General features: G+C 38.6%; 1 protein-coding gene across 3 annotated transcripts; it reads left to right on the forward strand.

The window, feature by feature from the left end:
• The first annotated feature begins 50,675 nt into the window (after nucleotides 1-50,675).
• PAN3 (poly(A) specific ribonuclease subunit PAN3) lies at nucleotides 50,676-222,125 on the forward strand. Of its 3 annotated transcripts, XR_007515085.1 has the most exons (20): nucleotides 50,677-51,585; nucleotides 97,558-97,679; nucleotides 100,027-100,093; nucleotides 101,662-101,732; nucleotides 114,133-114,294; nucleotides 138,247-138,394; nucleotides 176,902-177,143; nucleotides 179,538-179,642; nucleotides 180,479-180,536; nucleotides 191,845-192,006; nucleotides 192,237-192,353; nucleotides 192,439-192,540; nucleotides 195,959-196,124; nucleotides 197,447-197,537; nucleotides 202,154-202,293; nucleotides 207,426-207,555; nucleotides 208,021-208,085; nucleotides 214,179-214,317; nucleotides 219,177-219,462; nucleotides 220,250-222,125. XR_007515085.1 is itself a non-coding variant. In XM_049867477.1 (19 exons), the coding sequence occupies exons 1-19, from the start codon at nucleotides 51,156-51,158 to the stop codon at nucleotides 219,315-219,317; spliced, it is 2,658 nt and encodes an 885-aa protein (XP_049723434.1). In that variant the 5' UTR covers nucleotides 50,677-51,155; the 3' UTR covers nucleotides 219,318-222,125. The 3 variants fall into 3 exon arrangements, 2 of the variants coding, with proteins under 2 accessions (XP_049723435.1, XP_049723434.1); XM_049867477.1 differs by having other exon boundaries at nucleotides 219,177-222,125; XM_049867478.1 differs by lacking the exon at nucleotides 114,133-114,294 and having other exon boundaries at nucleotides 50,676-51,585; nucleotides 219,177-222,125.
• The last annotated feature ends 8,835 nt before the right edge of the window (nucleotides 222,126-230,960 follow it).

Raw genomic sequence — 230,960 nt, forward strand, 5'->3', positions numbered from 1 at the left:
CCTGGCAATCTACTCCTGTAAAGATTACGGCCTAGAAAACCCTATGCCGCAGTTCTACTCTGTCCTATGGGGTTGCTAGGAGTCAGAACCCACTCGTTGGCAATGGGTTTTAAGATACTGGTAATACCCCACTATTTTTTAACCTGTGTGGTGTGTGCAGGATGTTCATTTATTTTTTTTCTTTAAGCTAGGTAATTATTTCTACACACTTTTGAGAGTATGGTATATTTCACAATAAAAGCAAAATCAAAAGTAAGCTTGAAACACCTCCATCAGTGAAGTAGTCTCTTCAAAACAAACAACACCTGAATGTGATTTAAGATCCCAGGTCCAATTAACCAATTTATAGGAAATACATGGAACAGTGAAATATGTTCAACAACAACGCAGAGACACAATGAGAAAATTCCAGACTCTGGGAATTTTTCAGGCAGGCAAGTAGTGTGATGGTTAAGGTCGTGTGTCATATTGGCTGGGCCACGATTCTCAGTGGCCAGCAGTTATGATGTAGCTTGGCAGCTATGTAATGATGTAATCACTTCCATGACGACATGTGCTCTGAGCAGCCAAACACTTGAAAGGGAGTTTCCTTGTGGGTGTGGCCTGCATCCAATTTATGTGGACTTTCTGACAAAGCTTGCTGGCTTTTGCTCGCTCAGGAGCCTGCATCTGACCTCCAGTTCTTGGAACTTCAGCTGGCAGCTTACTTGTGGATCTTGGGATTTGTCAGCTTCCGCAGCCTGTGAGCCAGAACCCTGCTGTCTGAGCTGCTGATGTTAGGTTCGTCAGCCCCTGCAGCTACATGTCAGGAGAAGCCTCAAGCCTGACCTACGGACTTGGGACTTTCCAACTTCTACAATTGTGTGAGCCATTTCCTTGAAATAAATCTCTTTCATGCTCTCTCTCTCTTCTCTCTCTATGTGTATACACTTCACTGGTTTTGCTTCTCTAGAGAACAGCCTAGGACAAATAGCCTGACTGCTTCAAAAAAAATTTGTAAAAGAAAGAGCACCTATAGATTAAAATAAACCTAGGAGATACATAGTAAGCAATTGCAAGGTCCAATGTAAGGATTTTATTGGAATCCTGATTCAAGCAAACTGAAAATTAGATATCTATCTGTCTATATATGATATCAGGATTTTATATTTGATATTAGGTAATTATTGTTTAAATTTTTATGTGCAATTATGATATTGTGGTTATGTATTTTTTAAATATTTTGTAACTTTTAGCAGTGTGTAAGAAGTATTTACAGATAAAAAGGTATGAGATGGGGGGGTTGAGGGCAGAATGGACAGTGGCTACTAGTGGCTACAGGGTTTCTTTGGAAGGGCAATGAAAATATTCTAAAATTAAATTATGGTGATGGTTGCACAACTTTGTAAATATACTAAAAATTATTGAATTATACACTAAGTGGGTGAACTATATGGTATGTAAATTATATCTCAATAAAGCTGTTAAAATGATATAAAGTATGAGATTTTCTTTCAAATAATCTGATATGAGGGACGTGAGTGGAGGAAACAAAATTGAACATGTGAAAGTAATGGTTGAACTTGAACAATAGCCATTATACTTTTCTTTGAAATTTTTTATAATAAAATTTTTTTGGAAAAAAAAAGAGTTTGGAATAATGGATTAGTTAAGTTACCTTGAATGTGTGAAAGGTAAGCTGCTCTTTACTGTCATTTTACTAACCCACCTAAATGACATGAACCACAGCATAACCAGGAGTTCTGGCGGTGGACCAGTTATGCATTCTACTGCCAACCGAAAGGTTCGCTGTTCAAACCTATCAGTGGCTCTGTGGGAGAAAAATCTGGCAATCTGTTTCTGTAAAGATTACAGCCAAAAAAAAAAAAAAAAACCCCAAATCCTATGAGGCAGTTCTGTTCTGTCACGTGGGGTCATAGCAACCATTTGAGTGCCTACAATGTGCCAAACATTGTACTGACTTCACAACCATTATCTCATTTAGTTCTAATAACAATCCTATAGGCTGGGTCTTATTCCGATTCCAAAACATTTTAATAAGAGCATAAACTTTGAAGCCACGAGATGGATGATTCAGGGAGCACTGGATGGAGTTCATGAAAAGAAGACAGGTTATGAAGATGGTGGCAACTGTTGCAAAGACTACTTGGCCCATCTTAAATTGTCAAAAATAAAAAAGGACATAAAGGATTTGAACAATTAATATGACAAAGATTAACATATCTAAAGTGAATTTATATCTTATAAATAGGAAAAACATCTCCTTTTTGAATTTCTAAGGCCCCTGGGTGGTGTAAGCAATTTGCATTCATCTACTAATCGAAAGTTTGGTTGTTCAAATTCACCCAGTCGTGCCTCGGAAGAAAGGTCTGGAAATATGCTTCTGTAAAGATTAACAGCCAAGAAAACCCTAGGAGCAGTTCTACTCTGTAACACATGGGGTCACCATGAGTTGGAATTGACTCAACAGTAACAGGTGTTTTTTTTTTTTTTTAACAGCACTTAACAAATATTTGTCATATACTAGGCCACATAAATAAATCTCAAAAATATATGCTATACTCTCTGATTACAACATAGTAAAGCCAGAAATTAATAATGTAAGTAAATTTGAACCCAAATCTTGAAAATGTGTAAAAGCTCTGATAAAATAATATTTGGTTCAAGGAGGAAATAATGAGTTCAATCACTAAAAGTATATAAAATAATAAAAATAAAAGCAAAATGGAAGTGAAAGGGTGGAGTTCCAGCAAATCAAAAAAGACTTAACCTCCAGCTAATTAAACATATTTTTAGACACATGAAACAGAAAAGACTGGGCCTTGGAGAACAGGATTGAAGGAGAGTGAACTTAGACTCATCTGTATTCCAAAGCTGCAACAATGGGCACAAGCATACGAACGACTGAGCGATGTTTTGTTCTGTTGTACATACAGTCGCCACAAGTCAGAGCCAACTCACCAGCAGCTAACAACAGGAACAACATGTCAAGGAAGACCACAAGTGACACAACTATCCTAGTGTCCACCAAAGGGGAAAAGAAGGAGCTATGATCCTGAAGGGGCCAGTGAAACAATGGGACCTATGTGGGGAGACAGCAGCTCAGTCCCTGGGATCAGTCGAGAAGGACTTCAAGAAGAATGAAGTTCCTACTACAAGGTCAGCGCAGGTTGGCCCAAGACCTAGGAGTGGAATTCTTAGAAATTAGAAAGGAACTTTTTTTTCTTATCTTTTATAGGGATCAAAAGTATCAGGCTGCTGGAAAGTAGAAGAGTAGTTTAGCTGGGGAGTGTAGCCCATCCAGGAAGACGGTACTGGTGGTTCAGTGGTAGAATTCTCACCTTCCATACAGAAGACCCAGCCAATGCATCTCGTGCACAGCTACCACCCATCAGTCAGTAATGCTTGTGGAGCTTCCAGACTAAGATAGTCTAGGAGGAAAGGCCTGGCGATCTGCTTCTGAAAATCAGCTAATGAAAACCCTATGGATCACAACAGTCCATAATGGATCATGAGGATGGCCCAGGACCATTGCGTATGGGGTCCCATGAGTTGGGGGCTAACTTGACAGCAGCCAAAAACAATAACATATCCCACCCGGAGAGAGGAGCAGAAAGTACTGATTAAAACAAACTGAGCATCAGACAGAAAATAATAAGTGTTGGTGATGATGTGGGAAAATCAGAACCCTCATATACTGCTGGTAAAAAAAAAAAAAAACCAAACCGTTGCCGTCGAGTGGATTCTGACTCATAGCGATCGTATAGGACAAAGTACAACTGCCTCATAGGGTTTCCAGGGAGCGCCTGGTGGATTAGAATTGCCAACCTTTTGGTTAGCAGCTGAGCTCTTAACCACTACACCACCAGGGTTTCCGTACTGCTGGTAGGAATGTAAAACTGTGCAGCCACTTTGGACAACAGTTACCATATGTCCCGACAATTCCACTCCTAGGTATATATTTGCGAGAAATGAAAATATATATCCACACAAAAACTTCTACATGAATGTCCTCAGCAGTATTACTCAAAATAACCATAAAGTGGAAACAACCCAAATGCCCATCAACTGATGAATAAGAAACAAAATTTGGTATAGCCATATAATGGAATATTATTATGCAATAAAAAGGAATGATACATGCTACAACAGGGGTGAGACTTGAAAATACTATGCTAAGCGAAAAAAGTCCATGTCACAAAATATCACATATTATATGATTTCATTTATATGGAATATCCAGAATAGGCAATCTGGAAATACGGAAAGTAACTTATTAGTTTCCTAGGGATGGAGGTAGTAGGGAAAGATGAAGAGTGCTAATGCTATGACGTTTCTTTTTGATGTGATGAAAATTCTCTAGACTTGGGTCATGGTGATGTTTGCATAACTCTGTGAATATATTATAACAAGTGAATTATACATTTTAAATAGGTGAATTTGTTGGTATGTGAATTACATCTCAATAATTTTTTTAACTTCAAAAAAAAGAAAGAAATAGAATTGTGTGCAAGGCTCAGCAGCAGAAGTTACCTTGGGTTTAAAAAAGGAATTGTTCGGTTCAAGGCTAACTAAGAATTTACCCCAGGCAGCTCATAGGGCCTTCAGAGAAGGGGGCTGAAAGAGCTTACCTAGAAACACCTGCACGGCAAGGACCACAGGAAACAACAAACTGCTGTACTAGTATTTTTGCAGAGTTCCGGTGGCTCCATAGGATCCCTGGTGGCACTGTGGTTAAGAGCTTGGCTGCTAACCGAAAGGTCAGAGATTTGAACCCACCAGCAGCAAGGTGGGAGAAAGATGTGACAGTCAGCTTCAGTAAAGATTTACAGCCTTGGAAACCCTATGGGGCAGTTCTGTTCTGTCCTATAGGGTCACTATGAGTTGGAATCGACTCAATGGCAGTGAGTTTGGTTTTGGCTTTTGATGACTCTGTTTCTTTTCACTTTTGTTGTTCTCTTTGTTTCTCTTATAGTTTCTTGAAGTAAAATATTTAAAAAATACAAAAGTGTGTTTCCCCAAGCGTCTGTCAGTTTGTTGTACTGCGGGGGCTTGCATATTGCTATGATACTGGAAGCTATGCCACCAATATTCAAATACCAGCAGAGTCACCCATGGTGGGCAGGTTTCAGCTGAGCTTCCAGACTAAGACAAACTAGGAAGAAGGACCTGGTGGTCTACTTTTAAAAATAATCAGCCAGTGAAAACCTTATAGTGCCAGAAGATGAGCCCCGAAGGTTGGAAGGCACTCAAAATACAACTGGGGAAGAGTGGCCTCCTCAAAGTAGAGTCGACCTTAATAACGTAGATGGAGTCAAGCTTTCTGGACCTTCATTTGCTAATGTGGCACAACTCAAAATGAGAAGTAACAGCTGCAAACATCCATTACTAATCAGAACATGGAATGTGCGAAGTATGAATCTAGGAAAATTGGAAATTGTCAAAATGGAATGGAATGCATAGATTGATATCCTACGCATTAGTGAGCTGAAATGGACTGCTATTGGCCATTTTGAATCAGACAATCATATGGTCTACTATACCAGGAATGACAACCTGAAAAGGAATGGTGTTGCATTCACTGTCAAAAAATTTCAGGATCTAGCCTGCAGTTCAACACTATAGGATAATACCCATATGCCTACAAGGAAGATCAGTTAATACGGCTATTATTCAAATTTATGCACCAGCCACTAAAGCCAAAGATGAAGAAATTGAAGATTTTTACCAATTTCTGCAGTCTGAAATTGATCAAACGTGCAGTCAGGATGCGTTGATAATCACTGGAAATTGGAATTCGAAAGTCGGAAACAAAAAAGAAGGATCGGTAGTTGGAAAATATGGTCTTGATGATAGAAAGGTTGCCAGAGATCGTGTGACAGAATTTCCCAAGACCAACGACTTCTTCATTGCAAATACCTTTTTTCAACAACATAAATGGCAACTATACGTGTGGACCTCACCAGATGGAATACGCAGGAATCAAATAGACTGCATCTATGGAGAGAGATGATAGAAAACCTCTATATCATCAGTCAAAACAAGGCCAGGGGCCAACTGCAGAACAGACCATCAATGGCTCACGTGCAAGTTCAAGTTGAAGTTGAAGAAAATTAGAACAAGTCCATGAGAGCTAAAATACAATTTTGAGTATGTCCCACCTGAATTTAGAGACCATTTCAAGAATAGATTTGATGCACTGAACACTAATGACCAAAGACCAGACGAGCTGTGGAATGATATCAAGGACATGATACGTGAAGAAAGCAAGAGGTCATTAAAAAGAAAGAAAAGACCAAAATGGACATCAGAAGAGACTCTGAAAGTTGGTCTTGAACATAGAGTACCTACAACGAAAGGAAGAAATGATGAAGGAAAAGAACTGAACAGAAGATTTCAAAGGGTGGCTCAAGGAGACAAAGTAAAATATTATAATGACTTGTGCAAAGACATGAAGATAGAAAACCAAATGGGAAGTAGACACTCAGCATTTCTCAAGCTGAAAGACCTGAAGAAAAAAATTCAAGTCTTGAGTTGCAATACTGAAGAATTGTACAGGCAAAATATTAAATGAAGCAAGAACGCTCAAAAGAAGATGGAAGGAATATAAAAAGTCACTGTACCAAAAAGAATTAGTTGATGTTCAACCGTTTTGGGAGGTAGCATATGATCAAGAACCAATGGTACTGAAGGAAGAGGTCCAAGCCACACTGAAGGCATTGGTGAAAAACAAGGCTTCAGGAATTGACAGCTACCTAGCCAACTGCCTAGAAGACATTAATATTTATGCCTATTCCCAAGAAAGGTGACCCAACTGAATGCGGAAATTATCGAACAATCATTAATATCACATGCAAGTAAGATATTGCTGAAGACCAAAGTGGCTGGAACAGTATATGCACAGGGAACTGCCAGAAATTCAACCTGGATTCAGAAGAGGATGTTGAACCGGGGATATCTTTGCTGATGTCAGATGAATCTTGGCTGAAAGCAGAGAATACCAGAAAGATGTTTTCCTGTTTTATTGGTTATGCAAAGGCATTCATAACAAATTATGGATAGCATTGCTAAGAATGAGTATTTCAGAACACTTAATTGTACTTAGACTAAGAGGCAGTCCTTCCAGGAGAACAAGGGAATACTGTGTGGTTTAAAGCCAGGAAAGGTGTGGATCAGGGCTGTATCCTTTCACCTTACTTACTCAATCTGTATGCTGAGCAAATAATCTTAGAAACTGGACTATAGGAAGGAGAACAGGGCATCAGGATTGGAGGAAGGCTCATAAGCAACCTTCGATATGCAGATGACACAACCTTGCTTGCTGAAAGTGAAGAGGACTCAAAGCACTTACTGATGAAGATCAAAGACTATAGCCTTCAGTATGGGTTACACCCCAACATAAAAAACCCAGTGCCGTCGAGTCGATTCTGACTCAAAGCGACCCTATAAAGACCCTCAACATAAAGAAAACAAAAATCCTCACAACTGGACCAATAAGCAACATCATGATAAATGGAGAAAAGGCTGATGTTGTCAAGGATTTCGTTTTACTTGGATCCACAATCAACACCCACAGAAGCTGTAGTCAAGAAATCAAATGACACATTGCATTGGGCAAATCTGCTTCAAAAGACATCTTTAAAGGGTTGAAAAGCACTTGAAGACTAAGGTGCACCTGACTTAAGCCATGTTTTCAATCACCTCATATGCAACTGAAAGCTGGACAATAAATAAGGACGACCAAATAAGAATTGATGCCCTTGAACTGTGGTCTTGATGAAGAATATTGACTATACAGTGGGCTGCCAAGAGAATGAACAAGTCTCTCCTGGAAGAGGTACAACCAGAATGCTCCTGAGAAGCAAGGATGGCAAAACTCCTTCTCACATACTTTGGGCACATTATCAGGAGACATCAGTCCCTGGTGAAGGACATCATGCTTTGTAAAGTAGAGGGTGAGCAAAAAAGAGGAAGACCCTCAATGAGATGTACTGACACAGTGGCTTCAACAATGGGCTCAAGCATAACGATTGTGAGAATGGCACAGGACAGGGCAGTGATTCATTCTGTTGTACATAGGGTCTCTATGAGTTTGAACTGGCTCAACGGCACCTAATAACAACAACGAAAATGTGTTTGTGTTTGGTAACAAGGTAAAAAGAGTAAAGCTGGTATCAGGTTCTGTTCCCAGTGGGCCTGGGTGATGAGTGAGGAGACACTCAACAAGAAGAGCAGGTAGTGATGGTAGAAAGAAAATAATCTTCAGGGCCTGTGGAGGAATAAAAATAGAATGGAACAAGCACGGGGCCAAGAAGCTAATGGAGGGAAAGGGAATGGTACTTATCTATAGGTTCCAAGTTCTTCCTACACAAACCTGGTCACTGTGGACCTTTGTTCTGCTTCTGGACTAAAACCAAACCCACTATCACTGAGTTGATTTCGACTCATAGAGACCTTATAGGAGAGTGGAACTGCTCCATACTGTTTCCAAGACTGTGAATCTTTACAGGAGCAGACTGCCACGTCTCCTGCCGAGTGGATGGTAGGTTCGAACCACCAAACTTTTGGTTAGCAGTAGAGCACTTAACCACTGCATCACCAGTGCTCCTCACTTCTTGACCACCCAGAGCTTTTTCTGATTCCACTTTCTCTACTCTCCACCACCCCCATGCAAATCTTTTAGCTCTTCTATTCACATTCCTTCCAACTTCTCTCGAGTGGTAGCTAGCTAATCTGCTAGTGTGTTCCGACCGGCAACCATCCTCTCCTAATTGCTCTCCTACTTCTTTAACCATTCCTTCTCAGACTTCTCTGCTGGCCATACCTCCTCTTCTTCTCCTGGAAATGCTGGTGTTCCACTGAGTTAAATCCTCATCTCTCTCTCCACTCCTTTCAGCTTGCCTAGGGATCTCAACCACTCCCAGTACCAGCTATATACCAAAGATTCTAAATACCATTTATGCCTCTCTTATTAACTCCCACTGTCAAAATAGCCAAAATATGTTCCTCCTGAAGTACACTACCCTGGTCACTGTCACCCTGTTGTTAATTTCTTCTCTTATATCTCCATGTTAAATGTGTCACTAGGTCTAGATTAGAATCTACGTCCTAAAACCAAAAAAAAAAAAACAAAAAAAAAAACAACCCAGTTGCTGTCAAGTCAATTCTGACTCATAGCAACCCTATAGGACAGAGCAGGACTGCCCCAGAGGGTTTCCAAAGAGTAGAGGGTAGATTCAAACTGCAGCTCTTACACACTACACCACCAGGCTACATCCTAAATATCTGTTAAATAGTTCCCTCCCTTCCTTCCATTCTTCCCCCAACTGCCAATTGTCTTATTTGTCACCCCACCACCATGACCACCATCACTGCCCCCTTCACACTGCTACTAGAATGACCTCCCTTAAACACAAGTCTAATCACATCACTTCCTCTCAAAAAAACCTATAATGATGCCCCATTTCAAGCCATAAAGTCATCATTTGGCAATCATCATAGAGGTTTTTGATTCAGATAGAAGTCTCCAATGAATGCTAAAGCAAGTAGGTGGTTGTTTAAGGAGGATGAGGATATTGGTGTAATCTTGGAATGCCTTCCTACAAAATTTAGTCAACTACAAAGTAGAAAATGGTGACTCTGTAGTGGAGAATCAGCCTCAGAAAAAATACAACAAAAATGCTCCTTAAAAACAAGAATGGAGAAACTTCAATTCACTTACTTTGCACACATCATCAGAAGAAGACAAATCTCTAGAAAAGGATATCCTGTTTGGTAAAGTAGAGAGTCTTGGTAAAGCAGAAGGTCAGCAAAAAGGAGGAAAATCCTCAATGAGATGGATTGACACAATATCCACGCCATTGGACTGAAACATACCAATGATTATGAAGCTGGTGCAAAATTGGGCAACATTTCATTCTGTTAAACATAAGGTGTCCATGAGTTGAAGCTGACTCGACAACAACGAACAACAACAGAATGGAGAAACCTGGACCAGGTGATCAAGGGCAACATCACCCATGGGATGGGTCAACATGGAATGTGCCACGATGGGATGCACTAAAAGAACACAACACCGTTTCTGTAGTATTCCTTCCAAGAATGAGTACCAGAGTCTGGGCACAAGGAAACATTAGATGGTCACGGTTAAGGTCATTCTGCATAATGTGACCTGTACTCTAAACTATCAAGAACATAAAAGACTGAGGAACTGTTCCAGAACTAGAGTTTGAAGAAATATAACAACTACATGCAACGCATATTCCTGAACAGGATCCTGAACCAGAAAGGAAAGAGATATTTTTGTAGACAAAATTTGAATGGCACCTGTGAACTAGATAGTACTGTCGTACTAAAGTTGCTTCCCTGATATGCAGAGTTTGTCTACTGGTTGTGTAGGAGAGTGTCCTTGTTTTTGGAAAACACACACTGGAGTGTTTAGGGACGATGGAACATCATGTCTTGGTAGACAGATAGATAGACAGACAGATACATAGATACATACATAGACAGACAGAAAGTGTACAATGGAACAAATAACATAAAATGTTGACAATTAGGGAATATGGGTGAAGGGGATATGGAAATTCTTCATACTGTTGAGAAAATTTTTCTGTAAGTTTGAAATTATTTCAAAATACATCATTTTTAAAGGCAATTTCTGCTTTTATGCTTTTTTTCTTTCTCTTGAGCTGGAGCATGGCCATAGCAGGAATCCAGTTTTGACAATGCAGACAAGGACACACCTTAGGGTGTGTTGGAGCAACAGTTTGGAAGGAATTTAAGATCTGAATGAGCAGCCCTGAAAGCCTGGTCTGTATGGGTAGACAGCCATATAAACCCAAAGGTCATAGTGAACTCGAGTTCCATATTCATTACGTTCTTCCTTGTTTCCATGTTTTGACACATGTTGTTGTTTCTATCTGAGCGACCCATTCTCCCTTCTCACCGCTTTCCTTGCCCCTTCTAGACTGCCTCACTGTCATTCACCTTTTTAGATTCTTCTCAAGCATTATCCTTTCCTGACTACTCTGTCACTCCCCTGCCTCCAGCCCCAACCCAACTGTGAGTTAGGTTTGTCCTCTTGTTTCTCACCTCTGTTTACAGCACTGTACTACAATTCTTAGCCTGCATGTTTGACCCACTTACACCCAATTTTTATTCACACTTGTATTCCTAGACCTTAACACAGTGACTGGCATGTAGAATGCTCTTGTAAATTAAAATATATGTATGTGTGTGTGTGTGTGTGTGTGTGTGTTGTATGACTAGTTGAATTTTTTGACTCTACGGCAGCTAACAACAACAACATATGCTAGGCACTGCAGTTTCATAGGCGAGGAAGACAATTTGTTCAGAGAGGTTTATAATCTAACATGGCTTGACAGACACAGAAGCCAATACTCGCACCACAGTGTTCTAGGGACTTTATTAGAACCAAGTGCCAGGTGTTGCAGGACTGCAGAAGAAGGTGTGGTCCGTTCTCCACAGAACACCCCATGCACTTCTGGGCTTTATAAACAGGGCTTTACCCCTCTGTAGCTCTCTTGAATGCTACCTCTTTCTCTAAATTCCACAGGTGATGGAGCCTGGAATGTTGACATTCTCCTAGCTCTCCATTAAGTAATGTCCCCATTCTTTCTTCTCTCTTTTAAAAAGGCTATTCTCTTTATACTCATAGTGACCCTATAGGACAGAGTAGAACTGCGGAGTTTCCAAGGAGCGCCTATTGGATTTGAACTGCCGACCTTTTGGTTAGCAGCTGTAGCACTTAACCACTACACCACCAGGGTCACTATGAGTCAGAACGGACTCGATGGCAGTGGGTTTTTTTTTTTTTTTTAGTTTATTCTATTTATATCGGAAGTACACATGCTAAATGCAACAAAACCACCAAAATTGGAAAGTGCACACACACACACGCTCACGCTACCTGTAAGTACCAACAAGTAACTATTTACAATTTGATGTTTGTCCATCTTGTCTCTTCTCTGTGCATTTGTGTACAGATCTAGCCATATTTTTTAAAATGTGTTCATCTCATGTGTACTGTTTTTGAGCTTCCTTTTTGAAAATCAGATGTTGTCCACGTTGATTATTCTACGACATTGTTTTTAGTACCTACACATTTCATCAAATGGTTGAGTCCTGATTTATGTAACCAATCCATGTTGATGGGCATTTTACAGATATCCATATCTTAATTAATATTCATTTATTATGGTTGCAAATTTTAGAACTTAGTTTCTGAGCTCCACTTACAAATTCTGTTATTTTATTTATGCATCTAGTATAGTCTGGAAAATCGAAGCACTCTTTTTTTACCTGTTCTCGACAGAATCACTTTATAAATTTAAAGTATTAAATTTTATTAAATTCCCCTAAATATTTCATACTTTTACCAAATTCTTTTAGACATACCAAACTACAGCCACACATTTAGGTTTATTCCTCTTTCACATTTTAAAATCCCAGCCAATAAAAGTCTAATCAAATTTCTTCACCATCAAAATAGTATTTGCATGCAAAATAAGATAAGACTTTATAGATTTAATAATCAGATTTCCTTAAATGCCTAAACATTGACTACAAACTTAGTTAAATCTTTCTAAGTATTTCACTTAAAAACATAAATCTGTGAGATTGTCTTAAACATATTGTGAAGGTTAATTTTATGTGTCAACTTGGCTAGGCTATGGTTCCCAGTGGTTTTGCCAAACACTACACTACTTGCTGTTCCATAATGTAATCTAATGCAATGTAACCTAACCCCTTTCCATGATGAAATCTAATATAATCAATCAGTTGAAAAGGAAGCTCTTTAGAGTAAGGTCTGCCTTCAGACTATAAATAGGCATTTTGGCAGGACCCTCTCTCTCTCTCTTTTGATTAGGTACTGTTCCTATCACTTAACTATGGATCTTGGATGCAAGCCTGGAGAAGTCTCCAGCCTGCTACATGACCTATAGGTTTTGAACTTGTCAGCCCCCACAAGTCAATTCTTTGAGGTAAATCTCTCTATACACAGATATAGATAGGGAGATAGAGATATGAAGAAGCACAGCCAGAATGCTCCTTAGAAGTAAAGATGGTAAGACTTTGTCTGATGTCCTTTAGACATGTTATCAGGAGGGACCAGTCTCTGGAGAGGGAAATCATGCTTGGTAAAGTAGAGGGTCAGCAAAAAAGAGGAAGACCCTTAACAAGATGAATTAACACAGTGGCTGCAACAATGAGCTCAATTATAGCAACAATTGTAAGGATGGCACAGGACCAGGCAGTGTTTCATTCTGTTGTAATAGGGTCACTATGAGTTGGAACTGACTCGACAGCACATAACAACAACAATAGGTATAGGTATAGATACAAATATGGATATAGGTATGGAACCCTAATGCCATAACGGTTAAGCCCTTGGCTGCTAATTGAAAGGTTCACAGTTCAAACCCACCAGCAGCCCTGAAAGAGAAAGATGTGGTGGTCTACTTCAATAAAGATCACAGCCTAGAAAACCCTCTGGGGCAGTTCTACCCTGTCATATAGGATCGCTATGAGTTGGAATCGACTGGATGGCACACACAACAACGTAGATAGAGATATACATCTATAGATATATGTCTCAATAGTTCTGTTTCTCTAGAGAATCCTGAGATACACATAAAATACCTCAAATAAGGAACAAAAGACAGAAATGATTACAAAACTCATTATAACACCTATACAAAAATACTAACACTGTAATTTGGCATCAATTTTTTTGTTACCTAAAAACTTATTTTTCATAACCTCCCAGAGTTGCAATTTTACTTATCTGACTAAGAGGAGCTCAGGATGGCTGCAATATGTATTTAGGGATACAGGTTATCAATTTGGCAGCAGAAGGTGATAATCTGGTGCAGCTTCCGATAATTCACAGAGGTAAGTCATTACTTGGCTGGTCAATTTTTTGAACCATGTTTTTTAATTAAAATATTGTACTTTATGGGACAAGTACTGTATGATCTCACTTATACGAAATAGGCAAATGTGTAGAGACTGTCTTGGTTCTCTAACGCTGCTATAAAAGAAATACCACAACTGGGTGGCTTTAAGGAACATAAATTTATTTTCTCAAAGTTTAGGAGGCCAGAAGTCTGAATTCAGGGTGCTGACTCTAGGTGAAGGCTCTTTCTCTGTCAGTTCTGGGGGAAGGTCTTTTTGTCTTTTCAGCTTCTGTTCTCGGTTCCTTGGCGATCTTCATGTGGCATGGCATCTCTCTTCCCCGACTGTGCTTCCTTCCTTCTGTACCTAATCTGCTTTTTTTATATCTCAGAAGCGGTTGGTTGAAGACACACCTACTCTGTGTCTTAACATTAACATGTAAAAAAAAAAAAAAACCCTATTCCCAAATTGGATTACATTCACAGGTATGGGGACTAGGATTTCAACACATATTTGGGGGGGATACAATTGAATCCATGACAGAGACCAAAGCTTCTTAGTAGTTACCAAGGGTGTTTGGGGGTGGAAAGGAAGAGTCCTTGCTTAGGGGTTACTGGTTTTCTGTTCATGGTGGTGGAATAATTTGCAAAAGACAGTGATGGTTGCACAAATGATGGATATAAGCAATGTCAGTGAATGATACATGCAAAAATTGTTGAATGGGCAAATGATATATACACATATATCCCCCAGGTATCTGTCAGTTTGTCATACTGTGGGGGTTTGCACGTTGCTGTGATGCTGGAAGCTGTGCCACCAGTATTAAGATACCAGCAGGGTCACCAATGGAGGACAGGTTTCAGCTGAGCTTCCAGACTAAGACAGACCAGGAAGAAGGACCTGGCAGTCTACTGCTGAAAAGCATTAGCCAGTGAAAACCTAATGAATAGCAGTGGAACATTGTCTGATACAGTGCTGGAAGATGAGCCCCCCAGGTTGGAAGGCACTCAAAAGATGACTGGGGAAGAGCTGCCTCCTCAAAATAGAGTTGACCTTAATAACATGGAAGGAGTAAAGCTTTCGGGACCTTCATTTGCTGATGTGGTATGACTCAAAATGAGAAGAAACAGCTGCAAATGCCCATTAATAATCAGAACCTGGAATGTATGAAGTATGAATCTAGGAAAATTGGAAATCATCAAAAATGAAATAGAACGCATAAACATCAATATCCTAGGCATTAGCGAGCTGAAATGGACTGGTATTGGCCATTTTGAATCAGACAATCATACACTATGCTGGGAATGGCAACTTGAAGAGGAATGGTGTTGCATTCATTGTCAAAAAGAACATTTCAAGATCTATCCTGAAGTACAACATTGTCAGTGATAGGATAATATCCATTCGCCTACAAGGAAGACCAGTTAATACGACTATTATTCAAATTTACGTACCAACCACCAGGGCCAAAGATGAAGAAACAGAATACCTTTATCAGCTGCTGCAGTCTGAAATTGATCAAACATGCAATGAAGATGCATTGATAATTACTGGCAATGGGAATGCAAAAGTTGGAAACAAAGAAGAAGGATCACTAGTTGGAAAATATGGCCTTGGTGATACAAACAATACTGGAGATCGAATGATAGAGTTTTGCAAGACCAATGACTTCTTCATTGCAAATACCTTCTTTCACCAACATAAACGGTGACTATACACATGGACCTTGCCAGATGGAACACACAGAAATCAAATTGACTACATCTGTGGAAAGAGACGATGGAAAAGCTCAATATCATTAGTCAGAACAAGGCCAGGGGCCAACTGTGGAACGAGCCATATATTGCTTATATGCAAGTTCAATCTGAAACTGAAGAAAATCAAGGCAAGTCCACGAGAGCCAAAATATGACCTTGAGTACATCCCACCTGCATTTAGAGACCATCTGAAGCACAGTTTCGAAGCACTGAACACTAGTGACCGAAGACCAGATGAGTTGTGGAATGACATCAAGGACATCATATACGAAGAAAGCAAGAGGTCATTGAAAAGATAGGAAAAAAAAGAAAAGAACCAGATGCATTTCAGAGGAGACTCTGAAACGTGCTCTTGAACGTCAAGCAGCTAAAGCAAAAGGGAGAATTGATGAAGTAAAAGAACTGAACAGAAGATTTCAAAGGGCGGCTCAAGAAGACAAAGTATTATAATGCCATGTGCAAAGAGCTGGAAACGGAAAACCAAAAGGGAAGAACACCCTCAGCATTTCTCAAGCTGAAAGAACTGAAGAAAAAATTCAAGTCTCGAGTTGCAATGGTGAAGGATTCTATGGGGAAGATATTAAACGATGCAGGAAGCATCAAAAGAAGATGGAAGGAATACACAGAGTCATTATACCAAAAAGAATTAGTTGATGTTCAATCATTTCAAGAGGTGGCATTCGATCAGGAACCGATGGTACTGAAGAAAGAAGTCCAAGCTGCTCTGAAGGCATTGGTGAAAAACAAGTCTCCAGGAATTGATGGAATATCAATTGAGATGTTTCAACAAACAGATGCAGCACTGGAGGTGCTCACTCGTCTATGCCAAGAAACATGGAAGACAGCTTCCTGGCCAACTGACTAGAAGAGATCCATATTTATTCCCTATTTATTATTTTTTCCATATTTATTCCTATTCCCAAGAAAGGTGATCCAACCGAATGAGGAAATTATAGAACAATATCATTAATATCACACGCAAGTAAAATTTTGCTGAAGATCATTCAAAATTGCTGCAGCAGTATATCGACAGGGAACTGCCAGAAATTCAGGCCGGTTTCAGAAGAGGATGTGGAACCAGGGATATCACTGCTGATATCAGATGGATCCTGGCTGAAAGCAGAGAATGCCAGAAGGATGTTTACCTGTGTTTTATTGACTATGCAAAGGCATTCGACTGTGTGGATCATAACAAATTATGGACAACATTGCAAAGAATGGGAATTTCAGAACACTTAATTGTGCTCATGAGGAACCTTTACATAGATCACAAGGCAGTTGTTCAGACAGAACAAGGGGATACTGATTGGTTTAAAGTCTGGAACGGTGTGCATCAGGGTTGTATCCTTTCACCATACCTATTCGATCTGTACGCTGAGCAAATAATCCAAGAAGCAAGACTATATGAAGAAGAATGGGGCATCAGGATTGGAGGAAGACTCATTAACAACCTTGCTTGCTGAAAGAGAAGAGGACTTGAAGCACTTACTGATGAAGATCAAAGAGTACAGCCTTCAGTATGGATTGCACCTCAACATAAAGAAAACAAAAACCCTCACAACTGGACCAGTGAGCAACATCATGATAAACGGAGAAAAGATTGAAGTTGTCAAGGATTTCATTTTACTTGGATCCACAATCAACAGCCATGGAAGCAGCAGTCAAGAAATCAAAAGACTCACTGCATTGGGTAAATCTGCTGCAAAGGACCTCTTTAAAGTGTTGAAGAGCAAAGATGTCACCTTGAAGATGGAGGTGCGCCTGACCCAAGCCATGGCGTTTTCAATCGCATCATATGCATGGGAAAGCTGGACAATGAATAAGGAAGACTGAAGAATTGACACCTTTGAATTGTGGTGTTGGCGAAGAATATTGAATATACCATAGACTGCCAAAAGAATGAATGAATATGTCTTAGAAGAAGGAAAACCAGAATGCTCCTTAGAAACAAGGATGATGAGACCGCGTTTTACACACTTTGGACATGTTGTCAGGAGGGATCAGTCCCTGGAGAAGGACATCATGCTTGGCAGAGTACGGGGTCAGCAGAAAAGAGGAAGACCCTCAATGAGGTGGATTGACACAGTGGCTGCAACAATGAGCTCAAGCATAACAATGATTCTAAGGATGGCTCAGGACCGGGCAGTGTTTCGTTCTGTTGTGCATAGGGTCACTATGAATCGGAACCGACTCGATGGCAGCAAACAACAATAAATACATATATATATATATACACAATTTACAAAAATCTAGTACATCATGTGTACTAGCTACTGCCCTCTTTTCTTTTTTTTTTTTTTTTACTGGAACCTCTTACACAACTTTTTATTTCCTGAATCATGTCAGGGATGTTGCACCCCCACCTAGTTACTCTCATCATTTGATTGCGCCTCTCCCCAACCCTTATCATGATGGGTGACTATGCACACCCATCCCATTGTCTACCACCGAAGAACTGAGAAATGGAGTTTTAATTCTCCTGAATTCCAGATTTCTGGGGTCCACGAGTTGGAGTTATCCACCCTGGCCTTTGCCCTGAGATCTTCTTTTGAACCTTGAGCCTTGAGGAAACTGGTCTTCTAAAGTCACCTCTCCACCACATGTCTCTCAGTTTGTCATACTGTGGTGGCTTGCATGTTGTTGTGAACTGGAAACTTTGCCACTGGTACCAGCAGGATCACCCTTGGTGGACAGGTTTCAGCAGAGCTCCCAGATTAAGACAGGCTAGGAAGAAGGGCCTAGCAGTCTACTTTTGAAAAAACTGGCCAGTGAAAACCTTATGAATAGCAGCAGAACATTGTCTGACATAGTGTTGGAAAATGCACCCCTCAGGTTGGAAGGCACTAAAAAGACGACTGGGGAAGAGCCGCCTCCTCAAAGTAGAGCCGACCTTAATGATGTGAATGGAGTCAAAACTTAGGGACCTTCATTTGCTAATATGGCAATGAGAAGAAACAGCTACAAACATCCATTAAGAATCAGAACATGGAATGTACGAAGTATAAATCTAGGAAAATTGGAAATCATCAAAAATGAAATGGAACACATAAAGATTGATATCCTAGGCATTAGTGAGCTGAAATGGACTGCTATTGGCCATTTTGAATCGGACAATCATATGGTCTACTATGCCAGAAATGACAATTCAGAGAGGAATGGCGTTGCATTCATCATCAAAAAGAACATTTCAAGTTCTACCCTGAAGTACAGCACTGTCAATGATAGGGTAATATCCACATGCCTACAAGGATTTTTTTTTTTTTTTTTACAAGGAAGACCAGTTAATGCAACTATTATTCAAATTTATGCACCAACCACTAAGGCCAAAGATGAAGAAATTGAAGATTTTTACCAACTTCTGCAGTCTGAAATTGATCAAGCATGCAGTCAAGATGCATTGATAATTACTGGTGATTAGAATGTGAAAGTTGGGAACAAGAAGACTTGCTAGTTGGAAAATATGGCTGTGGTGATAGAAGCAACGCTGGAGATTGCATGATAGAATTTCCCAAGATCAATGGCTTCTTCATTGCAAAGATCTTTTTTCAACAATGTGAACAGCGACCAGATGGAATACACAGGAATCAAAGTGACTACATCTGTGGAGAGAGACGATGGAAAACCTCAATATCATCAATCAGAACAAGGCTAGGGGCCGACTGCAGAACAGACCATCAGTTGCTCATATGCAAGCTCAAGATGAAGTTGAAGAAAATTAAAACAAGTCCATGAGAGCCAAAGTATGGCCTTGAGTATATCCCGCCTAAATTTAGAGACCATCTCAAGAATAAATTTGGCACAGGGAACCCTAATGACAGAAGACCAGACGAGTTGTGGAATGACATCAAGGATATTATACATGAAGAAAGCAAGAGGTCATTAAAAAGACAGGAAAGAAAGAAAAGACCAAAACGATGTCAGAAGAGACTCTAAAACTTGCTCTTGAATGTAGAGTAGCTACAGCAAAAGGAAGAAATGATGAAGTAAAAGAACCGAACAGAAGATTTCAAAGGGTGGCTCAAGATGAGCAAGTAAAGTATTATAATGCAAAGACCTGGAACACATAAAGATTGTTCCAGGGAAAAGAGGGAAAATCAAAAGGGAAGAATACACTCAGCATTTCTCAAGTTGAAAGAACTGAAGAAAAAATTCAAGTTTCAAGTTGCAATATTGAAGAATTCTGTGGGGAAAATATTAAACAACACAGGAAGCATCAAAAGAAGATGGAAGGAATATACAAAGTCATTGTACCAAAAAGAATTGGTTGATATTCAACCATTTCAGGAGGTAGCATATGACCAAGAACCGATGGTAATGAAGGAAGAGGTCCAAGGTACACTGAAGGCATTGGCAAAAAAAAAGGCTCCAGGAATTGATGGAATACCAATTGAGATGTTTCAACAAACCGATGCAGTGCTGGAAGCACTCACTCATCTATGTCAAGAAATTGGGAAGACACCTACCTGGCCAACCAACTGGAAGAGAGCCATATTTGTACCCATCCCAAAAACGGTTATCCAACAGATGCAGAAATTATTGCATAATGTCATTAATATCATATGCAAGTAAAATTTTGCTGAATATCATTCAAAAGTGGTTGCAGCAGTGCTTCAATAAGGAACTGACAGAAATTCAACCCGGATTCAGAAGAGGATGTGGAACAAGGGATATCATTGCTTATGTCAGATGGATCTTGGCTAGAAGTAGAGAATACCAGAAAAATGTTTACCTGTGTATTATTGACTATGCAAAGGCATTCAACTGTGTGGATCATAACAAACTATGAATAATAGTGCAAAGAATGGGAATTCCAGAACACTTAATTTTGCTCATGAGGAACCTGTACTTAGATCAAAAGGCAGTCCTTCGAACAGAACAAGGGGATACTACATGGTTTAAAGCCAGAAAAGGTGTGAATCGGGACTGTATCCTCTCACCATACTTATTCAATCTGTATGCTGAGCAGATAATCCTAGAATCTGGACTATATGAAGAAGAACGGGGCATCAGGATTGGAAGAAGACTCATGGCAACCTTCAATATGCAGATGACACAACCTTGCTTGCTGAAAGTGAAGAGGGCTTGAAGTGCTTACTGATGAAGATCAAAGACTGTAGCCTTCAGTATGGATTACACCTCAACATAAAGAAAACAAAATCCTCACAAATGGACCAATAAGCAACATCATGATAGATGGAGAAATATTGAACTCGGATCCACAATCAACACCCATGGAAGCTGTAGTCAAGAAATCAAACAACAAAATGCATTGGGCAAATCTGCTATTAAAAAAAAAAAAAAAAAACTATAAAAGACCTCTTTAAAGTGTTAAAAAGCAAAGATGTCACTGTAAGGACTAAGGTATGCCTGATCCAAGTCATGGTAATTTCAATTGCATCATATGCATGTGAAAGCTGGACAATGAATAAGGAAGGCTGAAGTAGAATTGATGCCTTTGAATAATGGTGTTGGCAAAAAATATTGAATATGCTGTGGACTGCCAGAAAAACGTACAAATCGGTCAGGGAAGAAGTACTGCCAGAATGCTCGTTAGAAGCAAGGATGGCAAGACTTTGTCTCACACACTTCGGACATGTTATCAGGAGGGACTAGTCCCTGGAGAAGGACATCGTGCTTGGTTAAGCAGAGTGTCAGGGAAAAGGAGGAAGACCCTCAATGAGATGAGTTGACACAGAGGCTGTAACAATGGGTTCAAACATAACAAGGATTGTGAGGACGGCACAGCACTAGGCACTGTTTCGTTCTGTTGTACGTAGGGTTGCTATGAGTGTGAACCAACTGAACAGCACATAACAACAAATACAACAACAAAGCACTTTAAAGTCAAGCAATATCCACGTAAGCAGTTCAGTAAGACCGCTTTGCCTTAGGCACTGGGCTCTTTGAAGAATTCTCTATGTGCAGACAGTTTGGAGAAGCAGAGACTCAAAGGTCAGACCGGAAGCTGTGTGATAAGAGTAAATTGTTATTATGCAAACCGTGACCTGGCCCTGTTTCTATGGCAATGTTGATACCATGGGGTATAAGAATCTTTGGACATTCTTTCTTCTTTGGAACGTTTTTGATTCCTTAGTTGAAATGTTATCCTGATTTGCAAATCATATACTAAATAAACTTCAGTCCGTTTCTATTATTGGCTTAATATGAATCTTGTTTTAACAGAACGTAGACACCTTTGCTGCCAACAACTTTGATCGCAATTCACCAGTCCATTTCCCGGTTACACCCTGAAAATCCTCTCCCTCAGAAATCTTACATCTCGATATACCAACCTGATAGCAACTCCCAATCCCACCACGGTCAGTACCTTAATTCAAGTCTAATTAGATTGATGAGAGAAACAATGTGCTGGGGTTAGTCTAGAAGGTGAGTTTCATCTGACTTTCAAAGGAAAGAGAGAGTGCGTGTGGTTTGCTGGAGAGAGAGCTACAGGATCTATTACCAGCAAGGATGATTGCTCTCTCGTGGCTCTGTAGGGAGTGATCAGTAGATGAGTCAGTTTGCAACGGAAACCTCCTGTCAGGGTATAGTAAGAGATGAAGTTAGTTAAATGAAAGGAGGGGGATCAATTTTACACAAGGGCTTTAATTGGAAATGGGACTTGAGTGTCATTGTCAAAGCAGCCCAAGTTTTCTTGCCGTGGAAAAGCAGCAGAGATGCTTAAAGCTTTTCAATAACGTGGCGAAGCCCCTCCTAAGTCCCTCAGGGTGACGGCTTACTTGCCTGTGAACAAAACCATTCCTGAGCTCCTCTGGCTGTGGAATTTTGAAATGCCGGTTTCAAAGAATTTTACTGACATGATTATGATTTTAGGAGATGGACGAGATTTCACATATTTTGTTTTGTTTTCCTTATAAATCATGAACATAATCCTGAAAATCCCAGTATTCTGACAAATAGGAGCCAATTTGTCAGTTATGGTTACAATAAAATATAAACAAACAAATGAAAAAAACCAAACCTATTGCCATCAAGTAGACTCCGACTTATAGCGATCCTATAGGACAGAGTAGACTGTCCCACAGGGTTTCCAAGGAGCAGCTGGTGGATTGAAATTGCTGACATTTTAGTTAGCAGCTGCGCCCTTAACCACTGCGCCACCAGGACTCCTGATAACATATAGACACATCAGAAACATTTGATTGCAGCCCCAGATTTATGGTTAACAATTTCAAAAGAGTCACCTTAACGAAATACTTCTCTGCTTGAACTCAGGCTATTAACCTATTTTGATTACAGTTAAAATGGTTCACAACTACCTCATTACGTGTAGTGTTGCTGTTGGGTGCCACTGAGTCAATTCCAACTCATAGTGACCACTGTGACAGAGCAGAATTGCCACTCTAGTGTTTTCCTGGTTATAATCTTTACAGAAGCAAGTCTCCAGGTCTTTCTCCCCCCAAGCCACTGGGTAGATTTGAACTGCCAACCTTTTGGTTAGCAGCTGTGTGCTTAACCATTTGTGACATCAGGGCTCCTTATCCCATGTAGTTAAACCCATTACCACTGAGTTGATTCTGACTCAAATCGACCCTATAGGAGAGACTAGAACTGCCCCATAGTGTTTTCAAGGAGCAGCTGGTGGATTCGAACTGCTGACCTTTTGGTTAGCAGCCCAGCTCTTAACCACTGCACCACCAGGGTGCCTACCTTGTGGTAGGTAGCCTTTAAGATGGCTCCCAATGATCCCCACCTCTGGAATTCACAACCTTGTGTAATCTCCTTCCCCGGAGCACAAGCTAAACCTAGTGACTCACTTGTAATGAATTGTTGTCATTGGTTGCCATGGAGCTGACCCAACTCATGGCCACCCAGGCACAGGGAATCTTCCCCAATGAGACAGTCTGCTCTCTCCCTCCACTCTGTCTTTTCATGTCCATTTCACCACCTTCTAACTCCCTATACCCTCTCATCTCCCCTCCAGGCAGGAGATGCCAACATAGTCTCTAGTGTGCACCTGATCCAAGAAGCTCACTCCTCACCCGCTTCCCTCTCCAGCCCATTGTCAAATTCAATCCCTGTCTGGAGTTGCCTTTGGGAATGGTTCCTGTCCTGGGCCAACAGAAGGTCTGGGGGCCATGACCACCAGGGGATCTCATAGGGTTTTAATTGACTGATTTTAGGAAGTAGATCACGTGGCCTTTCTTCATAGTCTGTCTTCGTCTGGAAGCTCCACTGAAACCTGCTCAGCATCATAGCAACATGCAAGCCTCCACTGACAGATGGGTGGTGTCTGAAGGGCACTAGTCTGGCATCGAACCCAGGTCTCCTGCATGGAAGGTGAGAATTCTACTACTGAACCACTACTGACTCCTTCTAACAAAGAAAACACGGCAGAAATGATGAGATGTCACTTCTGAGATTTGTCTACAAGTCTGTGACTTCCATCTTGCTTGTGCTCTTGCTGTTTGACTCACTGGCTTTGAGGAAAGTCAGCTACCATGCTATGAGTTGCCCCATGTGACAAGGAGCAGATGTCTCTTGCCAACAGCCACATACTTGAGCTTAGAAGCTGACCCAGCCTCAAGGTGACTGCAGCCCTGGCTTTGATGGCAAACTTGTGGGAGCCAGAGGACCCAGCTAAGCCACACTCAGATTCCTGACCCACAGAAGCTGTGAGATAATAAATGCCCCTTGTTTTAAGTTGCTAAATTTGGGGGTAATTTGTTAAGCAGTAATCATAACAAATATACCTCCCTTTCTTTAGCCTATATTCAAACCTTAATAAATGAATTGAGAAACACATGGAACTATGGTCAACTCAAGGAGCCCTGGTGGGCTGTTAACTGAAAGGTTAGTAGTTCAAAACCACCAGCAGCTCTGCAAGAAAAAGACCTGGTAATCTGCTCCCATAAAGATTAAAAAAAAAAAAAAAGATTACAGCCTAGAAAACCCTACTGGGCACTTCTACTCTGAGACACGGGGTTGCCATGAGTGGAAACTTGACTCAACAGCACCAAACAACAACATTATTATTAATGGGATATTTTATAGTTTTTTTTTTTTTTGTACCAAGTCTTCAATATTCAGCGTGTGTTTTATAATTCCAGCACATCTCAATTTGAATGCTAAAAAATTTTTAGTAAATAACTTTAATTATATTTGCATTTCATAAAATTTAGAGTTGAAAGAGTAGATTTGTATACCCAAATTTTTCCAAACCTACTTCAAATTTTTTAATAACTGAATTGAGTGTCAGTTTTTAAATTTAAGTTAATTAAAATGAAATAAGTTAAATTTTCTACTTCCTCGGGTGTGCTGGCTATTTCAGGTGCTCAATAGTCACATGTAGCAGGTGGCTGCCATTTTGAACGGTGTAGCTCTACTGCATAGAATCAATGTTACCAGTTGTCATGAAGTTGACTCTGACTCATGGCGACCTCAAGCGTGTCAGAGTGGAACGATGATTCACAGGGTTTTTCAATGACTGATTTTTGGAAGCAGATCACCACATCTTTCTTCCAAGACACCTCTGGGTGGATTGGAATTTCCAGCCTTTCGGTTAGCAGCTGAGTACATTAGCCATTTGTACCACCCAGGGACTTCCTAGTACACAATAAGCATTCAATAAATGGTTACTGAATTAATTTTGCAACATAATTTCACCAATTTAATTAGTTACAAATTAAACCAAAATGCTGCCTGAAATTTTTTCCAGGGGAGAAAAATTGTTAGTAATAAGTACTAGTTAGTAACAACCAGAATATTTTCATTATTACGTTAATATGTGGTTTTACTTATATTAATACCTGGAGGGCTGTCAGTATGCTCCATCTAGTGGAGTCAGAATCGACTCGACGGCAGTGGGTTTGAATGGTTTTAGGTCATCACAGAGTTCCTGACATTCCTGGAGTTCTAAAATGTTTAAATTTTTCGATGACACTCACTTATCTGTGTTTTCAACTCATGTGATAGATAATCTGGGGATTTAAAATTCTTCACTAATAAAGACTTGTTGCCGTCGAGTAGATTCCAACTCATAATGATCCTATAGGACAGAGCAGAACTGCCCTATAGGGTTTCCTCGGCTGTAATCTTAATGGAAAGGAGCCCTAGTGGCACAGTGGCTAAGCGCTTGGCTGCTCACTGAAAGGTCAGCCATTCGAACCCACCAGCTGCTCCGCTGGAGAAGATGCAGCAGTGTGCTCTGTAAAGATTTACAGCCCTGGAAAGTCTATGGGGGCAGTTCTACTCTGTCCTGTAGGGCCACTGTGAGTAGGAAACGACTTGATGGCAATGGGTTTTTGGTTTTAGTCTTTGTAGAAACAGATCAAGAAGTCTTTCCCCTACAGAGGGTTTGAACTACCACCTTTCGGTTAGCAGCTGAGCACTTAACGACTGACTCCGCTAATAAATAAGGGAATGAAAATCAAAGTGACTAATGAAATCATGGAAGAAAAAAATTTTTTTTAATGGCAAATAGCTTTTCACTATTACCTTCACATCAAAAAAATTACTGTACTAATTTTGCATAATTCTACAACCACCACACAGGTATTTTCCCACATACGTTCAACCTTCCATGGTTCTAGTGAAATAGACCAGATGTATACATTTTAGACTGGGGTCTAGCGTTCACCTTCAAAGATTGTGAAAGACCAACAGTAAACACAGGCCATCTCTGGATATTTGACAGGCAGTGACAATAGGGAAGTAGAGAGTGTTCATCTTAGTTACTTTCTGAAGCTAAAGCCATTTCTTTCTTTGGCAATGGGGGAAGCGGACTGTGAGACAATTGGTAGAATCATGACAAGCCTAGACTGAGTCTCCAAAACAAAGGCTTAAAAAACGTGGCTGGTCTTTTTCTTTCTTCCTTTCCCCAACCCTGCCCTCACCCCCCTTCCTCGGTTGAAAACCAACCATCTGGAGCTGAGCTGGCCATGAAAGTTGAGGGTGTATATGTCATAGTATCGTTGCTGTCGTGAGTTGCTGTGCAGGCGGCTCCTACTCATGGCGACCTATGTATAACAACAAATCATTGTTGCCAGGTCCTAAGCCATCTTCACGATCTTTCATATGTTTGAGCCCATTGTTGGGTCTATTGTGTCACTCCATCTCATTGAGGGGTTTTCTATTTTTGCTGACCCTCTACTTTACCAAACATGATGTCCTTTTTCTAGTGATTCTTCCTGATGATGTGTACAAAGTAAGCAAGATGAAGTTTTGCCATCCTCATTTCTAGGCAACATTCTGGCTGTATTTCTTCCGGGGCTTTGAACCACTTCATGTTCATTCCAGTTTGAACGCTTGCTGAGAATTTGCATCTCTAACAAGCTCCCAGGAAGTTATATAAGAATCACTTGGGGATCTTGTTAAACTGTAGATTCTAATTCAGTATATCTGGGGTGAAAATGCAAATTTCTCAGCAGGGAACTTGTTAGAAATGCAAATTCTCAGCAGAGCTTTGAACTGTAACAAACCGGTTAGAAGACCTATTTTCTTCTAATTTATTTGTTCTTCTGACAGTACACAGTATATTCAACATTCTTCTCCAACACCCCAGTTCAAATGCATCAATTCTTCTTCTGTATTCCTTTTTCATTATCCAGCTTTCACATGCATATGAGGTGATTGAAAATACCATGTCTTGAGTCAGGCGGGCCTTAGTCCTCAGGGTAACATCTTTGCTTTTTAATATTTTAAAGAGATCGTTTGCAGTAGATTTGCCCAATGTAACATGTTGTTTGATTTCTTGACTGCTACTAACTCCATACTTCTTTTCCTTCAATGATAGAGGCTCCCCATTCACCCCTAGTCATTTACCTGATAATTGTGCAATTATCATCTTTGGCTTTTTAACTTTATCTAGACAGACACATTTTCTCAGTTTTCAACAGATCATTGCTTTATTACCTGAGGACAATGTTTGCTGTGGTTGGGGTGTGAATTAAATAAGTAGATAAAAAAAAAATTATTTTTATTTTAAAAATCTGAATTGATTTGTGTTTGTCTGGAAACTTGGTAACTTCAAAAGGGTTAAGCATCAAAATTTGTAGAATGCTGCTCGTCTTATCAAGAGGTAAAGTCTATTTCTTCTTCCCTTGATTTTTTTTTTTTGATTCCGAGCTGAGCTTGTGACTTGCTTTGACCAATTAAGTGAGGCAGAAGTAACACCATGCCAGTTCCAAGACTAGCCTTTAAGAGGCTTGATGGCTTTCACATTTATACTGGAAGTAAGGTGACGGGCTGAAAGAGAATTTGCAGCTAGACAGCTGAGTGATTAAAGGAAACAGAGAGAGAGAGAAGCAGAGAGAGGCCACATGGATGAACACTGAGGAGTCAGTCATGTAAGCGAAGTCTTCTCGATGGTGCCCAGTTACCATTACTGAACACTTTTTCCCCCTAAATTTTATTTTGTGGTTGGGAAAATACACAGCAAACTATACACTAATTCAACAGTTTCTACGTGTATCACTTAGTGACACTGATTATATTCTTTGAGTTGTGTGACCATTCTCACCCTCTTTTTCTGAGTTGTTCCTCACTCATTAACATAAACTCACTGCCCCCTAAGTCTCCTATCTAATTCTTGAATTGCTGTTATCAATCTGATCCCATATAGATAGTTCTTATTAGAGCATAATGCTCAGGGTAGACATTTTTTTCTCCTTAAACTAAACTATCGTGTGGTTTTAAGAAGATTTCAGGGCATATTTTTGGTTTAAGGTTTAATGATTATCTCAGGGCAATAATTTCAGGGGTCCATTCAGACTCCGTGGCTCCAGAAAGTCTGGAGTACATGAGAATTTTAAATTCCATTCTTCATTTTCCCCCTTTTGATCAGGATTCTTCTAGAGAATCTTTGATCAAAATGTTCGGTAATGGTAGGTGGGCACCATCCAGTTCTTCTGGTCTAATGGCAAAGGAGCAGTTGTTCATGGAGCCAATTAGCTACATCCTCCACCTATTCTTGACTCTCCTTCTTCTTTTGCTCTAAGTGAATAGAGACCAATTGTTGTGCCTTGGATGGCCGCTTCATTACTGAAAACTTTGATCAAAGATTCCATCTGTTTGGGGAGATGAAGAATTTTTGGAAATGGATAGTGGTGATGCAAGCACAACATGGTGAGTGGAATTAATGCCCCCAAATTATACACTTAAAATGGGTGAAAAGGGCAAAATTTTTGGTATATTTTACCAAAATAACATTTTTTAAAGTGAATGATTGTCCACATAAAAACCTGCACACAGATGTTTATAGCAGCTTTATTCATAATTCCCCCAAACTGGAAGCAACCAAGATGTTTTTCAATAGGTGAATGCATAAACTATGGTACATCCATACAATGGAGAAGTCCACAAAACAAAATTCAGCCATAAAGCAAAATAAGCTCTCAAGCAACCAGAAGACATGGAGGAAACTGAAATGGGTAAGGCCAAGCAAAAGGAGCCAATCTGAAAAAGCTCCTGTCATAGATTGAATTAAAAGTCCCCCCAAAAAGTGTTTATCAGTTGGGCTGGGCCATGCTTCCTTGTATTGTGTGATTTCCTGTGTGCTGTAAATCCTGCCTCTATGATGTTAATGAAGGAGGATGGGCAGCAGTTGTGTTAGTGAGGCAGGACTCAACCTACAGGATTGGATGGTGTCCTGAGGCAATCTCTTGAGATACAGAAGATAGAAGCAAGCAGAAAGACCAGAGAACCTTATACCATCAAGAAAGCAGCCTTTGGACCTGGGGTTCCTGTGCCTGAGATGCTCCCAGATCAATGGAAGACTGATGACAAGCACCTTCCTCCAGAGCCAACAGAGAGAGAATACCTTCCCCTGGAGCTGGCGCCCTGAATTTGGACTTACAGCCTACTTGATTGTGAGAGAATAAACTTCTCTTTGTTAAAGCCATCCACTTGTGATATTTCTGTTACAGCAGCACCAGGTGACTAAGACAGCTCCATACTGTCTGATTCCAAGTATATGACATTCTGGAAAAGGCAAAACTATAGAGACAGTGAAAAGATCAGTGGTTTCCAGGGATTCAGGATGGGGGTGGTAAACAGATGGAGCTCTAGAAACAGATGTAGGTTTCAGTTTGTCCTCATGAACTCCAGTTGTCTTTGTGGGTTCTAAGAAAAAAAAAAAAAATTTTTTTTTTTTCTAGTTTACCTTTATTCTTGTTCACATCCAGCAGTCCTTCCAGACTACAGTTGGGCTGGTCCATGGCAACTTCAGCTCTGCACCAGATGTTGACACCACCACTCCATAGATTCTCCCACCAACTGCCACAATTGTGTATACTCTAACCCTGTAATAAATTCCTTAGTCTTTATCACTCATAGTGGCTGTGCCTCTCTGATTGAATCCTGACTAATACACATCAACTTTTCTTCTTTTTTAATCCAACCTGACAGTTTTTTCCTTGGAGCTTGAAGGTAATTTAATTTGGATTTAAATTTATCTTATTATCTATTTGTTCTGTCTGCTGTTGTCTTCTCTCTTTTCTTGATTTTTTTTTTAATTAAGTACATTTTTATTATTCCATTCCCCCTTCTATTAGGTTAATTAAATGTTCTTTTGTTTTACTTTTCTTTTAGTAGTTACCCTATAGATTATACCAACTATCTTGATTTGGGATCCCTGGGCGGTGCTGCTCGCTGAGTCGGAATAAACTGATGGCAGCTAACAACAACAATAACAACTGAGGCACAAGTCCATTCAGGGGCAGCCTGGCAGAAAGTCCAGGTGACCTACTTATGAAAAACCAGTCCTTGAAACCCTGTGGAGAACACCTCTACTCTAACACATATGCGGTAGCCAAGGATCAGAATCAATTCCAAGGCAACTAGAAAAAAAACAAAGTTAAGTTGTACTTGTATTATGCCCTTGACCATGGAAGGAACTTAGGATTCTCCATTTACATCCCTGATAATTTATGTGCTATTGTAATTCTACGTAATTCAAGTACTTTAATTCTACATTTACTTAAAATCCCACAAGGCGTTGTTATTGTTTCATAGGTCAATATTCATTTACTCACATTTTTACCTTCTCTATTGTTCTACAATTCTTCCATCTGAAATCTTTTAGTGTGGGTCTGCTAATGAAAATTTTTTTGATTTTTGTCTGAAAAAGTCCGCATTTCATCTTTAATTTCAAGGATACTTTTACTAACATTGAATTCTAGGCTGGTAGTTATTTTCTATGAGTGCTTTGAAGATACTAATGATGTATATTTTTCTTTCTTTTTTGCTTTAATCAGACTTACCATGAGCTTATCTATTTTTATTGGTATTTTCAAATAACCAACATTTGGTTTTATTTAAGCCTTCTAACATCTTTTATGGTGGCAAAGCTTCCAGCATCACAGCAATACACAAGCCTCCACAGTACGACAAACTGACAGACATGAGTGTCACCTCACCAGATGGAACACACAGAAATCAAATTGACTACATCTGTGGAAAGAGATGATGGAAAAGCTCAATCTCATCAGTCAGAACAAGGCCAGGGGCCGACTGTGGAACAGACCATCAATTGCTCATATGCAAGTTCAAGCTGAAACTGAAGAAAATCAGAGCAAGTCCACGAGAGCCAAAATATGACCTTGAGTATATTCCACCTGAATTTAGAGACCACCTCAAGAATAGATTTGACGCATTGAACACCAGTGACCGAAGACGAGTTGTGGAAAGACATCAAGGACATCATCCATGAAGAAAGCAAGGGATCACTGAAGAGACAGGGAAGAAAGAAAAGACCAAGATGGATGTCAGAGGAGACTCTGAAACTTCCTCTTGAGTGTCGAGCAGCTAAAGCAAAAGGAGAAATTGATGAAGTAAAAGAACTGAACAGAAGATTTCAAAGGGCCTATTGAGAAGACAAAGGATTATAATGACATGTGCAAAGAGCTGGAGATGGAAAACCAAAAGGGAAGAACATGCTCGGCGTTTCTCAAGCTGAAAGAACTGAAGAAAAAATTCAAGCCTCAAGTTGCAATAGCGAAGGACTCCATGGGGAAATATTAAACGACGCTGGAAGCATCAAAAGAAGATGGGAGGAATACACAGAGTCATTATACCAAAAAGAATTAGTCGATATTCAACCATTTCAAGAGGTGGCATATGATCAGGAACCGACGGTACTGAAAGAAGAAGTCCAAGCTGCTCTGAAGGCATTGGCGAAAAACAAGGCTCCAGGAATTGATGGAATATCAATTGAGATGTTTCAACAAACAGATGCAGTGTTGGAGGTGCTCACTCGTCTATGCCAAGAAATATGGAAGACAGCGTCCTGGCCAACTGACTAGAAGAGATCCATATTTATGCCTATTCCCAAGAAAGGTGATCCAACCGAATGTGGAAATTATAGAACAATATCATTAATATCACACGCAAGTAAAATTTTGCTGACGATCATTCAAAACCGGCTGCAGCAGTGTATCAACAGGGAACTGCCAGAAATTCAGGCCGGTTTCAGAAGAGGATGTGGAACCAGGGATATCACTGCTGATGTCAGATGGATCCTGGCTGAATGCAGAGAATACCAGAAGGATGTTTACCTGTGTTTTATTGACTATGCAAAGGCATTCGACTGTGTGGATCATAACAAACTATGGATAACACTGCGAAGAATGGGAATTCCAGAACACTTAATTGTGCTCATGAGGAACCTTTACACAAATCAAGAGGCAGTTGTTCAGACAGAAAAAGGGGATCCTGATTGTTTAAAATCAGGAAAGGTGTGCATCACCATACCTATTTAATCTGTATGCTGAAGAAATAATCTGAGAAGCTGGACTATATGAAGAAGAACGGGGCATCAGGATTGGAGAAAGACTCATTAACAACCTGCGTTATGCAGATGACACAACCTTCCTTGCTGAAAGTGAAGAGGACTTGAAGCACTTACTGATGAAGATCAAAGACCACAGCCTTCAGTATGGATTACTCCTCAACATAAAGAAAACAAAAATCCTCACAACTGGACCAATGAGCAACATCATGATAAACGGAGAAAAGATTGAAGTTGTCAAGGATTTCATTTTACTCCAATCCACAATCAACAGCCATGGAAGTAGCAGTCAAGAAATCAAAAGACGCATTGCATTGGGCAAATCTGCTGCAAAGGACCTCTTCAAAGTGTTGAAGGGCAAAGATGTCACCTTGAAGACTAAGGTGCGCCTGACCCAAGCCATGGTATTTTCAATCGCATCATAGGCATGTGAAAGCTGGACAATAAATAAGGAAGACCGAAGAAGAGTTGACGCCTTTGACTTATGGTGTTGGCTAAGAATGTTGAATATACCACGGACTTCCAGAAGAACGAACGTATCTGTCTTGGAAAAATACAACCAGGATGCCCCACAGAAGCAAGGACGGCGAGACTTTGTGTTACGTACTTTGGACATGTTATCAGGAGGGATGAGTCCCTGGAGAAGGACGTCATGCTTGGCAGAGTACAGGGTCAGCGGAAAAGAGGAAGACCCTCAACGAGGTGGATTGACACAGTGGCTGCAACAATGAGCTCAAGCATAACGGTGAATGTAAGGATGGTGCAGGACCAGGCAGTGTTTCGTTCTGTTGTACATAGGGTTGCTATGAATCGGAGCAGACTTGATGGCACCTAACAGCAACAACGTCTTTTATTGCATTTTAAATTTTAACCTTTCCTTTGTAACACATTCCCTTCTCCTAATCTTTTATTCATTTTGTCATTGCATGAGGTTTTTATTATTCATTCTTTTTCAGTAATAAAAGTATTTAACGAAACCAGTTGCCCTCAACTCTGACCATGGTGACCCCACGTGTGTCGGAGAAGAAATGAGATCCATTGGGGTTTCAGTGGTTGATTTTTCAGAAGATCACTAGGCCTTTCTTCCAAGGCGTCTCTGGGTGGACTAGAACCTTAAGCCTTTTTGTTAGCAGTTCCGTTTGCACCACTCAAGGACTACAATATAAGTATTTAAGACTATATATTTCCTCTGAATCAGGGACGGATTACCCAGTAAGCAAGCTAAACTTAGAGCATCAACAAAACAGGGGCATCAGTTGTCCAAATCAAAGATCCATAGATGCCAAAGCAGACAGGACACAAGGACAAACAAGCGCCACCGTGGAAGGGAACTGGCTGGGCACTAAATGAAACTGGTACCAGTTCCAGTGCATAAGAATGTGCCTGCCGGAAATACAGTTCATGCGGGGTCACAAGGTTGCCCACACACACGTGTTTAAGCTATGAGGCCCTACCACTTCAACACCATTGCTGACACCTGCCTCCTGCGGTTCCCTCCTGTGTAACTGAAACTCCTTATCTAGACTGGTCTCTTGGGAGTATACTATTTCTTTCTAATAAACAAGAGGTAGGGGTGGGCTGTCAAGTCTGACTCTTGCTCTATTAATAGATGTCAGGTTTCTGATCCATTTTGAGAGAACCATTTTGTACATTCAGGTCTGCTGATTCAGCAACTCCAGCCAAGAGGGCCAGGAATGCTCTTTGCCATGATACAAACACAAGGGTATGCCCTTGCACACATCCTGGTAAACAACCAATAGAAACCCCGTCCCAGATGAACGTGCAAAAGCAAGGGAACTCGAATGAGTCAACCACTGCGATGAATTCAATCAAGTTACTTTTTAACTGTATAGTATTTACATATAGAGTTATGTCCTAAGTTTCGTAGACAATAATATTTACAACTTAAAAAATGTTTGGCACACAGGTTGATGCAATCTAGCATACTTTTAATATAATACTAACATGAGTAATAATTTAATATTAATGTAACAAATGTCCCCAAAACACTGGAAATATTAATATTTATCTAAAATGAAAAGTTTTATGTATCAAGTGAGTTTTTTTTTATTGTCTGTTGTGTGGGACACAGTGCTTGATACTACTTTATATATGCTAATAAATGAAGTATTAGGCACTTTAACAGGATGCAAAATTCGATATTCACTTATTGTGCAAAATGCTTGTTTTGCAACAGTGTTTCTAAATTCGTCTTCCAAGAATGCAACAAAGGGTGTTCATCAGAACATTACTTTTATATTTTATCAGAATATTTACATATTGCTGCGTAAGAAAACTGAATGATTCCTCAAGGAAATAAATGAACATTTAGATAAGAAAAATTATGTAAATGTATTTTATTTTCCATTTCCCTTCAGACTGACTTTAAGAAATTGACATTGTTGTGGCTCTCAAAACAAACTTGCTTGTCAAGAAGCTGTGCTATTGTTACATCAATTATGTACATATCTCTGGATACGGGAGTTGAACAATTCCACAAATAAATAAAATGTATATTTTATCAATTTTGTGTACGATAACAACTACAGTTTTCTCTTTACTTCAGACCAATCGGGTGTAAACTCACATTCATTTCTCTCTTATCAACCACACAAGGAGGCAGCAGTGGCACTATAATCACGTGACTCGTGAAGTATCTGCTCCTGTCCTGCAGAGTGAAAACGACCAATGGAAACTCCTATCCCAGATGACGTACGAAAGCCAGGGAACTCGAATGAGTCAACCACTGCAATGAATTCAATCAAGGTACTTTCTAACTGTATAGTATTTACATACTATATCTTCTGGTATAGTTATATCTTCAGATTGAGCAGACCCTTGTATCTGTATCGTGCTCTTTGTTACTGCTCTCACCGCTGTTGGGTATCAGCAGTAGTTTAACGAACTGTGAAGATGCAGCATCAAAGTAGGGAAAGTGAGTGTTCACGTCTTTTATGTATTATTTCAAGACGAAAAACACCTGTGGAGATCTGCAAAGGGCCTGCCAATAAACACTGTACGACGAATGAATGAAATTATTCCGAATGCCTTGTAAGTACTTTTTGACTATCTCAGACCTGAAGAACAGAACTGCATGTCCCAAATCAATTTTTTTACTTACTGATTTTCAAATATATATTTCTGTGTTAATATCCAGATTTGAATATAAATTTTATTTTATAAATTTTACTTGTTTTATACATTTTAATTTTAAATTACTTAAATTTACTTGCTACGGTAGAACCAATTTTAAAAAGTGACATAATTTTATATCCATGTAAAATGAAACAGCAACAACTACGTGGAGTGCAAAAATGAAAGCTCGCAGAAGTTAAAAAGAAAAGGATTTGTGAATCCCTAAAGACAATTCCAAAATTTACTTCCTTTTTAAAATGTAATGAATCAGAAGAGTCTTCCATTGAACTCTCTAGTGGGTACAAGTTGGTATACTAGTACCGATAGTGCTGAAATTACTAACAGCAATATGTATATAACAGAATTTGTCCCAAATTCTGCATCCATTCCTTACTGTAGTAAAAAATAAAAACAATGGTGTAGAAAGTGAAACTATGTTAGAATCTGAAATTCTCACATCTTCAGACCTCATAAATGACAGAAATACAGATCTTGCTTTGTGGAATGAATTTTCTTCTAATAATGTCAATTATTGGATCGAAAGAGGGCCAGGTGATTGTCAACACCACAGTGGACAATTTGAAAATTTCTGTTGAAAATATCTGGATGGTAAACAAACAAGGTTCTGTAGCCAGAATATATTTCAAGGGTAAAAAGCTAATGGTGAAAATTATAAGAGGGAGTAGCTAGTGTATTCCCCATCAGTTGGCTCGTATATTGCTTTGTTTGCAAACTACTCAGTGCTAAATCACTTCTCAATTTGCTACGGTTGGATTTAGAAATTGGTGCAAGTGGAATATGATTGATATACATGATAACACAGTTCAATTCACAGAAATTGTATGTTGTCCTATTTAAACCAAAGATATGGTTTTGGCTTAATTCATGAACTGGAAACACAAATCAATGAAGAACATCAGTATTGGAAAGCCGTTTTGCAATATGTTGTTTCAGTCATAACAATCACTGAACGTGGGCTATCTTTTTGAGGAAGAAATTAAGTGTTTGGGTCCCCACAAAATGGATATTTTTTGGCTTGAACTTGTTGCTCAGTTTGATCCATTTTTAGCAGGTCACATCTGAAAATATGGTGACACAGGAAAGGGCACCCCATTGTGTATGTATAAAACATTGTGTGAAGAATTAAAAACGAGTGATAAAATTCGCTCATTTCTTTTCAGTGAAATAAGTATATAGCTCAATATTTCCCTTTGTCTGTGGATTTCAGTCCTGATATTTCTCACGCAGATCAGCTAAGTATTGTTTTAAGACACATGTTTCCAACAGATGGAAAACCTGTCGAGCAATTTATCACATTTACTAGCTTAAAAAGTCATCCCGGTAAAGAAACTGCAAATCAAGTACTTCACTATTTATGTGAAGTTTGCAGAATTGATTTTTTTAAGTGCAGAGGTTAGTCCTGCGACAATTCTGCCAATATGTCAGTGCATTATAAAGGGATGCAACAGAAAAGTTTAGAACCTAATGAATATGCCATTTTCATACCATGTGCTGCACCATCATTTAATCTTGTAGGACTTAGTACAGTAGATTGTTGTCTGGAAGCAGTTGATTTTTTTCCTACTGTTCAGTTACCCTGCATTTTTTGCCCCCTCTACTCACCGATGTGCAGTTCTTAAAACATATTTAGGTAACGATCAAGTATTAAAACTGTCTTTCTAGTGCATGTTGGGAAGTACATGCTGTAGCAACAAGTGCAATCCTGGAATTGTACACTCAGATTTTAGATGCCTTAGAAAATATTGCTGAAGGCTAGATACAGAAAGGAGATACCAAAAGAAAAGCTGAAAACATCGCCAACAAAATGTTGGTTATGTGGAATAATATACTGCAGCATTTTCATCAGGTGAGTCAAGCTCTCCCAGATTCATAAGTAAATTTAAAGACATGGACAGATCTCTCCCAGTCATTCACAGGGTATTTACATAATTAAAGACTTTGAAAACACAACAAAACAAATACTGCCAAATACTGATTACTAAGCAGCTTACCACCATAGAAGCATTGGAAAGAAACGAATAAATGACAGAAGTGCTCCAGAAGTGAGTGCTAGAGATCAATTTCGTGTAACCACATACTACACCGTTATTGACATATTTGAATCTCACATGCAAAGAAGGGCAAAAGTGTATGAAGTGCTTTCAAATAGATTTTCCCTCTTAAACAATAGGGATATACACTACCTGATGAAGAATGCATGAGAACATCCAAGAAATTAATGCAGGCTTATCTGGATGACTCAGAAACAAACCTTTATGGAGAAGTATGACAATTTCATTCTTACATGAGAACTAAGTTTACAGACTCAGGAAATACAAATTTTAGTCACGTAGGCACGTATGATTCCATAACAGGAGATAAAATACAATGCATATTTATCAAACTTGCTATATGCATACACCTAACTTTAATCATCACAAACTGCACAACAGAATGCTCATTTTCGTCCCTAAAGAGACTCAAAACCCTCAGCATACAAGTGATTCAAGAAAGACTTGATTCATTGTTCTCCTTATGTTTGGAGGAAATATTGTTCAGCAGCTCAATTGTGATGAAATCACTGAAGAATTTGTAAGAGCAAAGAATAGAAAATGTTATTTTTTTAATTTTACTTTAGATGAAGGTTTACAGAGCAAATTAGTTTCTCATTAAACAATACACATACTGTTTTGTGACATTGGTTGCCAACCCCCTGACATGTCAACACCCTCCCCTTCTCGACCTTGGGTTCCCCATTATCGGCTTTCCTGTTCCCCTCCTCCCTTCTCATCCTTGCCCCTGGGCTGGCGTGCCCATTTAGTCTCCTTTTGTTTTGTGGGCCTGTCTAATCTATGGGTGAACCTCAGGAGTAACCTCTGTACTGAGTTAAAAGGGTGTCCAAGGGCCATGCTCTTGGGGTTTCTCCAGTCTGTCAGACCAGTAAGTGTTTTTTTTTTTTTTTTTTTGAGAGTTAAAATTTTATTCTACATTTTCCTCCAGCTCTTTCTGGGACCCTCTATTGTGATCCCTGTCACAGCAGTCTGTGGTGGTAGCCAGGCACCATCTAGTTGTTCTGGACTCAGTCTGGTGGAGGCCGTGGTATTTGAGGCCCATTAGTCCTTTGGACTAACCTTTCCCTTGTCTTTGGTTTTCTTCCTTCTCCCTTGCTCCAGACAGGGTGAGACCAGTATTTTAGATGGCCAAATTTTAAAATCTAGCTCATCTCATTCCAGTAAAATGGCATACACCACTTTTGTGTTCAATTGCTTACAGTTGCTTTTAAAAAGTTACGTGGATAGCTAAGATACACACACACATATAGTTTCAGATGTATATATATAACTCACATATCCCACTCCAATGCGTGACAGAGGAGGGCATCACAGGTTATCAGTGTTTAGGGCCCTCACGTGCCTTAGTCTGGCCCCCCTCTGAATGTAGCAATGTATCCTATAGTTTTTAAAACGCAGTATGCATTCCTTTCTATCAACTTTTAGATATTTATAATTTCAGTTGTATTTTCTCTTTGGTCCTGGAATTACTGTAAAATCATTAATTTTCCAAAAGTAGACTTTATGGTCTTCTTTTTTTTTTAGCACTGATTTCTAGGTATACTAGATTATAATCAGAAAAGTAGCCTATAAAATTCCTGTCTCCAACATTTGTGGTAGCTTTAATTACTGAGAGGTGTTTGGTTGCTTTTTGTAAATCTTCCAGGGTCGTGTGAAAACAATGCACACTTCTGTAATGGGGTACAAAGTTCTATATTTGGCTAAAAATCAAGCCAGTTGATTGTATTAACATATTATCTATCCTTGTTTTGTCTACTTATGTTAAAATTCTGAAAGAGGTTTATTAAACTCATTATAATTGTGTGTGAATGCTTCTAACCAAATTCTTGAATTGCTAGGTATTTTTGCACTTGGTTACATTATCCGGTGCATAGAAGTTTATTAAGGTTGTTATTATTTTGTAGAGTGTATCTCTCATCATTACATAATATCCCTTTTCTTCACATGTAATGCTTTGGCCTTAATTTTCCTATACCTTATATTAATGTTGCTACTCTTGGTTTCTTTTTGTTTGCATTTAGGCAAACATTAAGAAAATACTAAATAAACTGTAGTACTTAGATCCTTACCCTATACTAGGTAATGCGAGAGTTGTAGACTGTGCAAAAGACAAAGTTTCTTGCTTCCAGGAGCTTCATTTTAATTTTACTAATGCCATCTTATCAAGATTCTTGTTTTAATACATTTCCAATAAGACTCCTGATTTGAGGCTTTCATCAAAGACACAAACTAGAAAATCTGAACAGAAACAAGTATCTAATCTTTGAAATAGCAAAAATCAATAATTAATATAGAACTGATATGAGATTTATAATTACAATAATGCAGCATATTATACATAATAGAAGTATTAAGGTTATTTTCTGGAGTAAGCATTGTTGTTAGGTGCTGCCAATTCGGTTCTGACTTATAGTGACCCTACGTAGGATAGAATGAAACACTGTCCCATCCTGCGCCATCCTCAAAATCATTGTTATGCTTGAGCCCACTGTTGTAGCCACTGTGTCAGTCCATCTCATTGAGGGTCTTCCTCTTTTTTGCTCACCCTCTACCAAGCATGATGTCCTTCTCCAGGGACTGATCCCTCCTGATAACGTGTCCAAAGTATGTGAGACATAGTCTGGCCATCCTCGCTTCTAATGAGCATTCTGGCTGTACTTCTTCCAAGACAGACTTGTTGGTTCTTTTGGCAGTCCATGGTATGGTCAATATTCTTCACCAACACTATAATTCAAGGGCATCAATTCTTCTTCAGTTTTCCTTATTCATTGCCCAGCTTTCACATGCATGTAAGGCAATTGAAAACTCCATGGCTTGGGTCAGGCGCACCTTAGTCCACAAAGTGACATCTTTGCTTTTCCACACTTTAAAGAGGTCTTTTGCAGCCGATTTACCCAATGCAATGAGTCTTTTGATTTCTTGGCAGCTGCTTCCCTCGGTGTTGACTGTGGATCCAAGTAAAATGAAATCCTCGACAACCTCAATCTTTTCTCCATTTACCATGATGTTGCTTACAGGTTCAGTTGTGAGGATTTTTGTTTTCTTTATGTTGAGGTGTAATCCATACTGAAGGCTGTGGTCTTTGATCTTCATCAGTGAAGTCTTCTTCACTTTCAGCAAGCAAGGTTGTGTCATCTGTGTAAGGCAGGTTGTTAATGAGTCTTCCTCCAATCCTGATGCCACATTCTTCTTGGAGTAAGTAGGGATGCTTAACCAGAAGCAGTGATGGCAGTGTGCCATTACTAGGTTAAAAGTCCTTTTTTAGGGCTGATGGTAGCTGTATGGGTGCTAACAATGGTACACTTGATTGTCAGGATTATTCCCAAAATATAAGTAATATTACTTGTGCCCTAATAAAAAATATTTTTCATATCCTATCAAAAATTTTATATGCCTTTAATGTTATCTCACAGGAATATAGTAAGAAGGGAGTCTTTAAGTCCTTTGAAAACTTGAAAAGGAAGGTAACAAATTGCTTTTTAATATCATAAAGATTCCAAAATCTATACAACATATATGAGTATGATGATAGTGATAAAAAACTCTCTCTTCTACTGGAGGGTAACAGACACACACAAAAAACTTTCAATATCGCAGTAATATATCACAAATGCCAGAAATAGGAGGGTTTTTACTTCTAGTGCACCAAAAATTAATCAAAACAGGATTAACGCTGGGAAGCTGCTACTAACTCTTGTGTAGAATTATAAAGCACAGCTTAGATCTTAAGGTGATGTATAGCTTTATGAATAGATAAGATATATAAATGCAGCACACTTCATTTCTGGGACACAAAAGTATCCAGCTCTAACATCCATAGATAGTTTCCACTCTAAAATACTGTGGAGGCATTCCGACTCATAGCGACCCTATCTGACATAGCAGAACTGCCCCATAGGGTTTCCAAGGCTGTGATCTTTATGGGAACAGATGGCCAAGTCTTTCTTCTGTGGAGTGGCTGGCGGGTTCTAACTGCTGACCTTTTGGTCTGCAGCTGAGCGCTTAACTACTGTACCACCAGGGCTCCTTAGTTTCTACTCTAAATTGTTTTAAAGAAGAATTTTGAAAATTCAATACTGCTATTACAACACAATCACTCACCACTCAGAACTTTCGAAGTTGCCCTCCAATTGTTGACACTTGATACAAATGAACACTAACATTCGCCTTTAGCTGTGTAACATCTGTTGCTGGGAAACGTTGCTGGAGGCCACCCAGACAAAATAATCGTTCCATTACATCCCAACGCAAGTATAATTTGTGGATTATTTGTAGTTCTGGGTACTGTAATGGATTGAATTATGTCCCCCCCAAATATGAGTCCACTTGGTTAGGCCATGTGTAGTTGTCCTCCATTTTGTGATTGTAATTTTATGTTGAGAGGATTAGAGTGGGATTGTAACCCTGCCCCTACTCAGGTCTCCACCCTGATCCAAGGTAAAGGGAGTTTCCCTGGGGTGTGGCCTGTACCACCTTTTATCTCTGAAGAGATAAAGGGAAGCAAGCAGAGAGTTGGGGACCGCATACCACCAAGAAAGCAGCACCAAGAGCAGAGCTCCTTGACCACGGAAACATTGAGGACAAGGACCTTCCTCCAGAGCCAACAGAGAGAGAAAGCCTTTCCCTGGAGCCAAAGCCCTGAATTTGGACTCGTAACCTATTAGGCTGTGAGAAGATAAATTTCTCTTTGTTAAGGCCATCATCCACTTGCGGTATTTCCGTTACAGCAGCACTAGATAACCAAGACAGATGCAATCTTCATTAGCATGAAAATGACTTAGAGTTGACTGTGGATTTAGTCTTAGTAAAATGACCTCAAGAATGCACTCTTCTTAAAAAGACAGCCCTACTCTAGTAGTTGCTTACAAAATGTGCTTTTAGGAGATACGAAATGTGCGATAATAAGATCCTCCAATAATTTTTTAAAAAAGTAAATAGACTACAATCGAATGAATATTTTTCTTGTATAAATTATTATAGTTACCAGGGAAGGTTATACACTTACATTCTAAAATGTTATTGTTTTCATGAATGTATTTTCAGCATCAGTTTTTGAATCATACAAGAATATTGGTTTTAAGTTGACTTTATTATTTTTAATTGTGAATGACAGAGCCCTGCTTAGTAATTCTAATTATTTACATGATTTTGGGTTATTTCCAAAAATCAAATCTTCCCTTAAATGATTTATTACCATGATATTTTAAAAATGTGATAAAATTGCTGAAATCTCAAAATTACATTTTAATTTAGAATAAATCTAGTTTTTAACCAAGGTGATTTAGAAATAAAATTAAAGAGAAAAAAATTACATAATCAGATTAAGGAAAAAAAAAAACACTCATTAGTTTGCCATACTTCATAGTCCTTCATTTGTGAATACTGCTAGCGTAAACACAAATAATCTTGGATGTTTCCCTCCCTCCCTATTAGTATGCTATTAAAAAAAAAAAAATTAGTATGCTATTACGGGTTTCAAAATCCCAGATTTGCTGAGGTATATCTCAACTGACGATCTACGAGAATGACATAGGAGTTTGATAGATTATCACAGAGGATGCGGAGGGAGTATATTTAATCTCACAGCATGTGGAAGGCACCAGTAAGAGAATCCAGAATTAGAGGTCACAAACCCGAGAAAGAACATGGCACATGGAGTTTTAGCCCAAGCTGACTTATTTTGGGGCAAGCCATGAGACACTATGGAATTGATGCATTGCTACAGTAATTACCATCACCATCATCACGTAAGAAAAGGAATGAGGAGAGAGTACGCTTAAGGAGGTAACAACTTAAGTTGCCAGAGGTAAACTCCATTGCAGAACCTCTACTCTACACAGAAAGGCATTTGTAAACATTTTGTTCACTTAGTGGTTGACAGATTATTTTCTCCAAGTTCTCATTATATTATCTAACCCTCAAGACTATCTCATTCACGAGGTAGGTATTGTTATTTCCATTTAAAAACTGAAGAAACAAACTAAAAGATGTTAAGACACCTGCTGAAAACCGCACAACTATAATGCAGTAGAAAACCGGGTTTCAAACCAGTTAATTCCAAATCCAGTGCACTTTTTCCTCATTAACAATACACTTCTTGTTCATAGCACAAGTTAAAGCTTGGAGGATAATCTATGCATCGCATTGAATTATAGTAAATTAATCACTTGAACTTTATTTCACAGACATTTATTAAAGTCCCATGATACAAGCGGAAACCCTGGTGGCGTGGTGGTTAAGTGCTACAGCTGTTAACCAAAAGGTTGGCAGTTCAAATCCACCAGGTGCTCCTTGGAAACTCTATGAGGCAGTTCTACTCTGTCTGATACGGTTGCTAGGAGTTGAAATCCACTCAACCGCAGTGGGTTTGGTTTGGTTTTTTTATGATGCAAGCAGAGGAAAGAATGGTAGAGGCAGAGGAAACACTATCAAGGGACTAAAAAAACAGGAGGAAAACCAGGAGAAAAGGGTGACTGGAAGCCAAACAAGAGTGCTGCGAAAATGGTTAATACTGTTAAATACTTCAGAGGAAATATAAAATGGCTAAAGAATATGTAACCAATTTAACAACTAGGTCAACGGTGGCTTCAGCAAAAATATATTTTAACATATCAAGGACTAACATCAGGCTCCACCCCTGGTGGAGTCCCTGGGTGGTGCAAATGGCTAAGTGCTTGACTACTAGCCAAAAGGTTGGTGGTTCATACCCACCAAGAGGCAACTTGGAAGACAGGCCTGGGAATCTGCTTCTGAAAGGTCACGCTCTTAAAAACCCTAGGGACCAGTTCTACTCTGTACACACAGAGTTGCCATGAGTGGGAATCGACTTGATGGCAACTTACCACCACCACCACCAGGTATGTATGAGAGATGAAGAGATTGACTATGAATGGACGATTTAAAAAAAATCGTCTGTGAAGAGAAGTTAAGGCAAAACAAAGAAACCAACGGTAAGTGAAGGCTTTTAAAAAAAATTGGGCTTTAAGTGAGAGTTTACAAATTCAGTCTCTCACAAAATCTTATACACACCTCGCTACGTAACCCAACCTTTCTCCCCCTAATGTGACAGCGCACGCCTCCTCTCCACCCTGTACTGCCTGTGTCCATTCAACCAGCTCCTGTTCCCCTCTGCCTTCTCATCTTGCCTCCAGACAGGAGTTGCCCACATGGTCTCATGTGTCTACTTGAGCCAAGAAGCTCACCCCTAATCTGTATCATTTTGTCTTATAGTCCAGTCCAATCCCTGTTTGAAGAGTTGGCTTTGGGAATGGTTCCAGTCTTGCGCTAACAGAGGGTCTGGTGGCCATGACCTCTGGGGTCCCTCCAAACTCAGCCAGAGCATTAAGTCTGTTTTTTTTTTTTTTTTTTTAAAGAATTTGAGGTCTGCATCCCTCTGCTCTCCTGCTCCATCAGGGATTCTCTGTTGTGTTCCCTGTCAGGGCAGTGACTGGTGGTAGCCGGGCACCATCTAGTTCTTCCGGTCTCAGGCTGATATAGTCTCTTGGGCTTACATTTACCTCACGTCTTTGGTGTCCATCATTCTCCTTTACTCCAGCTGGGTTGAGACCAATTGATGCTTCTTAGATGACCCCTTGCTAGCATTTAAGACCCCAGACGCGAAGGCTTTTTGAAAAATAAAATTTTAATTACACAAGCAGCCATACGTTCTTCTTGTAAAATCTGAAACATTACAGATAAAACTAAAGTTTCCTTTAATCACTACTCGCAATCCCCATCCTCTTAGCCAGTTATGTTTATCCTCCCAGCCCTTTCTCTATGCATTTTTACGTATACTTTTAGTAAACGTATTTTTTCACAGGAAAGGTGCCATACTCCACATACTTATCTGCATCTTGCTGTTCTCGTTCAACAACAGATCTGAGGACGATGGGGCATACAGGCTTACTTTTCCATTGAACATTTAGGTTGTTTCCAATTTTACTACTATCAGAAATGCCTCAAATAAACACTGTTAATGCAAGCCTCCTTAAGCGTAAAAGTAGGTGTTTTTATAGGGTGGATACCAAGAATGCCATTGCCTGGTCATAGGTGATGCATAACGTCTTAGGCTGGGGTCTATAAAGATTTATTTCAAGGAGATGGCTCGCACAGTTGTGGAGGCTGGCAAGCCCCAAATTCGTGGGTCAGTTGTCAGGATGGAGACTTCTCCTGACTCACGTGGTTGCAAATCGGCAGGTCAGATATCAGACTGCTGGCTCACAGGGCTGTGGAAGCTAATTTCAACATCTGTAAGTCAGGTGGAAGGGTGCTGGCTTACATCCCAAGAGCCAGAGGTCAGAGGATGACGAGCAGGGTACAGGATCAAGAGAGTACAAAATTTGACAGAACATCCATATATATTGGATATAGGCCACACCCCCAAGGAAATTCCCTTTTTGACTGATTGGCTGATCCCATCAGATCACAAAGCAGAGGATTATAGTATCTGCCAAACCACTGAGAACCACAGCCTAGCCAAGTTGACACAAACTTAATCATCACAGATATTTAAAAATTTTACAGATATTGTCAAATTGCCCTACAAAGTGGCTGTATCAGTCTACTATTGGCAGTGTATCAGTTATCTGTGAGTTTTTTAAAAATATTTTTGTTTCTCAATAGAAAGGTATAGATGCTTTACTAATTATTTAAATGTGAGACTTCACGTATTTATACACTAAAAGTCAGAAGATACTGGGTAGAAAATAATGAGATTCCTGAGGAAATGATGCAGGCTGAAGTTCAGAGCATGAATGAAACGATTACTCTTAGATAGAATACAGGGTTCCAGCTCCAATGAGGTTAGGAAAACGTTTTCTTTTTATGTATGAAGTGGAAGGCAAGGTAGAAGGTTGGAATGAAGAATGTGGAGAAATTTTAAAATATGTTACACAGGAAAATGAGAAGGGAGGTGACTAGGACTGTTTCTCAAAGTGTGTTCTGTGGATCACTGACAGAGGAAAAAGTATCCCATGGTTTTAAACAATTCTGGTAAATACTACATATTATATCCTGCTTTTATGACATTAGAATATACGTTGGTGTTGCTAGGTTCTGCTCAGTCAGCTCCAACTCATTTGTGCTTGTACGTACAACAGAATGAAATACTGCCTGGTCCTGTGCCATCCTCACAGAAACCCTGGTGACGTAGTGGTTAAGTGCTACGGCTGCTAACCAAAATGTCAGCGGTTCAAATCTACCATGTGCTCCTTGGAAACTCTATGGGGTGGTTCTACTCTGTCCTATAGGGTCGGTATGAGTCGGGATCGACTTGACGGCAGTGGGTTCAGTTTTTTTTGGTGCCATCCTCATAATGGTTGCTATGTTTGAGTCCATCGCTGCCGCCGCTGTGCCAATCCATCTCAGAGTCTTCTTCATCGCTGACCCTCTATGTACTTACATATTAAAGGCTCTGAAAGAGCTGCAGTAAATATTCAGTGTTTTCCAAACTTCCTTCACAATTGTTAATGTTAAGTGTCCTTGAGTCAATTCCAACGCATAGCAACCCTATGTGACAGAGTGTAACTGCCCCATAGGGTTTCCTAGACTGTAAGTTTTATGGGTTGTTATGTGCCTTGAGTTGGAATTCAACTTGAAAGCACACAACAACAGTCTTTATGGGAGCAAATCGCCAGGTCTTTGCCATGTGGAGTTGCTGGTGGGTTTGAACCAGCAACCTTTCAGCTGAGGGCTTAACCATTGTACCACCAGGGCTCCTTTCCTTAATAATAAAAACCAAACATACTGTTACCATCGAGTTGATTCTGATCCATAGCAACCCTAGAGGACAGAGTAGAGGCGCCTTATAGAGCTTCCAAGGAGCAGCTGGTGGATTTGAACTGCTGACGTTTTGGTAAGCAGGTGTATTATTTAATCACCACACCACCAGGGCTCCTTCCTTAACAACAGAATCCTTGTATATATAATATCAATTCATATACTATTGAGCCAGCCTTCCATGGAATATACAGGACTTTGAAAAAGACTAGTGAAAACCGGAGAAATGCCAAGCCATGAGTGTTCATCTTGTCTTTACAAAATTCATTTATTTGAAAAAGAAAACAAGCCCCCAAAATACAAACAACAATTTAACAAACACCCATGTACCTATTCCTCAGAATTAAAAGGTTAAGACTGGATAACTATTTTTAGTGCTTATTTTTCTATTATGGAAGTAATATATGTTCATGAAACCATCGTGGCATATAGAGAAAAAGTTACTCTTCCATTTTACCACCTTAGGAAAGCCAATATAAATGCTTTGGGCAATTAGTCTTTATTTCCATTAGGTTTTTACTGTTTATATCATTACAGTAATACAGCATATACAATTTTGTATCATGTTTAAACATTTACACTGTATCATAAACACTGTTAGAAGTTTTCATGACTCTTACTTTGAATTGCTGCATAGTATTTCAGGTGGATAGTCCTGTATTCCCTTAAGCCTAGTTTTCAGAATGGTTCTCAGGGTGGGAAAATGGTTAAACACCTAACTACTAGCCTGAAGACTGGGGATTTGAAACCACCCAGGGCACCTCAGAAAACAAGCCTGGTGATCTGCTTCTGAAACGTCAGTCTTGAAAACCCTATGGACTGGTTCTGCTCCACACACAGAGGGTCACCAAGAGTCACAATCGATTCTACAGTAACTAACAAGTTTTTAGAATTTAGGTTGTTTGCAACTTTTTCTTCTTTAGTTCTCACACGTAATATTAGGGAGCTGGTAGTGCAAACAGTTAAATGCCTGGTGAACACCTGAAAGGTTGGCGGTTCAAACCCACCTAGTGGCTCTGCAGAGGGACCTGGTGATCTGCTTCTGTAAAGACCACAGCCTAGCAATCATACAGGGTAGTTCTACTCTGTCACATGGGGTCGCCATGAGTTGGAATGACTCAACGGCACCCGACAACAATATGTAATACTGCAATAAGCACAGAAAAACTTCTTATTTGCAATTATCTTCTTAGGATTGGCTTGCTAAGTAAAATAGTAACAGTTCAAAGGGAATGAACATTTTAAGGATTGAAGATAAAACAGTGCCTACTTGCTTTTTGGTGATGTGGGGGGTTTTTATCATTAGTGATGTACCTATTAAAGTACCTGTTTCCACAATGATGTTTAATACAGGCTAACATTTCTCCATATGAAACTTAATTTTGTTAGCATTGGTCTATTTATCAGAGCCCCGGTGGCACAGTGGTTAAGAGCTCAGCTGTTAACCAAAAGGTCAGTCGTTCAAATCCACCAGCTGCTCCTTGGAAACCCTATGGGGCAGTTGTTCTGTCTTATAGGGTCGCCATCAGCTGGAATCGATTCAATGCCAACAGGTTTCACTGTCAGGTTTTGGTGGCCCATTTATCTAGCTGATGGAAATTTAAAAATCCTAGACTGTCATTTATCACATTACCTATCTGGTAACGCAACATACTGCAAGTCATCTAAGTATGCCATGCATTTCCTCATCTGAGGCATGTAATTTTTACATAAAAAAGAAACTTAAAATCCAAAGGAGGAAAATAAACACCATGTTGACAAGTGTCAATTTGCCAATATTCTTTGGATAATGTTCACGGAGCTTCGGTGCCCCAGCTTTATCAACATTTGGATTATGCCTAATGAAAGAATACCGAAGCCATCTAACTGCAGCATCTTACCCTGCTTTTCTCCACCATGTTCACAAGGGTATAAAAGAAACTCTGTCAAATGTGGTATTGAGAGATGACTGCTTTCTCTTTCACATCTTCTTCATGATCCCCAGTAACTCTTCAGGACAAAGGCTGTGTTTTACCCATTTTTGTATGTCAGAGGCTAGGACAGAACTTGTTTAGCTCATAGTAGGTTCTCAATGAATGTTTGTTTTAAAGATATACTTAATCGGACATGAATTTAATGAACCACTGCTGTCTCGTTGTAAACACCACCTTCATTTCCAAGCCATCAAGATACACGTTTGTTTAGAGATGGCAACATGTGTAATGGAAACAATAGGCATCTAATAAATGTCTGTTGAGTAAATACTTATGTAAAACTGCTTTTAAACAGACAAACAGAATACAAATGTCATTCAAGTGAATTTAGAATAGCTGAGGAACGCCACCAGGCTTACCAGTTTGTGGTCTACTGGAATCCACCTTTCTGCCTTTTTGCAGTGTGCTAATTTGCTTTTATATCCGTTCTTCCGTGACCTCTTCTGTTTGCCACAATTCCTTAAATGCTGTCAACAAACATCCCCCCTTCACAACTGCAATACTGCCTTTGTGAGAAAATCTTTTACAAAGAAAAACTCAAATGTTAAAATCATATTTTCCTTCATAGCAATCCTTTGAAATCTCTGAACACTTTTTTTTTTTTTGGATATAGTAGAGCAAAACCTCAGGATGGCTGAGGAAAAAACTTATTTTTTAAAAAGGAATTTCAAATCAAGACTAGGCTTATAAGAGAAAATCAACTTAGTGCATTTATAAATGAAATCTTCTGGTACTGCCTAGGCAGTGCTGTCTCCAGGTGGCACCTCATTTTTCCAAATGTACCGAGGGCCTTTGGTGGTACAGGAAGAGAGGAAACAGGTGCTGGACTGAGCAGGGGGTTTGTCTACAGCAACCTTTCTTGGCTCCATTCTTTGGCAAGGGGCCCGGAAGTTCGGGTAACCAGTCCGGTAGCTCTCATCACCTTCGCGGGAAAGGGAGAGGAGGAAGGGATGAAAAAAGAAAGACGACGACGAATCGGACAGGCAAACAAGATGAGATTATTCTTCAACTAGAGCCAGGGCACGGGCCCGGTTCCCAGGTGCAGCCCCTGAAAACGACATTCTACTTTCTGTGAATTTTGTCTTTCCAATTAAAAAAACGACATCTGGCTTTACAAAAGAACGAAAAAAAAAAAAAGAAGGTATTTGATCTGGTGAGCGCTTCGCCGCCCCGACCAAAGTCAGGAAACGCCAGCGAGAAGCGCCCCTCCACCCGCCTCCGGCCCGCGGAGGCCCCCGAGGGCCCCCAGCCCGCCCGGCTTCCTCTCTCGCGCCCGCTACCCACAAGCCCCCGCGCCTGAGCGCGCAGGCGCAGCCGCGACGGCCGGCTCAGGAAGAGGAAAATGGAATAAACAACTCCGAGGAACCAGAGCGCGAGCGAGCAAGTGGAGGCAGAATTTAAAAATAAACCGCCCCTCCGCCCTCCCCACCCCTTGGCCGCCGCCGCTCTCTCTTTCCCTCCCCGCGCCCTCGGAGTCCCCGCCTGGGCCCGCGCGCCCACCCCAGCGTCCCGCGCGGCCCCTTTAAGAAAAGAGAACGAGAGAGTGAGTGAGAGAATCCCAACTCTCCCCCTCCCCTCCCTCCTGCCCCCTCCTCCCTCCCCTCTCCCCTCCCCCTCTCCCCGGGCGGCTCCGGCTCCCGCAGCGGGACGGACCCACCCGCCCAGGCTTTTATCCGGCACCGGCGGCGTCTTCCTGCCCTCCCCCGTCTATGGTGGCGGCGGCGGCGGCGGGGGCTCCTCCGGCGGCAGCGGAAGACGGGGCTGCGGCGTTGCCATGAACAGTGGCGGCGGCCTCCCGCCCCCCTCGGCCGCCGCCTCTCCTTCCTCCTCCTCGCTGGCGGCGGCAGTGGCGGTGGTGGCCCCGCCGGGGGTCGGGGGCGTCCCCGGCGGGGCGACGGCGGGAGTGAAGCTGAAGTACTGCCGCTACTACGCTAAGGATAAGACTTGCTTCTACGGGGAGGAGTGTCAGTTCCTGCATGAGGACCCAGCCGCCGGGGCTGCCCCGGGCCTCGGCCTCCATAGCAACAGCGTCCCCCTGGCGCTGGCGGGCGCGCCCGGGGCCGCCTTTCCGCCCGGAGCGGTCCCGGGCGGGGGAGCCGGGCCGCCCCCGCCGCCGGGGCCCAAGAAGCCGGACCTGGGGGCGCCCGGAGCCGCAGGCGGCGGAGGCGGCAGCGGCGGGGGACTCGATGGAGCGCGGCTGGCAAGTGAGTGTGCCGGGCGGGAGGGTCGCCGCGGCCTCGGGGCGCCCCGGAGGGAAGGCCTGGGGCCGGCCCGCGGCTCCCGGTTCTCCTCCCTCGGCCGTCAGGGAGGCCTAGGCCTGGCCGAGCTCTCCTTCTTCCTGCTTCCCCTCCCCACGGCCTGCGGCGAGCCGGGGAGCGAGGGAACGCTGGGTCCCCGGGAGCGTGGGTGGGTGGACTGGGTGATGGGAGTGGGGGCGGGGAGGCAGGGGGATGGGCTGCGGCGTGCCGCGAGTGAGAAAGGGGGTGCCGTTTCCGGGGGGTGTGGAAAGGGGCCGGGTTTGCGGGCACATGGGTTTTGCGTGCCGGTGTGGACCGGTGTGTGCCGGGCGTTGAGCTTCCCGGGTGGGCCTGTGGGTGGGTCGGGGGCGGGAGAGGAGGGGGCCTTAAGGCTTCCTGGAGCAGGTCGAGAGAAGGGAGAAAGTTGGAGGACGGCTTGGCGGAGAAGGGTTTTCCAGGCAGGAAATGCTTTCTAAGGATTAGGAGCAAAGGCACCGACGCTTTTAGAGTGTCCTGGGGTTTAGTCGAGAGTTTAGAATGTTAATTTCACAAGACTTGCACTTCAACATAGTTTTCCTGGAAGCTGGAATGTGTTTGCCGAGTGTCAGTAGGGATCCGGTCTGCTACAACTTTGTAGCAAGCAAACTTAGCACGGTGCCTTGAGAGCGTGTTAGGTGCGCGCACCTTGTGAACTACTGAGCACTTTGTTGCTTCGGACGTCTTAGCGCACTTTATAGTTTGACTTTTTCATTTGCTATAATTTGTTGACTTGCAACTTTTTCGTTTTTACTGCATGGAGTTTACGATTACAAGTGCAAGTGTAATCTCTTTTACAGGAAGTTGCCCTTAAGGAAAGAGTAGAGCAGGTATCCGATCTTCCTTTTTTCTTAGTATTACTGAGTATTTCTAAACCGGCTGGGAAAGTCATGTTTTCTTGGGAAGTTTAAATACCTTCTAGGTCTTAAAATATCTGGGTAGGCAGTTTAACTCGGACATGAGAACATGTGTGTGAGTGTGTGTGTACGTGTGTTTTATTTTAAGTGAACTTGGCAGGAGTTTTTAGCACGTATTTGCTCTGTGAGGAGCCTTGGTGGCACAGTGGTTAAGAACTAAGGCTGTGAACCAAAAGGTCCGCAGTTAGAAACCACCAGTCGGTACTTCGAAACCTTATGGGGCAACGGGTTTGGGTTTTAGTTTTCCCAGAAACTTGCTTTCTGAGCATGTATTTCTTTTAGTGTGATGGACTTGACCTTAACGCAGATATATTTGGTGAGGATTAATTTGTAGCTTCAGATGTATTGTGAAAAGTGTGTTCTGGTGAAATTTTGTCACTTTTGAGCAGCAGCCTTGCATTTTCAAGGTAAACTTTTGTTGGATCTGTGAGTTATGGCTCAAATTAAGAGTAATGCTAGATGAGCAAACCATAAAACCGAATAGTACTTTTATTCTCCACAGAAAGAAGCACTTTTTAAAACGCTGTTTGATTTAATATGTGATCTTTTAAGGATTTTTTAGTGAACACAGTAGGTGGTAGAGGTGGGACGTGAAAAGTTCCATCAGAAATAAACAGGTGAAGATGGGAGGTGAAAGCAGGCATTTTAGGTGGAAGACTAAAATGGCTTAAAGGTGGCACCATTCCATGTCTCAAGAAAGGAAAATAATTGTCTGGGACATGGGTTCTTGAGAGGGTGGACAGTTAATACTAAAAAGGCATTTTAAAATCAATACCCAGTCACCTGGAAACCCTGGTGGCGTAGTGATTAAGGACTATGTCTGCTAACCAAGAGGGTGATGGTTGGAATCCACCAGATGCTCATTGGAAACTCTATGGGGCAGTTCTAGTCTGTTCCTGTAGGGTCGCTATAAGTCGAAATCGAATCCACCACAGTGGGTTTTTGGATCCAGTCATCTAACAGTTATTTGATTAAACAGCTGATATATGAATTTGGGTTCTGTGGGGTTTCCTGTAACTTGACTGGGTGGAGCCCAAGGCTCCTCTTTCTGAGGTAGGCTTCTTGGTATCTCCCAGTAGCACCTAGGCTGTGACTCCTCCTGGTTGAGAGAAAACTGCTGCCGATCACTGAGTGGCAAGTCAGGCTGCTCAGGAGTCAGCAAAGTCGATGGTGGTGATTTCCTGGCTGCTTTGAATTCTTTACATTTAACTCATGGTGTTGCTGTTAGGAGAAATTTAAATTCCGTTAGTTCTGATTTGATCATGTAGCATCACTGAGGCAATTTTATTTTTTGCTCTTGTAGTTTCTCTTTGCTCCTCTTTAAGAACATATAGTATTTCTCTAGCTCTCTAGCTGAGAGCCACAAACTTACCAGCTCTGATAAGCTGGGTCTGCCTGCGGAAATAATTTGTTTGATCTCCATGGCATAAGCTTTTACTGAAGTAGAACATACTTGGAGAATAGTGAACAAACCATAAGTTCTTGGAATTTCCACACGATGAACCACGCAACCAGCACTCAGATCAAGAAGTGGAGAGTAATCAGGGCCGAGTCCCAGTCACTGTTTCTGAAAGGTGACCACATATTCTAACACTACAGACTACTGTACTTTGTGAAATTCACAGAAATGGAGTTATGTGGTATGTATTCTTTTGTGGGCTTCTGTCACCGTTGTGTTTGGGACAACCGTTCGTGTCATATAGGAATAACCCCTTTAGTCTGATTCCTGTATGTTGTTTGGCATCGTGGTTTTATTAATTACTCTCGTGTGTGGCCTTTGTAGCTATGGTCTTGAGACTCCGAACCAGGTGATTGGGTGGGGCTGTGCAAATAAGATAATTGTGGCCCATCCAGGGGATTGGTCAGTTTTGTCATAAAAGAGAGTCAATTCCAGGCAGAGAGGAAAGCCCACCACCACCAAGAAAGGAGAGAGCAGCAGGAGAGACCCAGCAGCAGGAGATGGCTTGGTGGGGTCCCTGGCAGACAAAGAAAGAAAGCTGAGTGCCTTTGGGCAGAGGCTGAGGACCAGGGAGAGGTATGCCTGTGAGCATAGCTGGGGAGAGCCTCTCCTGATGGAAGAACTGTATCCTGAGTGTTGTTGAGCCTGGATTGTAACTGTTACTTCCCTAATAAATTCCATACTCCTTTCAGTGTGGTCTGTGAGTTCTGTGTGACCATTGCAATGAATTACACAACCCAGTAGAGAGTTCTCTAGGAGGGACAGTTAGTGTCAGAATTAGTAAAGATGGCAGAGAGAAGAGCCTTGTCTGGCCTCCACCTCGTGGGAGTCAGCCTTGTTCTGGTGATCTTGGTTCTCCTTCCCCCATGTAGGGTTGGAGGAGGTCAGACGCTGCCCCCAAGCAGTTTTTACAGGCCTGTCAAGTTGATTCCAACTTAAAGCGACCCTCTGTACAACAGAACAAAACACTTCCCAATCTTGCGCCGGCCTCACAGTTGTTACTCTGATTGAGCCCATTGTTGCAGCCACTGTGTCAACAACCCATCTCATTGAGGGTCTTTCTCTTTTTTACTCACTCTCTACTTTACTAAGCATAATGTTCTTCTCCAGGGACTGGTCCTTCCTGATAACATGTCCAAAGTAAGTGAGACAGAGTCTCGCTTCTGAGGAGTACTCTGGTTCCAAGACAGATTTGTTCATTCTTCTGGCAGTCCGTGGTATGTTCAGTATTCTTCGCCAACACGGTAATTCAAAGGCATCAGTTCTACTTTGGTCTTCCTTATTCATTGTCCACCTTTTGCATGTATATCAGGTGATTGAAAATACCATGACTTTGGTCAGGTGTACCTTAGTCCACAAAGCAACATCTTTGCTTTTTAACACTTTAAAGAAGTCTTTTGTAGCAGATTTGCCCAATGCATTATGTTGTTTGACTTATTGACAGCTGCTTCCATGGGCGTTGATTGTGGATCCAAGTAAAATGAAATCCTCGACAACTTCAGTATTTTCTGTTTATCATGATGTTGTTTACTGGTGCAGTTGTGAGGATTTTTGTTTTCTTGATGTTGAGGTTTAATCCATGCTAAAGGCTGTAGTCTTTGATCTTCATCAGTAAGTGCTTCAAGGCCTCTTTCAGCAAGCAAGGTTGTGTCATCTGCATATTGCAGGTTGTTAGTCTTCCACCAACCCTGATGCTGTGTTCTTCTTCCTATAGTCCAGTTTCTCTGAGTATTTGTCAGCATACAGGTTAAATAAGTATGGTGAAAGAATACAACCCTGACACTTACCTTTACTGATTTTAAACCACGCAGCATCCCCTTGTTCTGTTTGAACGACTGCCTCTTGATCTGGGTACAGGCTCCTCATGAACACAAATAAGTGTTCTGGAATTCCCATACTTTGTAATATTTTTTTTAATTTGTTAGAGTTCACACAGTTGAATGTCTTTGCATAGTCAATAAAACACAGGTAATATCTTTCTGGTCTTCTCTGCTTTCAGCCGAGATCCATCTGACATCGGCAGTGATATCCCTTGTTCCACATCGTCTTCTGAATCCAGTTTGAATTTCTGGCCTTGTCCTGTTGATGTGCTCCAGCAACCACTTTCAAATGATCCTTTGCAAAATTTTACTTGTATGTGACAGAGCTTGAGAAAAAGGTAGAACAAAATTCCAACAACAACAACAAAAACCAGACTTACTGCTTTGACGGAGACCGGAGAAACCCCAAGAGTATGGCCCCGGGACAGCCTTTTAGTTCAGTAATGAAGTCACTTCCGAGGTTCACCCTTCAGTTAAAGATTAGACAGGCACGTAAAACGGAACGAGACTAAAGGGGCGCACCAGCTCAGGGGTAAGGACTAGAAGGCAGGAGGGACGGGAAAGCTGATAATAGGGAACCCATAGGCCGAGAAGGGGAGAGTGTTGACATGTCATAGGGTTAGTAACCAGTGTCACAGAACATGTATACTAACTTTAATGAGAAGCTAGTTTGTTCTGTAAACCTTCATCTGAAGTACAATAATAAAAAAGGAAAAAAATTTATTTGTGATATTAATGATATTTTTCAATAATTTCTGCATTCTTTTGTATCACCTTTCTTTGGAGTGGGCACGGATACGGATCTCTTCCAGTCGGTTGGCTAGGTAGGTATTTTCCAAATTTCTTGGCATAGATGAGTGAGCACTTCCAATGCTGCGTCTGTTAGTTGAAACATCTCAGTCGGCATTCCCTTAGTTCCTGGAGTCTTGTTTTTCGCCAATGCCTTCAGTGCAGTTTGGACTTTTTCTTTCCATACTATAGGTTCTTGATCATCTGCTTCTTCTGAGATGGTCAAATGCTGACCAATTCTTTTTGGTACAATGACTCTGTATTCTGTCTTCTTTTGATGCTCTCTGCATCGTTCAACATTTTGCCTATAGAATCCTTCAAAATTGCATCTTGAGGCTTGAATTTTTTCTTCCATTCTTTCAGCTTGAGAAATGCTGAGTGTTTTCTTCCCTTCTGGTTTTCTAACTCCAGATAGTTGCACATTTCATTGTAATATTTAGTCTTCTCAAGCTGCCTGTGGGAATCAGTTCAGCTCTATCACTTCATCACTTCTTCCTTTTGCTTTAGCTACTTGACATTCGAGAGCAGGTCTCAGAGCTTCTTCTGACATCTGTTTTGGTCTTTTCTTATCTTTTTAATGACTGTTTACTTTCTTCATGTATGATGCCCTTGATGTCATCCCACAACTCGTCTGGTTTTCAGTCGTTAGCGTTCAGTGCTCCATTATGTGGATATACGCCATTTTATTTTCTTCTTTTACTGTTTGCGAACATTTGGATCGGTTACAAGTTTCCTTTATTAGGAAGACTTTTGAACTTTCTCATAAGTGTTATTTTGGTGAACAAGTCAAACATTTCATTTCTCTTGAATCACATAGAGTGGAATTGCTGGGTCATACATAATAAGGTCTGTATATGTAGACCTTATGACAGTAAGTAATGCCTAATAGTTTTCTAAATGGATTGTGCCACAGTTACACTGCCTGCAGCAGTGTGGGAGAGTTCTGGCTGCCCCACATTCTCCCCAATACTTGTTATTATCTCTCTTTATAGTTTTAGCCATTCTGGTGTTATTGTATCACTTTGTGTTTTTAATTTGCATGTGTGTATTTTAGTTAAATTATTTGCCGACATTTTTTAAAAAATCAAAAGATTTCATATAGAAATGCAGATTTTTGGCTTTCCTTGAAGGGCAATTCTTACCTGTATTGGAAGAGGGCTGTCTTTTGATGGAGCCAAGACCGTCTATTAGATATCTTTTACATGCTTGTCCCCTCTTCCCTGCCCCCCCCGAGTTTTTGACCCTTGTGTTAGTACTTTACGTTTGCAGAATTGTTAGTGTTGCAGGTAGTGTGTTAAAGCAAAACCTTGGAGGAAATGGAAGAGAAAATTTTATCCTTATTTCCCAAGCATTGGAATACTGAAACACAAAGGCTTTTTCTTCTTAGTAAGTTGCAGTGATGTTTCAAGTCAACCTTGTAGGAAACCATACTTTATTTTTGCTTACTTTTCATGTATACAGTGTACGTATTATGTTTTCTCATTCCGGGTATTGTGTGGAGCTGGCAGTGTGGTAGTCATCATGTTCTAGCCTTCAGGGTTATTGTTTGGGAGATACAGTTTAATTTAAACAAATACAAAGCATTTGTTTCTGACATTTCATATTTCTGTTGGACTTGGGACCTTCTAAGGCTTAAAAGTAACTTGATTTAAGTTCAGTTGAATTTTTGATTCTTGGCATTTTGGTGATGGAATTCTAATATTTTAAAATAGCTGGACTTTTAAAAAATGGTTTTAGTCTCATTTGGTCTCAATTTTTAGCAGCTAAAATATTTATTATGCCCATATTTGTATTTTTATGCACATTGCTTTTTTTGAACCCCAGCAGGTTTGTTTATTTTACCAAAATAACCTTATTTTCTAGTTCTACTAATTTAGGTAGTAGTGAAGTCTTTGGAATAAGATACCTGGGATGCAATCCTGACTCTTACTTATTAGCTTTGTGAACTTGGGAAAATTTTTGTCCTTTAAACCTCGGTTTTTCTCATCTTAAAAATGGGTGTAATAATAGTGTTTACGTCAGCGGTTGTGAGGATTGCATGTGACATGGTCAGCACGTTGCCTGATATATAGTGAGTTTTCAGTCTTAGTTTCTATTCTTGTTAAATAATGTAAATTATAAATTTACAATTTAACTCCTACGGTTCGTTTCCTCCCAAAATTTTTGAGAGCATACTTTGAAGACCAGTAAAATACCTACCGATTATTGAGCTGATGTTCACATACCAGCTTTGAATATGTAGTGTGCGTGGCAAAACTGTTTTTGTTTAGACCAGAAGTACAGTTTTCATCCCACAGACCTGAATCAGCTGACAGGAAAGTGAATACTTGCAATTTCCCATTAGCATAGTTCGGATAGTTTAAAAAAATTTTTTATTATAGACAAAGTGGATAACAAAGACTTTTTAATGCCTTTCATTTCACTCATTTAATATAGTGCTTGCAAGATAACGAGCTCTGCTCTAGCTGATAGGGATACAACCGTGAACTGAACAAAATTCCACCCTAATGGAGTTTACATTCTAGTGGGGAACACAGATATCCCAGGTGTGAAACAGCATTCGGTCTTGATAAGTGTTACGAGGAAAAATCAAAGCGAGCTGTACTAATGTCCAGGTAGGAGTAAGCTAATGAGTAAAGGGCTTTTTTCTGTGCAGCTGGGTTTGAAACAGCCCTCTGCGAAGAGGAACGACTGCCCAAAACAAAACATCTTCCTGTTACTTCCCCTTTTGTAGATTTTTTTCTCTCTATTTAAATAAACTTTTTATTTTGAGATCATTGTGAAGTGATAAGCAGTTGTTTAAGAAATAATACAGCGAGATCTCATGAACGCTTCACATAGTTTCCCCCTGTGGTAACATCTCAGATAATTATAGTACAGTCCAGTATCACAGCCATCATTGATTTATACAGTCTGTCTAGCTTATTCAGATTTCCTCAGTCTTACCTGTTCGTGCGTGTGTGTGTGGGTTTAAAAAACGAAGCAAACTGGTTGCTCTCGAGTTGGTTCTGACTCATAGCGACACTGTAGGTCAGTAGAGCTGCCCCATAGGGCTTCCAAGGAGCAGCAGATACATTCAAACTGCAGACCTTTTGGTTAGCAGCCTAGGTCGTAATCACTGTTCCACCAGGGTTCCATGCAGCCTTTGGGGATTGCCTTTTTTTCACTCAGCATAATTTCTTCAAGGTTCAGTCAAGTCATTGAGCATATCAGTAAGTCCTTTTTATTGCTGAGTTTCTCTCTTTTTTTTAAACTGGAAAATTTATATCCATTTTTACTTTGGAGCAGCTTTTATTTGCTTTTCTATAAGCATGTCTACATTTGTGTAAAAAGCTATAGACGCCTATAGTGACTAGAAGTGATATTTTAAAAAATAAATGCTAAGATTTTAAGGAGTGTTTATTGATAGGTTTCAATATGTTTTTGATTCATCTATTTTAGGTTAGGTTTTCATTCTTTTAATTTAACTTGTTTTAAAATTATAAGCAAAAAACCAGATCCAAACCTGTTGCCATCTAGTCGGTTCTGACTCACAACGACCCTATAGGACAGAGTAGAACTGCTCCGTAGGGTTTGCAAGGAGCGGCTGGTGGATTTGAACTACCGACCTTTGGTTAGCAGCTAAGCTCCTAACCACTATGCTACAGTCCTGTATATATCCATACCAGAAAACCAAACCCACTGCTGTAGAGTCGATTCCGACTCATAGCGACCCTACAGGACAGAGTAGAACTGCCCCATAGAGTTTCCAAGGAGTGCCTGGCAGATTCGAACTGCCGACCTTTTGGTTAGCATCCATAACACTTAACCAGAATGCCACCAGAGTTTCCTATATATGTACATACGTGTATATATATATATATTTTTTTTTTTTGGTAAAAATTTTCATTGGAACAAAAGTACATGAAGTCAAACTAAACCATCCTCCTAATTTTATTGTCCAGAGTTAATCATTATTAGGAGTCCCTGGGTGCTCGACTGTTAGCTGAAAGGTTGATGGTTTGCATCTATCTAGAGCCTCTTTGGAAGATAGGCCTGTTGATCTGCTTCTGAAAGGTCACACACAGCCTTGAAAACCCCATGGAGCAGTTCTACTCTGTACTCATGGCGTCACCACGAGTTGGAATCAACTTGACGGCAACTACAATAGTCATTACTAATAGTTTTTTGTTTTCAGATCTTTTCTATGTTGCACAGTACAAGCGTATACTATAAATATTATATATCAATATGAGTCTTGTAGCAGAATTACTCACATTTGTTTTTCCGTATTAACTTTATGTCTTGTTTGTAGTTTAGTGAGCCAAAACCTTAGCAAAATGCAGTATGATAAAATATTTGTTACATATGCTGTTGTCTTATATTAACAAATCAGTATGTATAGTTTATGTGTTTCCTCTCAATATTTAGGAATTAGCACTGGTCTGGAGGTCCTGATGTTTTGATTTCAGTGCTGCCTTTTGCAAAATAATTTTGTGGCCTTAGGCTAGTCATTTAATCCCCTTGAAAGTAGCTTTCTGCGTGTGTAAAAGAGGTGAATCAGGTATGGAGTACATGACCTCCCAGATCTCTCCAGCTCTAAAATGCTTTTCTGTTCTCAAGATTTTTATGTTCTAGAAAATACAGTATGTCATGCTTAATCTTTAAAATTCTTCCCTTTGCCCACACAACAACTGTTAAAAACATTGACCACTCAGCAGCTTAACTTCAGCATAGGTAAGGGCATGCTGATCGCGCTAATTTCTGCCGAATTCATTGATGTGTCGATAATACAGTGAAACCTGTGAGAGCTGGAACTCCACAGGACTGCCTTGTTCTTCCGGACCTCGAAAGTTTTTTGGCTTCGATAGGGTGCAGACTTACCACCTTTGTCTCTCTCATTTTAGTGGAAAATATTTGAGTTTTCCTTCTCTCATAGGTTTCTGCGTTATCCAGGTTCCAACTTTTGCAGGTTTACTGTAGTCCTCCTCCATTAAAAAGCTGGGAGGTTGCTCTAGCTTTTTTTTTTTTTTAAGAGAAGATGTTGTTTCTATTTTTCTAAGCTAGTTTTTAATTATATTTTTAAATATTAAAAAAAAAAAACAGCTTTAGAAAAATAGGAATGGTATCTTGGTTTTTAAATAAAAAAATACAATACATGCGCAAGTAAAAATTTGAATAGCACAAGAGGGTACACAGTGAAAAATACTGTCCTTCCCCTCTTAGATCTCTGATTCCCCTTTCCAAGAGACAGTCAGCACTCTTTTCTACTTTATTATGTGCCTGTCCAGAAATAGTCTTTGCATATATAATTTTTCATGTTTATCTTTCCCTACCTCTAACACATATTGACACACATATACACACACATGCATGAGTGCACACACATGGAAGCCTGATGCACTTTGAATTTTTTCACCTGATAGCGTATCTTGTAGTTTGTCTCACATCCACACATAGCGACCTACCTTACTCTTTTAACGGTTGTATAATATTCCATTGGAAACCCTGGTGGCATAGTGGTTAAGTGCTACAGCTGCTAACCAAAAGGTCGGCAGTTCAGATCCACCAGGCGCTCCTTGGAAACTCTATGGGGCAGTTCTACTCTGTCCTATCGGGTCGCTATGAGTCAGAATCGACTCGACGGCAGTGGGTAGTATTCCATTGTATAGTTGTATTAACAGATTGTTTTTAATAAATATTTAGATTGTCTCTAGTCTTTTACAAGTGGTGCCATTAAGCTGTCACGTCTTGATGTATTTTGTAGATACCTAAAAACCGTAGTGCTGTTGAGTCGATGTGTATGTATATATTTATACAGATATGATGTTTATATACGTTAGGGAGCACACAGAGTCTTCAGTAATCTGGTCCACACTTGGTACCTTAAAAACAACAACAAACCTATTATGAATGCTGTTGGCTGAAAATAAATTACTTGAAATATTCATCAATATCAAATCTACCCCAGAAAAATCATTGCCCAGTGGCTCACATATCTAGAGGTAGTTACATAAACCATATCTGTAGTCACCTAATAAATTAATACTTGTAAACTATCTCTACAGAATTCATTTGTGTACTTAATAAAAGACTAATGTTATTGGTTATTTAATAGCCTTTTGTTATCTTTCTACGTTCTTTTTTTTTTTTTTTTGATTGAACTTCAGATGAAGGTTCACAGAACAAACTAGTTTCTCATCAAACAGTACACACATTGTTGTATGACATTGGTTGACAACCCCACGACACACGTACACTCTCCCTTCTCATCCTTGGGTTCCCTATTACCAGCTGTCCTGTTCCCTCCTGCCTTCCAGTCCCTGCCCTAGGGCTTGTGCGCTCCTTTAGTCTTGTTTTTTTCCATGGACCTGTTCAATCTTTCACTGAAGGGTGAACCTCAGGAGTGGCCTCATTACTGAGCTGAAAAGGTGTCTGGGGGCTATACTCTCAGGATTTCTCCAGTCTCTGTCAGGCCAGCAAGTCTGGTCTTTCTTTTTGAGTTAGAATTTTGTTCTACACTTCTCTCCACCCCTGTCTGGGACCCTCTCTTGTGATCCGTGTCAGAGTAGTCAGTGGTATTAGCCGGTCACCATCTAGTTGTACTTAACTCAGTCTGGTAGAGGCCATGGTACGTGTGGTCCATTAGTCCTTTGGGCTAAACTTTCCGTTATGTGTTTAGTCTTCCTTGCTCCTGAAGGGGTGAGACCAGTAGAGTATCCTAGATGGCCGCTCACAGGCTTTTAAGACCCCAGACACTTATTTACCAAAATAGAATATAGAACATATTTTTTATAAACTCTGTTATGCCAGTTGAGCTAGATGTTCCCTAAGACCATGGCCCCCACAGCCCCCATCCCAACAATTCAGTCCCTCAGGGAGTTTGGATGTGTCTATGGAGCTACCATGGCCTTGCCTTGTACAGGCTGTGCTGGCTTACCCAGTATTCTGTACTGTTTCACCCTTCACCAAAGTTACTGTTTATCTATTGTCTATTGTTTTTCCATCCAGCCCCCGTAACCATCAAATACTGTTCCTTTTTGTTTGTAAACCTTTTCATGAGTATTTACAGTAGTGGTCTTATACAATATTTATCCTTTTGTGATTGACTTACTTCACTCAGCATAATGCCCTCCAGATTCATTCATGTTATGAGATGCTTCACGCATTCATCATTGTTCTTTAGCGTTGTGTAATACTCCATGGTGTGTATGTACCACAGTTTGTTTAAACATCTATCTCTTGATGGGCATCTAGGTTGTTCCCATCTTTTTGCTATTGTGAACAATGCTGCAATGAACATGGTTTCTTGATGTAGATACTATAGGCTGCTTTGAAAAATAACAGGTAATCAGAGCATGATAGAGCTAGAAAAAGCTGAAAAGGATTTTATATGTCAGTGAGTTTAACTTTTTTATTTTGCTCATTTTTTTGTTAAACTTATTCTGTCTCATTTTGCTGTTCCTGAATCTGACTGTATACTTGATTGAAAGTGTTTTTTAAAAATTTTTATTGTGCTTTAAGTGAAAGTTTACCAATCAAGTCAGTCTCTCACACAAAAACTTACATACACTTTCCTACATACGCCCAATTACTCTCCCCATAATGAGACAGCCCGTTCCCTCCCTCCACTCTCTTTTCCTGTCCATTTTGGCAGCTTCTACAGCCCTCTATCCTCTCATCTCCCCTCCAGGCAGGAGATGCCAACATAGTCTCAAGTGTCCACCTAATCCAAGAAGCTCACTCCTCACCAGCATCCTTCTCCAACCCATTGTCCAGTCCAGTCCCTTTCTGAAGAGTTGGCTTCAGGAATGGTTTCTGTCCTGGGCCAACAGAAGGTCTGGGGGCCATGACCACCAGGGTCCTTCTAGTCTCAGTCAGACCATTAAGTCTGGTCTTTTTATGAGAATTTGGGGTCTGCATCCCACTGCTCTTCTGCTCCCTCAGGGGTTCTCTGTTGTGTTTCCTGTCAGGGCAGTCATTGGTTGTAGCTGGGCACCATTTAGCTCTTCTGGTCTCAGGCTGATGTAATCTCTGGTTATGTGGCCCTTTCTGTCTCTTGGGCTCATAATTACCTTGTGTCCTTGGTGTTCTTCATTCTCCTTTGATCTAGGTGGGTTGAGACCAATTTATGTACCTTAGATGGCCAGTTGCTAGCATTTAAGACCCCAGACGCCCCCTCCAAGGTGGGATGCAGAATGTTTTCTTAATGGATTTCATTATGCCAGTTGACTTAGATGTCCCCAGAATGGTCCCCAAACCCCTGCCCCTGCTACATTGGCCTTCAAAGCATTCAGTTTATTCTGGAAACTTCTTTGCTTTTTGTTTAGTCCAGTTGTGCTGACCTTGTCTGTATTGTGTGTTCTTTCCCGTCACCTAAAGTAGTTCTTACCTACTACTTAATTAGTGAATACTCCTCTCCTACCCACCCTCCCTCCCTGCCTTATAACCATCAAAGAATATTTTGTCTCTGTTTAGACTATTTCTTGAGTTCTTATAATAGTGGTCTTATACAATATTTGTCGTTTTGCAACTGACTAATTTCATTCAGCATAATGCCTTCCAGATTCCTCCATATTATTAAATGTTTCACAGATTCGTCATTGTCCTTCATCGATGCGTATTCCATTGTGCGAATATACGGTAATTTATTTATCCATTCATCTGTTAGTGGGCACTTTAGTTGCTTCCATGTTTTTGCTATTGTAAATAGTGCTGCAGTGAACATGGGTGTGCATATATCTGTTGGTGTAAACGCTCTTATTTCTCTGGTATATATTCCAAGGAGTGGGATTGCTGGATCGTATGTTAGTACTATTTCTAGCTTTTTAAGGAAGCGCCAGATCGGTTTCCAAAGTGATTGTAGCATTTTACGTTCCCACCAGCAGTATAGAAGTGTTCCAGTCTCTCCACAGCCTCTCCAACATATATTGTTCCGTTCTTTGGATTAATGCCAGCCTTGTTGGAGTGAGATGAAATCTCATTGTAGTTTTGATTTGCATTTCTCTAATGGCTAATGATCATGAGCATTTCCTAATGTACCTGTTAGCTACCTGAATGTCTTCTTTACTGAAGTGTCTGTTCGTATCTTTTGCCCGTTTTTTAATTGGGCTATTTGTCTTTTTGCAGTGAGTTTTTGCAGTATCATGTAGATTTTAGAGATCAAGTGCTGATCGGAAACGTCGTAGCTAAAAACTTTTTCCCAGTCTGTAGGTAGTTTTTTTACTCTTTTGGTGAAGTCTTTGGATGAGCATAGGTGTTTGATTTTTAGGAGCTCCCAGTTATCTGGTTTTTCTTCTGCATTGTTAGTAATGTTTTGTATACTGTTTATACCATGTATTAGGGCTCCTAACATTGTCCCTATTTTTTCTTCCATGATCTTTATTGTTTTATATTTTATATTTAGGTCTTTGATCCATTTTGAGTTAGTTTTTGTGCATGGAGTGAGGTATGGGTCTTGTTTCATTTTTTTGCAGATGGATATCCAGTTATGCCAGCACCATTTGTTAAAAAGACTGTCTTTTCCCCATTTAACTGATTTGGGGCCTTTGTCAAATATCATCTGTTCATATGTGGATGGATTTATGTCTGGATTCTCAATTCTGTTCCAGTGGTCTGTGTATCTGATGTTATACCAGTACCAGGCTGTTTTGACTACTGTGGTGGTATAATAGGTTCTAAAATCAGGTAGAGTAAGGCTTCCCACTTTGTTCTTCTTTTTCAGTAATGCTTTACTTATCCAGGGCCTCTTTCCATTCCATATGAAGTTGGTGATTTGTTTCTCCTTCTCATTATGTCCGATGACATTTTTTAATGAGAAGTTGGTGATTTGTTTCTCTATTTCATTAAAGAATCTCATTGGAATTTGGATCGGAATTGCATTAAATCTGTAGATGGCTTTTGGTAGAATAGACATTTTTATAATGTTAAGTCTTCCTATCCATGAGCAAGGTATGTTTTTCCACTTACGTAGGTCTCTTTTGGTTTCCTGCAGAAGCGTTTTGTAGTGTTCCATGCATGAGTCTTTTACATCTCTGGTGAGATTTATTCCTAAGTCTTTTGTCTTCTTGGGGGCTACTGTAAATGGCATTGATTTGGTGATTTCTTCTTCAATGTCCTCCTTGTTGGTGTAGAGGAATCCAGCTGATTTTTGTTTGCTTATTTTGTATCCTGATACTGTGCTGAACTCTTCTATCAGTTTCAGTAGTTTTCTTGAGGAATCTTTAGGGTTTTCTGTGTATAAGATCATGTCATCTGCAAATAGAGATACCTTTACTTCTTCCTTGCCAATCTGGATGCCCTTTATTTCTTTATCTAGCCTAATTGCTCTGGCTAGGACCTCCAGCACAATGTTGAATAAGAGCGATGATAAAGGGCATCCTTGTTTGGTTCCCAGTCTCAAGGGGAATGGTTTCAGGCTCTCTCCATTTAGGATGATGTTGGCTGTTGGCTTTGTATAAGTGCCCTTTATTATGTTGAGGAATTTTCCTTCTATTCTTATTTTGCTGAGAGTTTTTATCAGGAATGTGTGTTGAACTTTGTCAGATGCCTTTTATGCATCAATTGATAAAATCATGTGATTCTTTTGTTTTATGTATGTAATAAATATAAAAAAAATTTTTTTTTTTACATTAATTGTTTTTCCAGTGTTGAACCATCCCTGCATACCTGGTATGAATCCCACTTGGTCATGGTGAATTATTTTTTTGATATGTTGTTGAATTCTCTTGGCTAGAATTTTGTTGAGGATTTTTGCATCTGTGTTCACAAGGGATATAGGTCTGTAATTTTCTTGTTTTATGGTGTCTTTTTTTTTTTTTTTACCTTTTTTTTACCTGGTTTTGGTATCAGGGATATGGTGGCTTCATAGAATGAGTTTGGTAGTATTCCATGCTTTTCTAAGCTCTGAAATAACTTTAGTAGTAGTAGTGTTAACTCTTCTCTGAAAGTTTGGTAGAACTCTGCAGTGAAGTGGTTTGGGTCAGGGCTCTTTTTTGTTGGGAGTTTTTTGATTACCTTTTCAATCTCTTTTTTTTGGTTATGGGTCTATTTAGTTGTTCTACCTCTGTTTTTGTTAGTTTAGGTAGCTAGTGTTTTTCTAGGAATTCATCTATTTCTTCTAGGTTTTCAAATTTGTTAGAGGACAATTTTTCATAGTAATCTGATCTGCTTCTTTTAATTTCAGTTGAGTCTGTTATCATATTGCCCATCTTATTTCTTATTTGGGGTATTTGCCTCCTCTCTTGTTATTGTTTTGTCAGTTTGGCCAATTGTTTATCAATTTTGTTGATTTTTTTCAAAGAATCAGCTTTTGGTCTTGTTAATCCTTTTAGTTGGTTTTCTGTTTCATTTAGCTCTGCTCTAATTTTTGTTATTTGTTTTCTTCTGATGCCTGAGGGTTTCTTTTGTTGCCCTCTTTCTATTTCTTCAAGCTGTAGGGATAATTCTTTGATTTTGGCCCTTTCTTCATTTTGTATGTGTGCATTTATTGATATAAATTGACCTCTGAGCACTGCTTTCGATGTGTCCCAAAGGTTCTGATAGGAAGTGCTTTCATTCTCGTTGGATTCTCTGAATTTCTTTATTCCATCTTTAATGTCTTCTATGATCCGGTCTTTTTTGAGCAGGGTATTGTTCAGTTTCCAAGGGTTTGATTTCTTTTCCCTGCTTTTTCTGTTACTGATTTCCACCTTTGTAGCCTTTATGGTTAGAGAAAACGCTTTGTAATATCAGTGTTTTGGATTCTGCTAAGGCTTGCTTTATGACCTAATATTTGGTCTATTCTAGAGAATGTTCCATGTGCACTAGAAAAGAAGGTATACTTGGTTGCTGTTGGGTGGAGTGTTCTGTAGATGTCAGTCAAGTTGTTTGATTGTGGCATTTAGATCTTCCGTGTCTTTATGGAGCTTCTTTCTGGACATCCTGTCCTTCACTGAAAGTGGTGTGCTGAAGTCTCCTACAATTATTGTGGAGTTTTCTATCTCAGTTTTCAATGCTGATAGAGTTTGTTTTATGTATTTTGCAGCCCTGTCATTGGGTGCATAAATATATATAAATATATAATATGGATGTATATTCTTGGTATATTGTCCCTTTAATCATTATATAGTGTCCTCTCTTATCCTTTGTGATGGATTTAACTTTAGTCTATTTTGTCAGAAATTAATATTGCCACTCCTGCTCTTTTTTGATTGTTGTTTGCTTGATATATTTTTTCCATCCTTTGAGTTTTAGTTTGTTCGTGTCTCTAAGTCTAAGGTGTGTCTCTTGTAGGCAGCATATAGACGGATCGTGTTTTTTAATCCATTCTGCCTCTCTCTGTCTCTTTATTGGTGCATTTAGTCCATTGACATTCAGGGTAATTATGGATAGGTATGAATTTAGTGCTGTCATTTTGATGTCTGTTTTTGTGTGTTGTTGACAGTTTCTTTTCCCCACTTAATTTTATGTGCTGAGTAGATTATCTTTATATATTGTCCTTTCCTCATATTTGTTGTTGTTGATTTTCTTTCTGCTGAGTTTCTATTTTTTTTCTTGTATTTTATTTTGATGAGTAGGATAGTTTATCTCCTTTGTGGTTACCTTACTATTTACCCCTATTTTTCTAAATTTAAACCTAGCTTTTATTTCTTTGTATCGCCGTATCTTCCTCTCCATATGGAAGATCTGTGATTACATTTCTCTGTCCCTCTTTATTGTTTTAATATTCTTTTATAGAATAACATCACTGTTACCCTGTTTTAAGCTTTTTTTTTTTTTAAATCTTGCTTTGTTTTTTTGATTTCCCTGTCTGGGTTGACTTCTGGTTGCTCTGCCCAGTGTTCTAGTCCTGGGTTGATACCTGATATTATTGCTTTTCTAACCAAAGAACTCCCTTTATTATTTCTTGTAGTTGTGGTTTTTACGAATTCCCTCAAATTCTGTTTATCTGGAAATGTCCTAATTTCACCTTCATATTTAAGAGACAGTTTTGGTGGGTATATAATTTCTCGTCGTCAATTTTTTTCTTTCAGTTTTTTTAATAAGTCATCCTATTGCCTTCTTGCCTGAATGGTTCCTGCCGAGTAGTCTGAGCTTATTCTTATTGGCTCTCCTTTGTAGGCGACTTTTCCTTCATCCCTAGCTGCTCTTAAAATTCTCTCTTTATCTTTGGTTTGGCAAGTTTGATTATAATATCTCTTGGTGGCTTTGTTTTAACATCTCCCTTGTGTGGAGTTCGATGAGCATCTTGGATAGATATCTTGTCATCTTTAAGGATATCAGGGACGTTTTCAGCCAACAAATCTTCAACAGTTCTCTCTGTATTTTCTGTTATCCCTCCCTGTTCTGGTACTCCAATCACTTGTAGGTTATTTCTCTTGATAGAGCCCCACATGATTCTTAAGGTTTCTTCATTTAAAAAAAAATTCTTTCATTTGATTTTTCTTCAAATATATTAGTGCCAAGTGATTTACCTTCAAGTTCAGAAATTCTGGCTTATACTTGCTCAATTCTGCTCCTCTGACTTTCTATTGAGTTGTCTACTTCTGTAATTTTAGTGTTAATCTTCTGAATTTCTGATTGCTGTGTATGGATTTTTCCAGCTTATTAAACTTTTCATTATGTTCCTGAATAATCTTTCTGATTTCTTCAGTTGCTTTATCTGTGTGTTCCTTGGCTTGTTTTGCGTATTGTCTCTTTTCATTCCTGATGTCTTGAAGGGTTCTGTATATTTAACTTGTGTATTCTGCCTCTGGTAATTCCAGGAATGCACTTTCATCTGTAAGATCCCTGGATTCTTTGTTCTGAGAGCTTGTTGAGGTGATCATGGTCTGTTTCTTTATGTGACTTGATATCGACTGTTGTCTCTGAGCCATCTGTGAGTTGTTGTACTAGTTTATGCTTGCTTACTGTGTCATAGCTTCTTGGTTTGCTTTGTTTTGATATGCCCAAATGGGTTTCTTGAGTGAGCTAGCTTGATTATATTCACCTTTGGAGCTCTGACGTCCTGACCCCAGATGGCTAGAGCTGTTATCAGGTATATTAGTCTAGGAGTCCATTCACCCTTCTTGTATGACTTCAGCTCAGGTGTCCAGGTAGCTGATCATCAAGTGTGTGGTACAGGCTCTGTCCTACAGTCTTAGAGGGGCAGGGGTGATTGGTGTATGTACCGGCATCTGATTGCAGCAGGGGGTTATACTCTGAACAAGGCCGGGGGCTGAGTACCGACCCCTGGTTGTCTCTGAGGAAAGTGCGCCCCTGTTCCCTAGAGTGTGCAGGTGGGTGGGTTCTGCAGACGGACCATGGGCACCCAATGTTTTTGGTTGTAAGGACTGGGGATACCAGTTATCCTTGGACCCCTGTCATGGGTGGCTGGGTGACCTGAGTGAAGCAACCAGTCCTTAGGTCCCTGATGTGGGTAGGTGAGGACCCTGTTTAATAGGCAAACCAATGTCAAATATCAAACACCCACCTCTTCACCACACAGCTGAAATGGTTGGAGTCTGCCACAAGGGCCTATTCTCCTGAAATAGGCACACACAGGTCCATGTAGAGGGGAAAGATGCTCAAAGCTTACGGACCGTTTATGCCTGGACAGGAGCCGCTTCTGTCCAGAGCTCCCCTGCTTAGTGGAGCTGGCAACTTATCTTTTCCCCCAATTGCAATTTTTTTCCCTTCTTCAAGGCCAGGAGGATGGCTCTAGGTGTTCAACAGTGCCTATTTCAGGCCCAGGGAATTCAGCCGCTGAGGCTGGTTTAGGGGTGGGGTGGCATGGTAAAATATACGCAAGTACCTAGCTTTTGTTGAGAGTGCCGTTCTTCTCTGGTTCCGGAGGTGTGAGTAGGCTGTTTGGCTGGCTGCTTCTCCCCGAGGAAACTGTGGCCTAATGCTAGTACCAGTCTGCTGCTGCCGCTCCGGGAATGGCGCCTGAGGGCTCCCCTTGGTTCAGGTCTGGTAACGCCTCTCTGCTTCTGAACTGTCTCTTCCTCCTCCTGCCCCTTAGTTCATTTTCTAAGCTTGCCTTTGATGCTCAGGGCTCCTAGCTTTTTATTAATATACTCATTTCACTTATTTTTTTGGGTCTTTGTTGTAAAGAGGGCTCGCTGGAAGCGTCTGTCTATTCCGCCATCTTGGCTCCGCCTGATTGAAAGTATTTGAATGAATAATTTCTTTTAGAAGGATCAACACAAAGCTGGTTCCTATGAGGCAGAGGTTAAAGATGTCCCAAATGTCCAAATCTTGTATTCCACTCCATCATTTCTAACATTAACTATTACTCCTCCTTTCTCTCTTTGTCTCTTGTTTGGGTTCCATAATTTGCTGCAACATTTTACAGAACTCATGAGTGGTCAGGGAAATGGCTCTTGTGGTTGTGGAGGCTTGCAGGTCCCAAATCCATGGGTCAGGTGTCAGGCTGGAGGCTTCTCCTGACTCACATAGTTGCAGGGCCTGATGAACTCAAATGACAGGTCAGACGACAGGCTGCTGGCTCACAAGGTTGTGGAAGCTGGTGAATCAGGTCAGATGATAGGCTGCTGGTTCAGGTTCCAAGAACTGGAGTTCAAATGATAGTGAGCTGGATGCGGGATCCAGAGCAAGGGAGAGAATTTTTCCAGAGTACTCATATATTTTGGATGCAGACCATACCGTCAAGAGAACTCCCCTTATCTGAGCAAGGTGCAAGGGTGTGACTTGAATAAGGTGGTACGAATGGTGACTGGGGTAAGGGCGGTGACTTGAGTCACCTCTTCTAGTAAAGCAGTGACTCAAGATACAGCCCATCTTAGTCCTGCGTCCTTAACATAATGGAGAGCTCACTCCCAAATGGGACCATAACCACAGGCATTGAATCTAGGATTTACAACACATCACAAAATGGGGGATAATTATAGCAGATCACAAAATAGAGGACAATTACATCATTATATAACTGCCACATTATATCATTGCATAACTGCCAAACTACCAAAAATCTTGGCCCGCCCAAGTTGACACGTAACCTTAACCATCACAGGTTCCATAAATCTTATTTGCATTAGCATGCTGTCTGTCCCCTTGGTGGGCCACAAGCACCTTATTTGCGTAGCCTCATCCAATCATTGTGTGGGAGTCACAAAGATTATGGTTAGAAGGGCCATATTAAATAATATACTGCACTGCAGTAGTAGATTAGGGGCGAATATAAGTCAAAATTTAATTTCCTCCTTTTAAATTCTGTAAGTGACCTTTTATGGTTCATAGACTTTATAGCTCTGTGTCAGCATCCCTTAGGACGAGCTGTCTTTTTTTTTTTTTTGTCTGCGATGATACAATTTTTAATTTACTTTTTATTCTTATCGGAGCTGTATGTGCGCACATATCAAGAGGCAAAGAGGTGTAGAAGGCTTATGTGAAAAACGCTAGTCTTTACCTTCTGTCTCCCCCATTTCCCACTCTCTGAAGGCGACCTCATTCGACGTTTCCTAGGGATTATTTTGGTGTACAGGTAGTCCCTGGGTTAGGAACAAGGTCTGCTCCTGTGTCTTTAAGTATTTAAATTGAATTTGTAGATGATTCGGAACAGGTGCATACAGTTCTTACTTGGCCTTACTTTATCGCAAGAAGGAAACTCTGGTAGCGTAGTGGTTAAAAGCTACAGCTGCTAACCAAAAGGGTGGCAGTTCAAGTCCACCAGGCACTCTTTGGAAACTAATAGGACAGTTCTGCTCTGTCTTGTAGGGTCGCTATGAGTTGGAATGGACTTAACAGTAAGGGGTTTGGTTTTTGTATTTAGTGCAAGAAAAGGCTCAAAGCCTTTTTAATAGTTTAAAAGGTGCACGTGCTGCAAGTGAAGGTGATGGCGATGAAGAATTTGTTAATTACGAGTAAGGGTTGCTTCAGTCATTGCAGAGTGAGGGCAGATTTGTGTAAAATTAAAGGGTGAGTATGAGTTGTCTGTTTAAGTCTGATGTTCCTAAGTCAGGTGTTTGTATCCCGGGGACTGCCTGTATTTATGTCCCTATCACTAAATCACATGGTTTTATTGTTACTTGAATTTTCACTTTTAAATGTTATCTACTGAATTCCCATTATGGAAGATAAGAATTTAATGGTTTTTCTCACCCTCTCCTATCACCCATATTCACATGACTTGTCACCTTCCAACTCTGTATTCCCTAATAGTTTTACATACTTTTTATTGTATTAATATATATGTTCATGTTTTATGACCATTTAATATGCTGTTGAAAGGTCAGCTATATAATATACTATGTTTGCATTTCCTTTTATCCACAATTTACTGTTTTCCCTGGCATTAATAGTTACTTTGCTTGGTTTTTTGTATATTTATCACCAAATAATCCCCAGAGTCTTTTCCAGTCATGTAAACCTCTTCTCAGTATTCTCATATACTTCAGATGCCCCATCAGAAGTCACTCTGAGAGCCTTCTTAGCTGTTCCAATCTTCATGGGTTGATTCCTAAGCTGGTTACATATCTGTTGTCTTGGGATTTCCCTTTATCAATATCTTGACGATTACCTTAGCCTCTGTCTTGTGTTGAATTCTCTGTTTCTTGGATCTCATGTTGTCTTCTTTCTTGATTTACTTACTTGTTTTGGTGGAGTACATCCTCTGGTAGCTTTCTGAGAAAAGAATAGGAGGTAAATTTTTTGAGTCTTAGAGGAGGCTTCTTGACAAAGATGGGATAGGGAACCTTTTCCCTACCCCCAAAGCTTGTAACAATTAACACGACAGCTTTTAAAGTAAAATCTGTAGCAAAGTCCTGTGATGTGTATTATAAAGAGATTTAACGTGTATACGTAATGTCTTTGAAAAAACATAAGACTATAATACATTCTTACGGCAAACTTTCAGTTTGGTATAATTTGGGCTAATAATGAATGGAGATTCATAAATAATAAATTAGCAAACGTTTATTGAGCACTTAGTATGTGTTGAGTGGTGTTTTCTGTTCTTGGGCTACATTAGTGAACAAATACATGAAAGATCCTTTCCTTTGTGGACCTTACATTTTAATGGGTAAGGCAAACAGTATTTATAAATACAGCCCCAGTAATTTTATCATGATGTTGTTCATTGGTCCAGTTGTGAGGATTTTTGTTTTCTTTATGTTGAGGTGTAACCCATACAGAAGGCTGTGGCTTTTTATCTTCATCAGTGTTTCAAGTCCTCTTCACTTTCAGCAAGCAAGGTTGTGTCATCTGCATAATGCAAGTTAACGAGTCTTCCTCCAATCTTGATACTCCATTCTTCATATAGTTTACCTTCTTGGATTAGTTGCTCAGCATACAGATTGAATAGGTATGGTGAAAGGACACAACTCTGACACACACCTTTCCTGACCTTAAAACGGGCAGTATCCACTTGTTTTGTTTGAACAACAGATTCCTCACGAGCACAATTAAGTGTTCCAGAATTTCCATTCTCTGCAATCTTATCCATAATTTGTTATGATCCATGTAGTCAAATGCCTTACCATAGTCAATAAAATACAGGTAAAAATCTTTCTGGTAGTCTCTGCTTTCAGCCAGGATTGATTTGACATCAGCATTGATACCTCTGGTTCCATGTCTTCTTCTGAATCTGGCTTGAATTTCTATCAGTATCCTGTCGATATACTGCTGCAGGTCCTCTTGAGTGATCTTTGGCAAAATTTTGCTTTCATGTGATGTTAATGGTATTGTTCGATAATTTCCACGTTCGGTTGGACCACCTTTCTTTGGAATAGACATAAATATGGATGTCTTCAGTTGGCTGACCAGGTAGCTGTCTTCCAAATTTCTTTGCATAGACGAGTGAGCACTTCCAGTGCTGCATCCGTTTGTTGAAACATCTCAGTTGGTATTCCATCAATTCCTGTAGCCTTGTTTTTCGCCAGTGCCTTCAGTACTGTCAGTTCCTGATCATATGTTACCTCCTGAAATAATTGAATGTTGACCAATTCTCTTTGGTACAGTGACTCTGTGTATTCCTTCCATCTTCTTTTGATGCTTCCTGTGTTTAATATTTTCCCCATAGAATCCTTCAGTATCGCCAAAATCCACACAACAGGGCCAATAAGTAACATCGTGATTAACGGAGAGAAGATTGAGGTTGTCAAGGATTTCATTTTACTTGGGTCCACAGTCAACATCCGTGGAAACAGCAATCAGGAAATCAAAAGATACATCGCATTGGGCAACGGCTACAAGAGATCTCTTTAAAGGCTTAAAAAAGCAAAGATGTCACTCTGAGGACTAAGGTATGCCTAACAGCCATAGTGTTTTCATTCGCCTCATATGCATGTGAAAGCTGGACAATCAATAAGGAAGACCAAAGAAGAATTGATGCCTTTGAATTGTGGTGTTTGCAAAAAATATTGCATATACCATGAACTGCCAAAAGAACGAACAGACCTGCCTTGGAAGAAGTACCATCACAATGCTCCTTAGAAGCAAGGATGGCAAGACTGTGGCTCACATACTTTGGACATGTTGTCAGGAGGGATCAGTCCCTGGAGAAGGACATCATGCTTGGTAAAGTAGAGGGTCAGCAAAAAAGAGGAAGACCCTCAAGGAGATAGAATGACACAGTGGCTGCCACAGTGGGCTCAAGCATAGCAACAGCTGTGAGGATGGCGCAGGACCAGGCAATGTTTCGTTCTGTTGTGCATAGGGTTGCTATGATTGTTAGTACTGACTACAGGGCACCTAGCAACAACAACAATTTTATATAGTGTGTTAAAAAATGACAAATGAAAATGTAGAGGAGAGCAAGAGGGAAGGGGAATGCAGGAGTAGGATTGTTAAAGTGTTAAATGAACCTCAGAAGATCCGGGTAACCTTCAGTGAGGAGTGAGATGAGCGCAGACTGGAAGAAGCATAGTCAAATCAGTGAGGAGAAAGTCTCTCAGGCAGAGGGGAGAGCTAGAGCCACGGTCTAAGGGTGGAGAATTGGCACATAAGGGGGCTGAGGCTCGCGTGGAGTGAGGAAGGGAGCAGAGTATGACGTTCAAGTTTATTTTGAATGAAAAGTTGAGGTTTTGAGCCAAAAAGTGATACGATTTGACTTAGATTTTAAAAGGGTCTTCTGGCAAGGGAGGGCAGGGGAGAATCTAGGAGGTGCTTGTATTAATCCAGGGAGAAATGATGGAGGTTTAGGCAGGATGATAGTGAAAGTGGTAAGAATTAGTCAGATTCCAGATATATTTTACCGATCAAACCAAACCCAAACCCATTGCCGTTGAATCGATTCTGATGCAGTGGTAAAGCACTGTACTGCTAACCGAAAGGTCAGCGGTTCGAACCCACCATCTACTTCACAGGTGAAAGATACACGAGTCTGCTTCCATAAAAATTACAGCCTTAGAATCAATTCTGCTCTGTCCTGTAAGGTCCTCAGGAGTGGGGATTTTGCAGATACAGCCCTCATAATTTCAGATTGGATGTGAGGGTTGAGAGAAAGAGAGTAGCCAAGGATGGCTTTGAGGAAGTGGAAGGATGGAATGAAGTTGCCATCAGCCAGGATGGGGAATGCTGCAGACAGAGCAGGTTTGGGGGAGAAAATCAGGAGTTTGGTTTTGAACATGTTATGTTTGAAATACCTGTTAGACATTCAGATGGAGTTGTTGAGTGGGCAGATAATGTGTGTGTCTGAGTTCTAGAGAGAGATGGTGGCTAGAGATACAAATTTGAAGTCACCATGATGTTATATAGAGCATTTAAAACCATGGGACTGGATGAGATCACCAAGGAATGCAGCTTCCATAAGGATTTAAAAAAAAAAAAAAAAAAAGGATTTAGGAGCGAGCCACAAATAGCTGGTGATAAGTGGATAAGCCATTTTTTCACTCTTTCATAGTAGGTAGGTAACATCAGGATACTTAGTATTTACTAGGCGGGCTATTTATACTATCCCATTGCATTTAATGCTTATACTCATACTCATAACTATTTCATGGGGTAGGTATTTTTTCTATTTGACACTTAAAGCTGGGACTCAAGGGCTGATTGACTTCTCAAGGTCACACAGTAAGTGGTAGAGAGATTTATAATCAAGTTTGTTTTACTCTAAAAACCCATGTTTGTTGTACTGTATTAAGAGTAGAATGTAGACCTTCCTTGTTCTAATATAGCTTATCCTACTAGAATTAAGCCCTTTTTCCCAGGTGCATCTGAATTTTTGCCAGATTATTCTAATTAGCTATTCTTGCATGGTTAGGTCAGTATAGGTAATGTAGATAAATGCCCTATTAAAAAAATAACACTTCTTTAAATAACTTAGTTAATTTACAGAAGAAATACTATTGGCCAATGAGCATATAAAAGTTATTCCACGTCATCAACTAGTGAATAAAAGCATATTAAGACCAGGTGTTCATTTTTTACTTTTCAGGTAGATGAGAGTAGAAAGATTGCTGATACCAGGGTTGTTGGTAGGAGGGAAAAGGCACGCTCATAGCCTTACTCTTTACAGAAGGGTATTTTGTTGTTGTTAGTTGCCGCTGAGTCGACCCTGACTCAAGGCAACCCCAAGTGCTGCAGTGCAGAACTGCTCCATAGGGTTTTTCTTGGCTATAATCTTAACAGAAAGGAGCCCTGGTGGTGCAGTGGTTAAGCTCTCAGCTGCTAGCCGAAAGGTCAGTGGTTTGAACTTACCGTTACTCCGTGGGAGAAAGATGCGGCAGCCTGCTTCCATAAAGACTTACAGCCTTGGAAACCCTGTGGGGCAGTTCTGACCTGTCCATAGGGTCACTATGAGTCAGAGTTGACTTGACTGCAACGGTTTTGTTTTTTTGGGAGGATTTAGTCTTAATGGAAGTACATCACTAGGCTTTTCTTCTGCGAAACTACTGGGTGGGTTCAAACTGCAACCTTTAGGTTAATAGATCTTAGGTTAGTAGCTGAGTGCAAACTGAGTCAATTCCGATTCAGAGCAACTATAAAAACAGCACGGGTCAGTGTCTGACCTCCTCCAACCTCATAAGGGAGAAGAAGAACCAACATCTACAGCCCAAGGCTGTTTTGGGTCATGTGGTAGAATTCAGTACCAACTAGCTTCAGGGCAAGTTCCAGGGCAAACGGCAGCACACTCAGATCTACCAGAAGGTACAGTGCCCTCTTGGGCACCAGATCATGAAGAACACATTTGGGCCTCCAGGTGGATTCCAGAGGCTCACCTGGTGGTGCCCACAGTGCCAGCCCAGGCTGCCTTCCAGGGAGCCAGGGCAGCTCCAGCTTGAGGCACTGGGACCCTTCGTGGAATTTGGCCCTTTAGAAACCTAAGTGCCTAGAAAGGAGGATGTGGGCAGGAATTGGGTTAGGCACAGGAATTAGAGTGCAGAGTGGGTGAGGGGAATTACCAGTATTGTTGATTCTCATCTCACTGAAGTTATGGCTAAGACAGATTTTTCATAGGGTTAGATTTTCTTTTTCAGTTTGATTACTAACTCTACCATTGTGAGAGATGAGAAACATCCTGGTGACGGTTAATGAAAAATCTCCCAGAACTAGAATGGACTAATGCAAATGAAAGCAATGCAAATGAAAAGCAATGCTTGTGTTTTTCGTTTTGTTTTGTTTTTGAAACTTTGGTTGGTTTTAAGGCCCTCCGTTTTGGAAAACAGGAAAATAGAATGTTCTTTCTTGGATCCCCTACAGGGATCCAAGAAAGAGGGTAGAGTAGCTTAAGAGTAGTGCTTTGATTCAGCATCCTGCCTGGATCCTTTCCCATTTGATGGAGACACCGAGATGATGGAGTGCCTGGTGGGCTTTAAGGAAAAAAGCCACTTGTTTACTTCTTATCGTGATATGTTTGTGACTGTGGATATGTTGAACAGCTCTGGAATCAAGCGTTGTCAGATTCTGTTAGCTACAGCTGGATGAAGCTACGGCAGTGACATGAATATAAAGCTCTTTGTTATTAAAAAAAAAAAAAAGTATAGGAAGAAATGACCTAGAGAAATATGCAATGAGTTGTTAATGGTAGTTATTTCTGTAGTGGTGTTATAGGGGACTTTCATTTCTGTATTCCTGGATTGCTTGCATTTTTTTTTTTTTTTAATATTGTGTCTTTCATAATCAGAAAAAAATGAGTAAAGGTGACTAAAAGATAAAACACGCTTAAAAACAAAACAAAACAAAACAAAAAAACCCTCCAGATTTAGCTGCTAGGATGTCAGTTCAATCTGATTTCCCTGATACCAAATGTGTTGTGCAGTCCAAAGCAATTTATCATCAATTCTGTTCTCATAGTTCCACTGTCCCAGTACCAGCTGTACATGCAGCACTTTTTCCTCTGACCCTAACCACCCAGAACTAGGTCACACCTCACAAGGTAAAGTCTTCCAGTCTGCCCAAGACTTCAGGTGCCAGCCACAAGCTTGGTGTCCCTATGACTCCCTTACTTCTGACCCACTGCCTACAAATTCAAGGGCTTCCTCTACCCCTTCAGGATACCAGCTTTAAGCTCAGGGTTCCCCAGAACATCCCCACTTCAGACCTGCTGGCTCCCACTACTCCCTTGGGTTTGATAATTTGCTGGACCTCACAGAAAATACTAAGGATTACAGTTTTATCATAGCAAAAAGTTACAAATGAAGAGATACAAAGGATAAGAGCTGGTAGAGTTCTCAGTGCAAAGCTTCCATGTCCCACTATGCTCTCACCTGTATTGATATCTTTTTGCAGTCAGGAAACCTGTGGAGCTTCAGTGTCCAGAGCTTTTATTGTGTGTTTTATTACATAATTTATACTCCAGCCCCTCTCCCCTGAGGTTATATCACCAGGTTGATATCAGGAAGATGCTGTGGGTCTTTCAGGAGTAGCCAACTCCCACCTACATGAGACTTGAACCCTTAGGTGTGGTCTGGAGACCTTGTCTAAGACACTGAAGTCATTGGGGAAAGTCCAAAGTTTTAGAGCTTATCTCTCAGGAACCAAAAATAAAGACCAAATTCTTTGGGTGAAGTTAATCTCATGATAGCCTACTATGAAATTTGGGAAAAGAAGTGGAAATGCATGTGATTTGCTGAATAGTCTCCAAAATTCAGCGTATGCCTTCTCACTTCTCGATAATCCATGGGTTTGCATTCTCCTGAACTGCTGTTCTACAGGAGGAGTAAGCTGGTTTTAGAAACACATTTTTCCTTTCCATTATTAAATTCCAAGTCCCTTTAGGTTTGGTTTTTACTGAGAAAAACGAGAACGGTGGAAGATTTTTCAAAAACATTCAGTATTCTATTGGCAGCTTTTGCTTGTGTACAAAAATCAATTATCTTAGGATAGATCCCAAACTAAAACTTTCATTGAAAGACGTTTTTCAGTATTCACATGGGTGGTAATAAATAGCTTCACCCAAGAGCCAAATTTATTTCGTTGATCTTGGGTAAGCTTGTAGCTAGTTAACCTGGAAGACCTTTAGTATTGCTTGTTGTTGTTAGATGCCCTTGAGTCGGCTCCAACTCAGAGCGACCCTGTGCACAACAGAATGAAACACTACCCGGTCCTGGGCCATCCTTACAGTCGTTAAGCTTGAGCTCATTGTTGCAGCCACTGTGTCAGTCCACCTCGTTGAGGGTCTTCCTCATTTCCGGTGACCCTGTGCTCTGCCAAGCATGATGTCCTTCTTCAGGGACTGACCCCGCCTGACAACATGTCCAAAGTATGTAAGGTGCGGTCTCACCATCCTTGCCTCTTAGGAGCATTCTGGCCACACTTCTTCCAAGACACATTTGTTTGTTCTTGTGGCAGTCCATGGTATATTCAATATTCTTCACCAACACCACAATTCAAAGGCATCAACTCTTCTTCGGTCTTCCTTATTCATTGTCCAGCTTTCACATGCGTATGATGTGACTGAAAATACTATGGCTTGGGTCAGGCGCACCTGTCTTCAGGGTGACATCTTTGCTCTGCAACACTTTGAAGAGGTCCTTTGCAGTAGATTTGCCTAATGCAATGCATCTTTTGATTTCTTGACTGCTGCTTCCATGGCTGTTGATTGTGGATCCAAGTAAAATGAAGTCCTTGACAACTTCAGTCTTTTCTCCATTTATCATGATGTTGTTCATTGGTCCAGTTGTGAGGGTTTTTGTTTTCTTTGTGTTGAGGTGTAATCCATACTGAAGGCTGTGGTCTTTGATCTTCATTAGTAAGTGCTTCAAGTCCTCTTCACTTGCAGCAAGCAAGGTTGTGTCATCTGCATAACGCAGGTTGTTAATGAGTCTTCCTGCAGTTCTGATGCCCTGTTCTTCATATAGTCCAGCTTCTGGTATTATTTGTTCAGCATACAGATTAAATAGGTATGGTGAAAGAATACAACCCAGACGCACACCTTTCCTGACTTTAAACCGATCAGTATCCCCTTGTTCTGTCTGCCTCTTGATCTATGTAAAGGTTCTTCATGAACACAATTAAGTGTTCTGGAATTCCCGTTCTTCGCGCGTTATCCACAGTTTGTTATGATCCGCGCAGTCGAATGCCTTTGCATAGTCAATAAAACACAGGTAAACATCCTTCTGGTATTTTCTGCTTTCAGCCAGCATCCATCTGACATCAGGAATGATATCCCTGGTTGCACATCCTCTTCTGAAACCGGCCTGAATTTCTGGCAGTTCCCTGTCGATATACTGCTGCAGCTGTTTTTGAATGATCTTCAGCAAAATTTTGCTTGAGTGTGATATTAATGATATTGTTCTATAATTTCCACATTCGGTTGGATCACTTTTCTTGGGAATAGGCATAAATATGGATCTCTTCCAGTCAGTTGGCAAGGAAGCTGTCTTCCATGTTTCTTGGCATAGACGAGTGAGCACCTCCAGTGCTGCATCTGTTTGTTGAAACATCTCAACTGATATTCCATCAATTCCTGGAGCCTTGTTTTTCACCAATGCCTTCAGAGCAGCTTGGACTTCTTTCTTCAGTACCATCGGTTCCTGATCATATGCCACCTCTTGAAATGGTTGAATATCGACTAATTCTTTTTGGTATAATGACTCTGCGTATTCCTTCCATCTTTTGATGCTTCCTGCATCATTTAATATTTTCCCCATGGAATCCTTCACTGTTGCAACTCGAGGCTTGAAATTTTTCTTCAGTTCTTTCATCTTGAGAAATGCTGAGGGTGTTCTTCCCTTTTCGTTTTCCATCTCCAGCTCTTTGCACATGTCATTATAATACTTTACTTCGTCTTCTCGAGAGGCCCTGTGAAATCTTCTGTTCAGTTCTTTTACTTCATCAATTCTTCCTTTTGCTTTAGCTGCTTAACGCTCAAGAGCAAGTTTCAGAGTCTCCTCTGACATCCATCTTGGTCTTTCCTTTCTTTCGTGTCTCTTCAGTGACCTCTTGCTTTCTTCATGGGTGATGTCCTTGATGTCATTCCAGAACTCGTCTGGTCTTCGGTCACTAGTGTTCAATGCGTCAAATCTATTCTTGAGATGGTCTCTAAATTCAGGCGGGATATACTCAAGGTCATATTTTGGCTCTCGTGGACTTGCTCTGATTTTCTTCAGTTTCAGCTTGAACTTGTGTATGAGCATTTGGTGGTCTGTTCCACAGTCGGCCCCTGGCCTTGTTCCGACAGATGACATTGAGCTTTTCCTTCGTCTCTTTCCACAGATGTAGTCAGTTTGATTTCTGTGCGTTCCCTCTGGTGAGGTCCATGTGTATAGTCGCTGTTTATGTTGGTGAAAGAAGGTATTTGCAACGAAGACGTCATTGGTCTTGCAAAATTCTACCATCCGATCTCCGGCATTGCTTGTATCACCAGGGCCATATTTTCCAACTACTGATCCTTCTTCTTTGTTTCCAACTTTTACATTCCCATCGCCAGTAATTATCAATGCATCTTGATTGCATGTTTGATCAATTTCAGACTGCAGCAGCTGATAAAGATATTCTGTTTCTTCATCTTCGGCCCTGGTGGTTGGTGCGTAAATTTGAGTAATAGTCATATTAACTGGTCTTCCTTGTAGGCGTATGGATATGATCCCATCACTGACAACGTTGTACTTCAGGACAGATCTTGAAACTTTCTTTTTGACGATGAATGCAACACCGTTCCTCTTCGAGTTGTCATTCCCAGCATAGTAGAGTATATGATTGTCCTGTTCAAAATGGCCAGTACCAATCCATTTCAGCTCACTAATGCCTAGGATATCGACGTTTATGCGTTCTATTTCATTCTTGATGATTTCCAATTTTCCTAGATTCATACTTCGTACATTCCAGGTTCTGATTATTAATGGGTGTTTGCAGCTGTTCCTTCTCATTTTGAGTCATGCCACATCAGCAAATGAAGGTCCCGAAAGCTTTACTCCTTCCACGTCATTAAGGTCGACTCTATTTTGAGGAGGCAGCTCTTCCCAGTCTTCTTTTGAGTGCCTTCCAACTTGGGGGGCTCATCTTCCAGCACTATATCAGACAGTATTCCGCCGCTGTTCATAAGGTTTTCACTGGCTAATGCTTTTCAGAAGTAGACTGCCAGGTCCTTCTTCCTGGTCTGTCTTAGTCTGGATGCCCAGCTGAAACCTGTCCTCCATGGGTGACCCTGCTGGTATCTGAATACCGGTGACATAGCTTCCAGCATCACAGCAATGCACTAGCCCCCACAGTACGACAAACTGACAGACGTGGGGGTTTAATATTTAGTATTGCAGCACTCCTAAAAATCAGGTGTTTTACCAGAGTCTTGTTGATCATCTTTGGTTGAGGAAACCAAGTGATAATGTGTATATATTTAAAAATTTCAGGTCAGAAAGTGTATTGTACGGTATATACTCCAATGTGGAATAGTGAGGCCTCAGCGGGGTACTTGTTAAGCCACTTGATCCATCGAAAATTGCTATTTCAGGAATTTTTTTTTGTTTTTTTTTGGACTTGGTATAGGTATTGGTATGGGTCATTTTGGTACAAAGGTGTGATGACTCCCATAAGGGCCAGTATGCCCGATAGACTTAGCCGTTTTAAACAAAAATGCTACCTTTCTTTCTGGAGGTCTGATATTTTATGCAGATAACTCTTTAGTAAATGACGTAATGTGTGAACTCTGGGCACTGACTAGAGAGCTTAATTTAATTATTGGGCATTAATTTTGAACACGCCTGTGCCAGATAGCATACAGGTATTGAGGAATACGAAGAAGCATCATACATCGTCCTGGCTATTTATGAATGCACAGGAAAGGAATTTGAAATACATATAAAATGTGTAACAAACTCTGTTCAGAGAGATTTCGGAAGGTTTCATGAGAGATGATATTTGTTTTTTGAACAACACAAGCTGTATGCCTAGTAGAAAGGAATGGCATTCCAGGCAGAGGAGAACAAAGACACAGAAGTTTTGAAAGAAAGTATATGGTTTTGTTGTGTAGTTACTGATACTGTGAGGGAATAGACTATTTTATGGAGAGTGATACCAGATGATAGGTTGTTGCTAGATTGTGAAGGCCCTTCTAAAAAAAAAAAAAAATTTTTTTTTCTAGGCTATGATAATGAGTGATACAAGATCTGTGTTTTGAAACAATGATAACGGTAGTAGATATTTGGGTTTCTAAGGGTAGAGGTAGAAAACCACTTGGTTCAGGTACCCAAAAAAAAAAAAAAACACCATTGCCTTCCAGTCCATTCTGACGTGTATCGACTCTATAGGACAGAGTAGAACTGCCCCTTAGGGTTTCCAAGGATTGGCTGGAGGATTTCAGCTGCTAAACTTAAATAGTACTAACATTCGATCCAGCAATCCCACTCCTTGGAATATATCCTAGAGAAATAAGAGCATTTACACCAACAGATATATGCACACACATGTTCATTGCAGCACTGTTTACAATAGCAAAAAGATGGAAGCAACTAAGGTGCCCATCAACGGACGAATGGATAAATAAATTACGGTATATTCACACAATGGAATACTCCGCATCGATGAAGAACAGTGATGAATCCATGAAACACTTAATAATATGGAGGAATTTGGAAGGCGTTATGCTGAGTGAAATTAGTCAGTTTCAAAAGGACAAATATTGTATAAGACCACTATTATAAGAACTCAAGAAATAGTTTAAACAAAGAAGAAAATATTCTTTGGTGTTACGAGAGGGGGGAGGGAGGGAGAGGGGTTTTCACTAGTTAGATAGTAGTTAAGAAGTATTTTAGGTGAAGGGAAAGACGGCACACAATACAGGACTAAACCAAAAGTAAAAAAGTCTCCTGAGTAAAGTAAATGCTTCGAAGGCCAGTGTAGCAGGGGCGGGGGTTTGGGGACCATGGTTTCAGGGGACATCTAGGTCGATTGGCATAATGAAATCTATTAAGATAACATTCTGCATCCAGCTTTAGAGAGTGGCATCTGGGGTCTTAAACGCTAGCAACTGACCATCTAAGATGCATCAATTGATCTGAACCCACCTGGAAAAAAGGAGAATGAAGAACACCAAAGACACAAGGTAATTATGAGCCCAAGGGACAGAAAGGACCACGTAAACCAGAGACTTCATCAGCCTGAGACCAGAAGAGCTAGATGGTGCCTGGCTACGACTGATGACTGCCCTGACAGGGAACACAACAGAGAACCCCTGAGGGAGCAGGAGAGCATTGGGATGCCGCTGTTGCTGTTACTGTTAGTTTGACTGTCCAGGAACGAGTGTTTGAAGGAAAAGGTTGAGAGTTTAAGTGGGAAAGATACTTGAACCACAGTGTTGGTTTTTTATGGAATGACTGTAATTAGGTTGTGATTTAATGTTATGTTCTCTACATCTGTTGAGAATGAATATAAACAGGGTTCCTAGAAATCTTCTATTCAGCTGTTTTGAGGATGTTATGATGTTCAGTGCCCTACACTGAATCTTTATAACAATTTCTCTGAAAAGTTTAGTACTAGGAAGGAAGGGTTTTGCTCTAACAGACTGGTATTTATTTTATTAGATGAGCATTTTTTTTTAATGATAGAAATATTTTATGTCTGATTTCCTTTTCATCAGGCAAGTCTGTATGCCACTTATAGTTTCTTTTCTTCCTTTCTCTTGCTTTTTTTTTTTTGGCCATCTTAATCATTAAATGAGCATTTTTAAGCTTACATATTCCTTGTGTTTAACTCGTCGATTTCGGAGCCCCGGATTTTAATGTTCAGCTGTGGTCTTTTGCGTTAGCCTGTGTTTTTGGTTTAATAAGTACTCTTTAATCTTTTATTTTTGTTATAAAACCCAGAAAACCCAGTGCTATTTTTGTTATAATGACTCTATTATATCTTCTACCAACCTTAAAAATTGCTGAAGATGATTCAGAAACAGCTGCAGCAGTATATCAACAGGGAACTGCCAGAAATTCAGGTGGGTTTCAGAAGAGGACGTGGAACCAGGGATATCATTACTGATGTCAGATGGATCCTGGCTGAAAGCAGAGAATAGCGGAAGGGTGTTTACCTGTGTTTTATTGACTATGCAAAGGTATTTGACTGTGCGGATCGTAACAAATTATGGATAACATTGCAAAGAATGGGAATTCCAGACCACTTAATTGTGCTCATGAGGAACCTTTACGTAGATCAAGAGGCAGTTGTTTGAACAGAACAAGGGGGATACTGATTAGTTTAAAGTCAGGAAAGGTGTGCGTCAGGGTTGTATTCTTTCACCATACCTATTCAATCAGTATGCTGAGTAAATAATCCGAGAAGCTGGACTATATGAAGAAGAACGGGGCATCAGGATTGGAGGAAGACTCATTAACGACCTGGGTTATGCAGATGACACAGCCTTGCTTGCTGCAAGTGAAGAGGACTTGAAGCACTTACTAATGAAGATCAAAAACCATAGCCTTCAGCATGGACTGCACCTCAACATAAAAAAAACAAAAATCCTCACAACTGGACCAATGAGTAACATCATGATTAATGGAGGAAAGACTGAAGTTGTCAAGGACTTCATTTTACTTGGATCCACAATCAACAGCCATGGAAGCAGCAGCCAAGAAATCAAAAGACTCATTGCATTGGGCAGATGTGCTACAAAAGACCTCTTCAAAGTGTTGAAGAGCAAAGATGTCACCCTGAAGACTAAGGTGCGCCTGACCCAAGCCATAGTATTTTCAGTCACATCATATGCGTGTGAAAGCTGGACAATGGCTAAGGGAGACCGAAGAAGAGTTGATGCCTTTGAATTGTGGTGTTGGTGAAGAATATTGAATATACCATGGACTGCCAAAAGAAGAGACAAATCTGTCTTAGAAGAAGTACAACCAGAATGCTCCTTGGCAAGACTGTGTCTTACATACTTTGGACGTGTTGTCAGGAGGGATCAGTCCCTGGAGAAGGATATCATGGTTGGCAAAGTACAGGGTCAGCGGAAAAGAGGAAGACCCTCAACGTGGTGGATTGACACAGTGACTGCAATGATGAGCTCAAGCATAACGATTGTTAGAATGGCACAGGACCGGGCAGTGTTTTGTTCTGTTGTGCATAGGGTCATTATGAGTCAGAACCTACTGGACGACACCTAACAACAACACCAACAACAATCTTTTATTTTTGTTATAATGACTCTATTACATCTTTTACCAACTTAAAAAAATACCTATTTCTAAAAAAAGGGCTTCATTATAAATAAATGTTTATACAAAGGTGCTAAAAGATTAGAGAATACCAAAAAATATAAGTCATGGGACCTATTTTCAGTTTGCAGTTAACTTTGGTGGGTAGTTAGTAGAGAAAAATATAAAAATTTAAAGATTTAAATAGTTGAAGACAGTCATAAAAGGTCAAAATAAAGTCCTCTCCATCCTCAAATGAATGATATAAACATTATCTTAAGAGATGGAGGTTGTAACAGCTTGGAGTAATTGGGAATAGTTTCTAGAGATGGGAGGAGAAGAAACACCATTTGTGATGCCCTTAGGAGTCCTGGCTAAGTGCTGGGCTGTTAACCAAAAGGTTGGCAGTTCAAACGCATCCAGTGGCTCTGCGGGAGAAAGACTTAGTGATCAGCTTCTGTAAAAAGTACAGCCAAGAAAACCCTGTGGTGCAGCTCTCCTGTGTCACATAGGGTCAATATGGTAGGAACGTGACTGGATGGCACCTGAGAACAACATGGTTACCTGTAATACAGGATGCTGGACACTTTGCATAGCTTATTTCCTTTGAATTCCCATCCCCTGTTAGTGCAATGGTATTGTCTCCCTTTTCAGATGAAGAAATAAAATTTAGAGGATTATTTGCTCAAGGCCATTCAGATAGTAAGTGGCAGAAGTAGGATTAGAGTTCATTGTCTTGCCTCCAAGTGTTTTTTCTTTTTCATTTGAACATGGAGATAGATTTATGTGTGTTGAAATTTTAAATTGTTGAAATTTTTTCCCTAGATGACTACTCAGTTGTCCTAAAGCCGCTAATTAAATAATCTCTCTTTTCTCCACTGATTTTTAAAATAGCTTTATTGAAGCATAATTTATATACGATAAAATTTACCCATTATAAATGTGCAGCTCAGTGCCTTTTAGTAAATGTATAGAGTTGTGGAGCCATCACAACTTTGTGTGTGTGTATGGGCATATGTTTTCATTTCTGTTGGGTGTATATCTAGGAAGGGAATTGTTGGGTTAAATGGAACTCTATGTTTAACCTTTCGAGGAACTCCCTGACTGTTTTCCAAAACGGCTGCACCGTTGTACGTTCCCATTGGTACTGTTGGAGGGTTCCCATTTCTCCACATGCTCACCGTTTCTTATTATCTGTCTTTTTGATTATAGTCATCCTAGTGGGTGTGAAGTGGTATCTCATTGTGGTTAAAAAATATATATGTGAGTATGTGTGTACACATATGGAAAAATTGGCCGTTTCAACGATTCAGTGACATTACGTTCATCACGTTGTGCAGCCATCATCACTGTTTCCAGATTTTTCTGTCACCCTTAGCAGAAACCAGGTGCCGCCTCAGCAATGACTCCCTTTTTCTCCTTTCCTCCCACTCCTTAAAACTTTTAAAAGAAATTTTAAGATAATATTTCATAATTTTTCAGGGTAGATGGTGTGATTCCCATTTCACAATTGTTGATGTAATGGCTACAAGCATCTTGCCCAGGACTTTGTGGCTAGTAAATGGCACAGCTGAGACCCAGTAGCTTTTAGGAGATAATATAATGACAGGTTCAGAACAGATTGTTGAGGGTCTCCTAATGCCAGATGCAGAAGTTTGGATTTCATCCCTTAGGGTAAGCATCAACAGCTTATTGTCTGTGACGTCCTTGTTGTCAGAGAAAAACTACTGAGTGTTACAATTAAGCTGGACACTCTACTTTGTCAAGTGTGTTCCATGGAATTCTAGCCCCTCAAGATGCTCCATGTAGAAAGGGCTCCCGAGACAAGTAAGTTTGGGAATACTCTGCCTCCCATCTGGAGAGTCCCAGTGCACATTATATACACAAGGCTGTGAGAAGTCCTGCGGTAAAGAAATGGATTTGCTTTTCTTTTTCTGTTTTTTCTGAATTTACTTGACCTCAGAAGGCCCTTTGGGTTAATAGTGACTAGTGTGATGTTTCTGGAGAATTAAACTCATTTCATTAACAGGGAATAAGACTGAACACAATGGAGAACATTTATTTAGTTAATCTGTGAGCTGTTTTTTTTTTTCAATAGGTTATTATATACTTTTATGTGTCAGTGGAGCCCTGGTGGCACAATGGTTAAGAGTTCAGCTGTTAATGAAAATGTCAGCAGTTCGAATCTACCAGCTGCTCTTTGGAAACCCAGTAGGGCAGCTCTACTCTGTCCTGTAGGGTCTCTGTAAGTTCGGCACAACTCGATGGCAGTGCGTTACATGTAATTCTCACAGGGTAACTGCTGATACATGTAGAAGTTCTGATTCTTTAGGTGCTATAAGTTTGAAACTTTGGTTCCAAGTTTGATTGGCTCATGATCAGTTCAAAACTGAAGGTTTGAAATTTAGCCTCTTGATTTATACTTGACTCTCTTAAAAATTGGAAGGCAGTTTAGCATGGTGGAGTATGTTTATCACTTAGTAGCTTTGGGGAGGTTCAGATCTCTCTGAATCTCAGTTTGCTTAACCATAAAATAAAAAGAATATCAGTCTTGGACAGTTGTTCAAACCAAGTGAGATTCGTATCTACACAGTGATTGTTCAATTGATTGTTACCCCATGGAGCTATAATAGTTACAGTAGAGTTGGTAACAGAGATTTCAGAGAAATAGTGAGCCTTACTTAAAGAGGATTGCAGATGATTCAATAGAGATGGTATAAAGTTTACTTAAGTGGATTTTAAAAACAAAGGGTCGAAGGAGTGAAAACTTCTTTATTATCTGTTCTTGGTAATTGAGGTCACTAACGTATCTTACCCTTAAATGGATTTAAACTTAAACGTACCCTACATGCCTTTCCTATTTGAACATCCCCGTAAGGAAGGTATTACATGTGTCTGTTCTTAGTAACTTAAAAAAAAAAAATGTATGGCCTTGTTACCTATATAGGGTGGACTTCCTGGTGGCACAGTGGTTAAGAGTTTGGCTGCTAACCAAAAGGTCTGCAGTTCGAATCCACCAGCTGCTCCTTGGAAACCCTGTGGGGCAATTCTACTCTGTCGTATAGAGTCACTATGAGTCAGAATCGGCTCGACGGCAGTGGGTTTGGTTTGGTTTAATGTATTACAGGTTAGCTGTTGTCCTAACTGCTCTGGAAGGGTGAATTCCTCTTCCTGTCCTTGTGAAACTATAACTTCCCCAAACAAAAAAACTCAAGTGTTAAGTGTATGTGTACAATGTTTAGTTATAAAAAAAAAAAAAAAAACCTTGGTTACTGGATGCAGTCCCCATTCCCCCTTTTTTTGTTAAGTTCAGGCAGAAGTTCCTCTGGTAGGGAGCATGAGATTTTCTTCTATCGAAAAGTTCTGTATCCTAAAGGAATGTAAACTAATTTTAATATAGTTTGTTGGGTAAAACTCACTAACAGAAATTTGCTTCTATATTAGGACAAATTCTATTTCTTAATGATAAGATATTTTATTAAAAAATGCAAAGCTTATAAGATGATTGCTTTATTGTCCTCTGACAATAGATTAATATTCATTTGTTTTATAGATATTTTATTGTGCTTATGTGTTTATTTAATCCAATGGATCTTGCTTTCAAGGAGCTTAAAATGTAAGAAGACGTTGATTATAGATACCTGAATTCTGGCATGTTCGATTATAGTCCTAGAAGAGAGAAAATTGGTTTGAAATAAAACTGCTGTATTAAAACATAATTTGAGTCTAGAACTGTACTCTCTTTTGAATTAATCATTCTAATTTATTAGGAGAAGGTGAAGAGTAGATGCCGTAGGATTTTGATGGAATGGAGGAACTTCTCCCCTTGTGGATTTCTCTGTCACCATCATTATTTTTATGAAAATAAGCAACATTACAGAAAAATCGAAGGGACAAAGACTTACCTCTTTTCCCTTCAACCATATAGGGTCAGATTGTTAAAATTTGGTTCTATAAATAACCCATTGCTGTCCAGTGAATTCTGACTCATAGCAACCCTACAGGACAGAGTAGAACTGCCCCATAGGGCTTCCAAGGCTATAAATATGTATATATATATATATATTTTTCATTGTGCTTCAGGTGAAAATTTATAGCTCAAGTTAATTTTTGATACAAAAATGTGTACACATATTGTTATGTGACACTGGTTGCAATCCCTATAATGTGACAGCACACTCCCCCTTTCCACCCCAGGTTTCCTGTGTCCATCTGACCAACTCCTGTCCCTTCCTGCAGTCTCATCCTGCCTCCAGACAGGAGCCACCCATTTGGTCTTGTGTATCTGCTTGAACTAAGAAGCATACTCTTCATGAGTATTATTTTGTAGTCCAGTCTAGTATTTGTCTGAAGAGCAGGCTTTGGGAATGGTTTTAGTTCTAGGTTAACAGAGCATCCAGGGGCCGTGGTTTCGGCGGTTCCTCTAGTCTTAGACCATTCAGTCTGGCCTTTTTACGTAAATTTGAGTTCTGCTCCACACTTTTCTCCCGCTCCTGCAGGAACTCTCTGTTGTGTTCCCTATCAGGGTGGTCATTGGTGGTAGCCGGGCACCATCTAGTCCTTCTGATCTCTGGCTGATGGAGGGAGCCTTTGGCTGGTGAAGTCTCTGGTTTATGTGGTCCTTTCATTTCTTGGGTTAATGTTTTTCTCATGTCTTTGATGTTCCTCAATAATTCTTCTTTTCTCCAAGTGAGTTGGGACCAATTGATGCATCTTAGATGGCTGCTTGCAAGCTTTTAAGACCCGAGAGACCACTCATCAAAGTGGGATCCAAGGCTGTAAATCTTTACTGAGGCAGACTGCCACACATTTCTCCTGCGGAGCAACTGGTGGATTTAAACCACTGACCTTTTGGTTAGCAGTCGGGTGCTTAACCACTGCACCACCAAAGCTCCTATTTTGGTACTGTATGACACTAGAAATAAAATTGTGTTCCCCTTTCACTTCACACTGGCAATGATTGTAACACAAAGCATTATTTAGCCTTCCTAGTCATTTTCTATATCCTTTTATTGTAGAAAAATGTTAACTTTCATGAAAGTAGAGAGGATAGTATAGTAATTCCTTAGACCTGTCACCCAGTTTCAACAACGGTCAACGTTTTGTCAGTCTTATTTGGTTTGTCTTTAGTTTTTGTTTTGCTTTGCTGGGGTATTTTTTAAAAAATCCTGGATGTTAATTAGCATGATTTTTTATTGTTAATAGAAGTTTTTCGTATAGATATTTTGGGATTTTCATAGTCATTCTTCTGTTGGGTATTTCACATAGTTTCTAATTTCTTGTTATTAAAGTAATACTCTAATGAATATCCTAGGATATAAATTTTTGTTTGCTTTTGATTATTTTCTTCAGCCACATCTCAAGTGTAGTAATTTGAAAAATATTTGGGCCATTAAAAATAATTTTCTTCTAATTACAGAAGTAATGTATTTTCATTGTGGTCACTTGGGGAAATAAGTTTAAAAAAAAAAAAGAAGAAAATAAAAATTACCTCAGTTTGCTTTCCAAGTAGATCCTGCATCCATCTGTTAGCACTTTTGTAGTTTGCTTCTAGTTGGGGTAGGGTGGTTCTCAGTGATTGACCAGAAGGGGACAGTCTTTTAAAAAATTTTTTTTTAGAAAATTTATTGTGGTAAAATATGTATGTCATGGATTGAATCATATCCCTCAAAAATATGTGTCAACTTGGTTAGGCCATGAACTGCCAGCTTTTAGGTTACTAGTCAAGTGCAGACTGTTTGCACCAGAGGGGACCTTTTTCTCATATTAAAAGCAAAAAACAAAAAAGCCAAAACCAGTTGCCATCAAGTCAATTCTGATTCATGGTAACCCTGTGTATTTCAAAGTAGAACTGTGCTCCATAGGGTTTTCAAGACTGTGACCTTTTGGAAGTAGATTGCCAGGCCTTTCTTCTAAGGCATCTCTGGGTGGGTTCGAACTGCCCACTTTTACAGTTAGTAGTTGAGTGCTTAACTGTTTATGCCATCCAGGGACTCCTTTATGATAATAGTAAGTGTCTCCTTTATGATGATAGTAGTATGATAATAGCTGCCAGTGAAACCCTATGGAGCACAGTTCCCTGACACATAGGGTCGCCATGAGTTGGAATTGACTCCGTGGCAGTTGGCCTGGTCTGGTTTGGTCAGTGGGCGTGCAGTGGTATCTCATTGTGGTTTTATTTTGTGTTTTCCTGATGACTAATGATGTTTACTATTGTTTCATGTGCTTGTTGGCCATTTCATAGCTTTGGATAAATGTGTTTTAAGGCCTTTGGCCATTTTAAAAATGGGGGTTGTCTTTTTGTTGTTCTGTTATAGGAGTTCTTTATATATTCTGGATAGTAAACTCTTATCACATACATGGCTCTCAATTAGTTTTTCCCATTCTGTATGGTGTCTCTTTACTTTGCTGATAGTGCTTCAGTGCACAAAAGTTTTTAATTTTAATGAAGTCCAATTTAATCTGTTTTTTCTTTTGTTGCTTGTGCTTTTATTATTATAGCTAAGAATCTATTGTCAAAAGCAAGGTCTTGAAGCTTTACTGCTATGTTTTCTTAGAAGAGTTTTATGATTTTGGTTCTTATTTTAGGTCATTGCTTCATTTGGAGTGAATTTTTATAGATGGTGTGAGGTGTGAATCCAGCTCCCTTCTTTTGCATGAGACGGTGCAGTTGCAGCAGCATGATTTGCTGAAGAGACTAGGCTGCACGTGAACAGACGTGGCACCCTTGTTGAACATCAGTTGACTATAGACGTACGGGTTATTTCTGGGCTCTCAATTCTGTTCCCTTGTTCTATGTGTCTGTACTTATACCAGTGCCACACTGCTTTGATTACTGTAGCTTTATAGTACATTTTGAAATGGGGAAGTGTGGGACCTCCTGCTTTGTCTTCTTTTTCAAGATTGTTTCGTCTGTTCAGGACCTCTTGCAATTCCATATCAATTTAAGGGTTGGCTTTTCCATTTCTGTAAAATGCAGTTGCAATTTTGATGGAGATTGCATTAAATCTGTCGTTGCTTTGTGTAGTACTGCAGTCTTAACAACATTAAGTCGTCTAGTCCATGAACATGGCATGTCTAATTATTTAGCCCTTTCATTTCTTCAGCAGTGTTTTATAGTTTTCAGTGTACAAGTCTGGTTAAATTTATTCCTAGATATTTTATTCTTTTAGATGCTATTGTAAATGGGCAGAGGAGGACAATCTTATTTGCAGCTCAGTTGATTTGTAAAGTAAAAGGCTTTGTATTTTTAAACTAGAAGTTTAAAAGAGAGCTGCATGCCAAGTACTTGCCAGGAAGTAACATCTAAAACACATTGCCCAAACCTTCACCAAAGAGGACATCCAAGCAGCGAACATACACGTGAAAAGATGCTCACGATTATTATCCTTTAGAGAGCTGCAAATCTCTCTAATGAGATGCCCATCTCACCTCAGCTCAAATAGTACTGATTAAAAAACAAAACAGACAACAACAAATGTTCGTGGGGCTATGGGGAGATTGGAACCCTTATCCATTCCTTTTGGGACCGTGAAATGGTACAACTAGTATGGAAAATGGTATGGTACTTCCTCAAGTAAATAGAAATAGAACTATCCTATGATCCAACAATCCCACTCCTGGGCATATACCCTAGAGACCTGAAAGTAATGACACAAACGGATATATGCACACTTATGTTCATTAGAGCTTTATTCACAATAGCAGAAAAAGTGGAAACAACTGAAGTGTGCCCATCAGCGGATGGATAGGCAAAATGTGGTACATACATTTAATGGAGTACTGTGCAACCATAAAGAACAATGATGAGTCTGCAAAACACTATAGCCTGGATGGACCTGGAGGGCATAATGCTAAATAAAATAAGTCAAGCACATAGGACAAATTTTGCATGATCCTTTTATAAGAAGACAAGAATAGACCAATATAAAGAGAGCAGTGTTCATTGGTGGTTACCAGGGGGTGGAAGGGGCAGCATACTTTAGACCATAGATACTTGTTACTCTTGGTGATGGGAAAAGTGACACCAGGTGTGGGTATAGTGAGCACAGCATGACCAAAGTAAATGATGTTGCTGAGAAGTGCTCATGACAAAGAGATGACTGTGTTAAAGAATTTGACATACGTAAGATGGCAGCAACTCCAACAAAGACCAAATAGTCTAGAATCACATATGGATGGGTATGGGCAAACATGTGTACGGGTAGGTACCAAACAAAAAAACCCAAACCCATTGCAGTCAAGTCGATTCTGGCTCGTAGCGACTCTATAGTAGCTGACCTTTTGGTTAGCAGAAGACATAGCTTCTAACCACTATGCCACCAGGGTTTCTGGATGAGTCAGGTAGGTACAGGTGTATACATATGTGAGAACAGGTAGAAGTATCTGTATGTACGTGTAAATACAGCTGTGTGTGGGTAGACACATACGTCCATTGAAGACAGCAGGCTAACTGGACCACCTGAGACCAGAGAATTCCTGAGACTATTGCCCTGAGACACTCTTTAAATCTTCAGTTAAACCTTCAGCCAAAACTATCCCCTGAGGTCATCTTTTAGCAGAAAGGCAGAGTGACACATAAAAATAAAGGGGATATTACCCATTAGATCAGTGCTTTGCTAAAAAACCATCTGTACAAGTGCAAAATGTTGACATTTACTGTAACACAAAGATGAGAAGATAACGGGGTAGGGAAACTGGAGCACTGGATGGAAATGAAACAAACGGAATGCAAAAAGAGTGTTGACAAAATGTGAAAAATGTAACTAATGTCTTTGGTCAATTTGTGTGAAAATGGTCGAATGGGAACCTCCTAACTTGCTGTGTAAAACTTTCACCAAAAATACAATATTAAAAATAATAATAAACACATTGCCCAATACTTTGTTGATATGATGTACTGCCATGTTAGTTACAGTCTTTCTATTATCTTCCCTTAAAATCAACGCAGAGCTCTCAGTGCTCCTGAACTACATCGTCTTGCTAACTCTGCAGAATTGTTTTTCCTGAGTTATAAGTTAGCGTGAGACAACCGGTCTCTTTTGTGAGATGTTTTATGAGAAACAGTCCTGAGAAGCTTGCCTGTTACCTTATGAAGATTCACAGCAGACATTGCAGTGGTTTATATTCTACTGCCGTTCTGCTCAGTTAAAGGAGAAAAACTTGTTGAGGAAACTGGAAATACAAGTGTGGTTTCTTCATGTTGTTTTTGTGGCTGCTAAGCAAGTAATAGAAAATAAATTACTACCTCTGTGGGAAAAAATTAGTCAACTTGAGCACTGTTTAACATGTTTTTAGAGTTAACCTTTTTTTTTTTTTGATGCTGCCTTTTGTTTACGAACAGGTAATTATAAATAACTATGACAAAGATATGAGACTTTAAAAGTTATTTACGAACACAGAGATTGAATGTTTTGTCTTCTTAACTAATATTGAATACTTGACTTTTCCTTTTCTTTCAGTTCCTGGCATAGATGGAGGTGCTTTAGCTGATACTGGTCTCACGGATTCCTATTTCAGCACCAGCTTTATTGGAGTCAATGGGTTTGGAAGCCCCGTAGAAACAAAATATCCTTTGATGCAGGTATTATTAATATGAATTTATATTCCACTAAATAGTGAGGTTTATTCCTGGGGCACAGGACATGTAGGGTCTTGATTTATTCCCGAATTTGTTGAGCAGGAAGCAGAATTTTAGGAGTTGTTGAGGTAGACAGGCTATAGGTGAGCCGTGTCCTGTAGAGTTGGAGTCAATGAGAGCTTTCAAGGATGGAGATTGGGGTGGGTTGGCAGCAGAGAGTGTAGAGGGGCTGTACTAATGCCACTCCTCTGTATGTTTTGCGTGTATATTACTTAAACTTAGTAGCGATTATAGAAGTTTTTAATTTACTTTTTCAGTAGATAATGCATACATATGTTATAAAAGTTAACAGTTACAGAAGGGTATATGGTGAAGAGTGAATCTCCTTCCGTCTCTGACCCTGTTGACCCTGTTCTCAGTTAACCTTCCTAGGGGCAGCTACTTACCACTGCAGGTGACTAGTGCCCTGTGTGCTGTTTCAGCATTAGCCTTTACATATAAAAGCATGTTGCTGGTTTTGTTTTATTTGGCTTAAAATTTTAATTTCCACTACTCGATGGCACTACCTTACTGTCTAGTTCTTTCTTAAGTTCTAGTCCAGAAGATTTTTATTTTCATTGCCCCTAAATTTAAAGCCACAATATTTGAGGGACCTTTTACATTAGTGTATGTCTTTGAGTTGTTTATTTCACCTGCTTTGTTCTTTTTACCAACTTGCTTTGCTTTGCTTTGTTACATGACTGCGTGTACTGTTGAGGCATTTTTGTTTGCATTTTTTTTTTTTTAGATTGGAAAGGCAGAACTTTGTAGAATTGCAATAAAATTGGAAAATATTCCACTGTTGTTAATTGGAAAACTGCCGTCATAATACAGATGATATATTGTCCTTTCTTGTTTCTGTGATGCACTACTTTGGATGGCTTTCTCTATAATTACGGTAAAACCAAAAACCAAACCCATTGCCGTCCTGTCCATTTTGACTCATAGCAACCCCACAGAACAGAATAGAAGTGTCCCATAGGGTTTCCAAGGCCGCAGTCTTTATGGAAGCAGATTGCTACATCTTTCTCCTGCATAATTATAATAAAACCCCAAAAAACTCCAAACCTGTTGCCTTCGAGTTGACTCCAACTCATAGCAACCCTAGAGGACAGAGTAGAACTGCCCCATAGGGTTTCCAAGCTGGTGGATTCAAACTGCTGATCTTTTGGTTAGCAGCCGAGCTCTTAACCACTGTGCCACCAGGGCTCCTACAATAATTACAGTAAGCTATTTAAATATAAGTGGGGTTTTTAAATTTCAAGGTGGACTGATTTTAAGGGTTTATAGGAAGCCAGTGCTTTTCTATATGATTTTAACTTTTATTTACATAAAAACAGGTTTCATGTGGGTAGGCACACTATGAGCCATTTGAATTATAAGCATGTAAGTAAACATGTACAGCCAAAAAAAATGCCTTTTTTTTTTTTAATGAACAATTTAACTATGTATAGTTATACATTTTTTTGACTACCCACTGTGCGAGCCACAATTTCAGGTACTTTTCATATGTATTCTTGTATTTAAATCACCTCTAGACACCCCCCCACCCCCCATTTAAAAAACTACATAGAAATTGAACCTAAGAAGTTGAGTGGCTGGGATCAGGGTTACAGAATTAAAGCCAGAGCTGGAATTTGAATCAAGAATGGGTAACACTTTTCACGGCATTGAGTGAGATACCATATATGAGACAAGGACTTGTAGGCATGGGATGAAGGACCTTCCAGGATTGAGAAACCATAGAGGGTATGGAGTAAGGCAAGAAAGCATGGGACATATTTAGAGAACAGAGAGTAACCCAATTTTATAGGATCTCTAAGGTGGATGATGATACACATTGGGAGAGGATATTAGAGCATTTAATGACTTTATACATAGTCAGTTTATGTAATTTATATAGGTCACTATCTCTTGAATGGATATTGGAATTTATATTCCAGGAATATAAGGAGCTTTATATTCCTTTAAGGAATCATATTATTCTAGGAATATGAGATATCTAAGGAAACTTAGAAGTTATGCACCTTGCCCGGGCTAATAAGTTATGGAAATGGAATTCAAAATAGGTCTGCAGCTTTGACTTTAAATAACAGGCTAGTCAGTTACATTTTCATTTGATGTGTTGTAGGGAGTTTTTGGAAGGTGATCCAAACAGCGTTTATAGGAAGATGAGTTTGTCAGTAATATGAAAGAAAGATGGATTGGAGGGGAAGAAGCAAAGAGTGTTAGTCAGCCTTAATTTAATTGATTGAGTACAATTAATTCTGGATTCCTCAGTAATACAATGTATATATATTTTATTTTGCAGAGAATGACTAATAGTAGCAGCTCCCCAAGCCTTCTAAATGACAGTGCCAAGCCATATGCAGGCCATGGTAAGATTAATCGTTTTGCTCTTCTCTGACTCTAAAGTCAGTACAAACCCATTGTAGAAATTTTGGAAAATATAGAGGAGAATAAAGAAGAAAATTAAAAATTATCTATTTTCCCACTGAGATATAACTACTAGATTTAGGTTTTCTCATTTTTTATATCTCAGTCTCTGTGTGTGTGTATATATATACACACACACGTATCATAGTAAACACACTATTATATCACGAGTGCTTCTCCATTGTTATAAATTGAATTCCATGTTTTTGTTTCGTAGTTAACTTTGTTCCTGTTTTTTTTTAAAGCTGTTATATTCCAGTGGGCTATGTGTGTGAATTTTTGTTCGTATATTGGGTTATTTCTTTTGAATATGTTAGAGTGGAATTGTTCAAAGATTGTGAATATTTTTAAATCTTTTGTTATAGAATTTCCAGATATCTTTCTGTATCTCATTTTAAAAATAAATACTCAAGGATAGTTTTTACTAAATATGTAACAATTGAGCCACTAGTACACTACACCTGTAAAATGTGTTCACAGTTACTAATAATGGTGAGAATAAGAACTTGTACTTTAATAATTTAAATAGATACTTTATGTGTGTGTGTATCAAACCTCCATCACTATCTGGAAATTTCAACTTTTTTTTATTTTGCTATCAAAAAGCAACATTTTAATATTGAATAATACTATTAAAACTAGTTTGTAACATTATAATCTTTTTAGCATTCCTGTATACTTCAAATGGTGACCTCTAAATGCTATCAAAGCTAATGTAAGAAATAAATAATAGTACCTATTTTAAGTGCTTTAAGTATATGAATTATAAAAATATTTTTATATCTTGCTACTTTATTAACTTCTTTCACATTGCGTGATTAGTTATTTAACATTGAGCTAAATACTAATATCAGATTAATACTGTAAATTAATATATGATAATTCTCATGAAAGACTAGATCATGAAAATCCAGGAAGAAAAAAACCAGAGAAATGAAACAGTAATCTGTGTGTACTGCATTATGAAGTGATCCAGGGTTCCTTTAGATGGGTGCATTTAATACATTTTTAAAGATTTCACAGATAATTTAATGAGACTGATAAACATAAGATTAAAGCTCAGAAATGAGGATAAAATGTTACAGCATATCACATGCTTACCTTTTCAACAACTTTTCATTTGTAAAGTAAGTGACAACTTACAGATGTGATTTGGTTTGTAACTTCTGAAGGCAGAGTGATAGAACTTTGAACTTGTAAAATACTTGGATTTCATTCTTGCGTTTTGAAACATTTAATAGTCTCATCTTTAAAAATTTATTGGTTCTAAGCAAAGATCCTAATCCGTGTAGCTTCTTAATAGGTATGTACTGAGCACTGGCTGAATGAGGTATTCTCTGATTTGTATTTTACTCACTAAGAAAACACATTTGAACATCAACAGCGTATGAGACGCTGAGTTTAATTCATACTCTGGCATATGCTTTTTATTATTATAGGCATTGTCATTTATTAGATTTGTGGGTTACCTGAGTTGTCTCTTTGGAAACTTCTATAACTTACCTTCCAGATGCTGTAACTTCACCTGCGTCATCCTTGTTTAATGACTTTGGTGCCCTCAACATCTCTCAGAGAAGGAAGGTAGGTGAAACTGAAAGTTAGGTGAAATTAAATGGAATATAGTGGTGTTGGGATCATTACCTACATAATGTCAATATTCTCTTAAGTGTGGGAAGAGCTTTTTATGAAAGGTGATGTTTTTCTTTTTCCTTAGGTATCTCATATGCGGAATTTTATTTATTTATTTATTTTTAAGATCATGGAATAGAGAGTTTTATATGAAGGGATGGAGTGTGACTGCTTTTGTCCATTTTCTTAATCTTAATGTATTTTGTTTTGGGGATAGCATCTAACTTAATGTCGTGGTTGGTGTTGCTGTTAGTGCAACCCATTGTAGGTATATATATCATGTTTTATTTTCTGACTGTTTTGTCTAGATTTCAAAGATTCTCCCCTAATTTTTTTTTTTTTCATAATTGGCCCAACTGCTTAAAAACAAAATTAAACATTTCTTCGTATTCAAAATTTAATTTTGTTTGGAATTGAGATCTAATAGAGCAATATAGATTTTTGGGGTATTTTATAGGGACTGATTCTGTGGCAGAAATGAAAACTTTATTATAGAGGTCTTTGAGTGTTAATGAGAAACATTATTTTAATAGTAATAATCATCTTAGAGAAGATGGTCTTTTTGGTTAGGATCAGTAGCAGCTAACGTTTGTACAGGAGGTTTTAAAGCTTGGCGGAAATTACTATAAAGTTGGGCATTTGATTTCCTAAGTAATGGAAGAAAGATCCAGGATAAAAGGATATTAATTTTAGAAAAACTTAGATATAAGCTTAAAATGTGCTCAGAAAGAATCTGATCAGAAGATAGTATAAAATAAAATTTACGAAGGCTAGATATTCTCAAGACAAAAAAAAAATTCTGTGGAACAGATAAAATTACATTGACACCTCATGTACCTCGTATTAGCTCCATTTTAAAACGTTGATGAGAACAGGAGATAATTATAAAACAATTTTTAGCAACTAGAATTGATAAACTAAAATGTATAGGTTTGATTTTATAGACTTCTTAATAGGCTCTCACCAGAAACAGGTTTACTCTTACTTTGAATACTGTTCTAGTACATTGGAATATTTAGTTTCTAAATCCATAGGTTAGAAGTACAGTTGGACACAGGCAGGCCAGTGATGGTAGTGAGAAGTGATGGTAGACAAAGCCTGTTGATACGCAAGGAAACAGTAAAAAGCTGAAAAGCAGATACCACCTGGAAGTCAGATTACCTGGAGCTGTTTAGCGTAGGGAATAAGAAAAAGTCTTTAATTAGTCTTAGGCCACCTCCGGTGGCTTTTTCACATCTTTAAAATAGTAATCAGTTAACTGTAATATGTAGCATTTCTGATGTATGAATAGAAAATAAGCTAGAATGGTAAATTTATACTAAAAAATGTTGACTAATATAAGCATTGGTGGAATGCAAGAGCAAGCTACTGGCATTTATTTTTGAGAAAATAGTAGAAATTTCTGGGTATTAGAAAGGAAAATACAGTGCCTGTTCTTTGTAAATTTATTTTATTAAAGCAAAATAATAAAAGGAAATGTTATTTGAAGTACAACATCAATATTTGGAAAGATGTTAAAGTATATCCTAATGGAGCAGATGAATGTAGCGAAATAAACACTCTGCTGCGGTTTTTGAGGTCCTGGATCTCTCCTTTGTGACTTTGGGCTAACTTTCGAGGCTGCAGTCTCCCATCTGTAAAATGATGAGTGTGGCCTGGATAATCGCTATGGCACCTTTCATCTCTAAAACTTATTGAAGGCATCCAAAAGTCAGTCTCTACCTAGAAATTCATGGTTCATGTAGTATAGCTTTGAAGGACCATATTTTCTCGCTGTTTACATTTAAAATTGTGTATGCTCTAGGGATATGTAGTTTTTTTCATTAGCGAGCTATATTGCTAGAAATCTTGGTGGCTGCAGGTTACATGTATTTTAGAATTGTTAAAGGTTGAATTGAGAGGGCTTATAATCTCTTCATATTAGAAATACTCTTGGCACATTGGGAATTGAAAGCAGATGAAAACTGCCCATTTTTCTTTTGTTAAAGCAATCCATAATGTCTATTTCATGATGTAGTTTTAGGGAAAGTAATTCATAACTCAAAGTCATGTAAATATTATAATTTCAGATTTATCTAAGCTGGCTAGTTTAGCGACTTTTGATTTCATAATACCTGAGAACAGGTAGTTAGGCTCTACTTACTACTGTTCCATAGCTAGTTAGGTAAATCATTTTTGAAATCTCTCAGTTGGGCCAATCCCTGGGCCACATATACTGGTTTTTACCTGCGGGGTATGTGAATTATTAGGACCAGATCCATCAAGTGCCTTAATTATAGACAGTTTTGCTATGTGCTGTGTGGAAATTCTAAAAGAAAAGACTGATGTTTTCTGTGCGTCCCTCAAATCTAATTGGAGAGGCAGTACCTGAACCTACCAGAGAACATTTCAAGAGCAGCATGTCATTTAGTGCCAATTTAAATATCTGGCAATTGCTGAGTAACAGAGAATTCCCTAGATCCAGGAGTTTGTGGAAGAGAGATGTTTGAGATGGATGTTTTGATGAGGAACATGGAGAAGCAGAGATACCTAGGCAGAAGATACTGCTTGGTTAGAGGTAGGAAATTCAGTAAATTATTTCTCTTCTTCTGAGTATCGTACATAAGCTAAGAAAGTACAGCTAAGGGCCTTGTTATCTTTAGAAATTTGTTCAAGTGTGGGATATAAAAGACGATGCAGAGAGGTTCATTGCCATTCATCTGTGTTGCATTATTGTTGTGAGATATGTAAAAAACTTCTCGAGCAGTTGTACACTGAAAATAGACCTCAGGGCCCACATTTTCCAAGTTAGGAATGTGTAATTTGATAAATAGAATAAAAATTTATGTAGCTATTCTTGACCAAGGGTGGTGGTGGAAGAAATTGAATTATGTCTGTGTATTATGTGGAAGAGTTAAGCACCCCCCAGACACAGGAGATGACTTTCTTTGACTCTTAAAAAATGACAGTTAATAGACTAGCGTTTAATGTGTGAGGAAGTCTTAACAGCAAGATAGGTAAAGTTAAAATTGAGCATTGATGTGACAGAAAAAGACAAGTCACTGTGAATCACAAATGTGATTTAGACAAGCAGTACAGTGATCGGTAAGGAATCCTTTGGGAGCCACGTATCTATAACAGAGTTAGAGCTTTAAATGCAGGTGTTCATAAATGAAGTGATTTAGTGCTGTGAAATCTTGCTAGCTATTCTTGCTAAACTGTGAGTTTATGCAGGGCACCCACTTACGGTTGATGCAAATCCTAGTCAAAGATGAGAAGCCTTCAAAATTTGCATCTCACATTCCTAGCTTCCCCTTTTGTATCTTTTTTGGCTGATGGCCTTCTTCACCCTCTTTTTCAGTCACCTAGGTATTTTCCTTTTCAGCTTCTTCCCCTACCCCCACTAAAGCAAAAAAAAAGGAAAAAGGCTCTGGTCCCTGTCATTTACATTTCTTTGGTTAGTTTTACTTTAATATGAGGTTTCAGTCCACATTCAGATTTTCACTTTTGTAATTATTTTTTAGGATATGATAACAAGTTAAGATCTTTGGGGTTGGGCAGCAAAGATTTCTGAACTATATCATGTTTGTTTCTTCTGTGCTTGATTTGAAAGTTCTTTGTTAGAAGGAGGGAAGTAGGATCAAAAGGGGCTGGCTCATTTGCTAATTTGGGAGGCGATATAGGTGGTGGAGGACCAGTTCTGGATTGTTTTGCTTGAGATAAAAGTTTACTAGCAGTACTTTTTCTGCTCTCTTCTTTGTTTGAACCCAGTTTGGGTTCCCCTTCCCACTCTTCTGTATCTTAAGAGCACTCATCCCTCTCTCTGTCTTTACTACAGAACATACTAAAAGGCATGTATGTTATGTTTTCTGCCTAACATTTAAAAATTTCATCGTAGCATTTCTGTTTTAAAGCCTTTGAAAGTTGACTTCTACCTTCTACTCTAGGCGACGAAATACGGAGTAATAAACTGAGAGCGTTGCTGTAGGGCTCTCTGAGGGAGAAAGCAGAAGTGAATGTGGATAACTTTATAGCAGAGGCAGTGGGGAGTGTGAGTAACCTCTGTAACACTGCCATGGTTAGGCCCTTGTTGGAACATCAGATCAAGTATTGATCTCAGGAAAAATAAAAGATAAAGAGAAAACGAAGAAGATATTGAACAGCAGCAGAGGATTTAAAGGAAATTTTCACCTAAAACTTCAGTTGTAAACCAATTGTTTTTAAGTTCTTTATGTATATTCTCAAAGACATAATGAGAATATACACAAAAAACTTAAAAACTTAGTGTTTAGATTCTCAAGTCAGCCACATTAGTGCCTTTTATCTAAGAATATTATATGGTAATGTTTCTATGGAAAATTATATTTAGAATCCTAAATTAATATTCTCAAAGCTGTTTTTCCTTCACTGGAGTTGACTGAACCTTCATTCACCTCTGTCACTTGTCAAGCTTTTAGAGTGTGTACTATCCCAACTTAAGCCAGATAGATGTGTTCTAGGGTCAAATGACCACAAAGTTATAGTAAAATAAAAAGAAAAGTTTTATTTTGCATATATTCAAGAAGAGAAAAGTAGAAGTGGACAAAGTTATAGTACCACAAAAAGAAAAATATTATTTGGCATATATTCAAGGAGGCAAAAGTAGGAAATGGACAGGCATGCTGCCACAGCCATGTCTGTACAAGTCCAAGGAATATTACAGAACAAATGTGGGAAAATGGAGAAGCATGCTGCTAGAGCCATGTCTGGCCAAGTCTGAGGAAGGTTACAGAGTCATCATATATTAACATCACAAATGGGTGAAATCATTGAAAGCTTCACCTTTCCACAGGTTGGCTAACAACCACCAAATCACTGTGATTCTGTATTTTAAATTGTCTTTCTTAATAATCATTGGTGCAGGTTTCAATCAGGAGGGTCTTCACTGGTCCAGCAAATCTTACTATTCACTAAATGCTAATAAAAAAAAGATAAGAGTGGAAAGTATGTGGGTCTTCTGTGCTGTTTATGATTTGTTTATGTGAAAGGTGCCCTAAAAGATGTTTTCCAAGATTGTCCTAGCTGTTGTCTTTATACCTCAGGGCCCAGTTGATGTGTCTTTGTGAGTCCTACTCAAGGACAGGGAAAGGGAATAAAGACTCCAGTATTATCTCCTAAGTCAGATGTAGATGAGGTTTTAGACTTAAAGATAAATACGTGTCCCTTAGGAAGACTAGTGGAGCTGTTAGGATCTTAGTTCCTATAGACAGGGGAGCACGGATGGTTCCTGATGACAGCTTGCTTAGATCCTCTTGGCGAGTTTTTATTTCTCTCAAAAAGCAAGCAGTAGGAATAGTCACAACCCAGCAGTATTGAATTAATGATTAAGTTTTAGGGTTTGGTCTTGACACCAGACAGCCTGAATTGAATTTGTTTCTTCACTGATTTTCTGTACCATTAAGCTTCTAATAAACCTTTTTGTTTCCTCATTTATAAAATGAGAATAATAACACTAAGTACCTAATGTGTATGGAGCCCTGGTAGCACAGTGGTTAAGATCTTGGCTGCTAACCAAGAGGTCAGCAGTTTGAATCCACCAAGCCGCTCCTCCGAGACCCTATGGGGCAGTTCTACTCTGTCCTGTAGGGTCGCTGTGAGTTGGGATTGACTCAGTGGCAGCGGGGGATGTATGGTTGCTTTTGAGGGCTGAGATAGGTTGCCTGGCATAGAGTGCCCAATATATGGTCACTATTATTGGTAAAAATACATAATGTTAGCCAAATCACCCCAAACTTGCTTGGGAATTTTTAACTCTTATTAAATAAATCTTTGTTGCTACTCACCCTGGCCAGGCTGCATTAAAATTGCCCACTGGAAGAGCTGCTCTGAGGATGCCCACCTTTTCTTTAAAGTGGTCAGACTGCTACCCCTATTAATTTTTTGCTGCCTCCCAACATAGCTGTTAGCTTCTCAAACATATCCTCCAAATTTGGTAAAAATCCATGTCTTGTTTTTTTGAGATGTAGTGATAGAGAGAAACTTGATTTTTAAAAAATATTCACAGTGATTTTCTTTATCAGTTCCAGGTAATCTGCTAAGCTTAAATGATTCTTTTTAAAAAGTTAAAAATGTTTTATACTTTGTTATATTATTTAATCACCCCAACAATTCGATAGATCCTGTTTAGTTTTCATATTACAGATTGGGAGATGGAAGTTTTGAGAAATCAAATTACTTACCTAGAATAATAAAGATAATATTTATTTATGTTTCAGAGAAAAACAAAAATCTCGTTATATGAGGGAAAATGAGAAGGGTAAGATAACTGAGTGAGTCTTGTCTAAAGTGGAAAATGAGGAGGTAGCACAGGAAAAGGCCACTGATAATATGGAGAGGAGGAGATAAAACACTGACTGGCCTTTTGGCTGCTGCATTTTCTACTTAGGTGATTATATCAGTGTAAATTTCTGTAAATACAATTTTCTAGGGCAAGAATATGCAGCCTCTTGATAATTCACAGAAAGCCTTCCAGAAATCCTTCACAAATATGTATTTCTGCTTATAGGTGCTGGTTTTTCTACATCTTTGAAAACATTGAGTTATAAACATCTTTTATTAATTTCGTATCCAAAAAATAATTTCATTTTTTAAATCTGATTAGTGCTGTTGAACCTCTTTTACGGTTTTTGGCCACTGATGTTTCTTTCGTGTCCTTTGTTCATTTTTCTATTGCGTTATTTTTTTTTTAATTATTGTAAGAGCTCTTTGTATATTGTTGTTGTTAGCTGCCCTCAAGTTGGCCCTGGCTCATGGCGACCCCATATACAACAGGGGCCTACTGTTGTGATCCATAGGGCTTTCATTGGTTAATTTTTGAAAGTAGACTAGCCAGGCCTTTCTTCCTACTCTCTTAGTCTGGAAGCTCCACTGGAACGTTTTCAGCATCGTAGCAACATGCAAGTCCCCGCTGATAGATGGGTGATGGCTGCATATGAGTGCATTGGCCAGCAATCGAACTCCCACGTGAAAGGCGAGAAATTCTACCACTGAGCCACCATTGCCCTCTCTTTATGTATTAAAACCTGTTGCTGTCCAGTTGATTCCAACTTATATCCACCCTATAGGACAGAGTAGACCTGCCCCATAGAGTTCCTAAGGCTGTCAATCTTTACGGAAGCAGACTGCCATGTCTTTCTCTCGAGGTAGAGCTAGTGGGTTAGAACCACCGACCTTTTGGTTAGCAGCTGAGTGCTTAACCACTGCATCTCCAGGGCTCCTCTTTGTATGTTAAAAAAACAAAAAAAGCCCCAAACCCATTACTGACTGTCGAGTAGATTCCTACTCATAGTGACCCTATGGGACAGAGTAGAACTGCCCCATAGAGTTCCCAAAGAGTGGCTGGTGGATTAGAACTGCTGACCTTTTTTTTTGGTTAGCAGCAAAGGTCTTTACCGCTGAGCACCAGGGATCCCTTTGTATATTAAACCAAAAAAAAAAAAAAAAACCAAGCCCAGTGCCGTCGAGTCGATTCTGACTCATAGCGACCCTACAGGACAGAGTAGAACTGCCCCATAGAGTTTCCAAGAAGCGCCTGGCTGATTCGAACTGCCGATCCTTTGGTTAGCAGCCATATAGCACTTAACCGCTATGCAACCAGGGTTTCCCTTTGTATATTAGGGGATTTAAATTTCTTCTATCAGATGTTGCACTCCCTCCCTCTCATTTTGTTTTTTTGGCCTTGAATTTCACAAACGTTTATGCTGTTGGTTTTGAAATGTCCTAACTTAACGCAAATTATCTTTCATTAAATATCTTTAAAAAAAAAGTTAAAAATATTAAGCTAACTTTCATTAAAATAAGATGGTAATTCCCTGTATGATGCTACTGACTTTAAATTGAGAAGACTGCCATTGTTTTTATGCAATTAATTTGGATCCACTGTCATTTTTATTGCTGATGCCCAATGGTAATCAACTTCCCTTAATAGGTGGCTGTGTGTGGTCTCTGTTCTGGGCATTTCAGTTGACCAGTGGAAATGTGACTGTCTTCCTTTTGCTTATCTCCAGGTTCAGCCTATTTTCCTAAATGCTATATAAGTAGCATTAGATAAAAACTATGATAATTCCTATAGAAAAGGACTCAATTTTGCTGTAGCTAAACGGTTTTATTTTCCAGCTAAGAGTATTCCAGATTGACTTTCTAGGATTGAGTAGAGATAAAGACAGGCTTTGGAAAAAATAGATTAAATTTAAAATTTTGTTGTTTCAAATGAGGGGTTCAACCATGTATTCTTTTTGTTCTTCATTTTAATTGGTAGTTTATGTGAAGTGACCGGTTGTTTTTGTTCAGTCAAGAAAGATGCCTCCAAATTCATGATTACAAGGGAATTTTGCTGTATTGATTGATTAAAACAGAACTCTCAATGAGAGATTTTTGTTTTGGAGGCTTTTTTTTTTCTTCCCCCTTAAGGTGTTTGTGGGATGGTATGGCATTTGACACTTTACCATTTTTAAACACCTGTGAACTGAAATTTGTGTGCCTTTTAGTACTGTTGACTATAGTTATCGTCTAGTTTTATGGCTTTGGGGATTTTGAGTGAGTTCTCCTACATAAGGATGATAGTTTAGTAAAACCATGGTGCATTTACTGTTTGTACCAAGGGACTAGTAGGTGATTCTGAGATTACCTGATTGGCATTGTCACACTCTCCCCTTGTCATTAGACTTACGGAGTGTTTAATAGCTAGTGTGGAGAACTTGGCATTACTCAGGTTCATCCCTGTTTTCCTGGGAAGTGTTCGGGTGGAGAAAGATTATTAGTAAAGATGGGTTTAGTATTCTCATTCACAAACAAATTAACCTCAGCTTTAAGCTAAATTTAACCAAAATGATATATAATTTCCCCCAACTCTGTTTATACCCAAGATTTATTCTTGCATTTTGAAAATGTGGAGGTGGAGCTTCTTAATTTTATTTCTTTGAATGAATGAATGAATGTTTTGTTTCTCATTGCTCTTATCCATGCCATTTTGATTCAAAGAGAGATTGATTCATTTAGGAATTTGAATTTGATCATTTAAGTATTAGCTAGAGTAATATTAAGATTTAATATTTTAGAATATGAAGCATACTTCTTTGATTTGGAGACACACTACCATAGTTAAAAGTACTAGCTCTGGAGTCAGATCTTAAGTTAGTTGTGAGATCACAGGCAAGTTACTTAACCTCTTTTAAGCCTCACTTATCTGTAAAGTGGGTATAATAATACGGCCTCTCTCACCGATGGTAGTAATAAATACCTCAGTGGGTATGAAGTACTTGGCATAGTGCCTTACTTTTGATTAACTACTATGTTGGCTTAAGTTCAGTTACAATAAAAAGCATTTCTGAGGATTCTGCTTCAAGACTGAATTTAAGCAAGGGTAAGAACCAAAACCAAATCAGTTGCCATCAAGTCGATTCTGACTCATAGTGACCCTATAAGACAGAGTAGAACTGCCCCATAGGGTTTCCATGGAGCACCTGGTGGATTCAAACTTCCAACGTTTTGATTAGCAGCTGAACTGTTCACCACTATACCACCAGGTTTTCCAAGCAAGTGTACAAATATAAATTAAAGCAAAAGGGAACCTTTTGTTAATAAGTCAGTAAGCATTTTAACAAAGACTGGTACATGTTGATTACTTTTGCTGAATTAAATATTAACACTTTTATGATCATTACAGCTGATAATTTATTGTGGAAATAATTTTCCTGATTTAAAAAACAAAGCCAAAAAAACCCTTTTATTCACTTGCACTCAAAATATCTTAGTACCTTGACATGATATTTTATTTCTCCGCATCTGGTATGCTGGTTCCATTCTAAAGCAGAAGGATGGAGGAGGTTACGGTTTGATGTTGGAGTGCCTTAGAAATTGAGTGTGGCCTTGCCCAGGCAGTCGCCTTTTCTGTGTAGTCTTCTTTGCCTCTGCCCTACTGGTACCTTGATTATATACGCCTTACTGTGCATATAAGTCACAACAAGTTATGTTTTGTTTGTATGTCTCTGTTACCTACTAGAGTGTATTCTCCATTTGAGGAAAAGGTGTGTTTTTAATTCATCTTTGTATTTCAAGTGCTTGTAATAGTTCCTCATACAATGTAAGTTTTTAAATGTCTAGTTGAAAAAACATTATTTTCTTCAAGGAATGATTAATAGTTCACATAATTTGGAAATTAGGTTACAGATGAGGTTTTACTATAATTTATGTTCTATGCGGTGAGACTTCTGTATATAATCTTTCTGCCCTACCATCGTGATTTCTATTGCTGTCATCTCTTTTTAGATGTCATTTTGCGTTCTGTTGCTTGTGGTGGTGTTTTAAATGGTGTTGATAGCTTAGGTCTTTCGGTTCGGTATTACATAGAAGGTTTTACTCTTGGATTAGAGTTTAATCTAATGGCTGTAATGGCACGTGTTTCGAGATACCTAAGAGACTTTTAGGCTAAAGTCTTTTGAGGGTGTAGTAGAGGGAGAGGAGTAATGAATTCCTCTTTGGAAAAACAGGAACCGTAATTACATAGTCAGAGCTGTTGGAGGGGGGATTAATACATTGGATTTATTTTATATTTTTGAACATTTTATTGTGTAGATTTATTTTCAAACTTTTTTTCTATACTGCTTAATGTACTACTCTGTAGAAAAGAAATTGTGTTATAATTGTAATAAGTGCGTTAAAAGCGAGTCTGAATTTGTGAAGGCTCTGAGTTATGGAAGACCATTTAAAGCAGTAGTTTTATTGCTTTCAAGTGTCTGACTGGAATTTAGGTTTCTTTGTATGAGTCCTGTTTGATAGGTTGTACTTTTGGTTCAGTAAATAGTCTTTGATGTGTTACACTTTTTTGATAGGGTTGGGATAATCTTTAGTTCAGGAGTTTTCTAAAATATGAGTTTTAAATTAGTGAAAGCTTAATTAAGGTTATGTTACCCTTACTGTACATCAAAGCTTTTCTGTAGCTGTCTGCTTGAATGCAAAAACTTATATGACTTTGATCTTACACTCTTTTCAAGGAATTATGTTACCTGAAATAATTTGCTTTAAAATTCTTGGACTTGTGTGGTCGTGTGGCATGAACCAGGAAGGGTACATATTCTCATCCACAAAAGTTGCTTGTGACGTAGGCATAGAAAGTAACTGAATTGGTCAAACATTGCAAAAAGGCGGCAATATTTTAACCTTATAAAACTTTATTTACTGCTTTCTTAATGCTATTGTGATCACCTCCCCCTTCATTAAATCAAGGATAACGTAGTAGGAGGCCTATTTGAGAGTGGAGAACCTAGTTTGCATTGGATAATTTCAATGGGCATTATTTTCCAGGTCATTTTGAAACTTAGAAGTTGTTTTCTTCTAGTTGGTTGTCTGTATAATAGAAATTAAAAAAAAAAAACGTATTTGGTGATGACACCTTTTTTGGGAAGAAACTTAATTTTGAGTATTTGTCTCAGCAGTCTTACTGTATCTCATAATGGAACAGTGAGTATACAGAGACTTTCTTATTTCAGGTTTTAAATTAAATAGCTCCCCAAACATGTATCAGTATTCCCTGAAGGGAAAATACACACACACAAATTCCCTTTAAGGTACAACTTAGTGCAAATTTGTTTTCAAGAGAAGTGAGATGATAGAAACCATCATTAAATTTCATGCACAAAAGCTCTTCCAATCACTATTAAGATAGTTAATTGTATTATAATGTTAACCAAGGAATTTATGATTTTACTGAACACAATGAAATTTGTGTATTTTCTATTTTTTTAGTCTGAAGTTTTTTTTTTTTTTTCATTGAGTCATCTTAAGTTTCAATGCTCAGTATGAAAAGAGAGACTTGTACCTTCGTTTCATGTGCATAGAGCTTTAGAAGTATTAAGTCCATTCCTTAAGGGTCACCTTCTTATTGAATGAGGTGGTTATCAGTGGCAAATCAGGTCCCAAGATGGGGATAAGAAAAAGATATAGTTTGGAGAATTTTTTTTATACCTGTGTTTTGTGCCTTTGAAGCCATTCCTTCATATGGCAGTGAGAATAGGTAAGTGCCAGTGGAAGAAATTTTGCAAAGCATTTACTTTGTTGATAAGTTAATTTCTATTCATGAAATGAAGTCTGTAAAATCAGATTATAATGTATTTCTTTAAAACACCTGTTACTTTATAGAACCATGGGTAATTTTGGAGGTGTGGGATGGGGTTGGGAAATGGTGGGTGGTGATGTTAGAGGTTAGAGGGAGTGTCTTAGAAACTTTACCTGTTTCCTATTTCACTGTTCCCAATAGCTTCTATATGTTAGTCATGTTAGTTTAGATTAGTGTGGGGGATGTTAGGAGTGGCCTGGTTTCTTTCCTTCTTTTTCCTAGCCAAGGAAGTATCGCCTGGGGATGCTGGAGGAGAGGCTAGTTCCGATGGGATCAAAGGCACGAAAAGCAAAGAACCCTATTGGCTGCCTTGCTGACAGGTGTAAATCAGGAGTACCCATCAATATGGTTTGGTGGAACAGAGTCACAGAAAACAATTTACAGGTAAAACGTTTTTATTAGACATTTTTTGAAAGTGAATATCTTCGCTGCTTTCTGTGTCTGTGGGGTGGTGGGTGTGAAAGGATCAGATGACTTAGCTGATATACTTAGGTGATTTAAAAAGTTTTTTTAATCAAAGTTAAGGTTAGTGGCCCATTAACCAACTAAATGATTTTGTTTATTGGCTTTTTGCACTTTCTCTGATTCTAGTATATTTCCTTATTCTTTTTATTAAATTTATTTTTTTCCTTTTGGTTTAACAGTTGAGTTTAGTTATTTCTAATATACAGAGTTCTTCAGAGTGCTACATTCAAAAGTCATATAATAATATTTGTTACAGAAAGCTCCATTTATTTGGAGTCTGAACAACAGGAAGCGCCATATGTTTTCTTTTTGTACATTTTTACTCTAAAATGTAAATTGTATATGAACAGACGTATTAAGGATTTGTCCTAAAATTAACTTCACTAATGTGTTGTCATAAAGTTATTACAGATACTTTCAGTCTTTAAGTCTGCCTTTACTTGTTGGTACTGAATAATGGAAATTAAGTTTAACAAGGCTAGCTTCTGTGTAAGATTCTGAAGTATCTGCAAAATGATTGAAATTATCTTCAACTTTAATTTGGATTATAATCATTATAGTCTTATTTTTTAAAAAATAGGCTATTATTGTATAATAGATAGTTCTGTTAATTAAAATTTCTGTTTAATCAGAGCTAAAATATCCTTCCTTCCATACTTTGAGTAAACTGGTGTTTTAAATATATTGGTAGCCAAATCCTATAATTTCACATGTATGTACCATACCCAGAAACGATATAATAAAATTAACAAGTTGGTTTTATTTTGGTCATCAGCCTTGTCTCATAAAGGGTTCTACAATAATTTCTTCTGTTCAGTATCAATACCATAGCAATGTCTGTATTGCATTGGGCACAGGAATAAAGTTGTACTCCAGATATTGCAAAACACAGTATTTGCCCCAGCTGAAATTTTGGTTGGGATTTTACTAAAGAGAGGGTAAAGCTGAGGAGAGCTACATAATTATATACTTAAAATTTCACTGGAAAGTTGTGGATATGTCAATTATGAATAGCAATACTGTTGTTTTGCTGAATTCTTCTTGCCTTTGAGATCAGTAGAGAGATTTGATAGGGGTTACAATTGTTTTTCAGTTTTATAAAGAAAGTCTGAAAATAAATTGGAACCCAACTATATCAGAACAGATGAAAGTGGAACTGCAACTGCTTGTGGGATGTGGGGGTTGGAACACTGGTAAATGCAGAGGCGTAACCACGTGACTCCCCAGAACTGCCTTCCTGATCCAAATGGCAGTTCTGAGGTACCCCTCTTAAGTACATCTGAAAAGTCATTCCATTAGTATAAGAATATGTACTATAGTTATGTTTTTTTTTTTTTTAATTAAAACAGCTAGTAGTAGATTTGCATTCATATGTGAGAAAGATTGGATTGGTATCATTTGCCTTTAATATTTCAAATATTATTTTATGCTTCACATAGTTCTGTTTCCTCAAGGGCATGAGGAATGCTTTATTAGCTCTACACACTTGTGTAGCATTTCATAGCTGTAAATTGCCTCATGCTATCATCAGTCACATGTTGAAATATTGAAAAATACCTGTCTGGTCTCCATTGGAGCCCTGGTGGTGCAGTGATTAAGCTGTTAACCCGAAAGTCAGCAGTTCAGATCCACCAGCTGCTCCTAGGAAATCCTATGGGGCAGTTCTATTCTGTGCTGTAGGGTCACTGGAGCCAGAATTGACTCGACACAACAGATTTGGGTTTTTTTGGTCTCCATTACTGTCTCTGTGGATTCCTAACCTGGGGACCGGTAGAGTAGTTATACAAAGTGTGTGTCACCAAGTTTTCTTATTGGAATTATTATTTTTTTTTATAAGAAAAATAATTTATAGAAAGCATTTATATATCAAATTTTTTTTTTTTGCTTTCTATGTTTGCCTTTTAATATCATTTTATGTTTTTGATATATAAAAGCCTTAAAGTGTTGTATAGCCAGATTTATTCATCTTTCCTGTTTTGTTTCCTTTTCTTTAAAGCTTAGGTCTTCTCAAACAAAAGGTCAGGAATATTGATCTGTATTTTATTTCAATTATAATGGCTATGTTTCTTAAATGGCTACCTTGTGCCAGGTACTCTGCTCAGCCCTTTGCATGTATTACCTCTTTTGATTTTTCTAAGAATTTATGGGATAAATGTTACTGTTCATGTTAAATGAAGAAAAATCTTTGGAGAAGCCAAATAACTTTAAGATTATACAGTAGTCCCTAGAGGTGCAGAAATTTGAACCTATGTTTGTCAGACTTTAAAACTTGTACACTTCACCTTTGTGTGATGTTAACTGAACTTTTGTGGGCAATTTTTTTCTGAGGATGAGACTGCATACGTAGTTTTCCAGACATGTACTGTAAGATATGCTTAAGTGCAGTATTTCTAAGGTCAGTCCGTTTTCCTCTTGTTTGATCTTTTTCATGGTGACATTTAAATACCTTTCTTTCTGCAGCTTCTTGACTTAGCATCGTGACCTTTTTTCCACTTACTGCATTCATTCTCTTCAGTGCTGAGTTTCTTTCAAGAGCTTCGTGATTCCCAGCCCTTTTTTTACTTAGTAATCCTTCATTCACTTCTACCAAGAATCTTATAATGTGAAAGAGCCTGTCTACCAAACACGCAGCATTTATAAAACAGTGATTCATGTTTTCATGAATATATAAGTATAGAACTGCTAATTAGTGACTCAAAACAACGTAATATTTTTCTTAGTCTTAGCTTTGTGGAGGGTATGTTTACTTTTCACATGGCTGTCTGAAATACTGAAAATAGCCGCCTGGTCTCCGTTGCTATGTTTCTGGAATCCCTGTTTGGGGACCCTTGAAATAGTTTCTACTCTTCTCTCTGGTTTCTGTACCATCCATTTATTCTTTAAATGCCTGCAGTTTGGTGTCACCAAAATTTTGTTGAAACTACAGGCAGTCCCTGCGTTACCAGCATTTGACTTGTGGACAACTTATACTTGCCCTTTAATGTTAAGTAAATTTTCCTCACTTTGAAATGACTGAACCAACCCCTACTCGGAACAAGGTCCTCATCACAATTGCCTTCACTTGCTGCATGTGCAGCTTTGAAATCATCGAAAGGCTTCGAGGCTTTTCCTGCACTAAAAAAAAAAAGTAAGGTGAAATAAGAACCAAACGCACCTGTTCGGACTTACCTACAAGCTTGACGTAGAGACGCAGGAACAGATCTCGTTTGTAACCTGGGGACTGGTGGTATTCTTTAAGTTTGCTGGAGGCCTCCTTACTTGCGAAGTCCAGCAAATCTGTTTAGTACTTAATACTGTTGGTCGCTTTTTTCTTTTTGAAACTCTTTCCTGTTTGCACTCTTGACGTTTTGTTTTATTCCTCGCTTCTTGAGAGCCCCTATTCTTGGTATACGTGCTCTTTTCCTGTATGCTAATGATTCCTAAATTTTTATTTCTGTTAGAACTGTCTTCACAGTTTAAGATCCAGATTTTTCTTGCCTTCTGTTTTTTTGTAGATATGTGTTCTAGGATCACTGCACATTTGGCATACCTAAACTCCGTTTATCTTTTTGTTCTCTAAATCTCCTATTTCTCTTACATGCCTTCTTTAGTTAATGGCATTATCGTCTTCCCAGTCACTGAGGCTGTCTTTGACTTCTCCTTCCCTGTCAAAATCCACATTGTACTATTTATTATGAGGAAGAAACTGCTAAAATTTGACTGCCCTTTAATTGAAAGACAATACGTTGGACAGTTTACATCTGCTGTCATATTAAGTCTTTACAATAATAATGACATACTATCCCTTGACAAATACGGAAATTGTAATTTAGGGAGGCCTTTTTTATTGCTAATAAGGAGCCCTGGTTGCACAGTGGTTAAGTGTTTGGCTGCTACCCAAAATGTCGGCAGGTTGAATCCACCAGGTGCTCCTTGGAAACCCTATGGGGAGGTTCTCCTCTGTCCTGTAGGGACCCTATGAGTCGGAATTGACTGGATGGCAATGGTTAATAAATTATTGCTAGTAAGTGGTAGAGCTGGGATTCTAGCCCAGATGTATTAATTCTGAATCCTGGGATTTTTCTTCTTTGTCTCCTGTCATTATGGCCTATTTAAAATTCTGCAATATCTTTATCTTCTTCTTCTTCTTTTTTTAAGTAACTGTGGACATAGTTTATTTCTTAAAAATCTCTTTTGAATAATTTTTGTTAATATCCCTTCAGGTTCTGTTCTGCCTTACTTTTCCAGGGCTGTCTCTCTATCCATACATACTGCATTCTAATCATATGGGATATCCCATGTAATATGCAACACATTGTCATTTCTCTGTAACTCTGCTCGTATTGTTAACCCAGCCTAAGAAAAATATTTTCCCATTCACCTTTTCTGCCTTTTCCTTGGAGTTGAGTCATACGATACCCCTCTGTGAATATTTGTTCAAATACTTAAAATAAGTTTTTTTTTTTCTGTTTCTACAATGCTTGGTGTTTAGTAGTTATTTCATCCTGTTTTGTATTAAATTTATCTATTTGTCTTTGCTGTTGGATTGTAAATATTTGAGACTAGGTGCGTGTCACTGTTTCTGTATCCTGAAGGCATTTGCTTGTCTCTAAAAGTTATTCGTTTTCTCTTATTGAATAATATATGTAATCTTGGGGTAATTTAAGATTTTTCTGTGTCTTTACAAATTGATGGTGGGTTTTCTGGGATTCGTAGCCACCATATATTACCGTGTAACTTAGTGTTATTATCACATTTGTTTAGAACATGGGATGGTGATTTCTTTTGAAATGTTTGAGGATCTTGTTTTTTTTTTAAAACTCACTATTGACATCGTCCAGGTATTCATGGTATTTTTCAATCTTCTAGCCTAGTAATGGATACCCTGGTGGCATAGCGGTTAAGTGCTACGGCTGGTAACCAAAGGGTCGGCAGTTCAAATCCTCCAGGTGCTCCTTGGAAACTCTATGGGGCAGTTCTACTCTGTCCTATAGGGTTGCTATGAGTCGGAATCGACTCGACGGCACTGGGTTTGGTTTTGGTTTTTATTGACATCGTCCAGGTGTTCTTGATATTTTTCAGTCTTCTAGCCTAGTAATAGTTCTTCTAATTACTTCTTGACAATATTGTTTAGTGCCAAAGCTTCTGTTTGTGCCTTTCTCCTGATCTCAGCCTAAACACCAAGCAGATGGTGATAGCAGACCCCTGAGACTCCACACCAACAACATTTGATTCAAATGCGAATTCACTTTTCTCCTAGAATCCATTCCTCTGCCTGACCAATCTGTATGTGAATTCAAGTTTTTTCATTTCTTCTTTGATTACACAGTTCAGATGTCAGTTCCTGGGGTTAAACTGTATTATCCCTTACCTTACAGAATTGTTGTGAGGAGTCAGATTGCCACAGTAGGTGTCAAGTACATATCCATTCCTCTGATTTCACCTGATCACACTCCGAACTTGGTCTTTGTTTGTGCTTATTGTGCGTGCAGTCTTACAGTTCCTTGTATTCACATGTGCTGGGCAATATGGTATTGTGGACTAGGGTAGTAACACTGGGACTCTTTTAGAGGCTCACTTTTTAATATTGACTCATTTAAATATTTAAGAAAATTTGTTTAAAAATGTTTTTATTGAAAGGATAGTTTAATGTGTTTCCTATTCATCCAGTAAGAATTAGATGTCAGCTTGCGTAAAAGGATGGGAAATGCTTGATTTTATAAGCTTTTCATGGTCTTGCAAATTAAAATTTATCTAAAAGCAGTGACATGTTATTGGCAAATAAAATCCCATTCATTTTGGCTCTCAGACACTTTGCCACTAGATAGTACGAACAGCTGATGCACTTGGCTGCTAACTGAAAGCCTGGTGGTTCCAGTCCACCCAGAGGTGCCTCAGAAGAAAGGCCTGGAGTCCACTTCTGAAAAAGCAGCCGTCAAAAGCCCTGTGGAGCACAGTCCTTCTCTGACACACATGGGGTGGCCGTGAGTTGGAGCTGATAGCAGCTGGTGTTCTGGTGGTGCTGTTCCAGCTTTCTCAGCACGGTGATATAAATGAACGAGAACCGTCGAACTGTTGGAGATGTTCAGGGATTCATCTGACTTCATTATCCACTTGTCAGTATTTCTTTCGATGGTATTTTTTTCCCTGTGGTGTGATTAAGTGGCATTTCTTGTGAGAAGTGTTAATTGTAACAACACTCACATATAACAATGCTCACATTGAAACCTTGGGGCCCACAGATTCTGTGAATTCCAGTTACTTAGTACTGGTGCTTTTAAGATCCCAGGGAGGTTTTGGAAACTGACTGGATGTACTTCAGTCTTTAGTTACTCCCTGAGTTACGGCATTATTTCGGGTGATTTCTCAGCCTGAGGCCCCAGGGAGTGGTGTAATTCAGGCGTTAGATCAAATGGGTTGGAATTTACAAAGATAAAGCTTCAACCTGTCTACTTAGGGTTCCTTAGGACTGTGAAGGCAGGGTAATAACCTGTGGTGAAGTCAAAATGGCATTGCTACAGGTGTACTACTTTTTGACCCCTAGCCCACCTCAGACCCTACATTTCCTCTTCTATTCTCTGTGAAAAACTCATTGCTCTTGAGTTGATTCCGACTCATAGTGGTAATAGGATAGAACTGCCCCATAGAGCTTCCAAGGCTGTAAATCTTTACGGGAACAGACTGCCACATATTTCTCCCATGGAGCAGCTGGCGGGTTCAAACTGCCAGCCCTTTGGTTAGCAGCCGAGTGCTTAACCATTGTGCCACCAGGGCTCTTTCTATTCTCTATAGCTATTCACTGTTCTAAACCTTTCACATTCTCTTCAAACGTATTTAGTTCTTACTCTTTCAATTTTGAATAAATGACCAGCCCTTCAGAGGGGAGAAAAAGAGGCCATCAAGCATGAATTGCCTCATACCTCTTCTTACTACTTTTCCTTCTGTCACAGACAGACAGGTGTTCCTTTACCATATGCTCTGGGACCCATCCCTCAGCAATTTATTTAATCATTTGTCCCTCTCAATCTTAAACAGTCTGTCTCTCTATATTGGCTTCTTCTCCTGGCTAATAATCATGCCTTGTGGACATCTTTCCTGTTCTGGAACCCCAGAACCAAGGAATGCTACTTGAGGAAAAGGTTCTGTAGTTAGTACATTTGGGAAACTGCATAGTACAGTTTGGGAAATGGTTCATACTTATTTTGCTGCTCCTTTTTCACCTTGCATCCATCCTGTATTTCACAGCATTTTGCCTTCTGTGTCTACCACTCCGTTGAAACTTCTTAATAAGATTACTTAACTGCCATAATTAGTGGAGTTCTTCTGACATTAACACTGTTGTTTATTCTCCTTTTGTCGAAAATTTTACTCTCTTAGCTCTTAGACCGTTCTTAAGTAGTCTTTTTTCAGGACCCCTGGGATTCTCAGGAAATCTCCCCAAGCTCTTTCCTTGTCTCTCTGCTCTTTAACTCCTTATAGTATCCTTTGGTGATCTCACATAGCCTCATTACTGCAGCAACTTACTCCCTGTTTGCATTTGACTGCCACCTACTTTTTTCCAGCCCAGTCCTCTGCACTCACTCTAGATGTTAGTATTTCTAGATGTCTTCTAAATATCTTTATCTATATGGCATAAAAAACCAGTTGTTGTCAAATCATTTCTAATTCATGGTGACCCCATGTGTGTCAGAATGAAACTGCTTCATATGGTTTTCACTGGCTGATCTTTTGAAAGTGGATCGCTAGGCCTTTCTTCCAAGGCCCCTCTGGGTGGACTTGAACTACCAACCTTTCTGTTAGCAGCTGAGCGTGTTAACTGTTTGTACCACCCAGGGATTCCCATGTGGCGTAAGGGCTTCTTAAATTCAGCATGTCTAAGATGACTGCCGTAGCTCTTCCTTCAAACCTGCTCTTCCATTCATATACACCAAGACACACATACTTACTCATTCACAGCCATGTGTCCACTCTCTCCCTTGGTTATGGGCATCACCCACTTGTCTAATCTGTGAGCTCTTCTTGATTCTTCCCTCTTTCTCATGTGCCACATTCTTTAGCCCCTAAGATCATGCTACTTCTTTATCTTTCAAAATGCCTTCACTCCTACTGTTACTGGATTAATTTAGACTCACCTTCATTTCTCGCCTAGATTATTATTGTTATAGTCTCTTACCTGGTTTCCTGTCTTCTGGTCTTGTCTTTTAAACCACTATCTGATCTTCTTTCTCCTTTTTGTCATCTGGTCTTTGTCATTAGGGCAAAATCCACATCCCTTAGAGAGGTATCCAAGGTACCTTGTGATTTTGCTCCTGTTTATTGCTGTAAAGCTACTGCACTGCTTGCATTCCAGGACTATACCTGCTCCTCATGCCTGTGCCCTTTAACATTCTTTTCACTTTGCTTGGCGTACCCTTCTCTCTGTCTTGACTTAACAAACCTCTACTTAGGATTCAATTCAAGCATACGGCCTTTATGACGTACCTAATTAGACGGCAATAGGGGGCATTTCTTCGCTTTTTCCTAGACTTAACATATTTTTCAAATTATTTGTCTATAGAACTCATCCTATAGGCCAGCAGTGTATGACACATTGTAGGCACTTAATAGATTTTTGATGTCTGTATGCTCTGAGCTCTTGGGAACGTGGAATTGGTTCAGAGTACATTCTGTGCCTGTGAAATGCTAGCCTGTGAGTTCTAGAAGCAGAACCCGTGTTTAATTTGTCAGTCTTCCTTCTTCCACAGTGCCTAGCACAGTGCTTAGAATAGTTTGTTTTATGCAGTGATATTCAAATAATTGAGCGAATGTACCTGAACGAGTGATTATGTAGCTAGATTAGTATTTGGCCTGATACTGGCCTTCTAACATCATGCTGTAGACGTTTTTTAAATTTTTAATTTCTGTACAGTTTCATGATATAAAATGTGATTATGTAAAAAACAGTCGAAAACCCTAATATGTGTTACATTTGATGATTAAGTATGGCGTCATTCTTTGTTGGGAGAATGCCTCTAGGTAAACCTGATTGCTATAGAATATGACAAATATTAAATTATGGGTTTCACAGTGACATAGCTATAGATAGAGGATATGCATAGGTGTACCAAAAAAAAAAAAAAACCTGTTACCGTTGAGTTGATTCTGACTCATAGCAACCTTACAGGACAGAGTAGAACTGCCCTGTAGGGTTTCCAAGGAGCAGCTGGTGGCTTCGAACAGCTGACGTTTTGGCTAGCTGCCATAGCTGTTAACCACTGCGCCACCAGGGCTTCTTGCACAGGTGTACGAGATAATTATAATTACAGAAAGTAATTCTTGCCAATCTGGAACGTTGTGACAGCCTCACTTTCCTGGAGTGCTCACGAACTGACCTAAATGAATGTTTTTCCTCTTTTTAGGAAGGGTAATACTGAAAATGACTGGGTGGTATGTCCTGTGACTGTTAATGATTACTGTTTTTGGAGGACTTTGACAGGTAAATAAGGAGCCCCAGTTGCGCAGTGGTTAAAGCACTCAGCCGCTAGCTAAAAGGTCGACAGTTCGAACTCACCAGTGGCTCTGTGGGAGAAAGATGTGGTGGCCTGCTTCTGTAAAGATTTACAGCCTTGGGAACTGTATGGGGCAGCTCTGCTCTGTCTTACAGGGTCACTGTGAGTTGGAATCAACTTGATCGCAGTGGGTTTGGCTTTGGCTATGACATGTTAATATCATCAAATTTATTGAAGTGGCAGAGGGGCAGTTCATCTGTTTTTGTTTTAGAAGTTTTCTATCCTCCAGAAGTTCCTTAGAAGCAAGGATAGTGAGACTTTTTCGCACTTACTTTGGACATGTTATCAGGAGGGACCAGTTGCTGGAGAAGGACGTCATGCTTGGTAAAATGAGGGTCAGTGAAAAAGAGGAAGACCTTCAATAAGATGAATTGACACAGTGACTGCAACAGTGGGCTCAAACATAGCAACGAGATGATTGTGAGGATGGTGCAGGACCAGGCAGTGCTTCGTTCTGTCGTGAATGGGGTCGCTATTAGTCAGAACTGACTTGAGGGCACCAACAACAGCAGCAATCCTCCAGATCCCTAGATAGTAGATTTTCCTTTTCTGTATGCCTTGATTCTACTGGTCTCACTTTAAATATTAGGTATTTTGTGTGAATTCTTATGGTAATACCATTCCATGGAGTGAGGATAAACAAATGAAAAAGAAGCAGTATAAGGGGCTTTTAAAACAAATCATCTTGAAACTTTTTTGTAAAAACTGTATATACCGATTGAAAAAAATTCAGATAATACGGAAAAATACAAAGAAAGCAAAAATGTTCCCAGCCAAAGATAACACCTCTACTGATGTTTGGTGAGCGTTAACATCTTACCTTTCTACACACACGGGCACACGTGCGCACACACGCGCAGACACTGCTACTAATAGCAGTTTAGCATAATTGCTGTTCGGAAGCTGAGGTTTTATTGAATCTATAGGGTCGCTATGAGTCGGAATCGACTTGACGGCACTGGGTTTTTGGTTTTTATTTTTTACTCAACGTCATAGGGATCTCTTTCCATGTTAAAAAAACATACGTTTTAATGGCTGCACCCTGTTTTGTGTACCATAATCCACATAACCAGATTCCTACTAATAGATACTTTAGTTATTTCCTTTTTAAAATAAAATCATAAAAGTGTGTCGTGCTGAGTTTATCTTTTCTACTTGTGTGATTTTAATTAGCTTTAATTCCTAGCTGTAGGGTTGCTAGGTCAAAAGGCATGTTTATGTTTCATTTTGATTCATACTGCCAAACAATTCTCAAGAAAAGTACACCAGGAGATTACGTGAAGCATTCATAGTATTACTCATTCCCAACAGACTTTGTAAAGGGTGAATGGAAGAGTATCTTTGGAATTTAAGTTCCTGTAGTCTCAATCTGTTATTTACTTTATGCCAAATCCATGAAAATTTTTCTGTTTAATTTTAATGTATAACATAAATTTTATTACTAATTGATCTTCATTTGGCAGATTCCAACATACACATGCTACCTTCCCCTTAAGCCAGATAGTCAAGTTATAAATAGAACACTGCTGTGAATCTCTGGAAACACTAGTAATTAACCCTGGTGGCATAGTGGTTAAGAGCTACAGCTTCTAACCAAAAGGTTGGCAGTTCGAATTCACCAGCTGCTCCTTGGAAACCGTATGGAGCAGTTCTACTCTGTCTCCATGGCAATGGGTTTTTTTTTTTTTTTTTTTGGTTTAGCAAACATTTACGTAGTGAGAACTAGGTACCAGACATGGTTCTAAGCCAGGGCTTTACCTGTATTAACAGCTCACACCCAACAGAGAGAGAGTCTTCCCCTAATGCTGGTGCCTGAATTTGGAATTCTAGCCTCCTAACTGAAAAGGAGCCCTGCTGGCACAGTGGTTAAGAGCTCTGCTGCTAACCAAAAGGTTGGCAGTTTGAATCCACCAGCTGCTCCTTGGAAACCATGTGGGGCAGTTCTGCTCTGTCGTATAGGGTCACTATGAGTTACAATCAATTCGACGGCAATGGTTTTTTTTTTTTTTTTTTTTTTACTGTTTACATCAATTTTATCTGATTTGGAAAATCAGTGTAATCTCTTTTGGGCCCAGTTTGCTTCAAAAAAATTGTAAACATTGTTATTAGACTCATTTCACAATAGTAATAGTATTAGGTCTGACTTTAACTTCTACAATGAGACCTGCCTGGTCCTAAATAGCTCAGTTTCTGAATAATCCAGAAGCCAAGTATATTTTGATAATAAATCATAAATTGACCGTATTTGGGTACGCTTGAAATATGGGGAAATAACAACCCATTAAATTTTAAAAAAAATCTTGTGGAGATGGTTAACCAAATTCTGGTTAGGCATTTGACTTCTCCTTTCCATCCTATCCTGTTCCTCTTTATGTTGTTTATGAAAACTGAAGACTAGTAAAAATAGCTCTGAAATAGGGCTGCTCTTCTGTTAAGCTCATCTTTTAATATCCTTTTAGATCATTTTAGCAAGACGAGTTCTCTACCCCTGCCTTTCTCCCTCATTATCAGTAACCCCTTCTCCCACAGTTTCACTGCTCTTTGTCCTTGGCAGGAGTCTCACACTCACACACGCACACACACACAGACACGCACACATACATGCACGTGTGTACACAAACCCCTTGAACATGAGTCTTTTGAATTCATCCCAACTTGGCTTCTTTGTCACCCCAGAGAAAGAAGAAAAATAGTGAAGACGGAGGATTGGAATTGGTGGTTTTGGAAAAAGTAGATAAGTTAAAAGATTAACACCAACATTTTATTTCCTTTTTTAAAAATCAGCTTAATTCAGCCCAGGACTAGGGAGACTTGATCTGCTAAATCTAATTAGATTTCAGCAATACAGTCATTAAAATGTTTCCTTTTCTTCCTTCTTTCCCTTCCTCCTCCTCCTCCTCCTCCTCCTCTTTTTTCTCTCTTCTGCATTTTCCTTTATCCTGGCCAAAGTATGGATGATGGGTTAGTGGTGAGCTAGATAGGGGTCACGTTAATCAGTTAGGAGGATGCTACAGTAAAACTGGGCATAGATGGTGCTGATGTAGGTGAGAACACTGCAGTGATGTGTAGAAGTAAATTGAATTTGAGAAATAGTAGAATAGATTTTACGACTTGGTGCTTCAAAGATAATCTGCATTATCTTGAGGATGTTAGTTGAACTCTGATGTAATTATTTAGGAAAGAAGTCATACAGAAAGCACAGCAAAACGTGACAATAAAAACCAGCTTTATAAGGAAGTAGACTGATTTCATCGCAAGCTGTTTGAAGCGATAGTTGCAAAGCACCTCCCTCTACTAGTGGGCTTCTGATCTAACCAAAACAAAAGGAGTTGGCTAAACTTTATATAATGATAACTTCGGATCAACTAAGGAATTTATATTTTAGAAATATCACCACTAGATTCCTCTTCTTGCCAAGATGGAGCAACAGGGACTCACTCCACAAACAACTAAAAAGCTAGACAAAATAGATACAAAACAACAAGTTTATAAGACATCAGACATGAGGCAGGGTAGGACAGTGATCCCTGAGAGGCGTGCAAGCAAATGAGCTGAGCCTTGTGAATACTGCATTGAGGGGGCTTCCAGGTCTGGGGCAGGGAGAGGAGGGAACTCGGGTGGAGCCTGATGACCTCCCCAAATTGAGAAGACCAAACTGGATGTTCACGGAGGTCTAGGTGGCTATAGTTCACAGAAAAAAGTACTGGAGGAGAGAAAGCTCACAGATAGAACTCTGGAGATTTGCAAAGGGTTCCCCTTGCGTCTCTAGCTGAGGACTAATCAGAGGATGTGAATGAGGAGGCTAGCTGAACTAGAGAAAGAACTTTTTGACTAGTGCAGAGGAAACAATTCTCAGAGCTGACACAGGGCCAAGAATAGTCCTGCTCTCACCAGTCAGTGTGGAAAACCTCACAGTTATTGAAGCATCAAATAGGTCACTAGGAAGGCTTTGCCTCAAAGTTGTTGTTAACTGCCATGGAGTCAGCTGCCAGCTTAGGGCGGCAGTCCCAGTGTACAGTGGAATGACTGGTATGGTCCGTGGGTTTTTAAAAAAAATTGTTTACCGTTTATTTTACAGTTCTTTTCTTGCTGTAAAATATGTATATATAAAACAGAACATTTGCCGATTCAGCATTTTTCAGGTGTACAATTTAGAATTTAGTGATATCAATTACATTAATCATGTTGTGCAGCCAAAATCCATAACTGATGCCACATGTCCTATCCAGTAATTAAATACTCACTACTTCCTAGGCAGTGACTCCACCTTTCCCCCTCACCTTCGCCCCGGTGGTCTCTATACAGTTGCCAGTTCTTGTTATTTCATATAAGCAAGGTCACACAATGTTTGTCCTTTTGGGATTAACTTGTAAGATTTTTGAGGTTCGTCCATGTTGTAGCATGGATCAGGACTTCATCTCTCTTTATAGCTGAGTAGTATTCCACTGTATGTATGTACCACGTTTTGTTCATCCATTGATCTGTTACAGACATTCAAGTTGTTTCTACTTTTTAGCTGTTGTGAATAGTGCTGCAGTTAACATTGGTGTACATATGTCTATTTGCATCACTACTTTCAAGGCTCTTGGGTATATCCTAGGAGTGGGATTGCTGGGTCATTTGGTAGTTCTGTGTTTAACTTTTGGAGGAACCACCAGACTATTTTCCACAATGGCTGTGCCATTTTACATTCCCACCAGCAATGGATGTGGGTTCTTGTTTCTCTGTGTCCTTGTGACTATTTGTTATTATTATTTTTTTTAATCTTAGCCATCCTAGTGGGAGTCAAGTTATATCTCATTGTGGTTTTGATTTGCATATCTCTACTGGCTAATGCCCTGGTGGTGCAGTAGCTTGGGGTCTAACCAAAAGGTTGGCAGTTCAACTCCACAAGCTGCTCCTTGGCCCTGTGGGGGCAGTTCTACTCTGTCCTATAGGATTCCTATGACTTGGAGGTGGTGACAAGCAACCTTCATTTTTGTACATAAAGGCAATAGGTCCTAAATAGCCGAAGCAGCTTTGAAGAACAACAAAGTAGGAGGACTCACACTTCTTGATTTCAAAGTATGCTATATAGCTATAGTAATCAAAACAGTCTGATACTGGTATAACAACAGACACATAGACCAGTGGAATCAAATTGGAAGTCCAGAAATAAACCCATACATCTTTGGTCAACCCATATACCCTTTGACAACGTACTAAGTCCATTCAGTGGGGAAAGAAGAGTCTCTTTAATAAATGGTTCTGGGAAAACTGAATTTCCACATACAGAAGACTGAATCAAGATCCATGCCTCACAGCGTACACAACCAATTCAGTGGGTCAAGGACCTAAATGTGGAAACTAAAGCTGTAAAATTCTTAGAGAAGGACATAAGGATGTGTCTGCGGAGCCTCGTTCTTAACAGTCGGTTACCAGATATTATAACAAAAGCACAAGTTGTAAAAGACAAAATAGATAAATGGGACCTTATAAAAATTAAAATGTTCATCAAGCAATTTTATAAAAGTAAAGAGACAACCTAAATATTGGGAGAAAATCTTTGGGAACCATATATCTGACAAAGATCTAATACCTAAAATACGTATGCCCAAAACCAAACCCACTGCTGTCGAGTCAATTCTGACTCGTAACGACCCTATAAGACAGAGTGGAACTGCCCCATAGAGTTTCCAAGGAGCACCTGGGGATTCGAGCTGCCAACTTTTTGGTTAGCAGCTGTAGCACTTAACCACTACGCCACCAGGGTTTCCAAAATACATATAAAACTTTCAAAACCTAACAACAAAAAGACAACCCAATCGAAAAATGAGCAAAGGACTTGAACAGACATTTTACCAAAGAGGTTATTCGGATGACCAACAAGTACATGAAAAAATGTTCAATGCCATTAAAAAAAAATTTTTTTTTTTAAGCTAGTAAAAACCTGTTGCTTTTGAGTCCCTGGAGAATCCTCATGTATTTGAAACTAAATTACACACTTATAAATCACTCATGGGTCAACTTAAAAGTAGGAAAGGAAATTAGAAAGCGTTTTGAGCTGAATGAAAATCAAAACATCCAAAGTTGTGGGTTGCCTCTGAAGCAGTAATTAGAGGGAAGTTTATGTCAATAAATGCCTATGTTAGAAAAGAAGAAGGGTGCCCAAATCAGTGTTCTCAGCTTCAATCTTAAGAAACTAGAAAAAGAAGAGCAAATCAGACCCCAAGTAAGCATAAGAAAATAAGATTAGAGGAGAACTCAGTGGAATAGAAAACAGTAAAACAATAGAGAAAAATTAATGAAACCAAAGGTGGTTTTTGAAGAAGGTCCAGAAAATTGATAAGCATCTAGCAGGCTGATTAGGTCAAAAAGACACAGATTACCAGTGTTAGCAATGAAATAGGTGACATCTCTGAATTCCACAAACATTACAAGGATAATAAGGGAATATCATGTATTACTTGATGGAAACGTGACAAGAGACAAAATGGGCAAGTCTTTGACAGACACAAACTACCAAAGGTCACTCAAGAAATAACGGATAACCTGTCTCTATCTGTTAAAGAAATTAAAGTTGAAAACCTTCCCACAAAGAAGGTCACATTGGCTTTATGAACAAATTCTGCCAAGTATTTAAGGAAGAAATAATACCAATTCTACCTAAATTCTTCCAAGATATTGAAAAAGAGGGAAAACTCCCCGCCTCATTCTATTAGGTCAGCATTGCTGTGATGCAGAAAACCAGACAAGGACATCATACAAAAAGAAAACTCCGGATCAGTATGTTTCACAAACTTAGGTACACACAGTTTTAACATAATTTTAGCAAATTGAATCCAATGATATATAAAAGGTTAATACATCATGAAGAAGTAGAACTTATCTCAAAAATGCAAGGTTTGTTTAACGTGAAAAAATCAGTCGATGGAATGTATCATGACTTCTGGTCTGACATGTAAACAGCTTGGAAGTTGTCACTCCTTTCCTCACAGTAACAACAATGCTGAACAAACTGAAAACCAACAATTCTTAGGTCCATCAGAGAATTGAGGTCACATGGTAAACTGCTGCCCTCAAAGCTGGAGAGACAGGCAGTTATGATTTCACAGCTTACTGAGAACAGAAGCCCTGGAGTAGAAGCTGGCAGCTGGAGCCGGTGTGTCAGTAGGAACACTTTAAACCGTAATTGACAAATTGCTGGTGGCTCAGTGTGAACTTTTGTTGTTGTTGTTGTTAGGTGCCGTCTAATTGGTTTGACTCACAGCAGCCCTGTGTACAACAGAAGGAAACACTGCCCGGTCCTACGCTGTCCTCACAATCGTTTTGCTTGAGCCTGTTATTGCAGCCACTGTGTCAGTGTGGAGTAGCTTGATAAAATTTTTCAGCAAACTAGGAATACAAGATGGGCAAATAAATCAGTGAAATAGATTAGAGAGTCCAGAAATTAACTCACCAGTATATGGACAGTTGATTGTCAACAAAGGAGCAAAGGCTATTCAATGGAAAAAGAGTGACCTTTTCAATAAATGGTGCTGGAAAAATTGGATCTCAACATTCATAAAACATTAACTTAGGTCCATACTTCACACTGTATATGAAAATTAACTTGAAATGGATCATAGACTTAAATGTAAAATTTAAAACTCTGAACAGTAGAAAACATAGGAAAAAATGTCTGTGACCTTGAGTTTGGCAAATATTTCTTAGCTACAGGACCAAAAATATGACCCAGAAGAGAAAAAAATGATAAACTAGGCTTAATCAAAATTAGGAATATCTATTGTTTGAAAGATACTGTTAAGAGAATGAAAAGACACATCATAGACTTGAAGCAGATGTTTGTAAATCATATATCTGACAGAGGACTTCTGGCCAGATGATACAGAATTTACAGGATTCATTAATTGAAGAACACACTCAGTACAAATAGTTAAAAAATGTGAACAGATACTTATCCAAAGAAGGTACAGAATGGCAAACAAGTCCTTTGGCAAATTCAGGTTAAAACTGCAATGACATACCCGTACATACCTATTAAAATGTCTAAAACATAAAAAACTGAACAAAGCATGTGTCTTCATAGGGCAACATTGATCTCTCAGACAGCTCTGGTGGCCATATAAGATAGTGCACTTACTTTGGAAAACAGCTTTCCAATTTATTAAAAATAATGTATACCTAACATACATCCAAGCCATTACATACATCCAAGCCATTGCATTGCTAGGAATTCACCCAAGAGTAATGAAAACATATGTCTGTACAAATAGCATTAGCAGTCAAAAATGAGAAATAATGTAAATGTTCATCAGGTGAAAGGATAAGAAAATTGTGGTATTTCAGTAGGGTGCAAAGGACCTAGTCTTACTTCAAGTCAGGTGGTCTTTATCCTTGGCTCCAGAAAAATAATCCTGGGAGTAATTCAGGTTCCTTGGTCTAGAACTTCCAGTCCATACCTGAGAATTTGGCCTGGCTAGACCAGAAGAGACTCACTGATATCAACTAGCCTCGGGAGACATGACTTAGCCTACCATGCAGCACTGCTCGATAAAAGCCCAGAACCCTAAGTTTCAGAGGGCTTCCTGGTTGCCAAGAACATTTACTGTCGAGAGGGTAGTCCGTCTCTTGGGACACAGAGGCTCTGCGTTGGGAACTTTCTTGGACCTTGCTGTGGGTGTCTCTTCCTCTGTATCCTTTTTGGCTATAATAAACCTCTAGTGGTAAGTGTGGTATGCTCTCTGAATTCTGTAAGGTGTTCCAGTGAATTCTCTCCAAAAGGTTAGTGGGAGCCAGCAGGTCAGAAAGTGAGATGTCATGTGTAACTCCTGAGCTTGTGGTTGGCATCCTGAAGGGGTGGTGGGAAACCAGCCCTGAATTTGTGGCCAGCAGTTCAGGAGGTTGGGGTGTCATGTGGACTCCCCAAACTTGGAGCTGCCCTTTTTACTTGTGAGCTGTGACCTAACTCCGGTAGCTAGTGTCAGGGAGAGTGCCTTGGGGGGTGGCTGGTGATCAAGATGGAGAAGTGGGAATGTGAGGACTGGATGTGTCCCCTATCGTGGGGATCGGATTCACGCTACTCCTTAGCATGTAGTTGATAATAAAAAAGAATGAAATATTGATAGCTGCAATAACGTGGATAAGTAACATGGATGCTGGGCGAAAGAAACCAGTCTACACCACCCCCCCGCAAACCAGCAGTTCATACGTATGTACACGTAACTCATTTACATACAATCCTGGAAGATGCACACTGATCTGTAGTGACAGAAAGCAGATCAGTGATTGGAACCAGAGTGGAAGGTAGAGTGGGATGGGAGGGAGGGGATTAAAAAGATTTGTAGGAACTTTTGAGGATTATGAATATATTATCTTGAATAAGGTAATAGTTTCATGGCTGTATATGTATGTCAAAAGTTATCAAATTTACATTTTAAATACATGCAGTTTATGTTAGGTATACCTCAGTATAAGTATAGCTCTTAAAAAGTTAACCAGGTGATGTTTCATTCAGAGAAGAGAGAGATTATATCAATTTATGAAGCCATTAGGGCAGGTAAAGCAAGCTTAAACTCATTTTAAGGATTCTGAACCAAAGAAGGTAGTTTTGGTCTTAAGAGTTTTCTATGTTAATTAAAAAAAAAAAAAAAACAACTAATCAATAATAATATTTACAAACATTAACCAAAAAAAAACCAAACCCTTTGCAGAAGAGGTGATCCTGACTCATAGTGACCCTATAAGACAGAGTAGAACTGTCATAGGGTTTCCAAGGCTGTAATCGTTAGGGAAGCAGACCGCCACACTTTTGCCTGTGGAACGACTGGTAGGTTTGACTGGTGGGTTCGAACTGCTGACTTTCTGGTGCGTAGCTGAGCGCTTTAGCCACTGCACTACCAGGGCTCCGTAACAGACATTTGAATTTCTTAATTGTTCATCCCATCACCTTAACACAACTTTGTTTTCTTACAGAACTTTTTGACATGGATCCCTGGTGGCGCAGTGGTTAAGAGTTTGGTTGCTAACCAATAGGTGGGCAGTTCGAACCCACCTTGGAAACCCTATGGGGTAGTTTTACTCTGTTCGGTAGGGTTGGGAAACCCTGGTGGCATAGTGGTTAAGTGCTGCTAGCCAAAGGGTTGGCAGCTCGAATCAGCCAGGTACTCCTTGGAAACTCTATGGGGCAGTTCTGCTCGGTCATATAGGGTCGCTATGAGTCAGAATCAACTCGATGGCACTGGGTTTGGTTTTGTTTGGTTTTATAGGGTCGTTAGGAGCTGGAGTAGATTTTATGGCATCAGATTTTTTTTTTTTTTGATATATTTGCAATGAAACATAATATTTTATGTTTTATTTTCATTCAGTATGAATTTTTCCTGTCTTTCTACATAAGGAATTTTAATGACTGCACTTATCATCTAATTTCACTGCTTATTTATCCCTAATTTATGGGTAGCTATTGTGGTCTTAGTAAGTATTGTGTTTTCCACTTGAGTATCAAATACTGGGTTTTAATTGAAAATTAACACTTTCTGTGGAATAATGATGACGATCGAAAAGCATAAAATTGTTTTAAACCTGAGTTAGAAACCTCATCAGAAATTTTTTTGTAAGAAACCTGTATTGGTCATTTGTAAATAGGAAAGACTCTTTGATTTTGTTTGGGGTGTCTGGACTGAAACATCAATTATTATCACATATAAAGTGTAATAATAATGTCAGCAGCAACAACAATACTTTTTAAGGTAAAGGGTAGGACTCTTGGTTTGTGTTCGAAAGAGACAGGTAGAGATCATATCTAAATGTTGGAGGATGTTGTCAGTTGGAGAACTTACTATATAAAAAAGCACTTGGTGTTTTTAGTATGAAAATTGCACTGTAGATTTAAGTGTATTAAAACCTAAACGTTTATTTTTATTGATAAGTGAATGTGAATGTCTGTTGTTTGACTTGAATTAACCCCCCCCTTTTTTTTAATGTGCTTTTAGAGCTGTTCAAGATAAGAATGAAAGCTGGGATTTAAAATTACAAATAGAAATGAACATTAATCTGTATATTTTATAAAAAACAAAATGGGACAGAGTAGAATTGCACCATACAGTTTCCAGGGAGCGCCTGGTGGATTCAAACTGCCGACATTTTGGTTAGCAGCCGTAGCACTTAACCATTATGTCACCAGGGTTTTCATGTTTTATTTAAAAAAAAAAAAAAAAGTATTAAGGAGACAGGTAGCTATTAAGTAGGACTATTTTAGTCATAGGGCAAAAATAGTGAAACTGATTAATTTTTTTCACTACTTCGTATTCATTCCATTTTCTTTAGTGCTTTTGAAGGTTGTCAAGTAATATGTATAACCGAAATCCTTGAGTCTTTCTCTTAGATACAATAGTTTGCTGTCTTTTAAACAAATACTTCATTTTAATGTGATACTGGTTTTAGTTACAAGTTTTTTCTTATCTTGCAAAAATGGTTCTTTTTAGCATGTTGAAGGTACACACTTACACTGTTGTTTTTTTTTTTTTTACTTCGTATGATCTCATTCAAGTGGTTTTAAGAATTCATATGTTACAGAGAAATACCCATTTATTGTAACATTTATTTTAAAGAATTTTATGAAAAGTCTTCTAGGTGAAGTCTTAATTTCTCATTATTGTTGTTAGGTGTCGTCGAGTTAATTCTGACTCATAGCGAGCCTGTAGGACAGAGTACAGCTGCCCCATAGGGCTTCCAAGGAGCAGCTGGTGGATTTGAACTGCTGACCTTTTGGTTAGCTGCTGTAGCTCCTAACCACTGCACCCCCAGGGCTCCTTCTCATTATTATCTTAAATATATGATAGTTCCACTGATCTGGCTCCAGTGAATTTATGTTTTTTTTGTTTGTTTGTTAATAGTAGCTCTACTTCCCTGTTCCTGGACTTCCATTTCTTGGCATTTAAGCGGAATCCTGTGTATTTTCTTTCTGCCATGTAAATCCCTTTACTTTTTCTCTAATCTCAAATATTTCCAGATGAAAAAAATCTCCCAAACCACCCCTGTTCCTGGACTTCCATTTCTTGGCATTTCAGCGGAATCCTGTGTATTTTCTTTCTGCCATGTAAATCCCTTTACCTTTTCTCTAATCTCAAATATTTCCAGATGAAAAAAAATCTCCCAAGCCACCCACTCAAGGGAAAGGATAACATCTTAAATCAGGACATAGAAGGGGGGATTTTAGGCCCTCTCTTCACTTTTTTTTTTTCTTCACTTGGAAATTCACATTTACTGTTGGGTAGGGGTTTTGGCATCTGTGGTTGTTGAATTTTTAAAAGTTGCAGTTTAGTGCATAGGTTCAGTAGTTACATTAATGTTAATAACTTCTAGTATAATAAAACAATTTGAAAGCGCCTTATAATTTATGACATTTTATATGTGATTTGTTGGAGACGGTATAATGTACTTTCTCCTTTACAGGATGTCTTAAAAATAAGCTTTCAAATTAATTTAAAATAGATTTAAGGTAGAGAAACCCAGCTTTGAAATCAGATAGTCTGCTGTAACTATAGAATATAAATGGAATGGAAACTGGATCGTATCTGTTTCTTAGGAATATGCTTCAAAAATGTTCGTATTCAGATAAAATTTTGCTTTTCCCTAATAACCTTGTACATCCCCAACCTTAAACTCTCCATCTCTCTTAGGCATTCTGGGCTCTCGTACCAGGACACCTGATCGCTTTTATCTTGACCCTCATCTTCTTAGATTTAGGGTTAGCTGGTACACTCTAATTTACCTCTGAAGCACTTGTGATCCTATTACTAGCCATTTGTTTGCCAATAACTGGTGATTGCTCTACCAGTAAAATGGAAATTATGGGGTTGGCTATATGTTTAAAGAACATGCCACTGTTTTTGAAAACTTTAGAATTTGGTAGATGTAGAAATGTACACATAAATGATAGATGAAAAAAAAATTTCCCTTTGGAAGTATGTTGGCTCAGTCCTGATTTTTATTTATTTTCAGAAGTTCATGTCTTAAATATGGTGATAAAGAGGTTCATTCTCTATTATACCTGGTGTATTTTAATTGGGCCCAGATACAGCATGTTTTCTATATTTTATCACTTTGTATTTATTTTAGCTGGCTCATAACTGGTAAAATCATTTGTTACAGAGTTTAACATAGGTTAGCCTTTTGACTTGCTACCTTCCAAGTCTAATGTTTTGAACTCTCACTTGACAGTTTAAAATGTCTCATATCAAATAGGGAAGTTGTTCTTGAGTTGTACAGTAATTAGTCCATCTTCTTATTTCTGTTTCCTATGGAAATTCATTTTTTTATCTTAACTTAAAAGCTTTAAAATGCTTTTAAATGATTAAATTCTTTGCATTATGATGATCACAGTATGTTTTAAACCTAGTTTATATGTATACATAAAATGTAGGCTGAACTTGGAACACACTAAATTATCTCTTTACATTATTTCCTTAGTTGATTGTCCTGGAAGTTGAGTTTAAATGGTATCATTAATGCTAACTTTCATTGAATCTTTATTATACTTTGGCATGTAGAATTTACAGTGTTCAGCATTTTAGAAAAATATTTAGGATGTACACCTGTTCCACATGGATGAAATATATGCTGTTTATGAATTTTTGATGTATGATCTCATGATGTGCTTACTAAATTTTAAAGCCAAAAGTACCATGCTACCTGAGCATATAAAAAGTTATGGCATAGTACAACTGTGAAAAAAATTTTATTTCATGTAATTGTAAAGTATTTTTAAGGTAACAGAAATTGCATGTGATACTTTGTAAGGGCTGGGGTTTCTAGTTTGTTTTTCTTATATCTTGATTCCTCCCACGTTTGTCTTTTTTTTAAGTGTTTTTCTTGTCTCTTCTCTGTTGCTTAAGTACGTGACACCATATTATTGGGGGAAATGTCTTAACTGTTTACAAAAAAGGAAGTGATTAATTCTGGAATAAAGACAGTTTTGACCTCTACCTAGTAGAAGTGGTTTAAAAATATTAAATTTGAAACTTGTTGCTCAGTTTTGAGGTAATCACAACCTCCCAGTTCTCTAAAATGTGTTAGGATAGTTGGGAATGATGTGTATTTGATAGTAAAGGCAAATTTTACCTGTTCCTGGGGTTAAAATTCTGCAAGTGAAATGATTAAAGTCCTCAAATTTGATTATCAGATTTCCTTTGAGAAATCTGATACACCAAAAAAAGGAAACTAAAACGCTTGTAAATCCTTTCAATAAATACTTAGTTCAGACATTTATCAGTGAATAAAGCACTATGGAATAATGCCTAGTAGATTCAGATGTCTTTTTTTGGACTTAAAGTGTGTTAACTTACTATATTTGATTTTTAAATAGACACCAAATCCTACTGCAAGCGAGTTTATTCCTAAAGGAGGATCAACCTCCAGGCTGAGTAACGTGTCCCAGTCAAATATGTCTGCCTTCTCTCAAGTATTCTCTCACCCATCCATGGGAAGCCCTGCTACTGCTGGATTAGCACCAGGTAAGTTGAGTAACTGTTTCCAGTGAGCCAGATACCAAACCTGTAAGCACCATTTGCTTTTAATTTCTCACAACTGGAACTATATACTTGAATGATTCACATTTTGAACACATTAATGGATTTTATGTTGTTTTTGGTACCATAGGCCAAATTTATACTTCAGAAATTCAAAGCAAAATTTAAATATGTGTGAAAGTTATATATAAGGAATTCTAAAAGCACAAATGTAAATTTAAAGGAGAAAATGTTTAGGAAAAAAAAGATCTGGACACTGGTGTTCCCCTATTTCTTAAAGGCAATGATGCTGTTTCACGCAAACACTTAGGTTGAAGCATCTGAAACAGAGGGGCTCTTGATGAGTATGTGTGCTTCAGAATCCTCCCTTTGTATGAAATTCCTTAAAAAATAATTTTATCTATGTCATTTTAAATATGTCTTCAGATACATTGCCTTTCAGATGTTTGGTATCATATAGAATAGTAGAAAAGAAATGTAAAACACGTCATCGTGTAGGGAAGCAGAACTTCCCAGTCATCCATGTGCCATTACTCATAATGGCACAGGAATTCGAGCAAATGCCCTTATACCCAGGGGCCCTGAGGCATAGTTCAGAGTGACCCTTCGAGAGACCAGTGGTTCTTTGAAGTCCCTCTTTTATCTTAAAAACTATGCAAATTTTGTGTCCTACTCCATAACATATGTCCTTATTTTAATATAAAAATATTAAGATTTCCTTAGAGAAGTCACATCACCGATCCCCATTGCCATGTACCTTGACTAGAAAGGTAAGCTATATAAAATCATGTTGAATACGTAGTAAATGCTGAGTAGGTTGTAAAGTATTTGAGCTGCCCACGCAGTTTATGTTTTTAGAACCTGTATTAGAAAACCATGACTTGGTCTTGGACATTTCAAAAAACAAAAACAAAACAAAATATTACACACATGAAAAGAAAGCCAAAAGATCTATCTGTATAAGCCTGAAACTAGTTACTGCCTCCAGGGCTTTACCTGATAAGTAAATCTTTGGTTTTGATACTGATATCTAAATCTAGGACCTTTTAGGAAGAAGAATGAAAGCAGATAATGATAACATAATGGAACACGGATCTGGTTTAGCATATATAGTATCAAGTGTACTCAGAGCTTCAGTAACCTTGTGTTGCTAAGGATTTTATCAGTGCCTCCTTTTCCCCACCCCTCCCTCACTTTTCATCCCCCTCCATATCTCCTCTTCCCTCTCCATTCCTTCCAATCCCCCGAGCCCCATACCTACTTTTTCCTCTAGTTTGGCTCTTTTCAGGTTTGGTTAAATTTGTAAACATTTCCCCTTCTTCCCTAGAGAGCCTTGTCAGAATTGAATATCTTCTCGTAGCCTAACTTGCAAGCTTACTCCTCATAAGCTTACTTGCAAGTTATATGCTGCTATGATTTTTCTCCCATTGAAGTATGTTCACGTTGTTTGCAGGAGCTCAGTCTACGTGTCAACTATACATTTAATATTTCTTTGAGATCGTCCAGACTTCTGAGCAGTGTTTTACTTTACCTTTATATGTTGGTTTATAAAGCACTCGCAACAAAGGGATCCACATGCCAGTCAGAAAACTTTGGCTTTCTTAATTATCAGTTTATTTTGACCTAGCAATATATCCTCTCTTGTTTTAAAAGTGAAATATTTTCTTCACATATTTGATCAAGCTACTTCAGGCTTAACATTTAAAAAAATACCCTTTTTACATATCAGTGGAGTTAAAAATGTTAAAGAGAGTTTTAGACCTTGAAGATGTTTATTTAAAAAATCCATTGAAGCTTTAGAATTTTTTTAAGCTTTTCATTAGGTACTGGTGGGTAAAAAGGGTAGGTAAGGTTTTTCAGTGGTCCCAGTTGGGCATCACAATATAAATTTAGTGTGAAAATAATTAATTTTGAAATTATATTAGCTGAAAAATAATTTACTCTTCTACATAGCTATAACATTAAAATGGTCATTCTGCTTCCTGTTAATGAAAATAATTACTCTCTGGAACCACTGAAAATAGGTCAGCATATGTCATATTAAATGTGTTCCTGAATTCTTTTATAAATACTATTTCAGAATTGTTCTTCATTCAGATAACCAACTAAGCTGAAATATTTCCCCAAAATACTAGAATAATAAATGGTTTTACATTTACTGTTTCTCCATATTTTATCCTTTTAGCTAATAACTTAATCTTTGAAGATGAGCAAAGAAAAAAAATTAACTCTGCCTTACTTTTAAAAAGCCATTTTACCAAAATAGTTTGTTTTCAAAGATATAATAAAATTACAGGACAAGAAGAGACTAAAAAAAAAAAAATTTTTTTTTTAACCCCTTCCATATCTTTCGTCACTTCTTATCCATAAATGTCATCTTTTTTCAAGGGCTGGGAGAGGTTCTTGAAGGTTTCACTTTAAAGCTGTAGAATAAATAAAGTGGTAGAGTTTATAGTAGAACTGCCCAGTAGAGTTTCCAGGGAACAGCTGGTGGACTTCAACTGCTGACCTTTAGGTTAGCAGCCAAGCTCTTAACCACTGGGCCACCAGGGCTCCTTACCTATCTTTCTGGTGATCTAATTTATCTTCAGTATTTCTTATCTATTGTAGATGTAACTCATTGATCACTTTCAGCTGTGTAATTTTATTTTCTCTTTTATCTTGATTTCTATCTAGAAATTATTGCTCTTGATAATGTGTCAAATTACTATCTTTCTAAAAAGTATGAAACCTTAAATACTTTGACACTCATGTGTAAACTAGAGTAATGTCGTTTTTATTATGTATGCAAAAATGTGCATCTAAATAAATTTTGTGACCAAAAATGTAAAAATATTTGAGGGAAGTTGAATTCATATTAAGATTTTGGATGTCCTCAAAATTGTCAGGTACAAAAGCAGCACAATGCCTGGCACAGAGTAGGTCCCACGTGAGTAAATTCCTTTTTTAAAAATTTGTTTTGATTTCTTAAAAAGAATACAAATCATGTTTTTGTTTTCCAAGTTTCAGTGTAGGAAGTAAGACTTTATATGGAAGTTATTTGAATTAGTTTGTAGCTAATTAGATTTAAAAAGCATTTAAAATGGTTAAAATAGGCAGCTCATGTTAGTTTCTGTTGACTTGTGTACATAGCCACTTAACTCTGTCTCAGTTGAAGAAATCAAAGAACAGTACATTTAGTTGTTTTATAGACATTTAGCCTGAGGACAAAGCTGAATTCCCAAGTATGTTCTGCAGAGGTAAATGCTGTAAGAATATTTTGGGTAAGATACTTAACTTGGAATTCATTGTCTTTGAGAACCTCCTAAAATTATATGCCTGTTTTGTTTTTATTTGTAAATCTGCTTTTTTTTTCTGTGGGTACAGCTTATATTAGTCTCTCAGAGGTTCACAACCCCCCCCAAAAGTGAAAAACTAGTCATTTAACACATCTTTAGCAAAATTTATTTCCAGAATGTGGTATAAGAACATTTTTAAGTAATCCGTAGTCTGCAGATACATTTTTCTGATAGCTCTTGCCTTACACAACATTTTAAAATAATCTCCTGAAATGTGTTTATGGCCAAGTATACGAAATGATATTTTGTGCCACAAAAAAATAACCGTATCGTGAGAATTGCTGAACGTTTTTTTTCATTAGAATGTCTCCTGAATAGTAGACTTAGTGAGTCAAATCTTAGTGTCCTTTAGGTTTATTTACCTCAGTATTAACGAATCCACATGACCGGAAAGTAAATGAAAGTGATTGTAAGAGAGGTCACAACAGGAGCACACATTCCTGAGTCCTGTTCTGATGTAGTATCTGGTGGCTCAGTGCACACTGGTGACTCAGGGATTTGAGCAACTCTTTTCTGCTTAACTGTGTGGCTACTCCGGGGTGGTAGAGGGGAGTTCTTGACTTTGAAAATGCCACCACCGATTTATAAATGAGAAAGAGATTTGAGTGGCTTTTAGCATTTCCAAATATGCATTCCTTCAGGATGAAAACAGCACAGACTTTTTTTTGAATAGTTACCTGTTGCCATCGAGTCAATCCTGACTCATGGCGACCCTATATAACAGAGTAGAACTGCCCCATACAGTTTCCAAGGACTGCCTGGTAGATGCGAACTGCCAGCCTTTTGGTTAGCAGCCGTAGCTTTTAACCACTATCCCTGTGTTTTATTATGAACTATCATGGCAAATCTCAGATGCTTGACTCCGGGAGGAACGTCAAATTATTATAATAAAGTTAACATTATTAAATTACTGTATTCATTTATTACTAATTTTGTAGTATTTTTTCTTGCAAAAATTAAAACAAAATACTTATGTTCTTAGATCAAACTTTTTCAAATACTCAATGATCATTTCTTATACATTCCTGAGGATGATGGTGTCAAGTTGATGGGTAAAGAAGGCTAATATACTTTATTTTTTGGTTGGGGCAAGATGGGGGGCGGGTTGGGGAAGAGAAAGGAAAGAAAAAAGAGGAAGTAATATTTAGCATTTTTGTTCAAAAATGTTGAAGCTTTTTATTAATATTGTAGCCTAAAAACAGAACCACTTATTTTTATAATGTCGAAGGGTTTGGGGCAAGAAGATCCCTTTCAGTTTTAAAGTTCTATGCTGAAAAATAGTAAAATTCTAGATCCATTAGTCTAGGGAGTCTTCATATCACTGATGAGGAAATAGAGGCTTAATTCATGTAAATTACACAGTAGTTGGTTTATGCAGTTATCAGATACTGGCCGTTGATGTAGGTGGAATCTTGTGCCCGGTCTAGAGGTGGGTTTCTTGACAGATTGTCATCGAGCCTCTGCTTAGTCACTTGCAATGATAAGGAATTCATTAGCTAACCTAGGCATCCCAGTCTACATTTAAACAGTTTGAATAAAAAGAAAATTATATCTTATGCTGAACCAGACTGTGTATTGTCTGTCTTCCACCCACTAGTCCTATCTCTTTCTTTTTGTGTTGAGTAGAATAGATTAAAACCTTTTCCACATGACAGTACTCTGTTATTTTCTTTTTTAGATTAATTGTGTGTATCTGTTCTGTTTGGAAGACTTAAAGAGGGGATAGGGCAGACTAGGGAAAATGTCACGAAAATTCACAAATTGTATCAGTCAAATAAGTCATAAGGGCAGGAACACTGGTGTGGGTAAAATTAAAGGCACAGTTCTGTGTTACTAGCTGTAAATCTACTGTGACGTGCAGCTAAGACATGTACCGTTGGGAAGATAGTAAACTCTGCCAGTAGGGTGAAGTTACGGTCTTGAAGATGGTTAATATCTAAGCTCATATTTAAAACTTTACTGTGTATCTTTGGTTTTACATTAAAATCACTCCAGGCCAAAAAATCTATACGTAGCATTTTAGATCGTTTTATGTTTCATTAAGCAATAAAATTATTGAAAATAAAAGTTAAAAAATATTTACATAGTTCTTAAACATTACCCTGTCTTGTAGGATGTAACTCTTTTTCTTTGTGATTAGTTTTCAAAGATCTGCAGTTAAATGGATTTTCTGGGACAATCAAGTAATTTTACCATAACTTATTTTGATATTTCAACCTGAACTGATTTCTCTGAATTGTTTTTGTGCTAATACAGGTAGTTTAGCACTAAAGTATTATTCTTAATTGTTTTAATTATCAATCTAGATTTCCTGAGCATATTAAAAATTCCTCAGGAAGGGACCATGTCATTTCTCATATAGCACAAATTTAGGCAATAAAAGGTACTTAATAAATGTTTACTTGTTTAGCTAAACTTTATTTTGTATTGGAAAAAATTACATAATTTATTATCTCTTAAGTACAATGAATTTTAATGATTCAGTAAACATCTTTGAAGAGCTTGTAAAAACCGCACGTTGGGAGCATGTAGATGAATAGTCAAAGAGGAACAGAAACGTGCCTGTTGGAAAAGTGCAACCACATCAGGGCTAGAGCCGCTGTGTGTTTTGAGGTGCTAAAATATTCTTATAATCAGTTAAAGTATTTGTAAGTATTCTTTTTAAAGTGCATGTTGCCATTTTTTTTGTAACTACTTTGTTTTTCAGGTATATTCAGCAGAATCACTCACTCCTTTCCAGGTTCTCTAGTTTGGGGATTGCTTTCTACATTAAAAATTAAATTACAAACAGGTTATCCTAGATGCTGTTTTATGGTTAAGATCAGGGATTCCCAAGGTTTTTGCGAAGAGGACCTTTTTATTGCCCTGTGATGTTGAGCTCATTCTAGAAGGGGCTGCTCTGTGTATGCGTGTATGTGGGGACAGACTGTGATGTCCCAGAGAAGGTTACTCATTGTAGAACTGTAGAACTTAACCAGGTTGGGAACGCCTGCTGGCTATATTCCCTTCCCAGTTGGGAATTTCAGAAAACTGAGGCAAGACGTTTGTGGCGCAGAGGGGGATGTGGCTGCTGCAGCTGGCTTGGAGACCTGCCAGGTAAGGCTTAAATAGCTACCTGTGGATGCTGTTCTGCTGACTGGGGATCCGTGGTTAACATGTCCTGTTAGGTTTTAGGTCCCTGTTGTGAACTTTGTGTTTACTCTCGTTGTATTGGCTCGCTTAATCCCATAGTAGGGGGTGAGGGCTGGATGGGAGTGGTAGGGGATCCCTTCAACTGCAGGTTACAGATTCGGTGGTCTACAACTGCAGCCGTGTCTCCTGCTGCTCCTGGGCAGCTTTCATTGCTTTACCTCCTGAGTGCTTCAGAACATACTATCAGCTCTTCCACTAAAGTAGCTGTGAGGCTTTCAGCGCATCACTTGATTCCTGCTTTTTAGTGTCTTCTTTTCTGTAGAAGATAATATTCGATTATTTAAAGTCTTTTTAACCTAAATAACTATTGTTCTGCGACATGTGGGTCAGTAGGAGTTAAGGACAGCAAACACAGACAGAAACGAAGTCAGTGATGAGAGGTAGCAAAAAGGCAGGAGTGCAGTTGTTGTACGAGACTTAAAAAGGACCATAAAAGCCATACCGGCTTCTTGGATGTGCTCTGTATAGGTCGAGAACCCCACCAGTTCTACTCTTGCTTCATAGGTGGATCTCAGAGCAGTTTTGTTTCAGCGGTATAAGATTAGAGTTGGGTGAATCTGAGTGTCGTAGTAGCTCTGAATGAACTGAGAGGCAGAGAGCATGTGTTTGATAAATGACTTCATTTCTTAGCTGGATGTGGAGGGCTAGAAGTTAGTCTTTTCAGTCAAGTAGGTTGAGAACTCCAGGGCTCATTTCTTCATTACTCTTCTGGTTCGGTGGTGTCTAGTGCATCATAGGTATACAATGGGCAGGAGTACTGGTGTGAATCAAATTACTATGTGGTATATGTTACATGTCTAGTTAGGAATGGTCCTCTAATTCTGTAGTAATGAATTGAATGGTGGCAGCTCCTTCTATTTTTTGAACTTTTCTTTGGTTTTTCTCAGCTTGACTAGTTATAGTCATATATGAAAGCCATTCTTGTTTTTTTTTTAACCTTTCAGATGTGGAGTTACCATAGAGTAGGGCATGTGAGGAGGGTCTTGGTAAAAGGAATTACAGATGTAGCCATTTTTAAACTCTCAGCATACACAGCACATAAAACCTAACCATGAATGTTAGCAAAGTCTCATATGTGGACTCCTTGTTTATGGTGATAATACTTAGTTCTGTACTTTTTCTTTTGTTTTTTTTTTATTGTACTTTAGATGAAGGTTTACAGAGCAAACTAGTTTCTCATTAAACAGTTAGTACACATATTGTTTTATGATATTGGTCAACAACCTCATGACATGTCAACACTCTCCCTTCTTGACCTTGGGTTCTCTATTATCAGCTTTCTTCTCCCCTCCTGCCTTCCAGTTCTTGGCCCTGAGCTGGTATGCCCCTTTAGCCTCCTTTTGTTCCGTGGGCCTATTCAGTCTTCGGCTGAAGGATGAACCTCAGGAGTGACTTCATTACTGCACTAAAAGGGTGTCTGGGGCCTCTTCTCCAACGGCTTCTCCAGTCTCTGTCAGGCCAGTAAGTTTAGTCTTTTTTTGTGAGCTAGAATTTTGTTCTACATCTTTCTCCAGCTCTGTGCAGAACCCCCTATTGTGATCCCTGTCCGAGCAGTCAGTGGTGGTAGCTGGGCACCATCTCGTACTGGACTCAGTCTGGTGGAGGCCGTGGTAGATGTGGTCCATCAATCCTTCGGACTAATCTTTTCCTTGTATCTTTAGTTTTCTTCATTCTCCCTTGATCCCAGAGGGGTGAGACCAGTGGAGTATCTTAGATGGCCACGGGCTTTTAAGATCCTAGATGCTACTTACCAAAGTAGAATGTAGAATATTTTGTTGATAAACTATGTTACGCCAGTTAAGCTGGATGTTCCCAGAGACCATGGACCCCACAGTCCTCAGCCCAGCAGTTCCTTCCCTCAGGGAGTTGCGATGTGTCTGTGGAGCTTGCGTGACCTTGCCTTGTTGGTTCTGTACTCTTTCATCATGGCTGTCTTACACATTGATGTGTCTGAATTATGATGTTTCTTATGATTTTTTAAATAATGTACCCAGATTTTTAGGTACAGTTACCAGATTTTAGAGTGATGTTCTTACAAATAGTAAAGTATGGTCACTTTGGGAGGGCCGGGGGTGTGTTCTTTTGAGAAAATTATACAGGCCCATAGGACTTTAATATAGTTTTGGTTACCAAACTATTCTCTAAGCCGTAGTTACTGTGCTCCATAATGTTACTACTCACTGTGTGAGATGTGGTAAACTAAACTGCTGAAACAAATATATGCAAATGTAATGGCTTAACACAATAGAAATTTTTTTCTTGCTTTTGTAACAGTCTGGAGTAGGTGTTCAAGTTGGCCGGGATGTTCTTCTCAGTTAGGTGCCCAGGTTAAGTGGTTTTTAGGGCATATCCCTCAGTAAGCCGGAAGGGAAAAGCATGGAGGCACATGAGTGGTGGGAAGTCGTCGTGCAGGGAGCCCGGAAGTTTCTCCAGTGATGACTATTCACGAAAATCTGAACTTGTATTTTTTTGAGACAGCCGGGCTACATTTCTCAGTTATCTTTGATACAGAGTTACAACAGTTGATCCTGTTTATCTTGTGTATTTTATTATTTTGTGTATTATTTTGGACATAATCTCATTTACACCTTTTTTTATCTATTCCAAAGAAACCCCCACCAAAGCAGTTTTAATAACTGATTGATCTAGGATCATGGGAGTTGAAGCTTTTAGCATACTTGATTTATTTGAGGATAGCAGAAGGTAATGATTTTAATGTCAAAACTTAATATTTTCACAGAATCATTTCAAAGTCTGCAGTACTTCATTGCTTCAAGCAAAATGTAAGTTTTTATTGGTGACTCGTACTTGACTGACTGTGCCTCAGTGATTGTATTGAGCCAGAATACAAGGGATACATACCTTTTTGGATCAGCTTATAGTACAGTTTGCCTCAACATGATGCAGTTACTAAGTTATTTAGCTTTTCCATTGCCCTTCTGCCCCTAGTTCTTTGAAGCTTTTGTTTTGCTCTTTGAATCTTGTAAAGTGCCTGAAAGTAGTGCCTTGAATGGACAGACTTATGCAAGCTTATTTGAACCATTTTTGTGAATTTTTACTGGCTTTTTATTGATGACTCATGTGCTTTTTAGTGTTCCTGTCTTTAGGAGAGTGGTTCTCAAATTTGAGAGTTTATCAAATTAACTTTTTATAGTTAATTTCTTATTCAGTAGGTCTGGGTTTCTTATTCAGCAGGTCTGAGTGGGTCAGAAAATTTGCTTTTCTGACATGTTCCAGGTGATGCTGATGCTGCCGGGACCCTGTTTTGAGACCCAGTGCGCTCGCCAGTGCTTTACCCAGTCTTCTCTGGCCTTTGGTAGTAGTATAGCTTATAGCCTCTTTCTCCTCCTCCTAGACTGCTGAGGGCTTGAGAACACAAATATGTTTTTTTTTAAGTACTTTTTTTTATCTTAAGTAAGATAAAAGCTTTGGGTCTAGTACTTGAACTGTTGCCAGTGAATAAGTCACACGGCCTTTAAATTATCCTTTGCCTGCCTGAGGCTAGTTTTACTTCCTTCCTGGTTCCGGATAACTGAAGTTGTGAGATAAGAGACAGTTATATTCACTGTTACAGGGGTCAGTGAATACACATTGAATCAAACTGGCCAACAAGGATTTCTTCTACCTTGGTAATGTGAATGGGACAGAAATAATGTTAGTTACTAATCGTGCTACATCTAAATAAATTTTTGAGAATACTTTAAAAATGAATCGTATGAGCACTGTGGCCATTTACAGTTTTAAACCACATGAATCTAGAACTAGTAATCAAATAATCTTTCATTTACATGTTACCTTTTAATGTGTATATATTTAAATTGCTCATAAAGATCAACTAATTTGTTACTAGAGAAATAAGTGTTTAGCGATTCAGTCACATTTTCTTGAAGTTAAACTTTAATTTTTTTGCTTTTAATTTCACACTAGTTTTTATTCATTGCAGAGAAAACCAGAATTTAAATTGCATTGGTAACTATTATTAATCTTACATATTTTTGTGTGAATTTCTATAATTAATTTTCACGATGAGACACTTGTCTTAGAGTTTTTTTTTTTTCTAAACAAGACAGAGTTCATCACTGTGAATGAAGAAGAATTTGTAGTCACTAACGTTCACCATCACTTGAGGAGGAAAGATGATTCTTTTGATCCCCAGAAGTTGAGTTTGTTAGCTAACACCTTTTCTTCTTCCATTTCGATCCTTTGTTTACATCAACTAAATGTTACCATTTAAAAGATTGCCATCATGGTAGAGCTATGGAAGCTCTATCGTTTCAGGTCATTTGGCAAAGTTTGAGAGCAGGCGGGTTACTGTTACGTTTCTTCAGATGTTGTGGTGACCAAAGTACAGGTTACCTCCCATATAGGGCAGTGAATAAAATGCCTTAAAATTATAGTTCAAACCCTCACAGTGGCTTTTAAAAGATGTGGATGAGTTATTCATATAGTTAGGGATTTGAACAGTTACATACTGTGTCACATTCATAGTCAATATTTCAATAAATATTTGTTGAAGTAATTAATGGCAACTCCTGTGGAAGTGAGACGATTGATAAAGGCATGGCTGAAGGTAGTCCAAAGGGAAGATTATGATATACAGATGTGGAAAGCAAATAGTGCAGGCTACGGTGTCCATCAATGTTACTGCAGGGCATGTGGTTGATAAAACTCAAGTTAAATTTGAAATACCAACTAATAACATGTGCATGAGTTTGGACAGTGAGTTTAAATAAATGTTGTGAGGAAGCTTTAGGATACTTGATAGTTTTATTAATGCTTACAGTGTTTCTAATATCCAGGTAGTTTGATTAATTTTTATCACAGATCTAGATCCAGCCAAAAGAAGCATGGTGATATAAATTAGTTGCTGAAATCTCTAGATACAGAGGAGAAAAGCAGAAGCGGAAATAGAGTTACATTTATTTTGACCAGATCCACATGGCTTCTAGTAAAGGTTATTTACATTTTTAAAAAAGATAAAACTTTTTGGAAGTGTGTTGAAACGTCATTTTTACTGTGTAATGGAGAGAGAAAATATTTGTACTTTTAATCAATTCATGAAGTGGTATAATTGAAATGTTAGTGTAATCTAGTAGAGCAACAGTTCAGACTTTTTCTATGTATTATATTTACCTAAAAGTGAAAATAATGCTGTTCCCCCCCCCCAAAAGAATGAGATAAAAAAATTCTTTATTGGTAATATCTTCATGGCTTCATTCATATTAATATATTTTTTAGTTTTTTTTTTTGTGGAGGCTTTAAAAACAATATTTGAATTTCTTCTACTCCTTATATCTACAAAATAAGGGAGTTGGATATTCCCAAGAAGTGTCCATTAGAATATTACAAGATTTAAGGTAGGCATTGAAGAATGGCAGAATAAGAGTAGGATCAGGTATACTAGAAAGACTGGAGGATCTTTGAATCGAAGTTTCAGTTTACCATGAGTCTAGAATTTGAAAACTGCAAGGATAGAAAATTACTCTCTCACATCTTAAAAAACATGTTATTTTAATGGTAGCTTCTGATTTAACTCTTGTACCCTTTAGGTGAGATATATTTGCGTATAGAAGATGAAGCTCTACTAGTTTAATTAAAAAAAAAAAAATCTATGAAATGCATGCTTCATAGGCATAAAAACCAATGGACCCCCGGTGGCGCAGTGGTTAATGGCTGCTACTTGGAAACCCTGTGGGTCAGTTCTGCTCTGTCCTGTAGGGTCACTATGAGTCAGAATTGACTCGATGGCAGCAGTTTTGGTTTTTGTGTTAAGAACCAGAGTAAGTATGTTTAGGTAAAGAGGTCCTTGAGTTCTCAGAGGAGTAACCTTTATCCAAAAATTGCTTTTAAATGAGTCGGAATCCACTCGATGGCAGTAGGTTTGTTTTGTATTTTCTTTGATTTTATTCTCCCTTTTATCCTGTTGGGTTAATGCAGTCTTTTGTTAACAGGAAAATAACTTCTATTTAAGGTCTGTGGTGAATATCATTCTCCGGTCTAATTGTTGTTGTTAGTTGCTATCATTTCTGACTCATAGCAGCCTCATTTGTGCAGAACTGCTCCATCGGTTTTCAAGACTGAATTTCTAGAAGCAGATCGCCAGGCCTGTCTTTCAAGGCACCTCTGTGTGGGTTTAAACTACCAGCCTTTTGGCTAGTAGCCGAGCGCATAACTGTGTGCAACACCCAGGGTGCTTCTGTGACTCTGAATATTCCCCCATCTTATTTTTATTTATTTATTTTTTTATGTATAGATGAGCTTTTAGGTTAGGCCTGTTCTAAAACTTTTACCCGAATTTACAGACTAGAATAGAATACTGTTTTCTTAGCTTTTTTTTCTTGAGTAAATTAATAGATGTCCAGCATGCATATTACTAAACTAGAAAATGAGAATTTTAAATCAGTAATTCTCAAATAAAGGCAAATGTATTGATGTAATTGGAAGAATCATAGATAGTAACTTTGGATGCCTACTTTCAGTAATTGTTAAATAAAAACTGGGGAAAATTAAATAATCTCATGCCTTTTCATAAATTATTAATGGTAATGAATCTTAAATAATTTGATTAAAATACTATAAAAATACTATGAATTCGAGTTGTTTTCTTGTTATATACAGTTCTGTATATCTTGTATGTTTACTTATATTCCATTTTATTCATTCGTACTAGTACTTCACATAGTATCATTTTTAAATTGGTTATGCATTTTTATCTTTCATAGAGGAGCAAGAATTTTTGTGATTTGCTCAAGTGTGTTGTTTCCTAATACTTTGGAAACTATGACAGTCTTTCTCTTCAAGTTGTGTCTTCTTTCCTTTGAGACAAAAAGTATATTGTGTGGTTGTATGCATTTTTTATGTTCCAGATTATTTGTGTTTTGGACATTTTATCTATTCCTCTGGGAGATTAGAGCTACCTCAGGATGTCATAAAATCACAGTGGAGATGAAGTAGGCTTTCATAGTTTTACTGGTCAGAAATCAGGCTTATAGGCTGTCTGATCTACCTCATCTCCCTCAGTATTCTTTGGAATGATTGTGTTTGCAATTTATGATTTTTCTCTAATGAAAAGTAGTTTATTTCAATAGAAATACTCAATTTTGTTTTATTAAGTAAAATGACCTTGCTTGACAAAATAAATATTAACACATTCCCAATTTTTTGAATGTTGAAAAAATTTGAGAGTTTTAAGTGTTATTGAGAGATATTGCTTGTCATACTTAACTCCTGGAGATAATTTTGTATGTACCTATATTCACAGAAAGTAATAAGAATACCCCCTAGGGTATACTAAAACCAGTGGGGAACCTGACTTAAAAGAATGGACTATTTTAAATAGTTTTGTAAAGTAGTCCTTTTGTTTTGCCACTGTTCTGTTACTTAAATTCGTTTGTGTTCATGTCCTTGAAATACTTCTGAATAGAATGGATTCATGTTATGGCCTGAACCGTTAATACTAAAAAAAACTAGTAATGAAAATTTTGTTAAAACTAGGTTGGCCCATTGTTACTATTTTAAAGGGTAACCAAGGTATGCACATTGACATACTCCAAGATGCTTTGAAAACATGCATTCCTGCCCAGGACCCACCCTAAGCCTGCCAGTCTGGTCTTTTACCTAGACCCTCTTTTTCTCTTTCCTCCGGCCCTGCAGATGGCCGTTTTTAGGAAGCTTTTCAGGTAGTTCTGAGGGCCAATCCTGACGAAGATACAATGCTTTAGGAGGTTGTGGCGGTGGAGGAGCATGAGTATTGCCACAAAGAGGTGGAACAAGGCTTTTTCTCCTATCAGATGCTTTCAGTTCTATATGTTTATGATTAAAAGAAAATGTTAACATATTGTCTTAAAAATTGTCAGTATTAGGAATTTTGGCTTGATTGTTATGGAGCTATTGTCTATGTGAATGCGGATGTATAATTTTTATATGATAGGGTTGTCTTGGCCCTAATCTTTATAGAAGCAGATCGCCAGGCTGTGCCACTGGTGGATTCAAACTGCCAACCGTTAGTCTAGCACAAACCTTTTGCACCACCCAGGGACCTAGAACCATGTCTAGAGCTCAGTAAATGTTTTGAATTAAAATAATCAAGGATTATTATTAAAATACTACCAGATTTCTTTTCTGATTAAATAAGCCTATTGCTTTAACTCTGTCTCATGTGAGACCCACTCTTACTATAAAGTACCTATCCTATTTTTGAGACTGTGTCTTTGAACATGGTCAGCCGTTGGCCATACTTACTTGCCCGAAAGGCTCTAGTTTCTTGAGACCTTGCTTACTTTTCATCGAGTAGGTCAGCTGCCTTTTTTTTTCCCGCAAAGCCACATCTAATTCTCCAGTCAGAATTAATATCTCCCTTCTCTGTGGTTCTGTTATTGCCCACTGCCGTCGAGTCGATTCTGACTCATAGCGACCCTGTAGGGCAGAGTAGAACTACTCCATGGGGTTTCCAAGGAGCACCTGGTGTATTTGAAGTGCTGACCTTTTGGTTAGCAGCCGTAGCTCTTAACCAGTATGGCACCAGGGTTTCCCTGTGATTCTGTAGTGTTTTGAATATCTCACAATATATATTTTTAGATTTTGTCTGTATGTTTGTTATATTTATTCCCTCACTGAAATGAAATGCATCTGAAGACATTTTAATCATTTTATCTGTTATTGTGACCACATATAAAGGCTTAACAGTAAATGTTAAGAATGATATGTTTTAAGCACTTTTTTGAGCTTTATGGTAGAATATAAACTGCGTGAGGTTAGGGCAAATCTTACTTCTGGAATTCCTGGAACCTTGCTCAGTGCTGATCTTACGTAGTGGTCCCAATAAGCTCGCGTGTATAGATAGAGATCACAATTCCTGTGATGCTGTGAACACACAGATTACTCAGGGCCTCCTCTCAGACCTAAGTCGGGAGCTCCAGATTGGAAGCATTGGCCTTTAGCTCCATTTAAAAAAAAATCCACAGGAGATACTGACAGTATACTCCTTGACTTCCAGAGAAAAAAAATACTCAAAATAGCAGAAAATCTTGAGAGGTAAGATCTTACCTGATTTGAATGAAGGTAACCAGGGGAAAAAAATGTCAGGGAAGAGGAAAGGTGTGAAAGGTGGGTCCTAAAGGAGAGGTTGGATTTTTTTGAACATTTGAAACACGGACAGTTGAGAATCAATGAAGTTTGTTGTTGTTGTTTCTATTTGTTTGTTTTATACAGTTTAACTAGCGTAATACAGAAATTCCCACTCAGTGAATTTGCAGAAAGATCAATCTGAGGTAGGAAAAGATGGGAAGAAAATTTCAGTTAGGCCAGGGCCCTGCTGGAACCATTAGATGATTGTGTTCTGGGAAACTTCAGAGAGTCCTCTTGAGTGACAGTGGGGCAGGGCTATTTATGACCTGATGCTGTGGTTTGTTTTGTTTTAAACATACTATATACCTTAATACCAGTGTTTATCAGCTAAACGCCAGCCTTCCAAAAGTGGTGATGATTCTGCATGGCAGTTTAAACTATTAATTAGTGCTTATGGATAGGTCTATTTACCTAAGGGAAACCCAAAATTAAAAGTGCAACAGTGATTCACAGAGCTCTGCCTTAGACTCAGTCACTGCTTTTGTTATGTGGAGTTTCTTCTTCTTCTTGTAGATAATACTGTGTTTTCGGTGAAGGTTTGCACAGAAGTTTAGGTTCCCATTCAATTTCTACACAGATTGTTGAGTGACACTGGTTACATTTTTCACAAGGCATAAACATTCTCATTACGTCCATTCTGGTGGCTCTGTTTCCATTAATCGGGTTTCCCTGCTGGGGTTTGTTTTTTTTTTTTTAAATCTTTTCAGATGAATAGTTTTGAAGTCTGCCGTTTGTGAAATACTCTGACATGGAGCACCATCATCCCTGAAAAAGTAGAATATCATTTTGTTTTAAAATTAGAATTGATAGATTTTTTTTTTACCAAGAAAACAAAAAAAATTAGATTGGGCTGAAAATGGGAAAGCTTAATGATAAATGACACAAAGATAGGGAAATGTTTCATATTATAAAGTACTTGATACCGCTCTCAAAATCTTTACCAACATTTTATTTGCCATTAGCATCTTGGAGTGTGGCATATTGGTTTTTGGAGAATGCTGAAATGTGGGGAGAGGAGACTAGTAGGAAATAAGAATGGAAAGAAGGATTGCAGCACATCTTGGTTACCCTTAGCGGGAACTTGCAACACAGCAAGCATCAAAAACAATAGACTTAATTACCGTTTATGCCCCTGGAGAACCTTTGAACCAGTAGAATCTGATTAGAGCTTAAAACAGTGGATTTCAAACATTTCATAAAGCAGCTTCTGGTGAAGTTGCTGTGTGCTGTTGAGTCCATTCCAATTCGTATCGACCCCATGTGTCAGAGTAGAACTACTTATGGGGTTTTCTAAGCTGTAATCTTTACTGGAACAGATCGCCAGGTCTTTTCTCCCGTGAAGCTGTTGGGTGGGTTTGGATCACTGACCTTTGGGTTAGCAGCTGAGCACCTAACCATTGTGCCACCAGGGCTTCTAAATAACCTGTATAAAACCCCAAAATCTAAAATTATATAAAACAGGTAAAACATATTTTTACAGGGTCAGAGTTATAAAATTCATTCAGAAAGTTACTCAGACTAACAAGGCTGTGTGATACTAACAAGGCTGTGTGATATTTTGTTGAATACAGTTTGAGATTAGTGGGTGAAGGATAATAGTTACAGTCATACTCCTCAGTTTCCATTTTTCCATATATAGCATTGTTACATAAATAACGCACGCCTTCTGTGTTCATTTGCTGGTCGTGCCCTCCACCTTGAGGTATTTTCATAAGCACACTATGCTGTTGGCACTTGTGAGGGTGCCTGGTGGTGGGGGGGGGAGAGCTCAGCTGGCTAACAAATGCAAAAGATGGGTGTTAAATTTGCACAAAAATATGGTAATAACATGAAAATCATGATTCACATAGATGTAGCATGTTGTTCAGTTTTATTTGAGTACACGTGAATGTAAATAAAGATTATAGCAGAGTTGCTACCTTACCTCCCATTGCTGTTGAGTCATTTCCGACTCATTAGCGACTTAATAGGACAACGTAGAACTGCCCCATAGGGTCATCTTCACGGAAGCAGACTGCCACACCTTTCTCTTGCTGAGCGGCTGGTGAGATTGAACCACTGACCTTTTGGTTTGCAGCTGAACGTTTAACCACTGCACCACCAGGGTTCCTAGCTGCTCCTTTACTAATAAAAAATTCATACGTATGCACAGGGGTGACAGGAGAGAGATGCTTTAGTCTGAGGTCTGCATGAAAATATCCTAACCCAACACAAGTTACGAGTGTTGGGGTTGATCTCTGGGATGTTAAAAATGAATAAACACTAACGTAGACATACATCTGTGATTTTATTATTGGTTTAATAAATAGTAAAAAATAGATAAACAAAATTCAGATCGAGCATCTGTTGAACCCCGGACGCAATTTTGGAAGCACTAGGGTTCTACTGAATATAGTTTGAAAACTACTGACGTAGAAGGGTTGTTTCTCAAAAGGAGGGAATTTATCAATAATATACAGATTAAAGGGGTCCTGGTGGTGCAGTGGTTGAAGTGCTCAACTGCTAACCTCTCTGCCACTCTGCAAGAGAGGGATGTGGCAGTCTCCTTCTGTATGGGGCAGTTGTACCTCTGTCGTATAGGGTCGTTATGAGTTAGAATCGACTTAACAGCAGTGGGTTTGGTTTTGGGTTTATAGAGATTAAGGAAGCTAGGAAAGTTGCAGCCTTTCTCATTTGAGATTCCTCATCTGAACCACAGAATACAGAAAACGATTTGAGTGGCTATTTGGTTATTTCTCCCAAATGTTACATAACACCACATACAATGAGTGCCTAGCTCATTAGGGCTTATTTCTCCTGAAACCCCAGTTGCGAAAACCTGGAAAAGTGAAGAATCATTCAGGTGTTAAAACACACACGTGTACAAACTGAATTACCAAAATGTCACCCAGTCCCAGTGCCATGTGGCTATATTCAAATGAGTAGTATTGTCCCACAAGTCTGAGCTCTGGGTGTTGAGATTCTTGCCTGTGAATCAAAAGTTTTCTGTATTACAATTTGGAAGTTAAAAGAATAAATTTCAAATTGTTATATTTCACAGCTGAATAACTAATAGCATTAATACATTAAAAAAAATGAATGGTTCTTTCTCGAGGCATGTCTTGCGTTAACATGTTCGTTTTATAAAAACCTTTTAACCTGCTTCATGTGAAAGGACAAAATGACATTTCAGTGTTCTGAAAATTAGCTTGAGCTCTTTGGTCTCCTCCTTTTCTTTTTTTCAGTGTAGCTTATGATTTTAAACAAAACCCTAAGTCATGAAATGGAAAGGCACCTTGGTTTTGTGGCATATCTTGAAACTCAGAGACGGGGTGTGTTGGCTTTTGGATTTAGACTTAAATAGGGAAGGTGGATCAGTATTTCAGGTCTTGAAACAGAACATGTTACTCCTTTATCTCTTGTCTCAGAATATTTTCTCTGACTAGTGAATGAGGGCCTTGCGTTTAAGGAATTACGCAATACTTCACTAGTGTATTATGTGTCACATTAAGCAAAGGTACTCTACAAATTTAGGTTACTTCTGAGTGGTAATATTTCATTGCCTTCTCTTCCACCACCCTCAACACACAGGCAAACTAGGAAGGCAGCTTTTCAAAAATAAAACAACAGCTTTGGCCCTTGGAATCCTTTCCATTTGTATTCCCTGCATCATGTTTCTGCTTCAGTGAGAAAACGTCTGGTTTGTGTGATAGCTTTTCTTGTAAACTTTAAGTTAGCTATTTAAGGTTTCTTGTAACTGAGCGAAAGCTTTAACCAAGAACTGCCTATGGCCTATAGATGCCTTTGATTTATTGGCTACTTCTGTAGTTGAAAGGAAGTTGAATTATTTTTTGGACCCAATAAGTTGTCCTTTCCACTTGGGTGTTGAAAGAGCTTATGAGCAGTAGCTGTTCTGATTTTTGTTGGTTGTTTTCTCTAGGGAACAAGCTACCCTCTGAGTCAGCACTGGACTTGAAGATAAATTCTACAATTCATGAAACTGACTGATTCGACTAAAGGATGGATAGTTTGGGCAGCGTTGGACAGCTCTATGAGGGGTCTGTTTGTTTAACTGAAGGGATTGTTGAGTTCAGCAACTTTAAATTCCCCTGATGATAAGGGGTTGCTGTTGTGAAAACAGGGTTTGTGAAAGAATCAGTTCTGACAGTTAACATTAATACAGGCAGTGCCCGGATTATGAACGAGGTCCATTCCTAAGTCTGCCTTTCAGTCGAATTCGTATGTAACGTCGTATCTAAAGTCAGTTAGTCAAATGTTTGTCTAAATATATGGTATGTAGTGTACCTGCCTATTTATAAAAAACATTAAGGAAACACTTCCAGATACACTAAAACATCTCTTTAGTATAATGGTACAGTAATAATAATAATAATAATAATGTTTTGATGTGTGTCACAAAATACCGCCTGTTTGTTACTATGAAGCATTGTATGTTCCTCAAATTTTTAATGTAATAGGCTTTATGGGGGTTGGTTCCTAGCTCCTGGTTGTTCGTAACCTGGGGACTGCCTGTATTCTCTTTGACGTTATTTTCATTTTACCACTGAACTTCATTGAACGAGTCTTTAAAGTGTAGAAATTTTACTCCTGTTCATTGCCAGCAAGAATTTGTATGTCCTGAGAGATCAGCATAGGATTGTGCAGTCTACTTCTGAATCCAAGTTACCCTTTTTTCACATGGGGTTGTAAACATCTCTCTCAAGTAAACCTTTTCTTGGTTTGTTTCATCTTTGCAAAGGTAATATGTATTTGTTGGCTTGAAACTTTTAGGATTAAACTTAATTTGATAAATATTTTATTAGATCAGTGATTTACATTTGGCTTTTTCTATGTATAATATTATAATCTGTTTTTTGGTAATTGGAGCCCTGGTGGTGCAGTGGTTAAGAGCTCGGCTGCTAACCAAAAAGGTCGGCAGTTCGAATCCACCAGCTGCTCCTTAGAAATCCTATGGGACAGTTCTGTTCTGTCCTGTAGGGTCGCTATAAGTCAGTATCCACTTGATGACAACAAGTTTTCGGTCATTAATAAATTTTACCTTAGAAATTACAGGTGTTTTTGGCATCAGTCTTGGAGAAAATGAGAACAATTATAATGTTTAATTAAATGGATTTTTTTTATAGGAAATGAGGGATTTAGGCTACATAAAGAAAAATTTCCTTACCTTAATATTCTAGGTGCAATAAATTACCCAGGGATACTGTGGATTTTCTTTTTGGAGACTTTTTAAAACAGTGTGTTGAATGACATAGGGAATACTTTAGCCAAAGCTACACCTGTGACTAGTAACACATTTAATTTTGTGGTTTAGGAGTCACAGGAGTATAAATAATTTTATTTTAGTCAGTTGAAAGAATGATTTAAAATATATAGGAATAATGGCAGTTTTACCTTGTCACATTTAAGTTGATTCTGTCACATATATTTTATTATTTAGACTTTATAGAGGTATAAATGGTCATCAGGGCAGAGTTTGGAAGACTGGACTTCAGGCAAGTGAGGTTGTCTACAAGTCAACTTCAGGTTCATTAGATGCGTGATAATTGGGACCTTCTTAAGCATTTTTTTAAGCATGGTACCCTTAAGAACATTTTTAGACCGTTTTGATAATTAACTGCAAAGCTAAATTTGATTGAACAATAAAATTATTGTGAGGAAAGAAGTAAAAGCTAGTATCATCTTAGCTTTTACCTCCTAATTCTGTTGCTTTTGTGATGGTGGCTTTTATTTTGTACAGTCTGTCCTGGGATCAGGTCTGCATTGAAAATATGCACATGACTGTTTGATGCTTGTCTCAGTCCTATCTTTGTTTCCACTTTTTAAAGCTTCCTTTTTTTACCCTAATTTGTGGCTCAAAAGAGGTGTCAGAATGTTCCCAAGTTAAAATTTAGTAAAAAACTGATTTTATTATTCTTATTTTTTTACTTGATAGCAAGATCTTAAAGGATTTTTGCCATTGGTAACTCTTGTTGGACAGAAAAGTCGCCAAACCTATAATCGATACTTATCATATCCCTGAATTCTAAGATGTCATCTGTTATCTGTTGCATCCTATCAATTTAAAATTAGTCTTCTGTGGGGAGGAACAAACCTATATCATTAAATGTATAATATTTTTTAATAAATAAAAAAAATACAAACACCATATAGTTACACATTGCTAGGATTCTTCAGAAACATTAAATTCTAATCCATGGGGGTTGCGGTGAGTCGGAATCAACTTGATGGCAGCTGACAACAATAAGGTTATTAAGTATTCAGGCAACTTTTCTGTCTGTCTTAACTGCGTCAGATAGCTGTAGCATGGGAAAAAATTCAGCTGCACATCATTGAGCCTTGCTTATAATGTACTTTATTTCCTGAAGCTTCGTATCACTTCAGTAAATGTCGGTTGATTGACAGTGTTTAAACTTCAAGTTGTCAATCAGTTTTATGTATTAAAAAGTTGAATCATAGTTGCTTTTCAAAAAGCAGCATGTGTATGCATTTTCTTTGCATATATACCTTTAACTATAAATATCCTTTAGGATTTATGATCATTTCTTCAGGATGCTTTCCAGAACTAGAATTCTGGAGTGAAAGCTAAATTTTTTTTTAAGCTCTTGAAATTGGAAGCAGTTATTTTTATGGTGGACATAAATGTAGCCTGGGCGAGCCTCTTCAGGATTCATCTGCAAGTCTAACAGTTACTTATTTAGGACAGAATTTGTTCCTTGTACTTCTAATATTTAAATAAATAAACTTTTTGAATGACCTCTTATTTTAGCATGCTAGAAGCTAGAATATGACCTTAACTAAGGCTATCACTAAGTCTTTAGTGTGAGTAGCTGAAATTTTATTTTAAGCCACATATATATATGTGTATATGTATATCTACTCCTTACTTATTGACCTTCTGGTTATCTGACTATTTTCAGCATAAACAATGTGCATCTGGCAGTAACGAACACCGAGGTGCGAGGCAAGAGTAACATTGGGTGTGATGGCTAAGATTATGTGTCATCTTGGCTGGGCAGTGATTCTGAGTGGTTCGGCGGTAACGTAATGACGTAATTTGGCAGTTATGTCATGATATAATTGGGCATTTATGCAGCGATGTAATTTGGCGGTTGTGTAATGATGTAGTCGTCCCCCATTTTTGTGATCTGATGTGGTCATCCTCCATTTTCACATAACACTGATTTTCACATAATGACCTAGTCTTTGGAACGTAACCGTGTCGCTAAGTGAGGAGTGGGTGTATTTAGTATGTATAGCTAGATAGCTCGGATGCTAGAGATGGGAGCTCATGAAGCATATAGGTTTAGTTCCTTCCTATGTGTGCTATATCTTATTTATCTTTGCTGTATTTCACAGCAGTAGAGTATACATCACTAATGTATGTTAACTATTTTTTCTAAATGTGTATGGGTTAAATAGTGGAATCATATAAATCCATTGCTATAACTTCAGGCTTATCCCCACCCCGCGTATGTTCAGCTATAAAAAATAAAACATTGGCCTTTGTATTTCTCTGTAACAATATTCACTATAGAGCAGAATTATGAAACAGGGGTGGCTACTGAAGATGGAAACCTTATTGGTATAGTGATTAAGAGCTGAGGCTGCTAGCCAGAAGGTCGGCAGTTTGACTCTACCAGGTGCTCCTTAGAAACCCTATGGGGCAGTTCTACTCTGTCCTGTAGCATTGCTCTGTGTTTGAATTGACTCTACCGCAATAGCTTTGTTTTTTTGTTTGTTTTTGGGGGCGGAGGGGAGGCTTGGTACTGGAGACAATTTGAGGTATCTGTGCAGAAACGAGTTAACACAGCAGGCCTAAGACTGCTATCCTTAGCAAGGCCTGTTTGCAAGAAGGACCCTTGACTGGAGAACTCCCACCATTCATGGACTGATAGAGTGGGTTACTGTACCTAGGCTCTTTGTGCAAACCATGTGGCTTATGTTGCACACCTACTTTCCTTCCAGGAGTCTGACATTTTGGTATGTGTGAGACAGAGGGTGCCTGTGTGACCAGCCTCTTATAAAAGCCTTGAGTGCTGAGCCTCTGATGGGCTTCTCTGAGCAGATACATAGTACACATGTTGCTGGGGGAAGAGTGCACTCCATTTGACCCCTCATGGGAAGGGGGTTGCTAAGGAAACGTGCACATGGAGTCCTCTGGACTCCACCTGTGTATTTCCCCTTGTGATTCAGCTGTGTACCCTTCCTACATAGCTGTAACAAACCTTAGCCGTGAGTATAACTATATGCCGAATTGCGTGAATTCTGTGGAATCTCCGAATGTGGGGGTGATCTTGGGGACTCCCACAATCAAGGATCTTTGCTATTAGTTTTACTGAGAAAATCTTTGAGGATAATATTTTAAAGCAGCTCTGTTTATCAGTGTCACAGGAAGAGTTGAGTGCATTCCTGGTGTTATTCTGTTACTTTTTAACATCTTATTTCAGAAGGTTGTAAGTAATAGCAGTTTGTCCTACATCTAGGATAGCTGCCTAGGGTATCTTGGGAATTTGTTTGCAGGTTGCATCAAATTGCAAATAACTCCACAGCATCCAGACTTTTACTTGAATAGTGATTGCAATTAAATTACCTTCCTTAAACTCCCTTTTCGCTTCTCATAAGAGGAGCAAGTGGGGTAAAAGTACTCTGAACTCCACTTTGGAGTTGGCTTTTTGTATCTTCCCTTTAACTAAAAAAAAAAAAAAAAATAGTCAAGAAAGAGAATTATTAGCCCTAATTAAAAAAAAATTTTTTTTTTTATTGTGCATAGGTGAAAATTTACAGAGCATATTTGTTTCCCATTTGATAGTTTGTACATAAAGTGTCCCGGGACATTGGATTCATTCCCCACAATATGTCAGCACGCTCCCCATTTCTGTCTTAGGTTCCCTGTTTCCTTTTGGCCTGATTTTCTGTTCTTCCCTGCCTTCTCATCTTTGCTTTTGGGCAAATGCTGCCCTTTTGATATCATATAATTGATGGCTTTAAGGAGTGTGTTCCTCTGAGGTGTTATTTTTAGTTTATGGGCCTGTTCATGATTTCACTGAAAGATGGTCTCTGGGAATGGTTAATTCTTAGTGCGTTGAAGATGCTGTTACCATTTAGTGATACAAACATGTTAAGTGTCTGTTTTGGGAGCTGTAACTGTACACTGTTTATTTTGGGGGTAATAAGGGAATTTGGGTAAAAAAATTAATAGAGTAAGGAATGTATTTATAGTAATACTATGTTTTTTGTATTCCTGAGTATAATTATATAAACTCCTTAGTATGAACTTCTCTTGGGTGAGGCCTCCAATACTGACCTTGTTGTTAACAAGATACTGCTGCTGTTTGTCCCCAATTCACGCGTTCAGTGTGAGGTAACATTTTGTTAATTTCTAATCTAAACCATTCTCTTCAATGCAGTCACTACATGACAAGTAATTTACTGTTGGGGGTTTAATTTGATTATTGGTACTTGGTTAAAATTATCTGTGTAACCTAGGTCTACCCAGGCTGCATTGACCTAGAAATAGTAATGGAATAGTCAGGCTTTATCGTGTCAGAAGGTTGTCTTCCACTCAGATTCTTTTAGATTCCTGTCTTTCTATCTCAGTGGCTGATGGGTAGTTTCACATTCGCTTTCAGAATACGATGACTGACTTCCTATGACGCTTAGGAGCGTAACCATTCATTATTTATAATAAATTTATATTTCTTAAAACCTTTTCTTCTGCTCCCAGCCTCTTCAGATAACTCAGGCACTTCCAGTAATGGCATTCTCCACTCCTGACATTTTCATGGTTGTAGCTGTTGCCGTGACTAGCAGCTTGGTTGTTGCTATTACAAAAGGAGGGATCTCCGCCTCTGTATCCATTTCATTTGAACAGATACATTCTGTGTATCAGCATGCGTTATGTGTGTAGATGGGAACACAGAGAGGATTAAGGTACAGTACTTCTCTACAAAAGGAAGAAAAGAGACAATGAGCTAAGTGTGGTGCTGGCAGCAAATGTTAAGAAATTTATAAAAAAAGAAAACAGGATGAGAGTAATTTTTAAGTATAGATATCAGGAAAATCTTTATTGAGTAAAAACCTATTTCAAAAGAATGAATTGGAATTTTCCATGAGGGTAGGATTTAGAGAATTTGATGGTGGTGAGGAGGGCTGCTGCTAAGGTGTTAGAGGAGGAAACTGCTTTAGAGATGTGTGGGCACACGAAGCAGCATGATGTCTTCAGGGAAGTTGTCTTGGGTGTTTAGATAAAGTTGAAGAGAATCCTAATTAAAATAATGCCTTCCTATCCATGAACATGGACTGTTTCCATGTTTTTTACCCAGGTCTTCTTTAATGTCTTTCTGCTAAGTTCTCTAACTTCCTGAGTTCAGGTCTTAAGCATATTTTGTTAGATTTATTCCTAGGTACTTTGTTGTTATTATAATTTGTATTTTGAAAAAATTTTTTTTCTATTTTTAATTAGATAATGCAGTTGACTTTTGTATGCTAAACACCTTGATAAAGTATTATTTCTCGTAGTTTATAGATCCTGTATTTGTACCGTTATATTATTTATGAAGAATGATAGTTTTATTTCTTCCTTCACAATCCTTTCTGCTTTAATTTCTTCTTATTGTGTTGGCTTGGGCCTTTAGTACAGTGATGTGTTTAGAGGTGGTCATGGTAGACGTTTTTGTCTTATTCCCAATTTTAAAAGGAATGTTTCTAATATTTTCCTAGTTAGGATGGTCTTCACTTTGTGATCTCAGATGCTTTCATTTCTGAGATGACACCCTTTTTTAACTTCTTTGAGAAAAGGAAGTATTGTTTTTGTTTTCCTTCATGGAAGAAATTTAAAAGTAACCTTAGCATTCATTCATGACACGCATATTGATTGACCCTTTTGGGCCGTAAAGAATGAGGAAGACAAAAATTTCCACTTTTATGGAGCTCATGGCTTTTGTTTTTCATTTTATTACTCTTTATTGTTTGGATCGTTTACCATTATCGTGCCAGTAAGAAAGTCTTAGTTAATAGGTATTGCCAAATTGTTTTCCAAAAGAGATCATAACAAATGATAACAAAATATACCATCTATGCCTTTAATAATTGTCTCATTAAACCTTTTTTTAATCTGTGCCAATCAGAGAAGAAAGCCAGATGGTATGCTAGTTTTAATTTGTGCCTCTTCAGTTATCAATGAACATGAGAGCACCTTGTGAGGCATTTAATTTTCTATGAACTGGCTAGTTGTATAATTTGTCCATTTTCTGTTGGTTGTTATTTTCTTAATGGTTTTAGCAATTTTATATATTAAACATACCCATTGCCGTTGAGTCAATTCTGACTCGTAGTGACCCCGTAGGACAGAGTAGAACTGCCGCATAGGGTTTCCAAGGCTGTAGTCTTTTTTATGATTGATTCGTTGATTGTGCTTTAAGTGAAAGTTGACGAATCAAGTCAGTCACATACGAACTTATACACGCCCTACTCCATACTCCCATTTACTCTCCCCCTGATGAGTCAGCCTGCTCCCTCCTTCCAGCCTCTCCTTTCGTGACCGTTCTGCCAGTTTCTAACCCTCTCTACCTTCCCATCTCCCCTCCAGACAGGAGATGCCAACACAGTCTCAGGTGTCCACCTGATACAAGTAGCTCACTCTTCATCAGCATCTTTCTCCAACCCATTGTCCAGTCCCTTCCATGTCTGATGAGTTGTCTTCAGGAATGGTTCCTGACCTGGGCCAACAGAAGGTTTGGGGACCATGACCGCCGGGATTCTTCTAGTCTCAGTCACACCACTAAGTCTGGTCTTTTTATGAGAATTTGGGGTCTGCATCCCACTGATCTCCTGCTCCCTCAGGGGTTCTCTGTTGTGCTCCCTGTGAGGGCAGTCATCGGTTGTAGCCGGGCACCATCTAGTTCTTCTGGTCTCAGGATGATGTAAGTCTCTGGTTCATGTAGCCCTTTCTGTCTCTTGGGCTCATAGTTATCGTGTGACCTTCGTGTTCTTCGTTCTCCGTTGATCCAGGTGGGTTGAGACCAATTGATGCATCTTAGATGGCCACTTGTTAGCATTTAAGACCCCAGAGGCCACACTTCAAAGTGGGATGCAGAATGTTTTTATAATAGAATTTATTTTGCCAGTTGACTTAGAAGTCCCCTTAAGCCATAGTCCCCAAACCCCAGCCCTTGCTCCGCTGACCTTCGAAGCATTCAGTTTATCCCGGAAACTTCTTTGCTTTTGGTCCAGTCCAGTTGAGCTGACCTTCCATGTATTGAGTATTGTCCTTCCCTTCACCTAAAGTATTTCTTATCTACTAATCAGTAAATAACCCTCTCCCACCCTCCTTCCCTCCCTCCCCCCCTCGTAACCACAAAAGAATGTGTTCTTCTCCGTTTATACTATTTCTCAAGATCTTTTTTTTTTTATAATAGTGCTCTTATACAATATTTGTCCTTTTGCATCTGACTAATTTCACTCAGCATAATGCCTTCTAGGTCCCTCCATGTTATGAAATGTTTCACAGATTCATCACTGTCCTTTATCGATGCATAGTATTCCATTGTGTGAATATATCATAATTTATTTATCCATTCATCCATTGATGGACACCTTGGTTGCTACCAGCTTTTTGCTGTTGTACACAGAGCTGCAATAAACATGGATGTGCATGTGTCTGTTGGTGTAAAGGCTCTTATTTCTCTAGGATATATTCCGAGGAGTGGGATCTCTGGGTTGTATGGTAGTTCTATTTCTAACTTTTTAAGAAAACGCCAGATAGATTTCCAAAGTGGTTGTACCATTTTACATTCCCACCAGCAGTGTATAAGAGTTCAGTCTCTCCACAGCTTCTCCAACATTTATTATTTTGTGTTTTTTGGATTAATGCCAGCCTTGTTGGAGTGAGATGGAATCTCATCGTAGTTTTAATTTGCATTTTCTCATGTATCTGTTAGCCACCCGAATATCTTCTTTAGTGAAGTGTGTGTTCATATCCTTTGCCCAATTTTTAATTGGGTCAAGTCAGTTTTTCATATAAAAACTTACACACACATTGTTTTGTGACCCTAGTTGCTCTCCCTACAATGTGACAACACACTCCTCCCCTCTACCCTGTTTTTCTCATGTCCATTCAACTGGCTCCTGTCCCCTTCTGCCTTCACTCATCTCCCATCTGGACAGGAGCTGCACATTTAGTCTCGTGTGTCTACTTGAGCCAAGAAGCACACTTTTGACCAGTATCGTTTTATATCTTATAGTCCAGTCTAATCTTTGTCCGAAGAATTGGCTTCGGGAATGGTTTTAGTTCTGGGCTAACAGAGAGTCTGGGAGCCATGTCTTCTAGGGTCCCTCCAGTCTCAGTCAGACCGTCAGTTCTGGTCTTCTTACTAGAATTTGAGTTCTGTACTCCACTTTTTTCTCACTCCATCAGGGTCTGTCTGTTGCGGATGGGATTCCCTGTCAGGGCGGTCATTGGTGGGAGCTGGGCACCGTCTAGTTCTTCTGGTCTCAGGCTGATGGAGTTTCTTGTTTATGTGGCCCTTTCTGTCTCTTGGGCTCATATTTTCCTTATGTCTTTGGTGTTCTTCATTCTCCTTTGCTCCAGGTAGATTGGGACCAGTTAATACATCTTACACGGCTGCTTGCTAGCTTTTAAGACCCAGATGTCCAGATGTGAAGCAGACTGCCATACCTTGCTCGTAGCAGCTGGTGGGTTTGAACTGCCGACCTTTCGGTTAGCAACTGAGTGCTTAACCACTGCACCACTAGGGCTCCTTTTAGTAAGTGTATTTGCTCTTTAGTAAATGTTGCAAATTTCTTTTTTAGCTGTATAGAAATTTTTATTTTTCAAAGAATTAACATTTTATTTTTTGGTTTCTAGATTTTGTGTCTTCATAACATATTTTTAAAAAATCCTCTGAGAGCTTTCATATTTAATATTTAAACTATTAAATATTCAATCATCTGAAATTTATTTGGGTGTAAAGAATGAAATGTGTATTTAGCTTTCATTTATTTTGTCTAAATAATCATCCGTTTGTATTTGTACTCATTCAGTTACATAGTAATGGCTAGCAAGTTATCATTCCTGATTCCTAAGTAGTCCATCTTTTCTCCTGAAGTTCGAAATACCACTTTTATATCGTGCTGATTTTTTTCATGTGTGTTTGAGGTCACTGTTGGTGCCTTATTCTGTTGATGAGGTTATACCTCCCTTCTTTGTTCACCCTCATTTTTTTTTAATTTTTTCTTTTTCTTTGTCCTCCTTTCCTTATTTTTCTTTCTTCTGTAATTTTCCTGGCTATTCTCAGTGTTTATTTTTTCACACAGATGTAATTAATTAGCTTGTCCAATTGAAAAAAAAATTCTGTTGACATTTCCATTGAACTGGAGTGGTATTTTTATATTAGTTTAGGGTGGAATTGATAACATGGTAACAAATGACTATGGGTACTTAGTTCCAGTTGTTTAAGTTATCTTTTATATTTGTCAGTATATTTCTAATGTTTTCATGTTTTTAATTTTATACTTTTATTGCTAATTAACATAAATCGTTTCTTATTTTTATTGCCCCTTCCCCTATGTTGGATTAATGGAGTTTTCTTGATCCCCACCCCTAACAATGATTTGGACATCAAGTTTTTGGTTTTTTTTTTTTTTTTTTTTTTGTTGAGCTATTTCACGTATCATAAAATTCACCCTGTTAAAGTATCAAATTCATTGCTTTTTAGTATATTCACAACCATTACCAGTATTTAATTCTACAAGATTTCCATCATCCTAAAAAACAACCTGGTATGCATTAGCAGTCATTTCCAATTCATCCCAGTTCCTGGCAACCATTAATAAACTTCCTGTCTTTAGGGATTTGCCTATGATGGACATTTCATATAAATAGAACCATATAATATGTTGCCCTTTCATGTCTGGCTTTCACTTAGTATAATGTTTTCAGAGTTCTTGCATGTTTTAGTGTGTATCAGTATTTTCTTTTTACAGCTAAGTCACATTTCGTTGCATGCATACGTCACTATTTTTATCTATTTATCAGTTGGTAGACATTTTGGCTATTTCAACTTTTTGGCTATCATGCTACTATGAACCTTCGTGTACAAGTGTTTGTATGAATGTATGTTTTCAGTTCTCTTGGATAATATACCTAGGAGTAGAATTGCTGGGTCATATGGTAACTTTATGTTGAACTTTTTGAGGACCTGCCAAACTGCTTTCCACAATGGCTGCGCCATTTTACATTCCCACCAACAGTCTGTAAGGGTTCTAAATTCTCCACATCCTCACTAACACTTTTTATTGCCCATCTTTTTGATTATGGCCTTCTTAGTGGGTGTGAAATGGTAGTGCATTGTGCCTTTGATTTGCATTTCCCTAATGACGGAAACCCTGGTGGTGTAGTGGTTAAATACTATGGCTGCAAACCAAAAGGTCGGCAGTTCAAAGCCACCAGGCGCTCTTTGGGAACTCTATGGGGCAGTTCTGCTCTGTTCTGTAGGGTCATTATGAGTCATGACCAACTCGTCGGCAACGGGCTTGATTTTGGTTTGGTTTAATGACTAATGATGATGAGCTTTTTCATGTACTTATTGGCTATTTGAATTTCTTTGGAGAAATGTTTGTTCATATCTTTTGTCCATTTTTTAGTTTGGATTATTTGGTTTTTTTATTGTTGAATTTTAAAGAGCTCTTTATAACTTAGCATACTAGACTCTTACCAGAGCCCTGGTGGCATAGTGGTTAAGAGCTTGGCTGCTAATCAAAAGGTCAGCAGTTCAAATCCACCAGCTGCTCCTTGGAAACCCTATGGGGCAGCTCTGCTGTGTCCAATAGGGTCCCTATGAGTTGGAATTGATTTCATGGCACCTAACGACAACAGACTCTTGTCAGATACATGAATTGCAAATATTTTCTCCCATTCTGTGGGTTGTTTTTTTGCTTCTTGAGAGTGTCCCTTGAAGACAGAAAAGGCTATAATTTTGATGAAACCAAAACCCATTGCCGTCAAGTCGATTCCGACTTATAGCAACCCTATAGGACAGAATAGAACTGCCCCATAGAGTTTCCAAGGAGCGCCTAGTGGATTCGAACTGCTGACCTGTTGGTTAGCAGCTGTAGCACTTAAGTGCTACACCACCAGGCTTTCCAATTTTGATAAAGTACAGATTAACTATTGTTTCCCTTGGTTACTTGTGTTTTGGGCGTTATAACTGTAGGGTCACTATGAGTCAGAATCAACTGGACAGCAGTGGGTTTAACTAAGAAACTATTATATAACCCAGGGTCATGAAAGTTTAAACCTACGTTTTCTTCTAAGAGTTTTATGATTTTAGCTCTTGATATTTAGGTCTTTGATTAATTTTGAGGTAGTTTTCACATATGTTGTGAGGTAGTAGTTAGATGTTACATGTTCCTGTTTTTTGTAGAGGTCATCCCTAGATTTTTACCATTGCGTGCTTCACTAAGTCTAAAGTGGGAGGAGATAAAAATATTAATACAAGTATATTTAATGCTCTTACTTTGGCCCTTCCTGCTCTTTTTTCGGTGTTACAGGTGTCTAAAATTTTAGTTATACTTTCACTTTAAATTATCTCAGATGAATTGTTCTGCTTTTACTGTTAATGCTTATTCAGATTTACCCACATGTTCTTAATTTCCATGCTTTTTGTGTGTGTGTGTGTGTGTGTGTGTGGAAAGGAGTTTTCTTTTTACTGAAGTTGATCCTTTAATTGTTCTTTCACCAAGGAGGACTAAGTGACAAACCCTTAATATGTCTCTTTCTCCTCATTTATAAATTGTGTATAACATTTCAAGATGACCATTATTTTTCTTCCTTATTTTTAATATATTATTTCATTGTGTCATGTTACTGTTAGTGTAATTGTTGTTCTTTTTTACATAGGTTATTCCTTTTCCGGTAGCTTTTAAGATTTTATCTTGTATTCCATGAACAAGAATCCCAGGTAATAGAACCACATAAAACAGGTAATAAAATAATTAGAGCTAAAATGATTAAGGACAGAAGAGAAGAAGTATCAACCATAATAGAAGAGCAGGACATTATATAAATAGGCTAAAATACATTTCCATTTCCATGTATTTTAGTTTCATGCAGTGTGTCAATAAGGATTTATTTCTGTTTATTCTGTTCAGAGCTCTAGGACTTCTTGGTTGAGCATTTATGTGGTAAGTTAGTTCTTGAAAAATCACAGACCTGTTTTCTTTAAATATTGCTTTTCCAATATTCTTTGTCTTTTCTCCTGCAAATTCACCTTCTCATTTTGTCCTTTGTGTCTCTTAAAACAGAACCGTACAAAAAAACCAAACCTATTCTGCCCTATTCTATTCTGACTTCACGGTGACTCCATGTGTTACAGAATAGAACTGCTCTATAGGGTTTTCTTGGCTGTAATGTTTATGGAAACAGATTGCCAGGCATTTCTTCTGTGGAGCTGCTGGGTGGATTCGAACCACCAACCTTTAGGTTAGCAATCAAGCACATAGTGTTTGTGCCACACAGGGACTTTTCTGTCTCTTTACCACTCTTTTTTATTTTACATATTTTATTCCTAGATTCACATCCCTCTGATGACATTTTCTGTCTCTGTATCTGCTTTGCTATTTAACGTCTCTCTTTTTTTCCCCCCCTTTAATTTTAATGATTATATTTCTTATTTTTAGAGTCTAGTTTATTCTTAAAAATAAAATGGATTTTAGTCTCATATAATGTCCTGTCTTTTTATTGTGGTTGACACTCATTCTCTCATGTCCTTAATCATTTTAGTTGTAGTTATTTTATAATCGTTTTATATGGTTTTATTATCTGGGATTCTTGTTCATTGGGTGCTAATTCTCAAGTATATTGTATATGCTTGATTCTCATTTTGATTGAGTTCTCTGAAGTGAGATTATTTTCTGGGGAGAGGAGGTCCTGTGTGCTTTGGGTTGTGAAAGTGTTCAAGTGTTTAAAATCCAAAGTCTCGTGTTTGCTTCATCCAGGTATCCCAGGGGTTTACCAGTGTAGATTAAAGTTTTATGTTCATTTTTCATTGGGATTCTTCTAACACACAGTCTCATGGGAATTTTCACTCTTACACCTATGCATAATGTTACAGGCTTAGGGTTTCCATTTTTCTTCAAACACCACCCCGACTCTCCTCCCTTTCCTCCATCTCACTCCACAGACAAATTCCCCTTTTACTTTTAAGGGTTGATATGGTGCAGCCTTCCAGAGTCCAGGCTTTACACGAATTGGTTTTAGGTCCATTTCTCCACATTTTATGAGCTCGAGGCCATGTTTGATCTGCATTAAAGCCTCAGCCATAGAGACTATATTTAGTTTAGGTTATGATCTTCCAAACCTCCCACAGCATAACTTCTTGCTTGGCTTTAAAGTCTGCCTTAGTTTCTGGCTCTTGGAATTTTTTGTTCGCTTGTTTGTTTTTAATCTCAGCTGTATTTTTAAATTTTGTGGTATAGTATTTTATCTTGGCAGTTCGAGGTAGTTGCAGTGTCAGGGAGGGTATCCAGATTAGTTCAGTCTGTCATCTTCCGGAACCACTATTGCCCTAACTGGTTGGTTGTGTCTAGGAAGACTGTTGATTTGATACATATATTAGTGTTGTAACCATTGACTTTAGTGAATTCTGTTGTTTACAAGTGTCTTTTTTGTTAATTTTCCAGGTATGGACTCATATCATCCAAAAACAGCAACACGTTTGTCTCCCTAATATATTCCATAAATGAGCCTTAAGATTTTTTATATCTTCATTTCTTTACTTTGTTCCAGTGAATTCACCCATTGGGCATTCCTATATTGTTCCTCACTTGTATTTGAGTTGGGTGCTTTTAAGAAGAGTTATTCAAATGTCCCAAACAATTAATTTATCATACATGCCTTAAATATCTGTTTGCATATTTGCTTAAGACCCGTTGCCGTCGAGTTGATTCCAACTTATAGCAACCCTATAGCAGAGAGTAGAACTGCCCCATAGAGTTTCCAAGGAGCGCCTGGCGGATTTGAACTGTCAGCCTTTTGGTTAGCAGCCGTAGCTGTTAACCACTACGCCACCAGGGTTTCCGTATTCACTTAATAAGAAGTTACAATGTAATTGTTGTGTCATGATGTCACCAAAATGCCATTCTAACAGTAAATTACAAGAATATAAATAAAATACAAAAGTGAAATTTCTAATTTAGCATTCTTCTAGATTGACTCTGCTCTGTGTTACTGTATTTACTTAAGTGTTTTGGTGATTATCAGTTAATATCAGGGTGATATAAAAACCACGCATAAGGCGCCCCCCCCCCAGCCTCCTATCCCTCCCCACCAACATGTCAAGATACAAGTTACAAAAGAATAGTTACGTGGGAGGGAAATAAAATCACGAATTAGTCAGGAAGAATTATCTTACTGTCATAATGTGTGGAGCCCTCATGGGGGTCAGCAGTTCGAATCCACCAGATGCTCTGTGGAAACTCTATGGGGCAGTTCTGCTCTGTCTTATAGGGTCGCTATGAGTCGGAATCGACTCAACGGCAAAGGGGTTTTTTTTTTTTTTTTTTTGGTTTTGAATCATAATGTATGAGGAGCCCTGGTGGCACAACGGTTACATGCTCTGCTGATAACCAAAGGGTCAGCAATTCAAACTCACTCAGCAGCTGTGCAGGAAAAAGAGCTGACGATCCACTTCCATAAAGATTTACAGCCTAGAAAACCCAATGGGGGAGTTCTGCACTGTCACATGGTATCTCTGTGAGTCGGAATCTACTCGATGGCACCTAAAAACAACCAAAGATCATAATGTATCTGGTATGCATCATTAGTTGAAAACCTTCAGCTTTATTATATCAAATTGATTCCAGAAACCCTTTTAGACTCTTTTTAAGCAAAAGGTTCCCATGGTTAACCATTAAGCAATGCCCAATGGAAGATGTCATTTTTAACTGCATTCTTAATTTTGAAGAGAACTTCCCTTGCTTTTGGCAGAATCTGTATGTATTAATTCAGCACCATTACTTTTAACTACTTGATTCTGTAGTACGATTCTACTCTTCTGTGCTGTGTATAATTTAATGTGGTGTGTAGGCAGTTAATATTGAATACTTTGTGGTTATTTTCTTCACGATATTAAATACAGATAGGTGGATAGTTTTACTCAGTTCTTTAACACATTTGTAAAATATGCCAGTGGCACAAAGCTGTGTCTTTTATGACTACATTTGTTGTTTTAGTAATTTAGGGTTTAGTTTCTTTTCTAGCTTTCTGTACAATTTAATGTCCTGCTACCCTTACGGGTGGTGATGCTTACTGTTACGCATGTTTTATTGTGAATGTGTTTAAATAACTGAGTTGTCTTCTAGGCCACTTCAGCCCAGATACACGAACATAAACTTCAGTGCTAAAGCTTTATATTATAATAACTTCACAAAATTGGAAACTCTTAGGAGAAAGCTTGTTATTTTCAAAGTGTAAATCCTACTATACAATTTCTTTCTTAACTGACATTAGATTGTTTTTGGTCATCTTTTACCATGTGTTCAGCCTTAGAGCCTACCTTTTGTCCCACTTATATACCTACTTTGGTGTCAGAGTCTTTCCTTCCACCCCATGCTACACCTCTCCCTCATACTAATGCTGCTGAAAAGCGTAGTCGGTCCCCTGTTGTAAGGTCATAAGTTGTAGGAATTGGACAACTGTATAGTATATTGGCAAAGAGCACAGTTTTTGCATCAACTAGACCTGAGTCTGAATCTTGATTCTGTTGTTCGATAACCTATGTTTGTCCTTAAAGGAATTCTTTTTGGTCTTTTAAAGTAAGTTTCCTCCTCTGTAAAATGAAATATGATATGCCTACCTCACAGGGTTGTTGTGAGGATTAAATAGACCAATGTATGTAAAACACTAGATTAGTGCCTGGCACATGAAAAGTACTCAGGAATTGGTTTCCGTATTTGTTGCTGTTGTTTAATTTAAAGGTAGTAAACACATGTATTCATCTCTGATGACTTAAATAGTTTCTTATTGGAAAGGCTTAGAGACTGGCTTTAGGGAAAACTACCTAAATACATTTCATGTTAGGTAAGTGGGGAGCACTAATCCTTTGAAAATAGCTGAATTATCCTCCCAGTTTTTGCGACATAGATTAGCCTGCAGATTAAATGTGTAATATAGAGTTAGATAAAAGCAGAAGTGTGGAACAGTTTAAAAAAAGAAAAATTAAGCTCATATATTAATAAAATCACTTTTTTTTTTTAAGGGTTTTCGATTTTTAAAGATTTCTCTTAGATCAATTTAAAGATATACTTAAGAATTACTGGTTCATTTTAATATCACTGTAGAAGACATTGTGTTATTGCAAGAGTAGTAGTGGACTGGGAATCCGAGACGTGGGGTTGAGTCCTGGTTTTACTGTTGACTTTATCACATATGTCCTTGGTCAAGTAACAAAAGCTCCATACTTGTAAAATCTGATGTGTACCATTGTGCTCATAACCTGACCTACCTCACTTACCTATCTACTCACTGAGTTGCTCGAAAATCACATGAAATAATTACATCTAGACTCTTCAGAAAGTACAAAAGGTTATCCAAGGAAAAGTTAAGCGTTATTTTAGTTCTCAGCTTTTTTTGGTTGTTGTTGTTCCCCTATATTTTCAGAAAATATAATGTTAGCGTTTTATGAGTTGTTAGAAATTGAAATCATATCCCTGGCCAGAGGCATTTTGGTAACTCCTTGCTTGGGTTGTCAGGCAGCAATATTACTTCATAGGTGAAAGGGCTTAGGTGTTTCCCAAAGAGTCAGAAAACAGTTCCTGGATAAGCTAATTTTTCCAGAAGTGTTACTGGCATTATAGATAGCAGTTGCAGTCCCTGCTCAGAACTGATCACCTCAGTTAAGCCTGTGATGAACTCTACTCAGCTTTATTTTCATCTGCATTTATGTATCTAGTTTTTGGTATATTAATTTATATTTGAGTATTTTTGAAGTCGTTTTGTGTCTTTTACGTGAGACCTGGTCTTGTTTTCTCAGCTAGTTTGGAATCTCCTGAAGAGTAAAGACCATGGTCCTTTCCCTTTCTTCACAATACCTAATAGATCGGGCTCTGCCTTGATGCTTTCTTATTTGTTGTGGCTGAGTAAAACTTAACTAGAGCATGGTTCTGTTGGTTTAATTTTAATAAAAAATGTGCATCTGGGGAAATTTTAATTAGTTTTAGTGTATACCTATTCAGAATTAAAGACAAAAGGCCTCAAAACGGTATATTGCTTGATTTAAAAAATGTGTTTAAGCTACCATGCATTTCAAAAAAGCATTACTTTTTTGCCCTTTTCCAAATAATCCTGTGTTAATTGGCTGAAAGACATCTAGTAAGTCTTCATTAGATAGTTTGAATTTTTAATACTGTAATCTTTTGGAAATGGGTATTTTTTGTTAATAGGCATACTGTTAAATGATACTTTGAAAAGGCATTGTGCTTTAATGAAAGAAAGACTTTTTCTTTTCCACTTTCCCTTTAATTAGTTACTAAATTATTGGTGACTCTTAACTGTTAAAGTTTCTGATGTAAACCTTGATATGGAGGAGACTATTCTTGCAATACTTTTGATAGTTTATTTAGAAATGCCAACATTTGAAAAAGAAACTAGTTTTTACTTGCACTGATGATAGCTTCCCCAAACACAAAACAAAATGAAATGATGCCCTTTATCTTTGTACTTCACATCTACTAAAGATGATGTTTCTTCCAGATTAATGTTTGCATTTTGTTTTCCAGACTTTTTTTTTTCTCTAGAACTAATGATGATGCCACTAAGAACTGTTTTTGCATCTTCTTCAGGTATGTCACTGTCTGCTGGATCTTCCCCTCTGCATTCCCCCAAGATTACTCCACATACGTCTCCTGCTCCCCGAAGAAGAAGTCACACTCCAAATCCAGCCAGCTACATGGTGCCTTCTAGTGCCTCTACACCTGTTAATAACCCTCAGACTCCATCTTCTGGTCAGGTGATCCAAAAGGAAACTGTGGGTGGAACGACTTACTTCTATACAGACACAACTCCAGCACCTGTGACTGGAATGGTATGTCTAGGTTAAAGTAAGCAGTATGGCGCTCTTCAAACAGTTCCCACTTATTCAGGAAGATCTTTACTCCATTCTTCCTCCTTTGATGTGAAAAAGTGACAAATTTAATTTTCTAACTTCGATGGGATTTCTAGTCTCTTTGTATCTCTTCAAAGTCATTTACTTCTACATTATTAATAACTCTTTCCTTTTGGACAAATCTGGTGTTAATCAGGAATGAGACCATCTTCATACCCTAGTCCTTTATGGCATATTTTACTTATGTGGTCACCTAGTAATCCTGTGAGCTGGAGTGAATGTTTAGTGACATTTGTTTATGGGTATAGATAGTTTTATCTGTAGTAAGAAGTTGGAGAATGTAGATGGTATCTTATCAGTAGTTTTTGAAAGCAAACTGATAAACCCTTGCCTTAGTGATTTAATAGCTAAATCTCTGGATAGCACAGTGATGTGTAGTGATAAGAGGTCATTGCTAAGGAGGAGATAGGCTCAAGATGTGGGTGTGGATGAGGGAATAGCTACCAAAGGATTGATGATGAAGAGAGAGAAGAATTACGAAACAAAAACATGCCTACAAAGACCAAGGTAGGAAGAACATGCCCAGAGTGAAAGAATTCTTCTCAGTGCATGAGTGGCCTGGGGAGGGGGACAGGAGAGAGAGAAAAGCGTTGTCATGTTCCATTAATTATACTTTTTTAGGTTCATTATCTTGTCCATCTTCAAAAATTATTGTATCAACTATAGAAAAATCAGTAATAGATGAAGAACTCATGAATAAGAAAGCCAAATTCCATTAAAATGGTGGACGCTGGTCTAAACCTTAGACGCTTGACATAATCATAGAGGATAGACATATATGAAAACTGTATTTAGATTTTAATAAGCAGATTTTGATCTTCTAAGTTAAATATTTATTTCGATTAAGTTTAGTATTTTGCTGAAAGACAATTTGAATGGAAAGAGAATAGGTTTCAGAGGCAGGAGCTCTTTTTTTACTTTTAAGTCTTATTTCTACCTTCACTTTATGACTCCTGAATTTTATCATCTCTGAGACTGTTTCCCTGTTTGTAAAATGAAGATTAAATGTGAAAACATTCATAAAGTACCCATAAATCATATGAAGTGCTTTTTTTACGTGAAAAAAAAAAGTTAATAGTTTTCTTTGGTCAGAAAACTTTCCAAAAGCTATCGTGGAACAGATTGCTGAACAGAAGTCAAGCAGTTGAGGTGCAGAGACTTCCCTTTGTTCTTTTAAGTAAGACTTCATCAATGTTTTACTTTTTTTGTTTATTATATTTTACAATTATTTACATTTTTATTTTATTTCATGATATATGTAGAAAGAACAAATTTAATTTGATTTATAAAGGGGCTGGTCACAAAACTGTCTCAGCTATTTTTATAGAGATTAGATATGGCATAGTTTTATAACGTTTCTACCCTTCAAGCCACTCTTACAGATACGCTTACGGTAACCGTGAGGTAGTTGAGCCAAACTGTGCCGTCTGAGGCATGGAGAAGGAGGTATGAGTCTCCCCGTGGATATAGACTAAAGGACACCTTACAAGTATTGCAAAACCACTTCTTGCTTGAGATCCAGAACAGGGTAATAATCTGAGGGCAACAGAAATCAGTTGAACTCATTTTTAAAAGCGAGGGGAGAAAAAAGTTTGTTTCAGCTTTTAAAGTGAAAGAATGAAAACAATTAAAGACTTATTTTTAAATGTACCTTGATATTGTATTCATGGACCAGCGAAGGGAAGAATGAGGCAGAGGAAAAAGAGAAGGAGAAGGGATGGGGTAAGGGTACAAGCAGAAGAATGAAAGGCAAGAAGCTGGAAGCAGATTTAGTAACTCTGTTGTAGTTTGCTTGGAAGGTAAATAGCTTGTTGTACCCTTCTGTTCACTTATGCTGCTGAGTTTAGAGTATGTTGGTCCTCCTTCCTTTTGCATTTTGAAGTGTTTATAACAAGAATATAAATAGCACTTGGTTCAGATTGGCCACAGAAAGCTATCAAGAGGGCAGTTAGTTAGACAGCCAGGACAGTGTTACTTTCATTATCTTCCTCTCTTCTATTTGCCTCTAAAAAATACCTACAAACTGTTGGTATAACATTTCTTCTGAAGAGCTACTTTTGCCTTCTCATTGGAACTGAAACATTTTTATTATTTTGAAGAAATGTTTTTTTCTCACTAGATTTTTAAAAAATTGGATATTAAAATATAAGGTTATTTTTAAAGAAAATTTGTTCAGAAAGTGTACTGGTGATAGCTGTTCTTTGAAGTTTTTAACTCGTTCTCATTTAAGATTAAAACATGATCAAAACGGTGGTGAAGCTTGTCAGTCGAGAAGCATCTGTCACTGCATCTCCCCCCTCCCTACCTTTTTAGGTATTTCCAAACTATCATATTTATCCTCCAACTGCACCTCATGTTGCTTATATGCAACCAAAAGCAAACGCACCTTCCTTCTTCATGGCCGATGAACTCCGACAGGTAGGCCTTCCGAATTCCTGGTGGAAATGCTTCATGTCTGCTGTGCTTTAGAGAAGAACAGAGCGCTTTCCAGCTCGTGTTGTTTAATCAGATTTGCTGTACTAAAGCTGATAGAATTTATGCCTTCCAATTCGCATATTTTTATAAGGAAACCTGGTTTTCAAGAGAATACTAAGTAATTTTGTGTTAGAATATAAAGCATTGAATACCTGTTTAAATGGGTCACCTTTCTGCACTTCATATTCTTTGAATCAAAAGTTTTGAAGTATATAAATGACTTACATGGTTTCTAGCCTTCAGACCACTTTTTGCTAATATGCATAGGTTAAGAAAAAGTAGTTTGGCCCAGAGATGAATCTCATTTTAAAAGAGCTTGTTATTTTACAAAGTAAGTTCTATAAAATAACTTAGTTTTTTGTTGTTGTTGTTGTTGCTGATTGTTGTTTCAAACAGGTATTCTGTTTAAAAAAAATCATTTGGTATGCAGAACTGCAGTGTACACTCAGAGTCTTAGAAATATTTTTGTTTCACAGAAGTAAGTTCTACCAGTATAATGTTTATATAACGAGGTATTGCTTAGCAGACCCTGAGTTTAACCTCAAAGATAGTCCTGTGCTTTGGATGATAACACAGCTACCTAAGTCCAGCCTTAGTTATGGGCACATTTAGCTAGGACTGGAATTTAAACATTTTACCATCGTTAGAAATGCCGTTTCATGATTTCAGCATCAAAGACTGTGCATACCGGAAATGTTAATACTTAAGTGATTTGGTTATAATAGGAAACCCAGATTTCAGAAGCCATGTTTAGACATACTCGTTTCCTTTTTCTTTAGGAACTGATCAACAGACATTTAATAACAATGGCTCAAATTGATCAAGCCGATATGCCAGGTAAAAAGTAAAGTGACTCATCCTTTCTTTTAAAGGATGTTATAATTTGCATGTGGTTGTATATGTTTTTATGTGTTAAAATAGTTAATTACCATTTATGAACATGTTTCCCTGCAGTCCATTTAAGAAGAGTTCCTAGGTGCCATTGATCATCCAGCTTATTTCAATCAGTTTTACATGTGGCAGTATTCTAGTTCAGCAGAAAGTTTAGTTAGTTGCGAGGTAATTTATTAGAATATTAATATTAATAAATATGTGAACTAGAATATTACCTCAGAAAACTTGATAAAACATAGGTACTTAATGAACTTCTAATTTTGAATTACACTGAGGGCTTAGGGAGAGGGTTATTATTATTGAAACTACTATGTGCCGTACAGTGCACTAATTAAGTACTTTATTCCTCGCAATAACCCTGTGACATAGGTACTTAACATCTCCATTTTGCATGTGGGGAAAAGTGAAACCGACGGGTTAAGTAATTTACCTGTAGGACCAGTGGCTATTAAATTGCTGACTGAGTCAGGATTTGAACCCAGGTTTTCCAGACTGTATTACATGCTTCTCAGAGAACATTAAAATTTCTCTTCTAGCTTACTTTTATGTAGCAGAATTAAATGTGGCGTAATTTACCAAAACTTTATAAATAATATAGTAGGAATAAATTTGCAGTAGAGATAATCTCAGCACCTATTTCTAATCAAAGATACAGCACAGTCCAATGTACATCTTCTTGAAGAATTAAAAGGAATATGTCTGGCTATTACAGCTGCAGACTGATCTTCCCAGTTTAGATGGAGACTGGGGAGACTTACATGTCATAGCCTTTGAAGTGTTCAGGTTGGAAAACTTATTGATTATTTAACATTCTGTTTGAGATCCTAAAACCAAAACCAAACAAAACCCAGTGCCGTCAAGTCGATTCTGGCTCATAGCAACCCTATAGGACAGAGTAGAACTGCCCCATAGAGTTTCCAAGGAGCACATGGTAGATTTGAACTGCCGACCCTCTGGTTAGCAGCTGTAGCACGTAACCACTGCGCCACCAGGGTTTCTTGTTGAGACCCTAGGCAGGGCAAAATGAAAAAAGAAAAATTGGATGCAGAAAGTTTGGAAAATAGAATACAAACTTGTCATCTGCAGATGATATGATTGTAGATTAGACAATATTTGAAATTTGAAGACGGCTGGATATAAGATGAATACACATCAGTTTCATTTCTATGGACCAGTAGCCAAAAAAAAAAAAACCCTCAAAAACCCATTGCTGTCAAGTTGATCTGACTCACAGCAACCCCATAGGACAGGTTTCCAAGACTGTGATCTTTAAGAAAGCAGGCTGCCACATCTTTCTCCCATGGAGTGGCTGGTGGGTTCGAACCACCGACTTTTCGTTTAGCAGCCAAGTACCTAACCATTGCGCCACCAGGGCTGCTGGGACCAGTTGCAAATAACTTAAAAATATGATTAAAAGAGAAGATGCTTGTCTTAGTTCTCTAGTGCTGCTATAATAGAAATACCACTGATGAATGGCTTTATCAAGCAGAAGTTTATTTTCTTATAGTTTAGGAGGCTAGAAGTCTGAATTCAGGGCTCTAGCTCTAGGGAGAGGCTTTCTCTCTCTATTGACTCTGGGGAAGGGACCTGTCTCTTCAGATTCAGTTTCTTGGTTCCTTGGAGATCTCCATGTGGCTTGCCATCTGCCTTCCCCCGTCTTTGTTTGCTTCTTTGCTTGTTGAATCTCTCTTATATCTCACAAGAGGTGGACTTAAGATATGCCCTAAAATGATACTACCTCATTAACATAACAAAGACAGCCCATTCCCAAATGAGATTATAACCAAAGGCATAGAGGTTAGGATTTGCAATACATCTTTTAGGGGAACACACTGCAATCCATAACATCCTACCATTTGGTCCCCAAAAAATCATGTCCTTGCCACATGCAAAACACATTCACGCCATCACATCATCCTAAAAGTCTTAAATCAACTCCAAGTCCAAAATTTTGTCTTCTGAATCATCTAAATCAAATATAGGTGAGACTTCAGGCATATTCCATCCTGAGGCAAGATTCCTCTTCATCTGTGAACCTGTGAAATCTAGAATACAAGTTAGTTGCGTCCAAAGTACAATGGTAGAACAGGCACAAGATAGACATTTTTATTACAAACGGGAGAAATTGGGGGGAAAGAAGGGATAACAGGCAACAAACAAGTCCAAAACCCAGCAGAACAAATTACATTAGCTCTCAAGTTTTAAAAATAACCCTCTCTGTGACCCTCTGGACAATGGCCCTACCCTCTGGATTCTAGGTAGAGGCCCCTGAGCCCTGGGCTTCAACCCTGCCTTCCAGGCCCACTGGGTTGGCAGCTCTGTTCCTTTGGCCTTGGGCAGCCCCATTTTCCTGGTCCATCTGAGTGGTGGCCCCATTCCCTCAGCCCTAGCAGGCCCCATTTTCTGCCCCTTGGACATGGCATCCTGGCCCCCTCAGCTCTGGGAAGCAGCCTCATCCCCTCGATGCTTGTGAATACCACCTCGCATTCTGGAACTGAGCTGGTGAAGGTCTGTCTCTTTGAAACCTAGGGGGCTGTGGCCCTACCCTTTGAAACCGAAGCAGCCCTGCCTCGCATGCTCCTTCCAACAGTTCTGCTGATCTCCGAGTTGCTCAAGGGATAGTCCTTTTCTTTTCTTGGAGGACAACAGATGTAGCTCCTTTGGCCTGTTTCCTGCCTGTAGAATTCCGAGAGGCAGACAGCTTTCTTCCCTTTCATTCTTTTCTCTGTCCCCTTCAGTAAAAACTGGTGAGTTTTCTGCTATGTTAGTTGATTAGTTCCATCCTTCACTGGCTTTATCTCTTTAACAAAAGATGGTGTAGTCACATCCTTGGAGAACATTCTAGGATACGTGTCATTAGTTTGTACAACAGAATTTTCCAAATCTTTAAGTTTTGTTCTCATTTTGCAAGGTTCGTTTTTAAGTCCATCTCTTTTCTCTTACATTTTATTATAAGTGGCAAGGAAAAATGACACTACCCCTTCAAGATCTTGCTTAGAAATCTCCTCAGGGAAATATAGGTAGTCCCCGACTCACTGTGGAATTCTGTTCCAGTGATGTCAGTTCTGACCTAGGTTGAATACCTCTTAAGTTTTTTTTTTTTTTATCACTATTTTTATAAATCTGTTCTGTGAATGTCTGCAAGTGAACACCAGAGAATGATAACATCAGCAAATAACGTGCTGCAACATTGATGTAATATATATTACTAAAAATAAGATGTGCCAAAAACAAACAAACAAAAAAACCACAGACGGTTTTAAGTGTAGCTCATTATAACTCGGATACATCATAAGTCAGAGAGTACGTGTATCCAGATTCATCACTTATAAGTTCTACCTTTCACCAAACATTTGAACATAATTCAGTCAGTTTCTTTGCCACTGTGTAGAAAGCATTGCCTTTCCTGCATTATCCAGTCACATGTTCATTTCCTTTTAAGATCCCACCAGAAGCACGTTTAACATCCACGTGTCTAGCAACAGCCTGTTGCTGGTGCCATATGTATTCTCTAAGATGATAGACACTTTTTCTATGGCTGTCTTTACTTCCTTCTGAGCCCTCACCAGAATTGCCTTTGATATCCACAATTCTACCAACAGTCTCTTCAGGGCAATCTAGGCTTTTACTATTAGGCACCTTAAAACTCTTCCAGCCTTTACGCGTTACCACTTCTACATTGTAGGTGTTTGTACATACACGTTCCTGACATAGAGGTTGCATATCATGGGGTAAGGAAGGAGTTGGAGAAGATAGTTTTCTGTATGGAAAAGATAAAATTGGATCATTATCTCAAACCATATTAAATATCACCTCCAAATAGATTAAAAGTTTAAATATCTAAAATGGAACCCTGAAACTCGTACTATAAGTGAATTCAACATTTCAGTAAATTAGGATTTTCTGTATAGGACATACAGAAATACTGGTAAGTTTTACTAAATTAAAATTATAAACTATAAAAAGATACCTTATGGTTAAAAACAAACAACAACAAAAAAACTTGGAAGAAGGTATTTGCAGTCTATACAACTGACAAAGGCTTAGTATGAAGAATCTAAAATGAACTCTTATGAATCAGTAAGATCACAGAGAACTAATTAGACAAATGACCGGAGGGTAGGAATAGGAATTTCACAGAAGAGTATGATCAATAAATAGATGAAGAGATGTTGAATATCACTGATGATTAACCCAGTACCCATTGATGATTAGAGAAATACAGATGAGATACCATTTACAACTCAATGGTTGGCAAAAAATTTTAAGCCTAAAAATGAGAGTATTAGAATATGAATCTACATGTTCTTACATATATTACTGATGGTAGTATAAATTGGTGAACCTGCAACCACTTTGAAAAACTCCTTAAGTTTAACATCAATCGATATACCCTATGGCCTAACAGTTTTACTTCTAGATATAAACTGCTATATATTTTCAGTTAGAAAATGTACAAGATGTTCATAGCATCACTGCTCACAATAGCAGAAATCATGAACAATCCAAATGCTTATCCAAAGGTCAGTGGATGAATTATCTGATACAATCAGACAGTGGAATTATTACACAGAAATTTACATAAAGGCGTTATACTGACATGCAATATGGAAGAATCTTAGCAATATAATATTAAGTTAAAAAAAAGTAAATTGCAAGAGACTAGATGTAGCATGATACCTTTTTATAAAGTTAAATGACTAAAATTTATATATAGGTATTTATGTATATGTATAGATCTTGAAGTGTTCTTTTTGATGATGAATGCAACACCACTCCTCTTCAAGTTGTCATTCCCGGAATAGCAGACTATATGATTATCAGATTCAAAATGGCCAATACCAGTCCATTTCAGCTCACTAATGCCTAAAATATCCATGTTTACGTGTTCCATTTCATTTTTGACGATTTCCAATTTCCCTGGGTTCATACTTCATACATTCCAGGTTTCAATTATTAATGGATGTTTGCAGCTGTTTCTTCTCATTTTGAGTTGTGCCATATCAGCAGATGAAGGTCCCAAAGGCTTTATTCCATCCACATTGTTAAGGCCGACTCTACTTTGAGGAGGCAGCTCTTCCCTAGTTGTCTTTTTAGTGCCTTGCAACATGTCATCATCTGGCACTGTGTCAGACAGTGTTCCGCTGCTGTTCATAAGGTTTTCACTGGCAAATTCTTTTCAGAAGTAGACTGACCGGTCAAGATCTGTCCTGAAGTACAGTGCTATCAGTGATAGGGTAATATCCATATGCCTGCCTACAAGGAAGACCAGTTAATACGATTGTTATTTAAATTTACACACCAACCACCAAAGCCAAAGATGAAGAAATTGAAGATTTTACCAGCTTCTGCAGTCTGAAATTGATTGAACATGGCATCAGGATGCATTGATAATTACTGGTGACTGGAATGCAAAAGTTGGAAACAAAGAAGGATCAGTAGGTGGAAAATATGGCCTTGGTGATGGAAACAATGCCGGATATCAAATAATAGAATTTTGTAAGACTGACTTCTTCATTGCAAATACCTTTTTTCACCAACATAAATGGCAGTTATACACATGGACCTTACCAGATGGAATACACAGGCATCAAATTGGCTACATCCGTGAAAAGATACTATGGAAAAGTTCGATATCATCAGTCAGAACAAGGCCAGGGGCAGACTGTAGAACAGACCATCAGTTGTTCATATGCAGGTTCAAGGTGAAACTGAAGAAAATCAGAGCAAGTCCATGAGAGCCAAAATACAACCTTGAGTATATCCCACCTGAATTTAGAGACCATCTCAAGAATAGATTTGACACATTGAACACTAATGACTGAAGACCAGACGAGTTGTGGAATGACATCAAGGACATCATACATCAAAAAAGCAAGAGGTCATTGAAAAGACAGGAAAGAAAGAAAAGACCAAGATGGATGTCAGAGGAGACTCTGAAACTTGCTCCCGAATGTCGAGCAGCTAAAGCAAAAGGAAGAAATGATGAAGTAAAAGAATCGAACAGAAGATTTCAAAGGACCTCTCAAGAAGACAAAGTATTATAATGACACGTGCAGAGAGCTGGAGATAGAAAGCCAAAAGGGAAGAACACGCTCGGCCTTTCTCAAGATGGAAGAACTGAAGAAAAAGTTCAAACCTCAAGTTGCAATAATGAAGGATTTTATGTGGAAAATATTAAACAATGCAGAAAGCATCAAAAGAGGACAGAAGGAATACTGAGTCGTTATACCAAAAAGAAGGTCGACGTTCAGCCATTTCAAGAGGTAGCGTATGATCAGGAACTGATGGTACTGAAGGAAGAAGTCCAAGCTGTACTCACAGCATTGGTGAAAAACAAGGCTCCAGGAATTGATGGAATATCAGTTGAGATGTTTCAACAAATGGATGCAGCGCTGGAATTGCTCGCTTGTCTATGCCAAGAAATTTGGAAGGCAGCTACGTGGCCAACCCACTGGAAGAGATCCATGTTTATGCATGTTCCCAAGAAAAGTGATCCAACCGAATGCGGAAATTTTCGGAAAATATCATTAATATCACATGCAAACAAAATTTTGCTGAAGATCATTCAAAAGTGGCTGTAACAGTATATTGACAGGGAGCTGCCATAAATTCAGGCTGGATTCAGAAGAGCATGTGGAACCACGAGTATCATTGCTGATGTCAGATGGATCCTGGCTGAAAGCAGAGAATACCAGAAGGATGTTTACCTGTGCTTTTTATTGACTATGCAAAGACTTTCAAATCTATGGATCATAACAAATCATGGACCACATTGCGAAGAATGGGAATTCCAGAACACTTAACTGTGCTCATGAGGAACCTGTATATAGATGAAGAGGCAGTTGTTTGAACAGAACAAGGGAATACTGAGTGGTTTAAAGTCAGAAAAGGTATGCGTCAGGGTTGTATCCTCTCACCATACCTATTCAGTCTGTATGCTGAGCAAATAATCCAAGAAGCTGGACTATATTAAGAAGAACAGGGCGTCAGGATTGGAGGAAGACTCATTAACAACCTGTAATATGCAGATGACACAACCTTGCTTGCTGAAGGTGAAGACTTGAAGCACTTACTGATGAAAATCAAAGACCACAGCGTTCAATATGGATTACACCTCAACGTAAAGAAAACAAAAATCCTCACAACTGGACCAATAAGCCACATCATGATAAACGAAGGAAAGATTGAAGTTGTCCAGGATTTTATTTTACTTGGATCCACAATCAACAGCCATGCAAGCAGCAGTCAAAAAATCAAAAGACTCATTGCATTGGGCAAATCTGCTGCAAAGGACCTCTTTAAAGTGTTTAAAAGCAAAGATGTCACCTTGAAGAATAAGGTGCGCCTGACCCAAGCCATGTATTTTCATTTGCATCATATGCATGTTAAAGGTGGACAATGAATAAGGAAGACCGAAAAAGAATTGATGCCTTTGAATTTTGGTGTTGGCAAAGAATATTGAGTATACCATGGACTGCCAAAAGAACGAACAAACCTGTCTTGGAAGAAGTAGAACCTGAGTGCTCCTTAAAAGCATGGATTGGCGAGACTGCATCTTACATACTTTGGACATGTTGTCAGGAGGGATCAGTCGCTGAAGAAGGACATCATGCTTGGCAGAGTAAAGGGTCAGCGGAAAAGAGGAAGACCCTCAATGAGATGGATTGACACAGTGGCTGGAACAGTGGGCTCGAGCATAACAATGATTGTATGGATGGTGCAGGACCGCCCAGGCAGTGTCTCCTTCTGTTGTACGTAGGGTCACTATGAGTCGGAACTGACTTGACAGCACATAACAACGATAACAGCATGTATATGTATATGCATGTATATGTACACGTGCATACATACATATGTACATAATATATTTTTGAGTAATACATATAGATGTAATACAGTAATTCCTGTGAAAGCTGGAAACTGTGTTAAAGCAGAAGCTTGTCAGAAAAGGAAAATTCAAATATTTTCCAATAAAACAAGCAATAGAAAAGTGGTAAGACTGCACCTTGTCAAAGGCAGAAAATTTGCATTACCTGGAAAAAGAAGGCAGTTCCATCAATTTCCAGCTCTCATAGGTTTCACTGTAAATTATATAAAAAGGAAGAATAAAGAAAGAAAGGGAAGGCAGGAGTTAGTAGAAAGGACCAGTATGGTTAGATCTAGGTTAATGTTAGGGTGTTTTGCATTGCTATCAATTATCTACGATTTGCAGGGTTGTAAACTGTTTTCAGAGAACCCAGATCAGACACCTGGGGAATATCCTTTGGGTGACGTATAGTTTTCCACTGAAGCACAGAATCTTTTCTTGTGCTCTGTAGGGCTCAGCGTGTCTTGCTTGAAGTGAATGCGGGGATCAAAGGAGATGAGAAAGATTTTTAGTAATTGTCAGCATTGTGTCTCACACAGTTTCTTTGTCACACATGAATACCACTGTTGGCATGATCAATTTCAAGGTCCTTAGTAGTATGGCATTTCGGCCATAAATGATTAAGTGCTCAACTACTAACTGAAAGGTTGGTGGTTCAAACCCACCTAGAAACCCAAAACCAAACCCAGTGCCCTCAAGTCAATTCCTACTCATAGCGACCCTATGAGTAGAACTGCCCCATAGGGTTTCCAAGGAGCACCTGGTGGATTTGAACTGCCGACCTCTTGGTTAGCAGCCATAGCACTTCACCTCTACGCTTCCAGGGCTTCCAACCCACCTAGAGGCACCTCGAAAGACAGGCCTGGTGATTGCTACTTGAAGGTCACAGCCTTAGAAACCCTGTGGAGCAGTTCTGCTTTCACACATTGGGTCACCACGAGTCGGAATCAACCCTACGGCAGCTAGCAGCTACAACAGCACGGCATTTTCTGTGATCCGATGGCAGTGTGCCTCTTTCAGCTTCATCTCTTCTGTGTTTCACACTGTGGTCACCATATCACCTAGGGGTTAAGAGCACAGACTACAAAGTCAGCGTGCCCTGGATTTGAATCTCAGCCTCCCTTTTAGCTGTGTGGTTCTTATTTTCCTTATGATGAAATAAGGATCTGTCTAAATTTTCTTAGTGCTGATGTAACAAAAATACCACGAGTGGTGGCTTTAATGAACATAAATTTATTTTCTCACAGTTTAGAAAGCTAGAAGTCTGAATTCAGGGTACTGGCTCTAGGAAGGCTTTCTCTCTCCATTGGTTCTGGTAGAAGATCCTTGTGGGTTCCTTGGTCGTCATCTTGTGGCATGGCATCTATCTTCCCCCCACCTGTGCTTCCTTGTTTCTGTGCCTAATCTGTTCTTTTTATATCTCAAAAGTGATGGAGTTGAAGACACACCCCACGCTGATATGGTGTAAACATAATAAAGAAAACCCTATTCCTAGATGGGATTCCATCCACAGGTATCCCAAAAAAGCCAAACGCACTGCTGTACAGTCAGTTCCAACTGATAGGGATCCTATATGAAAAAGTAGAACTGTCCCATAAGGTTTCTAAGGCTTATGGAAGCAGACTGCCTTATCATTCTGTTGGTGGGTTTGAACTGCTGACCTTTTGGTTAACAGCCAAGTGCTTAACCACTCTTCCACAGGAGCTGTCACTGATCTAGAGAATAGGTTAAATATGGTCCTTTGCCTTCGCCAAATACTTTACACTCATTACCCCTTAGTTCTCACGACAGTCCCATGAGGTTATCCATTATGGATTGAAATGTGTCCCCCAAGATATGTGTTATAAATCCCCAGGTATTTCTTTCTAGTTGGTTTTCTGTACATATATTGCGTGTTTAGTAATCTCCTTTTCACTTAAAGTGTCTAGAGCATTCCTAGGTCATTCGAGACAGTGCATGGAAGCCGTCCTGTTGGAAAATGTAATTGTGTTTGAAGCATTAAAAAAAAAAAGTACATGTTTTTCTGGATTGTAAACTAATACAGTAAATCCCAGAACTTACGTAAGGCGGAAACCCGTCAGAAGGAAAACTAAAATATTTTCTACCAAAATGAGCAGTAGAAAAGTGGTAAGACAACACCCTGTCAAAGGCAGAAAACTGGTGAGACCCAGAAAAATTAAGGCAGCCCCATTGAGTTCTGGCTCTCCTAGGTTTCACTGTATATGTTTCTTCTAGAAAATAGCAGTATAAAGAAGAGAAAATAAGCTGCCTATTGGAAACCCTGGTGTTATAGTGGTTAAGAGTTTGGCTGCTAACCAAAAAGATAGGCAGTTCTGATCCACTGGGTACTCCTTGGAAACCATATGGGGCAATTCTACTCTGTCCTATAGGGTCGCTTTGAGTTGGAATTGACTGGAGGACAACGGGTTAGGTTTTTTATTTATAACCTATAGAGAAACCACTCACTGAATACACTTGGTATACAACTTCCCAGACTTTATATGCAAGATCAAAAGGGGATTCAAGATGTATAGTTTACAGTGCTTAACAGTATATTATGAGCAAATCCTATGTATTATATACTCGTAAGCATAATTTTTCTTTCTTGGAGGAGCGTGGACGGCATGGTGGTAAAGTTGTTTTCGTTTCTGTTAAGGATTAAAACTATGTTAATTGCACTGAATGGCTGTACTATAACCATAACTTGTTCATAACCAACTCCCTATAAGACATTTGCACTTTGAATTTTTTCCACTGTTATTAATGATTAATAAACTACAGTGAGCCACCTGTATTAGCTGTGTATCTGTTTCCTCAGAACCAGTTCCTTGAGTTGTACTTAATGAGCCAGGGCTTGGTTTTGTAGACTTTTGATACAGATTGCCAAATATATACATACATACATACACACACACACACATATGTACACTCCCCAATTTAATGTTATTTGTTTTGAATTTCTTTTTGCTTTAAAAAATAAGAATATTTAACTTTATTATCTAAATAAATTTTGCACAAGATGAAATATATAAAGAAAAAAATTTACCTTTACTCAACATCAGAATCAGGTATGTTTAATATCTGTAAGTGATAGCTCAAATTGTTGCTTATAACTGAGAAATCAAAAATTTATATTATGCTGTCAAAGATAGGAAATACTTTTGTGTATGAGGTTTAGTTTTCTTTGATTGTTTTATGCTGCCTGTTTTTATTGATCCTGAAACCATGTTTTATAGAATTATTATGAATGTAGACACAGTTCTGCAATAAAAAGTATATTGTGATACATGAGTGGTTTATGGTAGGTTTGATTTCACCTTTCTTACTGTGAGATATTTGAGTGTTTGCAATTTAAAGTCATCTTCCTATGAATTACTCTAGCCGTCCCTACAGAAGTTGACAGCTACCATAGCCTGTTCCCTCTAGAACCACTGCCACCACCCAACCGGATACAGAAATCAAGTAATTTTGGGTACATTACATCTTGCTACAAAGCTGTAAATAGTAAAGATGATCTGCCATATTGCCTTCGGAGGATACATGGTAAGCAAAAGAAATGATCCTCTTTTGTAAGCATGTTATTGAGGCTCAGGTTATTCAAACTTTCCTGAATATCTTGATTTATTTAATATTTGACTTTTAAGGGCAGTATTTTATTTGGAGAGCAGTACCTAATAAGTGATGTATAATGTTTTTTTTTACTTCACGTTTCTGATGGAATAAGGGGTGGTATTGTTTACAGTTTACTGTAGTAGAAAAACTTTCTTTTTCAGGTTTTCGTCTTGTTAACACAAAGTGCATGGTGTTGGTTGATATGTGGAAAAAAATCCAGCACTCAAATATTGTAACCTTGCGGGAAGTGTTCACCACTAAAGCATTTGCAGAACCTTGTGAGTAATTGGTGGTTGTGTTTCTGCTGGGGGCTTCATCATTTGAAGGCAGATTGCGGTGATGAGTGTTGGTGCTGTATTTCAGCTCTCGTGTTTGCATATGATTTCCACGCTGGAGGAGAAACTGTGATGAGCAGACACTTTAACGACCCTAACGCTGATGCCTATTTCACAAAGAGAAAGTGGGGTAAGAGAAAGAGGCAGACAAGCCTGTTTTGACAGATTCTTTTTCTCTGTGGAAGAGTGGTTTTGTATTTTAAAATAAACGTAAATTCATCTCCATAATCGTTCACTTATAAAGAAGCATCTCAGAGACATGAAGTTGGTCTGCAAGAAGTTAGGAGATAATGCATTGTGTGTGTATACTGAGACTGAGATGGGTTATGGAAGACTCGCCAGTATCTCATGTTGGAAGGGATGATAAAAAAGCTTTTCCTCTTAAAAATTTTCTTTTTTCTATTAAAAATGTAGTGCTTTCGGAATAAAGATGATTTGGAAAATCCAGTAAAGTAGAAAGGAAAATAATCTCTTCACTTCGCCATCTTTTTTTTTTTTTGCATTATTATGCTTTTTTTATCATATTATATTTCCATCTATCATGATAATAGCTATTTTCCCCCTAATTTTTATATTTTCCAAATATGTTTTTAGTGACTTTCTCGTGGTCTAATGTGACGGTATCATTTATGTGCTTATTTCCGTAAACAAATGTTTTTGTTTAAAGGTAGGATTCCGTGTTACTTAAGGAGTCAGTCTTACAGATAGATTTTCAAGTAATTGTCTTTCTTTTTTTATTTTAATGTGGTGAAAAATATATATATAAAACGAAACGTTTACCATTTCAACCATATTTTCTTTTTTGACCCTTTACTTTAAAACTTTTTTGATAATTCACGTTTTGCAAAGGATGAAAATATTTTAATTATATCTAACAGATGTTTATTAAAGGGTAAATGTTTTTAGAAAAATAAATCTGCTTTGAGATGTCTTATTAATATTTGTATTTGAAGAAGGTCTTATTTTCTAGTTGTGGAGCAGGAAAACATTGCATTCTTAATTATGGTTTTTAATTTTTTAAAGGGTTTTCTTGAACATATGCTGATAGAAGTTAAGGGCTGGGGGACTTCAGTCCACATTACTGTCATTCAGATTTTGGCTCCTTACAGATTCTAATTATGGATAAAAATATATTACTTCTGTCTGTGTACTGGTGACTTTGCTTTCTGCTTTTTGACGGTTGAAAGAAGAAAGTTGTGGTTACATGGCTGTTTCACATTAAAAATCTGGTCCTACGGTGTGGTTAATTTTTTCCCCTTTTGCCATGTCATCTGTAGACACACACATAATTTTGTTGAAGGGGATGTGGTATCACTTTTCCTATAGATAAACATGGTTGTAGTTGTCCAAGTTTATTTTAGTAATAACACCTGTGAAATGACTGTTGGTTTTAATTTATAGCTGGGTTTCTGAACCTCAGCACTATTGACATTGGGGCCAGATTTGTTATGGGGGGCTGTCCTGTGCATTGCAGGATGTTTGGCAGTGTCCCTAACCTCTGCCCACTAGGTGCCAGTAGCACCCTCCCTTCTCCCACAGCCGAGGCAACCAAAAATGTCTCCAGATGATGCCAGATGTCCCCAGGGCGGGGGGGGGGGGGAGTTCACCCTCTCCGAGAGCCACTGATTTATAGCAGTCCTTGTTAGTTTTTTTTTCTTTTTAATTTTTATCTTAATTGTTATGTTTTTGGTGTTAACCAATTATTTGATATATTGATGTTTACATTTCCACACAAATCAGTCCTTTTTCTAGTATTTAAAGGTATTGATTGGATGATTGTAACTTTTCTAAAGGTACCATGTGTGTTTTAATTTACAGCAACTTCCAATACAAGGCAATCCCTTGTCTTCCCAATGGGTATGTTAAAAAAAAAAAAAAAAGGCCAATGTTTGTATAAACTTTTAGGGACATAGACGGAAGTCTGATGTTTTCTTATACTATGTAATTTGTGAGCACAAACTTGAAAATCATGTATTTATCATAAGAAATATATTAGTTTAGAAAATGGGAATAGTAATAATACCGTACCACGTAGGGGTTGGTAAGAGCTTTAAATGAGTTAATGTGGGTAAAGAATCTGGCACACAGTAAGCACTGTGTGTTTGCTGTAACTATGCCTTATTACCATATTTCACTAAAGAGTTAAATTTAACCTCTTCATATTCATCTTTGATGTTGTCTTGGCATTTATCACTAGAGCCACTTTTTGAGTCCTCTTAACACTTTGTTTCCGGAGTGTATTGTCTTCAGGTCTAAGTTGAGAGAGAGCAGTTTTTTAATTTTACTTGTGCTTTTTGCTGGAAATTTTATCCTTCCATAAGCGTCCATTTGCTTTTTATCATCTCTACAGTTAACCATTTAACTCTATTGTTTTTAATATTGATACACAAAAGGTTTGTTTACAACCATATGAACACTTGGATTGGTAAGGTTATATATCCTTGAGTTAATTATAAAATCTAGGTTAAATTTATATGCCCTTCTTTTCTACTAATTTAAGTATTAGCCCAGAGATATCATCAAGAAGCACTTAGAAGAGCTGACAGAATCAGGATGACTGCTTGTAATGGTAGGCCAGATGATGTTTGTGTTTCGTCGTTACCCATGTGTGGCACTCACTTTTTTACATTTATGTTTGTGTAAATTGGATATCATCTGTCTGACATGGCTGTAATAGAAGAGGGTAAACAACGTAAGGAAAAAAACTCAGCATAAACGATGGTTTATTGTTGTTGTTAGCGGCCACCGAGTTGGCCTCAGACTTAAGGCAGCCCCATGCAGACTGTTGTGACCCACAGGGTTTTCTTTGGCTGATGTTTTTGGAAGTGGGTCACCAGGCCTTTCTTTCTAGTCTGTCTTAGTCTGGAAGCTCCGCTAAACCTGTTTAGCATCACAGCAACACATAAGCCTCCACTGATAGATGGGCGGTGGCTGCACATGCGGTGCACTGGCCAGGAATCAAACCCAGATCTCCTGCATGGAAGGCGAGAATCCTACCACAGACCTACCACTGCTGCCATCAGTAATGGTAGAGACTTACTTCTCTCAGTCCGCAGAATGAGCACTTCTCATATACCTGAACGATTATGCAGACCAGGGTTACCCACATTTTAAGTAAGAGAACAATTTCTGCACTTATTGTTTTTAATGAAAATATGTATTTACTTGATTCACGATTAAATATAGATGCATACTTTAAATAATTCTGTTTATTGTTCAGAAATTATAATAGCCGCGGAAAAGAGCATTTTCAGTGAGAGCTTTGCTGCTGCTAACAATGTAAAGATAAAATATGAACCGGAAGCTTTGGGTTTGTCCCTGAAGTTCTTACTAATGGAACTAAACGTTTAAGGTGTGTGTATTGAAACAGCAACAAACATACGGATGTGCTATGCCATGGGTATACACGAATTTTCTTCTATTAATTCTTAACCAATTTCTTTTTTCAGTGTTATTAAATTTGTTAATTTCTGTTTAGATTTTTTTCTGTTTCGTTTTAGTTGAATACTCAATTGGAGATACTATTTTAAAGTTTATTTGCTTTACAGGGCAACACGATGGGCCATTGCCCAGGCAGCATGCCGGATTATTGCCAGAGTCTCTTATTTGGGCATATATCGTCCAGCTAAGCTCCGCGTTGCGTACTATTCACACGGCAGGTTTGGCATGTCGCGTTATGGACCCAACAAAGATTCTGATAACCGGCAAAACCAGGTACTGGCATTTTGAGTTCTGGCTTCTTTATTCAGCATCTAATCTTTGACAGCTTAGTAAACAAAATATGATGATTTGTTTTAACTCTGCCTTTTCATATGCCCCATCCAGAAGCACTGCTGTGACTTTGAGTTCATGTGTAAGTTAAAAACAAAGTTGAATTTTTAATAAAATAACTGGTTATTAGCCAAAAATCTTGGTAAGGGGTGGGGAATTGTGTGCCATTAGGGCTGGTAGAATATAGAAGTACTAGCAATACAACTTGTATTTGTAGCATGAGTCAAAATCAGCTGGGTTTTTTTTGTTTGTTTTTGGTGAAAATAAACGCAGTAAAACCCACTCCGGTCCAGTTTCTAGAGATAACGATCAGTTGCAGTGGTTACATTCTTCACGTTGTGTCAACATTCTCCTCGTTTCTGTTCTGGTTGTTTCACTTCCATTTACTTATTCTCCCTGTCCCCCACCCGCCTCCCTTCTCCTCCGGGCTTTGGCATAGCTGTTGACCCCTTGTCTTATGTAGATTTTTAAAAAGTGACACAGGACTTAAGGATGACAGTCTTTACTCTTAGGGTTAAACAGTCACTTCGTTTAGAGGTGACTTTCAGGGGATAGCTTCGATTCAGGGCTTGAAGAACAATTCAGGGCCATAGTCTTGGGGATTCCTCCTGACTCGTAGGTCCAGTAAGTCTGGATTTTTTAAGAATTTAAAGTTCTCTTCTACATGTTTCTCGCTTTCTGTCTGGATTCCTCTTTTATGTTCCTGATCAGAACGTTTGGTAGTGGTAGCTGAGCACCATCTAGTCTTCTGACCTCGAGGCGGAGGAGGTAGTGGTTTATGTAGACAGTTAGTCCTGTATAGTCTGGGTCCTTCTCTGACTGTTTGGTCACTGGGAGGGCTTTTTAAACACAGATTGCTGAGCTTTACCCCCAGAGTTTCTCATTTAGTAGGTCTGGGGTGGAGCCCAAGAATTTGTATTTGCTGGTTAGGCTCCATGCTTTGAGTCCCACTGATGCAGCGTTGTGTAACACAGACCTTGACTTTACCTGAGTTTTACTGGAGTTGCTATAATTTTGAGAATTGTCTTGGGCAGCATAACATGAAGAGCCCTAGATCTGGTACAAGGTTATCTGGGTTTATAGGGTGGCTCTGCTAGTTACTGTCTGTATGACCTTGAGCAAGTTACTGCTCTGTGTTTCAACAACCATATAAAACAGGTACTACTCCTCATTTCCCTCATTTATAAAGTGTTAAGTTTCCATTAGTATATGATAAAAAAAATCTTATTTTAATCTGTTTTCTTTAAATTCTCTGGTCCTTAAAGGTTGCGAGTAAATTGTGTTGGAGTTTTTGATGTTTTAACGTTTGATAACAGTCAAAATAATAATCCATTGGCATTAATGGCTCAATACCAGGTAAGTAAGAATTAGCATGGATACTTTATCGTAATAACTTAAAGCTTGATTTTTTTTTAAGACAAATTTTATTTTAAAGCATTTCAGGGTTTTTATTCTGGGGGTGGTCTCTTGCAAACTTAGAAAATATTTTTATTTAATGACTATAACATTTTTAGTGTAGAGCCTTATGGTTTGTAATATACAGACTTGACGGTGTCAGAGACTCTAGCTGTTCACAGTGAGAAATTCTTTGTGTGATTAGGAATTGTGTCTTCAGCGGAGGTTAAAACGGAGAAGTCAGTTGAATGGGTTATATAGTAAATGAGAGTTTTTTTTTTTGTGCTCCTTTAGCGCTAAAATCACACCTTGAACACCTGTTTCACTTTTAGAACACTCGTCCCACTAGTAATCCTAGAATTTTAGAAATGTTTTCAAAGGAATGTTATGGATTGCCATTTTCTACATAATTTCCTTTTCCTTAGTCAAAGTTTATCACTCATTGTACATTCTCAGAATTTGATTGTGGTTGGATTCCATTCTAGTCGTGTTGATTTTGGTCCCGTTACGTTCTTAGTGACTTGTTTCTTATTTCTTGATTGATGTGATAAGGTGTAGCCTAATGAGAGCCTGTCTCTGCAAGGAGGCAGTAAGATCGGTCGCTTTCGCATTGGTGAACCTGTAGTTACCCTGGCTGTTCACAGCAGATACTTCATGTCATTCAACTGCTATTACAGTGTGCTTCACCACATGTTTTGGAGATACTACAGTTGCCATTTTAAGATAATCTCAGGTCTTTTTGTGTAAGACGTTTTATTTTCTTTGAAAATTAACTTGAATAAGGCAAAATCTCTTAATCACATGGAGAAACAACAACAAAAAAAACACATTTTCCCATTGCTCAAGGCTTTTCAACTTTTTTTGTTTAAAGCTTTGAAAAAAGATTTTTATTTCACTTTCTGTAAGAGAAAATTTCAGAACAGACAAGAAAGAAAGGATAGAATGAGAAGTAGAGTCTAGATAGTGTTCAGTATTCCAATTCAGGCATAAATCTCTTCTTTTACTACTGAAAACGCAATCCTCAGAGTTACCAGCACTTGCTCACATTCGGTTGCATGTACTCGCACATCAGCCTTCCCCTCTCTTGTGCCCACCGAACCTCCCCAGCAGCCAAGCTGCCCTGGTTGATAGTGCCATCTGGTGATCGGTACAGGGATAGACCTGGCAGACTCTTGCCAACCACTGCTTTCTTCTGCCTGGGGGTTTTATTCCCTCTTTCTCATTTAGGGTGGTTGTTCTTAGCTACTTTCCTTCTTATCTTCTTTGTTCTATTTACCATTGACCTGCAGTCGATTCCGACTCCCAAAGACCCTATAGGACAGAGTAGAACTGCCCTGTAGGATTTCCAAGACTATCATCGCTAACGGGAGCAGGTCGCAACATCTTTCTGCCGTCGAGCGGCTGATGGGTTTGAACCACTGACCTTTTGGTTAGGAGCCAAACACTGAACCAGTGCACCACCAGGGCTCTTTGTCTTACATTTAATGCCTGACTAATTGGCTTCGGGGGTTTTTTTTTTAATTGGCTTCGGTTACTTTTTCTTCATAATCTTTGTGCTTCCAAAAGTGACCGATTATAATTGTTTAAATGCTAGTGATCTTCACATATCCAGGAAGGTAAGATTAAATTTTGAGAGGAAATTAGACATTATTTAGAACCAGTGCCATCAGTCTCTATTGCAAGTATCTGAAAACCTCATGTCCACTTTACAGAAAACAAAGCACACACCTCACAGCATCTTCATTCTTCTCTGCATAGGGTTGCATTGATTTAAATTATTAGTATAAAATAAGACTCATTTAACTTTGAATGTCACAGTAGTAGTCTTTTTTAACCATCTTTTGCAAATGTATAGTATTTCAGTTATGGGTTCGATAGTTACCTTGAAAAATAAACTCTTCATAAGAAAAAATATGCCCTGAGCTCCAAGCAGTCAAATGGGGAGATAAACATTACATTAAATAAGCATTTGGAACGCCTGCTTTGTAACTGCTGTCATTCACAAACTCAGGCGACCTTCAACTATTTGTCACTTTCCCTTTATTTCTCAGCAGTAAGGAATGTATCAGGTTTTCTTTTCGTGTGTGTGTGTGTGCGCGCGTTTGTGTGGAAGATTTTTCTATAGTTTATTGTAAAGTATAGGCGAGAATTAAAGCTAGTCCCACAGAGGGGAGTGTGATTTTACAGAGAAGAGGGTACACGAGAAAGGCACTGTTTCTTGTAGTCTATTTTTCATAGTCTGTTTCAGACACGTGACTAGAGACTGACTTTCAGTAAAGTGGACATAAGTAGAGCCATAGATAGAATCAGAGAAAGAAATCAAGAATTGTGAAAACCAGGAAGAAACTGAAAATGAGTTGGGGGGAAAAACCTCCAGAATTCAACAAATGGGGGGAAAAACCAGATGGAGGTAAGAAGCAAACTAACACATGATAAATTATTGAGCTGGGAAATAGAGAGTTTTTGAGCTGTTATGATGTTAAACTCTCTCAATTATGCAGGATTCTCTTATTAAAAAAAAAAAAAAAATCAGTTTGGATTTAATCTGGATTATGTGACATATATACTTTGTTTCTAACGGTGGGTGTCCCTACCTTGCATCATTCTAGAAAGGCGGTGGAATGTACTCAAGATCAGATGCTCTTTATTTTTTAAACTCATTTAATCCTTCAGCTATCTTAGACCTTTGTTTTCTCCTAATAGAGAATGATGGAATGTTCTAGGTGGGAGATTCAGTACAGCATCCATTCAGAGTTAAGCCAAACTCTGAAAATTCTGGTATTTCACGGTTGGGAGGCTGTGTGCTGCTACGTGTGGCTCAGATAGTTGACAAACAGTAACAACCTTCATTTGCTTTGCTGAATATATTGGATTGAAATTTACAGTTATCATTTACATGCACTGAATTCTCTTGACCAACTTTTTCTGTGATGTCATTAATACAACTTGAAATGTTTTGCTTGATCTGAAGAGTGATTGAGAGGACTCCTTCTTGGGGCTCGTAGCAGCACCCTCCAGAGAACAGAATATGGCAGCAACAATAGTGCTCCTTCCCATGCCTCCTTCCCTACCATCTGGGCTCCTCTGCATCACTCATGATATTGTTGAGAGTTCCCTGATGTGAATCCTTGGCATCTTTTCTCCATAGTTTCAAAACAGACTGTGTGTCTAGTCAGTTTTTCTCCTGATTTATAGGATTTCATGCTCAGTGTCAGAGCTACAAATCTTAGTTTAGGATAGATTTTTAAATTTGAACTTTTTAACGTTATTTTAGTAAGGGAGATGGGCTTATGTCTTTATTTGGGCAGAAAGTTGTTAAAAGTTATATAGTGCTAAAATTTAGTTAGTGATTACCTCAGAAATAGTTACCTAATTGCCCTGATGTGCCAGTGACAAACACTCCGCTAACCTAGTGGTTCTCAACCTTGGCTGCATGTCAGAATCTCTTGTGGGAGCTTTGAAAAATGCCGATACCTAGATCTTACCCCAGACTGATAACACCAGGATTGGGAGTGAGGGGATGGCCAATAGGCAATGGTTTTTGTTTTTAAGCACCTTTTAGAGGTGATTTTAATGCAAGCTACATTTGAAAACTCCTTACACTAAAACAGTGTTCGGCAAATGAGCATGTAGCCAGTAATTCTGATGAGACCCCAGGTTTGGGAAATTTACAGAGGTGTTCTCTAGAAATTACTTCGCATGATTTTATATAAACTCTGAAATAACTCCATCCACCTAGGCATGTGATGATTAATAGTTACCTTCCAGGCAGGGCCACTTGGAGTGACCGTTCTGTTTCCTGGCATTATGATGGATGATGGAGATTTTGCCTCAATTTAGCCACCTTGAAAACCCTTTTAGAAGGAAAGTCTCAGAATGTTAAATCTTTAAAAATAAATAAATAAATAAAAGGGAGGGCAGGAAATCAGGTGGTTAAAGAATTTAAAAATGTATTATAATGTGAGTGAAAATAGTATATTTGAAAGCAAAGACAGATTGGGATGTCACTAAGGTTTGCAGCATTTTCACAGTGTTAAAGAAAACATGCTCTAAAAGAAGGTAATACTGATAGATTTTTAATGAGGTAATTTTTTTCAAATAATTCTTCAAACTCCTGCCATATTCTGGGAGTCATGGCAGGTGAGAAAAGTTCTCATCTTAACTCACCATGATCACAGTAAAGCAGGAGTACAGTGAAGAATATCAGCTCTATTTAAAACAAACAAACAGAAAAAAACCCAAACACCTTTTAAAGCCCGTTTCCACAGCTTACATGAGAACTGCTTAATGTTTGTTAAAGCATGGCTCTAGAACTACCTTCATCAGAATTATCTGGGTGCTTTAAAATGTTGGGCCAGTTCCCAGACTACTGAATGAGAATCTTTAGTGAAGAGGCTCAAAAATCATATTTGTAATAAGCTCCCAGGTGATTCTGATGAGCACCAAAATTTGAGCACCCTTCTCTGAGCTCTACAGCTTATCTGCAAAGGTGCTTTTCCATGTAGGCAGTAATATCAGTGTAGTCAATGGTACCTATGAAATAAGAATTAAAAGTTATATTTATTCTTTCATGTCAGCAAGCAGATCTGATATCATTAGGAAAAGTTGTGTTGGCTTTGGCTTGCAACTCTTTGGCAGGAATTCAACGAGAGAATCTACAGAAAGCCATGGAACTGGTGACAATCAACTACTCCTCTGACCTGAAGAATCTGATTTTGTAAGTTTTAATATATGATAAAACTTATACTGTGATCATGTAAGACAGAGCTTTATTCGTTTTAAGCTTGGGTATTATTTTCATAAGGAACCTTTTAACACTGATTCTGTTTGTTTAGTTCGTACTATTTAAATTCCAGCAAGATACAAACTTTTAATTTCTTTATTTTTACTGATTTATATTGGTTGGAATAAATACATAAATCAGTGTGTTTAAATTAGTCATCGATGTTTTAAAAAACACTTGTTCAAAGAGCACCCTCTAGAGACACATAGTCTAATATGATAGCCACTAGCCACAGGTGGTGCTTTAAATTCTAAACTTTTTAAATAAAATTAAAAATTACGTTCCCCAATAACACTAGCTACATTTTCAGAGTTCAGCAGCCATATAGCTATTGGCTACCATGTCAGATAGCGTAGAACATTTCTATCATCTCAGAAAGTTCTCTTGGATAGTGGTGTTCTAGAAGATGAAAGTTTTCATAAATAAACCTCAGATGCAATCTAGTTACATACTCTAGGGCCAAAACACCTGCTCCAGAGAGCATGTGTGTAGGGGATCCTAAGCTTCTGCCCCAATACCATGAGGTTCCAGGGACTCTTTGGTTATAGGTCTGAATTGAACTTGGCGTAAAAGAAGCCCACTGTGGACCCCTGTCACCACAGAACAACTTCTCCCTATCTAAGATATAGCTAGCATTGGGGGAATTCAGAAGGTGGGTGTCTTAGTCATCTAGCGGAGCTGTAACAGAAGTACCACAGGTGGGTGGCTTTAACAAAGGGAGATTTATTCTCTCACAGTCCAGTAGGCTAAAAGGCTGAATTCAGGGCACTGGCTCCAGGGGAAGGAGGCTTTCTCTCTCTTTTGGCTCTGAAAGAAGGTCCTTGTGTTGCATCAGTCTTCCCTTGATCCGGGAATATCTCAGAGCAGGAACCTCAGGTCCAAAAGACGCGCTTTGCTCCAGGCGCTGCTTTCTTGGTGGTATGAGGTCCCCATGTCTCTCTGATCACTTCTCTTTTATATCTCAAAAGAAATTGCCTTAAGACACTACCTAATCTTGTAGACCTCATCAGTATAATTGTTGCTAATCCATCTCATTACATCATAGCGTAGGATTTACAACATAGAGGGAAGTCACATCGGGAGATAAAATGGTTGACAATCATACAGTCATACAAGGCAATCATGACCTGGCCAAATTGACAGATATTTTTTGGGGACACAATTCAGTCCATGACAGTGGGCATCCCTGATCTATAATAATGAGCTCTTCTGGAGAAGAGATTCTGTGAAGTCTCTTGAAAATTTCCGTTAGGTTCTAGAAGCAATTAGAGCTGCTTGGTCCTTATCAGCAGTCTGTTTTAGCTTTCAGCCATTTTTTCTAGACTTTCTGTATAGCCCTGCATGATCCAGTTTCTTGTTGGACCCACCCTGGGGTATGGAATTGGAGGTAGGGAATGGGGCTGCCCACTTGTGCTTTGTCACTACTGGTATAAGTGTCCTGCTGTGACAGAGCACTGGGAGCCAGTGGTGAACTGGTTCCTATTAATAATCAAAGGAGATGATGTGTCTTCTAAATGAAAGTATTTGTTTCACGTATCATCACAGTAATGATTCTGAGCTTTAGTTTGCAACACTTAAGATGCATCAGATCTCAGGTTGTAACCTTCAGATTCTTAGACATAACCAAACACCTCGCAGGATGAAGTTCCTAGGCTCAAAGGCAAAGGACCATAGACTCGGGGGTCTGTGTCATTTGGCACAGCATCGTTTGTAAAGCCAATGTTCTGCATTCTACTTTGGTGAGTAGTGTTGAGAGTCTTTAAAAGCTCACGAGTGGCCATATACTGGTCTCTTCCAATCCAGAGTGAAGGAGAGTGAAGAAAACCAAAGATTCAAGTCCGAGACACTAATGGACCACATGAACCACAGCCTACGTGACCCGAGACCAGAAGAACTAGATGGTGCCCAGCTATCACTACCAGTGGCTCTGACTGGCATCACAACAGAGGGTCCCAGACAGGGCAGGAGAAAAATGTAGAACAAAAAAATCAAATTCACAACAAAGATCAGACATTGGAGGAACCCTCGAAACTATGGCCCTAAAACATCCTTCTGAACTGGATCCAAAGCTATTCCCGGAGACCACCTTCCTGCCAAACAACAGACAAGCCCATAAAATAAACAGTAACACCCAAGATGAATGTGTTCCTTAGAACAATCAATTATATGAGATCAAAAGGGCAATATTTTCTCAAAAGCAAAGATCGGAAGGCAGGAAGGGGTAGAAAATCAGGACAAAAGGAAACGGGGAACCCAGGGCAGAAGTGGGGAGAGTGCTGACACATAGTGAGGAATGAAGCCAAGGCCACGAAACACTTCATGTACAAACTCTCGAATGGGAATCTAATTTGCTATGTAAACTTTGACCTTACGCACAATTAATAAAAAAGCTGGGGATGTAAGTTTAACAGATTAGTCGTCTGTTAATAATTATTAAAACTGTTCGTTGTGGAGAGACTGGAACGCTTATACGCTGCTAGTGGGAATGTAAAATGGTACAACCACTTTGGAAATCGATTTGGCGCTTCCTTAAAAAGCTAGAAATAGAACTACCATACAATCCAGCAGTCCCACTCCTTGGAATATATCCTAGAGAAATAAGAGCCTTTACACGAACAGATACATGCACACCCATGTTCATTGCAGCACTGTTTACAATAGCAAAAAGATGGAAGCAAACCAAGGTGCCCATCAACAGATGAATGGATAAATAGATTATGGCATATTCATACAATGGAATACTACACATTGATAAAGAACAATGATGAATCCATGAAACATTTCATAACGAGGAGAAATCCAGAAGGCATTGTGCTGAGTGAGATTAGTTGCAAAAGGACAAATATTGTATGAGACCGCTATTATAAGAACTTGAAAAATAGTTTAAACAGAGAACGAATATTCTTTGAGGGTTTGAGAGCAGGGAGGAGAGGGAGGGAGAGGGGTATTCACTTATCAGATAGTAGACAAGAACTATTTTAGGTGAACAGAAAGACAACACACAATATAGGAGAGGTCAGTACAACTAGACTAAACCAAAAGCAAAGAAGTTTCCTGAATAAACTGAATGCTTCGAAGGCCAGTGTAGCAGGGGTAGGGGTCTGGGGACCATGGTTTCAGGTGGACATGTAAGTCAATTGGCATAATAAAATCTATTAAGAAAACATTCTGCATCCCACTTTGGCGAGTGGCGTCTGGGGTCTTAAATGCTAGCAAGCGGCCATGTAAGATGCATCAATTCGTCTCAACCCACCTGGAGCAAAGGAGAATGAAGAACACCAAGGATACAAGGTAATTACGAGCCCAAGAGACAAAAAAGGGCCACATAAACCAGAGACTACATCAGCTTGAGACCAGAAGAACTGGGTGGTACCTGGCTACAGCCAATGACTGCCCTGACAGGGAACACAACAGAGAACCCCTGAGGGAGCAGGAGAGCAGTGGGATGCAGACCCCAAATTCTTGTAAAAAGACCAGACTTAATGGTCTGACTGAGACTAGAAGGACTCCGGAGGTCACGGTCCCCAGACCTTCTCTTAGCCCAAGACAGGAACTACTTGCAAAGCCAATTCTTCAGACAGGAATTGGCCTGGACTATGGGATAGAAAATGATACTTGAGAAGAGTGAGCTTGGATCAAGTAGACACATAAGACTATGTGGGCAGCTTCTGTCTGGAGAAGAGAGGGCAAAGGGGGTCAGAAGTTGGCCAAACGGACACGAAAATAGAGAGTGGAGGGAAGCAGTGTGCTGTCTCATTAGAGGGAGAGCAGCTAGGAGTATACAGCAGGGTGTATACCAGTTTTTGTATGAGAGACTGACTTGGTTTGTAAACTTTCGCTTAAAGCACAATAAAAAATTTAAAAACAGTGTTGGGCATGTGTGGGTTCATTATACTATTCTTTCTACTTTATGTTTGAAATTTTTCTAATAAAAAGTGAATAAACAAAATAGTCATACTTATAAAGTACTAAAACATATGGAGCAGTCAGCCGTGTGTGAAGCACTTTCTAACTGCTTGATATGAATTAATTCACTTAATTCTGTTAGCTACCATTATTAGCCCCATTTTAGAGATGGCAAAATTGAAGCAGAGTGGTAAAGTAACTTGGCAGAGTCAAATAGCTTGTAATAACTTTAAGTGTGAATTATTGTTGTTAGTTGCCATCGAGTCAGTCTGACTCTTGGCAACCCCAAGTAAGCAGAACAGAACTGTGCTTCAGAGGGTGTTCAAGGCGGTGACCTTTCAGAAGCAGATCACCAGGTCTGTCTTCCGAGGTATCTCTGGGTGGATTTGAACCACCAACCTTTTGCCTAGTAGTCAACTGTTTAACTGTTGGCGCCACCCAGGGAGCCTTCAGTATAAGTAGGTAGATAGAAATATGTCAGTAGTTACAGATGAGTAGTTAAGACACAGGTTATCCACGTGAGTATAACCATTTATTCAGCAAAAGACCACCTTTTCTATGTCAGATGCTGAGGGTGCTCTGAACAAGGTGGACAAAATTCCCCACCTTCTGGAGCTTACGCCCCAATGGGGAGAGCTAATAAACATGTGAACAAACAAGATATTTTCAGAGCATCTTAAGCCGTATGAAGAAAATAAGACAGCATAATAAGCAGAGGATGAAAGAGTGGGAGGTTGTTTTAATGAGATGGTCAGGAAATACCTTCCTGTCAGAATAAGCAGTAATAGGTTATTGAAAGTTCCAAAGATTGAGAATCAGTTGTATTCTAGCAGGTAGCCCTTTGAAATGAGTGATATTTTCTTAGTTATTAAGACAGGACGCTCAAATTATTATTAAAAAGAAGAAATTAAACTGGCCTCTGTTGATGTGAGTTAGAGAAGAAACATGTCTACAGTTTCTGCATTCGCTCTTAAACTTTTCCAGAAAAGAGCAATAAGCTTTAAAATAAGCTTTAAAAATGAACTTGACTTCCATGAAAAAATTTTCAAAGTTGTATACACTAATGTGATAATGGCAGCAATAGCTGTTTGTCTGTGGGTTATGTTGTTTTTTTGAATTGCATGTTTAGCATTCAAGTGACTCTTCTTTATTTTGGTTAGGTATTTGTTGACTGACCAAAACAGGATGCGGAGTGTAAATGATATCATGCCCATGATTGGTGCTCGATTTTATACTCAGTTGGATGCTGCTCAGATGAGAAATGATGTCATAGAGGAAGACCTTGCAAAGGTAAAGAACATAGTTAAAAGAGTGTATGCACCTTTGAACCTGTGTGTATACATATAAAACATAGTAATTATTGTGCTGAATGAAGTGTATAATTGGTTAAAAGATTGTTTGTAGATATATTTGTCCAGACTGAATGCTCAGTATTTAAATTTCTTACATCCTCTGGGCATTTTTTTTCTTCTTTTCCTTCATGATTTTGCTATAGTCATGTGATAAAATCTTGATTTTTTTTTTCATGTGATTTACATTCACAACTCCTGAAAATGGCCAGCTACATAGTGTTCTTGAGTAATACCATTGAACGAAATGGAGATGTTGTATCTGGAAGTATAACCAAAAGGAGGGGATATTGGGATTTATTGTTGAAGGGTAACATTGGTGCAGGGCACCACTTTTTGTACACGTTTGCTTTTGTATTCAGTTAGCTGGAACATTAACATTCTCTCTTTTTAAAATGTTTTATAGGAGGTTCAAAATGGAAGACTGTTTAGGCTTCTAGCAAAATTGGGAACAATCAATGAGAGGCCGGAGTAAGGATTTACAGTATTTTACAATATGTTTTCAATCAAGGGCACTATTTTACGTAACGAGAATGAGTATACCTTGTTCTTACAGGTTTTATTTGAAAAAAGAAAAATTCATATATGAAGTAACCTTAAGACTGTTGTTAGCCATTACCAAAAACCATTAGGATACTGTTTTTCAGTCACAACCGAGGTATAGCTGTCTTTATGGATTTTACACACATACACACATACAGAGAATATAAGCCAAAAAAACTCACTGTCAAGTTGATTCCGACCCGTAGGACAGAGTAGAACTGCCCCATAGAATTTCCAAGGAGCACCTGGTGGATTTGAATTGCGGACCTTTTGGTTAGTAGCCATAGCTCTTAACGACTATACCACCAGGGTTTTCCTATGAAGAATATACCACGTTAGAAATCACTATTTTAGTTTTATGACTCTACCCTGTCCCCTTTTTGATGCCTGGTCAAATCAGTTTATCTTGGTTAGTTTAGAAACTTTGAAAGCCCCTATTTGTTGAGTGCCTCTTAACTGCTATTAAAGTGCGTTTCTTTTTATAGCTGTTATATGAATCACAGTGAAAAGGCATCATCTTAGAGTTTGTCATTTAGTTCTTTATATCTTAGTTGTAACTTAAAGTTATTCATATCTTCAAGAAACATAAGCAGAGTTGATGTTCGTACTGCGCAATCGTTGAAGACAGTGTCGCAGCTATTGGATGAGCAGTGTGACCTCTGTTAGTAGACGTGGTGATGGATGATCACCGTTGCCTGAGAGGTTTTTCACTGTTGTTTTTTTACCATGAAATTTAGGTCCCCCTGCCTTTCTTCAAAGCCAAAAAAACTCAATTACTCAATTAGGATTTTCCCTAATACCCCTTCTAAATGAAGAACATAATCATATGTGTTGAACCATATTTTGAAAACTCTTTTAGCAGTTTTTTTGTGATATTTATATTTTTATTTAAAAATATACACTTGTAGTGCTATTTCTTGATTTTTTTTCCAATTTTTAATTCAGCTAATGACTTCGTACAGTGAAGGACGAGGCTTTATCTTTACTTCATCACCCTACCCCCAGCCCCCGCCCCCACACACCCACCTTTCTAACCACTTCACTGGTAAATTTTTAGTTAGACCTGTGTTCATTGTTGACATTATTATGACTAGGTAAATAGTGTTCACAGCTGCACCACATAGTAATTCATGATTTACTTCCTTTCTTTTGTATGTTTTTTGTTTGTTTTGATTTCCTGTTAATACTTGTCTGATATAGAAAACTTAGCAAGTGAAAAAAAATTACCATCAGCTCATTCCAAACTTTCTTCTGCCAGAGTTAAAAACACCTTTCAGTGTGGCCAAAGATAGGTAACCCATCAGTTCCTTTTCTTTTCTCACCCTTAGAAAAATTACCCTTGGAGCCTCTGTCCTTCTGTTCCTATGTGGGCTGGTTCCGCTTTAAGCCTCCTCACACTCATACTTTAGAACTGGCGCTTCCCTTCACTATTCACCTGGGAGTTCACATTGACTGTCCCTTTGTGTTGGATACAGTTTGTTGCTTTTTTCCCCTGGTTTGGTCTTTTGATTTAATGGAGTACATCCTATTGTAGCTTCCTGAGACAGGTGAGTTTTTTAAGTCCTTGCAAGTCTGAAAATATCTTTATTCTGCCTTCACACTTTTTCGTAGAATAACTGAGTATAAAATTCTAGATGATCCTCAGAAATTTTGTTTAATAATTAAATTTTTTGTCAATATTTATATATGAACAAATTAAAAAAAAAACAAAACTAGAAAAAGATTGCAGTGAAGAAAACAAAGTCTCTTTTGTACCTGTGATTCCCAGTCTGCTCAGTCCCCCGTCAGTCTTTATTAGTTTCTTGTTTATCTTCCCATAGTTACAAATGTAACTGTATGGTCTTATTCCCACTCCTCTTTTTAATACGTAAAATTGCAAACCATACTCAATGTTCTGTATATTGCTTTTTCTCATAGTAATATATTTTGGAGATCTTCCTATTTAGGTATATTTTATATATGCCAAGCACTATTATAGTTTCAAATATCATGTCATTTAATCCTCAGAGTAACCTTTTGATGTGTGGGTACTGTTATTGTTCCTATTTAACAGAGAGAGAAGTTGAGGTATAGAGAGATTAAATAACTTGCCCAAGGTCACCTAGCTAGTTAAGTACACGCACCAAGAGTCGAGGCCAGACAGATGATTCCAGAGTCCATGCTCTTAACCACTGAGCTACACTCTCTCACACTTTATGGTCATGCCATAGTCTATCCTGTGGATATACTATGCTGTATTTCTCCAGCCCTCTATCAGTGGGCATTTATGTTTTCTTCAGTCTTGTTGGCATAAACAATGCTGCAGGGACTAACTTAGACACACTTCATTTTGTGTGTACACAGATGTATCTCCAATTGTGATTGCTGGATCAGTGGGTACGTGCACTGTAATTTGATAGCCAGTGCAGGTTTACGAACATAAAACGCGTGAGAGTGCCTCACCAACAGTATATTGTCAAACTTTCAGATTTTTGTCAGTCTGATAGGTGAGAAATTGAATCCCAGTGCAGTTTTATTTTGCATTTACTTATTGAGCGCAGTTGAGTATCTTTTATGTTTTTGATCCGTTTGTTTCTTTTTCCATCTGTTCAGATTCTTTGCCCATTTGTATTCTTCAGTTGGGTTGGTTGTTTTCTTAATTTATAAGGAGCTGGAGAGATTCACCCTTTGTGATGTTTTTTCAGTTTTTCAAATTGACTAGCTTAATTTTTTTCTATGCAAACATTTTTGTATGAATTCTAATTTATCAAACTTCTTTTATGCTTCTGGACTTTGACTCATTCTCCACTCTAGGGTTATGAACACATCCTACCGTGGTTTCTTCTGAATCATTTGTGCTTTCTTTATATTAACATTTTTATAGATTTGGAATTTATATAGGGTGAAGATATGAATCCAACTTTATTATTTTTTCCAGGAGACTACCTAGTAGTCCAAATGCTATTTATTGAATAATTTAGCTTTTCCCCCCTGGTTTGAGGCACACTGTTTTAATTACTGAAGTTTTAACATCTACTAGTTAGTTCTTTCCCATTTCCAGCTGTTGTGTGTTGTTTTTCTTAAACTGTTTAGTTTCCTATATTAAATTCTAGACTCAGCTTGTTTAGTTAAAAAGAAATGTGATAAACTTGATGGTATTTTTATTGAGGTGATAATATGTTTATTAAAAAACGAAGGCGGAATTTTAATGTTGAGTCATCTTAACCAAAAATATGGTCTGTCATTATGTTTGTTGACAACTTCTTTTGTGGCCTTCAGTAATCTTGAAGTTATTTGGGGTTTGGGGGGCTGTTATAAATGGTATTGTTTTCCTGATTTCCTTTCCGTTGTTCTCTTTATTGATGTCTAGGATTCCAACTGATTTTTCTGCTGAATCTTTCTATTCCAGTAGTTTTCTTGTGGAGTCTTTTGGGTTTTCTATGCATAGTATCATATCATCCGCAAGTAGGGACAGTTTTATTTCTTCCTTACCAATTTGGATGCCCTTTACTTCTTTTTCTTGCCTTACTGCTCTAGGTAGAACTTCCAGTACAGTGTTAAATAGGAGTGGTAACAAAGGGCATCCTTATTCCTCTTCTCAAGGGGAATGTTTTCAGCCTCTCTCCATTAAGAATGATGTTGACCGTTGGTTTTGTATACCAAAAAAAACCAAACCCACTGCCGTCGAGTCGATTTCGACTCATAGCGACCCTATTGGACAGAGCAGAACTGCCCCACAGGGTTTCCAAGGAGCGCCTGGTGGATTTGAACTGCTGACCTTTTAGTTAGCAGCCATAGCTCTTAACCACTATGCTACCAAGGTTTCCTGGTTTTGTATAGATGCCCTTTATTAGGTTGAGAAATTTCTTTTCTATACTTATTTTATTGAGAGTTTTTATCAGGAATGGGTGTCGGACTTTGTCAAATGCCTTTTCTGTGTGGACTGAGATGATCATGTGATTCTTTTCTTTTATTATATTTATGTGGTGGATTACCTTGATTGATTCTCTAATGTCGAACCATCCTTGCACATCTGGTATGACTCCCATTTGGTCATGGTGCATTATTTTTTTGATATGATGCGGAATTCTGTTGGCTAGAATTTTGTTGAGAATTTTTTGCATCTGTATTCACTACAGATACTGGTCTGTAATTTTCCTTTTTTGTAGTGTCTTTGCCCGGTTTGGGTCTCAGGGTTATGCTTGCTTCATAGAAGGAATTCGGAAGTATCCTTTCCTTTTCTATATTCTGAAGTAGCTTGAGTAGTACTGGTGTAAGCTCCTGAATGTTTGGTAGATTTCTCCAGTGATGCCATCTGGGCCAGGGCTTTTTTTCGTTGGGAGTTTTTTTTTTTTATTACCTTTTCAGCCTTTCCTCTTGTTATGGGTCTCTTCAGATTTTCAGCAACATTTTATGTTAGTTTGGGTACATAGTATGTTCCTAGAAATTTGTCTTTTCTCTAGGTTTTCAAATTTGTTGAAGTACAGTTTTTCATAACCCTGTGTTATGATCCTTTTTATTTCAGTTGAGTCTATTGAAATGTCCCGTTTCATTTCTCTTTTGGGTTATTTGCATCCTCTCCTATTTTTCCTTTGTCATTTTGCCCAGTAGTTTGTCGATTTTGTTGATTCTTTCAAAGAACCAACTTTTGGTTTTGTTTATTCTCCCTATTTTTTTTTTTTTCTATTCCTATTTCATTTATTTCTGCTCTGATCTTTATTATTTCCTTTCTTCTGGCGACTGTGGGCTTCTTTTGCTGTTCCCTTTGTTATAGTTGTGTAGCTAATGTTTTGATTTAAAAGACCCAGTTTTGTTTTGTTTTAAAAAACATAATCTAAGGCTGCATGGAGTCCCTGGGTAGTGCAGATGGTTAACGCACTCAGCTGCTAACAGAAAGGTTGGAAGTTCGAGTCCACCCAGAGGTACCTGGTGATCTACTTCTGAAAAATCAGCCATTTAAAAATCCTGTGGAGCGCAGTTCTACTCTGACACACAACGTGGGGCTGCCACTGGGCAGGCCCGACTTGATGGCAGCAGGTGTTTAAGGTTGCATAGTCTGGTCCCTCTCTACTCTTTGTCCTTGCTTCAGAGCTGCTGCTTTTTTTCCTTTTAGTTTTTCTTCGCTTCTTGCCTTCTCTTACTCTTTCCTTCCTTGTGTTCTTTGTGTCCTCCTTGCCCTCATTTTCTTCCCTTGTACTTATATTCTCTCTTTTTCTCTTCTCTTGTCTCCCCCAACCCCATCCAGTGACTGCCTTTTCTTAAGTTTAAGTGCTCTGTGCTCTGCTGTGCAAATGCTGATCTTTCTGACTAGGGAGCAGCCTTCTTCTGGGAAACCCTCCTTGCCTTTCCGAAGAAATTAATGTTTCTGCTCTCTACCATATCCCTTTTTCTTAATAGCACTATCTAAGTATGTAATTGTATCCTTTGATTATCATCTGTTGTCCCCGCTAGTCTGTAAGTTCCAAATGTCACTGAAAGCTAACAGAAGTTGTCTGGTCATTTCTCCAGCTCTTTGCAGCTTGCTTTCAGATGAAATGGTATGAAAGCAAAATCTAACCCCTTTTTGTTTCCTAAATATGTTTCTATTTTATGCTCATCAATAAAGGGAAGTATCTAGCTGATGATCTCTCGAATTTGTAACCTCAGGGTGGGAGGAAAAAAAGGATATTCTCTTCAATCTTTGTGTAAAGATGTCTGAGTACATTTTTCATTCTTCTCCATTTTATCTATGACTGAGGTTAAAGTAAGGGGTGTAGTTGAAGATAGATCTGCATAAGAGGTGATTATACCTGTGAACTGGGAAGTTAAAACTGGAATTCATACAATTTCATGTTTAGTGAGATTATGTTTTAAAAATCCATCAGTAATCTGGATATAACAAAATGTGAAAAAATAAATATATACATGAACTTTTCTACTACAGTTGGATTTTAAAAAACACTGCACAAAAGAAAAATCCTAATTTCTTATTTATTGGAGAAAATAAAATTAAAGTAGATTTGGATCTGAAGAATTCACGTGTCACCATGTAACTTCTCCTAGGTTCCAGAAGGATCCTACCTGGTCAGAGACTGGAGACCGTTATCTATTGAAACTCTTTAGGGATCATCTCTTCCATCAGGTGACAGAAGCGGGTGCTCCTTGGATTGACCTCAGTCATATCATTTCTTGTCTTAACAAGGTAATTTGTATCTGGGTTCTTAAGATCATGCTATCTACAATTTGTGGAGTTGCGTCTTCTACAAATACTAAGAGACTTAAGCAATCAGGATCTACTTTTACTGTAGCCTGCAAAGACATTTTATTTGTAGCTATTAGTTGCTCTTAATAACATTTTATAGAAGAGGAGGATTTTTTAACACCTGCACAAATAATTGCAGAGTTTTTTATTGCACATTGTTCTGCTGTGGTAAAATGTTACAAAGGAACACTTTTCCCTTTTTATACTGTACTTCGTGTTGTTTTGTTATACCAAATAAAACATTGTGACAAACAGGAAAATAATCTTGTGCTGAAATATTTTTTACAAATTGAAACCTTTTGTTCTAAGTCAACGTGAGTCACGTAAAATGACTTTGTTTATCATTTATTAATAACAGGCATGCTACAGGTAAAATCAGTAGGCCCAGCTATTATAAATAGGCGATTAAGTGATTGGATGAATTAACTAGATGGAGGTATATCGTAAATTCATTCGAGAGGTGAGATTTGCATTTTGGAAAGGGCCGTTGGTTGTTGTTAGGTGCTGTCGAGTCTGTTCCGACTCATAGTGACCCTGTGTGCGACAGAATGAAACACTGCCCAGTCCTGCGCCATCCTTACAGTTGTTATTATGCTTGAGCTCATTGTTGCAACCACTGTGTCAGTCCACCTCTTTGAGTGTCTTCCTCTTTGCCACCGATCGTGTACTTTGCCAAGCATGATGTCCTTCTCTAGGGACTGATCCCCCTGATGACATACTCAAAGTACATGAGATGAAGTCTGGGCATCCTTGCTTCTGAGGAGCATTCTGGTTGTACTTCTTCCAAAACAGATTGAATAAGTATGGTGAAAGAATACAACCCTAACACACACCTTTCCTGACTTTAAACCACTCAGTATCCCCTTGTTCTGTCCAAACAACTGCCTCTTGATCTCTGTAAAGGCTCTTCATGAGTACAATTAAGTGTTCTGGAACTCTGATTCTTCACAGTGTTATCCATAATTTGTTACGATGCACACAGTCGAATGCCTTTGCATAGCCAGTAAAACACAGGTAAAGATCCTTCTGTTATTCTCTGCTTTCAGCCAGGATCCATCTGACATTAGCAATGATATCCCTGGTTCTACTTCCTCTTTTGAAACTGGCCTGAATTTCTGGCAGTTCCCTGCCATTATACTGCTGCAGCCGCTTTTGAATGATCTTCAGCAAAACTTTGCTTGCGTGTGATATTAATGATACTGTTCTGTAATTTCTGCATTCAGTTGGATCACCTTTCTTGGGAATAGGCATAAATATGGGTCTCTTCCAGTCATTTGGCCAGAAAGCTGTTTTCCATATTTCTTGGCATAGACGAGTGAGCACCTCCAGCGTTGCGTCCGTTTGTTGAAACATCTCAATTGATACTCTGTCGATTCCTGGAGCTTTGTTTTTTACCAGTGCCTTCAGAGCAGCTTGGACTTTTTCCTTCAGTACCATTGGTTCCTGATCATATGCCACCTCTTGAAATGGTTGAATATCAACTAATTGTTTTTGGTATAATGACTCTGTGTATTCCTTCTATCTTCTTTTGATGCTTCCTGCGTCGTTTAATATTTTCTCCATAGAATCCTTCACTCTTGCAACTTGAGGCTTGAATTTTCTCTTCAGTGCTTTCAGCTTGAGAAAAGCTGAGCTTGTTCTTCCCTTTTGGCTTTCTATCTCCAGCTGTTTGCACATGTCATTATAATACTTTGTCTCCTCGAGACGCCCTTTGAAATTTTCCGTTCAGCTTTCTTCATCATTTCTTCCTTTCGCTTTAGCTGCTCAACGTTCATGAGCAAGTTTCAGAGTCTCCTCTGACATCCATCTTGGGCTATTCTTTCTTTCCTGTCTTTTCAACGACTTCTTGCTTTCTTCGTGTATGATGTCCTTGATGTCATTCCACAGCTCGTCTCGTCTTCGGTCACTAGTGTTCATTGCATCAAATCTATTCTTCAGATGGTCTCTAAATTCAAGTGGGTTATACTCAAGGTCATATTTTGGCTCTCAAGGACTTGCTCTGATTTTCTTCAGCTTCAGCTTGAACTTGCATATGAGCAATTGATGGTCTGTTCCACAGTCGGCTCCTGGCCTTGTTCTGACTGATGATATGGAGCTTTTCCATCGTCTCTTTCCACAGATGTAGTTAGTTTGGTTTCTGTGTGTTCCATCTGGCGCGGTCCATGTGTATCGTCGCTGTTTATGTTGGTGAAAGAAGGTACTTGCAATGAAGAAGTTGTTCGTCTTGCAAAATTCTATCATTCGATTTCCGGCATTGTTTCTGTCACCGAGGCCATATTTTCCAACTACCGATGCTTTTTTTTTGTTTCCAGCTTTCGCATTCCAATCACCAGTAATTATCAATGCATCTTGATTGCATGTTCAATGAATTTTAGACTGCAGCAACTGATAAAAATCTTCTATTTCTTCATCTCTGGCCTTAGTGGTTGGTGCGTAAATTCCACTGTTATTCAAAAGGTTTTCACTGGCTAATGCTTTTCAGAAGTAGACTGCTGGGCCTTTTCTTCCTAGTCTTAGTCTGGAAGCTCAGCTGAAACCTATCCTCCATGGGTGATACTGCTGGTATCTGAATACCGGTGGCATAGCTTTCAGCATCACAGCAACATGCAAGCCCCCCACAGTATGACAAACTGAGAGATACGTCGGTGGGGAAAGGGCTGGGAGAGATCCAGTTTACAGAAGAGGAAGGAATACCTTTTCCTGATGAATTACTTGGAATTATAGAACATAGATCCAGGCTCCAGAAGTAAATCATAATCTTTGTACAGGTTAATGTCTAAACCAAGGGCTAGCAAACTATGGCTCGTGGGCCATTATCTAGCCTATGGTCTGTCTTTGTGCAGCCTACAAGCCAAGAGTTTTTAAAGGGTTGTAAAAAGACACAAAAAGCAAAGAAGAATGTGCGACAGAGCTTGTATGTGGCCCCCCAAAGCCTAAAACACTTACTCTCTGCTCTTTTATAGAAAACCTTTGCTGACCCCTGGTCTATACTGTCCCTAAATCATAAGTATTAGAGGATAAAATGCTTAACTATACCTACTATAGCAGAAGATTTAGAACCAATAATGTACAGTGCTCTTTCAGGGAAAATATTATGGTGGTGTGTTTTTTTACATGCTGCTTTGCCTTATTGGAATGACTTTAGATCTCTTTAGAGCGTGGTCAGAAACCTACATTAAGACAGCACAAAACTGGATGTACCATTGAAGTAACCCAGTCTGATTTATATGTACCCACTTCTCATTTACCTACATGGCTAGGTTCCAAAGACCAGGTTATTATACGAAAATTGGCATTATGCAAAAATGGAGGATGACCACATCAGATCACAAAATGGAGGATGGCTACATCATTATGTAACTGCCAGATTACATCATTGCACAATTGCCAAATTACGTCATTACATAATAGCCAAACCACTGAGAATTACTAGCCTAGCCAAGTTGACACGTAACCTTAACAATCACAGCCAGCATTATTCTCGCTCTGCACCTTGGCATTCGTTACTGTCAGACATATGTCATTAACGTGCAAAATAATCAGATAGTAGATTTTTTACTGTTGTTGTAAATGTGAAGTGTCGGATAACAAGATAGTCTTAAGTGAGGAGTAGAGTAGGTGTGCACATTTCCCCCTTGGTTTCCCTTAAAGTGAAAACTTTTTTCTTCAGAGCAATGAGTGGAGGATAATTCTGCCAGATTTTAGGACATAGCCTCAACACACTGGTGATAGATCCTAAGGAATAAACTGAGGACAGGTATCTTAAGTGAGAATGAGTTAATGAATATGACCATTGAAAATTTGAAGAAAATACTACTTTATATCATAGAATAACTGGTAGTAAGTAAAATCTGTCCTGAATCTAAAAATGTGACAATTTTCTAAGGTTGAAAACAACATAATAAGTTAAAAAGGGAAGGATAGCCATATTGGTTATATAAGAATTAAATTTGATGTAAGCTTATTTTGGTAAAAATGATGACAGAAATGAAGTGGTGAAATGAAAAATGGAGCCTTCAGAGTGAGTTTTAAACATATTTTAATGAACTAATTAAAAAAGAAAAAGTATATTGAAAGCTGATAAAACAAAAATAAAGTGAAAACCACAAGACATTTGAAGAACTACAGATTAGCATTGATGCTTTATAAAGATGTCTTTAAAATATTACTGCCACACCTCCGAAGATAAGGATAAAGAGCATAAAGTGGCACTCACACAATAGGGAATAACAAAGGTAAGTGTGTGAATAAATTTGATATTAGTCAATCAGAAATGCAGATTAGCGAGTCACTGTTTTTACAGGAAGATTGCTGGTAAGTTGGCACAAGTCATCAGGCGGTGGTGTTAGAACTGATACCCTTTGGGAAGTAGTGTGGCTGTATGCATTCAGCTGTGCAATTACTCATAGCTAGCTTTCTCGTTTATACCGTCAAGAATTTCTCCTAAGGAAGGAATTCTACAGAATTAAAAAATAAATAGGTGAATATGTTTATTGTCCTGTAATTCATGATTCAAAAAAACTGGGAGATAGTGGTGAAAACAACTGGTCGTAATATAATACGTACAGGTATTAAGTATGAAGGATAGGTAGAAACATAGGGTAGTGCCTCTATTGGAAAAACATCTGACTGGAAAATTGTGTGCATACTGATACTGATCGCAAAATATTTATGGATATCTGGAAAGGAATGTGGCAAAAATAAAAAAATACACATTTCATCTATCATTGCAAGTGTTCGAAAATAGATCCTTTTCTGTGTGGTATGAACGTCACATTTTGTGTGTATGTCTGTTTCAGCTAGATGCTGGTGTGCCAGAGAAAATAAGCCTCATTTCCAGAGACGAGAAGAGTGTACTTGTGGTGACTTACAGTGACTTAAAGCGCTGCTTTGAAAATACTTTTCAAGAACTAATGGCAGCTGCAAACAGTCAGTTGTAGTATTTGCTAAAAAAACAAAGCACGGAAGACATTGCTGAGAAACTTAACCAATAGCAAATTGCACTACGGCTGAACTGTTCCATCATCTCATTTCACGTGTGGGAAGCAAACAGGAGATGAGCAAAGCTGCTTGCACTTCAGTCAGGTACACTGTCACTTGAGAGGAAGAGTGTGTCACTTACCTTAGAGCTACGGCAGCCGTCAGAGGCTGGATCTGTGAAGAGTTTATTTTAGATTAAGGAACACCGTCAAGTGAATGATGTTCCTGCCCCCCCCTTTTTTTTTCCCACTTGTATATGCACTAATTTTCATTTTTTAAAGACTTTTTTTTTTTTTCGATTTTTGAACTTTTGCCACAGTGTAGACTTATTAAGGGAAACTATTTACGAGAACATTTTTGGGAAACAATGCTGGGCAGCATTTGTGTCGCTGAGGGTTGCAGAATTTGCTCTTTTTGGGGATGGGTTGCCCTGAATAACATAATGGAGCCGGTAAAAATTTGATAGAAATATAGTGTAGTGCAGAATTCTTGTAAAAGTATCGTATGCAAGCTCTGTATGCCACCCGCTGTTAGCTCAAATTGAGATTTTTGTTTTGTTTTGTCTGAAGAACATACAAAGAGAAATATCAGTGAATTGTCGAATATGAATTCCCCTATCAGTTGATTTAGATCTTTCCTGAGCAAAGATTGGATAAACAGTAACTGAAGGAGCATAAATAGCTCTTTGCTCCAAATTCAGCTGAGCCTTTAAGGGAAAAAAATAAAAAGGTGTGTTTCCCTCCTAGTCAGATGCATTTACATTTATGCAATTTTTTTTTAATAGAGAAAAAAATTAAGAAATTGTATTAAAGGCCTGAAGTTCAGGAATGTATTACTTTAGGTTATTTACAGTTTGCTTTTTTTGTATAAAGTTCTGTTCTTTGAACCACAGCTTTATTATGGTACTTTACACTGGATACAAAGACACTGTTAAGAAGATTAACTAAACACAGCAGTGGTCTGGCATCAAGAGCTTTCTGAAGTTTTACGGCCTGAATCTGGAGGGATACCGATCTGCTGTGCCTTGCAGTCACTGCTTAGCCCAAAGTAATAGTACTTTTGATAATAACTCACTATGTGGGATATTCCCAAATAAGTCAATCTCAAAAGTTTGGAATTTCCTCCTCTTAACTTTCTTAATATTTGGACATGCAGTTGTCGCCAAACGCAGAATTTATAGTTAATGAAATACCTATACTTTGATACTGAAGACTGCCAAATACATAGGAATTTTCTTTCTTAAAAAAACAGTAATGAAGACTCTGTATCCTTTCCCAGCACTGAATGTTTTACTAGCACTGGGTGCTCACCATGCAACTATGAAGAAAATGTGGAAACCCAAAAGGTCAGGACAGATTTCCAAGCACTTGCAACTGATGTTACTGTCTTCAATTTTAATAATTATACATATTTGTAGTTTTCAGAGAAGTTTTTAATATTTCTCCACTTTTTATAAGCTTTAAAATGATTTTCTCTGCCTTGAGATTTGCATCAAGAAAAAGCACCTCTCTTCACCTGAAATCTTTGAAGACTAGAGACACGCTTTACACATTTTATGAAGCGTGGCTGAGTCCACGTTTGGTAGCATCAGTTGTTGAGTTAAAAAGAAAATCAATTATTGCATTTGATACGGATGGATTAAAAAGAACATAATGTTCAGTACTCAAAGGATGATTAACATTTGCCACCATAATGTTCTTTTTTTATGTAAAAGGAACACGAACTTGGAGACATTAACATGCAGAAGTCTTTTATCATTATTAGCTCATGTATTTGAGGAAGAGCAGCTGTCTTTTTATATGTTTTTTGACAAATCATATTGTAATTCTTTTGTACAAAAAAGAACTACTTGTATTCTAGAAGAAATATGAAATGCTTAATTTATAAGCGGGCTGGAGATTTTTTCCAATATTGTTTTCTTTGAAAATGAAAGGGGATCATCTATTTTAGTTTTAGGGCTTGGGAACTTTTTGAAAATTTAATTTGTGGACCAATGTTCTGTGAAAGGTAAGGAAGGGCAGGGGTCAAATAGGGCTTGAATTTCTCCTTCTGTATAGACCAGCAAACTTTTCCTCTGCAAGGCAAGTTCAAATCACAAACCCAAGAATGTTTGTATCATGAGTGCTAGTTTGCTTCAGCCCCTAGTAACCTCAGGACTTGGTTGACTATAAAAGGTAGACAGCTGATATGTTTTCATGAGTAAATATTGTCAGCCAGAAAAAACAGTTGGTGTCAGGTATGCATATTTTTTTTAGCTTTGTTTTATATTTATTTTTCATTTCATTTTTATTGGGAATGGTTTTCAAAAAACTCTGTTTTGCTTAGGTGTTTTTGGGGGAGCCCTCTTTTTTTTCCATGGTGTAGTTGCATTTAAGAGGTTGTCTAAAAGCTAGCCTGTTTAATTCTTAGGAAGATTTGAATATCTGGGAACAGTCAAATTAAGGATACAAACTTCCCATACCTTCCTGTTATCACAGATTAAAGAGCAGAAAGGACAACCCTTGAAATCATGTAACATTGGTCATTTCAATTTTGTGTACCTATTTTAAATTCTGTTAGTGTATTTACTTCATTGTAAATATTTTTGAGGGTACCTTTGTATTTTGCTTTTGACCTTGGTTCTGTGATTTGGATGTCAACAACTTCCCTAAAAAGCACCAGTATGTTAAGTTCTAATGTCATGGTCCCAATATGTGGTATTCATCTTTAATCCTCTTTTCAGTCTTTACATGTACAGCATTATTTTTAATAAAGAATTACAGAAATAAGCTTGTCTCTTTTGTACAAATTCATATAACAAGGTTATGTCCTGTGATTAGAATTTAGAAAGTTGTATATTTCCTACATGTTTTGGAAGAATTTTCAATCTTTGGATGAAGTCACGGCAGATTTACTCATTAATTTAGCAAATAATTTTGTCAGATGCCTCCTCTGTCCTTGTATCTATCTGTTTTAGGCACTAAGAATACAGATCTGAGGACGCGTTATTTATAAAATCTATACTCCCAAGCATTTCTGCATAATACACATTGCTTACAGTATAGTTTAGGAGAGAAAGACTACTTACCTGAGAGGATCGGAAATGTAATTCAAAAAGTATTGATAAAAAATCGTAGAAACCTTTATTAAACAAAAATATCAAGATGTGAAACTGTTGTTCCTCGACGTATCTCCTGTCTAGGTCTGTACACTTCTGAAGGTGGTGTTGCCATCTCTCTAACCCTTCCTCCAAAAAATTCTGTGCACTCCAATTTACACCACGTCAAAATGGCAGTTTTGACATCCTTTGAGGGACTCGAATCATATTCCTTTTAAATGTTCTCTGAGTTTTGGGAACAAAAAAGTCTGCAAGGGGCAATATCAGGGCAGTAGGGTGGATGGAGTAAGATTTCCCAACGAAATTCTTGTAGGACAGCTAGGTGCATTGTCAAGATGGAAAAAAACTCCTCAGCACAACTTCCCTGGCCTTTTTCTCACCAATGCAGCCTTTAATTTTCTTAAAACTTCTTCATAAAAAGCCCCTGTGATTGTCCTATGTCCTTCAGGAAAATCTGTCAACGTTACCCCTTGGTAATGTAAAAAAAAAATCGTCATCTTCTGAGCAGTCTTCCCTCTCTTGGCTCATCTTCAAGGTCTTCCTGACCTTCCTTAAAATGCTTAATCCATCTAAAAACCATTGTTTTACGTGGGTCAGCAGTCCCATAAACTTGCTGCAGAGCTTCAGTGATTTGGGAAGATGTCCACCAAAAGATGAGTTTTGTTAAAAATTTGATATTACCCCTGACCTCAAAGTCATTGTTTTCCAATGGCACAAAAAAGTATCTTTTTTTTTTTTTTTGAAGGCACCCTAACAAGACTAAGACAAGTGTATTACTGAGAGAACTTGTCTGTGGCCATCCACTGATCGCAGAGACATGTTTAAACACATTTTGTTTGGAATAAACCCGTGCGTGTATGAGCTGGAACCCCAGCAGCAGTACTGTTTGACTTACTCGTGTAGTTGAGCTCTGATTCAGTGTTCTGTTAATTTACCATGTAGTTGAAGGACACTCCTCCACCTGAATCCTCCAGAAACATAATTCAGGATATAAGGATAAAGAAAAGATGGCAAAATGTTAACATTTCTTAAATCTAGATAGTGTTGTGGGTTGGTTGGTTGGTTTTTTTCCCCCTGTATGAAATTTCTCATAATAAAAAGTTGAAAAAATTATACAGAAGAGAAAATGGTAAGGGGCCAAAGGCACAGGTGAGAGGTAACTAAAGAGGAAGGAAGGTATATTTCCAGCTAAAGGAACTGGTAAGTGTTTTTAGGAATTAAGAGAGAAGTAGCACAAAAGGCTAAGAATTTTGCAGGAAAAAACAAACATTTTGACCAACAACAAAAACATGGATTAGGATTGGAATCAAAGTGACCATTGTAGGGTCATCGGGAAGACAAGAGACTAGTAGGCCTAGAGAGGAGGGTATGTTTGGAGGATCTCTCGGGTTTAAATTTCTTCAGAGAAAACATTAAAAATGGTGTTTAAACTAGATCAATATTATATCTGATACACACTAGTAAATGAGGAGGTAATGCTTTATTTTCATCTCCTCTGCTCTGGTCTGGAAGTCCCAGACAAAGGCACCCTCAGTTAACTCCAAGGATTACTTCTCTGCAGCCAAGCACAAAGGGCACTATTTAGGGTAAAAGTCAGTGCTTTACCCTACACATACTTTAAAAAAAAAAAATCTGGGCAGGGCCGAGGTGATGGAGTAGTCAGATGTTTCCCTGGTCCCTCTTGCAAAAAGATCTTAAAAAAAAAAAAAAAGTGAATTATATGTGACAATCTAGGAGCCATGAACATCAAAAACAAAGTTGAGGGGTTGGACTGAGCAGCAGGGGGAGGAAGAGACTTCAGAAAAAGTGAGGATTTGCCAGACCTGACCTGGCCAACACCCTGCAGGCTGGATCAGCAGGCATGCATGGGCTAAGGCAAACAGTAGCACTCGGGACACATTTTCCACCTCAGGAGAAACAGCACAGAGTCTGCATAAGCCTCCAGACCCAGGGGGATGTGGTGTTGGATCTGCAACAGTTAGGTGCAGGTCACAGTAACCCTTCCCGTTCTGGGAAGTACCTTTCTCCCCTTCACCCGCCCCCTCCTCTCTCTGCTCCAGTCCCAGTCCAGCTTCACCGATTGCCACATATCTGGGCCAGAAGTGGGACTCATCATGTGCCCCAAGCCATTCTGGCTTTGGAGAGGAAACAAATTAACAACAAACAGGAAAAAATAATCTGCCAGCTCCCCTAAACCAGGACCTCAGGGCAAGGGGGGTGGCAGATTTGTGACATTTGACACCACCCTGCCCATTAAGCAGGGTCCTCTCCTACCCACATCAGGGGCCTGAGGACTGGTGGCTCCACCCACTCCACCTAGCCACCCATGATGGATCCGAGAACAAGTGGTGCCTTCCAGTCTTCAAAGCCAACAGCATTGGGTGCCCAAAGTCCGGCTGTAAAACGCACCAACGGTGTGCTCTCACTTGGTGACCAGCAACCTGAACACCTAAGCTGAGTCTACACGAGAAAAGTAAACAGGCTTCTGGGCTCACATACCTAGTAGTAGCTCTAACCAGCTAGTAACAGGATGAGAGAGCTTCAAAGATGCCAATAATCAAACTAGCTTACAATCCCAGAGTATTCAGGCATATCAAAACAAGAAGCTAGGACATAGTATGCAAACATACAATAAATATGATAATTGATGGCTTGAAGACAACAGTCAATATCGAATTACATAGAGAGGCAGATCATGATGGCTTCAGCAAGTGACTGAAACAACCAGGAAACCTCCCAGAAAAAGAGAAGATCTTGGAGTTACTGGAGGTAGAATTTAAAAGATTAATACACAGAGCTCTTCAGGAGATCAGGCAAAACTCAGATCAAGTCAAGGAACACACAGACAAAGCAATAGAGGAATTCAGGAAAGCTATACAAGAGCAATATGACAAATTTAACAGGCTGCTAAAATCCACACAGCAACTAGAAATCCAAAAGATTCACAGTAAAATTCCAGAATGAGACAACCCAATAGAAAGTTATAGGAAGAGAATTGAGGCAGTGGAAGTCAGAATTAGTGTGATTGAAGATAAAACACTTGACACCAACTTATTTGAGAAAAAATCAGATAAAAGAATTTTTGGAAAAATGAAGAAACCCTAAGAATTACATGAGACTGTATCAAGAGGAATAAACTACGAGTGATTGGAGTACTAGAGCAGGGGGTATAACAGAAAATACAGAGAGAATTGTTGAAGATTTATTGGCAGAAAACTTCCCTGATATGAAAGATGAGAAGAAAACATCCAAGAAGCTCATTGAACCCCACACAGGGTAGATCCCAAAAGAAAGTCCCTAAGACATAATCAAACTTGCCAAAACCAAAGATAAAGAGAATTTTAAGAGCAGCTAGGGATAAACAAAAAGTCACCTACAAAAGAGAGTCAATAAGACTAAGCTGTGACTACTCAGCAGAAATCATGCAGGCAAGAAGGCAATGGGATGATATATATAAAGCCTTGAAGGAAAAAAATCGCCAACTGAGAATTATATAGCCAGCAAAACTGTCTCTCAAATTTGATGGTGAAATTAGGGCATTTCCAGATTAAACAGAAGTTAAGGGAATTTGTAAAAACCAAGCCAAAATTACAAGAAATACCAAAGGGCATCCTCCAGTTAGAGAATCAATGTCAGATAACAACCCAAGACTAGAACACAGGACAGAACAACGAGATAACAACCCAGATAGGGAAATCACAAAGTCAAAGCTAAAACACTGAAAATAGGGAAACAGAGATGTCAATATGTAAAAGATAACAACATTGAAACAAAAAAGAGGGACTAATGTAGTCATAGAACATTCATATGGAGAGGAAGCTAAGGTGATATCAAGAAATAAAAGATTGGTTTAAACTCAGAAAAATAGAGGTAACTATTAAGGTAACCACAAAGGAAACTAACAGTCCTACACATCAAAATAAAAAAGAAGACAAACATGAAGACTCAGCAAATACAAAATCAACAACAGGGAAAAAGATGAAAAGAAAATACATAAAAATGACTCAGCACAGAAAATTAAGTGGAACAAATAAACTCAACAGCACATGCAAATACATCAAAATGACAGCACTAAATGTGTACCTATCAATAATTATGCTGAATGAAAATGGACTAAATGCACCACTAAAGAGAGAGTGGCAGAATGGATTAAAAACACACACACGCACACAATCCATGTATATGCTGCCTACAAGAGACACACCTTAGACTCAAAGACACAAACTAAAACTCAAAGGATGGAAAAAAATGTATCCAGCAAACAACAATCAAAAAAAGAGTAGGAGTGACAATACTAATCTCTGACAAAATAAACTTTAAAGCAAAATCCTCCACAAAGGATAAGGAAGGACTATATAATGATTAAGGGTCAATACACCCGGAGGACATAACCATAACAAATACTTATGTACCCAACAACAAGGCTCCAAAACACATAAAACTAACAGCATTGAAAAGAGAAATAGCTCCACAATAATAGTAGGAGACTTCAACACACTACATTCAGTGAAGGACAGAACATCCAGAAAGAAGGTCATTAAAGTCACCGAAGATCTAAATGCCACAATCAGCCAACTCGATCCAATAGACATATACAGAACACTCCACCCAACAGCAACCAAGTGTACTTTCTTTTCCAACGCACATGGAACATTCTCTAGAATAGACCACATATTAGGCCACAAAAAAAGCCTTAACAGAACCCAAAACATCAAAATATTACAAAGCATCTTTTCTGACCATAAAGCCATAAAAGTAGAGATCAATAACAGAAAAAAGAAGGAAAAAAAAATGCATGGAAACTGAACACCTTGCTCAAAAACTACTAGGTCATAGAAGAAATCAAGTACAGAATAAAGAAATTCATAGAATCAAATGAGAATGAAAACACATCCTACCAAAACCTTTGGGACACAGCAAAAGCAGTGTTCAGAGCACAGTTTATAGCAATAAATGCACACATCCAAAAAGAAGAAAGGGCCAAAATCAAAACATTAACCATACAACTCAAACAGCAGCAAAAGAAGCCCTCAGGCACCAGAAGAAAGAAAATAATAAAAATTAGAGCAGAAATACATGAAATAGAGAATAGAAAAACAATTGAAAGAGTTAAGAAAACCAAAAGCTGGTTCTTTGAAAAGATCAACAAAACGGATAAACCCTTGGTCAAACTGACAAAAGAAAAACAGGGGAGGGCACAAATAACCCAGATAAGAAATGAGATGGGCAATATCGTAACAGACCCAACTGAAATTAAAAGAATCATAAAAGAATACTATGAAAAATCATACTCCAATAAATTTGAAAACCTAGAGAAAATGGACACGTTTCTAGAAACACACTACCTACCTAAACTAACACAAACCGAGGCAGAAAAACTAAATAAACCTATAACAAAGGAAAAGATTGAAGAGGTAATTAAAAAAACTCCGAACAACAACAAAAAAGCCCTGGCCCTGTTGGCTTCACTGGAGAATTCTACAGAACTTTCAGAGAAGAGTTAACACCAGTAAGAACTACTAAATGTATTTTGGAGCATAGAAAAGAATGGAATGCTCCTGAATTTGTTCTATGAAGCCAGCATAATCCTCATACCAAAACCAGGTAAAGATACCACAAAAAAAGAAAACTACAGACCAATATCCCTCATGAACGTAGACGCGAAAATCCTCAACAATATCCTAGCCAAAAGAATTCAACAACATATCAAAAAAAAGATTCACCATGACCAAGTGGGATTCATGCCAAGTATGAAGGGTATGGTTCAACATTAGAAAAACAATCAATGTAATCCATCACATAAATAAAACAAAAGAACCAAATGATTTTATCAATTGATGCAGAAAGGGCATTTGACAAAGTCCAACGTGGATTTACGATAAAAACTCTCAGTAAACTAGGAATAGAAAGAAGGGAAGTTCCTCAACATAATAAAGGGCATTTATACAAAATCAACAGCCAACATCACGTAAATGGAGCGAGTCTGAAAGCATTTCCCTTGAGATCAGGAACCAGACAAGGATGCCCTTTATCACACTCTTATTCAACACTGTGCTGGAGGTCCTAGCCAGAGCAATAAGGAAAGAAAAAGAAATAAAGAGCATCGAAATTGGTAAGGAAGAAGTAAAAGTATCCCTGTTTGCAGTTGATATGATCATATACACAGAAAACCTAAAGAATCCACAAGAAAACTAGTGGAACTATTGGAAGATTTCAACAAAGTATCAGGGTACAAGGTGAACATACAAAAATCAGTTGGATTCCTCTACACCAACAAAGAGAACTTCAAAGAGGAAATCACCAAATCAATACCATTTATAATAGCCCCCAAGAAGATAAAATTCTTAGGAATAAATCTAACCAGAGATGTAAAAGACCTATATAAAGAAAATTACAAGACACTACTGCAAGAAACCAAAAGAGATGTACATAAGGGGAAAAACATACCTTGCTCATGGATAGGAAGGCTCGACACTGTGAAAATGTCTATTCTACCCAAAGTGGCCTACAGATACAATGCAATCCCAATCTAAATTCCAATAGCATTTTTTAACAAGATGAAGAAACATCATCAACTTCATATGGAAAGGGAAGAGACCCCAGATAAGTAAAGCATTACTGAAGAAGAACAAAGTGGGAGGCCTCACACTATTTGATTTTAAAACCTCTTATACCACCATGGTAGTCAAAATAGCCTGGTTCTGGTACAACAACAGGTACATAGATTAATGGAAACAGAAAGGAGAATCCAGACATAAATTCATCCATCTGTTAGCAGCTGATATTTGACAAAGGTCCAAAGTCAGTTAAATGGGGGGAAGGACAGTCTCTTTAACAAATGGTGCTGGCATAACTGGATATCCATCTGCAAAAAAAATGAAACAAGACCCATACCTTACACCATATACAAAAACTAACTCAAAAGGGATCAAAGACCTAAATATAAAATCTTAATAAAGATCATGGAAGAAAAAATAGGGACAAAGCTAGGAGCCCTAAGACATGGCATAAACAGAATACAAACCATAACTAACAATGCACAAACACCAGAAGAGAAACTAGATAACTGGGAACTCCTAAAAATCAAACGCTTATGCTCATAGGAAGCCCTGGTGGCGTAGTGGTTAAGTGCTACGGCTCCTAACCAAAGAGTCGGCAGTTGGAATCCTCCAGACGCTCCTTGGAAACTCTATGGGGCAGTTCTACTCTGTACTATAGGGCTGCTATGAGTTGGAATCGACTCGATGGCACTGGGTTTGATTTTGGTTTTTTAATGCTCATCAAAAGACTTCACCAAAAGAGTAAAAAGAACCTACAGACTGGGAAGAAAATTTTGGCTGTGACATATCAGATCAGGGTCTAATCTCTAAAATCTATAAGATACTACAAAACCTCAACACCAAAATGACAAATAACCCAATTAAAAAATGGGCAAAGGATATGAACAGATACTTCACCAAAAAAGACATTCAGGTGGTTAACGGATACATAAGGAAATGCTCACAATCATTAGCCATTAGAGAAATGCAAATCAAAACTACAATGAGATGCCATCTGTCTTAGTCATCCAGTGCTGCCATAACAGAAATACCACAAGTGGATGCCTTTAACAAAGAGAAATTTATTTCCTCACAGTAAAGTAGGCTAAAAGTCCAAATTCAAGGTGTCAGCTCCATGGGAAGGCTTTCTCTTTCTGTTGGCTCTGGAGGAAGGTCCTTGTTCTCAGTCTTGCCATGGTCGAGGAGCTTTTCAGGTGCAGGGACCCCAGGTCCAAAAGACCAGCTCTGCTCCTGGTGCTGCTTTCTTGGTGGTATGAGGTCCCCCACTCGCTTGCTTGCTTCCCTTTCCTTTTATTTCTTGAGAGATAAAAGGTGGTGCAGGCCACACCCCAGGGAGACTCCCTTTACCTTGGATCAGGGAGGTGACCTGAGTAAGGGTAGTGTTACAATTCTACCCTAATCCTCTCAACATAAAATTACAATCACAAAATGGAGAACAACCACACAATACTGGGAATCATGGCCTAACCAAGTTGATACATACATTTGTGGGGAGACATAATTCAATCGATACCATCTCACCCCAACAAGGCTAGCACTAATCCAAAAAACACAAAATAATAGATGTTAGCCTGGTTGTGGAGAGACTGGAACAGTTATACACTGCTGGTGGGAATGTAAAATGGTACAACCACTTTGAAAATCCATTTGGTGCTTCCTTAAAAAACTAGAAATAGAAGTACCATACGGTCCAACTATCCCACTCCTTGGAATATATCCTGGAGAAATAAAAGCTGTCATATGAATAGATATATGCACACCCATGTTTACCGCAGCACTGTTCACAATTGCAAAAAGATGGAAACAACCTAGGTGCCCATCAGCAGATGAATGGATAAGCAAATAATGGTACATATACACAATGGAATTCTACGCAACGATAAACAACAATGATGAAGCTGCAAAGTATCTCACAACATGGACGAATCTGGAAGGCATTATGCTGA

The sequence above is a fragment of the Elephas maximus genome, chromosome 23, assembly GCF_024166365.1.
Source record: "Elephas maximus indicus isolate mEleMax1 chromosome 23, mEleMax1 primary haplotype, whole genome shotgun sequence".
Lineage (NCBI taxonomy): Eukaryota > Metazoa > Chordata > Mammalia > Proboscidea > Elephantidae > Elephas > Elephas maximus.

Excerpts from the sequence above, each read along its gene's own strand:
- PAN3 (XM_049867477.1), top strand. The coding sequence starts at position 51,156 with ATGAACAGTGGCGGCGGCCTCCCGCCCCCCTCGGCCGCCGCCTCTCCT. Across the intron at positions 197,538-202,153 it reads CATTAATGGCTCAATACCAG|CAAGCAGATCTGATATCATT; the intron begins GTAAGTAAGAAT and ends CTTTCATGTCAG. Across the intron at positions 202,294-207,425 it reads GACCTGAAGAATCTGATTTT|GTATTTGTTGACTGACCAAA; the intron begins GTAAGTTTTAAT and ends TATTTTGGTTAG.